This window comes from Myotis daubentonii, chromosome 1 (assembly GCF_963259705.1).
Source record: "Myotis daubentonii chromosome 1, mMyoDau2.1, whole genome shotgun sequence".
In the NCBI taxonomy this organism is placed as follows: Eukaryota; Metazoa; Chordata; class Mammalia; order Chiroptera; family Vespertilionidae; genus Myotis; species Myotis daubentonii.
Genome location: NC_081840.1, coordinates 190,011,229 through 190,299,586, shown reverse-complemented (window position 1 = coordinate 190,299,586; position 288,358 = coordinate 190,011,229). Strand labels below are relative to the sequence as shown.

Here is a 288,358-nt window from a genome sequence, read left to right as displayed (position 1 = left end):
TTGATTTCTCCAAAATCCTTGATTTTTAGAGAGAGAGAGAAACATTGATGTGAGAGAGAAACATCCATTGGTCATCTCCCATACCTGCTCCAACTGGGAATCAAACTGTACCCTAAGTATGTGCCGAATCGAACCCACAACCTTTGGGTGTATGATTTGATGCTCCAAAAAAGTGAGCCACCCAATCAAGGCTGTAATAAAAATGTTTTATCAGATAAATTAAATCCTTTTTATTTTGATCAAAACATCATGAATTAAACCTTGCTCTCAAAAAAAGAAAGAAAGAAAGAAAGAAAGAAAGAAAGAAAGAAAGAACGAAAGAAAGCCACCTCTTACTAAGAGTTTTTAATTTTGTTTGGATGTTGGAACCACTTGACATTTAATCTCTTGACCATTTAGTGATTCTTTGAACTAATGTTTTTTTGAGAAGTGAGGTTGAAATTTACATGGTACTGAGGCTTACATGTGCCAGAATAGATACATTGTTATTATATTAACTAGAAGCCCAGTGCATGAAATTTGTGCATGGGGGGGGGTGGTCCCTCAGCCCCGCCTGCACCCTCTCACAATCCGGGAACCCTCAGGGGATGTCTGACTGCTGGTTTAGGCCGATTCCTGCAGGATTGGGCCTAAACCGGCAGTCCGATATCCTTCTCGCAATCTGGGACTGCTGGCTCCTAACTGCTCACCTGCCTGCCTGCCTAATCACCCCTAACCACTCGCCTGCCTGCCTGATCACCCCTAACCACTTGCCTGCCTGCCTGATCACCCCTAACTGCCTCTGCCTCAGTCCCTGCACCTGGGACCCGGGCTTCCCTCCCTCTGGCCGGCCGCAGGCACCGGGGTGGCTTTGCTGGGCCCCGGCTTTGTCAGGAAGATGTCCAGAATAATGTTGGGAAGACATCTGGTCTATCAGGTCTAATTAGCACATTACCCTTTTATTAGTATAAACTAGAGGCCCAGTGCACAAAATTCGTGCGGGGGGGGGGGGAGTCCCTCAGCCCAGCCTGCACCCTCTCTGATCCAGGACCCCTCGGGGGGTGTACGACTGCCAGTTTAGGCCCAATCCCTGTGGGACATCCCTCTCACAATCTGGGACTGCTGGCTCCTAACCGCTCGCCTGCCTGCCTGCCTGGTCACCCCTAACTGCCTTTGCCTGCCAGCCTGATCACCCCTAACCACCTCTGACTGCTGGTCTGATCACCCTCTAATTGCTCCCCTGCTGCCTGATCACCCCAACTGCCCTCCCCTGCCAGCCTGATCATCCCAACTGCCCTCCCCTGCCGGCCTGATCATCCCAACTGCCCTCCCCTGCCAGCCTGATCGCCCCTAACTGCCTCTGCCTCAACCCCCACCACCGTGGCTTTGTCCGGAAGATGTCTGGTCTAATTAGCATATTACCCTTTTATTAGTATAGATTATTTGATCCCAAAACGTTATGGCACTCTTTATTTCTTATATAGGGTGGATAATGTTAATATTATTACTCATATATGTATGTCATGGAAAATAGTTTTTAAGACTATCACAAGAGCCCTCATCACTTCTCTTTTTACTTTTTTTCATGATAATGTTAGGAAAACATTATCTGTTGAGTTATATACCTAAGAGGAAGAATTAACATGGAGGGAAGTAGTTTGCGATTGTACCCATGTAACATCAAAGCCAAGTCTATTTTAAAATATTAATTTATTTTACTTTGAATTTTTTTAAGATTTAAATTCGTTATTGTTTAAAGTATTGCATAAGTCTCCTTTTTCCCCCATTGACCTCTCCCCGGCTACCCCCAACCCCCAGCATGTGCCCTCACCCCTCCCTTACCCCCGCCGCCTGTGTCCATTGGTTATGCTCATAAGCATGCATACAAATCATTTGGTTGATTTCTTACTTCCTCACCCCCTGCCTTCCCTCATAGGCTGGACAGTCTGTTTGATGATTCTATGACTCTGGTTCTATTTTTATTCATCAGTTTATGTTGTTCATTATATTCTACCAATGAGTGAAATCATATGATATTTATCTTTCTCTGACTGGCTTATTTCACTTAGCATAATGCTCTCCAGTTCCATCCATGCTTTTGCAAATGGTAAGAATTCCTTATTTTTGGAGAAACTAGGATGGCAGCATAGGGAAACACCGAAATTGCTGCCTCCTACAACAACTTCAAAACACAATAAAAAGACAAAACGGACATCATCCAGAACTTACAGGAAGGCTGGCAGAGTGGAAAATCTACAACTAGAAGGAAAGAGAAAAGCACATTGAGGGTCAGGAACTGCGGAAGTAAAGTGCAAAGGTACAGAGGCTCGAGCGCGCATGGAAAGGGGCTGGTACCTGAGGATGTGGCTGTCTTTTTGAATTGGGAGGGAGTCACAAGCTCCCGACTGCTCTGAACTCCAGTTCCGGGAAGTCTCTGGGGACCCAGGACTCATACGGGGAGAAACTGGACTGTCTGGCAGCAGGCAGAACTCGGAACTCGAGGGCCAATTTCCCTCAGAGGTGCTTGCAGCAATTAAATTATCAGGACACTGAGACGTGCACAGCCCCTTAGGGCAGGGCTGAGAATCCGCCATAGTTCCTTGCTCCGCCCTTTGATTCCCCGCCCCACCCAGGCTGCGGCAGAGGCTTTTGCATATGAATGCCCTGGCCCTTTACAATCTGAAAATCACCCCAGCTGGGCCAGACAGACCCAGAACTTCCAAGAGAAGGCCCAAGGCCCCACAGCAGCTTGCATTGCTTCACAGCTGGGCCTCATCAGGGCACCTCCAAACTCCAAAAAAGGAAGGGGAATCTGCAGTTCTCTTCATAGCTCCTGCTGGGTAACCTCCAAGAGCCAGTGTACCCAGTGGTCAGAGCGGGACCATCCGGATTACAACTCCTCAGATCCATAAGGGACACACTCAGGGGGCAGACTCAGTGAGCACCAAAGCCCCACTGAAGCAAGTCTTGCCCCAGAAGGGTGTCTTCAGCACAGAAGTTCTCCCACTGCAGACACAGCTGATTCTCACAGCCAATTGGCCTGGAGGTCAATTCCTCCCAGTGATCCTACAACAATCAAGGAATAACTACAACAAGACTGTGCACAAAGCCCACAAGGGGGTGCACCAAGAGTGTCCACCTCTGGTAATGGGGGAGGCTGAGCCACTGGGCCCTACAGGACACCTAGTACACAAAACCGCTCTACCAACACAGGGAAGCATAAAAAATGCGGAGACAAAGAAACAGGGCACAAATGAAAGAAATGGAGGAAAGCAAACTGCTGGATATAGAGTTCAAAACCACGTTTATAAGGTTTTTCAAGAATTTTATGGAAACTGCCGATAAATGTAGTGAGACCCTCAAGAAATCTAGTGAGACCCTCGAGGATATGAAAAAGGACCAACTAGAAATTAAGTATACACTGACTGAAATAAAGAATAATATACAGAGATCCAACAGCAGACAAGAGGATCCCAAGAATCAAGTCAAAGATTTGAAATAAAAAAAACAAAAAATACCCAACCGGAAAAGCAAAAAGAAAAAAGATTCCAAAAATATGAAGATAGCATAAGGAGCCTCTGGGACAACTTCAAGCGTACCAACATCAGAATTATAGGGATACCAGAAGAAGAGAGAGGGCAAGATATTGAAAACCTATTTGAAGAAATAATGACAGAAAACTTCCCCTACCTGGTGAAAGAAATAGACTTACAAGTCCAGGAAGCACATATAGGCCTAACCAATGGACACGGACAATGGGGGGGGGGGGTGAGGGCATGAGCGGGGTAGGGGGTAGGGGGTAACATGGGGATAAGGACACATATGTAATATCTTAATCAATAAAAAATATATTTAAAGAAATAAAAAAATTAAAAAAAAGAAAATGAAAAAAAAGGAATTCCTTATTTTTTACTTCAGTGTAGTATTCCATTGTGTAGATGTACCACAGTTTTCTAATCCACTCATTTGCTGATGGGCACTTAGGCTGCTTCCAAATCTTAGCTATTGTAAATTGTGCTGTAATGAATATAGTGGTGCATATATCCTTTCTGATTGGTGTTTCTGGTTTCTTGGGATATATTCCTAGAAGTGGGATTACTGGGTCAAATGGAAGTTCCATTTTTAACTTTTTGAGGAAACTCCATACTGTTCTCCACAGTGGCTGCACCAGTCTGCATTCCCACCAGCAGTGCACGAGCGTTTCTTTTTCTCCGCATCCTCTCCAGCACTTGTTTGTTGATTTGTTGATAATAGCCATTCTGACAGGTGTGAGATGATACCTCATTGTGGTTTTGATTTACATCTCTCAGATAATTACTGACTTTGAGCATGTTTTCATATGTCTCTTGGCCTTCTGTATGTCTTCTTTTGAAAAGTGTCTATTTAGGTCCTTTGCCCATTTTTAAAAAATATATATTTTTATTTATTTCAGAGAGGAAGGGAGAGGGAGAGAGAGAAACATCAATGAGGAGAGAGAATCACCAATCAGCTGCCTCCTGCATGTGCCCCACTGAGGATCAAGCCCACAACCCAGGTATATCCTCTTGACTGGAATTGAACCTGGGACTCTTCAGTCTCCAGGCCGATGCTCTATCCACTGAGCCAAACCAGCTAGGGCCTTTGCCCATTTTTTGAGTGGATTGTTTATCTTCCTTTTGTTAAATTGTATGACTTTGATGCCATCATGTGATTTAAGTCTGCAGTTACAAAAGGCAATGCATTTCCTATTATGGGGAGAGGCATATTTTTTTGCAGCTTAAAAAATTAACTGACTAGTATGCACATAATTAAAAAGCTACTCACTGCCTCTTTCAATCTTTTCATTTAAACTTTATAATTAAAAGACTGTTTTTATGCCTGCTTGGGTTGCTCAGTAGGTTGGAGCATTATCCTGTGCACCAAAACATTTCAGGTCAGATTGCCAGTCAGGGCACATTCCTAGGTTCTGGGTTCAGTCCCCATTCAGGTGCATACAAGAGTTAACCAATTAATGTCTCTCTCTCTCTCTCTCTCTCTCTCTCTCTCTCTCTCTCTCTCTCTTCATTCCTCTCTCTAAAGTCAATAAAACATATCATTGGGTGAGTATTAAAAAAAAAGGCTGTTTTTAGAGGTGTGATTTTTATATATAAATAAAGTTTCATCTATAAAAAAATAGGCAGAGTTGTAGAATTCTAGAACTGGAAAGAGCTGTGGAAGTCAAGGTCAGATCTGTAGTTGAGATGGACAATCTAAGCCCCAGAGGTATAACTGGTTTGACTATTATAATATAACGAATTAATGGCCTAATTGATGCTATAAAGTTAGGGGGAAGAGAAGAAAAAAAATTAGCATTAAAAGTCTCTTTTATATTTCTTTAAATTTTAAAAAAAATTATGTGTTTGTTTCAGGTATACAGCTTAGTGGTTAGACAATCATATACCTTAAATAGTGTTCCCCTCAATATTTCCAGTACCCCAACTGGCACCATACATATTTTTCACTATGTTAATGACTATATTACCTATGCTTTGCTTACTTCTCCGTGACTATTTTGTAACTACAAATTTGTGTTGCTTACTTCTTTCACCTTTCACCTAGTGCCCCAACCCTGCCCTCCCCTTTGGCAATCACCAGTTCTCTCTCTGTATCTATGAGTCTGTTTCAATTTTGTTTGTTTATTCTGTTTTTTAGATCATGTGATTTTTATTCTTTATTTTCTTTATATAGTGTATCATATTAATTGATTTGTGAATATTATACCACTCTTGCATTCCTGGAATAAATTAAACTTCACCATGGTTTATGATCTTACTGTATTGCTGGAACTGGTTTGCTAGTATTTTGTTGAGGATTTTTGCAACTATGTTCCTGGGATATTGGCCTATAATTTTCTTTCTTTGTAGTGTCTTTATCTGGTTTTGGAATTAGGATAATGCTGGCCTCATAAAATGAGCTTGGGATTCTTCCCTCCTCATGAGATTTTTAGAAAACTTTGAGAAAGATGGGTGTTAGTTCTTCTTTGAATGTTTAGTAAAATTCACCTGTGAAGCCATCTGGTCCAGGAATTTTGTTTACTAGTAGCTATCTGATTACCTCTTTGCTTTTATTAGTTGTATTTGATCTGCTCAGATTTTCTAATTCTTCCTGATTCAGCTCTGGAATTTATCCATTTTGTATGTTTGTAGGAATTTATCCATTTTATCCAGATTATCCAATTTGTTGGCATACAGTTGTTCATAATATTTTCTTACAATCTTTTGTATTTCTTTGGTGTGAGTTGTTACTTCTCCTCTTTCATTTTTGAGTTTATTTATTTGGGTCCTCTCTTTTTCTTGATTAATCTGGTTAATGATTTGCCAATCTTGTTTATGTTTTCAAAGAATCAGCTTATGATTTTATTGATCTTTTGTATTGTTTTTTAGTTTCTGTGTCATTTATTTCTGCTCTAATCTATTATTTCTTTCTTCTACTCACTTTGGGCTTTGCTTGTTAGTTTGTTTTCTGATTGTTTAGGTATAAGGTTAGATTTTATGAGATTTTTCTTGCTTCTTGAGGTAAGCCTGTATTGCTGTCAATTTCCCTATTAGGACTGCTTATGCCGTGTCCCATAGATTTTGGATAGTTGTGTGTTAATTTTCATTTGTCTCAATGTAACTTCTGATTTCTTCTTTGATCTCATTGTTGATCCATTCATTGTTTAGTAACATGTTATTTAGCTTCCACGTGCATTTTTCAGTGTTTTTCTTGTAATTGATTTCTAGTTTTATACTGTGTGGTGAAAGAAGATGCTTGATATGATTTCAATCTTCTTAAATTTACTGAAGCTTGTTTTGCATCCTAACATGTTGTCTATCCCAAAAGTGTTTTATGTACACTTGAAAAACATGTATATTCTGCTGCTTTTGGGTGAAATGCTGTGAAAGTATCAAATAAATCCATCTGACATAGTGTGTCACATAAGGCCATTGTTTCCTTGTTGATATTAAGTCTTGAAGATCTTCCCATAGATGTCAATAATGTGTTAAAATCCCCTACTGTGACTGTGTTATTGTCACTCTCTCCCTTAATGTCCATCAAGATTTGCTTTATGTATTTAGGTACACCAATATTAGGTGCATAAATGTCCTCTTGTTGGATTGATCCCTTTATCATTAGTAGCATCCTTCTTTATTTCTTATTATAGTGTTTCTTTTAAAGTCTATTTTGTCTGATACAAGGACTGGTAACCCAGATTTTTCTGTTTTGTTTCCATTCTCTCTCTCTCTCTCTCTCTCTCTCTCTCTCTCTCTCTCTCTCTTCTTTCTCTTCTTAAAGTATACCCTTTAGTGTTTCTTGTAATGCTGGTTTGGTGGTAATGAGCTCCCTTAGCATGGCCTTGTTGGGGATTCTCTCTCTTTCTCCAATTTAGAATAATGGCCTTACTGGTAGTAGTCTTCATTGTATTCCATTGCTTTTCATCACTTTGAATATTTCATTCCAATTTCTTCTGGACTGAGATGTTTCTGTTGAGAACTCAGCTGATAGTTTTATGAGAACTCCTTTATAGATAACTCATTGTCTTTCTCCTGAAGCTTTTAAAATTCTCTCTTTGTTTTTAACCTTTTCCAATTTAACTATGATGTGTCTTGGTGTGGGCCTCTTTGGACATTTTGTTTGGGATTCTCTGTGCTTCTTAGACTTATGTGCTTTTTCTTTTACTACATTAGTGAATTTTTTGGTCATTATTTTTTCAAATAGATTCTTAATCCTTTGCTCTCTCTCTTCTTCTGTTACCCTTATTATGTGAATTACGTGAATTATACCCTTATTATGTAATAAAACACTTCATATTTTCCCAATGATCCATTAAATTATCCTCATTTTAAAAAAATTTTTTTTTCTTTTTGCTGCTCTGATTGGATGTGATTTTTTTTAATGTTGTTTTCCAAATAGCTAATTCAATCCTCTGTTTCATCCAACCTATTGTTTATTCCTTCCAGTATATTCTTCATTTCAGATGTATTCTGCATTTCTGACTTTTTTTAGTTTTTCAGTCCTTTTTTTAGTTTCTATGTATTTTTTCATGTTTTTGAAGCTCTTGTTAAGTTTCTTGAGCATCCTTATAGCCATTGTTTTGAACTTTGTATCTGGTAGCTTGCTTGTCTCCATTTCACTTAGTTCTTTCTCTGGGGGTTTCTTTTGTTCATTCACTAGGGGCATGTTTCTTTGTCTCCCATTTTCTCTTCCTCTGTATTTATTTCTGTGCATTAGATGGCTCTTCTATGCCTTGGTATGATAGCCTTGTGTAGTAGATGTCTTTTGGTGTTCAGTGGCAGCCCCTGCCCCTGAGTAATAAAACAGTTCATGAATGTATCCTAAAAACCCCAAAACACAAATCAGAGAATATATGTACCCCTGTGTTTATAGCAACATTATTTACAATATGGAATACTATGTAGCTGTACAAAAGAAGGATCTCTTACCCTTTGGGAGAACATGGATGGACCTGAAAAATATTATGCTAAGTGAAATAAGCCAATATGAGAAAGATAAATATCACACGATACCACATATTTGTGGAATCTAACGAACACAAGGAATTGACCAACAAAATAAGACCCGAAGCATAGAGGCATGGAACAGACTGACATAGCTCAATGTAGGATTGGGGGAACAAGAAGAGATAAATCAAAGAATTTATATACTTTCTAGTGGCCCAGTGCATGAAATTTGTGCGGGGCGGGGGGGGGGGGGCGTGTCCCTCAGCCCGGCCTGCACCTTCTCCAATCTGGGACCCTTTGGGGGATGTCTGACTGCTGGTTTAGGCCTGATCACCTAAGCCAGCAGTCGGACATCCCTCTCACAATCCAGGACGGCTGGCTGCTAACCACTTGCTTGCCTGCCAGCCTAATTACCCCTTAACTGCTCCCCTGCTGGCCTTATTGACGCCTAACTGCTCTCCTGCCAGCCTGATTGCCCCCAGCTGCCCTCCCCTGCTGGCCCAATCACCCCCAACTTCCCTACCCTGTCAGCCCGATGGCCCACAACTGCCCTCCCCTCCACAACCTGCCTCCTCCTCTTGGACCTGCCTCCTCTGTGCGAGGTGGTGGAGATGCTGGGTCAGGCCTACTCTGCACTGCTCAGAGCCATGGGACCCCCAGGCCTTGCCATGAAGAGCAGCCACTGGGCCCCACCTCTGCTGTGCTTGCAGCCATCTTGTGGTGACCATCTTGTGATGACGTTGCGCTTGAGGGCCACCTAGGCTTTTATTAGTATAGATATGCATAGCCCATGGACATGGCAATAGGATAGTGAAGACCTGGGTGAGTGAGTAGGGCTTGGGAGGAGGAGGATAAAGGGGTTAGGGGGGAAATGGGAGATATTTGTAATACTATCAACAATAACAAATATATTTAAACGTTCAAATAGTGGGAATGTCAAATAAACCTGAATAGGTTCATGTCCCTGAACCTATTCCTTTTTGCCTGGGCTCTTTAAGAGATAAACACTGTTTCATCCTTAATTCCTCTATCTCGATTTATTTATTAGGCTGAGATTTCCTAGAGAAGTATCTTACTGGAATTTCCTTCCAAAAGGGGAAAATAATCTTAGAATTTGACAGTAACTGCCAGATCAGGAGAATTAAAATGGCTTTCCAACAGATTTTATTTGTTCTGTTTTTGTTAGTGCAGTCACTGAATCTGGGACTACTGATCAATTTCCCTATTGAATCAACTATATCTTCTTTATGAGCAAATTTTCATCTGATACTGGAAGAATCCATAGTGAATTTCTGATTATGATTCAAATTGATCATTTAAAACCTCTTCCCAGAATGAATCAATAGTCTATAAGAGGTTCTTCATAGTATAAAGCTCATGATAGAAGATTCCAAAACTCAGGGTCTTATTGTTTCTTGTTCTAGTCCTTGTAATGCTCTCATTTTATCTGTGAGTATGCCAGAGAATGGGGATGGAGGTTTGTCTAGAATTTCCAAAAAATAAGCAACATTATTATCCCTCTACACATTGTTGTTTTTAACCCCCATACACTGATAGCATCTAACTGAACTGGAAATAAATTATTTACTGTAATAAAGTTATGTAGTACATTTTTTTAGAATTCCAGTTAATGAAACTAGCCAATACTATTTCACCTAGTTTTGGGAAGGAAAACAATTTACCTGGACAGTTGCCGGGGTCCAACCCCAGCAGGTCCAGGGGTCCCCAAAGGTGTGGACGGAGTCGGCGAAGAAGGAATGACACGGAGACAGTGTTCAGTTGATCAGCAGCCTAGCCAGGATCTACAGCCAGGATCTCCAGCCAAGTTCTGGTCTGGATCTCCAGAGAGGTTCTGCTCAGGTTCTCCAGCCAGGTTCAGTCACCAGGTTCTAGTCAGGCTATCCTGCCAATCTCTGCAGTCAGGTTCAGTCCAGGATCCCCTGCCATGCTCTCTCGCCAGGCTCTGCCTCCAGGCTCCGAGGCCAATCCCTGTCCAGGATCCTCTGGCATGCTTTCGCCAGCGAAGTTCTTCTGTCTCTAGAGAACGTTCTGTGTAGGTTCTGTGCCTAGGCTCTGTCTCTCTTGGTCCTATCTTCCAAGCCCTGTGTCTTGCTGTCTTGTTACATCTGTATTTATACCAGTTCATTTTAATCCTGTAAATCTCTATTACAAAGGTTAGGACGTTTCTTATCTCCATTCCAAGGAGTAAAGATTATGTAGCTTAAGCATGATTGTTCATAGTTAAAGTGATTAATTACCCGCCTGGCACTTAGTTGAGGGGTTTTATTCCCTCCCTAACTTCAGGGGAAAATCCCTACTTGGGGATTCAACCTTTCTCGGAGAGGTGACCTTGGTTAAAACACAGCGCCAAGAAGGTGAGCAAACATATTAAGAACCGTATGCCATATATGCCAGGTCCCTTGAAACAGCAAGGATGGACCGGCTCCCGGCAGACAGTAATGCCTTAGGGTTTTACTGAAAGCTCCTCTTATTTCTGACAAATTTTTAAGACTGATTTGGATGATATAACTTGCCCTATAGGTTATACCTTGTTGAGAGATGTGAATGACTTATTTAATTGCTTTTTTTAGATCTCCTCACTGGAAGACAGCATCTACCAGTTTGAACTTATGTAGTTAAAGGGACACAAAGCCTACAAAGAAATTTCAGTTTGTCCAAACTCAGGTAGAATATTTTTTTAAATTAAATTTTTATTGTTCAGATTATTACAGTTGTTCCTCTTTCCCCCCCCCCCCATAGCTTTCCTCCACCCAGTTCCCACCCCACCCTCTGCCCTTACCCCTCCCACTGTCCTCATCCATAGGTGTACGATTTTTGTCCAGTCTCTTCCTGCACCTCCCTACCCCTTTCCCCCCAAGAATTGTCAGTCCACTCCCTTTCCATGCCCCTGGTTCTATTATATTCACCAGTTTACTCTGTTCATCAAATTTTCTATTCACCTGATTTTTAGATTCACTTGTTGATAGATATGTATTTGCTGTTCATAATTTTTATCTTTACCTTTTTCTTCTTCTTCCCTTCTTAAAGGATACCTTTCAGCATTTCATATAATACTGGTTTGGTGGTGATGAACTCCTTTAGCCTTTTCTTATCTGTGAAGCTCTTTATCTGACCTTCAATTCTGAATGATAGCTTTGCTGGATAAAGTAATCTTGGTTGTAGGTTCTTGCTATTCATCACTTGGAATATTTCTTGCCACTCTCTTCTGGCCTGCATGGTTACTGTTGAGAAATCAGCTGACAGTCGTATGGGTACTCCCTTGTAGGTAACTGACTTTTTTTTCTCTTGCTGCTTTTAAGATTCTCTCTTTGTCTTATTCTCTTGGCATTTTAATTATGATGTTTCTTGGTGTGGTCCTCTTTGGATTCCTTTTGTTTGGGGTTCTCTGTGCTTCCTGGACTTGTAAGTCTATTTCTTTCACCAGGTAGGGGAAGTTTTCTGTCATTATTTCTTCAAATAGGTTTTCAATATCTTGCCCTCTCTCTTCTTCTGGCACCCCTATAATTCGGATGTTGGTACTCTTGAAGTTGTCCCAGAGGCTCCTTATGCTATCTTCATATTTTTGGAATCTTTTTTCTTTTTGCTTTTCTGGTTGGGTATTTTTTGTTTCTTTGTATTTCAAATCTTTGACTTGATTCTTGGGATCCTCTTGTCTGCTGTTGGATCTCTGTATATTATTCTTTATTTCAGTCGGTGTATGCTTAATTTCTAGTTGGGCTTTTTTCGTATCCCACAGGGTCTCACTAAATTTATTAGCGGTTTCCAGAAAATTCTTGAAAACCCTTATAACCGCAGTTTTGAACTCTATATCCAGTCATTTGCTTTCCTCCATTTCTGTCATTTGTGACCTGTTTCTTTGTCTCCACATTTTTTATGCTTCCCTGTGTTGGTAGAGTGGCTTTCTGTGCTAGGTGTCCTATAGGGACCAGTGGTTCAGCCTCCCCAATTACCTGAGGTGGACACTCTTGGTGCACCCCTTTGTGGGCTTTGAGCACAGTCTTGTTGTAGTTAAGTTAAGCCTTGATTGTTGTAGGTATCACTGGGAGGAATTGACCTCCAGGCCAATTGGTTGTGAGAATCAGCTGTGTCTGCAGTGGGAGAACTTCTGTGCTGAAGACACCCTTCTGGGGCAAGACTTGCTTCAGTGGGGCTTTGGTGCTCACTGAGTCTGCCCCCTGAGTGTGTCCCTTATGGATCTGAGGAGTTGTAATTGGATGGTCCCACTCTGACCACTGGGTACACTGGCTCTTGGATCTAAGGAGGTGCTAATTTAGCCTCTGCCTCAGGCTACCCAGCAGGAGCTACGAAGAGATCTGCAGATTCCCCTTTCTTTTTTGGGGTTTGGAGGTGCCCAAATGAGGCCCAGCTGTGAAGCAATGCAAGCTGCTGTGGGGCCTTGGGCCTTCTCTTGGAAGTTGTGGGTCTGTCTGGCCCAGCTGCAATTTGTTAGGTAATTTTCAGATTGCAAAGGGCCAGGGCATTCATATGCAAAAGCCTCTGCTGCAGCTTGGGTGGGACGGGGTCTCAGGGGATCAACAGGGCGGAGCAAGCAGCTATGGCTGATCCTCAGCCCTGCCCTAAGGGGCCCGGTGTCTCAGTGTCCTGGTAATTGCTGCAAGCACCTCTGAGGGAAAGCTGTCCTCAAGTTCTGAGTTCTGCCTGCTGCCAGACAGTCTAGTTTCTCCCCGTATGAGTCCTGGGTCCCCAGAGACTTCCCAGAACTGGAGTTCAGAGTAGTCGGGAGCTTGTGACTCCCTCCTGATTCCAAAGGACAGCCGCATCCTCAGGTGCCAGCCCCTTTCTGCGGGTGCTCAAGCCTCCGTACCTCTGCACTTTACTTCCACAGCTCCTCTGAGTCCCAGTGTCCTTTTCTCTTTCCTTCTAGTTGTAGAATTTCCACTCAGACAGCCTTCCTGTAGTTCTGGATGATGTCTGTTTTGTCTTTTCGTTGTATTTTTGAAGTTGTTGTGGGAGGCAGCAATTTCTGGTGTTTACCTATGTCGCCATCTTGGTTTCTCTCTCTCAGGTAGAATATTTTAGACATCTAATATTGGAACAAGGACTGTACCTGGATCCAGGTAAGTTTCATGGTTTCCTACATTTTCTGAGTTTTTCTTGGACTAGTTGGCTATTGCCAAAATTGGATTCCTAAACCTCATATATTTACTAAAGGATTATAGTCCTTACCAAATTTTATGGGAAAAATGGAATGAAATAGCATTTAGAGCCTTAGAGGAGAGTTTCATAAACCTACCTGCTCTTGGGCATCTTAATTATCAGATTCCATTTTCCTTTTTTTTTTTTTAATCAAAAGGAAGGGAATGCCTTTGAAGTACTCACCCAAAAACCTGGGGATCACCATAGTCCCCCTAAGATATTAGCATCAGCAGCTTGACCCGGTGGCTCAGGGATACCCCCCCCCCACCTCTTGCCTTAAAGACATTGATTCTACTGACTTGTTGGTTAGGGCTACAGTGAAAAAAATATATTAAAGTAACTTATACAAATACTAAAATCATTGTGAAAGTTTTTTTCATGCATATAAATCATAACTCAAATTACATTTTTCTATGTCCAGCAACTGTTTTTATTGCTTTACAATGTTAATACATTCACCCCTTCCACAACTCCATGAGGTAGTTAATACCATATGTTTATCTGCATTTCACTGGTGGGGAAGATGAGGTATAGGGTATTTCCACATCATACTTCCTTAAAAATAGTTTTACCAGATAAATTGTTTGGAAAATTAACTGTACGAAATTAATTTAATGACTTAATTTTTCACCTTCCAAAGCATCAGTGATTTTTGTCATCTTTTATGTTTTATTGACCATTTTACTTTTGTGAATTTCCTATTCATATTCACTATTTTCATAAATGCAGTTTTGACTGATTTTTTTGTTGGAGATTTGTACTAGTTCTCACTATACAATGTCTACAAAAACTTTTCTGTTACAGGATATATTTTGAGGCAAGTCATTTAAGTCTCAATGCATGATTTAATAATATTATCTACTATGGCACTATATTAGTTCCATTGGTCTCTTTTTTAATTTTTAAAATATTTTTATTGATTTCAGAGAGAGGAAAGGAGAAGGAGAGAGAGATAGAAACATCAATGATGAGAGAGAATCATCCATAGGCTGCCTCCTGCACACCCACTACTGGGGATCGAACCTACAACCCAGGCAAGTGCCCCGACTGGGGATTGAACCATGACATCCTGGTTCGTGGGTCAACGTTCAACCACTGAGCCATACCAGTTGGGCAGTTCTATTTGTCTCTCAAAATGTGTCCATTATCTACAGGAGTTGCATGGAAAACTCTGTGTTTTTTCCTATATTTTCCCCATCATCAAAGTTTTAATTTATTTTCAAAATAAATTTTATGCCTTCATCTGGAAATTGTTTGTTGTAAGACTTTGATGGTGGTCTTCTTGGCCAATGAAGATCGATAAATGATTTTCCTATCTTGGACCAATTTGTTCATAAAGTGTTGTCCTAATGTTCAGGTTTTAGGAGAACTTTCAGATTCCTTTGGTTTGATTTACCAATTTCCCTTAATATTTATATAATTTTTGTATTCTTTTCATTGGAACATATTAAGTCAGTCATAGTGTGCCCAGGTTTAATAAAAATGGTAATTATTTTGTCACAACAAAGAATTGAATATTTACATATAAGAGTTATGGGAGGAATGGGGCAACAATGTCCTAAGGAAAGAGACAAAAGAATGAGACAGATATGCCAATCTAGTATAGTTACATAGAATAATCATAATTTTTTCAAATTGTGCTCAACCAAAACATTAAATTTCACACTATATCTGTCGATAGATAAGTGATGCTCCATCTTATTCTGAAAGAAATATATATACATATACAAATTTAGAGAGAATGAAAGTACAATAAGTCCTTATATGAGTACAGGTTCTATATTAACTTATTCTACAATTGGGGCCTTACATCCATTATTGAAGGCTGAAAATGAGAGTGAAAGCGATCAGGTCAGGTGAACATTTTTAAAGGCCACAAGAAAGAGATAATTTAGCTTTTGAAATAGAAGATTTTCATAAATAGCTCAACTTTACAATAGAAAGCAAATAGCTTGCTAATTCAATGAATATTCCACTGGAAAATGAGCTAAACTGCATGAAGGCAAATTACTTGCCATGTCTTTAGGTAAGAAGTGATTCTGAGGTTGGATGTATAATAAAAGCCAGGGAGCATTACTAGTCTCCCAAAATGAAATGGAAGGGTGAACCTTTTTACAGAATTCCTAGTTAAAATACTCTGAGTGCAAAATACTATGGATACTATGAGTAGACTTCTTCATGATTTTTGTGTCATGCACAATATTTAAAACACTGTTTAACTCAATAATATTTTTGGTATTGCTTGTGAATTAGAGCAGTAAAGTTCAATATAGTCCCAAAGAGTTAGTTATTTTTAATTTTTCCAAGATTTTTCTCTTTGGGATGAAATATTTCTACCTCAAATAAGTAGTAAACCACTTGGAAATAAACTTTTATCTAAATCACTTGAAAACAAATGTTGATCTTAGAAGCTAAATTGTGAAGTCATTTTGTCACAGGAAGAAGGGATCCTTATGTTAGAACTTCATTGTGCTGAAAAAACTGAAGGAGTCCCATTTATGAGGCAAATCAGCTTCAGGCCTCTGAAACAACTACTCTCTTTTTTTCTTCTTTCCTGTTTTAAAAAACTTCCGACAACAAAAAAGAACACATTTTGTGATGACAAATGTAGCAGTTGCCACACAGGCCAGCAGGAACCCAATCACATCCAAAGAGTGGTACTGGAACCAGGTGAGGTCATAGGAGGCTGGCCGCAGGTGTTTGGCTCCTTTGTGTCGCATGACAAACTCGATCCAGAAGACTGCTCGATCTAGAGGTTTCATAGGCTGGTCATGATGAATTCTTGATAATTTCATAGCATTCTCCTTATATCTGAAGGAGAAACACAAAGATACCAACATTGAAAGGAAGTTAATTTGCCTAACCAATTCAAACCTATAAAAAGTTTTTGTCAAACAAATGGTTTAACATACATACCTTAGACTTACAGTAGTATATTTTTATTTGGATGTCAAAGAAAGTTTGACTTCTAAATTAAAAATTTCTCATTGAAAAATATTTTAAACAGTGAAGATGAAAAATAAAGTGGAAAAATTAATATATTTTTAGTAAAGGAAATGATAGAAGCCATTCTATATGCTATATGTTGGAGAGTGGAATTGTATCTATAATAATAATAAAAGCATAATATGCAAATCGACCAAACTACCGAACAGCAGAAAAACTGTCAGGACAACCTTCCAGACCACCACGCTATGACATGCACTGGCACCAGACCAGTCAAGGCAGGTGCGATGCGATTGGTCAAGGGGCCCCGTCATTGCCCCACGATCACCCCACAGAGGGAGGCCCAGGTCACCCTATGCAGGGCAATCAGTGGGGGTGCTCCACAATCGATTGCCCCAAAGAGGGAGGCCCAGGCCACTGGCCAGCAGGCCAATCAATTGGGGGGGGGGTGGGGGCTCCATGATTGCCCCAAAGAGGGAGGCCCAGGCCACTCTCTGTGTGGCGATCGATTGTGGAGCCCTGGCTGGGTAGGCGGGGCTTCCCTCTGCTGGGTGGTCGATCGCGGAGCCCTGTGATTGATTGCCCCAAAGAGGGAGGCCCAGGCTACCTGGCTGGTGGTGCTGCAGAGGATGTGCAGGGCTGGCCAGCGATTACCCCACAGAGGAAGGCCCAGGCCAGCCAAGTGACCGCACCCCACACCTGTTGCCTGCAGAGGGAGGTGACTGGTGGTGGGGGCGGGGGAGCAACACTGCACAGATGGCAAGCAGTGGCGATGGTAGAGGCGGGGCCAGCTGCTGGCAGCAAGGGGAAGGAAAGCCCTGACAGGCCCTGATCACCAGCTAGGCCTAGGAACCCTACTCAACGGGTCTCGGATTGCTAGAGGGCACAGGCTGGCCTGAGGGACATGGCCCTGTACATAAATTTTGTGTACAGGGCCTCTAGTATCCTATGTAATAAAAGCCTAATATGCTAAGTGTCTGTCATCCAGTTGTCCATTCAATCAATCAAAGCACAGTATGCTAATGATATGCTAAGGCCGCTCAACGGCTTGCTATGATGTGCACTGACCACCAGGGTGCAGACACTCCAACTGGTAGGTTAGCTTACTGCTGGGATCTGACTGATTGGGACTAAACAAGATGGGCCAGACATGCCCTGGAGCCCTCCTGTGGTCCCTCCCCAGTTGGCTAACCTCCTGTGTCCCTCACCGGCCCTAATCGTGCACCTGTGGGGTCCCTCGGCCTGGCCTGCACCTGAGGTCAGTGCACTCCCACAGGGAGAGCGCTGCTCAGACAGAAGCTGGGCTCATGGCTGGTGAGTGCAGCAGGGGTGGCGGGAGCCTCTCCCACCTCCGCAGCAGTGCTAAGGATGTCCGAATTAGTGGACCTAAGTCGTCAGTAGGCCATGCTTCGAGGGCTCCCAGACTGTGAGAGGGTGCAGGCCGGGCTGAGGGACGCCCCCAACTCCCTGAGTGCATGAATTTCATGCACCGGGCCTCTAGTTTATAATAAAGCTCTAGAAGTTTTTTATTTTTTAAATATCTTTTAGATATTATTTTAGTGAAGATCTGTTGTTGGTAGAATTATCAGTTTTTTAAAAACTATATTTTATTGATTTTTTTATAGAGAGGAAAGGAGAGGAATAGAGAGTTAGAAACATCAATCAGCTGCCTCCTGCACACCCCCCCACTGGGGATGTGCTCGCAACCAAGGTACATGCCCTTGACTGGAATCGAACCTGGGACCCTTCAGTCTGCAGGCCAACGCTCTATCCACTGAGCCAAACCCGTTAGGGCAAAGCTCTAGAAGTTCTAAAGAGGAATTGTGTCCTGGCAGGAGAAAGGCTTCCTCACAAGTCTTTGTATTTCTACTCTTCTCTTCATAACTCTATTTTTTTAAAAAAATATTTTATTGATTTTTTTTAGAGAGGAAGGGAGAGGGATAGAGAGTTAGAAACATCAATGAAAGAGAAACATTGATCAGCTGCCTCCTGCAAACTCCCTACTGGGTATGTGCCCACAACCAAGGTACATGCCCTTGATTGGAATCGAACCTGGGACTCTTGAGTCTGCAGGCTTACGCTCTATCCACTGAGCCAAACCAATCACGGCATAACTCTGTCTACTTTTAACCCTATAGCCAAAATACTTTTTGTTAAACCCAACAGAATACTACACATGCTCAAAATTTCTATCTGCCTCCTTATCACATTTAGAATAAAATCCAAATCAATTATTTGCCCTGTCGTATCTTACAAGAACAGACCCCTGGCTATATCTTCTATTATTTTGTCCCAAGCATGCTCTACTGTAGTCACAATGCTCTTCTAGTTAGCTATTCATTAGAGGTGCCAAATATGTCCTCTTGTTAGCACTTTTGTACTTTCTGTCTGCTTTCTCCCTTTCCTGGAGCAGTTTTTCCTGCAGCACCCCACTCTTGCTGGAGATGTTGGCTCAGTGTCACATCTCAGAGAGACTTTCCCTGGCCACACTATGATAGCATTTCTTTTTTTAAAATTAATTTTTAATTTTTTAAATTTATTGTCTATAGTTTTACATATGTCTCCTTTTTCCCCAGTTGACCCCTGCCCTCCAGCAATTCCCACCCGGGGCAAGCCCCCACCATCCCAGTGTCTATGTATGATAGCATTTCTTTAATGTCTCTGGTTTTCTTTATTTTTCTATTTAATTCCTATAATTTCTAAATACATTTTATAAAACATACCTTCAATTTATTTATGAAATTCGTAAGTGTGTGCATATATTCTAAGTGATCAGCTCAAAATTTCAAAATTATCAATAAAGTTATAAAGTGAACATATCAACATACCCACTATCCATAGAACCACTTCATTCCTGGGCCATTTTACTACACTCTTCTCCAAATTGCCTAGTCTCCTGATCTCCAATACCATAAATTAGTTTTTCTTGTTTATATATTAGAATCTGTAGTATGTACTCACTTGTTTTTTTTCATTTCTATAGCAGTTATTGGTTAATTCTTTTGCTATATAGTATTTAATTGTATGACAATACTACAAATTATTTCTTCATTTAATGACCAATGGACATTTAGATTATTAATACTTTTTGGCCATTACTACTAAACTACTATAAACATTTTTGTATATGTCTTTTAGTTTACATATCTATGCATTTCTATTCCTATAGACCTAAACTGATGATAACAAGAATTCACAATGATGTAGAGAATTGGAACTCTCATACATAGCTGATAGGAATGTAAAATGGTATAGTCTCTTTGATCATCAGTTTTTCAGTTTGTCATAGAGTTATTGTATGACCCAGAGTTCACTTGAAGATATCTACCCGAAAATGAATGAAAACTGATATTCACACAAAAACATAATGCTGTATTCATAATAGACAAATAATTGACAAAAGACCTATTTCTAACTACTATTAAAAATGTGATACTTACGAAGGGTCATTAATGACAGTCTTCAATGCATTGAGCAAATCTGTACTTGAAATAGTGTTGAAGTCCAATCTGATAGCTGCTCCCTTGGTCTTCATGCGAACAATGTTATCAGGTTGATCCGCAAACATAGGGATGCCCACCATAGGGATCCCATGGTAGATCGCCTCATAGATGCCATTGGCTCCACCATGAGTTATAAAGGCTTTGGTTTTTGGATGACCTAGGATTGGGTGAATTTCAGCAAATAATGAATTATAAGTCTTGGAAATAAAATGAGAGTTGGGCAATAAAGGCACTGATAGAGACTATATATTTAGTAACCTATTGGTCTACCCTTCAGACTGTATTAAAATGTTTTTCAGAAGTCATAGGAAGAGGCACTTAAGTCTGCTGGAGAGACAGTGAAGGCTTACATAGAAGATAGGTGTGTTCCTTTTGACTTGAAATGAATACAAGTTGCCAGTGGACAAATGGAAAGAGAATATTCTGAATTTAAAAAAGTGTGTGCAAAAAAAAGTAGTGGTGCATGTCGAAATATATTCTCTTAATAAAATAGTGAAGTCACAGAGTGTGATATGTAGATGTCAAGGCAACCGACAATGGGATGGTGATGGCACAGGAATTAAAGGAAGGAACAGGTACACATTATCATGAAATTATTTATTACTTCAAAAAGAGATATATATTTTTTTCCCAATGGAAAATGTAGAGTCACTGGAAATAAAAGAGGAGCTGATATTTTTCAGGGGCACCTGTACACCCTTACTGTGGATTAAACGATTGGTGTAAGGAGAGAATTAGGAGGTAGCGAAGCAATTGGGAAAGTGTTGAGATATTCTCTCTGAGAGGAATTACATATGAAATAAAGATCTTTTGTTTGTGGCCATAAGTAACATGGCTGTGTAACATAAGATGCCAACTTATAGCTTATCATTTTCCCCTAGGACTGGGAAAGAAATATTGGGAAGTTCATTTTTATTTTTGAGGTTTTCAGGAAGAAATGTCCAATACATTTCTATCCTAGTAAACTGTTTATCATTCTGGTTGACTTGATTCTGATTCCAGGGTTTTCCAGAACCTTACCAAGAAGGTCATTCTGGGGGATCCATTTATAGAGCCGGGTGTTTGGCCCTAAGGTATCTGGTTTTTTGCCATCATATCTCCATATAACCTGTTAGGGCAAAGAAGGGAATGTATTACTTGAGTCAAACTGCAGAGTTATATCACGTTAGAATTCTAAATAGTTTAAGAGACATCTAGTTAAACCCTGACATATTACAGGTAAGGGAATGAGGAAAAGACATTCTGATAATGAGAATCAATAAAAGGCTGATGTAAGAGGCGTACATACTTAAATTGCATGTTACTTATTTTTATATTCAGTCAGGTATGAATGCAATCATGATATTTCACACTTTGGGGTTAGACAAATGAGATTATCAATGACCAATTCAAGCATATAAAAATTTTTAGGTAGTCATATAATTGTAGTGCAAAACCCAGCAAATTAATGGTCTATGCATTTATTTTAATTATTTATTATTCTAGCTGTTATCATTTAGATTTAATGTTAACCTGTTTATTTCTTTTTGAATGAGGGGGAAGTGGTTTTCTTATATTCATTAATTTCATAAAGTATATTAGAGTTTTACATAATTTGATTTACAAAATCAAGGCAATCAGCTATTTATGAGAATTAAATCATTTTGATGTTTATTATTAATAATAAATAATGTCTGCTTAATGAGTATGTTTAGCTTCTTTTAGTTTTCTACTTATTAATCACCACTTCCAAGTGGTAATTTTTACCTAAACCAGTGTTATCACTCTAGCTAGGATGGAAAATTTTCTTAAAATGTAGAAAGAAAAGTCATTGGCACTTTATAAATAATAGTTTACCTGTTGAAAAGATCAAATATGATAATGACAGTAAATTTTACTCAACTGACTGTTAACACTACAAAACATGCTACAATGTACTGACAGCATTGATTAATATGGTTAATTAATGATAAATAGCCAAGCAATTTCTAAGTCCACCAGCAAGCTGGATTCTAGTTTATAAGTGGTGAACATCTCTTTTCTATGTGAGTGTTAACGTTACTTCAGGTTCTCAGTAAACTTGTGTAGGTATTAAGGAGAAAGCTACATTAGTTAGGAAACTACACGTATTTTACAATTACACAGAGACAATTGTATTTTATGTATTAGAAAATATGATTTATTATCATATTTTATGGAGAAGGGGGAGGCATTTTAAACTATCCTATGTTAGGCTTGCTTCTGGTTGACTATTACATTTCCTTCTTCTTCTTAATCAGGAGAAGTTATTATTCTGATGGGTTGTTTTGGGGCCACATATAAAACACAGGGTCACCTTGAAGGCTGGGCCCACCTTCACCCTTTCTTTTATGTCTTCCTGCCTCAGAGTTTAGCAGGGCCCAGCCCACCAGGGAGGTTCTCTTTCCTTTTTACAGGCCATTTTTTCTCTTTCTCTAAATCATTGTTTCTGGCTTAGGTTCCTGGATGCAGCTTGGTGAGTCCTAGACATCCTTACTCTGAATATCACCTTGCAACTGAATAGGCCTAGTCCAAAATCCAGGGAAAGTAGGAGAGGCCTGGATTACCTGGGAAGTCTAAACTCTATGATGCCTTTCAGATTGTTATCATTCCCTGGTTAATGTTAAAATTTAACTCTATTCTGAGAACATTGGTACTGTGTACAGTATTCTAGGAATCCTGCAAGGAAATGAAGCAAATGACAGGATAGGATTTGGTGATATCTGTTCCTGCCCTATAATACTATTATCAAACCAAACTTCACACTGTACTTTTGAAATATACTTCTTTGTGACCAGAATGTTAATGCCAAAGTTATTGTCCATCAAAAAGACCCTCTATACTACTTTAGCACCTGACATGTGTATTTTGTTTTTCAAATTGTTATCCGAGATAGTTGGAGCTATCCTAATAGTTTACCTTTCATGTAGAAATTTCTTAATCAGACCCTTTACAGAGTTTAACACACTCATTAGTTTTCTGCTCTAAAGTAGTTTATCTAACCTTTTGAGGAACCTGGGCAAGGGCTGATGCAATCACATTGGCTTTCTCTTCTGTCATGTTAGTGACCATCGACCCCAGGGAAAACACCACGATACCATTTTCTCCAGAGCTCTGGACAAACTCTTCCATTTCCTGTGAAGAAAGAATTTTCTCCATCACAAAAGAGCAATAGCATAGTGAACACTATTGAAGGGATTGCTATAAACAGCCAAAGAGAAAATTAAGTATTATAAGGAGTTATTAGTGTAGTGCTTGTTATTTTAAATTGTGTTAAAATGCACAAAATATAAAGTTACCATCTTAAGTATTTAAAAATATTTTTATTGATTTTTAGCGAGAGAGAAGAAGAGAGAGGGAGAGACAGAGAGAATCATCTATTGGCTGCCTCCTGCATGTTCAAGGTGGCGGGGCCCACAAGCTGGCCATATGCCCTGACTGGGAATCGAGCCAATAACCTTTGGTGCATGGGACAGTGCCCAACCAACTAAGCCACACTGGCCAGGGACCATCTTAACCATTATTAAATGCACAGTTCTGTAGTATATATAGTCTTATTGTTATGCAACCCATCTCTGTACTTTTTCATCTTGCAAATTGGAACTGACAATCATCATTCTACTTTGTTTCTATGCATTTGAGTAGTCTAGATACCTCATTTATTGCCATTTATTCATGCACTCATTGGCTGCTTCTTGTATGGGCCCTGATTGGGATCAAACCTGCAACTGTGGCACACCGGGACAATTCTCTAACTAACTGAGCTACTTGGCCTGGCCAATACTGTTCTTAACAGCAGTAAAAATAACAATAGTAACAATAGTTAATATTACTTTTGTGTCACTATGTGTCATAGACATTGTAAGTATTATATCCTATCTAATAAAAGAGAAACATGGTAATTGGCGTACAACCACTACCCTTCCCATTGGCTAATCAGCGAGATATGCAAATTAACTGCCAGCCAAGATGGCGGCAGGCAGCCAGGCAGCTTGAAACTAACATGAGGCTTGCTTGCTTCAGTGACGGAGGAAACCAAAGTTCCCCACCTGCTTTGCCGGCCTCTGAGCCTGCAGTTTAAGAAACATTGTAACAAATATAGAAGCTAAACAAAACCCCAGAAACCTGCTTTCAGCGAGCCCGGGATCTCAGAGCTGGAGTTATACATTGTTTTGATTATAGAACCGAAACAGACCAGATACCTTCTTTCAGCAGCAGAAGCCTCAGAGCTGGAGCCAGAGCTAAAGCTGGCCCAGAATAAAAAAAAGAAAAAAAAGAAAAAAAGGAGCAGTTGGGAGCTTCAGTCGGCCTGAAAACAGCCCTCAGACCCTCACCCAGATTGGCCAGGCACCCCAGTGGGGACCCCCACCCTGAAGGGGGTGTGACCAGCTGCAAATAGTCATCATCCCCTCACCTAGGCTGGCCAGGCACCCGAGTGGGGAACCCCACCCTGAAGGGTGTGTGACCAGCTGCAAACAGCCATCATCCCCTCACCCAGGCTGGCCAGGCACCCCAGTGGGGACCCCCACCCTGATCCAGGACACCCTTCAAGGCAAACTAGCTAGCCCCACCCATGCACCAGGCCTCTATCCTATATAGTAAAAGGGTAATATGCCTCCCAGCACCGGGATCAGCGGAGCCATGAGGCCTCCTGGCACCGGGATCAGTGTGACAGGGGGCAGCGCCCGAACCCCCTGATCGCCCTGCGGCTCTGTGTGTGACAGGGGGCAGAGCCACAACCTCCCTATCGGCCGTGCTCTGTTCGTGACAGGGGAAGGCGCCCCAACCCCCTGATCAGCCCTGCTCTGTGCCTGATAGGGGGGAGCTCCCCAACCCCCTGATCGCCCTGCGGCTCTGTGTGTGACAGGGTGCGGCGCCCCACCCCCTCTCCCCCCACAGGCCCTGCTCTGTGTGTGACAGGGTAGAGCCATAACCTCCCCATCGGCCCTGTCCTGAGTGTGAGAGTGGCGGCGCCCCAACCCCCTGATCGGCCCTGCTCTGTGGGTGATAGAGGGCGGTGCCCCAGCCCCCCTCCCCCACGGGCCCTGCTCTGTGTGTGATGGGGTAGAGCCATAACCTCCCCATCAGCCTTGCCCTGAGTGTGACAGTGGCAGCGCCCCAATCCCCTGATCAACCCTGCTCTGTATGTGACAGGGGGCGGTGCCCCAACTCCCCTATCAGCCCTACTCTGTGAGTGACAGGGCGGAGCTCCCCAACCCCCTGATTGACCCTGCTGTGTGTGTGACGGGGGGAGCTCCCCAACCCTCTGATGGGCCCTGCTCTGTGCGTGACAGGGGGGAGCTCCCCAACCCCCTGATCGACCCTGCTCTGTGTGTGACAGGGTACAGAGCCCCAACCCCCCTGATGGGACCTGCTCTGTGCGTGACAGGGGGTGGCACCGCAACCTCCCCATGGACCCTGCCTTGAGTGTGACAGGGGGCGATGTCCCAACCCCCCCAATCGGCCCTACCCTGAGCGTGACAGGGTGGCATCACAACCTCCCAATCCGCCCTGCTCTGTGCATGACAGGGGGCAGCGCCCCAACTCCCCAATCGGCCCTGCTCTGAGCCTGACCAGGGGCTGGCCCTAGGGATTGGGCCTGCCCTCTGCCACCTGGGAGCAGGCCTAAGCCAGCAGGTCGTTATCTCCCGAGGGGTCCCAGACTGCGAGAGGGCACAGGCCGGGCTGAGGGACCCCCCCTTTCCCCTGAGTGCACAAATTTTTGTGCACCGGGCCTCTAGTATATATATAGAATTTTTTTTATACTGAATAGAAATATGAGGTTGATATTATAACTATAAGAGTAGGTATATTCACATCTTTAATGTGTAGTTTTCCATTATTTGTTGCTGGAATTCTCGCAACAACCTCCTCTTTGTTAGCCTTTCCACTCTTGATCCTATGCAATTCAATCCAAACATTGCATCTTGAGAGCTTTGTAAAAAGGAAAATCTGATCATATCTCTGCCCTTTTACTCCCTTTGCCCCTTTTCATTGACTCCTGAATACTTTCATAAGATGCTTCAGAATTCTTATAATTACTTATCTCTAATTTACTTCTCCAGCATCATCTGCCTCTTTATTCAGCCTCTTCCTGATACACTAAACTTGGACTTCTTGGGAATTATTATTCTTTTTCTTGCATTACCTTTTGTGTCTTCCTTTCTTACCATTCCTTTCTGCTATCCTATGTTAGGCTTGCAGTTAGGCTTACTTATCAATAATATGAAATATTTTCTGTAATCCCTGCTGGATATTATCTAGCATTGTGGTCTTTCCTTATTGTACTACTCTTCACAAAATTTTTATTACTAATATTAGAGGCCCGGTGCATGGATTTGTGCACCGGTTGGGTCCCTCAGCCTGGCCTGCGCCCTCTCGCAATCTGGGACCCCTCGGTGGATGTAGTAGTGCACAGAGTGGCAGACAGCTGGGGAGGAGTCCAGGCTAGGGGCCACACTGCTCCTGCTCATCCAAGTCCCCCTGTGCCTGCAGCTGCTGCTGCTCAGTAGTGCTGTCATGAAGGTGGGATAGGCTCGCACTGCACAGCTGCGCTCACCAGCTGTGAGTCCGGTGTCTGGCGCCTGTTGGTCAGCTGAGCGGCACTCCCACTGTAGGAGTGCACTGACCACTGCGGGGTAGCTCCTGCATTGAGCGTCTTCCCCCTGGTGGTCAGTGCGCATCATAGCGACTGGTCGACTGGTCATTCGGTCACTTAAGCTTTTACATATATAGATTTATGTATATAGATTCTGTCTTTCCAAGTAGAATGTCGGGTATTTATGGATAAAAATTGTGTCTTCACTGATTCTCTTTTATCCAGTGCTTATCTCTGGCTATGTGAGTCACTCTAAGAATGTCTTTGAATGAATGATTGACACTTTCTTATGTGTTCAACAGGGAAGACCTTAATTTAACTAACCCTATTTCCAAAGTCTCCCAAATATAATTATTTATTTGGTAATGATAATGACATTCAAATTCTTGAAATAGTATGAAATATATGAGTTTCTAATGGTAACTTGACCCAGATTCCCATATCTCTCACTGTGTGATCAGACAAACTAAATGAAGAACACAGAATCATTCCCACTGAAAGTGCAAAATAATCAAAGTAGAACAAACATGAATAGTTTTACCTTAGGCAGAGGCTTAGCAGGCTTGCAGTGGAGGCCTCCAACAAATTCAAAATGTGGCAAGAGTGGGCGAGGGAATTCAAAATCCCAATAGGTTCGAATAAGCCACATTTCAGCTTTCCCCATTAACTCAAATAATGTAATGGGTTTTCCTGAAGGGGAAAAAGAAAAGAAAATAAAGATAGTGAAAATGAGAATAGTGTAATGTGAATATAACAGGTAATTTTCTGAAAGGAGCTTAGAGTAATGTAGCCAAAGATGTTTAAAAGTGATTGGCTTACACTCTTTTCAAAATTGCCTGGTACTGGTACAAGAACAGATATATAGAGCCATGGAACCGAACAGAGAACCCAGAATTCGACCCAATCCATTATGCTCAATAAATATTTGACAAAGGAGGTAAGAGCATACAATGGAGTCAAGACAGTCTCTTCAATGAAGGGTGCTGGAAAAATTGGACAGACACATGCAAAAAAATAAAACTAGACCACTATACATAAAAATAAAATCAAAATGAATAAAGGACTTAAATTTAAGACGGGAAACCATAAAAATTTTAGAAGAATCCATAGGCAGTAGAATATCAGATATGTCGTAGCAGTATCTTTACCAATACAGCCCCTAGGGCAATAGAAACTAAGGAGAAAATAAACAAATGGGACTACATCAAAATAAAAAGCTTCTGTACAGCAAAAGAAACCATCAGCAAAACAACCAGAAAGCCCACTGCATGGGCGAACAGATTTGCCTATTTTATCTCTGATAAGGGCCAATCTCCAAAATTTATAGGGAACTCTTACATCTTAACAAAAGGAAGACAAACAATCCAATAAATAAATGGGCAAAGAACTTAAATAGAAACTTTTCAAAATAGGACATACTAAAGGCCAGGAGATAGATGAAAACATACTCAAAGTCACTAATCATCCGAGAGATGCAAATCAAAATGACAATGAGATACCATCTCACACCTGTCAGAATGCCTATTATCAACAAATCAACAAATGACAAGTGCTGTTGAGGATGTGGAGAAAAAGGAGCCCTCATGCACTGCTGGTGGGAATGAAGACTGGTGCAGCCACTATGGAAGACAGTATGGAGTTTCCTAAAAAAATTAAAATGGAAGTCCCATTTGACCCAGTAATCTCACTTGTAGGAATATATCCCAAGAAAACAGAAACACCAATCAGAAAGGACATATGCACTCCTATGTTCATTTTACATTGGCTAAGATTTGGAAACAGCCTAAGTCCCCATCAGCAGATGAGTGGATTAAAAAACGGTGGTACATCTACACAATGGAATACTATGCTGCTGTAAAAAAAGGAAGAACTCTTAGCATTCACAACAGCAGGGATGAACCTGGAGAGCATTATGCCAAGCGAAATAAGCCACTTGGAGAAAGATAAATATCACATGATCTCACTCATTTGTGGAATATAATGAACAAAAACTGATGAACAAAAATAAATCCAGAGACAAAGAAGCATCAAACAGACTGTCAAACTTCAGAAGGGAAGGCAGGGAGAGGGAAATAGGGGAAGTGGATGGGTAAGAGATCAACCAAAGAACTTGTATGCAGGCATATGAGCATAACCAATGAACACAGACACTAGGTGGGTGAGGGCATGTGCTTAGGGTTGGGGGTAGCCAGGGAAAGGCCAGTGGGGGAAAAAGGAGACATATGTAATACTATATGTAATACTTTCAACAATAAAGAATTAAAAAAAGAAAATTTCCTTATGACCCCTGTACCATAAATGCATGCATAATATTTATGTTAAAAAATTAAAGACAAAAAATTATTTTAAAAAATGATTGGCTTAGCCCTGGCTGGTGTGGCTCAGTTGGTTTAGGGTCGTCCTGTGCTCTGAAAGGTTTCTGGTTTGATTCCCAGTCAGGACACATGCCCAGGTTGCAGGTTTGGTCCCTGCACAGGAGGCAACTGATCAATGTTTCTCTCTCACATCAATGTTTTTCTCTCTTCCTATCCCATTCTCTCTCTTTGAAATTAGTAAAAAAAAACATATTTTAAAAATAAATAAATACAAATAAAAGTGATTGGCTTGAAAATACAGTATTCACACACATTATTTATATAGACTTTTATCTCTAATATCACATCAGTACATTCAGAATCATACACATTTATTTAAGCACTAAAGAGTTAAGTATACATTTGTTTACTCTGTAAAACTTCAAAATTAACGAATGCAAATGTAAACAGTGATTTCAACTCTTTAGTCAATCAACCCTACCATACACACAGAAATAACTTTCCCCAGAATACTCAGTCTAGATTCTATTTAGCAAGCTATTCCCTTATTTCTAGATTTTACAAGTAAATTGTGAGATCTTTGAGAGTATGGCCACTATTGCATTTGGTTCGTGTTCAGAGCTTAATAATATTTGTATGTGAAATAAAAATATTTGCCAAAAACAGCTGGAAATCTTTCATAAAGTATGGAAATAGATGTGCTCACCCTTAATTTTGTCTATAATAGAGAAATATAGTTTTTGAAAAAATATAGACTTTTAACTTGATTATCTACCCTTCAACAAGATTTTAGGCCTTTAAAACAGATGATTTATAAGCCCGTAGTGAAGCAATATAATCATTGGAAACTTCGAGTTATAGGTTCTTATCTGAGAGTCATATTTCTCCATTGTCAAAGACTCCTTCAGGTAGTATGGCAAAACAGTATAATTTTTAAATAAGAAAACTGAGGAGAAACAAATGGAAACAATTTCCCCAATGGTCCATAGACATTGTGTTAAAACTATGTAATTCCTCAATTTACATTTGTGCTTTGATGAAAATATTTAGTGAAATTTCTAATGCATTTATTGAAGAAAAATATTATAGTAAAATTGATATGTAGGATAAATGGACAGAGCCACTGCCCAGAGGATTTTTAGGGCAGTTAAACTACTCTTTACAATACTATAATGGTGGATCCATGACATTATAAATTTGTCCAAAAATCACAGAATATACAATGCCAAGAGTGAACCATATTATAAACTATGGACTTTACATCATAATAATAATTCAGTATATTTTCATCAATTGTAACAAATATACTTCTCTGCTGGGGAATGTTGAAAATAAGGAGGCAGGGCATATATGGAAAGCTCTACTTAGTATTGCTGTGGACCTAACACTCTTCTAAAAAATGAAGCCTATTACAAACAAACAAAGAAGAATGGGTATGTGATTGCTGATGGAACTCCTCAGTGCTTCAATTTGGGGCCTCTAACTTCCTGGAGTATCCCATACTAGTGTACTCAGGGTTGAAACTAACCTTATAATTTAAGCATTTCTGTAATATAGGGTGTCCCACAAATATAGACGCACTTTGAATCATTATTAACTCCAATGGGTTAAATCTGAAAATAAAGAAACATCAACTGAGCTATCAGAAAAAAGAGTATATACATTTTTGGGAGGAACACCCTCCCTGTATTTGTGGGATTAAAAGATCATTATATATTATTAGAGCCCCGATGCATGAAATTCATGGAAGAGCTTGGCCCTCGCAGCTGCGGCAGCTTGACTCAGCCAACACAGACCCAGCTTCGTCCGGAAGGTCATCTGGAAGGTCGTTCAGCTGTCTGGTCTAATTAGCATATTATGTTTTTATTCTTATATATTATTTAATCATTGCACTTATAAAAGATAAATTCCTCTCAATATTTATACCAACTCATCTTCCAAAGCACTAGAAAGTTAGGACTTCATGCTACCAAGGAAAAACATAGCTTACCTAGTACTTCGTTCAGAAATTGATCCCACTTCTTCTGATTATATGTTTGCAGGCAGAAGTCAAAATAGAGCACATAGACCATATTTTTTACCCTCTCCATGAATGTCATCTGATCACTTAATTCTGAAAAGACAACAGGTACATAGGATGGAGGGAATGGCAGTCCTCCACTATGCTTTTCAATTTTATAGCCAGGAGAGAAGCGGAGACTGTACACAAAAGGTATTTTAAGTAGCTCAGCCAGCAGCTCACCACATGCTCCAACGGCATCTGCAAGAACAACATCAAACCTTGACTCCTGTAGTTTTGTCATAAGTTTCTTATTAAAAACAGCATCTTTACAGAGCTTTTCAATGAAGTCAGAACCTTCCCAAAACATTTCTTGCATTAGTGAAAAATGTGTCCAAAACGTATCTTTTGGCAGATCATATGTCCATTTATTGATCAGCCGCATGAAAAAAGAAACCATATCATCTTTTGTTAAAGATGTAGGAAAAACCTCAAATTGAATAGCAGATGGTTTATTGGGATCAACAAGAATTGAAGCTGACGATGTCAGAACAGTCACTTCATGACCTCTCTGGACAAGTGCATCCAGGATGGTCTTCATGTTGATCCAATGGCTGTATTCTGTGGGCCACACCAGCACCTTTCCACAACTCCCAGGGCTGAAGTGACCACTCAGCTGTAGCAGCAGCAGAACTGAAATCCACTTCATAGGCATCCTGGTGGCACACAGGCTTCTTTTCAAATGGCTGATCCCTTTACCCTGGCTCATGCTTACGTGTAAAGGGAAATCAATTAGAAAGTTAAAACATAACTCCTCCATCTGAAAGTAAAAACAGTCATGGCATCTGGAGCACAAGAGGAAAAAGCAAAAGGTAGATGAATAGTAAGGCAATGATGATGACACAAAAACATGTCATACTGTTTTTGTCATAGTTATTAGATTCCATGCGAAGATACACACACAATATGTATTTACTATATGTATTTATTTATTGATTGATTGATTGATTGATTGATGGAAGCTAGCTCATGTTTAATTGTGGCATTTTAAAATTGGACAAGTGCCCTAGCTGGTTTGGACAGTAACCTAGCATTGGCCTGCGGACTAAAGGGTAGCAGGTTTGTTTCAGGTCAAAGGCACATGCCTGGGTTGCGGGCTCAATCCCCAGTTGTGGGTGTGCAGAGGGCAGTTGATCAATGATGTTTCTATATCTTTCTTGATCTCCCTACCTCTTTGAAATAAATAAAAAATATATTTCAAAAAATAAAATTGGGACAAGTGTTTTGACTTCTGCCCCTCACCCCTTTTTCAGTTTCTTTAAAGTTGCAAGAAAACAGTAACCAATCACAGGTTTAATGGATTTAATAAATTTACCCCTTTGGCTCCTATTTGCAGCACCCAATATTCCTTTGAAACCCCAGACAGATTCGATGGTGGCCAACAGTAAGTTTCAGACCTCTCGAGTTTAACAGTTCAGGTTCTCTGAGCACTCATCCCAAATTGGTACCTCTTGTAGTGGGGCAACTTCAAATGTACCCGTTGAAAAAGCTTTTTCCCTTCAAGGGGAAGAAAAATCACTCCTCAAAACCCTGCAGATATGGCTGTGTGGTCTTTCCTCCTGTTCCATGTCTTCAGGATTTATTTTTTTTTTAAATTTTTTTTTGCAGTGGAGCAAGAGACCAAAACCTAACCTGAGTGACAAGAAACAAGATAGTAATTGCTATGAAGGCAGTGACCAGGAAAAACTGAGGTGCTTCTTTACCTCCCACATCCAATACATGTGCCTCACAGAAAACAACAAAAATAACAGGTCCACAAATTAGCTAGAATTACAACATCCATTCATCTAAGAGTGGTGGAAGGCAGGACAGTGAGTGGGATAGAAAATGGTGCAGGGAGAAAAAGTATTCAAATTAGTCCATGGGTGTTGGCAAATGCTAGTAAAGAGCTGCAGAAGAGCTTGTGGTCCTTTCAGACTTACAGGCTAAAAATCCACATACTGGGGAAGAAAAAATGGCGACCGGCAGGAAGGTAGGGAGGGAGAGAGTGTGAGAGCACAAGGAAGTGATAGAGGAGTGTGTGGATGTGTGTGGTGTGTGTGTGTATGAGCTAGGGACAGTTAGATTTTGCAGGTCTTCTAAGGGGCTGCTAAACCGGGCAGTCTTAGATGGCGGAGCCCTTCTCCCTGCTCGGACACTCCTGGGCGGCCAGCAGGGGCACAGCGACTGCACCATCTTGAGAAACAGAGCTGCTCAAGACTAGGATCCTGGCCTCAGCACCACCCAGTCTGATCTCAGACTCATACCAGGACCCTGCAACCACTGGGGACAGAGACCTGTGACCACAGCTACAGACCCATGGACACCAAAAGTCCAGAAATCCCCACTGCAGATCCGTGAGTAACAGAACCCATTCCCCTCCCCGCAGGCTCGCGGGCAGCACCATAGTAACTGATAGACCCACCCCTTGCCCGGGCCTCAGTGCTGCTACAGGAACTTTAGCCTGGAAGTGCGAGAGCACCTTGGAACTGGTCCCGCACAGTGCCGGCTATAGGTGCCCTGGCCTGGAGGCTAACATGCTAACACCAGTAACTGATCCTGCGCTCAGTGCTGGCTACAGGAGCCCTGGCCTGGGAGCTAATGTGCGAACACCAGGAATTTGTCCCGCTCCCAAGGACCCAGATTCTCTGGGCAGGAGGCAGCACCAAGCACCAGTGACTTGACTGTGTTTCTTATTACCTGCACCTGGGATCCCTGATTCCCTGTGCATTCATACTAAGAGCCAGTTACTCCAATTCTTGGTGCATGGGCACACAGGGACCCTGATTCTCAATGCGAAGTCGCGCGAAGCAACAGAGACTCTGATGCTGGATTCTTGGGGAATTCTGACTCTTGGTGCATGCTAGGGGGCTCTGATTTTCAACACACTCCGGGGGGGGGTCTCTGTTTCAGCATGGTGCAGGCAAGGTCCCTGATTCTAAGGGCGCACACGAGGCCACATTGAGCACTGGCAACACTGACTCTGAGTGATCCTGGTTCCCACCAACCCACAACAACCGCACATCTTAGTGTCAGAGCTCTTCAGTGACACTAGGGTGGTGTGAGGCTCCCACTGCACACGGCCCAGGCCCACGCAACTCGACATTTTGAGCCATCAGGAGATAATCAGAATGAAGAGACGACACAACACCCAGAGGAAAGAAAATGAGGAGTCGCCAAGAAAGGAAGTTAATGAAATTGAAGCATGCAACATGACAGAAAAAGAATTCAGAGTAATGGTTGTACAATTCATTCACCGGATGGATGAGAAAATCAACAACCTATGCAAGAATCAGGAAGAAATGAAAAGTGATATAGCTACAATCAAAAACACCATGGAAGGTTTCAACAGCAGACTAGAAGAAGCAGAGGACCGAATTAGTGATAAGGTAGAGAAACAAACTCAATCTGAACAGCAACTGGAGAAAAAAATTAAAAAGCAGGAGGAGAGCCTAAGGGAGCTTTGGGACAACATGAAACTAAGTAACATACGCATAATAGGGCTGCCAGAAGGACAAGAAGAGCAGCAAGGATTAGAAAATCTATTTGAAGAAATAATGACAGAAAACTTCCCAGATATGGGGAAGAAAAAAGTTACACAAGTACAGAGAGTCCCAAGCAAGATGAACCCCAAAAGACCCACACCAACACACGTCATAATAAGGATGGCAAATGTACAAGACAAAGAAATGCTAAAGGGAATGCTGTAAAAAGAAGAAATATAAAGGTAAGAAGGAACACAGGCACAAAATTAGAAATGACTACAAGCAAGTACCTTTCAATAATAACTTTAAATGTAAACGGACTAAATGCTCCAATCAAAAGACATCGAGTGGCTGAATGGATAAAAAGACATGACCCATATATATGCTGTCTACAAGAGACCCACCTCAGAAAAAGGGACTCACACAGACTGAAAGTGAAGGGATGGAAAATATCTTTCAGGAAAATGGAAATGAAAAAAAAAGCTAGGGTAGCAATACTTATATCTGACAAAATAGACCTCAAAGTGAAGGCCATAACAAGAGATAAGGAAGGCCACTTCATAATACTAATGGGATCAATACAACAAGAGGATATAACCCTTATAAACATATATGCACCCAATGCAGGAGCACTGAAATACATAAAAATCCTCCTGGAAAATAACAAGGGAGAGATCAATAACAACACAATCAGAGTAGGGGACTTAAACACACCACTGACATCACTGGATAAATCTTCTAGAAAAAATATCTGCAAAGAAACAGCAATCTTAAATGACTCACTAGATCAGATGGACTTAATTGACATCTTCAGAACATTTCACCCCAAAGCCATGGAATATACGTTCTTCTCAAGTGCACATGGGACATTTTCAAAAATAGACCGCATATTGGGTCACAAGCAAAGTCTCCCCAAATTCAAGAAGATTGAAATCATACCAAGCATCTTCTCAGATCACAATGGCATAATATTAGAAATAAACCACAAAAAACCAACCCCCAAATCTCAAACACTTAGAAACTGAATAGCATGTTACTAAATAATGATTGGGTTACCAGTGAGATCAAAAAAGAAATTATAAACATCCTGGAAACTAATGACAATAACAGTACAACAATCCAAAATCTATGGGACACAATGAAAGCAGTCCTGAGAGGGAAGTTTATAGCGCTACAGGCCTACCTCAAAAAACAAGAAAAAATGATAGTAAATCATTTAACTCTACAACTCAAAGAATTAGAAAGAGAACAACAAAAAAAGCCTAGAGTGAGCAGAAGAAAGGAGATAATAAAGACCAGAGCAGAAATAAATGACATAGAGACCAAAAAAAAAACCAAAAAACAATACAAAAGATCAATGAAACCAAGAGCTGGTTCTTTGAAAGGATAAACAAGATTGACGAGCCTCTAGCCAGGCTCACCAGGAAGCAAAGAGAGAGGACTCAAATAAACAAAATCAGAAATGAAAGAGGCGAAATAACAACAGACCCCACAGAAATTCAAAGAATTGTTAAAAATTACTATGAACAACTCTACTCTAACAAACTAGACAACCTGGAGGTAATAGACATATTCCTTGAAAAATACAATCTTCCAAAAATCAATCCAGAGGATTCTAAAAATCTCAACAGGCCAATAACTATGGAAGAAATTGAAGCAGTCATCAAAAAGCTCCAAGCAAACAAAAGCCCGGGTCCAGATGGCTTCACAGGGGAGTTTTACCAAACATTCAAGGAAGAACTAAAACATATCCTCCTCAGACTATTCCAGAAAATTCAAGAGGAAGGAACACTTCCCAGCTCATTTTATGAAGCCAGCATCACCCTAATACCAAAACCAGATAGAGACAACACAATGAAAGAGAATTATAGGCCAATATCCCTCATGAACATAGATGCCAAAATACTCAACAAAATTCTAGCAAATTGGATCCAGCAATACATCAGAAAGATCATACACCATGACCAAGTAGGATTTATCCCAGGGATGCAAGGATGGTACAATATCCGCAAATCAATAAATGTGATACATCACATAAACAAATTGAGAGATAAAAACCACATAGTCGTAACAATTGATGCAGAAAAAGCTTTTGACAAAATTCAACACCCTTTCTTGATAAAACCTCTCAGCAAGGTAGGAATAGAAGAATCATACCTCAACATAATAAAAGCCATATATGACAAACCCACAGCCAACATCATAATCAATGGGCAAAAATTTAAACCATTTCCCCTGAGAACAGGAACAAGACAGGGATGCCCCCTCTCACCACTCCTGCTCAACATAGTACTGGAAGTATTAGCCATTGTGATCAGACAAGAAGAAGAAATAAAAGGCATCCAAATTGGAAAAGAAGAAGTAAAACTGTCCTTATTTGCAGATGACATGATACTGTACATAGAAAACCCTAAAGACTCCATCAAAAAAGTTATGAGACTTAATAAATGAATTCAGCAATGTAGCAGGATACAAAATTAATGCCAAGAAATCTAAGGCATTTCTTTACACCAATAGTGAACTTACAGAAAGGGAGACTAAAAAAGCAATCCCATTGACCATCACACCAAAAAAAATTAAGATACCTAAAAATAAACTTAACTAAGGAGGTAAAAGACTTATATGCGAAAAAATACAGGGCACTGAGAAAAGAGATTGAGAAAGATGTAAACAGATGGAAGAACATACCATGTTCTTGGATTGGCAGAATCAACATCATCAAAATGTCCATACTACCCAAAGCAATCTATAGATTCAATGCAATCCCCATTAAATTACCAACGGCATATTTCACAGATCTAGAACGAATGTTCCAAAAATTCATCTGGAATAAAAAAAGACCTCGAATAGGTGCACAATCCTGAGAAAGAAGAACAAAGTAGGTGGGAACTCAATACCAGATATCAAACTGTATTACAAAGCCACTGTTCTTAAAACAGCTTGGCACTGGCACAAGAACAGACTTATAGATCAATGGAATAGAATAGAGAACCCAGAAATTGACCCAAAGCACTATGCTCAATTAATATTTGACAAAGGAGGCAAGAGCATACAATGGAGTCAAGACAGTCTCTTCAATAAATGGTGTTGGGAAAATTGGACAGATACATGCAAAAAAGATGAAACTAGACCACCAACTCACACCATACACAAAAATAAACTCAAAATGGATAAAAGACTTAAATGTAAGATGGGAAACCATAAAAATACTAGAGGAATCCACAGGCAGTGAAATTGCAAACATATGCCGAAGGAATTTCTTCTTTGATAATGCTCCTAGGGCAATGGAAACTAAAGAGAAAATAAACAAATGGGACTACATCAGAATAAAAAGCTTTTGCACAGCAAAGGAAACCATCAACAAAACAACAAGAAGACCCACTGCATGGGAGAACATATTTGCCAATGATATCACCGATAAGGGTTTAATGTCCAACATTTACAGGGAACTCGTGAAACTTAACAATAGGAAGATAAACAATCCAATCAAAAAATGGGCAATGGACCTAGATAGACACTTTTCGAAAGGGGACATACAGAAGGCCGAAAGACATATGAAAACATGCTCAAAGTCACTAAGTATACGAGAGATGCAAATCAAAACGACAATGCGGTATCATCTCACACCTGTCAGAATGGCTATCATCAACAAATCAACAAACAACAAGTGTTGGAGAGGATGTGAAGAAAAAGGAGCCCTTGTGCACTGCTGGTGGGAATGCAGACTGGTGCAGCCACTATGGAAGACAGTATGGAGCTACCTCAGAAGACTAAAAATGGAACTCCCATTTGACCCAGTGATCCCACTTCTAGGAATATATCCCAAGAAACCAGAAACACCAATCAGAAAGGATATATGCACCCCTATGTTCATAGCAGCACAATTCACCATAGCTAAGATTTGAAAACAGCCTAAGTGCCCATCAGCAGATGAGTGGATTAAAAAACTGTGGTACATCTACACCAAGGGTCCTTTAACTTTTTAAACAGGGGGCCAGTTCACTGTCCCTCAGACCATTGGAGGGCCAGACTATAGTTAAAAAAAAAACTATGAACAAATTCCTATGCACACTGCACATATCTTATTTTGAAGTAAAAAAAAACAAAACGGGAACAAATACAATATTTGTATTGCATGTGGTCCGTGGGCCGTAGTTTGAGGACCCCTGACACAATGGAATACTACGCTGCGGTAAAAAAGAAGGAACTCTTGTCTTTTGCAACAGCTTGGATGGAACTGGAGAGCATTATGCTAAGTGAAATAAGCCAGTCAGAGAAAGATAAATACCACATGATCTCATTCATTTGTGGAATATAGAGAACAACATAGACTGATGAACAGGGTCAGATCCAAAGACAGAGAAACAGCAATCAGACTATTAATCCCCAGTGGGAAAGTAGGGGAGGGTGGGGGTAAGGGGAAGAGATCAACCAAAGGACTTGTATGCATGCATATAAGCCAAACCAATGGACATGGACAACAGGGGGATGAGAGCATGAGTTGGGGGGGGGGGCATGGGGGTTAATGGGGGGGATGATGACACATTTGTAATTCCTTAACTAATAAAGAATTTAAAGATTAAAAAAAAATCCACATACTGGTGTCAGTTATCTGAAGATTGTACCTTCTGTGCACCAGAGACAAAAAATCCAATTCCTTAGAAGGGAAGATGCAAATGGCCCTTGCCCGAATGGGTCCTGCCTTCCTTGGTGGGGGAGATGAACAAGAAAAGAGCTGAAAAGCCTCCAAACCCACTCATCCCCTCTGGATGGCTGGTAACTCCGTGTCCTGCAGACGCCTTCAGTTTGGTAGGCGATGGATGCGGTGAAGGGAACTTCTCTGCAGAGGCTGAGCCACTCGGGGAAGACTGCAGGCAGCCACTGCTAATGTGCCACGAGGCCCCATAACATGCTGGACTGTTAAAGAGTCTAACTCTTGGGCTGCTGACAAAGACAGCAGTATCTTCACAGCTTTCTGGGATCGCCTGTCCTAAGGGTTTTGTGCTCTCTGCATCTCTTAGTTCCAAACGTTTCAAAGGGATGAAGCACACAACACATGCCCACCTCCACTTGTGGCCTCTAGGGGTGGAGTGACCCAGAATCCGGAAATCGCTTATTGTGGTTTAGTCGGTGACAGACACTTTCTCTCCTGTGCTCAGCAACTGCAGGAAGGGGCGATTAAGGTGGCTGAGAAGCCAGGGAAGGCTTTGCTCCAAGGTTTGCAAGTCTGAAGGCATCCAAGGGCAACAGGCTGCCAGTGTCGGAGAGGCCCAGCCCTGCAGAGATCTTCAACACTTCTGGCCTCTGCAGGCAGCCAGGACCCCAGTTACAAGCCAGCACCCTGCCATCCACGCAGCTGGAGGGAGCAGAGCGAAGACCCAGCCATGGCAAGGCCCAGTGTCATAGTGGTAGATTGCGTTTTGGCCCTTGAAACATGTGACGCTGGCCAACAGGAGAGGCTGGTGGGCCCGCACCAGCCCTGAGGGAGGCATCTTGACCAGGTAGCAAATGTGAACGTTGACTGAGCAATCTGGAGCTGGCCATGAAGTAACCTAGAGCCTTGAATGACATCAGTGGAGAGCATGGGGCATGAACTCCGGGAAGAACTGAGCAGGCGCAGGCGCAGGCGTGTGGTGCCCCCCAAGACTTCGGCCTGGCGGACTCATGCCTGGTCATGCAGTGCCTAGTGGACCAATTAGCTGCTTTCTACTGCGTCGTAGTCCACAAGGCCAAGGTGGCCTGCACAGGCTGCTGCCAGTGTTGAGCAATAGGCAGTGGAGCCCACTGCAGCCAAGGACTCGCAAGGACACCATTGTCGGCTGCAGCTGTGGGTGCTCGCCCAGCTCAGAAGCACTACAGCAGGCTGAGCGCAGAGTCTCATTTCGGGACCTGGAGGCTCTTGGTACCAGGCCGCCCAGGAAGCAGTTGCTCTGGCTCCTGATGCGCTGGAAGGCCGCTGCCAGCTTCTGTGTCCAGGGACTCAATGCCTCCTCCCCCACGGGCAGCTTGGGCCCTCTAGGTGAGTACTTTCTGGCAGCCAAGGCGGCCTCTTCTCGTGTAGATTCCTATGCTTGGTAAATATTTCGTGGGTAACAATTTACTGACTCAGTTTACCTTTACCTGAAATCAGGGCCTTTGCCATCCTTGATATGTTATTGGCCATTTCTACTTCTGTGAATTGCCTGTTCATATCCTCCATGTATTTCCATCTTGGAATGTTTGTTTATTTTATTTTATTTTTTTGTAAGTTTTCTCACTCTACAATGATTACCAACCTTTATCAGTTATATGTGTTACAGATTAGATCTGAGGAAAATTAAGCTTATATGCATGATTTGACCTAATTACCTACAGAGACAATCTGTTATTTTGATGCATAGGCACTCCATCTCGCTACCATAATCTCTATTCTGCTGTTTGAAATTTTAACCCTGCTATTTTGGCTTCTGTAGATGCTCGCTTGCTTGAATAATAGGGAAAATAAGTTAAATTATCTGACCTTGCAAGCTTCTCTGTCCTTTCAAGTTGCTCTGTTACTGCTTCTAGCTACTGCCATGCAAAGTGTTTGTTTGTTCTCTGAAATGTACTGTGCTCAAGGTTACAAGCTGCATGCAAAAAATAACCTATAGAGAGCTCTTTGTAAAGTCTGCACAAGGTCTGGAAAATCCCTTATTTGGGAGACAAAGGGACTGGAGTGGCTATAAAGGGAGAGCTTCTTCCATGCTGTTTCTCTCGGATTTGGGAAATTACTCCTCTGAGACTGCTAGCATAATAAAGGCTCTTAATTACTACTTATTTTGGCTTATTAAGGCATCTTATGTCAGCTCATGGATTTACAATACAACATTTGGAGGACCCAGTGAGATAAGAGATCAGTGCCTACCAGTACTCTGTCTCAGATGCCTAGGGCTGACAACTTCCCCCCCCACCCCCCACCTGGCTGCCAGGCCTGGAGAATCTCTAGAGGACGCCCACCTGAAGAAGGTCCAGGGCCCCAGAGATGCCTTTCAGGCCTCGGCAGCCGGACGGGGGATACCTGACATGTCCCTCCATCCTTTCGGAGTCATCAGAAATACCCCCGGGGGTAAGTGAATTCAATTAAACAAATTTGAGTTCACTTTCCTGCTTGCTTGCTTGTGTGACCTGTCATTTTATTACTGAGAAGAAGGACTGGACGAGGTGTACATTCTCTGGTAGATTCTCACCAAGACGTTGGTTGAGAATCTTATTCTTGGGGCGTGGGTTCAGGAAGGTCCCCCATGTCTGTCCTTGTTAGGCCCCCCGCATTTGTTTTTGTAAAGGGAGTTGAGCAGGAATCCAGTTAACTGCATAACCTCCAAGTAAATGTCTGCTGAAAAGCTGTAAATGTAGAGGGAGAGGGCTTCCACTCTCCTATTCATTGATTGGCACAGGGGGGCATCTGTGTGGATCTACGAAAGTAGATCATCCACCCCTAACCTCGTTTGTCTCAGCATATTTATTTGTTCATTGACTGGTATGTAAATGTGAGTGTGAGAGCTTGAGTAAAGTGAAAGGTACTTTATATTGTCCTGTGCCTTTGTTAACTGAGAGGTTTTGAGCCGTCTGGCTGAAAAACAAGAGTATTTGTTGATGTTTTGTCTTTTGCTTAATTTGTTTGGGGCAAGTCCTGCTTTAGGGGGAATCCCAGTTATATAGTGGGGCTGAACTGTAAAAGAAATTGCGGGATGACATTCCAGCAGCTGCTGAGAATCATTATCTTGGGAATCATCCTTCTCTTTCTTTTTAAGTATTAGCTTGCCAGAGAACTCTTAGCTAGGGAGGTTTCTGTCTGAGTAGAGACTTTAATTTACTTTTTCCTGATTTATGATTTTGTTGTGTTGGGTTAAAATTTTAAGACTTTAAGGTTGTAACCCAGTGAAATTTAAACAAAGAACCACTAGCTAGTTTATTGCATGCCTGTAAATAACAGGTTCTTATCTCCCCTTGCCCTAGACCAGTGGTAGGCAAACCATGGCTCTTGAGCCACATGCGGCTCTTTGGCCCCTTGAGTGTGGCTCTTCCACAAAATACCACGTGTGGGTGTGCACGTACAGTGCGATTGAAACTCCGTGGCCCATGTGCAGAAGTCAGTTTTCGGCCTGGGCGAGTCTATTTTGAAGAAGTGGCGTTAGAAGAAGTGGGGGGTGTTGGTCGGTCCGGCGACGGGGAGTCGCAGCGCAGGCAGGCCGGGGGATATGCAGCGTGGGGGAGGCGCACACGATTCATGCAGGAGTTGAGTGAGCCAGTCAGTCAGCAGTCTCATTGTGCAGTGGATAGTGCTAGTTGCATCCACAAATCGCGCGCAGGTGATAAAAGATAGACAAAACAAGTATACAAGTCGAATGTGGATGGGAGAGTTGGAAGGGGTCGACCTCAGCGAATGTACCTCAATCAGATCGAGGACGTTTTTGCAAAGGCCAGCTTAGGAGTACCCTAATTAAGTTAATAACAATGTACCTACCTATATAGTTTAAGTTTAAAAAATTTGGCTCTCAAAAGAAATTTCAATCATTGTACTGTTGATATTTGGCTCTGTTGACTAATGAGTTTGCCGACCACTGCCCTAGACAGAGTGAATAGTTAAATCACAGAGGGAGGGAAAGGGGAAAGGATAAAACAGAGGAGCAAAAGATTTTGGCTTTGAGCCTGGCAGAATACAATTGCTGGACATCAAAGAAAGAGAAATCCAACTAGTGTTATTATAATGATTTGTTCATGGACCCCGTTTACCCCGGTTATTCAGTTTGTGTGTTTTGTTGTTTTCAGTTATTTGCTAGGGCCCTCCTGGCGGACATACCCTGGTTCTTTCCCTCTTTGCCCACTCCTGACAGCATCTGTGATTGGATTGAGGACCTTTTCTATCAAGGCGCCCGCCAGGATTTCAGTCCACCAGAAATCTCCCTGCATACCTTTCTCCTCCTCTGTCTTCTTTCTCTGCCTGGCTAAAAGTCATTTTTCTCCACAGGTTACTCCCCAGTCCCTGAGAGGGAGGACTTCTATGGTGGTGGTCTCTGTTTTTCTCCAAAGTTCCTGTTTTTTCTCTTTCTCCTGTCAGTGGGGGTTGTTTCGCTCTGCTTCACGATGGGAAGGGGACCCAGCACGGCTAAGTCACCCTTGGAATGTATGCTGAGGCATTTCAAGGAATGTTTCTCAGATGACGTATATGGCATAAAGTTCTCAAAGGGAAGGTTAAGGACTTTATGCGAGTCAGAGTAGCCCAAATTCGGAGTGGGCTGGCTGGACACGGGGTCTTTTGATCCCAGGATTGTAAAAGTGGTTTGGAATATAGTCGCCAGAGACCCTGGGCACCAGGATAAATTTTCCTAAATAGATAAATGGTTAGACTTAGTTTAGAATCCCCCACTGTGGTTAAAGAATTGTGCTCTGCAGATTGGGGTCTGAATATTAGTTGCCAGCCCCAAGGGGAGTGCACCAAGGAGAGTCAGCCCCCAGGAAAACCCCGAAAAGGGAGGCACCAGCCCCAAGGGAAGTGCTGGAGGGGAGACCCTGTCCAAGCCCCCGGCCCTTCCCCCGACTCCAGCAGAGGCAGACCTCCCTCCACCTTATAATTGCCGCCTCCACCTTGGCCACAACTTCCCTGATCACAGAGGGAGGGAAATCCCCAGGCTCCAGCACAGGGGAACGGACTCTTGGTCTCTTTTGTTCTCACCTCCTGCCACTGAGAGCCACACCCAGGCAAGGGAAGGCAGCGTCAGAGACCCTTCACCTGAGGGATCTCTACTACCCTTAAAGGAGGCACCCCTAAAGAGGGAAATTTGGGAGAGCAACCCTTCCTAGTTTGAGAGTAACCCTTCTTAGTTTATGTCACCTTCTCCACAAGTGACCTCTATAATTGGAAGACCCCAAAGTCTCCTTTTTCTGAGAAGCCTCAAACCTTTATTGGCCTCCTAGAATTTTTCATACCCACCGACCAACCTGGGATGATTGCCTGAAACTCCCAGTCCAGGGGCGGGCAACCTTTTTGGGAGTGCGTGCCAAAACCAGCAAAATCTCTGACTCAACTTCTGCGTGCCAACCCTAATTTTTTGAGAACATGTTACACCTGCTTGATATCTCTTAAGGTGTACGTATGTGAAGAACCTTGAAGAAATAATAAAATTCATTCGAGCAACAAAAACACAATATATGATGATGAAAAATACATTTATTTTTTAATGTATACATGTACACTGATAATCCGACAGAAAACTTTATGACTCCGTTTGATATTATCAGTGGGACTTTTGCTGCTGCATCACTGATGAGAGATTTTACATCAGGTTTCTATTTTGTGACCTTCAGAGATATGCACGAGCTACTACTTTCATCAGTCAGGCTACTCCTATTATGAGACTTAACAAAATTCATCACTGAGAACAAAGATTAACAAGCATATGTAGATGAAAACATGGAGAGTAATGCTGTTGCAAAGTTTTTTAAACAGAAAAAATTTTCTGGACTGGCATTCCAAGTCCTAAATAGTTCGTTTTCGACACTTCTGTCTGGTACTCCTGTCTCTAATCGCTTTTTTTTCAATGTTTCCCAAGTCAACTCTAAGGTCAATAAATTTCTGCTTCCTAATTGAGCTACTCTGAAATTCAATCAACTGCATTTCAAAGTCAGCCATGTCTATCCATGAAAACATTTGTAAGTTTAGTTCCTCCAGTTTCATGCTGTCTGAAAACCTCATGAATTTTGCTGTCTCTTCCAGTTCTCTGAATTTCGCAAATCTTGAGAAGAACTGCTCAATAATTGACTCGATGATGTTTAAAAACAGCTTTTGAAGGCTTTGACAGTCTGTTCTCTCATCTTTTGGGAGGTCTTTGATGTGCCTCTTGAGGTTTGGGAAATATTTAAATCTCTCACCATCCACATCTCTCTTAAAGACTTCCAGTTTCTTTTCAAAAGCCTTTATGTAACCAAACATACCATCAAGTGTCTTGCCAGTTCCTTATAACTTAACATTTAAGTCATTCAAATGTTCACAAAAATTGTAAATGGAAGATTATAAGAGAGAGTTTCGCGTGCCAGCAAATGTTACAGGCATGCCATGTTTGGCACGTGTGCCAGGGGTTGCCCACCCCTGTCCTAGTCACTCTCTTCACTTCAGAGGAGAGAGACAGAATTTGGATTGAGGCTAAGAAAGCAGCCCTAGAACCCGGGGGAGGTTCACTAGAGTAGAATAGGGATCAGGTGGAGGAGATTTTCCTATCCCTCTGACCTTGATGGGACCCTAACTTGGCAGGAGGGAGGGTTTCCTTGGACATTTTTCACTGTGTTCCCCTGGAAAGCATAGAGGCAGCAGCCCAGAAGCCCACAAATTTATCAAAAGGTACTGAAGTCATTCAGGGAGCCCAGGAATTGCCCGTGGCTTTTCTGGAGCGCCTCTGTGAGGCTTACAGAGTTTACGCTCTCATTGACCCGGATGCTCCAGAAAACCCACGGGCACTCAATTTAGCCTTTGTAACCCAGTCCACTTTAGATATAAGAAAGAAGCTTCAAAAGTTAGAGGGATTCCAGCGCATGAATTGGTCTCAATTAATTGAGGTAGCCCCATAAGTATTTAACAGCAGAGACTCCCCAAGGGAAAAACAGGACAAGAGACTAGCAAGGGCAGTTGCAGCAGCTATAAAAGAAACAAACCCCCAAAGAAAAAAAAGATCAACAGCGGGGAAGTAGACCCCTGTGAAGGAAAAACCAGTGTGCCTATTGTAAAAAAGAAGGACACTGGAAGAAAGACTGCCCCGACCAACCTGACAGGGAAAGAAAAAGGCGGTCTCAGGCTCGAAGGTCCTGAATCTAGAGGAGGATTGATGGGCCAGGGCTCCATCCCACACAGCCCCCAGGAGCCCAGGGTAACATTACAGATAGGGGGCAAGCTGATTAGCTTCCTAGTAGATACTGGTGCCACCTATTCCGTCCTAACCGAGCCTATGGGACCAATAACGATCAAGAAAACTTCCATTCGGGGGCCACGGGAAAGTCAACTCTCTGCCCATGGACTTCAAAAAGGACAGTAGATCTTTGGAGAAGCACTGTAACCCATTCGTTCCTAATCATCCCAGAATGTCCCTATCCCGTATTAGGATGAGACCTCTTACGGAAGCTACAAGCCACCATCTCGTTCGAAGGGGACAAAGCCCACCTTACCATGGATCCTCCAGCCCAAGGTTCTTTTCCTACCAGAATCTTACTCACCTGCCCTCTGTCGGAGGAATATCTTTTACAGGAAGAACTGCCTCTGGAAACTCACCAGCCAGTGAGTCCTCTGTATACCTGAAAAGACTTCAGCAGCTTTTCTCCACCATATGGGCGAAGAGCAACCCTCCAGGACTGGCAAGTCACCAAACCCCGGTCGTAGTTCAGCTAATGGCCACCACCACACCGGCTCAGGTAAGACAATATCCTATGAGCCTAGAGCAGGGGTGGGCAAACTTTTTGACTCGAGGGCCACAATGGGTTCTTAAACTGGACCGGAGGGCCGGAACAAAAGCATGGATGGAGTGTTTGTGTGAACTAATATAAATTCAAAGTAAACATCATTACATAAAAGGGTAAGGTCTTTTTTTTCAATAGTTTTATTCATTTCAAACGGGCCGGATCCAGCCCACGGGCTGTAGTTTGCCCACGGCTGGCCTAGAGTCTAAGTGGGGTGTTGCTACACAGATTCACAGACTATGAGAAGCAGGAATTCTTACTCCTTGCCAGTCCCCCTGGGACACCCCCTTACTCCAGGTCCTAAAACCAAGGACAAAAGACTACTGGCCAGTGCAAGACCTAAGGGAAGTAAACAAGCGGTTGAGACCATACACCCAACAGTCCCTAACCCTTATACTCTCCTGAGCCTCCTCCCGCTGGAGTGTCTTAAACCTAAAGGAAGCCTTCTTTAGCCAATCCATTTTTGCATTTGAATGGACAGACACTGAGGCAGGATTTTCTGGACAATTAACCTGGACCCAGCTACTGCAGGGGTTCAAGAACTCCCCCAACTTAGTTGATGAAGCATTAAGCTCAGATCTGCTCCCCTTTTGGCATACAAACCCCAAGTGTACCTTACTACAGTATGTAGATGACCTCCTCCTTGCTACAGACACTGAAGTTGAGTGTAAAAAGGCCACTAAAAGTCTCCTGGACACATTACAAACTCTGGGATATAGAGTATTGGCCAAGAAGGCCCAACTCTGCACCCCCAAAGTTACATACCTGGGGTACAACATCTGTCAAGGCAAGCAGACTCTTCCTCTCAGTCTGATTGAGGCAATCCTATGAATCCCCACCTACAAGACTAAGAGACAGCTACGAGAGTTCCTAGTGGCAGTTGGATACTACTGCCTATGGATCCAGGGTCTGCAGAGATTGCTAAGCCTTTATACTCCAGCATGGGGGAACACAGCCATTGGAGTGGTCTGAAACAGAGCAGCAAGCCTTTGAAAAATTAAAAACTGCCCTAACATCAGGTCCTGCTTTAGCACTGCCAGATGTAACCAAGCCCTTCTACCTCTACGTATTGAGACAAGGGGCATAACAAAAGGGGTCCTCGCCCAAACTCTTGGGCCTTGGAAAAGACCAGTAGCCTACCTGTCCAAGAGACTCGACTCTGTTGCATTCGGTTGGCCTGCTTGCCTCTGGGTGGTAGCAGCCACAGCTATACTTGTCAAAGAAGCAGACAAGTTAATCCTAGGGCAGGAACTAATCCTAACCACCACACATGTGGTTGAGGCTTTACTCCAAAGCATGCTGGAGCGCTGGATGCCAAATGCTTGAGTCACCCAGTTTCAGGCTCTTCTACTCAACCAGCCCCGCATCAGGTTCCACAAGACTCTTGCCATCAACCCTGCCAGCCTCCTCCTGAATGATGACCCTGAAGAACCTCTACATGACTGTTTGGAGGTTGTCGACTTGGTACAGACAGCCTGCCAGACCTCACTGACACCCCACTGGCATCGCTGGATGAGGTATTGTACACGGACCAGAGCAGTTTTGTCCAGGAAGGAATCATGTATGCGGGGGCAGCAGTAGCTACCTTAGACCGAACCTTCTGGTCTCAGGCACTCACTCGCAGGACGTCTGCCGGGGTTCTTGTCCCAGCATCAAGAAGGGTTCAGGAATCTGGAGAAGGCTGAGCGTAGATGACATAGAAATCCAGAGACTAATAAAGAGTCCAGAGACGAGATATAATTTTGAAAGGCATTGGGGGTCAGAGGACCTTCAGCTAAAGGAACTGAAGACTCCCTCCTTGTCTTGGACCCTTGCTTTTATTAACACAATTTGTCCTAAGGCAAGGTGGAGATAATACACTTAAAAGGGTAGGGTTTCAAAGGGTACAGAAGCATTGTCAGAATGGGGGAATTAGCCTACGGCTGTTCAGGTGTTTGGCCAGTAGGAGGCAATAACATGTAGATTAAGATGCCCTTTAACTGTCTGGCAGCCACAATCAATTTAATGTATCCTATTCAGGTTTGGGGAAATGCCTTTAGCCATTCCCAACAGGTGACGACATGTGTGACTCAACCCTGTTGAGTCCCCAAGTCTCATCAACCTTTTGATGAAACTCTTGAAATTATGACATGCTGGAATTGCTTCTGGGCAGATGTTGGCCCAGAAGGCCAAGTTAATTGCCCTTATTCAGGCTCTCCAGTGCTCAAAATAAAAATCAGTAATGATTTATACTGATAGCAGGCACGCGTTTGCAACAGTTCACATACACAGTGCTATTTACAAGGAAAGGGGACTCTTAACTTCAGCCCAAAGGACATCAAAAATAAGAAAGAGATCCTAGCTCTATGAGAAACCATCTGGCTACCCAAGGTGGTGGCATTGGTCTACTGTAAGGGGCATCGGAAAGGGGACTCCATAGAAGCAAGAGGGAACTGGGCCGCAGATGAAGCAGCCTGGGAGGCTGCCCTAAAACCAGTGGTGCCCTTACAGATTCTGGTGACTCTCTCAGACCCTGACTTACCCACCTCACCAGCCTACATGGAGAAGGAGGAGAAACTAGCCACACAGAGGCAGGCCTCCAGGAGTCCGGAAGGATGGTGGACTTTATCGGATGGCTGACTTTTGGTTCCTGAGGCTCTAGGTCAGACAATAGTTAATCAGTTACACCAGTCTACCCACGTAGGCCATACCAAGCTTCCTGAACTTTTAAGGGATAGATACTATATACCCATCCTAGATAGTATAATAGACAGCATTGTTTCCCGATGCATCAGTTGCACTCAAGTGAATGCCAAACAGGGTAAAAAAAACCACAAAAAAACAACGCAGGAATCGGGGCTCAGGGAAAGTCCCCGGGGGAAACACTGGGAAGTAGACTTCACAGAAGTCAGGCCCACGGTGGCAGGGTATAAATATCTCTTAGTTTTCATAGACACCTTCTCAGGATGGGTTGAAGCTTACCTGACTAGGACAGAAACTGCCACCATTGTAGCTAAAAAGTTACTCCAGGAAATAGTCCCCAGGTTTGGCTTACCTATAACTCTAAGATTGGACAATGGACCTGCTTTTATAGCCAAAATTTCACAGGACATAGCAAATACATTAAATATTAATTGGAAAATACATTGCGCCTGTCAGCCCCAGAGCTCTGAGCAGGTAGAGCACATGAATAGGACCTTAAAAGAGGTCCTCATCAAATTTACCTCAGAAACCAGTGAAAAGTTGGCCACCCTACTCTTCTTTGCCTTTGCCCTACTCAGGGCAAGGTGCACCCCATACCAAGTGGGGTTCTCCCCATATGAAACTATGTTTAGGAGACCCCCTCAAATACTCCCAGGACTTAGGGAAGAAATAAAAGCTGAAATCCATAATCAATCTTTACTCAAGTCCTTACAGGCTTTGTAGTCCACCCAAAAAGCAGTCCAGAAGCACTTCCGAGATGCTCTACCTGTACCAACTTCTGATCCAATCCATCCTTTCCAACCTGGTTACTCTGTTTGGGTAAAGAAATTCACCACCCAGGGACTGACTCTCACCTGGAAAGGACCACACACCGGCATCCTAACCACCCCCACGGCAGTCAAGGTTGACGGGATCCCAATGTGGCTTCATCACACCCGACTTAAGGCAGCACAAGCAAAATAGAGAGTCCAGGACTCCTCGGACCCTCTAAAGATAAAACTCTCACATGTGTTATGCTTTTAATTCTCTTTAGAGAACTGGCAGAAGGAAAAAATAATTTTCTACCTGAATGGGTTTACAATCCCCATAAGCTGACTCAGAAGTGGGTTTGGGAATTCAGGAATGGAATCACTGGGGAAATTCTTACTAACGTATCTGAACCAGACTGGGGAGGTATATTTCTCACTACAGATCTGTGTACCCTATTCAAAGATAGCCAATCCTTTCCATACTCAGTACCAGAGGGGATCTGATTCCTGCCAGAGGCCAGCCAGGGGGAACACTTCCTAATGAATCTGGTTACAGTAAAGGGTGTGGAAGCACCCCCAGGCAAAAACCTTACAAAATTTAGGCATATATATATTTATTAGGGGTCCGGAAAGGTCAGTTACCAATGTCTCAGAGCAGATGAATATTTTTGCCCCCATTGTGGTTGTGAAACCATCTCCACCACACCTTCCTCATGCTCAGTAGGGAATTGCAACCCCATAGAATTTAAGGTCAAAAATAGCCAGGACCATTCCTGGAACATGGGAAGAACATGGGGAGTAAGATTATATGTAACAAGTAAAGATCCAGGTACCCTCCTAACTATCCAAGGAAAAGCATACTCTCTGCCCCAGAGGCCCAGAGGCCCTCTCGCAGAGCTAGCTTTACCTATCCCAGTTGGTCCTGCTCCAACCAAATCACCCCAAGTCTCACCTCTTCCAACCCACCCTCCGGCCTTCCCTTCCCTACCACCTGTCTCTACTTCTCCCCGAGAACCTTCTCTTTTCACTATGCTCGCAGCCGTGCATCGGTTTATAAATGCTTCACAACCTGAACTGGGAGCCGATTGCTGGCTGTGCTTGAACTCCAAACGCCCGTATTATATGGGTAGAGGAGTCTCTGAACTTCCCCATCTTGGCACAGACCCTAAGAAATGCCACTGGGGACAGCCGAGATGAACTCTGGGGGACATCCAAGGGAAAGGCACCTGTTTAGTATCCACCACTTACAACCTTTAGCTTCCCCTTTCTCGGACCTCTGCAACTTCACCCTTCTGGTGAACAGCAGCACCGAGGCCTTCTATCAGGCACCAAATCATACTTGGTTGGCCCGCATAGATGGCCTCACCCGCTGTGCTTCCTCCCTCGGCTCGGGAAGGCTTCAAAACCCCTGCTCTGCATTTTTGTACATGTTCTTCCCCAGGTATTCCTGTACAACGGGAATGAGGGCAGAATCCTGATCTTTCCTTGCAATCCTTATCATGACGGAAGAGGGCTCCAATCTTGGTCCCTATATTAATCGGGCTGGGGATTGCAGGCTCGGCAGCAATAGGGACTTCCGCCCTAGTGAAAGGGGACATTAATGTAGCAGAGCTCACCAGACAAGTGGACGCTGACCTTAGCCACCTTGAAAGCTCCATTTCCCAACTAAACGAACGGGTCGATTCCCTAGCTGAAATTGTTCTCCAAAATAGACGAGGGTTAGATCACCTCTGTGTAGCATTAGGGGGAAACTGCTATTTCTATAGCAATAACACAGGGGTCATACAAGAAAGCCTATCTCTAGTCAGAAAAAAATATAGAATACATGGAAAAGAAATCAGAACAATCTCAGAATTGGTTTCAAAAATTATTCAATTGGTCTCCCTGGCTAACTACCCTCTTCTCTTCCACCATAGGACCTTTACCCTTATTACTCCTTGCCCTCATTCTGGGCTCCCATCTTATAAACTGGTTTACTAACTTCATTCAACAAAGAATTCTGTCAAGCTCATGGTCCTCAGGGGTCGGTATAACCCCCTCCCCAACAATGACTCACAAGAGTCAATGATTTGACTCATGACTATAAAACCAGTGGGAAATGATGCATAGGCACTCCATCTTGCTACCATAATCTCTATTCTGCTGTTTGAAATTTTAACCCTGCTATTTTGACTTCTGTAAATGCTTGCTTGCTTGAATAACAGAGAAAATAAGTCCAACTATCTGACCTTGCAAGCTGCTCTGATACCGCGTCTGGCTACTGCCATGCAAGGTGTTTGTTTGTTCTCTGAAATGTACTGTGCTCAAGGTTACAAGCTGCCTGTGAAAAATAACCTAGAGAGAGCTCTTTGTAAAGTCTCCACAAGGTCAGGAAAAACCCTTATTTGGGAGACTGAGGGGGGTATAAAGGGAGAGCTTCTTCCATGCTGTTTTGCTCAGATTTGGGAGACCTCTAGCATAATAAAGGCACCTAATTACTACTTAATTTGGCTTATTAAGGAGTGTTATGTGAGCTCATTGATTTACAATACAATTTCTGCTTTTAAAAAAAATGATTTCAAATATCTAGAAGAGTTCTATGGAAATTCAGTGATAAATGTGCCCTGTAATTCCCCCAGAAATAAAGTTTTTATTTGTTTCTAAAATGAATTCATGCCTTAGGCTGGACAATATTTGCTATGAGACTCTGATGATGGTCTTCTTGACCAATAAAGTCCGGAATGATTTTCTCACCTGGACCCCTGCAATCCTGGTGTGTATGTTTTAGGACAGCCTGGAGAATCCTTGTGACTTGATTTTCCTATTTCCATAAAATTTTCATGATTTTTATATTCTTTGCATTGCTATTGATAATGATCACAGTGTGCCTAGATTGCAAAGAAAGAGATGATTGTATTTTTTATTTTTTGTCATGATGAAGGTTGTAATGCTTTTATATAAGGTTAATGGGAGGGATGGACCAACAGACTTCTGAGGACAGTAAGAACTAATGAGACATGCTGATCTAGTATGAGTTATATAATAATCATTGAAATAATAATCATTTCAAACTGCCTTCAACAAACACATTGAATTGTTCATCATGTCTGTAAGTAGCTAAGTTATTCTGTGCCTTGTTTTACAAGAAGTGGGCATATATATGTACAGACATATTTGGAGAGAATGAAAATTCAATAAGTTCCTTTAGATCATGGGTTCTACATTATCAAACCTACAATTGGAACCATATACCCATTATCAAAGACTAAAAGGAGAGTGAAAATAACCAGGTGAAGCTTTTTAGGGGGCTGAGAGGTAAAAAGAATTAGCTACTGAAACCAAAGTCTTTCATATATAGCTCAGTGTACAATAGGAAGCAATTAGCTGTGTTATATTTTTCAATCCACATAAGTTTTTTTTTAAATATATTTTATTGATTTTTTACAGAGAGGAAGGGAGAGAGATAGAGAGCTAGAAACATAGATGAGAGAGAAACATCGATCAGCTGCCTCCTGCACATCTACTACTGGGGATGTGCCCGCAACCCAGGTACATGCCCTTGACCGGAATTGAACCTGGGACCCTTCAGTCCCCAGGCCGCCGCTCTATCCACTGAGCCAAACCGGCTTCGGCACCACATAAGTTTTGATGATAAATTAACTTAAACTGAATGAAAGCAAATGACTTCCATGTCTGTAGGTAAGAAGTGATGCTGAGGCTGGATGTACAGTAAAACAAAGGAGCATTGGTGGTATCCCAAAACGAAATAAAAGGATGAATCATTTTGCACAATTCTAACTTTTGATTAGCAAAAGATAAAACTACAGAATTTTGCACCAAAATAATATTAAAATATTCTGAATATTTGCAAAATAATATTAATATGGGAATAGACTACTTAATGTTCTTGAGTTCATGTGTAATGTTTGAAACTTAGTTAAGCTAATGTTTTGGTATAACTTTGCAATTAGAATAACAGATTTAAAAATATATTCATATGGCTTTATTTTTGGTTTACTTTTCATAAATTTTTATGTTTGGCATGACATATTTATAACTGTTAACCAGGTAGTCACTTGAAAACAAATTTGGATCTAAGAAGCTAAATTGTGAGAAGTAAGGTCATCACAGGAGACAGTGATCCTTACATCGCAACTTGTTGCTAGAATAAAGTGGAGGATTCCCATCTACGAGGCATATCAGCTTCAGGCCTCTGAAACAACTACTCCCGTTTTTTCTTCTTTCCTGGTTTAGCAAACTTCTGGTAACACAACAGAACACATTTTGTGATGACAAATGTAGCAGTTGCCACACAGGCCAGCAGGAACCCAATCACATCCAAAGAGTGGTACTGGACCCAGGTGAGGTCAAGGGCGGCTGGCCGCAGGTGTTTGGCTCCTTTGTGGCGCATGACAAACTCGATCCAGAAGACCGCTCGATCTAGAGGCTTCACTGGTTGGTCATGATGAATTCTTGATAATTTCATAGCATTCTCCTTATATCTAAAGGAGAAACACAAAGATATCAACATTGAAAGAAAGTTAATTTACTTACTAATAAGCCAATCATTCCCATCCAAAGTTGTGTTTTTTAATTAAAAAATATTTTATTGCCAGGCCAGCATGGCTAATTGATGGAGCCTACACCCATGAACGGGGAGATCACTATTGGATTCTGTGTCAGGGCACATGCCCAGGTTGCTGGCTCGATTCCCAGTGTGGGATGTGCAGGAGGCAGTCGATCAATGATTCTCTCTCAATATTGATGTTTCTATCTCTCTCTCCCTCTCCCTTCCCTTCTGAAATCAGTAAAAATATATTTAAACAATATACATGAAAACGTATATCATATGATTCTGTTATTATGAAATATCCAGAAGGACTAATCTATAGAGACAGAAAGTTGATCAATAGTTTTTTGGGTGAGGGAGCTGGGAAGTGCCTTCTAAGGCATAAGGTATGTCTTTTTGGGATGACAAAAATGCCCTAAGTTTATATTGTGATAGTTTCATAGCTTTGCAAGCATACTATGTATATTTGAATTATATAATTTTAATTATGAATTTTATGGTATGTAAATACTATTTCATAAAATCTATTTAAATGATTATAATAAAATAAATTTTTGAATGTAAAGATATTTATAGCTTCAGAATTTTAGATATTGAATTTATTTAAGTAAAGAATTTATGCTTTTCTAGCTTATCACTCTTCCTTTTATGTATTTTATCATATTTTAAAAATGTGTCCTTATAATTATTACATAACTTTTATTATAGGAGGAGAAAATTGTTGCACTCGATGCTCCCCATTAAATACATGGGGTTAAAATGCAACTTTGAAGTAAATGTGTGGTTGAAAATACAAGTAGATTAAGATGGGTTAACTCATGTTAATAATGTCAAAATTAGCCTCTTAAAAATGGGATGAAACTAAGATACACTATTGACAAAATAATCTATGTATAAATACTATCTATGAAAAATATGTGATACTTACGAAGGGTCATTAATGACAGTCTTCAATGCATTGAGCAAATCTGTACTTGAAATAGTGTTGAAGTCCAATCTGACAGCTGCTCCCTTGGTCTTCATGTGAACAATGTTCTCAGGTTGATCCGCAAACATAGGAAGGCCCACCATAGGGATCCCATGGTAGATCGCCTCATAGATGCCATTGGTTCCACCATGAGTTATAAAGGCTTTGGCTTTTGAATGACCTAGGATTGAGTGAATTTCAGCAAATTTTGTATTATAAATCTTGGAATAAAATGAGAGTTGGGCAATAAAGTCACAGAGACGATATATTTAGCAACAGATGGTCTACACTTCAGACTGTATTAAAATGTCTTCAGAACTCTTAGGAAGAGGCACCTAAGTCTCTCCAGCAGAAGGCTTACATAGAAGATTAGTGTGTTTCTTTTGACTTGAAATGAATACAAGTTGCCAGTGGGCAAATAGAAAGAAAATATTCTGGATTTAAAAAGTGTATATAAAAAAAGTGCTGCATGTTGAAATATATTCTCTTAATAAATTAGTGAAATCACAGAGTGTGATATGTAGATGTCAAGGCAGTAGACAATGGGATGTAGGCAGTGGCACAGGAATCAGAGGAAGGAAAGGCTACACATTATAATGAAATATGTTATTATGCCCTAGCTGGTTTGACTCAGTGGATAGAGCGTCAGCCTGCGGACTGAAGGGTCCCGGGTTTGATTTCGGTCAAGGGCACATGCTTGGGTTGTGGTCTTGATACCCAGAGGGATTATGCAGGAGGCAGCCAATCAATGATTCTCTCTTATCATTGATGTTTCTATCTCTCTTTCCCTCTCCCTTCCTCTCTGAATTAAACAAACAAACAAAAGGAAGAACTGGGAAGCAGTTAGCTGCTCTTAAAAAAAAAAGAAATATGTTATTACTTCAGAAAGAGATATTAAATTTATTCCCAAATGGAAAACGGAGAGTCACTGGCAATAAAAGAGGAGCTGATATTTTTCAGGGACACCTGTACACCCTTACCGTGGATTAAATGATTGGTGTAAGGAGAGAATTAGGAGGCAGAGTGACAATCTGGAAAGTGTTGAGATATTCTCTCTGAGAGGAATTACATATGAAATAAAGATCTTTTGTTTGTGGCCATAAGTAACATGGCTGTGTAACATAAGATGCCAATTTATAGCTTATCCTTTTCCCCTAGGACTGGGAAAGAAATATTGGGAAGTTCATTTTTATTTTTGAAGTTTTCAGGAAGAAATGTCCAATACATTTCTATCCTAGTGAACTGTTTATCAATCTGGTTGACTTGATTCTGATTTCAGGGTTTTCCAGAACCTTACCAAGAAGGTCATTCTGGGGGATCCATTTATAGAGCCGGGTGTTTGGCCCTAAGGTATCTGGTTTTTTGCCATCATATCTCCATATAACCTGTTAGGGTAAAGAAGGGAATGTACTTCTTGAGTCAAACTGCAGAGTTATATCATGTTAGAATTCTAAATAGTTTAAGAGACATCTAGTTAAACCCCTGACATATTATAGGTTAAGGGAATGAGGACAAGACATTCTGATAATGAGAATCAATAAAATACTGATGTAAGAGGTGTACATACTTATATTGTGTGTTACTTATTTTTATATTCAGTCAGGTATGAGTGCAATCATGGTTTTTCACACTTTAGGGTTAGACAAATGAGATTATCAATGGCCAATTCAAGCATATAAAATTTTTTAAGTAGTCATATAATTTTAGTGCAAAACCCACAAATTAATGGTCTATGCATTTATTTTAATTATTTATTATTCTATGCAGACTGGTGCAGCCACTATGGAAGACAGTATGGAGTTTCCTCAAAAAACTACAAATGGAACTCCCATTTGACCCAGTGATCCCACTTCTAGGAATATATCCCCGGAAACCAGAAACACCAATCAGAAAGGATATATGCACCCCTATGTTCATAGCAGCACAATTCACCATAGCTAAGATCTGGAAACAGCCTAAGTGCCCATCAGTAGATGAATGGATTAGAAAACTGTGGTACATCTACACAATGGAATACTATGCTGCTGTAAAAAAGAAGGAACTCTTACCATTTGCAACGTCATGGATGGAACTGGAGAGCATTATGCTAAGTGAAATAAGCCAGTCAATGAAGGAAAAATACCACATGATCTCACTCATTTCTGGATAATAAAGACCATTATAAACTTATGAACAAAAATATATACAGAGACAGAGCTGCCTTGAACAGACTGTCAAACTACAGCAGGAAGGCTGGGGAGGGTGGGAGGGCAGCAGGGGGGTGGGTAAGAGGTCAACCAAAGGACTTGTATGCGTGCATATAAGCATAACCAATGGACATAAGACACTGGGGGGTAGGAAAGGCCAGGGGATTGTCAAGGGTGGGTGGGGAAAAAAAAGGAGACATATGTAATACTCTTTGTAATACTTTAAGCAATAAAAAAAAATATATTTATTATTCTAGCTGTCATCATCTAGATTTAATGTTAACCAGTTTATTTCTTTTTGAATGATGTGAAAATGGTTTTCTTATATTCACTAATTTCATAAAGTATCTTAGAGTTTTACATAATTTGATTTACAAAATCAACGCAATCAGCTATTTATGAGAATTAAATCGTTTTGATATTTAAGTTTATTATTAATAATAAATATAATAAATAATGTCTGCTTAATGAGTATATTTAACTTCTTTTAGTTTTCTACTTATTAATCACCACTTCCAAGAGGTAATTTTTACCCAAATCCAGTGTTATTACTTTAACTATGATTGAAAATTTTCTTAAAATGTGGAAAAGAAAAGCCATTGGCACTGTATAAATAATAGTTTACCTGTTGAAAAGATCAAATATGATGATGACGGTAAATTTTTTTCATCTGATTGTTAATATTTCACAACATGCTACAATGCACTGACAGCATTAATTAACATGGTTAATTAATTATAAAAAGCCAAGCAATTTATAAGTCCACCAGTGAGCTGGATTCTAGTTTATACATGGTTAACATCTTTTTGCTATGTGAGTGTTAAAGTTACTTCAAGTTCTCAGCACATTTGCATAGGTGATAAGGAGAAAGCTACATTAGTTAGTAAACTAAAAGTAGCTCACAATTATCTGGAGACTTCAAATGTATTTTATGTACTAGAATAATTCACTTCCATAATTTATGGAGAAGGGGGAGAATCTGAAACTGGGCCATGCTAGGCTTGCTTCTGATTGATTCTTTTTATATTCCCTCCTCCTCCTCCTCCTCCTCCTCCTCCTCCTCCTCCTCCTCCTCCTCCTCCTCCTCCTCCTCCTCCTCCTCTTCTTCCTCCCCACCTCCTCTTATACTCCTCCTCCTCCTCATCAAGTTATTATTCTGATGGGTTGTTTTGGGGCCATATTTTATAAAACACTGGGACACCTTGAGGGATGGACCCACCTCCACCCTTCTTTTATGTCTTCCTGCTTCAGAATTTAGCAGGGCCCAGCCCACCAGGGAGGTTCTCTTTTTTTTTTACAGACCAGATTTTCTCTTTCTCTAAATCATTGTTTCTGGCTTAGGTACCTGGATGCAGCTTGGTGAGCCCTGGACATCCCTTCTCTGAATATCACCTTGCAACTGAATAGGCCTAATCCAAAATTCAGGGAAAGTAGGAGAGGCCTGGATTACCTGGAAAGTGTAAACTGTATGATGCCTTTCAGATTGTTATCATTCCCTGTTTAATGTTAAAATTTAAGTCCATTCTCAGTACATCTGTAGTGTGTACATTATTCTAGGAATCCTTCAAAGAATTAAGCAAATGACAGGATAGAATTTGGTGATATCTATTCCTGCCCTATAATCCTATATAATAAACCTTAATATGCAAACCGACTGAACAGTCGGTAGAATGACCGTTCACTATATGACACGCACTGACCACCAGGTGGAGGCGATTTGCAGTGGTGGCTGGGGGCGTTGCTGGCCAGTGGGTGGCGCCAGGCCACTAGTCAAGGTGGGTGCCAGCTGTAGCCCCCTGCTGGCCCCACCCGCTGGCTGCCCCACAGATGGCCCTGATCTCTGGCCAGGCCTCACTTATATTTTTGGAACAGTCTCTTAGATTTAAACATTAAAATCTGGCAAGGCTACTCTAACACTAAAAAAACAACAGGATGATGCAGCGAAGACATGCATGGACTCTGGCTTGCACATTTTGTGGTCAGCCCTGATTCTGACACTTATAACTGTGTGACAAACCCAAACTCAACTTCTCTCTGTTTCAGTTTTTCCACCCATAAGATGGGGAAAATGCTACTACTGCCTCAGAAGGATCTGTTATGTACTACATTTTATAATCAGGTCAAAAAATGTAGCTGGTCATACAACAGCAAGATGCCTTTCACCTGTATGAAAAGTATGGCCACTGGTGCATGCGGCGTCCCGGATTGCAAGAGGGATGTCCAATTGCCCATTTAGGCCCGACATCTCCCAAGGGGTCCCAGATTGCAAGAGGACACAGGCTGGGCTGAGGGACACCCCAACCCCATGCACGAATTTTGTGCACTGAACCTTTAGTACTATTATAATACCAAACTTCACACTGCACTTTTGAAATATACTTCTTTGTGACCAGAATATTAATGCCAAAGTTATTGTCCATCAAAAACACCCTCTGTACTACTTTAGCACCTGACATGTGTATTTTGTTTTACAAATTGGTATCTAAGATCATTGAAGCTATCCTAATATTCTAACATTCATGTGGAAATTTCTTAATCAGACCCTTTACAGAGTTTAACACACTCATTAGTTTTCTGCTCTAAGGTAGTTTATCTAACCTTTTGAGGAACCTGGGCAAGGGCTGATGCAATCACATTGGCTCTTTCTTCTGTCATGTTAGTGACCATCGACCCCAGGGAAAACACCACGATACCATTTTCTCCAGAGCTCTGGACAAAATCTTCCATTTCCTGTGAAGGAAGAATTTTTTTTTCCATTACAAAAGACAATAGCATAGTGAACACTACTGAAAGGATTGCTACAAACAGCCAAAGAGAAAATTAAGTATGGTAAGGAATTATTAGTGTCCTTCTTGTTATTTTAAATTGTGTTAAAATACACATAATATATTTACCATCTTAACCATTTTTAAGTGTACAGTTCAATAGTATATATATTCTTATTGTTGTATAATCCATCTCTAAAACTTTTTCATCTTGTAAATTGATACTGTATATTTCTTAAACTGTAATTCTCCATTTCCCAAGTTAACAGTCCCTGACAATTTTCATTCTTTCTGTTTCTATGAATTTGACTAGTCTACATCCCTTATGTAAGTGGAATCATGCAGTATTTGTGTTTTTGTCTGTTTTAACAGGTATTAGAATTTCCTTCAATTTTAAGGCTTGGTAATGTCCATCTACAGATACCCTGAGCCACGAGAAAGACAAGTATGTCCGAGAGCAGGGGTGGACAACCCCTGACACGCGTGCCAAACATGGCACACCAGTAACGTTTGCTGGCACGCGAAACTCTCTTTTATTATCTTCCATTTACAATTTTTTTCTTAATATCAACTTTTTTATTTTTCAGATAAATTCAGTGTAGGTGCATCTTAGATAAATAAATAATTTTACATAACAAGTTATCTTAAAGACCATAGACATGGATTGACGAGAGAGGGGAAGAGCAATTTCTATGCCTCTGCCTTAACTCTCCCTGCCTTCCTAGATCCGACCAATGTTTTGGTTTCAGCCTCAGACACAGCGGGTTTTCGTTAACTGCCTCACCTACTTATTCAAAATTTCACTCTATAAAAATGAAACCTTTCCTCTCGCTTTGCCCACCGGTATTAACAAAAGGGGAATAAATTTCTATGTTTCTCTCAGCAGCAAAAGTCCCACCGATAATATCAAACGGAATCATAAAGTTTTCTGTTGAACTATCAGTGTACATGTATACATTCTGTCAAACTACAGAGGGAAGGTTGGGAAGGGTTGGAGGGCGGGAGGGAAGGGTAAGAGATCAACTGAAGGACTTGTATGCATGCATATAAGTATAACCAGTAGACATAAGACACTGGGGGGTAGGGGAGGCTGGGGGAATGTCAAGGGTGGGGGGAAGGAGACATATGTAATACTCTTTGTATTACTTTAAGCAATAAAACAAAATAAAAAAAATAAAAACATAAAAAAAATAAATGTAGCCCTGACCGGTTTGGCTCAGTGGATAGAGCATTGGCCTGCGGACTCAAGAGTCCTGGGTTTGATTCTGGTCAAGGGCATGTACCTTGGTTGCAGGCACATCCCCAGTGGGGGGCGTGCAGGAGGCAGCTGATTGATGTATCTCTCTCATCGATGTTTCTAGCTCTCTGTCCCTCTCCCTTCCTCTCTGCAAAAAATCAATATATATAATAAAATAAAATAAATGTATTTTTTCATCATCATATACTGTGTTTTTGTCGCTTGAATGAATTTTATTATTTCTTTAAGGTTCTTCACATACATACACCTTAATAGATATCAAGTAGGCCTAACATGTTCTCAAAAAATTAGGGTTGGCACGCAGAAGAATTTTGAGTCAGAGATTTTGCTGGTTTTGGCAAGCACTCAAAAAAAGTTTGTCCATCCCTATCCTAGAGCAAATTAATCCTGAAATATTGCAGGAGGTAAAAATTACAAAAGTGATAACTCTCTTTTTCAGGGATATCATGAGAAGGCAGGGTTCTTTGAAAAAGATAATGCTGGGAAAAATAGTAGGCAGCAGGAAGGAGGATGATCAAATATGAGATGAATTGACTCCATAACAGAAGCCATAGGCATGAGTCTAAAAGAGTTGAGAGGGCTGTTAAAACTAGGATTTTGTGGCCATCACTCATTCATAAGGTCCTCAGGAGTCAGAGCTGACTCACAGCACATAATATACCATTGTGTGTATTGATTGTTTATTGATTTATCTATCAATGGCGCTTGGGTTGATTTTATCTTTTGGCTCTTGTGAATAGTGTTATGAATATGATTCTAATGTCACTATTTTGGAATATACCCAGAAGTTCTATTGCTGGATCAAATGATAATTGTTTTTATTTTTTTGAGGAGCCTCCATTCTCTTATAATCAGTAGCTGTTTTGAAGAGACCTAATCCCTTAGTTTTTTTGGAGTATACAATTGATGAGCTTGAAATCCCTTATTACATACTATTGGCCCAGTGCACGGATTCATGCACATTGAAAGGAAGTTAATTAGAAAGTGGCTGGCGGGGTGGGACTGGGCGAGACAGGCTGGGAATGCCGTGGAGCCAAGTTCCTGTGGTCCCCTCCCCAGCCGGCCACACCTGGGGTGGTGCTGTGGCTCAAAGGGTATCTGTGGAGTGAGTGGGGATCCCTCCAGCTGTTGGGGTCCCTCAGCCTGGCCTGTGGGGATCAAGCTGAAATTGGCTCTCTGACATCCCCTGAAGGGTTCCAGAGTGTGAGAGGACACTCTCCACAGTTGCTGTCATACAGGGTATGGAATGCAAACACAAGTGTGCAGTAAATCAGATTCGGGCTGACAGTGCCCCAGCAACAACATAACCCATGGCTGAAGGTGGAATCACGTTGCCCTGCAAAGAATCAGGCTCCCTCCTCTCTGGTTCTGGGGTGTGTCACCCGAGAACCGAGAACCGCCACTGCCAAGTCACTGCAGCTTGGTGGCTCCTGAGTCTTTAATATATATTGGTCGGTAAGTATGATGTGTACTGACCACCAGGGGGAAGATGCTCAATGCAGGAGCTGGGCTCATGGCGCATGAGCACAAGTGGTGGCGGAAGCCCCATGGGGAGCAGACCTAAGCCTTCACTCAGACATCTCCTGAGGGCTCCCAGACTGGGAGAGGGCGCAGGCCAGGTTTAGGAACCCTTGAGGAGACTCTAGTTAGTTTATAATTTGTATCTATAAGTCTGTTTTCTTTCTTTTGTTTTGTTTTAGATTATACATATAAGTAAAATAATATAGTATTTGTCTTTTTTTGTCTGATTTATTTAACTTAACATAATCCCCTCTAGGTCAGTGATGGCGAACCTATGACACGCATGTCAGAGGTGACACGCAAACTCATTTTTTTGGTTGATTTTTCTTTGTTAAATGGCATTTAAATATATAAAATAAATATCAAAAATATAAGTCTTTGTTTTACTATGGTTGCAAATATCAAAAAATTTCTATATGTGACACGGCACCAGAGTTAAGTTAGGGTTTTTCAAAATGCTGACACGCCGAGCTCAAAAGGTTCACCATCACTGCTCTAGGTCCTTCCATGTTGTTGCATTTAGCAATATGTGGTCCTTTGATATTGGTGAGTAATATTTCATGGTGTGCATAGACCGCATGTATTTTACCCATTTATCTATTGATGGATATCAAGGTTGCTTCCATATCTTGGCTATTGTAGTTAATGCTTAATGAACATGGGGGTGTATATATCTTTTCAATTAGTCTTTTTGTTTAGCTCTAATAAATACTCAGAACTGGAATTGCTGGATTGTATGCTATTTTATTTTTAATTTTTTGAGGAACCTCCATACTGTTTTCCATAGTGGCTCCAGCAATTTACAAACTAGCTCCATGCACAGGAGTTCCCTTTTCTCTACCTTTTTGACAACACATTTTATTTGTTGACTGATTTCTGGATATTTATTTTGTATCCTGCTACTTTACTTAATTCATTTGTCAATTCTAGCAGTTTTGTGTGGAATCTTTAGGGTTCTCTATATACAGTATCATGTCATCTGCAAATGGTGACAATTTTACTTCTTCATGTCCAGTATAAATGCCCTTTAATTTTATTTCTTCTGTGATTGCTGTAGCTAGGTCTTCCAATACTCTATTGAATAAAGGTGGCAATAACGGGCGTCACTGTGTTGTTTTTGATTGTAGAAGAAAAGCTTTTAGCTTTTCACCATTAAATATGATATTAGCTGTGGGGTTTATTGGTCATATATGGTCTTTATCATGTTGATGTAAGTTCTCTCTGAACCCACTTCATTGAGAGATTTTATCATGAATGGATGCTGGATTTGTCAAATGCTATTTTTCTGTATCTATTGAGATGATCATATGATTTTTACCCTTGGTTTTGTTGATGTTGTCTATCACATTGATTTTTTTGTGTGTGGATATGGAACCATTTTTGCATTCCTAGAATACATTCCACTTGAGCATGATGTATAATCCTTTAACATATTGTTGAATTCAGTTTGCTAATATTTTGTTGAAAATATTCACATCTATCTTTATCAGAGATATTGGCTTGTGATTTTTTTGTATTGTCTTTGTCTGGTTCTGACTGCTTTCATAGAATGAGTTTGTGAGTGTTATTTTCTTTTCAATATCTCTGGAATATTTTGAGAAGGATAGGTATTAATTGGTAGAATTAAATGTTCAGTAGAATTTATTTGTGAAATCATCTGGTCTTAAACTTTTATTTGTTGAGAGTTTTTTTTAAAGTACTATTTCAATTTTCTTGCTAGTAATTGATATGTTCAGTTTTTTTTAAATATATTTTATTGATATTTTACAGAGAGAAAGGGAGAGGGATAGAGAGCCAGAAACATCGATGAGAGAGAAACATCGATCAGCTGCTTCCTGCTTGCCCCCAACTGGGGATGTGCCCGCAACGAAGGTACATGCCCTTGACCGGAATCGAACCCGGGACCCTTGAGTCCACAGTCCAATGCTCTATCCACTGAGCCAAACCGGTTCTGGCAATATGTTCAGTTTTTATGCTTCTTCCTGTTTCATTCATTGAAGGTTGTATGTTTCCTGTATAGCTCTTTTTCTGGAGATTTTTCTATTCTTCCATTTGGGGCCTGCTCCTTTGTCTCCCTATACTTGCTGCCTCTTTGTGTTTGTTTCTATGTATTAGACCAACTTGATTTGACTCCGAGTTTTGTGTATTCCCTCATTTGTTTTACTTTCTTTGTTTATTTCTAAGAATTTGATGAAATAGCCACCTCTCCTGAACTTGATGGAGTGGCTTTGTGTAGGAATGATCTTTGTGTGGTCTGTGTGTGCTGTGTGGCTTCGGCAGGCTGGCTGGAGTTGAAGTGGTTGTTTGAGGTACCAGGGGGTCCCTGGCATGTAGGCTAGCCATAGTTGAGGCAAACATGACCAATTTTCTCAGAATGCCCAGCTCTGGGGGCACCCTGGCAGGCTGGATGGCTTGGTTTGGAGCAGCCAGTGGCATATGGCTGCAGCATTGCCATGGCAGTTTGTCTGTCTGAGCCTGGGGTGGGTGTGGGATGAGTGGCCTAAGGCATGCTATGGTGGCCTTGCAGGTGAGCTATAGCACTTGAATTGAATTCTTGCCCATGCTATCAGTGGAAAGAGAATATAAACATTGGCACTCACAGGCACCTCAAGTCCCAAAGAGTTTCCACAGAGCCTGGAGAGTTCTCGCAGTTTATCAACATTCTCTACACAGTCTCTCTCTCATTTGTTGTGCAGAAGCTGTTCAGTCAACCCTCAGCTGTTTTTCAGGAGGAAATGCTCTTCATGTAGGTGTACATTCTGAGTGTTCATGGGAAGGTGTCAGTTCAGGGTCTTCCTAATCTGGAATCTTGGACCTCTCTCCCTAAATCACTTCTTACAAACTGGAGGATTACTATAATTCCTGAGTCTGGTATTATTGCTCAGAATATCCATGAAATAGCCTTAAGATTCCTATTTATAATTCAGAATTATCCTTATATACTTTTCTGAGTGTCCATGTTTCTGACATGTATGTGTATGACACCTTTTGCTCTGAAATCATATTGTACGTTCTAGTAGAATATGCTATGTGTAACCGGCTGTGAGGGGCCCTCATCATCACCTCGCTGACTCTCCCAGGGAACACCTGCCCCACAGTGGGAGAGGTACAACTGGGCTCTCTGCAGCAAAGATCTGGTCACCCTCTTGGGTAGCACAGTTTGATGTATTTAAAGGTGCTGGTGAAGTCATGTTCACCTGGAATTGTTTCAGATTTATTATGACTGTGGTGCCTGATTTTTTTTTAATTAGTTTTCAAATTTTATTACTTTCAGTGCTAGAAAAATTCCTGATTGCTCAACGCACTTTCTAGTTCCCCACCCCCAAATGTGCACCAAATGTGCAAGAAGCCAAAATTTCATATCTGTTCCAAACTTCATACTCTTTTATCTACCCCTACCGCCTCTGCTGATTTTTCTGTTTTAAATAGTTTACTTGTGTGTTTTTTTCTCTGAAAAATAAAGACCTAACCCTTCTAACATAAGAAGTTAACTTTCTCATTCTAACCATTGCTTCAATTTTTTGTTTAAAGATTTTGAGATATAATCCCATATAATAAAAGCCTAATATTCTAAGTGTCTGAACGTTCATTCAACTGTTCAACCAGTTGCTATGACATGCACTGACCACCAGGGGGCAGATGCTCCAACCAGTAGGTTAGGAGTCTGCTGGGGTCTGGCTGATTGGGACTGGGCAAGATGGGCCGGAGATGCCCTGGAGTCCTCCTGCCATCCATTCCCTGCCGCCCTACCTCTCGGGGTCCCTCCCCTTCTGGCTGCCCCTGATCAGCCCTGATCAGGACTGGGTGAGATGGCCCCTATTGCCTCTGATTGGTCCCAATTGGAACTGGGCGAGATGGGCCGGACATGCCCTGGAGCCCTCCCGTAGTCCCTCCCAGGCCCTGATCATAAACCGGTGGGGTCCCTTGGCATGGACACTGCCCTCTAGCAATCCGGGACCCTTGGGAGATGTTGGAGACCTAGTTTTGGCCTGATCCCTGCAGACCAAGCTGAGAGACCCTACTGGTGCACGAATCTGTGCACCAGGCCTCTATTTGATATATAACATTCTGTAAGTTTAAGGTTTACAGTGTATTGAGTTGATTTATTTATATATTTCTACAGACCTGGTGCACAGATTTGTGCACCAGTGGGGTCCCTCAGCCTGGCTTGTGCCCTTTAACAATCTGGGACCCCTCGGGAGATGTTGGACTGCTGGTTTTGGCCTCATCCCCACAGGTTCTCATGGGTGTAGTAGTGCGCAAAGCAGCAGGCAGCCAGGGAGGAGCCTGAGCCAGGGCTGGGCACTGTGCCACTCCTGCTATATCTGGCCCTGCTGCACCTGCTGCCTCCATGGCTCGGTAGTGCTGCCTCAGAGGTGGGAGATGCTTGTGCTGCTGCAGGTCTGCTAGCCAGCCGTGAGCTCGGAGTCTGATGCCCACTGTGAGAGCTCACTGGCCACTATGGGGCAGCTCCTACATTGAGCGTCTGCCCTCTGGTGGTCAGTGTGCATCATAGCTACCGGTAGGCCAGTTGGGTGATCGCTTAGGCTTTTATATGTATACTAGAGGCCTGTTGCACGAAAAGATTCATGCAATAGGCCTTCCCTTCCCCTGACTGCCGGCACTGGTTTCCCCCAGCACCCGAGACCCCGGCCTTCGCTCCAGCCAGAGCCGCCTTCAAGCCTTTGCTGCCCCGCCAGACCTCCCCGGGTCGGGTCACACACGGAACGCCCACCACCCTGGGTTGCAGATAGCAGGCCCAGATGGTGGCAGGGCAGACGGGATGGCGCTGCCCTGCCCTGCCTGCAGTATGCAAATTATCCGCCATCTTTGTTGGCGGTTAATTTGCATATCATGCTGATTAGCCAATGGGAAGCGTAGCGAAGGTACGGTAAATTACTATGTTTGTCTATTATTAGATAGGATATATATATATTACTATTACTACCTAATATTAGTGAACAATTTTATTAGGTCACATAATTATCTTTTTATGGGTGTTGAGAACATTTAAGATCTAGTATGTAGAAACTTTCAAGTATGTAAAGAATATATAATCACTATATCTCCCGAACTTAATCATCTTCGAGTTGCAAGTCTGTATGTACCCTTGACTAACTTTTTTTTACCCACTAATCGCCCTTTCACCAGTCCATGGTAATCACCATTATACTTCTGTTTCTAATGGGTTTGCCATTTTTAGATTCTACATATAAGTGATATCCTATATTATTTATCTTTTTCAGTGTGCTTTATGTCACTTAGCATAATACTTTCATGGTCCATCTATGTTGTCCCAAATGGTAGGATTTACCCCTTTATGATGACTGAATAATATTTGTGTGTGTGTATTTCACATATCTTAAGTTGTTTCCATTTATTGGCTCTTGTGAATACTGGTGCAATAAACATGGGATTATGGATATATTTTTGATATCCTATTTTTCTTACTTTTAGAAGTATGCCCAGAAGTAGATTTGTGGGGCATATGGGAGCTCTATTAAAATTCTTAAAAAACCTCCATACTGTTTTTCATAGTGGTTGCACCAGTTTTACATTCTCACCAACAGTGCACACGATTCAATGTTATCTTTTAGATCACCAAGTTTCCTTAGCACAGCTATTTTGACTTTTTTATTGGGTGAATCATATATCTCCATGTCTGTATTTGTTTGCTGGAGGATTGTTGTAGAATTTGGTGACCTAATGTTTCCCTGATTTTTCATGTTCTTTGGAATTTTGCATTGCTGTTTTTGCATTTGAATTAGCAGTCACCCACTGATGTTTACTACTTTCAGGGTAGAAATACCTTTCGTCAGTACTGCTATAGATAAGGCTTTTTCAGTTCTTGTATGAATATGCCTGCTCTGTGCTTCATGCTCCCTCTTGTGGGAGGATTCTTGAGCCTGTTTGTGTTCCCTCTATTCTATAAAGCACCAGGCTAGATGCTGATCTTCTTAGTATTAAGCTTTTTCTTTCTTTTCTTTTCCTGAAGGTGGTGCTATAGTTCAAGTTTGTGATTCTCCCCTGTCTGCAAACCCTTGCTTGTATTCTGCTCTTGCTCACTAGCCTTTTATCAAATCTTGCTCTGGCTGCTGCCCTTGGCAGCTTATACATGGAGCTGGCCACAGAGGGGAGGAAATATGGGTTGGAATGCAGGTCACTATTGTTGCCCACATGCCAGCATGCGGAGATCTGTAAGAAAGGTTTTCTTCGTGGTTTGTGGTCAGGCTTCCTGATGGAGTACCGAATGCAGTCAGGAGGAACCCTGTCTCTTTAACATGCTCTCTAGTAATTTTCTTTGCCAGATCTACTCCCTCTCACCAGACACTGAGCTCCCAATTCAACACTCTGGATGCTGTGAGAGAAATGAGCTCTTTGGAAGCATCCTGCAAACCAGGGGAAGCTCCGCACCCACTCACCGGCTCTCTATCCCTGTGAGGGAAATCACGGGAACGGGCAGGCCTTCTTTGAACCTCATACTGAGCTCCATCAAAAGAGGAATGATGTTGGCAAAATCAAGCTTTCCTCTCGCCCACACCAATGCATTCAAATTCATCTATTTGGTGCTCCAACAGAGTGCTGGAACTTCTCTAGATATCTGGACTTCCACAAAAGTTCTCTACTCCATAGGTCAGTGGTCGGCAAGCTCATTAGTTAACAGAGCCAAATATCAATAGTACAATGATTGAAATTACTTTTGAGAGCCAAATTTTTTAAACTTAAACTATATAGGTAGGTACATTGTTATTAACTTAACTAGAGGCCCGGTGCAAAAAAATTTGTGCACTCGTGGGGGGGGGGGTGTCCCTCAGGCAGGCCTGTGCCCTCTTGCAGTCTGGGACCCCTCGGGGGATGTCCACCTGCTGGCGTAGACCTGCTCCCTGGGGGATATGGCCTAAGCTGGCAGTCAGACATCCCTCTGGCAGCCCGGGAGCCCTCAGGGGATATCCACTTGACAGCGGGGAGCAGGCCTAAGCTTCAGTCAGACATCCTTAGCACTGCTGAGGAGGCAAGAGAGGCTTCCACCATCACTGCTGTACTGGCAGCCATCAGCTTGGCTTGTGGCTGAGCAGAGTTCCCCCTGTGGGAGTGCACTGACCACCAGGGGGCAGTTCCTGCATTGAGCGTCTGGCCCCTGGTGGTCAGTGTGTGTCATAGTGACCGGTCATTCCTAGTCGTTCTGCTATTAGGGTCAGTTTGCATATTACTCTTTTACTATATAGGATAGAGGCCTGGTGCCCGGGTCGGGGCTGGCTGGTTTGCCCTGAAGGGTGTCCCAGATCAGGGTGGGGGTCCCGCTTGGGTGCCTGGCCAGCCTGGGTGAGGGGTTGAGGGCTGTTTGCAGGCTGGCCACAGCCCCTTCAGGGTGGGGGTCCCCACTGGGGTGCCTGGCCAGCCTGTGTGAGGGGCTGATGGCTGTTTGCAGGCTGGCCACGGCACCCAGCCACCAAGCTCCCAGTGGAGCCTGGCTGGAAGCAGGTATCTGGGATTTATTTATCTTCTATAATTGAAACTATGTTGTCTTTAGCAAGTCCTGCGGGAAGATTGGCTTTCTCCATTGCTGGGGCAACCAAGCCTCCTGGTTGCTCCAACTCCGTGGCTGCCAGCTGCCATCTTGTTTGGGTTATTGAAACTTTGTTACCTTCAGCAGAGGCCCGAGCCGGGGGGAAGCTTGGCTTTCTCCATTGCTGGGGCAACCAAGTCTCCTGCTTGCTCCAGCTCCGAGGCTGCCTGCCGACATTTTGGTTGGGTTAATTTGCATATAGTCCCTCTGATTTGCTGGTGGGCATGGCTTTGGGCATGTCGAAGTTATGGTCAATTTGAATGTTTCTCTTTTATTAGATTAGATTAGGTTACTCCTCAGCTGACCTTTGCTAAAACGTCCTCAATTTGATTGAGGTACGTTCACTGAGGTCGACCCCTTCCAACTCTCCCATCCACACTCATCAAGTATACTTGTTTCGTCTATCTCTTTCCGAAAACCGACTTGTGCGCATGGGCCACAAAGTTTCAATTGCATTGTACGTGTGCCTCTGCACGTGGTATTTTGTGGAAGAGCCACACTCAAGGGGCCAAAGAGCCACATGTGGCTCGCGAGCCATGGTTTGCCGACCACTGCCATAGGTGACTGCCCAAGTCAGGGTTGTAGGTACTCCTGGACTGCAGGTAAGAGGGGCTGGAATAATTCACAATATCCTTTCAGTGTCACAGCCAGTACTGGAGTCTTTCTGCCTATTACCTGATGCATAGGTGGGCAAGATTCTTTCCAGGTCCTTTTGCATTGGCACTTTTGTTCATGGATAGATAACAAATTTTATTGTTGAAGGTGTAAAATAACAAGGGATGTCTCATGCTCACTTACACCAGATTGCTATTGTCACTCCTGAGGTATTATGATTCACTCCCATGGGATGCTCTCTAGCATTATTGCAGTATTATGCTTTCTCTTTATTATAATACTTTCCACACTGTTTTTATTACTTATATTATACTTGAGGCCCGGTGCATGAAAATTCATGCACTGGAGGGGGTGTTCCCTCAGCCCAGCCTGACCCCTCTCACAGTCTGGGAGCACTCAGGGGTGGGAGGTGACCTGGCGATCAGGGGAAGGCAAGGCCCCATCACACCTCTGCTGCTGCCACTGCCAGCAGCATAAGCCTCGGACTGCCCTGGTTACCTGAGCCTCAGGCGGCCCTGGGTGGCTGGGGGACTGAGAGGACTGGGGGACTCTGGAGGGAGGCGCGTGGGGCAGGCTCGGCCTTCCTGTGCACCTGCTGCTCCGGTGGGGCTAAGGAGACTGGGTGCAGCCATCTTGTGGCTGTGGGCACTGCCATCTTTGAGGGTGTGGCAGTCAATTAGCCTATTCCCTCCTTACTGGCTGTGGGCACCGCCATCTTTGCCAAGGCATGAGGGTCAATTAGCCTATTACCTCCTTATTAGATAGGATCTTTCTAAGTGAAACATCTGGTGTGTGGGAGCAAAAATGGTATCTATACTGCTCCTTTGTATATCCACCCCTTATCCTTGCACTATGCCAGTCACTTTAAAAAATTAGTTTTTGAATTAATGGTTGATATTTTTTAAGTGTTGAATAATGAAGGCCTTAATTTAACAGGCCCTATTACCAAAGTCTCCCAAATATAATTCTTTATTTTGTAATGATAGTGACATTGAGATTCTTGAAATAGTATAAAATATGAGTTTGGCAGGTCACTTTACCCAGATTCCCATATCTCCCTCAGTGTGACCAGACCTTCTGAATGAAGAACACAGAATCATTCCTACTGAAAATGCAAAGTAGAACAAACATGAATAGTTTTACCTTAGGCAGAGGCTTAGCAGGTTTGCAGTGGAGACCTCCAACAAATTGAAAATGTGGCAAGAGTGGGCGAGGGAATTCAAAATCCCAATAGGTTCGAATAAACCATATTTCTGCTTTTCTCATTAACTCGAATAATGTAGTGGGTCTTCCTGAAGGGAAAAAGAACAAAAAGTAGAAAAAGTAAGAATATTGTAATATGAATATACCATTTTTTAAAGTTTGTAATAATGTAGCCAATGATGTTTAAAGTGTTTGTGGCTTGATAGTGCAAACATATTTATATACATGTTTTGTATTATGTTGTTCACATATATTAACTATATATATAAAATTTAACAGTTTTTCTTCTCTAACTTCACATCAGGACATTCACAATCATAGAAAATGATTAAACCTAAGCCACTATAGAATTAAACATGCATTTGCTTACTCTGTAAAGCTGCAGAAGTAATAGATGCAAATGTGAACAATGATTTCAATTCCTCAATCAATTAACTCTACCATATCCATGGAAACACTTTTCCCTAGATTATTTAGTCTAGTTTCTGCATTTTAGCAAGCTATTCCCTTTATTCTAGATTTCACAAAAACTGAGGTTTTGAGAGTATGGTTCAATTCCTGGTACTATAATTACATTTGGTTCATTTTAGGAGCCTAATAATACTTGTGCATTAATAAAAACATTTACAAATAACAGCTGGAATATTTCATAATGTATGGTAATAGATGTGCTCACTCTTAATTTTGACTCATTTTGTTTTTAATGAAGGGAGAGTTTTCACAAAATGTAGTTTATTGACTTACATGTCTGCCCATCAACAAAAGTTTAGTGTTTAAGCAGATGAGTTGTAAGTGCTTAATGAAGGAATGTGTAGTCATTAGAAACCTGAAATTATAGGTTCCTGAGTCTTGGACAGAGCACTCCAGTGTGAAAGAACCCTTCAGGTAATATGGCAAAATAGTTCAGTTTTTAAATCAAACTAAACTACATGAGAGGAAGAAATTCCTCAATGACCTTATAATTTAAGCATTTCCATAATATTTGTGAGAATGAAAGGTTATTTTATAATGTTATTTTATCATTTTACTTATAAAAAACAAATTTCTCTGACTTAATATTTATACAAACCCACCTTTTAGGGCCCTAAGAAAGTTAGGATTTCATGCTACCAAGTAAGGACATGACTTACCCAGTGCTTCGCTGCAAAGCTGATCCCACTTCTCACTAAATGTTTGGAACCAGAAGTCAAAATAAAGCACATACATCATATTTTTTACTCTCTCCATGAATGTCATTTGGTCACGAAATTCTGACAAGACAACAGGTACGTAGGATGGAGGGAATGGAAGTCCTCCACTGTACTTTTCAATTGTATAGCCAGCAGAGGCACGGAGACTGTACACAAAAGGTATTTTAAGTAGCTCAGCCAGCAGCTCACCACAGGGTCCGATGGCATCTGCAAGAACGACATCAAACCTTGATTCCTGTAGCTTTGTCATAAGTTTCTTGTTCAAAACTACATCTTTACATAGTGTTTGAATACAATCAGTAAATTTATGAGTGAGATCTTGAATTAATGAAAAATAAGTCCAAAATGTATCTTTTGGCATATATGTCCATTTAGAAACCAGCTGCATGAAAACATCCTCAAAATCATCTTTTGTTAAAGATGTAGGAAAAACCTCAAATTGAATAGCAGATGGTTTATTGGGATCAACAAGAATTGAAGCTGAAGATGTCAGAACAGTCACTTCATGACCTCTCTGGACCAGTGCATCCAGGATGGTCTTCATGTTGATCCAGTGGCTGTATTCTGTGGGCCACACCAGCACCTTTCCACAACTCCCAGGGCTGAAGTGACCACTCAGCTGTAGCAGCAGCAGAACTGAAATCCACTTCATAGGCATCCTGGTGGCACACAGGCTTCTTTTCAAATGGCTGATCCCTTTTACCTTGGCTCTTGCTTATGTCCAAAGAGAAATCAATCAAGAAGTTAAAATAAAACTTCTACACCCAAAGTAAATACATTTGATTAACAGTCAGCATTTTATGGCGTCAGAAAATTATGAAGTAAATGACCTTTTTAAAATACAAATCTGTGTAATATCTAAAGGTGCTGTCATCCAGCTGGGTCATCTTTGCAGTTTTCCTGTATTGTATAATTTATTATAGATGAATGTCATAATTATAGGATGTTAGAGGTGACTGTGTCTGTAATCACTTTTCGTGAAGAAACGAAGATAAAGCTATTATGCAGCTGACAAAGAATTACCTGGATGACAGTTCCAGAGATTTAATTTATTTATTTATTTGTTAAATTTGTCTTTATTGCTGAAAGTATTATAGGTGTCCCCTTTGTGTCTTTTTCCCCACTAGCTACCTCCTCCCTATACCTGCCCCTCCCAAGGCTGTGCCACGCTACTGTCTGTGACAATTGGCTATGGGTATCTATACTAATAAAAGGGCAATATGCTAATTAGACTGGGTTGACTGGACATCTTCTGGTCATCCTGCCTTCCTTCCTGACAAAGCCACAGTGGCAGGGGCTGAAGCAGAGGCAGTTAGGGGTGACCAGGCCCGAAGGGAAGAGAAGTTAGGGGTGATCAGGCCCGAAGGGTAGAGCACTTAGGGGGGATCAGGCAGGCAGGCAGGTGAGTGGTTAGAGCCAGTGGTCCCGGATTGCGAGAGGGATGTCCGACTGCAGGGATCGGGCCTAAACTGGCAGTCGGACATCCCCCGAGGGGTCCCAGATTGAAGAGGGTGCAGGCCAGGCTGAGGGAACCCCCCATGCATGAATTTCATGCACCAGGCCTCTAGTATGCATATAATTCCCTTATTAATCTCTACCACCACCCTCTCCCCCGCACAGACAGTATCCACCCCCATCTTTCCTGTGAAATTCATCAGTCTGTTCATGGTTTTGTATGAATCTGTTTTGTTTGGCAGTTTATTTTGTTCATTAGATTCCACAGATGAGTGAAATCATGTGATACTTATCTTTCTCTGGCTGGCTTATTTCAGCTAGCATAATTTCTCTCCAGGTCCATCCATGCTATTGCAAATGGTAAGAGTTCCTTCTTTTTTACCACTGTGTAGTATTCCATTGTGTAAATGTACCACCATTTTTTTATCCATTCATCTGCTGATGGGCACTTGGGCTGTTTCCAAATCTTTTTATTTTTATTTGATTTGTTAATTTTTTAAGTCTTAAATATAATAATAATACATGCAATAAATGTTAATTTTTTAAGAAAAAAGAATTTTAAGAATAATAATATTACCAAAACTATATTAACATAGTGGAATATTACAAAAGTTGCAGAAAATATTTAAAATCTGCAAATAACAGATTACTTTTATTATATTCTAAAATATTTTTCCCACCTCTCGCTCTATTTTTGTTCATCAGTTTATGTTGTTCATTATATTCCACAAATGAGTGAGATCATGTGATATTTATCTTTCTCTAACTGGCTTATTTCACTTAGCATGATGCTCTACAGTTCCATCCATGCTGTTGTGAAGGGTAAGAGTTCCTTTTTTTTTATAGCAGCATAGTATTCCATTGTGTAGATATACCACTGTTTTTTTAAATTGTTTAAAGTATTACATATGTCTCTTTTTTCCCTGATTAACACCCCCCCTGCCACTCCCATCCCAGAGAGCAAGCCCCCACTGCCCCAGTGTCTGTGTCCTATGGTTTTGCTAATATGCATACAAACAAGTCCTTTGGTTGATCTCTAACAGCTCACTCCCCTGCCATTTGTCTCTGGATCTATTTTTGTTCATCAGTTTATGTTGATCATTATATCCCACACATGAGTGAGATCATGTAATATTTATCTTTCTCTACTGGCTTATTTCGCTTAGCATAATGCTCTCCAGTTCCATCCATGTTGTTGGAAATGGTAAAGCTTCCTTCTTTTTTATAGCAGCATAGTATTCCATTGTGTAGATGTATGGTAGACTTCTATCTCTAATATTACATCAGTACATTCAGAATCATAAACATTAATTTAAGCACTAAAGAATTAAATATGCATTTGTTCACTCTGTAAAGCTTCAAAATTAAATAATGCAAATGTAAACAGTGATTTCAACTCCTTAGTCAATCAACCCTACCATACACACAGAAATGACTTTTCCTATTTGCAAAATAATATTAATATAGGAATAGACTACTTAATGTTCTTGTGTTCATATGTAATGTTTGAAACACAGTTAAGCTAATGTTTTGGTATAACTTTGCAATTAGAATAACAGATTTAAAAATATATTCATATGGCTTTATTTTTGATAAGTTTTTATGTTTGGCATGACATATTTATAACTCTTAACCAGGTAGTCACTTGAAAACAAATTTTTATCTGAGAAGCTAAATTGTGAAAAGTAAGGTCGTCTCAGGAGATAGTAACCCTTACATTGCAACTTCTTGCTAGAATAAAGTGGAGGAGTCCTATCTACGAGGCATATCAGCTTCAGGCCTCTGAAAGAACTACTCTCTTTTTTTCTTCTTTCCTGTTTTAAAAAACTTCTGGCAACAAAACAGAACACATTTTGTGATGACAAATGTAGCAGTTGCCACACACGCCAGCAGGAACCCAATCACATCCAAAGAGTGGTACTGGACCCAGGTGAGGTCATGGGCGGCTGGCCGAAGATGTTTGGCTCCTTTGTGGCGCATGACAAACTCGATCCAGAAGACCGCTCGATCTAGAGGTTTCATAGGCTGGTCATGATGAATTCTTGATATTTTCATAGCATTCTCCTTATATCTAAAGGAGAAACACAAAGATATCAACATTGAAAGAAAGTTAATTTGCGTAAGCCAATCATTACCAATGAAAGTTGCGGGTTTTTTTAAATTAAAAAATATTTTTATTGACAGATCAGCATGGCTAATTGGTTGAGCCTAGACCCATGAACCAGGAGGTCACTATTGGATTCTGTGTCAGGGCACATGCCCAGGTTGCTGGCTCAATCCCCAGTGTGGGGTGTGCAAGAGGCAGCTGACCAATGATTCTCTCTCAATATTGATGTTTCTATCTCTCTCTCCCTCTCCCTTCCTTTCTGAAATTAGTAAAAATATATTTAAACAATATACATGAAAACGTATATCATATTATTCTGTTATTATGAAATATCCAGAAGGAGTAACCTATAGAGACAGAAAGTTGATCAACGGTTTTTTGGGTAAGGGAGCTGGGAAGTGACTTCTAAGGCATATGGTATGTCTTTTTGGGATGACAAAAATGCCCTAAGTTTATATTGTGACAGTTTCATAGCTTTGCAAGCATACTATGTATATTTGAATTATATAATTTTAATTATGAATTTTATGGTATGTAAATACTATTTCATAAAATCTATTTAAATGATTATAATAAAATAAATGTTTGAATGTAAAGATATTTATAGTTTCAGAATTTTAGATATTGAATTTATTTAAGTAAAGAATTTATGCTTTTTCTTCTAGTTTATCACTCTTCCTTTTATGTATTTTATCATATTTTAAAAATGTGTCCTTATAATTATTACATAACTTTATAATATTGGAGGAGAAAATTGTTGCACTAGATGGCTCCCCATTAAATACATGGGGTTAAAATGCAACTTTGAAGTAAATGTGTGGTTGAAAATACAAGTAGATTAAGATGGGTTAACTCATGTTAATAATGTCAAAATTAGCCTCTTAAAAATGGGATGAAACTAAGATACACTATTGACAAAATAATCTATGTATAAATATTATCTATGAAAAATATGTGATACTTACGAAGGGTCATTAATGACAGTCTTCAATGCATTGAGCAAATCTGTACTTGAAATAGTGTTGAAGTCCAATCTGACAGCTGCTCCCTTGGTCTTCATGTGAACAATGTTATCAGGTTGATCCGCAAACATAGGAAGGCCCACCATAGGGATCCCATGGTAGATTGCCTCATAGATGCCATTGGTTCCACCATGAGTTATAAAGGCTTTGGTTTTTGGATGACCTAGGATTGGGTGAATTTCAGCAAATTTTGTATTATAAATCTTGGAATAAAATGAGAGTTGGGCAATAGAGGCACAGAGACAATATATTTAGCAATAGATTGACCTACACTTCAGACTGTAGTAAAATGTCTTTCAGAACTCTTAGAAAGAAGCACCTAAGTTTGCTGGAGAAACTGTGAAGGCTTACATAAAAGATAGGTGCGTTCCTTTTGACTTGAATTGAATACAAGTTGCCAGTGGACAGATGGAAAGAGAATATTCTGGATTTTAAAAAGTGTATGCAAAATAAAAAAATGGTGGTTCATGTTGAAATATATTCTCTTAATAAAATAGTGAAGTCACAGAGTGTGATATGTAGATGTCAAGGCAACAGACAATGGGATGGTGGTGGCACTGGAATCAGAGGAAGGAAAAGCTACACATTATAATAAAATATGTTATTACTTCAGAAAGAGATATTAATTTTTTTCCCAATGGATAATGGAGAGTCACTGGTAATAAAAGCGGAGCTGATATTTTTCAGGAGCACCTGTACACCCTTACTGTGGATTAAACCATTGGTGTAAAGAGAGAATTAGGAGGGAGCGTGACAATTGGGAAAGTGTTGAGCTATTCTCTCTGAGAGGAATTACACATGAACTAAAGATCTTTTGTTTGTGGCCATAAGGAATGTGACTATGTAACATAAGATGTCAACTGTTACAGCTTATCCTTTTCCCCTAGGACTGGGAAAGAAATATTGGTAAGTTCATTTTTATTTTTGAGGTTTTCAGTAAGAAATGTCCAATACATTTCTATCCTAGTGAACTGTTTATCATTCTGGTTGACTTGATTCTGATTCCAGGGTTTTCCAGAATCTTACCAAGAAGGTCATTCTGGGGGATCCATTTATAGAGCCGGGTGTTTGGCCCTAAGGTATCTGGTTTTTTGCCGTCATATCTCCATATAACCTGTTAGGGCAAAGAAGGGAATGTATTACTTGAGTCAAACTGCAGAGTTATATCATGTTAGAATTCTAAATAGGTTGAGAGACATCTAGTTAAATCTCTGACATATGACAGATAAGGGAATGAGGACAAGACATGTTGATAATGAGAACCAATAAAACACTGCTGTAAGAGGCATACATACTCATATTGTGTGTTACTTATTTTTATATTCAGTCAGGTATGAATACAATCATGATTTTTCACACTTTGGGGTTAGACAAATGAGATTATCAATGATCAATTCAAGCATATAAAAATTTTTAGGTAGTCATATTATAGTGTAAAACAGCTAATTAATAGTCTATATATTCATTTTAATTATTTATTATTCTAGCTCTCATCTTCTTGATTTAATGTTAACCTGTTTATTTTTTTTTTGAATAACAAGGAAGTGGTTTATTTATATTCACTAATATACATTAGTAGTGTGTACAGTACTCTAGGAATCCTGCAAGGAAATGAAGCAAATGACAGGATAGGATTTGGTGATATCTGTTCCTGCCCTATAATACTATTATCAAACCAAACTTCACACTGTACTTTTGAAATATACTTTTTTGTGACCAGAATATTAATGCCAAAGTTATTGTCCATAAAAAATACCCTCTGTACTACTTTAGCACCTGACATGTGTATTTTGTTTTACAAATTGGTATCTAAGATCATTGAAGCTATCCTAATATTCTAACATTCATGTGGAAATTTCTTAATCAGACCCTTTACAGAGTTTAACACACTCATTAGTTTTCTGCTCTAAGGTAGTTTATCTAACCTTTTGAGGAACCTGGGCAAGGGCTGATGCAATCACACTGGCTCTTTCTTCTGTCATGTTAGTGACCATTGACCCCAGGGAAAACACCACAATACCATTTTCTCCAGAGCTCTGGACAAAATCTTCCATTTCCTGTGAAGGAAGAATTTTTTTTCCATTACAAAAGACAATAGCGTAGTGAACAGTATTGAAAGGATTGCTACAAACAGCCAAAGAGAAAATTAAGTATCATAAGGAATTATTAGTTTAGTTCTTGTTATTTTAAATTGTGTTAAAATACACATAATATACTTACCATCTTAACCATTTCTAAGTGTACAGTGCAGTAGTCCATATATTCTTGTTGTTATATAATTCATCTCCAGAACTTTTCCATCTTGTAAATTTTTACTGTATATTTCTTAAAGTAATTCTCCACTTCCCATTTTAAAGTCCCTGACAATTATCATTCTTCTTTCTGTTTCTATGAATTTGACTAGTCTACATCCCTTATGTAAGTGGAATCATGCAGTATTTGTGTTTTTGTCTGTGGCCTATTTCACTTAGCAAAATGTCCTTAAGATTCATCTGTTATAGCAGGTGTTAGAATTTCCTTCAATTGTAAGGCTTGGTAATGTTCATCTACAGATACCCTGAGCCACCAGTCAGCTCCCATGTGCTGACTATGTCAGCAGTAGGTGTGAGTAAGGCTGGCATCATCATCAGCTGCTGCTCCAATTGCCCCTCAGGGGAGGTGGAAAAGCCTTCAGTGATGATTGGGGCTGGCAGCCATCACTTGACCCGCTGATGGCACTGAGTTGTTGGGACTAGTGCTGGGCACCGGCAGTGGGTGCGAGTGGCAGATCCGGCTCTGGCACTGGGTGTGAGCAGCGGCTCCAGTGCTGGCCATGGATGTGAGCAGGGCCATTGCTGGCAGCGGGTGTGAGAGGTGGCTGCTGGACTGGATCGCCCCTCAGGAGCAGGGGTAGGTAGAGAAGCCCTCGGGGACCATCGGGGCCAGCAGCTGCTGCTTGTACCCACTGATGGTACTGAACGATCGGGTCTTGTGCTGGGCACCAGAAGCGGGAATGGGGGGCTGTTCTGGTGCCGGCTGCGGGTGTGAGCAATGGCCCTAGCACTGGCAGCGGGTGTGAGCACCCAGTGGGACCGTGGGATGCGGGAGCAAAGAATTTTCAGTAACCACCGTAGTCTCTCCCTGATGACAGTGACCGGTGCCGCTCCTTGGTCTGGTGTCCCTGCTCACTCACCGGTTCCACCATCTCACCACAGCCAACACCTGCCATATTCTGCACTCTGCCGCCTGCTGCCAACACCCGCCATGTTTCGTGCATGCCCCCTGGTGGTCAGTGCATGTCATAGTGACTGGTTGTTTGGTTGTTCTGCTGTTCGGTCTATTTGCAGATTAGGATTTTATATATATAGACTAGAGGCCCAGTGCATGAAATTTGTGCACATGGAGGGGGTCCCTCAGCCCAGCCTGCACCCTTCCAATCCTGGACCCCTTGGGGATGGCCGACTGATGGTTTAAACCAGCAGTCGGATATCCCTTTTGCAATCTGGGACCACTGGCTCCTAACCACTCGCCTGCCAGCCTGCCTGAGCACCCCTAACCACTGAGTATGCCAGCCTGATGCCACTAACTGCTCCCTTGCTGGCTGGATCACCACCTAACTGCTCCCCTGCTGGCCTGATCGCCCCTAACTGCCTTTGCCTTGGCCCTGCCACTGTGGCTTTGTCTGGAAGGACGTCTGGAAGATGTCCAATCTAATTAGCATATTATTCTTTTATTAGTATAGACTAGAGGCCTGGTGTACAAAAATTTGTGCACTCAGGGGGGAGGTCCCTCAGCCTGGCCTGTGCCCTCTTGCAGTCTCGGACCCCTCGGTGGATGTCCACCTGCTGGCTTAGGCCTGCTCCCTGGGGGATTGGGCCTAAGCTGGCAATCCAGGCATTCCTCTGGCAGCCTGGCAGCCCTAGGGGGATGTCCACTTGCCAGTGGGGAGCAGGCCTAAACTGCAGTCAGACATCCTTAGAGCTGCTGAGGAGGCAGGAGAGGCTCCCACCACCACCGCTGTACTGGCAGCCATCAGCCTGGCTTGTAGCTGCGCAGACCTCCCCCATGTGGGAGCGCACTGACCACCAGAGGGCAGCTCCTGCATTGAGCGTCTGCCCCCTGGTGGTCAGTGTGTGTCATAGTGACCAGTCATTCCTAGTCTTTCTGCTGTTAGGGTCAGTTTGCATATTACCCTTTTACTATATAGGATAGAGGCCTGGTGCATGGATGGGAGCCAGCTGGTTTGCCCTGAAGGGTGTTCCGGATCAGGGTTGGGGTCCCGCTGGGGTGCCTGGACAGCCTGGGTGAGGGGCTGATGGCTGATTGCAACAGGTCACACCCCCTTCAGGGTGGGGGTCCCCGCTGGGGTGCCTGGCCAGACTGGGTGAGAGGCTGAGGGCCGTTTTCAGGCTGGCCTGTGATTGAAGCTCCCAGCCTCTCCTTTTTTTCTTTTTCTTTTTATTCTGGGATTTATTTACCTTCTATAATTGAAACTCTGTTGCCTTCACTGGTGCTCCCAGCTCTGAGGCCACGGCTGACTGAAAGCAGGTATGTGGGGTTTGTTTAGCTTCTATAATTGAAACTTTGTTGCCGTCCTGCTCGCTCCAGCTCTGAGGCCACGGCCAGCTGAAAGCAGGTATCTGGGGTTTGTTTAGCTTCTATAATTGAAACTTTGTTGCTTTTGGAGCTGTTGCTTTCGGAGCTTAGAGCAGGCCATGGCAGGTGGGGAACCTTGGCTTCCTCCATGACTGGGGCAAGCAAACCTCGTGCTCGCTTCAGCTGCGTGGCTGCCGGCCGCCATCTTTGTTGGCAGTTAATTTGCATATCTTGCTGATTAGCCAATGGGAAGCATAGCAGAGGTATGGTCAATTACCCTTTTTGCCTTTTATTAGATAGGATTACTACCTAACATTAGTGAACACCTCCATTAGGTCACATAATTATCTTTTTATGTGTGCGGTGAGAACATTTAAGATCTAGTCTCTAGAAATTTTCAAGTATATAAAAAATATTGTTGGCTATAATCACTATATGTCCTGAATTTAATCATCTTTGAGTTGCAAGTCTGTACCCTTGACCAACTCCTTACCCAATAATCTCCCTTTCACCAGTCCATGGAAATCACCATTATACTTCTGTATCTAGTGGGTTTGCCATTTTTAGATTCCACATATAAGTGATATCCTATATTATTTGTTTTTTCAGACATGTTATATGTCACTTAACATAAACATCTATGTTGTCCTAAATGGTATGATTTCCTCCTTTCTTATGGCTGGATAATATTGTAGTGCGTGTGTGTGTATTTGTATTTCACATAAGTTGTTTCCATTTATTGGCTCATGTTTATAATGGTGCAATAAAAATGGGATTATGGATATATTTTTGATATCCTACTTTTCTTACTTTTAGAAGTATACCCAGAAGTGGATTTGTGGGGCATACGGTGGCTCTATTTAACTTTTTAAAAAACCTCCATACTGTTTTTCATAGTGCTTGCACTGGTTTTACATTCCCACCAACAGTGCACAAGATTCTGTGTTATCTTGTAGATCACCAAGTCTCCTTAGTACAGCTATTTTGTCATTTTTATTGGGTAAATCATATATCTCCATGTCTGTATTTGTTTGCTGGAGGATTGTTGTAGAATTTGGTGACCTAATGTTTCCTTGCTTTTTCATGTTCTTTGGAATTTTGCATTGCTGTTTTTGCATTTGAATTAGCAGTTACCCACTGATGTTTACTACTTTCAGGGTAGAAATACCTTTCATCAGCACTGCTATAGAGAAGGCTTTTTCAGTTCTTGTATGAATATGCCTGCTCTGTGCTTTATGTTCCTTCTTGTGGGAGAATTCTTGAGCCTGTTTGTTCTCCCTTCATATTAAGCAACGGGCCAGATTCTGATCACCTCCTTTTTCTTTTCCTGAAGGTGGTGGTACAGCTCAAGGTTCTTGTTCTCTCCTATCTACCATCCCTTGTCTGTATTCTGCTCTTGCTCCCTAGCCTTTTATCAAATCTTGCTCTTGCTGCTGCCCTTGGCAGCTTCTACATGGAGCTGGCCACAGAGGGAAGGAGATATAGGTTGGAATGCAGGTCACTGTTGTTGCGCACATTTCAGTATGGGGGGATCTCTAAGAAAGGTTTTCTTCATGATTTGTGGTCAGGCTTCCTGATGGAGTACCGAATGCAGTTAGGAGGAACCCTGTCTCTTTAACATGCTCTCTACTAATCTTCTTTGACGGATCTGCTCCCTCTCACCAGACACTGAGCTCCCAATTCCACACTCTGGATGCTGTGAGAGAGAAATGAGCTCTTTGGAAGCATCCTGCAAACCAGGGGAAGCTCGGCACCCACTCACCGGCTCTCTATCCCTGTGAGGGAAATCACGGGAACGGGCAGGCCTTCTTTCAGCCTTACACTGAGCTCCATCAAAAGAGGAATGATGCTGGCAAAATCAAGCTTTCCTCTCGCCCACACCAATGCATTCAAATTCATCTATTTTCTGCACCAACAGAGTGCTGGAACTTCTCCTTTGGAAATCTGGACTTCCACAAAAGTTCTCTACTCTATAGGTGACTGCCCAAGTCAGGGCTGTATGTGCTCCTAGAGTGTAGCTAAGAGGGGCTGGAACTATTCACAATATCTTGTAGGTGTCACAGCCAGTTCTGGAGTCTTTCTGCCTATTACCTGATGCGTAGGTTGGCAAGACTCTTTCCAGGTCCTTTTGCTTTGGCACTTTTGTTTGTGGATAGATAATGAATTTTGTTGTTGCAAGGAGAAAATAACAAGAGATATCTCATGCTCAATAACACCAAATTGCTATTGTCACTCCTGTGGTATTATGATCCACTCCCATTGGATGCTCTGCAGCATTATTGTAGCATTATACTTTTTCTTTATTGTAATACTTTTCACACCATTTTTATTACTTGCTTATATGATCTCTTTCCAAGTAAATTATCTGGTGTGGGGGAGTAAAAACTCTGTCTACATTGCTGCTTTTTATATCCCCCCATGCACTGTGCTAGTCACTTTAAAATTAGTTTTTGAATTAATGGCTGATACTTTTTTAAGTGCTGAATAATGAAGGCCTTAATTTAACTGACCCTATATCCAAAGTCTCCCAAGTATAGTTCTTTATTTTGTAATGATAGTGATATTCAAATTCTTGAAATAGTATAAAATATATGAGTTTCTAATTGGCAGGTCACTTTACCCAGATTCCCATATCTCCCTCAGTGTGACCAGACCTTCTGAATGAAGAACACAGAATCATTCCTACTGAAAATGAAAAGTAGAGCAAACATGAATAGTTTTACCTTAGGCAGAGGCTTAGCAGGTTTGCAGTGGAGACCTCCAACAAATTGAAAATGTGGCAAGAGTGGGCGAGGGAATTCAAAATCCCAATAGGTTCGAATAAGCCATATTTCAGCTTTTTTTATTAACTCGAATAATGTAGTGGGTCTTCCTGAAGGGGGAAAAAAAAGAGAAAATAAGAATATTGTAATATGAATATACCATTTTGTTTACTTAAAAAAAAAAAAAACGAAAAAACAAACAAACAAACAAACTTGGAATAATGAGCCAAAGATGTTTAAAAGATCTGTGCTTTGATAGTGGAAACAACCTATCTAATAAAGAGGTAATATACAAACTGACCATCACTCCAACACGCAAGATGGCTGCCCCCATGTGGTCAAAGATGGCTGGCAGGCGAGGGCAGTTGTGGGGGACCAGGCCAGCATGGGAGGGCAGTTAGGGGTAACGTGGTCTGTAGGGGAGAGCAGTTGGGAGGGAACCAGGCCTGTGGGGGAGGGCAGTTAGGGGCGACCAGGCTAGCAGGGGAGGGCAGTTAGGCATCAATCAGGCTGGCAGGGAAGTGGTTAGGAGCAATGAGGCAGGCGGGCAGACAAGAGGTTGGGAGCCAGCAGTCCCGGATTGTGAGAGGAATGTCCAACTGCCGGTTTAGGCCCTGTGGGATTGGAGAGGGTGCAGGCTCCGCTGAGGGACACCCTCCCTCCCCAGTGCATGAATTTTGTGCACTGGGCCTCTAGTTTTACTTATAAAAGACAAATTTCTCTGAATTAAGATTTATACAAATTCACCTTTTAGAGCACTCACAAAGTTAGGATTTCATGCTACCAAGTAAGGATATGACTTACCCAGTGCTTTGCTGCAAAGCTGATCCCACTTCTCACTAAATGCTTGGAACCAGAAATCAAAATAAAGCACGTACATCATATTTTTTACTCGCTCCATGAATGTCATTTGATCACTTAATTCAGACAAGACAACAGGTACGTAGGATGGAGGGAATGGAAGTCCTCCACTATACTTTTCAATTGTATAGCCAGGAGAGAAGCGGAGACTGTACACAAAAGGTATTTTAAGTAGCTCAGCCAGCAGCTCACCACAGGGTCCAGCAGGATCTGCAAGAATGACATCAAACCTTGATTCCTGTAGCTTTGTCATAAGTTTCTTGTTCAAAACTACATCTTTACATAGTGTTTGAACACAATCAGTATATTCCCAAATGATATCTTGCATTAGTAAAAAATAAGTCCAAAATGTATCTTTTGGCATATATGTCCACTTAGAGATCATCTGCTTGAAAACATCCTCAAAATCATCTTTTGTCAAAGATGTAGGAAAACCTTCAAATTGAATAGCAGATGGTTTATTGGGATCAACAAGAATTGACGCTGAAGATGTCAGAACAGTCACTTCATGACCTCTCTGGACAAGTGCATCCAGGATGGTCTTCATGTTGATCCAGTGGCTGTATTCTGTGGGCCACACCAGCACCTTTCCACAACTCCCAGGGCTGAAGTGACCACTCAGCTGTAGCAGCAGCAGAACTGAAATCCACTTCATAGGCATCCTGGTGGGACACATGCTTCTTTTCAAATGGCTGATCCCTTTACCATGGCTCATGCTTATGTCCAAAGGGAAATCAATCAGGAAGTTAAAATATAACTTCTACACCCAAAGTAAATACATTTGATAAACAGTCGGTGCATTTTATGGCAGGTCAAAAAATTATAAAGTAATAATCTTTTTTTAAAATGCAAATCAATGTAACATCTAAAAGTGCTATCATTCAGCTGAGTCAACTTTGCAGTTTTACTGTGATTTGTAATTTCTTATAGATGAATGTCGTAGTTATAGGAAGTTAGAGGTAATTGTGTCTGCAATGACTTTTTGTGAAGAAAGGGAGATAAAGCTGCCAGAAGCCAGTTCCAGCATGTCATAATTGCAAGAGTTTCATCAAAAGATTGATGGAACTTGGGATCGACAAGGGCTGAGTCTCATATGTTGATCAACAAGGGCTGAGTCACATATGTTGTCACCTGTTGGGAATGGCTGAGGGCATTTCCCCAAACCTGAAAAGCGATGATTGCTTGGCTGCTAGACAGCTCAGGGCATTTTAATCTGCAGGTTATTGCCTCTTACTGGCCAAACATCTGAACAGCAGTCATGCTGACAATGGACTCTGTATACAAAACTCTGACCCTTTGAAGTGTATAACTCTGCCTCGCCTCAGGACAATTTGTGTTAATAAAAAGCTTGGGGTCCTGAGACGAGGAGATCTTAGCTCCTTTTGGCTAGGCTCCTCTGAGCCCCAGTGCCTTTCAAAATTATATTTCATCACTGGACTCTTAAGTAAGTTACACACAGCCTTCTCTAGATTGCTGAAACCTTCTAGATGCCGGATCAAGAACCCCGGCAAAAGCTATTATGCAGCTGACAAAGAATTACCTGGATGACACTTCCAGATTTTTTATTTAATTGTTTATTTATTTTAAAATTTATTTTTATTGCTGAAAGTATTACAGGTGTCTGCTTTGTGTTTTTTTCCGCCCCATTGACCACCTCCTCCCCATACTCACCCCTCCCTAGCCTTTACCACTCTACTGTCTGTGTACATGGGCTATGCATGTATGCATATCAATTCCCCAATTAATCTCTACCCCCCCCACACACACTATCCACCCCCACCTTTCCTCTGAAATTCATCAGTCTATGCATGGTTTTGTCTCTGAATCTATTTTGTTTGTCAGTTTATTTTGTTCTTTAGATTCTACATATGAGTAGGTCATGTGATACTTACCTTTTTCTGACTGGCTTATTTCACTTAGCATAATACTCTCCAGGTCCATCCATACTGTTGCAAATGGAAAGAGTTCCTTCATTTTCACTCCCATGTAGTATTCCATTGTGTAAATGTAACACAGGTTTGTTATCCACTCATGAGCTAATGGGCACTTGGGCTGTTTCTAAATCTTAACTACTGTAAATTTTGCTGCTATGAACATAGGGGTGCATATATTCTTTCTGATTGGTGTTTCTGGTTTCTTAGGATATATTCCTAGAAGTGGGATCATTGGGTCAAACGGGAGTTCCATTTTTAATTTTTTGGGGCATCTCCATAATGTTTTCCACAGTGGCTGCACCCACCAGTCTGCATTCCCACCAGCAGTGTACTAGGTTTTCCTTTTCTCCATATTCTTGCCAACACATTGGTTGTTGATTTGTTGATGATAGCCATTCTGTCAGGTGTGAGGTGATACCTAATTGTTGTTTTAATTTGCATGTCTCAGATGATTAGTGACTTTGAGCATTTTTTTATATATCTCTTGGCCTTCTCTATGTCCACTTTGGAGACGTGTCTATTTAGGTCCTTTGCCCATTTTTTAAACATGCTAATATATATTTTTAAATAATTTGTTATTGTTGAAAGTATTACATGTGTCCCCTTTTTCCCCGTTAACACCCACTAGCCTGCCCCCTACTTTCACCCCAGGCTCTCACCACCCCATTATCTAGGTCCATGGGCCATTCATATATGCATATAAGGTCCTTGGTTAATTACCTTCCACCCACCCACACTCTCCCACCTTCCCTCTGAGATTCCACTCTCCGTTCCATGTTTCCATGTCTCTGGATCCACTCCACTCATCAGTTTATTTTGTTACTTAGATTCCACATATGAGTGAGATCATGTGATACTTGTCTTTCTCGGACTGACTTATTTCACTTTGCATGATACTCTCCAGGTCCCACCATGCTGTCTCAAAGGGTAAAAGATTCTTTTTTTTTACTGCTGCATAGTATTCAATTGTGTAAATGTGTCACATCCACTCATCTGCTGATGTGCACTTGGGTTGTTTCCTGATCTTAGGTATTGTAAATTGTGCTGCTGTGAACATAAGGGTGCGTATATTATTTCTGATTGGTGTTTCCGGTTTCTTAGGATATATTCCTTGAAATGGAATCCTGGGTCAAATGGCAGTTATATTTTTTTGAGGAAAATCCATACTGTTTTCCATAATGGCTGCACCAGCCTATATTCCACCAGCAGTGTACTAGGGTCCACTTTTCTCCGCATCGTCACTAGAACTTGTCATTTGTTGCCCTGTGGCTGCTGGGAGCAGGTAGCTCCTCTCTGGAAAAATGGCAGTTTTGGTTTGAATGCATTCGATTGACCAAATATAGGATTCCTGACTACTGCTTTTCCGTGTCTCCCTGCACTGCTTCCCACGCCAGCCTCTCTGTAGGCACCTCAGTCTGTGCCTCCCTCCCTGCACCAAAGCCTCAGGTGAGTAGTTGCAGATGAAAACTCATATGCTCTGGGTTTAGCAAAAAACAAATTGAGGCTTTCTCTCCAACCGGCTCCAGTCTGCCAGACTCCACAGTGGCCAGTAGGTCTGCCACCTTTCACAGATGTATGTTACATGGGCTGCAGGTCTCGGCTCCGGTGTTGAGCCTGGCTTCTGGGCCTCTGTCTTCAGAGGGAACAGACCCTCCTGTGGCCCAGAACTCCCTCCTCTCTGGGCCTGCTGCCCCTGGGCGCTGGGTCAGCTCCTCTCCTGACCTGGCCCTTCCTACCAGTTTCCAGGTGCTTTCTGTCCTTCTTTGATATAAGTCTCTGCCTTAGCTGGACCTCAGTTGGTAATTCCAGGTGAATGTTCTCCAATTTAGTTGTATTTCCAGTCTGGGCCTGGGATAAGGTGCAGGACATGTTGCCTATTTGGTTGCCTTTTTTCCCTCTGAGATTTTAAGTTTTAAATAAAACTTTGTGAACATGCAATTTACCCATCATTCAATTGATTAATTTAAAATGTACATTTCAATAGTTCATACTGTACTCACAGAATTGTGCTACCACAATGGTGATCATATGAAGAGCATTTTCTGCCCCAGTGAAACCTTTATCCTTTACAAGGAACTCCCTAATGTCTTCCTCCCTAAACCCTATCTGACCATTAATCTGGTTTGTGTCTCTATAGAGGTAGAGGATTTCTTGTAAACAGAACAATGTAATATGTGGTCTTTTGTGATGGGCTTCTTTTACTTAGCATAATAATTTAAAGATTCATTCATATTACAGCATGCATCCTTTTTACTGCCAGATAATATTTCATAATGCAGACGTACCACATTCTTTTTATTCATGCATTAGTTGATAGACATCCCCGCTCCCAATTTTGGCCACTATGGATAATGTTTTTTTAATATTCATGTGCCAGTTATGAGTGAACAAGTTTTCCTTGGGCATAAATGTGTCTGTAAATAGCTAAGTGATGCTGTGCCTTGTTTGGCAGGAAGTGGGTATATATACGTACACATGCTATAAGAAAATTCAATAGTCCCTTTAGAGCATGGGTTCTACATTATCAAACCTACAATTGGGACCATATACCCATTATCAAAGGCTGCAAGAAGAGTGAAAGCAACCAGGTGAAGCTTTTTAAGGGGCTGTGAGATAAACAGAATTAGTTACTAAAACCAAAGTCTATCATAAACAGCTCAATTTTATATTAGGAAGCAACTAGCTGTTATATTTCTAAATTAACATACATTTTATTTTTTTGTTTTTGTTGTTAATCCTCACCCAAGGATATTTTTTCCATTGATATTTTTAGAGAGAGTGGAAGGACACTCACATGCTCAGGTTGTGGGCTTGATCCCCAATAGGGATCAGCTGGAGGCAGCTGATCAATGTTGCTCTCATATTGATGGCTCTCCTTCTTTCCCTCTCTCTCTTAAAAATAAATCTTTAAAATTCTCTATGGGTTTGAACATTTTTATGTTGACACTATTACTCAGCAATACAAAGCTATTACATGCATGAAACTCAAAATTATGCTAAGTGAAAGAAGCCACTTGCAAATATAGTATGATTCTATTTGTCTGAAATATCCAGAGTATGGTAATTTATAGGATAGAGGGTAGATTAATGGTTGTGTAGGGTGGGGAGGGGGGTGGGGAGATGGGGAATGACTTCTAAGGCATATGAAATTTCATTTTGGCCTGATGAAAAATTCCTAAATTTAGATTATATTGACATTTTCATAACTCTATAACGTACTACCCATATTTGATGTTTATATATTAATCATTGAATTTTGTCATATTGAAAACATATATTACTAGAGGCCCGGTGCACGAATTCATGCATGGGTGGTGTCCCTTGGCATGGCTGGGGATTGGGGCCAATGGGAGCCCTCTCTACCAGTTCTGATCAGGGCAGTGCTGTCTGGGGGAGGAACCACAGGAGGTTGGTTGGCCATGGAAGGTTGGCTGTAGGAGTGTACTGACCACCAGGGGGCAGCTCCTGCATTTAGTGTCTGCCCCTTGATGGTCAGTGTGCATCATAGCGACCAGCCGACTGGTCGTTGGGTCAACTGGTCATAACAGTTGCTTAGGCTTTTATATATATAGATTATAAAATATGTAAAAATAATGAAAATAAAAATCATTTAATCATTTTTTTTAAGTAGAAAGTTATTGTCAATGTAAGAACATTCAAACCTGTAGAGAATTTTTGAGTTTATTTGAACCAAACTAATGATTAATGCTGGGAGAAAGATAACAAATGCCCCTAAGAATAACAGTTTTGCATCTTCTTTTATGCATTTGAGATTAAGGGGAAAACAAAGTGAGATTACATGAAGTTGGAGGAAGCAAAGCAGGGATTGGATTACAGGATACAGTTAATAAGATTTTGTGCTCTCTTGAGAGTTAATGCCCCCCCCCCTTCTTTTTAAATATATTTTTATTGATTTCAGAAAAGATGGGAGAGGGAGAGAGATAGAAACATCAATGACAAGAGAGAATCATCTATCAGCTGCCTCCCGCATGTCCCCCACTGGGGATAAAGCTCACAACTGCAACCTAGGCATGTGCCTCACTTGGAATTGAAATGTGATTTCCTGGTTCACAAGTCGATGCTCAACCACTGAGCCACCCCAGCCAGGCAGTGCCGCTTTTGAGGGGTATTATTTCTAGTATTTGAAAGGAGTATAAACATAGATGCACAAGAACAATGAGCAGGGCTGGTGTAAACACTTTCAGTAAATAAGTTACAGGCCTGGAGCATGTCTACTCATCATGAGGATCCCAGTTAGGAATTTATGATCAGATCACCCTGTGAGGTACTTTCCATGGAACCCCCTTTTTTTGTCCACAAGATTTATACTTTCAGAAATGTTTTTGCACTAAATTGAAATATTTTATGCAACTTCTTGAGTTCTTCATTCTTTCATTGTATGAGTTCTATCATATTTTAAAAAACGTGTCCTTTTAGTGACCAGTATAACTTTGGGTAACTTGTGTAGAAAATTGTTGCAGTAATTGGTTACCTGTTCAATCAGGTTAAATGTAACTTTGAAATTAATGTCTGGTTAAAAATAAAAGCAGATTTAAGATTGGTAAAATCATGTTAATAATTTTAAAATTAATCTCTCAATATGGGATGAAAATTGTACTCTTTATAGACAAAAGAATCTATAAATACAATTAAAATTGTGGTACTCACGATGGGTCATTAATAACTGTTTTCAATGCATTGAGCAAATCTGCACTAGACATGGTGTTGAAGTCCATTCTGATAGCTGCTCCCTTGGTCTTCATGTGAGCAATGTTATCAGGTTGATCCGCAAACATAGGAAGGCCCACCATAGGGATCCCATGGTAGATTGCCTCATAGATGCCATTGGTTCCACCATGAGTTATAAAGGCTTTGGTTTTTGGATGACCTAGGATTGGGTGAATTTCAGCAAATTATTAATTATAAGTCTTAGAAATAAAATGAGAGTTGGGCAAGAAAAGCACTCAGGCACTGTATTCTAGATGACAGATTATTATACACATGAGACTACATTAAAATCTATTTTAGATCTCAGAGAAAGAAGGACTTTAGTTGCTGAAGAAGTAAATAGAGACTGGCCTGTGCCTCCTGCACGCCCCCTACTGGGGATGTGCCTGCAACCAAGGTACATGCCCTTGGCCGGAATTGAACCTGGGACCCTTCAGTCCGCAGGCTGATGCTCCATCCACTGAGCCAAGCCGGCCACGGCTATTTGTCTATTTAAAGTCACTAAATATTTTTATTTTTATATTTTTTTCTTTTTAATTGAATTTATTGGGTGACACTGATTAACAAAATTATACAGGTTTTAGGTGTACAATTCTATGACACATCATCTGTACACTGTATTGTGTGTTTCCCACCCAAAGTCAAGTTTCTGCCCATTACCATTTATCCACCCTATACCCTCCTCCACCTCTCCTCATCCCCTTCCCCTCTGAAATCATCACACTGTTGTCTGTGTCCATGAGATTTTCCCTTTTTTCCTTTTTTTCTCAATCCCGCTACTCCCCTCTTCCCACTAGATTAAGGGATCTTCTTTGTCAGTTTGCCCTTAGAATAAATGAGCTATTCTGTGATAGGTAACTTGTGGAAAGTCAGGTTGGAAAACTGACTGTTCAAAAAGTCTATTTGTAGCATTATTTACCTAAAATGTTTTCTTAGCTTCTTTGTTACTTTGGATTATTTGTTTAGTTTTGTTTTCCCACAGATTTGCTAGCCCAACCACCTACTCCTTTGCCATTTGATGCCCCCATTTTCCCACATTACAATGCATGTGCTTACTATGATATCTCATCTAAGACCTTGTTTTCTATGACCTATGATTACTGATTAATTTTAGCAGACCCACTAATAACTTTGTTCTTGGATTATTTGCTTAGTCATTCATTATCCACATACCTACCCACCCTCCAACTCTTACTTGCTCTCCAGCTTTCTACTTTGATTGTTTGGCAGTTGATGCCTAGTTTTCTTCATGTTACCTTGCATGCCCTTTGCTATGGCATCTCTTTTAACAGCTTATTTTCTATGAGCTTTCACTTCTGATTAATTATTAGCATTATTATCTTAGAAACTTTGGTCTTTGGGTCATTTGTTTAATCTTATTCTGGACAGACCTATTCACCCTCTCACTTCACTCACCAACCAGCTTTCAACTTTGACTGTTTGTCATTTGATGCTTGGTTTTTCCTCCCCATTGCTTTGAATGCCTCAATTAAGAGCTTATTTTGTATGACCTGTAATTCCTGGTTAATATTTAGCAAATTTATTTTTGAGACTTTGGTCTTGATTCAAGCTACTTTTCCTGTATCTTATTTTATCTATCTATCTGTCTATTCATCTATCATCTATCTATCTATCTATCTATCTATCTATCTATCTTTCTATCTATCTGTATTTTTCTATATAATCTCTACATAACAATCTTTATAATATACTAGAGGCCCAGTGCACAAAAATTTGTGCACTCGGGGGAACGGGGGTCCCTCAGACCGGCCTGTGCCCTCTCGCAGTCTGGGACCCCTCGGGAGATAACGACCTGCTGGCTTAGGCCTGCTCCCGGGTGGCAGAGGGCAGGCCCAATCCCTAGGTGCAGCCCCTGGTCAGGCACAGAGCAGGGCCGATTGGGGAGTTGGGGCGCCGCCCCCTGTCATGCACAGAGCAGGGCGGATTGGGAGGTTGCGATGCCACCTTCAGTCACGCTCAGGGTAGGGGCGATAGGGGGGTTGGGGCACCGCCCCCTGTCACACTCAAGGCAGGGTCGATGGGGAGGTTGCGGAGCTACCCCCTGTCATGCACAGAGCAGGGCCAATCAGGGGGTTGGGGCGCTGCCCCCTGTCACGCACAGAGCAGGGCCCATCAGGGGGGTTAGGGCTCCATACCCTGTCATGCACAGAGCAGGGTCAATCAGGGGGTTGGGGAGCTCCCCCCTGTCATGCACAGAGCAGGGCCGATCAGGGGGTTGAGGAGCTGATCAGGGGGTTGAGGAGCTCCCCCCTGTCACTCACAGAGTAGGGTCGATAGGGGAGTTGGGGCACCGCCCCCTGTCACACTCAGGGCAGGGTGGATCAGGGGGTTGGGGCGCCGCCCTCTATCACCCACAGAGCAAGGCCGATCAGGGGATTGGGGCACCGCCACTGTCACACTCAGGGCAGGGCAGATGGGGAGGTTATGACTCTACCCCATCACACACAGAGCAGGGCCCGTGGGGGGCGGGTTGGGGCCCCACTCCCTGTCACACACAGAGCCACAGGGCGATCAGGGGGTTTGGGCGCTGCCCCCTGTTACGCTGATCCCGGTGCCGGGAGGCATATTACCCTTTTACTATATAGGGTAGAGGCCTGTTGCATGGGTGGGGCTGGCTGGTTTGCCCTGAAGGGTGTCCTGGATCAGGTTGGGGGTCCCCACTGGGGTTCCTGGCCAGTCTGGGTGAGGGGATGATGGCTGTTTGCAGCTGGTCACACACCCTTCAGGGTGGGGGTCTCCACTGGGGTTCCTGGCCAGTCTGGGTGAGGGGCTGAGGGCTGTTTTCAGGCTGGGACTGAAGCTCCGAACTGCTCCTTTTTTTCTTTTTTTTTTCTTTTTTTATTCTGGGCCAGCTTTAGCTCTGAGGCCTCGGCTGCTGAAAACAGGTTTCTGGCCTTTGTTTACCATCTGTATTTGATACAATGTTGCGGTCCGGCTGGCTGAAGCTCCGCTGAGTAAAGCAGGTTTCTGGGGGTTTTTTGGCTTCTTTATTCACAACATAGTTGCTTAGAGTTGCAGCTGAGAGGCCGGCAAGTCAAGCGGGGATTGGTGGAGTTCTCTGTCACTGAAGCAAGCAAGCCTCCCTGTTCTTATCAGCTGCCTGGCTGCTGGCCGCCATCTTGGCTGCCAGTTAATTTGCATATCTCGGCCCTACTCTGTGAGTGACAGGGGGATTAGCCAATGGGAAGGGTAGCGGTCATACGCCAATTACCATGTTTCTCTTTTATTAGTGTAGATATATATATATATATATATATACATATATATATATATATATATATATATATATATATATATATATGAATGTATAAAGATTAATGCTTTTATAATTCCAATACTTATTTCCCCTATAATCTTGTTTTTTTAATTCTTTATTATTTAAAGTATTACATATATCTCCTTTTTCCCCCCATTGGCCTCTCCCCGGTCACCCCCCCCCCCGCCCACCTCATAAGCCCTCAACCCCCTAGTGTCTGTGTCCATTGGTTATGCTTATATGCATGCATACAAGTCCTTTGGTTGATCTCTTATACCCCTCCTCATTGCCTTCCCTTTGAAGTTGGATGGCCTGTTTGGTGCTTCCCTGTCTCTGGATTTATTTTTGTTCATCAGTTTATGTTTTTTATTATATTCCACAAATGAGTGAGATCATGTGATATTTATTTTTCTCTGACTGGCTTTTTTCGCTTAGCATAATGCTCTCCAGTTCCATCCATGATGTTGCAAATGGTAAGAGCTCTTTCTTTTTTATAGCAGTGTAGTATTCTACTATGTAAATGTACAACAGATTTTCAATCCACTCATCTGCTGATGAGCACTTAGGTTGTTTCCAAATCTTAGCTATTACAAATTGTGCTGCTGTGAACATAAGGGTGCATATGTCCCTTCTGATTGGAGTTTCTGATTTCTTGGGATATATTCCTAATAGTGGGATCACTGGGCCAAATAGGAGCTCCATTTTTAATTTTTTGAGGAAACTCCATACTGTTCTTCACAGTGGCTGCACAAAGTTTCCTTTTTCTCCACATCCTCACCAGCATTTGTTGTTTGTCCATTTGTTTTATTATTATTATTATTATTATTATTATTATTAGTTAAGGTATTACAAATGTGTCCTCATCCCCCCCATTAACCCCCAACCTCCCCCCCCACCCCCGCCCCGCACACTCATGCTCCCATCCCCCTGTTGTCCATGTCCATTGGTTTGGCTTATATACATGTATACTAGTCCTTCAGTTGATCTCTTCCCCTTAAACCCGCGCTCCCCTACTTTCCTTCTGGGGATTGATAGCCTGATTGCTGTTTCTCAGTCTTTGGGTCTGTCCCTTTTCATCAGTCTATGTTGTTCTCTATAATCCACAAATGAGTGAGATCATGTGGTATTTATCTTTCTCTGACTGGCTTATTTCACTTAGCATAATGCTCTCCAGTTCCATCCATGCTGTTGCAAAAGGCAAGAGTTCCTTTTTTTTTTTACTGCAGCATAGTATTCCATTGTGTATATGTACCACAGTTTTCTAATCCATCCATCTGCTGATGGGCATTTAGGCTGTTTCCAAATCTTAGCTATGGTTAATTGTGCTGTTATGAACATAGGGGTGCATATATCCTTTCTGATTGGCGTTTCTGGTTTCTTGGGATATATTCCTAGTAGTGGGATCACTGGGTCAAATGGGAGTTCCATTTTTAGATTTTTGAGGTAGCTCCATACTGTTCTCCACAGTGGCTGCACCAGTCTGCATTCCCACCAGCAGTGCAGAAGGGTTCCTTTTCTCCACATCCTCTCCAACACTTGTTGTTTGTTGATTTGTTGATGATAGCCATTCTGACAGGTGTAAGATGATACCACAAATATAGACACACTTTGAATCATTATTAACTCCAATGGGATAAATCTGGAAAGAAAGAAACATCAACTGAGCTATCAGAAAAAAGTTTGTATACATTTTTTGGGGGGAACACTCTCCTTGTGTTTGTGAGATTAAAAGATCATTATTTATTACTAGAGTCCCGATGCACAAAATTTGTGCAAGGGGCTTGGCCCTCCCAGCCAGAACTTTGTCTGGAAGGTCATCTGGAATGACATCCAGAAGGTCATTTGGCTGTCCAGTCTAATTAGCATATTATGCCTTTATTATTAGAGAATATTCAATCATTTCACTTATAAAAGACAAATTCCTCTCAATAGTTATACCAACTAATCTTCCAAAGCACTAGGAAAATTAGGACTTCATGCTACCAAGGAAAAACATAGCTTACCTAGTACTTCATTCAGAAACTGATCCCTCTTGTTCTGGGAACAATTGCAGGCAAAAGTCAAAATAAAGCGCATAGACCATATTTTTTACCCTCTCCATGAATGTCATTTGGTCACTTAATTCTGAAAAGACAACAGGTACGTGGGATGGGGGGAATGGCAGTCCTCCACTATACTTTTCAATTTTATAGCCAGGAGAGAAGCAGAGACTGTACACAAAAGGTATTTTAAGTAGCTCAGCAGCAGCTCACCACAGGGTCCAGTGGCATCTGCAAAAACAACATCAAACCTTCACTCTTGTAGTTTAGTCATAAGTTTCTTATTGAAAACAGCATCTTTACAGAACTTTTCAACAAAGTCAGAACCTTCCGAAAACATTTCTTGCATTAGTGAAAAATGTGTCCAAAACGTATCTTTTGGCAGATCATATGTCCATTTATTGATCAGCCGCATGAAAAAAGAAACCATATCATCTTTTGTTAAAGATGTAGGAAAAACCTCAAATTGAATAGCAGATGGTTTATTGGGATCAACAAGAATTGAAGCTGAAGATGTCAGAACAGTCACTTCATGACCTCTCTGGACAAGTGCATCCAGGATGGTCATCATGTTGATCCAATGGCCGTATTCTGTGGACAACACCAGCACCTTTCCACAACTCCCAGGGCTGAAGTGACCACTCAGTTGTAGCAGCAGCAGAACTGAAATCCACTTCATAGCCATCCTGGTGGGAACATGATTCTTTTATCTTTTTTAAATTTAATTTTATTGTTTAAAGTATTACAAATAGTATTGTGTATGTCTCTTTCCCCCCCACCCCCATTGACCTCCTCCTGGCCTCCCCTACAGCCCGGCACATGCCCTCACCCCCACCCCCAGTGTCTTGCATCCATTGGTTATGTCTATATGCATGCATACAAGTTGATCTCTTACTCCCTTCCCACCCTCCCCTGCCTTCCCGCTGTAGTGTGACAGTCTGTTTGATGCTACTTTGCCTCTGTATCTATTTTTCTTCATCAGTTTATAATGTTCTTTTTATTCCACAAATGAGTAAGATCATGTAGTACTTATCTTTCACTGACTGGCTTATTTCACTTAGCATAATGCTCTCTAGTTCCATCCATGCTGTTGAAAATGGTAAGAATTTCTTCTTTTTTTATAGCAGCGTAGTATTCCATTGTGTAGATGTACCACAGTTTTCTAATCCACTCATCTGCTGATGGGCATTTAGGCTGTTTCCAAATCTTACCTATGGTGAGTTGTGCTGCTATGATCATAGGGTGCATAGATCCTTTCTCATTGGTGTTTCTGGGTCAAATGGCAATTCCATTTTTAATTTTTTTGAGGAATCACCATACTGTTTTCCACAGCATTCCTTTTTCTCCACATCCTCTCTAGCACTTGTTGCTTGTTGATTTGTTGATGATAGCCATTCTGGCAGGTGTGAGATGATACCTCATTGTTGTTTTGATTTGCATCTCTCAGATGATTACTGACTTTGAGCATGTTTTCATATGTCTCTTGCTTTCTTTTCAAATGGCTGATCCCTTTTACCATGGCTCATGCTTATGTCCCAAGAGAAATCAGTCAGGAAGCTAAAATATAAATCCTCCACCTGAAAGTAAAAACAGTCCTAGCATTTGGAGCACAAGTGGAAAAAGCAAAATCTAGATGAATAAGTAGGCAATGATGGTGACACACAAAAAAGGTCATACTGTTCTTGTCATAGTTATTATATTCCACATGAAGATACACACACAATATTTGTTGATTGATAGATAGATTGATTGAAACTAGCTCGTGTTTAATTGTGACATTTAAAAATCGGACAAGTGCCCAGCTGATTTGGCTCTGTGGATAGAGCATTAGCCTGTGGACTAAAGGGTGTCAGGTTTGCTTCAGGTCAAAGGCACATGCCCGAGTTATAGGCTTGATCCCCAGTAAGGGGTGTGTAGGAGGCTGCCGATCAATGTCGTTCCTATCTCTCTCTTTCCCTTCCTCTCTGAAATTAAAATAAAATTGGACAAGTGTTTTGACATCTGCCTCTTCCCCCATTTTTAGTTTGTTTAAAGTTGCAAGAAAAAAGTAACCAATCACAGGTTTATTGGATTTAATAAATTTATCCAATTGGTTCTTATTTGCAGCACCCAGTATTCCTTTGAAACCCCAGACAGATTCGATGGTGGCCAACAGTAAGTTTCAGACCTCTCGAGTTTAACAGTTCAGGTTCTCTGAGCATTCTGTATTGCAGTAGCACTCTTCCCAAATTGGTACCTCTTGTAGTTGGGAAACTTCAAATGGACCAGTTGAAAAAGCCTTTTCCCTTCAAGGGGAAGAAAAATCACTCCTCAAAACACTGCAGATATGGTTGTGTGGTCTTTCCTCCTGTTTCATGTCTTCAGGGTTTATTCTGTTTTATTTTTATTTTTTTGCAGTGGAGCAAGAGTCCAAAACCTAACCTGAATGACAAGAAACAAGATAGTAATGGCTATAAAGGCAGCGACCAGGAAAAACTGAGGTGCTTCTTTACCTCCCAAACCCAATATATATGCCTCACAGAAAACAACAAAAATAACAGGTCAACAAATTAGAACACCTAGAATTGCAGCATCCATTCATCCAAGAGTGGTGGAAGGCAGGAAAGTGAGGTGGGATGGAAAATGGCGCAGGGAGAAAAAGTATTCAAATCAGTCCATGAAGGTTGGCAAATGCTAGTAAAGAGCTGCAGAGGAGCTTGTGGTCCTTTCAGACTTACAGGCTAAAAATCCAGTTAGTGGGGTCAGGAAGATTGTACCTTCTGTGCACCAGAGACAAAAAATCCAATTCCTTAGAAGGGAAGATGGAGACAGCCCTTGGCCGAATGGGTCCTGCCCTCCTTGGTGGGAGAGATGAACAAGGAAAGAGCTGCAAAGCCTCCTAACCCACTCATCCCCTCTGGATGGCTGGTAACTCCGTGTCCTGCAGATGCCTTCAGTTTGGTAGGCGATGGATGCGGTGAAGGGAACTTCTCTGCAGAGGCTGAGCCACTCGGGGAAGACTGCAGGCAGCCACTGCTAATGTGCCACGAGGCCCCATAACATGCTGGCCTGTTAAAGAGTCTAACTCTTGGGCTGCTGACAAAGACAGCAGTATCTTCACAGCTTTCTGGGATCGCCTGTCCTAAGGGTTTTGTGCTCTCTGCAACTCTTAGTTCCAAACGTTTCAAAGGGATGTGTAGGGCATGAGGCACACAACACATGCCCACCCCCCACTTGTGGCCTCTAGGGGTGGGGTGACCCAGAATCTGGGAATCGCTTATTGTGGTTTAGTCAGTGACAGACACTTTCTCTCCTGTGCTCAGCAACTGCAGGGAGTGCCGCTTAAGGTGGCTGAGAAGCCAGGGAAGGCTTTGCTCCAAGGTTTGCAAGTCTGAATACATCCAAGGGCAACAGGCTGCCAGTGTCGGAGAGGCCCAGCCCTGCAGAGATCTTCAACACTTCTGGCCTCTGCAGGCAGCCAGGACCCCAGTTACAAGCCAACACCCTGCCATCCACGCAGCTGGAGGGAGCAGAGCGAAGACCCAGCCATGGCAAGGCCCAGTGTCATAGTGGTAGATTGCGTTTTGGCCCTTGAAACATGTGACGCTGGCCAACAGGAGAGGCTGGTGGGCCCGCACCAGCCCTGAGGGAGGCATCTTGACCAGGTAGCAAATGGGAACGTTGACTGAGCAACAGGCAGCTGGCCAGGGAGCAACCTGGGTCTAGAGGGCATGGCTGACATCAGGGGGGAGCATGGGGCAGGAACTTCAGGCAGAACCAAGCAGGCGCAAGAGCAGGTGCTGGGAGGTGCGCCCCCTCCACCCCCCACCACCAACCCTCCTCACTCCCCTGTTAAGACCCTGGCCTGGAGGACTCATGCCTGGTCATGCAGTGCCTAGGGGACCAATTAGCTGCTTTCTACTGCGTCCTAGTCCACAAGGCCAAGGTGGCCTGCACAGGCTGCTGCCAGGTCCTGAACAATGGGCAGTGGAACCCTCTGCAGCCAAGGACTCGCAAGGACACCATTGTCGGCTGCAGCTGTGGGTGCTCGCCCAGCTCAGAAGCACTACAGCCTGCTGAGCGCAGATTCTCACCTCAGGACCTGGGGGCTTGGGCGCCAGGTGGCCCAGGAATTAGCTGCTCTGGCTCCTGCTGCCCTGGAATGTGGCTGCTAGCCTGTGTGTCCAGGAACTCATCGCCTCCTCCCCCTAGGCCGCTAGGGCCCTCCAGTGAGTACTTTCTGGCAGCCAAGGCAGCCTCTTCCCGCATAGATTCCTATGCTTGGTAAATATTCCGTGGGTAACAATTTACTGACTCAGTTTACCTTTACCTGAAATCAGGGCCTTTGCCATCCTTGATATGTTATTGGCCATTTCTACTTCTGTGAAGTGCCTGTTCATATCCTCCATGTATTCCCATCCTGGAATATTTTTTTTTTTGTTTGTGTTTTGTAAGGTTTCTCACTCTACAATGATTACCAACCTTTATCAGTTATATGTGTTACTGAGTAGATCTGAGGAAAATTAAGCTTATATATATGATTTAACATTATTACCTATAATGACAATGTGTATTTCTGTTTTTCCTTTGAAATGATTTCAAATATCTAGAGGAGTTCTATGGAAATTCAGTGAGAAATGTACCCTCTAATTCCCCCAGCAATAAAGTTTTCATTTGTTTCTAAAATGAATTCATGCCTTAGGCTGGACAATATTTACTATGAGACTCTGATGATGGTCTTCTTGACCAATAAAGTCCGGAATGATTTTCTCACCTGGACCCCTGCAATCCTGGTGTGTGTGTTTTAGGACAGCCTTGAGAATCCTTGTGACTTGATTTTCCTATTTCCATAAAATTTTCATGATTTTTGTTCTCTTTGGGTTGCTATTGATAATGGTCAGTCATAGTGTGCCTAGACTGAAAAGAAAGAGATGATTTTATTTTTTATTTTGTCATGCTGAAGGTTTTAATGCTTTTATATAAGGTTAATGGGAGGGATGAAACAACAGACTTTTAAGGAAAGAAAGAAGTAATGAGACATGTTGGTCTAGTATGAGTTATCCTATCTAATAAAAGAGAAAAATGGTAATTAGCGTACGACGATACCCTTTTCATTGGCTAATCAGGGCTATATGCAAATTAACTGCCAACTATGATTGGCAGTTAACTGCCAACAAGATGGGGGTTAATTTGCATATGTAGGCACAATGCAGGGAGGCGAAAGGGAAAGCAGGAAGAAGCCCCCTGCCACTGACAGTGATCAGAAACCCAGGGGGGAGCTAAGAGCTGGGGGGCAGGGCAAAGGCGGTCCTGGGGCCGCCTTTGCCCTGCCCCCCAGCCATGATCGGAGAATCAGGCGCCTTTGCCGCCCTGGCCAGTGATAGCAGGAAGTAGGGGTGGAGCCAGCGATGGGAGCTGGGCACGGTCGAAGCTGGCAGTCCTGGGAGCTAGGGGTCCCTTGCCTGGGTCTAAAGCAGAGCCCACGATCGCGGGGCCGCTGCAGCTGCGGGTCCCCGCTGCCCAGGCCGGACACCTAGGCCAGAGGCATTAGGCTTGGGCCGGGGCGGACCCTGCAACTGCGGGGAGCTGGGGGTCCCCTGCCCAGGCCTGACACCTCTGCCAGAGGCCTCAGGCCTGGTCAAGGGGCCGATCCGGTGATTGGTGATCGGAGGGTGATGAGGGTCAACTCCTCTGGCCGAGGCATCAGGCCTGGGTGGGGGGTGATGCCGGGGATTGGGGGGATATGATGGTCCCCTTGCCCAGGCCTGAAGCCTGGGTCAGAGGCGTCAGGCTTGGGCGGGGGTGGAGCAAGCGATCAGAGGGAGATGGGGGTCCCCTGCCTAGGCATGATTCCTGGTTCAGAGGCCTCAGGCCTGGGCAGGGGCCAGAGCCAGTGATTGGGGGGAGATGGGCGTCCCCTGTCCAAGCCTGACACCTCTGGCAGAGGCGTCAGGCCTGGGCAAGGGGCCAATCAGGCGATCGGAGGGTGATGGGGCTCAATGCCTGAGGGCTCCCAGTATGTGAGAGGGGGCAGGCTGGGCTGAGGGACACTCCCCTCCCCACACACACCCAGTGCACGAATTTCGTGCACCGGGCCCCTAGTCCTATATAATAAAAGGCTAATATGCAAATAGATCAAAAGGGCATTGGCCACTATGGGATGGTATAGCAGCTTAGTGTGGGCACCAGACCAAGGCAGGGTGCTGGCTGCTGTCATCGGGGCGAGCCTCTAGTGGTTTATTGAAAATTCTTTGCTCCCATTGTGCTGTGGTCCCATCTAGTACTTATACCTGCTGCTGGTGCCTTGCGCTGGCCCCAATCACTCCACGCTGTCAGCACTAGGGAGCAGGGTGGTGAGAGTGGGGCTACTGGCAGAAAGCAGACTGGGGGCTGCAGCTGGAGGGACCAGGCTGGGGTATAGAGGATGGGCTGAGACTCGTGCCTGTGCTCACTGGAACCTCTCAGCCCACAGCTCCTTTCAAGGTGCAGGAATTCGTGCACTGGGCCCCTAGTATGAAATAATCACTATTTCAACTGCCTTCAACAAACACATTAAATTGTTCACTGTGTCTGTAAGTAGCTAAGTGATTCTGTGCCTTCTTTTATAAGAAGTAGGCATATATATATATATATATATATATATATATATATATATATATATATATATATATATATATATTTTGGAGAGAATGAAAATTCAATAAATACCTTTATAGTATGGATTCTATATTATCAAACCTACAATTGGAACCATATACCCATTATAAAAGACTAAAAGGAGAGTGAAAATACTCAGTGAATCTTTTTAGGCGACTGTGAGGTAAAAAGAATTAGCTACTGAAACCAGTCTTTCATATATAGCTCAGTGTACAATAGGAAGCAATTAGCTGTTGTTATATTTCTCAATCCACATAAGTTTTGATGATAAATTAACTTAAACTGAATGAAAGCAAATGACTTCCATGTCTGTAGGTAAGAAGTGATGCTGAGGCTGGATGTACAGTAAAACAAAGGAGCATTGGTGGTATCCCAAAACGAAATAAAAGGATGAATCATTTTGCACAATTCTAACTTTTGATTAGCAAAAGATAAAACTACAGAATTTTGCACCAAAATAATATTAAAATATTCTGAGTATTTGCAAAATAATATTAATATGTGAATAGACTACTTAATGTTCTTATGTTCATGTATAATGTTTGAAACACAGTTAAGCTAATATTTTGGTATAACTTTGCAATTAGAATAACAACTTTAAAAATATATTCATATGGATTTATTTTTGTTTTAATTTTTATAAGTTTTTATGTTTGGCATGACATATTTATAACTCTTAACCAGGTAGTCACTTGAAAACAAATTTGGATCTGAGAAGCTAAATTGTGAAGAGTAAGGTCGTCACAGGAGATAGTGACCCTTACATGGCAACTTCCTGCTGGAATAAGGTGGCGGAGTCCCATCTATGAGGCATATCAGCTTCAGGCCTTTGAAAGAACTACTCTCTTTTTTTCTTCTTTCCTGTTTTAAAAAACTTCTGGCAACAAAACAGAACACATTTTGTGATGACAAATGTAGCAGTTGCCACACAGGCCAGCAGGAACCCAATCACATCCAAAGAGTGGTACTGGAACCAGGTGAGGTCATGGGCGGCTGGCCGAAGATGTTTGGCTCCTTTGTGGCGCATGACAAACTCGATCCAGAAGACTGCTCGATCTAGAGGTTTCATGGGCTGGTCATGATGAATTCTTGATAACTTCATAGTATTCTCCCTATATCTAAAGGAGAAACACAAAGATACCAATATTGAAAGAAAGTTAATTTCCTTAAGCCAATCATCCCCATTCAAAGTTGTATTTTTTTAATTAAAAAATATTTTTATTGACAGGTCAGCATGGCTAAGTGGTTGAGCCTTGACCCATGATCCAGGAGGTCACCATTTGATTCTGAGTTAGGGCACATGCCCAGGTTGCTGGCTCGATCCCCAGTGTGGGGTGTGCAAGAGGCAGCTGATCAATGATTCTCTCTCATTATTGACTAAAGGCCTGGTGCACAAAATTTATGCAGTTTGGCGAGGGTCCCTTAGCCAGGCCTGCATAATCTCTCTCAGTATGGGGGCCCGTGTGCGATGTCTGACTGCTGGCTTAGTTCCACTCCCCACGTGGAGCAGGCCTAAGCTAGTTGGTGGACATCCTTAGTGCTTCTGCGGAGGTGGGAGAGGCTCCCACCACTGCCGCTGCACTCACTAACCGTAAGGTTGGCCCACAGGGGGAGCACACTGACCACCAGGGGGCAGCTCCTGCGTTGAGTGTCTGTCCTTGGTGGTCAGTGCACATCATAGCGACCGGTTGTTCCATTGTTCCGTCGATTTGCATATTAGCCTTTTATTATATAGGATGTTTCTCTCTCTCCCTCTCCCTTCTTTTCTGAAATCAATAAAAATATATTTAAACAATATACACATAAAAACATTGTGCCATGTGAAAGAAGCCAGTTCCAAAAGATCATATATTGTATGATTCTGTTATTATGTAATGTCCAGAAGGACAAATCTATAAAGACAATAAGTTGATCAATGGTTGCTTGGATAAGGGAGATGGGAAGTGACTTCTAAGGCATATGATATGTCTTTTTGGGATGACAAAAATGCCCTAAGTTTATATTATGGTGATAATTTCATAGCTTTGTAAGCATACTACATATATTTGAATTACATAATTTTAACATGTGAATTTTATGGTATGTAAATAATATCTCATAAAATCTGTTAAAATGATTATAATAAAATTAAGTTTTTGAGAATAAAGATATTTATAGTTTCAGAAATTTTAGATATTGAATTTATTTAGATAAAGAATTTATTATTTTTATTCTAGTTTATCATTCTTCCTTCTATGTATTTGATCATATTTTTAAAAAATATGTCCTTATAATTACCTACATAACTTTATATTATTGGAGGAGAAAATTGTTGCATTAGATGGCTCTCCATTAAATACATGGGATTAAAATGCAACTTTGAAGTAAATGTGTGGTCGAAAATAAAAGTAGATTAGGATGGGTAACTCATGTTAATAATGTCAAAATTAGCCTCTTAAAATTGGGATGAAATTAAGATAAACTATTGACAAAATAATCTATGTATAAATACTATCTATAAAAAATATGTGATACTTACGAAGGGTCATTAATGACAGTCTTCAATGCATTGAGAAAATCTGCACTAGACATGGTGTTGAAGTCCAATCTGACAGCTGCTCCCTTGGTCTTCATGTGAGCAATGTTCTCAGGTTGATCCCCAAACATAGGAAGGCCCACCATAGGGATCCCATGGTAGATTGCCTCATAGATGCCATTGGTTCCACCATGAGTTATAAAGGCTTTGGTTTTTGGATGACCTAGGATTGGGTGAATGTCAGCAAATTATAAATTATAAGTCTTGGAAATAAAATGAGAGTTGGGCAATAAAGGCACTGACAGAGACAATATATTTAGCAACAGATTGGGCTACACTTCAGACTGTATTAAAATGTCTTTCAGAACTCATAGGAAGAGAAACATAAGTCTGCTGGAGAGACAGTGAAGACTTACATAGATTAGTGTGTTTCTTTTGACTTGAAATGAATACAAGCTGCCAGTGGACAAATGGAAAGAGAATATTCTGGATTTTAAAAAGTGTATGCTAAAAAAAAAAAAAGTGGTGGTGCATGTTGAAATATATTCTCTTAATAAAATAGTGAAGTCACAGAGTGTGATATGTAGATGTCAAGGCAACAGACAATGGGATGGTGGTGGCACCGGAATCAGAGGAAGGAAAAGCTACACATTATAATGAAATATGTTATTACTTCAGAAAGAGATATTAATTTTTTCCCCAATGGATAATGGAGAGTTACTGGTAATAAGAGAAGAGCTGATATTTTTCAGGGGCACCTGTACACCTTTACCATGGATTAAACCATTGGTGTAAGGTGAGAATTAGGAGGCAGAGTGATCATTGGGAAAGTGTTGAGCTATTCTCTCTGAGAGGAATTACACATGAACTTTTGTTTGTGGCCATAAGGAATGTGACTATGTAAGATAAGATGCCAACTGTTACAGCTTATCCCAGGGGTCCTCAAACTATGGCCCGTGGGCCACATGCAAATACAAATATTGTATTTGTTCCCGTTTTTTTTTTTGTTTTTTTTTTTTACTTCAAAATAAGATATGTGCAGTGTGCATAGGAATTTGTTCATAGTTTTTTTTAAAACTATAGTCCGGCCCCCAACAGTCTGAGGGACAGTGAACTGGCCCCCTATTTAAAAAGTTTGAGGACCCCTGGCTTATCCTTTTCTCCTGGGACTGGGAAAGGAATATAGGGAAGTTCATTTTTATTTTTGAGGTTTTCAGGAAGAAATGTCCAATACATTTCTATCCTAGTGAACTGTTTATCATTCTGGTTGACTTGATTCTGATTTCAGGGTTTTCCAGAATCTTACCAAGAAGGTCATTCTGGGGGATCCATTTATAGAGCCGGGTGTTTGGCCCTAAGGTATCTGGTTTTTTGCCGTCATATCTCCATATAACCTGTTAGGGCAAAGAAGGGAATGTATTACTTGAGTCAAACTGCAGAGTTATATCACGTTAGAATTCTAAATAGGTTAAGAGACATCTAGTTAAACCCCTCACATATTACAGGTAAGGAAATGAGGACAAGACATGTTGATAATGAGAACCAATAAAACACTGCTGTAAGAGGCATAGGTACTCGTATTGTGGGTTACTTATTTTTATATTCAGTCAGGTATGAGTGCAATCCCGGTGTTTCACACTTGGCGGTTAGACAAATGAGATTATCAATGACCAATTCAAGCATATGAAAATTTTTAAGTAGACATATAATTGTAGGGCAAAACACAGTAAATTATTAGTCTACACATTTATTTTAATTTATTATTCTAGCTCTCATCATCTAGATTTAATGTTAACCTGTTTATTTCTTTTTGAATGACAGGGAAGTGGTTTACTTATATTCACTAATTACATAAATTATCTTAGAGTTTTACATCATTTGCTTTACAAAATCAATGCAAGCAGCTATTTATGAGAATTAAATCATTCTGATATATGTTTATTAACAATAATAAATAATGTCTGCTTAATGAGTATGTTTAGCTTCTTTTAGTTTTCTACTTATTAATCACCACTTCCAAGTTGTAATTTTTACCCAAATCCAGTGTTATCACTCTAGATAGGTTTGAAAATTTTCTTAAAATGTAGAAAAGAAAAGCCATTGGCACTTTATAAATAATAGTTTGCCTGTTGAAAAGATCAAATATGATGATGATGGTAAATTTAATTAATTTGACTGTTAATATTTCAAAACATTATACAGTTCACTGACAGCACTGATTAATATGGTTAATATATATATATAATAGAGAACTATGCAAATTAGCCTGGATGCTGTAAGGGGAAGACCGAACAGCAGGGACCAGAGCAGCCACAGGCTCCCAGCCTTGCCAGCCCCGGAGCACCAGCACACCCTTAGGCCTGGAATAAGGACGCATTCACAATGAGCCCAGAGTCACTGCACAGGGGGCTGCAGTTCAGGGGGGTTGTGGATGGGGGGACTGCAGATTGGGGGGAGTTGCAGATAAGGGCGCTGCAGATCAAGTGGGCTGCATATTGGGGCGGCTAGAGATTAGGGGGACTATGGACCAGGGGGGCTGTGGACCAGAGGGGCTGCAGATGGTGGGGGACTGCAGATCAGGGGGTTGTGGTTGGGGGGTGTGGATAAGGGGGCTACAGATCAGGGGCTGCAGCACTGGGGACCCCAGCTCCGAGCCCAGAGCCTGGCCTCAGGGTTGCAGCTGTGACTGCACTGCCCAGCGGGGAGCCCCACCATGGGCCCCCACAGACTCAGGAGAGCCAACGGGTCCATGGGGACGGCCAAGAAGAGACCTCGCCTGGCGCCCTTTTCTCCGTGAGGAGGGCCCGGTGGATGGGAGTTGTGGGCCAGACTGTGACCAGCGATCAGTGTTTTAAGAGGGAGCCTTCAGCCCCGTGGACTTTCTCTCCCAAAGAAGCTCCGGCTCCTCCCTGCACCCAGGCCCTGCCAGAGGGCCATGCCGGGCCCACGTGGCCGCTGCCCACACCCACTGGTGTCTGCAGTCCCGTGTGGGACCGTGAACCGTGTCTGAGCCACTCTGAGGTGGAGCCCACGTCACCTCTCTAAAGTTTTCATTTGTGCTGATCGGACCTTTGCCTTCGGAGGTGTAGAAGCCAGGACGGTGGGCGCAGTGGAGCCCACAGATGGGCACTCAGGAGCTCCTGGGCCCGCAAGGCTTCCTTCAGAGAAGGCGTGCCCCCCCCCGGCCCCGCCCCCCAGGGCACCGCTCAGTTCGGCCTTCGGGGAACAGCACAGTCCCCGCTACAGGCAAGGCCCAAAGCTGCTCCTGAACCTCGCTCTTCCTCCCTCGGCTCCCACAGCCCAACGCAGCCTGTGCCAGCCCCGAAGAGGGTTGGCTGGTGCCCTCAGCGCCCTCCCCAGGGCCCTCCCCAGTACCAGACAGGACCAGGCAGCAGGGGGGTGAGGTTGGCCTGGGACAGACTTAGCCCCTGCAAGCTGTGTCACAGGGGATCCTGAGCAGTGAGAACTTACCAATAGGGATGTTTGTGCAGACATTTCAAACAACTTCCACTTTTAAAACTGAATTAAAAGCATAGATTGTTGCTCTAGAGAGCAATGCTTCGGTGGGACCTGAGGTTACCTTGGAGGCTAGAACCAAAAGTTACATGATAGCAAGTGTTGGCGAGGATGTGGACAAATCTGAGCCCTCACACCCTGCTGTCGGAATGGAAATGGTGCAGCCGCTCCTCACATGATTAATATCATTCACATAGGACCCTGCAACCTGCCACTCCGAGATATACACCCAAGTGAGGCAGCTGGTCACAAAATGCCCATTGTGTATGGTCCCATTCCCATGAAATGTCTGAAGCAGCAGTGTGCCGATGGCTGGGTGGGGCAGGCAGCTTGATGGGGAAGGTGGCATGGGGTTTCTTCTAGAAGCAACACAACATTCTAAAAGTGATTGGTGATGCCCTGGCTGGTTTGGCTCAGTGGATAGAGCATCAGCCTGCAGACTGCAGGGTCCTGATTCAATTCTGGTCAAGGGCACATGCCCAGGTTGCGGGCTCTATCCCCAGTAGGGGGTGTGCAGGAAGCAGCTGATCCATGATTCTCTATCATTGATATCTCTCTCCCCCTCTCCCTCCTCTCTGAAATATCTATATCTATCTATCTATCTATCTATCTATCTATCTATCTATCTATCTATCTATCTATATACTGATAAAAAGGTAATATGCTAATTAGACCAGGAGACCTTTCCGGAGACCTTCTGGACAAAGCCATGGTGGCGGGGCCGAAGCAGAAGTGGTTAGGGGCAATCAGGCCAGGAGGGGAGGGCAGTTGGAGGCGAGCAGGCTGGCAGGGGGGCAGTTGGGGGTGAGCAGGCTGGCAGGCAGAGTGATTAGGGGAGATCAGGCAGGCAGGTAGGTGAGTGGTTAGGAGCCAGCAGTCCCTGATTGTGAGAGTGATGTCCAACTGCTGGTTTAGATGGGATTGGGCCTAAACCCGCAGTTGGACATCCCCTGAGGGGTCCCAGATTGGAGAAGGTGGAGGTCGGCTGAGGGACACCCCCCCACCGGTGCATGAATTTCGTGCACCGAGCCACTAGTTAGTTATAAATAGCCAAGCAATTTATAAGTCCACCAGTAAGCTGGATTCTAGTTTATAAGTGGTTAACATCTTTTTGCTATGTGGGTGTTAAAGTTACTTTAAGTTCTCAGCAAATTTGCATAGGTGATAAGGAGGAAGCTACATTAGTTGGGCAACTAAAAGTAGTTCACAATTATGCATAAACTTCAAGTGTATTTTATGTATTAGAATAATTCACTACCATAATTTATGGAGAAGGAGGAGCAGCTGAAATTGTCCCACACTAGGCTTGCTTCTGGTTGACTCTTTTTTATCTCCTCATCTTCCTCCTCCTCCTCCTCTATCAGAAGTTATTATTCTGATGGGTTGTTTTAGGGCCACATTTTATAAAACACAGGGTCACCTTGAAGGCTGGGCCCACCTTCACCCTTTCTTTTATGTCTTCCTGCCTCAGAATTTAGCAGGGCCCAGCCCACCAGGGAGGTTCTCTTCACGCTTTACAGGCCATTTTTTCTCTTTCTCTAAATCATTGTTTCTGGCTTAGGTTCCTGGATGCAGCTTGGTGAGTCCTAGACATCCTTACTCTGAATATCACCTTGCAACTGAATAGGCCTAGTCCAAATCCAGGGAAAGTAGGAGAGGCCTGGATTACCTGGGAAGTCTAAACTCTATGATGCCTTTCAGATTGTTATCATTCCCTGGTTAATGTTAAAATTTAACTCTATTCTGAGAACATTGGTACTGTGTACAGTACTCTAGGAATCCTGCAAGGAAATGAAGCAAATGACAGGATAGGATTTGGTGATATCTGTTCCTGCCCTATAATACTATTATCAAACCAAACTTCACACTGTACTTTTAAAATATACTTCTTTGTGACCAGAATATTAATGCCAAAGTTATTGTCCATCAAAAACACCCTCTATACTACTTTAGCACCTGACATGTGTATTTTCTTTCTCAAATTGGTATCTAACATCATTGAAGCTATCCTAATAGTTTACCTTTCATGTGGAAATTTCTTAATCAGACCCTTTACAGAGTTTAACACACTCATGAGTTTTCTGCTCTAAGGTAGTTTATCTAACCTTTTGAGGAACCCGGGCAAGGGCTGATGCAATCACATTGGCTCTTTCTTCTGTCATGTTAGTCACCATCGACCCCAGGGAAAACACCACAATACCATTTTCTCCAGAGCTCTGGACAAACTCTTCCATTTCCTGTGAAGGAAGAATTTTTTCCATTACAGAAGACAATAGCATAGTGAATACTATTGAAGGGATTACTACAAATGGCCAAAGAGAAAAGTAAGTATCGTAAGGAATTATTAGTGTAGTTCTTGTTATTTTAAATTGTGTTAAAAATACACATAATATACTTACCATCTTATCAATTTCTAAGTGTTCAGTGCAGTGGTATATATATTCTTATTGTTGTATAATTCATTTCCAGAACTTTTTCATCTTGTAAATTTTTACTGTATATTTCTTAAACTGTAATTCTCCACTTCCCATTTTAACAGTCCCTGAGAACTATTGTTCTTCTTTCTATTTCTATGAATTTGACTAGTCTACATCCCTTATGTAAGTGGAATCATGCAGTATTTGTGTTTTTGTCTGTGACCTATTTCACTTAGCAAAATGCCCTTAAGATTCATCTATGTTATAGCAGGTGTTAGAATTTCCTTCAATTGTAAGGCTTGGTAATGTTATCTACAGATACCCTGAGCCACCAGAAAGACAAGTGGGTCCTAGAGAAAATTAATCCTGAAATATTGCAGGAGGTAAAAATCACTAAACTGATACTTTCATTTTTCAGGGACATCATGAGAAGTCAGGATTCATTGAAAAAGATAATGCTGGGAAAAATAGAAGGTAGGAGGAAAGAGGATGATCAAATATGAGATGGATTGACTCCATAAAAGAAGCCATAGGCATGAGTCTAAAAGAGTTGAGAGGGCTGTTAAAACTAGGATTTTGTGGACATCACTTATTCATAAGGTCCTCAGGAGTCAGAGCTGACTCATAGCACATAATATACCATTGTGTGTATTGATTGTTTATAGATTTATCTATCAACTAGAGGCCTGGTGCTCAAAATTCATGCACGGGTGGGGTCCCTAGACCAGGCTGGTGATAAGGGCTGATCTAGGTCATTCAGCTGAGAGCTGGGACATTCCTTCTGGCTGCCAGCCGGGACCTGCCTTCATTCTGCGCCATCCCCTGGTGGTCAGCACACATCATAGTGAGCAATTGAACTCCAGGTCAAACTCCCAAGGGGACACTTTGCATATCAGACTTTTATATATATAGATGGCCCTTGGGTTGATTTTATCTTTTGACTCTTGTGAATAGTGTTATGAATATGATTCTAATGTCACTGTTTTGGAATATATCCAGTTCTATTGCTGGATCAAATGATAATTATTTTTAATTTTGAGAAACCTGCATTCTCTTTTTATCAGTGGCTGTTTTGAGGAGACCTAATTACTCAGTTCTTTGGAGTATACAATTGATGAGCTTGAATTCCCTTATTACATATTCTTGTGCAAATGTGTGTGTGTGTGTGTGTGTGTGAGAGTGTGTGTGTGTGTGTGTGTATAAGGAAGAAATGAAATAGAGCCAGTACACAATATTGAAGAGGAAATGCTTTTAGACACTCTTCATTTATAATGTTATTAATTAATATATATTCTTGTAATGAGGTTACATAACAGGATCTTAACTCACCTTTATTTCTTTATTGTAGTTCTACTAAATTACTTGCATTTATGCTTGTCAGGTTTTCTGGAGAATTATTGTAGTATATTCATTAGTATTTTATTTCTTTGACTATGAATACTAAGAAAAAGTTCATTATGATTAGAATGACTCTATATCTTTTTTATCATCTCTATAATAATTTATATCTCATCTTAACTTTTGTCATATTCTCCCAAACTTTCCCCCCAACTCATTAAAATAATTTATTGAAGTATAGTTGGCATACTATATTTTATTTTGTGTCAGGTGTGCAATGTAGTAATGTGGCAGTTATATACATTACTATGTGGTAAGTCTAGTAACCATCTCACTGCACAAAGTTATGTTAAGTGTTATTGAAAATATTCCTTATGCTGTGCTAGAAATTCCTGTGATTCATTTATTTATAACTAGAAGTTTGTACCTCTTATTCCTCTTTCTCTTTTCCTCCATTACCAACTCCCCCTCTGGCAATCATCCTATATAATAAAAGACAAAAAAGGTAATTAACCGTACTCCTGCTATGCTTCCCATTGGCTAATCAGGGCGATATGCAAATTAACCACCAACAAAGATGGCGGTTAAGTTGCATATGCAGGCTCCAAGTGGTGGAGGGAAGCCAAACAGCCCCGGAAGCCGCTGAGCAGCGAGGCCTCACTGCCCTGGTATCAGCGGAGCCGCAAGGCCTCCCAACACTGGGATCAGCAGAGCCGCAAGGCCTCCCAGCACCAGGATCAGCCAAGTCGCACAACCTCACACCCTGGGATCAATGGAGCATCGAGGCCTCCCAGCACTGGGATCAGCGGAACCACGAGGCCTCCCGGCCCCCGGAGCAATGTGTCAGGGGGCGGTGCCGCAACCACCAATTGGCCCTGCTCTGTGTCTGACAGGGGGCAGTGCCCCAACCCCTGATCAGCCAGCTCTGTGCATGACAGGGAAGGCACCCCGACCCCCGGATCGGCCCTGCTCTGTGCATGACAGTGGGGAGCTCCCCAACCCCCTGATGGGCCCTGCTCTGTGTGTGACAGGGGAAGGTGCTCCAAACCCCTGATCTAACCTGCTCTGTGCATGACAGAGGGTGGCGCCACAACCTTCCCATCGACCCTGCCTTGAGTGTGAGAGGGGGCTGCACCCCAACCCCCCAAACGGGCCCTACCCTGAGTGTGACTGGGGGTGGCATTGCAACCTCCCGATCTACCCTGTTCTGTGCATGACAGGGGGCGGCGCCCCAACTCCCCAATCGGACCTGCTCTGAACCCCACCAGGGGCTGCGGGGCAGGCACCTAGGGATTGGGCCAACCCTCTGCCACCCAGGAGCCGGCTTAAGACAGCAGGTCATTATCTCTCGAGGGGTCCCAGACTGTGAAAGGGAACAAGTGGGGCTGAGGGACAACACTCCCCACCAGGCCTCTAGTCTATATATATAAAAGTCTATATGCTAAGTGTCCAACTGTACGGGTAATGAGGTCATGTAGCAATGCCCGGCTTCCTCTCCCTAGTGACTAGCCTCCTTGAAGTTTCTTCTGCCCAGGAACACGACTTGCTTTATAGCCACGTGCAAACATTTCACACTTGTCTAATCTCATTTGATCTTCACAGAAGTCCTGGAGTAGGTAGATAGGAGACTTGGTGGCATCCTATTTTCTTTTCATTAGCCGAAAAACAGAGATTCAGAAAGTTTAGAAAGTTAACCCGACTGAAAAGAAGAAATGGTGAAACTTGGAAATGACTTCAGGTTTTCCCACTGCACAGAATATAGTCAAACACTGCTGTAGGTAAAAATTTTACCCTTTGTTCTCCCTGTGTGATCTACAATAATAACCTGATTCATGTTGATATTTACTGCTGTGTTGCTGACAATTACCTGAAAGAGAAGTTGGGGTGCTTCACTGGACTGGAAAAAGTTTAGCTTCATCAGAAAGCAGGTCTAATTAAGCAAGTTTATCCTATATATATAAAAGGCTAAGTTGACTCATGCATGTGCAATATATGCTAGTGCCAATCACACGCATGTGTTTCCAGATGTCATTGTCGATTGTGAATTTGGTTCACACTTCTAATATAGAGAAAGGGTGAATAGCGATATTTAAATAATTCTCCTAATTGATTTCCTTTCAATGTGCACAAATTAGTGCACTGGGCCACTAGTAAGAATATAATTTGTATCTATAAGTCTATTTCTGTTTTTTTTGTTTGTTTTTTACATTATACATATAAGTAAAATCATATAGTATTTGTCTTTTTCTGCCTGAATTATTTAACTTAACATAATACCCTCTAGGCTGTTGCATTTAGCAAGAGGTAATCCTTTGATATTGGTGAATAATTTTCCACGGTCTGCATAGACCTCATGGATTTTACCCATTTTTCTATTGATGGACACAAAGATTGCTTCCATATCTTGGTTATTATAGTAAATGCAGTAATGAACATGGGGGTGTATATATCTTTTCAAATTAGTGTTTTTGTTTACCTCTGATAAATACCCAGAAGTGGAATTGCTGGATTGTATGCTATTTTTAATTTTTTGAGGAACTTCCATACTGTTTTCCACCAATTTACAAACTTACTCCATGTACAGGCGTTCCCTTTTCTCTACCTTCTTGAAAACACTTTTTACTTGTTGACTGATTTCTGGATATTTATTTTGTATCCTGCTACTTTACTTAATTCACTTATCAGTTCTAGTAGTTTTTGTGTGGAAACTTTAGCGTCCTCTATATACAGTATCATGTCATCTGCAAATGGTGACAGTTTTACTTCTTCATGTCCAGTATAAATGCCCTTTATTTCTATTTCTTCTGTGATTGCTGTAGCTAGGAATTCCAATACTATATTGAATAAAGGTTGCAATAGTGGGCATCACTGTTTGTTTGTTTGTTTGTTTTTTATCGTAGAAGAAAAGCTTTTACATTTTCACCATTAAATACGATATTAGCTGTGGGTTTTATTGGTCATATATGGTCTTTATCATATTGATGTATGTTCTCTCTGTACCCACTTTGTTGAGAGTTTTATCATGAATGGATGTTGGATTTGTCAAATACTTTTGTCTGTATCTATTAAGATGATCATATGATTTTTATCTTTGGTTTTGTTGATGTTGTCTATCACATTGATTTTTTTGTGTGTGTGGATATAGAACCAACCTTACATTGCTAGAATACATTCCACTTGAGCAGGATGTATAATCCTTTACCATATTGTTGAATTCAGTTTGCTAATATTTTGTTGAAAATATTCACATCTATTTTTATCAGAGATATTGGCTTGTGATTTTTTTTTTTTTGTATTGTTTTTGTCTGGTTTTGCTATCAGGGTACTGCTGACTGCTTTCATAGAAAGAGTTTGTGAGTGTTATTTCCTTTTCAATATCTCTGGAATATTTTGAGAAGGATAGGTATTAATTGTTTGGTAGAATTAAATGTTCAGTAGAATTTACTTGTGAAATTATCTGGTCCTGAACTTTTGTCTTTTGTTTGTTGGGAGTTTGTTTTTTTATTTGTTTGTTTGTTTTTTAATACTATTTCAATTTTCTTGCTTGTAACGTATATGTTCAGTTTTTATGCTTCTTCCTGTTTCATTCATTGATGGTTGTATGTTTCCTGTATAGCTCTTTTTCTGGAGATTTCTTCTATTCTTTCATTTGGGACCTGTTCATTTGTCTGCCTATACTTGCTGTCTCTTTGTGTTTGTTTCTGTGTATTAGATCAATTTGCTTTGACTCCGAGTCTTCTGTATTCCCTCATTTATTTTACTTTCTGTGTTTATTTCTAAGAATTAGATGAAATGGCCACCCCTCCTGAACTTGATGGAGTGGCTTTGTGTAGGAATGATCTTTGGGTGTTCTGTGAGTGCTGGGTGGCTTGGGCAGCCTGGCTGGAACTGAAGTGGTTGTATGAGGTACCAGGGGTTCGCTGGCATGCAGGCTAGCCACAGTTGAGCAAACATGACCAATTTTCCCAGTGTGCCCAGCTCCGTGGGCACCCTGGTAGGCTGGATGGCTGGGTTTGGAGCAGCCAGTGGCATATGGCTTCAGCATTGCCATGGCAGTTTGTCTGTCTGAGCCTGGGATGGGGGTGGGGTGAGTGGCCTAGGGCATGCTGTGGTGGCCTTGCAGGTGAGCTAAGCACTTTAATTGAATTCTTGCCCATGCTATCAGTGGAAAGAGAATGTAAACATTGGCACTCACAGGCACCTCAAGTCCCAAAGAGTTTCCACAGAGCCTGGAGTTCTCGCAGTTTCTCAACCTTCTCTACGCAGTCTCTCTCTCACAGTCTCTCTCTCTCATTTGTTGTGCAGAAACTGTTCAGTCAACCCTCAGATGTTTTTTAGGAGGAAATGCTCTTCATGTAGGTGCATATTCTGAGTGTTCATGGCAAGGTGTCAGTTCAGGGTCTTCCTATGCTGAAATCTTGGACCTCTCTCCCTAAATCACTTCTTACAAGCTGGAGGATTACTATAATTCCTGAGTCTGGTATTATTGTCCAGAATATCCATGAAATAGCCTTAAGATTCCTATTTATAACCCAGAATTATCCTTATATAGTTATTTATATGAGTGTCCATGTTTCTGACATGTATGTGTATGACACCTTTTGCTCTGAAATCATATTGTACGTTCCAGTAGAATATGCTATGTGTAACCGGCTGTGAGGGGCCCTCATCATCACCTCGCTGACTCTCCCAGGGAGCACCTGCCCCACAGTGGGAGAGGTACAACTGGGCTTTCTGCAGCAAAGATCTGGTCACGCTCTTGAGTAGTTCAGGTTGATGTATTTAAAGTTGCTGGTGAAGTCACGTTCACCTGGATTGTTTCAGAATTATTCTGATTGTGGTCCCTGATTTTTTATCAGTTTTCAAATTTTATTACTTTCAGTGCTAGAAAAATTCCTGATTGCTAAATACACTTTCTAGCTCCCTACCCCCAAATGTGTAAGGAGACAACATTTTATGGGTATCTGGTTTAAACTTCATACTCATCTATCCCCTCTGCCCCGCCCCACCCCGCTGATGTTTCTCTTTTAAATTGTTTACTTGTTTTTTCTCTCTGAAAAATAAATACCCAACCCTTCTAACATAAAAAAGTTTACTTTCTCATTCTAATAATTGCTTCAAGCTTTTGTTTAAAACAATTGAAATATAATTGAAATATAACATTCTGTAAGTTTATGGTGTATAGTGTGTTATATTGATTCATTTATATATTATAACTAAAGACCCAGTGAATGAAATTCTTGCAGGGGGGTGTGGGAGGGCCCTCAGCCCAACGTGCACCCTCTCCAACCTGGGACCCCTCAAGGGATGTCCGACTGCCGGTTTAGGCCCAATCCCTGAGATTGGCCTAAACCAGCAGTCGGACATCCCTCTCACAATCCTGGACCACTGGTTCCTAACTGCCCCCCTGCTGCCAGGCTGATAACCCCTAACTGCTTCCGCCTGCTGGCCTGATTGCCCCTAACCACTCCCCCGGCAGGCTTGGTAGCCCCACACAGCCTGCTGTTCAGTCATTTGGTCATCCCTCACTAACCCCCCTGCCAGCCAGGTTGCCCCCCGCAGCCTGGTGTTTAGTCGTTTGGTCATCCCTCATTAACCCCCCTGCCAGCCTGGTTGCCGTACACAGCCTGCTGTTTGGTCATTACTGTTATTGTGACAGCATCCTAGACAATTTGTAAATTCCTCTATTATTAGTATAGATATAACTACGGGCCCAGTGCATGAATTCATGCACCTTGAAAGGAACTGTGGGCTGTGAGGCTGCAGTGGGCACAGGGGCAGGGCCTCGGCCCATCCTCCACATCCCCCCTTGGCCCCTCCCACTGGGACCCCAAGTCCCCTGTCTGCCGGCAGCCCTGTTTCCACCACCACTGCTCCCATGTGCTGATGATGCCAGCAGCGGGTGCGAATGGGGCTGGCGCCATCAGGGGGTGTGAGTGGCAGCTGCTGGCCCAATTGCCCCTCAGAAGCAAGGGGAGGGGGAGAAGCCCTCAGGGATGATTGGGACTGGTGCCGGGCGCCAGCAGCGTGTGGCTCTGGCTCCGGCTGCGGGTGAGCGGGGCTGGTTCCAGAAGTGGGTGTGAGTAGCAGCTCCAGTGCCGGCCGCGGGTGTGAGCAGGGCCATTACTGGCAGCAGGTGCAAGAGGCGGCTGCTGGACCGGATCACTCCTCAGGAGCAGGGGGAGGTGGAGAAGCTCTGAGGGGCCTTTGGGGCCGGCAGCCGCCGCTCGCAACTATGAATGGTGCTGAGCGATTGGACCAGCAATGGGTGCTGGCATTGGGTGTGAGCAGCGGCCCTGGCTCTGGCAGCGGGTGAGAGCGGGGCCTGTGCGGGTAGCAGGTGTGAGCACCTAGTGGTACTGTGGCGTGCAGGAGCACAGAATTTTCGTAACCACCAGAGTCTCGCCCTGATGACAGCGACCAGCACCCCTCCTTGGTCTGGCACCCCGCTCACCAGATCCACCATCCCGCCACTGCCAATTCGTGCAATGTTCTGCACTCAGCTGCCTGCAGCCAATGCCCACCATGTTCCACGCGTGCCCCCTGGTGATCAGTGCACGTCATAGCGACTGGTTATTCGGTTGTTCGGTTGTGCCACCATTCGGTCTATTTGCACATTAGGATTTTATATATAGAGATTACTACCTAACATTAGTGAACACCTCTATTAGGTCACATAATTATCCTTTTATGTGTGTGGTGAGAACATTTAAGATCTAGTCTCTAGAAACTTTCACCTATATAGAGTATTCTTGGCTATAATCAGTACAGATCCCAAACATAATCATTGTTGAGTTGCAAATCTGTACCCTTGACCAACTTCTTCTTACCCACTAATCTTTCTTTCACCAGTCCATGGTAATCAACATTATACTTCTGTTTCTAATGGGTTTGCCATTTTTAGATTCCACATATAAGTGATATCCTATATTAGTCGTCTTTTTCAGTGTGCCTTATGTCACTTAGCATAATACCTTCATGGTCCATCTATGTTGTCCCAAATAGTAGTATTTCCTCCTTTCTTATGGCTGAATAATATTGTAGTGTGTGTGTATTTCACATATCTTAAGTTGTTTCCATTTATTGGCTCTTGTGAATAATGGTGCAATAAACGTGGGATTATGGATATATTTTTGATATCCTATTTTTCTTACTTTTAGAAGTATACCCACAAGTGGATTTGTAGATCAAATAGCAGCTCTGTTTAACTTCTTAAAAAACCTCTATACTGTTTTTCATAGTGGTTGCACCAGTTTTACATTCCCACCAACAGTGCACAAGATTCTGTGTTATCTTGTAGATCACTAAGTTTCCTTAGTACAGCTATTTTGACTTTCTTATTGGGTGAATCATATATCTCCATGTCTGTATTGGTTTGCTAGAGGATTGTTGTAGAATTTGGTGACCTAATGTTTCCTTGATTTTTCATGTTCTTTGGAATTTTGCATTGCTGTTTTTGCATTTGAATTAGCAGTCACCCACTGATGTTTACTACTTTCGGGGTAGAAATACTTTTCGTCAGTACTGCTATAGGTAAGGCTTTTTCAGTTCTTGTATGAATATGCCTGCTCTGTGCTTCATGCTCCCTCTTGTGGGAGAATTCTGTTTGTCCTGTTTGTCCTCCCTTCATATAAAGCACCAGGCCAGATGCTGATCACCTCCTTTTTCTTTTCCTGAAGGTGGTGCTACAGCTCAAGTTTGTGGTTCTCTCCTGTTTGCAAACCCTTGACTATATTCTGCTCTTGCTGCCTAGCCTTTTATCAAATTTTGTTCTTTCTGCTGCCCTTGGCAGCTTATACATGGAGCTGGCCACAGAGGGGAGGAGATTTGGGTTGGAACGCGAGTCACTGTTGTTGCCCACATGCCAGTGTGGGGGGATCTGTAAGAAAGGTTTTCTTCAGCGTTTGTGGTCAGGCTTCCTCATGGAGAACAGAATGCAGCCAGGAGGAACCCTGTCTCTTTAACATGCTCTCTACTAATCTTCTTTGTCAGATCTGCTCCCTCTCACCAGTCACTGAGCTCCCAATTCAACACTCTGGATGCTGTGAGAGAGAAATGAGCTCTTTGGAAGCATCCTGCAAACCAGGGGAAGCTCCGCACCCACTCACCGGCTCTCTATCCCTGTGAGAGAAATCATGGGCACAGGCGGGCCTTCTTTCAGCCTTACACTGAGCTCCATCAAAAGAGGAATGATGCTGGCAAAATCAAGCTTTCCCCTCGCCCACACCAATGCATTCAAATTCATCTATTTTGTGCTCCAACAGAGTGCTGGAACTTCTCCTTTGGAAATCTGGACTTCCACAAAAGTTCTCTACTCCATAGGTGGCTGCTCAAGTCAGGGCTGTAGGTGCTTCTGGACTACAGCTAAGGGGCTGGAACAATTCACAATATCCTGTAAGTGTCACAGCCAGTACTGGAGTCTTTCTGCCTATTACCTGATGCGTAGGTGGGCAAGACTCTTTCCAGGTCCTTTTGCATTGGCACTTTTGTTCGTGGATGGATAACAAATTTTGTTGTTGCAAGGAGAAAATAACAAGAGATATCTCATGCTTACTTATACCAGATTGCTATTGTCATTCCTGAGGTATTATGATCCACTCCCATGGGATGCTCTCTAGCATTATTGTAGTATTATGCTTTTTCTTTATTATAATACTTTTCACACCATTTTTATTACTTGCTTATATGACCTCTTTCCAAGTAAAATATCTGGTGTGGGGGAGTAAAACCTGTGTCTACATTGTTGCTCTGATATGCCCCCCTTTCACCGTGCTAGTCACTTTAAAATTAGTTTTTGAATTAATGGCTGATACTTTTTTTATTGTTGAATAATGAAGGCCTTAATTTAACTGACCCTAGTTCCAAAGTCTCTGAAGTATGGTTCTTTATTTTGTAATGATAGTGACATTCAAATTCTTTTTTTTTCATTTTTTTAAATTAAATATTTATTGTTCAGATTATTACATTTGTTCCTCTTTTTCCCCCCATAACTCCCCTCCTCCCTGTTCCCACACCACCCTCCGCCCTCACACCCCATCCACTGTCCTCATCCATAGGTGCACGATTTTTGTCCAGTCTCTTCCCGCATCCCCTACACCCCTTCCCCTCCCCCCCAAGAATAGTCAGTCCATTCCCTTTCTATGTCCCTGATTCTATTATAATCACCAGTTCATTCTGTTCATCGGATTATTTATTCACTTGATTCTTAGATTCACTTGTTGATAGATGCATATTTGTTGTTCATAATTTGTATCTTTACCTTTTTCTTCTTCTTCCTCTTCTTAAAGATACCTTTCAGCACTTCATATAATGCTTGTTTGGTGGTGATGAACTCTTTTAGCTTTTCCTTACCTGTGAAGCTCTTTATCTGACCTTCAATTCTGAATGATAGCTTTGCTGGATAAAGGAATCTTGGTTGTAGGTTCTTGCTATTCATCACTTGGAATATTTCTTGCCACTCCTTCTGGCCTGCAAAGTTTCTGTTGAGAAATCAGCTGACAGTCATATGGGTATTCCCTTGTAGGTAACTGGGTTTCTTTCTCTTGCTGCTTTTAAATTCTCTCTTTGTCTTTTGCTCTTGGCATTTTAATTATGATGTGTCTTGGTGTGGTCCTCTTTGGATTCCTTTTGTTTGGGGTTCTCTGTGCTTCCTGGACTTGTAAGTCTATTTCTTTCACCAGGTAGGGGAAGTTTTCTGTCATTATTTCTTCAAATAGGTTTTCAATATCTTGCTCTCTCTCATCTTCTGACACCCCTATAATTCGGATGTTGGTACGCTTGAAGCTGTCCCAGAGGCTCCTTACACTATCTTCATATTTTTGGATTCTTTTTTCATTTTGCTTTTCCGGTTGGGTGTTTTTTGCTTCTTCGCATTTCAAATCTTTAACTTGATTCTTGCACCCCTCTGGTCTGCTGTTGGGAGTCTATATATTATTGTTTATTTCAGTCAGTGTATGCTTAATTTCTAGTTGGTCCTTTATCACAACATTGAGGATCTCATTAGATTTCTTGAGGATCTCACTATATTTATTGGCAGTCTCACCAGTCTTTTTGAGGGCCTTACTAAATTTGTCGGCGGTCTCACCAGTCTTTTCGAGGGCCTTACTAAATTTATTGGCGGCTTCTGGACAGTTCTTGAGAGACCTTAAAAGTGTGGTTTTGAGCTCTATATCCAGCATTTTGCCTTCCTCCATTTCTGTCCTGTTCCTTTGTCTCCGCATTTTTTATGCTTTCTTGGTGCACTCCCTAGTGGTCTTTGTGTGCTGTCTTGTTGTAGTTAAGCCTTGATTGTTGTAGGTAACACTGGGGGGGATTTGACCTCCAGGCCAACTGGCTGTGAGAATCAGCTGTGTCTGCAGTGGGAGAACTTCTGTCCTTTAGGGAGGTGCTAATCTAGCCTGTGCCTGAGGCTAACCAGCAAATGCCTCTGTGCAGGGCTTGGGCAGGGTGGGTCCCAGGGGATCAACAGGGCAGGCTGAGCGAGCAGTTATGGTTGCTCTCAGTCCTGTCCCCAGAGGCTCTGCCTCTCAGTGTACCAGTGACCTCTGCAAGTACCTCGGAGAGAAAGCTGCCCTCGAGTTCCGACCGATGCCAGACAGTCCTGCTTCTCCCGTTTGAGTCTGGGTCCCCAGAGACTCGCCTGGAACTGGAGCCCAGAGCCTGAGACTCCCTCCCGATTGAAAACGACAACCGCGGCCTTAGCCACCAGAGGCTAAGAAGGAAAGAGAAAAGCATATCAAGACTCAGAGGAGGCACTGTACGGAAGTAAAATATTAAGGTGCAGAGGTGACACCCAAGGACTCCCTGATTGACCGGAGACGCACTCCAGGAAGCTCAGCCCGGAGCCAGAAACGGGAAGCCCGCCTGGACAAAGTCCTCTCAGACATGAAGTGACACAAGAAGCTGGAGGAGCAGATCCTTCGTACTGGCAGGGACCTGTTCAGCCTTTTTTTTTTTTTTTTTTTTTTTTTAGGCTCCAGCTGCAGCCCCTCTTCTAAGAGAGGATGACTTTGTATTTTTTATTTTAGATTCAGAAATTTCAGGCCAGGTCTCCAAACAGATTCGACAGAAAACATACACACACACATGCCCTCTCACTGACAGGGTGCTGTGTTGGGGCTTGGAGTTTCCCTCTTCTCTCCAGCATCCAGGGTTAGGGAAGGCAGGCCAAGGCCCCAGCAGGCACACACACTGCAGCCTAAGGCAGCACAGTCAGTATTTCCGCTGCCGGGGGAAGAGACTACTCCCTGATGACCGCAGTGGGGAGCTGGTGGGGCTGGGGTCCCCTGAGTCCAGGCTGAACAGGTCCCTGCCAGTACGAAGGATCTGTTCCTCCAGCTTCTTGTCTGAGAGGACTTTGTCCAGGCGGGCTTCCTGTTTCTGGCTCCGGGCTGAGCTTCCTGGAGTGCGTCTCCGGTCAATCAGGGAGTCCTTGGGTGTCACCTCTGCACCTTAATATTTTACTTCCATACAGTGCCTCCTCTGAGTCTTGATATGCTTTTCTCTTTCCTTCTAGTTGTAGAATTTCCCCTCAGCCAGCTTTCCTGTGGTTCTGGGTGATGTCCATTCCGTCTTTTAGTTGTATTATTTTTTAAAATATATTTTATTGATTTTTTTACAGAGAAGAAGGGAGAGGGATAGAGAGTTAGAAACATCAATGAGAGAAGAAAGATCGATCAGCTGCCTCCTGCACGCCTCCCAGTGGGGATGTGCCCGCAACAAAGATACATGCCCTTGACCGGAATCGAACCTGGGACCCTTGAGTCCGCAGGCCAATGCTCTATCCACTGAGCCAAACTGGTTCAGGTAGTTGTATTTTTGAAGTGTTTGTGCGAGGCAGCATTCTCCGGTGTTTACCTATGCCACCATCTTGGTTTTCTCTAAAGTTTCCAAATTCTTGAAATAGTATCAGTTTCTAATTGTCAGGTCACTTTACCCAGATTCCCATATCTATCTCAGTGTGATCAGACCTTCTGAATGAAGAACACAGAATCATTCCTACTGAAAATGCAAAGTAGAACAAACATGAATAGTTTTACCTTAGGCAGAGGCTTAGCAGGTTTGCAGTGGAGGCCTCCAACAAATTGAAAATGTGGCAAGAGTGGGCGAGGAAACTCAAAATCCCAATAGGTTCGAATAAACCATATTTCTGCTTTTCTCATTAACTCGAATAATGTAGTGGGTCTTCCTGAAAAGGAAAAAGAAAAAGAAAAAAAAAGGAGAGAAAATAAGAATATTGTAATGTGAATATACCATGTTGATTTCTTAAAGAAAAAAAAGAAAAGCTTGGAATAATGTAGCCAAAGATATTTAAAGTGTCTGTGATTTGATAGTGCAAACATCTACAGATATAAAAGCCTAAACGACCATTTAGACCTTTTGGTTGACCAAAAAATGGTAGATCGGTCGCTATGATTCACACTGACAACCAGTGGGCAGATGCTCAGCACAGGATGCTCAGTGGTCAGTGCACTCCCACAGCCAACTCTCATGATCGGCCAACCTATTATGGTCCATCCCCTCAGCTGGCCGGGTTGTCAGTCTGCTCCCACAGCCAACCTTCCATGGTCCCTCCCCCTGCCAGACGACCCATATCAGGCCCAATCTCTGGCCACACTGAGGGACTCCACACATGCACAAATTCATGCACCGGGCTTCTAGGATTTATATAATGTACATTTTTTATATTATGATGTTTATATATATTAACAATACATATAAAATTTAACAGTTTTTCTTCTCTAACATCACATCAGGACATTCACAATCATAGAAAATGGTTAAACCTAAGCCACTACAGAATTAAACATGCATTTGCTACTCTGTAAAGTGGCAGAAGTAATAGATGCAAATGTAAACAATGATTTTAATACCTCAATCAATTAAATATACCATATCCATGGAAACACATTTCCCTATATTATTTAGTCTATTTTCTGCAATTTAGCAAGCTTTTCCCTTTATCTGTGATTTCCCAAAAACGGAGGTTTTGAGAGTATGGCTCATTTCCTGGTACTATAATTACATGTGGTTCAATTTAGGAGCCTATTAATACTTGTGCATTAATAAAAACATTTACAAATAACAGCTGGAATATATTCATAATGTATGGTAATAGATGTGCTCACTCTTAATTTTGACTCATTTTGTCTTTAATGAAGGGAGAGATTTCACAAAATATAGTTTACTGACTTACATAACTACCCATCAACGAAAGTTTAGTGTTTAAGCAGATGAGTTTTAAGTGCTTAGTGAAGGAATGTGAAATCATTAGAAACCTGAAATTATAGGTTCCTGAGTCTGGGATAGAGCACTCTAGAGTGTGAAAGAACCCTTCAGGTAATATGGCAAAATAGTTCAGTTTTTAAATCACACTAAACTACACAAGAGGAAGCAATTACTTAATGACCTTATAAGTTAAGCATTTCCATAATATTTGTGAGAATGAAAGATTATTTTACAATGTTATTTTATCATTTTACTTGTAAAAGACAAATTTGTCTCAATTAATATTTATACAAATCCACCTTTTAGGGCACTAGGAAAGTTAGGAGTTCTTCCTGTCAAGTAAGGACATGACTTACCTAGTGCTTCGCTGTAAAGTTGATCCCACTTCTCACTAAATGCTTGGAACCAGAAATCAAAATAAAGCACATACATCATATTTTTTACTCTCTCCATGAATGTCATTTGATCACTTAATTCTGATAAGACAATAGGTACGTAGGATGGAGGGAATGGAAGTCCTCCACTGTACTTTTCAATTGTATAGCCAAAAGAGAAGCGGAGACTGTACACAAAAGGTATTTTAAGTAGCTCAGCCAACAGCTCACCACAGGGTCCAGCAGGATCTGCAAGAATGACATCAAACCTTGATTCCTGTAGCTTTGTCATGAGGTTCTTGTTCAAAACAGCATCTTTACAGAGCTTTTGAATACAATCAAAATATTCGCAAGTGTTATCTTGCAATAGTGAAAAATAAGTCCAAAATGTATATTTTGGCGTATATGTCCACTTAGAGGTCAGCCGCTTGAAAAGATCCTCAAAGACATCTTTTGTTACAGATGTAGGAAAAATCTCAAATTGAATAGCAGATGGTTTGTTGGGATCAACAAGAATTGAAGCTGAAGATGTCAGAACAGTCACTTCATGACCTCTCTGGACAAGTGCATTCAGGATGGTCTTCATGTTGATCCAGTGGCTGTATTCTGTGGGCCACACCAGCACCTTTCCACAACTCCCAGGGCTGAACTGACCACTCAGCTGTAGCAGCAGCAGAACTGAAATCCACTTCATAGGCATCCTGGTGGGAACGTGCTTCTTTTCAAATGGCTGATCCCTTTTACCTTGTCTCATGCTTATGTCCAGAGGGAAATCAACCAGGAAGTTAAACTAGAACTTCTACACCCAAAGTAAATACATTTGATAAACAGTCAGAGCATTTTATGGCAAGTCAGAAAATGAAAAAGTAATGCCATTTTTTAAAATACAAATCTGTGTAATATCTAAAAGTGCTGTCATCCAGCTGAGTCAACTTGGCAGTTTTCCTGTGATTTGTAATTTCTTATAGATGAATGTCATAATTATAGAAAGTTAGAGGTAATAGTGTCTGTAATGATTTTTTTGTGAAGAAAGGGAGATAAAGCTATTATACAGCTGACAAAGAATTACCTGGATGACAGTTCCTGAGATTTTATTTTGATGTTTATTTATTTTTTTACTTTATCTTTGTTACTGAAAGGTATCTGCTTTGTGTATGTTTTCCCCATTGACCACCTCCTCCCCATACTCACCCCTCCCAAATCTTTACCACTCTAGTGTCTGTGTACATGTGCTGTGCATATCCTATCTAATAATAGACAAACATGGTAATTAACCATACCTTGGACATGCTTCCCATTGGCTAATCGGAGTGATATGCAAATTAACTGCCAACCAAGATGGCGGACGGCAGCCAGGCAGCTGAAGCGAACAGGAGGCTTGCTTGCTCCTGTGAAGTTCCTGGGCTTTGAGCTTGCACTCTAAGAAAAAATGTTGCAATTATAGATGCTAAACAAACCCCATGCTTTCAGCCAGCCGTCGGAGCTGGAGTTGCAACAGAGTTTCTATTATAGAACCCAAACAAACCCAGATCCCTGCTTTCAGCAGCCGAGGCCTCAGAGCTGGAGCCGAGCCTCAGAGCTAAAGCTGGCACTCAGTTCCAGTGACAGCCATAGAAGGTAAATAAATCACACAATAATAAAAAAAGAAGGGGTTGGGAGCTTCAGTCACCCCCAGCCTGAAAACAGCCCTCAGCCCCTCACCCAGACTGGCCAGGCACCCCAGTGGGGACCCCCACCCTGAAGGGTGTGTGACCAGCTGCAAACAGCCATCATCCCCTCACCCAGGCTGGCCAGGCACCCCAGTGGGGACCCCCACCCTGATCCAGGACACCCTTCAGGGCAAACCAGCCGGCCCCACCCATGCACCAGGCCTCTATTCTATATAGTAAAAGGGTAATATGCCTCCCAGCACCGGGATCAGCAGAGCCATGAGGCCTCCCGGCACCGGGATCAGTGTGACAGGGGGCAGCGCCCAAACCCCCTGATTGCCCTGTGGCTCTGTGTGTGACAGGGGGCGGGCCCACAACCTCCCTATCTGCCCTGCTCTTTTCGTGACAGGGGAAGGCGCCCCAACCACCTGATCAGCCCTACTCTGTGCCTGATAGGGGGTAGCTCCCCAACCACCACCGCCCCCAATGACCCTGCTCTGTGTGTGACGGGGTAGAGCCATAACCTCCCCATTGGCCCTGCCCTGAGTGTGAGAGTGGCGGTGCCCCAACCCCATGATCAGCCCTGCTTTGTGGGTGATAGAGGGCGGTGCCCCAACCCCCTGATGGGCCCTGCTCTGTGTGTGATGGGGGCAGCGCCCCAACCTCCTGATCGGCCCTGCTCTGTGCGTGACAGGGGGCAGTGACCCAACCCCCCTGATGGGCCCTGCTCTGTGCGTGACAGGGGGTGGCGCTGCAACCTCCCCATCGACCCTGCCTTGAGTGTGACAGGGGACGGTGCCCCAACCCCCCATCGGCCCTACCCTGAGCGTGACTGAGGGTGGCATCACAACCTCCCAATCAACCTGCTCTGTGCATGACAGGTGGCGTTGCCCCAACTCCCCAATCGGCCCTGCTCTGAGCCTGACCAGGGGCTGCACCTAGGGATTGGGCCTGCCCTCTTGCCACCCGGGAGCAGGCCTAAGCCAGCAGGTCGTTATCTCCCGAGGGGTCCCAGACTTCGAGAGGGCACAGGCCGGGCCTCTAGTAATATAATAAAATTCAATAAATACCCACATTGTTTTATTGTTATTTTATTTTTGCCCAGTTTTTTTTTCTCTTTGGCATGAATATTTTTAACTCTTAAACAGACAGTAAATCTTTTGAAAACAAATTTTGACTTGAGAAGATAAATTGTGAAAAGTCATTTTGTCACAGGAAGAAGGGATCCTTATGTTACAACTTCATTGCGCTGAATTAACCAAAGGAGGCATATCAGTTTCAGGTGTGTCAGCCTCAGGCCTTGAAACAACTACTCCCTTTTCTTCATCTTTCCTGGTTTAGCAAACTTCTGGTAACACAACAGACAACATTTTGTGATGACAAATGTGGCAGTTGCCACACAGACCAGCAGGAACCCAATCGCATCCAATGAGTGGTACTGGACCCAGGTGAGGTCATAGGAGGCTGGCCGCAGGTGTTTGGCTCCTTCGTGGCATATGACAAACTCGATCCAAAAGACCTCTCGATCTAGAGATTTCATGGGCTGGTCATGATGAATTCTTGATAATCTCATTGCATTCTCCTTATATCTGAAGGAGAAACACAAAGATTACACATTGAATGAAGGTTAACTTACCTAAGCATATCATGCCCATGAAAGGTTTTTGAAAATGTCATAAATATGATTCAAAATAATATCGTTCATTGAATTTACTTCTTCATAGATAGTTTGGCCTTTAAATTGGGATTTTCTGATGACGTGTAGTTTTAAAAGAGAAGACGGAAGTTAAGTTGGACAGTTCAGTCTTTTCTAGCGGAGTAAATGGTAGGAGCCATTGTTGGTGCTATAGATGAGATGGTGGAAGTTCACTTGCAGAGTGATGCTCATGAAGTGCTTAATGGGAGTGGTGTCATTGTGAGTGAAATGTCTCCCCAGTAGTCCCTGGACCGCCACTCTTCTCTTTGACCCTCTACTTTTTAATTGCCATCAGTTAGCCAGTATGGTTTTTGAAACAGATATCAGATATGACACTTCCCTGCTCAAAATTTCCATCTGGCTTCTCATCACATTTGAATAAAGTGATTTTAGGACTAAAGGACTCCACATCCTCATACCCCTGCCAACCTCTTCTTTCACTTGGTCTCATGCACACTTTGCTGTAGGCACACTGGCCTTCTAGCTGTTCCTTGAAGTTGTCTGACAGGTTTTTGTTTGTTTGTTTTCAATTGCATGTGCATTGCCTAAGCCTCCATTGCTGAGGTTTCCATTTCAAAGAGGCATTTACTTTCAAGAGGACTATCTTTGTCAGCCACTTGACTAGATAAAGAGCTAGGCTGCCTTCCTCAAGTGAAGTTCTTTTTTTTTAGAGATTTAGTTCATTGGCTATTTGGACTACTTTTTTTCCTTCTCATTCCTGAACTTTAAGTTCTGCTCTTATATTTTAAATTCATGAATAAAGAGTGAGTTTGCCACACTCTTGGCCTTCATTCCAATAAAAGCAGTGTTTGTGTGCTTCTCTCTCTCTCTCTCTCTCTCTCTCTCTCTCTCTCTCTCTCTCTCTCTCTCTTTCTCTCTCTCTACCTGTGACTGTTTTCTGGCCTCAGGTGTTCTATGTAATTTCTGGGTTTTTAAAATAATAAACTTTTATTTTTAAATCTTTTTTTATGGTTATCGCTGAGGGACATCTTGCAATCATAATAGGAACCACAAGGGCTGATCCAGACACCACATTGGTTATTGAGAGGCTGAGACCCGCACAAAATAATATCAAACAGGTGTTAACGTAAAAAACCATTGAAACCTGTAAAGAATTTTTGTGAGTTTATTTGAGCCAAACTGTCGACATATGCCGGGAAGCAGAACCTCAATGAATTGAGATAATGCTCCGGAGAATGGCAGGGTTACATTCGTATTTATACATGAAATTCATTGGTGACAGATTTAAGGAGGTGGGATTAAGCGAAGCAGGGAAACTTCTGTGATAGGATAAAAAGTAAAATGATGGACACATACTTAGGTGGGTGCAGGATCAATCAACATGATAATGAAGGAATTTGTAGTATCTGCCCTGGCGCCCAGAACATTTGGTTATGCCCCAGGGGTTCCAGAAAAAGGGAAGTTACAAGTTACCCAGACACTTCAAAGGAATGTTATCTTAGAGGCAAAAAGGCAAATGGGCTCAGTAAGGATCAAAGTTGATCTTGTCAGTGAAGACACAGGCCTAGGACATAACTGCCCACCATAACTGCTTTTAGTCAAAGTTTAATTTCAGACCATCCTTTGTGGTTATTTTAGGTCTCTGAGTCTGCTAGGCTGCCACGCAGGCCTTCCCTGAGCTTGTCAGGTCAGCGTGTGGCCCCTTTCGTCCACACAGGTTACATTTAAAATTTTGTTCTTTAAAATTTTAGGTACTTATCCATTATTTCCGGGATCAAGCTCACAAGCAAGATATGCATATATTTTTTCTTTATCCACTTTGCTTTGATTATTTTGAGTTTTTATTAGTAGGTGTTACTGTGAAGGAAAACCCCTATTCTGTAAAACTACTGTTTGGAATTCTCTGCTATTCTTTGGACGGCCTCTTATTCTGAAAAAGTAACTTTTCCTTCTAGCCTGCTTGAATAGTGGGGGAGATAAAATTAGCTATCTGACCTTGTAGGCCAGAGACTAGAACTAGATACACCCAATGCCATGCCAGGTGCATTTTTTAATTGGATAGAACTGTATAGTTTTCAATACCACCGCCAGCAAGCACACAAAGGGCTGGCTCTTCTATAAAAAGGGAAGTTCTGCCTGTAGTTTTGCCTAGATTTTGGATTCATTTCCCTAAGCCCACCGCGGTGAATAAAGTGTAACTCCAAACTCTCAGAGCGTTGTTTGGTTCTGGTCCGGTTTTTCTGTAACATAATTGGTTCCCTGACTGGGAAGACCGGGGAACCACCCATCGTGGCCTGTTGGCCTCCGGTATGGACTGGGTTTGAGGACGGGGGGTGTGGGGGGGGTGGGGGTGGGGTGGGGGGGGGACCGGATAGGCCCCCGGGAGGCGCCGCTCTGCTAATTTAGCAGAATTGAACCGGGGGAACTCCGGGCACTCCCGGATCTCGGCCCAGGACCTGGCCGGCATCTGGAGAGCGTGGACGGACACTTCTGGACCTGTCTGCAGAATCTGTAAGTTAGGGGCCCCAATCCCCTACCGTCTGGCCCACTTGGAATGAGTGGAAGGGGAGCTTGATCACCTCCCAGGGAGCCATAGAGCTCCCTCAGGTTTTGGGAATCCCTCAGGAATCTGGAATCTGTCAGGAATTGGGAATCCCTCAGGAATTGGGAATCTGTTTTGAATTTGGAATTTGTTAGAATTTGTAATTTGTTTGGAATTTGGAATTTGCAATTTATTTGAATTTGGAATTTGTTTAGAATTTGGAAATTGTTTAAGCTCTGAGTGAACAGGTGTTTGTTTGTGTGGGACTAGCCAATTTGCTACCGAGAAGGGGGACTGGACACAGTCTTAACTCCTCCAGTAGGTTCTCACCAAGACGTTGGTTGAGAATTCTGTTCTGGGACATGGGTGCCAGGAGTGCCCCCACGCCCATTTCGGGAGTTGGGCATTGTTTTGTTTATCTGCTCAGCTCCAGTCTGGGCTAGTCTACTGGGAGAGTGTGAATATGAGTGTTTGTCTATTTTGGCTGTTCATTAACTGGTCTGTGTAAAGTAAAAGCTACTTTGATTTATTTTGCATTTCTGTTAATTCATCTGGCTGAACGTTTGGACTGGACCCGCAATAGGCTGCAAGAGTCTCTAGCAGTTCTCAGAGTCTTTTGCTCACCATTACAGAAGAAATCAGCCCACTTCGCTAACAAAAATTTCTGTCCATCAGTTGCTCTTACCTGGGTTGTAAATTCACTGTATTAAATTGAAATTTTGAAGTGTTAGGGTAGATTTAAAGGCTAAAATAAAGGCTGGCTAGGTTCCAAGATTGCTTAGTTCTGAGATTGCTTATATATATATTAAAAAAAAAGCAAGAGAGAAGTCTTTTCAAGTTAACTGTTTGCTTAGCAAATTAACAAAGTAGTAAATTTCAAAGAACTCGTTATTTATGGTTTTCTTATCTCTTTGGTGGACACAAAGGGCTTACAGCTCCACAGGGAAGAGAGATTTACTGGCCCTGACCTTGCCTGTGACATCATAGTCCAACATGAGCCATCTAAGGCTGAAGTTATTATTAACTGTCTATAGACCCCGTTAACCCCTGATTGTGCATCTCGTGTGGTCTGTTGTCTTTGTCTTTGTGGTTATATGTTTTATTTGACTTGCCGTTTTCAGTTATTTATTAGAATCCTCATAGAGGAGATTACCTGGTCTTTCCCTTCCTCCCTCATCCTGATTCTGAAAGCATCTGTAACTGGATTTCAGGTTGCCTCCAGGCTTTCTGTCTGCAAGAAATCTCCCTATGCACCCGTTATCTTTCCAGGCTTACTAGGAGTCATGCTTCCCCATGGGTTGGACCCCAGCCTCGGGGAGGGAGGACTCTATAGGAGCAGTCTATAGTTTTCTTAGAAACTCCCACTGTTTAAAGGGAGACAAACAACTGGACTGGGGGAGAGGGGAATTTGTTGGAGAGATCAAAAGTAAAAAGGAAATCTGTGAGGGAAAGCAATGGGCTTGGGCTGACACAAAAAAGGGGGGTGTTAGCAGTTATGTTACTGGCTGCAGACTGCGAGCAGGTGCATTATCAACAAACTCCAAGGTCACAAGTTTTTTGTGAGCACCAATACTGAATGTTCACTTTTAGTAATCATTAAAAGATTAAAGTTTCTAAGAATAAAGAATTCTAATACATTAAAAACAACTAAATTCCCAGGAGAAAAGCGGAGGAGAAACAGAGCTGAAGTCTGCAGCTGTCCTGGTGATTTAGAACTGTTTGCCAGGCAGACTCAGCCCCTGAGAGCCAGGTCAAAGAAGGGGGGCTGGATGCCTGAGCTGCCCGCTGCCCTGAAAGAAAAAGCAGCAGTGAGAGAAGTGGGGAAAGCAGAAATTTACCTACCACTAAAGCTGCCTCTCTGTTGCCCAGAGAGTAAGGAGTATTTACAACAAGCAATACAAGACTTGGGTCTTTGGCTTACTGGCTACAGTAGTTTAAACAGAAGCCAGTAACTACTACTAGCCATCCTAGATCCCCAGGAATAGAGCAGCAAGCCTGGGATCTGTAAAAGCTTCAGCTAGAGCTAGCGAAAGCTCCCTGTTTGCAAATGTACTGAAAGGGTTTAGTACCTGTTGCTGCTGGAAGAGGAGGGGCTAATAACTCCTTCCAGTGCACTCCCTTGGAGGAGGCCTGGTTGTTGCTCTGCCACAAAGGGGACTGGTGGGAAGTCAAGGATAGCAGGGCCCTGTAACTAATAAACAGGGTTAACAAAAGGGAAAAGAAAAGAGCACTCTCCCTGGACCTGGGAGCCATCAGAACTTTGAAATTCTCCAAGAGAGGAGGAGTCTGACTCAGAGACTGACCAAAACCTCGTTGGGTTAGGAGGACCAGAGGCTACATATTGAACTTATAGACTGCAGTTTGCTAGGCAAAGGTCCAAGCCTAGTTGTATAGGGATTAAGCTACCTGTATACAGCAAAACAACCTTCTCCTGTGCCAGAATACATTTTAAGGAAATTGGACAGACTGTGTTTATCGCTAGAAAGAAGAACTAGCCACAGTGCACAGCACTAACAGTGGCCTACAGAAAACTGTATAATAAACTTAGATGATGCCTGCATATTCATGGGCATGGCTCCAAAGAGACAAGGACAATTTTGCCTTATATAGGAAGGTCAAGAGTAGACTTTAGTCACCTCCCTAAGATGTTTATATAGCCCTACCATATGACATGTTTAGTAGCAGAAAATTTAGCTGCTTGAAGCGGCCATGGTGCCAATATTATGTTTCATTGTATTAATATGCTATATTAACCTTCGATTCTCTTACAGGTTTGAATGTAGCTGTATCTGCCAAGAGGGCAGGTGCCCAACTGGGCAAAGAAGAATACTCATCAGGTTTTGGTCTCTATTAAGAGACAGTTAACAGTTGGCAGCCTGTATACTGTCTTGCAGGCCTGTGTGACCATGCCCATGTCAGGGGTGGTACAAATCTCAACTGTAGGAAACTGGGGAAAGCCTGTTTGGAACAGAAGGAAGTAGTAAAGGGGTAAATAGTAGCCCTCTGTTATAGGAATTACAGACCCTGTGAGGTCCTGTGACATGTGAGACCCTGTAAGGAAATAGAGCTCCTTTAGTCCGTTCTGAGAAAACAAGTCAAGTTTTCTGTTAATAAAACCACTATTAGGAACCAATCTTATTGAATCTATGCAAAGAAATATATTGCCATGATTTATTAAGCATTGCCAAATTTCAAAGGAATTATATAAGGAGAAAAGCATACTGATCAGCTCTAAGATTTTCTGATTTTCCTTGCCAGTCCCTTTTCATGGACTCTTCAGAGTAATATAACTGTCTTCAAATGGCAAGGAGAAATTTACAATATGTCTATATGTCTATATTCAAATAGTAGGGCTCCCTGATAGGCCCTGCTCTGTGTGTGACAGGGTGCGGCGACCCCCCCCCCCCCGCCCCCCATGGGCCCTGCTCTGTGTGTGATGGGGTGGAGCTGCAACCACCCCATCGACCCTGCCCTGAGTGTGACAGGGGGGAATGCCCCAACCCCCCAATCGGCCCTACACTGAGCATGACTGAGGGTGGCATCACAACCTCCTGATCAGCCCTGCTATGTGTGTAACAGGGGGGAGCTCCCCAAACCCCTGAGCAGCCCTGCTCTGTGTGTGACAGGGTACGGAGCCCCAACACCCCTGATGGGCCCTGCTCTGTGCGTGACAGGGAGCAGCATCCCAAAACCCTGATCGGCCGGCTCTGTATGTGACAGTGGTGGCACCACAACACCCTGATCTGCCCTGCTCTGTGCATGACAGGGGGTGGTGCTGCAACCTCCCCATCGACCTTGCCTTGAGTGTGACAGGGGCTGGCGCCCCAACCCCCCAATCGGCCCTACCCTGAGCGTGACTGAGGGTGGCATCGCAACCTCCTGATTCGCCCTGCTCTGTGCATGACAGGGGGCGGTGCCCCAACTCCCAAACGGCCCTGCTCGGAGCCCGACCAGGAGCTGCGGGGCAGGCACCTAGGGATTGGGCCTGCCCTCTGCCACCCGGGAGTGGGCCTAAGCCAGCAGGTCGTTATCTCCCAAGGGGTCCCAGACTGCGAGAGGTCACAAGTGGGGCTGAGGGACCGCCCCCCAGCCGCCAGTGCACAAATTTTTGTGCACTGGGTCTCTAGTCAATGATAAGAGAGAATCATTGATTTGCTGCCCCCTGCATGCCCCACACGGGGGACCCAGGCATGTGCCATGACCCGGAATCTAACCGTGACCTCCAGGTTCATAGATCGACCACACTAGCCAGGCTCAAAGGTTTTCTTAAGTTGGTTTCTTTGAACATTAGTTCTGTAAAACAATTTGATATTCAGTGAAGTAGATTAGATCATATATTTAGTGTGAGATATGATCTTTTGTTTGTTCTTGTTTGTGCTTCTCAAAGACAGCTGAAGTAGAAACCTTTCTGAGTTGATTGATTCAGCTCTCAGCTAAGTGTATGAAATTGCAAATAAAAGCATTTTAAGCAGAAAAGGCAAAGATTAAAAATAAGTTGATTAGGTGTATATCAACCTATTGATTAGTGGTTCTTTTTAACTGCTCAAGACACAAAGTCTTTTAGGATTTTCTAATTACTTTTTCAGGTTTTTGTGTAGCATTCCCCCAAGAAATATAAAGTTTCCTAGGAATCTTTTCAATGACCAGCCATGATGAACCTGTCCAAATACTCAACATATATTAGCAAATAAGACTCAGCAACATAGTAAAAAGATCATACACCATGACCAACTGGGATTTATTCCAGGGATGCAAGGCTGTACAATATTCACAAATCAACAAACAAGATACAATACATGAACAAATTGAAATACAAATGCACATGATTATATCAATAGATGCAGAAAAGTGTTTGAAGAAAATCTGACACCATTTTTGATAAAAACTCTCAGCAAAGTGGGAATAGAGGAATCACACCTTGACATAATAAAGGCCATATATGACAAATGTACAGTCAACACCATACTCAGTTGGCAAAAACTAAAACCATTTCCCTTAAGAACAAGTATAAGACAGGGATGTCTTCTTTAACTACTCTTCTTCAATATATATTGATTTCCTAGAAGTAGGAAGAGGGATTGAGAGAGAAAGAAACATCAATGATGGGAGAGAATCCTTGATCTACTGCCTCCGGCACACCCCCTACTGTGGATGGAGCCTGCAACCTGGGCTTGTGCTCTGACTGGGTATGGAACTGTGAGCTCCTGCTTTATAGGTTAATGCTCAACCAGTGAGCCACACTGGCCAGGCTCAATGGTATTTTTATACAACAATAATGATCTATCAGAAAGAGAAACTAAAAAAAAAAAAATCCATTTATCATTGCAAGAAACAATTTCAGATACTTAGGAATAAACCTAACTAAAAAAGTAAAACAACTGTACTCAGGAAACTGTAAGACATTGATAAAAGAGATAGAAGAAGATATAAACAAGTGGAAGAACATACCATGTTCATGGATTGGTACAATTAACATAATTAAAATGTCCATACTATCTAAAGCAATCTATAGATTCAATTCAATCCCTATTAAAATACCACTGACATATTTCACAGATCTAGAATGAATATTCCAAAAATTTGTATGAAATAAAAAATGATGTCAAATAGCTGCAGTAATCTTGAGAAAGAAGAACAAAGTTGGAAGGATCTCAATACCAGATATCAAGTTATATTACAAAGCTCATCAAAACAGCCTGGTTCTGGCACAAGTGCAGACATATAGATCAATGGAACAGAAAAAGAACCCAAAAATTGACCTAAGCCATTATGCTCAATGAATATTTGACAAAGGCGGCAAGAGCATACAGTGGAGTCAAGACAGCCTCTTCAATAAATGGTGTTGGGAAAATTAGACAGCTACATGCAGAACAGTAAAAACTAGACCACCAACTTATATCATACACAAGAGTAAACTCAAAATGAATACAAGATTTTTATGAAATTCATGAAACTGTAAAAATCCTAGAAGACAATATAGGCAGCAAATTATCAGACATCTCATGTAACAATATATTTATGGATACATCTCCTAGGGCACGAAAAACAGAAAAAAATAAACAAATGAAACTACATTAAATTAAAAGCTTTTGCACAGCAAAAGGAACCAGTATAAAAATGTAAAGGGAGCCCATTGTATGGGAGCACATATTTGTCAGTGATATACAAGATGAGGGGTTAATTTCCAAAATGTATAAAGTACTCATACAACTCAACAAAAACAAGACAAATAACCAATTAAAAAGTTGGGCAGGGGACATGAATAGATACTTTTCTAAAGAGGACACATAAATGGCCAAGATAAATGAAAAAATGCTCAACATCATTAATCATCAGAGAAATTCAAATAAAAATGACAATGAACATTCATCTCATAACTGCCACAATGCCTACCATCAATAAATCAACAAACAAGTGTAGAATTTCCTCAAAATGTTCTTATGTTCATGTGTAATGTTTGAAACACAGTTAAGCTAATATTTTGGTATAAATTTGCAATTAGAATAACAAATTTTAAAATATATTCATATGGATTTATTTTTGGTTTACTTTTTATAAGTTTTTACGTTTGGCATGACATATTTATAACTCTTAACCAGGTAGTCACTTGAAAACAAATTTGGATCTGAGAAGCTAAATGGTGAAAAGTAAGGTCATCACAGGAGATAGTAACCCTTACATTGGAACTTCTTGGTGGAATAAAGTGCAGGAGTCCTATCTACAAGGCATATCAGCTTTAGGTCTCTGTAACAACTACTCTCTTTTTTTCTTCTTTCCTGTCTTAAAAAACTTCCGGCAACAAAACAGAACACATTTTGTGATGGCAAATGTAGCAGTTGCCACACAGGCCAGCAGGAACCCAATCACATCCAAAGAGTGGTACTGGAACCAGGTGAGGTCAAGGGCGGCTGGCCGCAGGTGTTTGGCTCCTTTGTGGCGCATGACAAACTCAATCCAGAAGACCGCTCGATCTAGAGGTTTCATAGGCTGGTCATGATGAATTCTTGATAACTTCATAGTATTCTCCTTATATCTAAAGGAGAAACACAAAGATACCAACATTGAAAGAAAGTTAATTTCCTTAAGCCAATCATTCCCATTCAAAGTTGTATTTTTTTAATTAAAAAATATTTTTAATGACAGGTCAGCATGGCTAGTGGTTGAGCCTTGACCCATGAACCAGGGGGTCACCATTTGATTCTGAGTCAGGGCACATGTCCAGGTTGCTGGCTCGATCCCCAGTGTGGGGTGTGAAAGAGGGTGCTGATCAATGATTCTCTCTCATTATTGACTAAAGGTCCGGTGCACAAAATTTGTTCAGTTGGGCAGGGCTTCCTCAAGCTGGCCTACACCCTTTCTCAGTCTTGGAGCCCTTGGGGGATGTCCGACTGCTGGCTTAGGCCCGCTCCCCACGTGGAGCGGGCCTAAGCTAGCAGTCGGACATCCTTAGTGCTTCTGCGGAGGTGGGAGAGGCTCCCACCACTGCCGCTGCACTCACTAACCGTAAGGTTGGAACACAGGGGGAGCACACTGACCACCAGGGGGCAGCTCCTGCATTGAGTGTCTGTCCCTGGTGGTTAGTGCACATCATAGCGACCCGTTGTTCCGCCGTTTGGTTGATTTGCATATTATTCTTTTATTATATAGGATGTTTCTATCTCTCTCTCCCTCTCCCTTCCTTTCTGAAATCAATAAAAATGTATTTAAACAATATACACAAAAAACCATTATGCCATGTGAAAGAAGCCAGTTCCAAAATATCATATATTGTATGATTCTGTTATTATGAAATGTCCAGAAGGACTAATCTATAGAGACAAAAAGTTGATCAATAGTTACTTGGATGAGGGAGATGGGAAGTGACTTCTAAGGCATATGATATGTCTTTTTGGGATGACAAAAATGCCGTAAGTTTATATTGTGATGGTTTCATAGCTTTGTAAGCATACTATGTATATTTGAATTATATAATTTTAACATGTGAATTTTATGGTATGCAAATAATATTTCATAAAATCTGTTTAAATGATTACAATAAAATAAGTTTTTGAGTGTAAAGATATTTATAGTTTCAGAAATTTTAGGTATTGAATTTATTTAGGTAAAGAATTTATGATTTTTTCTTCTAGTTGATTACTCTCCCTACTATGTATTTTATTATATATATTTTTTAAAAGTGTCCTTATAATTACCTACATAACTTTATATTATTGGAGGAGAAAATTGTTGCATTAGATGGCTCCCCATTAAATACATGGGGTTAAAATGCAACTTTCAAGTAAATGTGTGGTCAAAAATAAAAGTTGATTAGGATGGGTAACTCATGTTAATAATATCAAAATTAGCCTCTTAAAAATGGGATGAAATTAAGATGCAGTATTGATAAACTAATCTATGTATAAGTACTATCTATAAAAAATAGGTGATACTTACAAAGGGTCATTAATGACAGTCTTCAATGCATTGAGAAAATCTGTACTTGAAATAGTGTTGAAGTCCAATCTGATAGCTGCTCCCTTGGTCTTCATGTGAGCAATGTTATCAGGTTGATCCGCAAACATAGGAAGGCCCACCATAGGGATCCCATGGTAGATTGCCTCATAGATGCCATTGGTTCCACCATGAGTTACAAAGGCTTTGGTTTTTGGATGACCTAGGATAAGGTGAATTTCAGCAAATTACGAATTATAAGTCTTGGAAATAAAATGAGAGTTGGGCAATAAAGGCACAGACAGAGACAATATATTTAGTAAAGGATTGGTCTACCCTTCAGACTGTATTAAAATGTCTTTCAGAACTCATAGGAAGAGAAACTTAAGTCTGCTGGAGGGACAGTGAAAGCTTACATAAAAGATTAGTGTGTTTCTTTTGTCTTGAAATGAATACAAGTTGCCAGTGGACAAACGGAAAGAGAATATTCGGGATTTTAAAAAGTGTATGCTAAAAAAAAAGTGGTGGTGCATGTTGAAATTTATTCTCTTAATAAAATGGTGAAGTCAGAGTGTGATATGCAGATGTCAATGGGATGATGGTGGCACCAGAATCAGAGGAAGGAAAATCTACACATTATAATAAAATATGTTCTTACTTCAGAAAGAGATATTAATTTTTTCACCAATGGATAATGGAGAGTTACTGGTAGTAAAAGAGGAGCTGATATTTTTCAGGGAGACCTGAACACCCTTATGGCGGATTAAACCATTGGTGTAAGAAGAGAATTAGGAGGCAGAGTGATAATTGAGCTATTCTTTCTGAGAGGAATTACACGTGAACTAAAGATCTTTTGTTTGTGGCCATAAGGAATGTGACTATGTAAGATAAGATGTCAACTGTTACAGCTTATCCTTTCCCCCTAGGACTAGGAAATAAATATAGGGAAGTTCATTTTTATTTTTGAGGTTTTCAGGAAGAAATGTTAAATACACTTTTATCCTAGTGAACTGTTTATCATTCCGGTTGACTTGATTCTGATTCCAGGGTTTTCCAGAACCTTACCAAGAAGGTCATTCTGGGGGATCCATTTATAGAGCCGGGTGTTTGGCCCTAAGGTATCTGGTTTTTTGCCATCATATCTCCATATAACCTGTTAGGGCGAAGAAGGGAATGTATTACTTGAGTCAAACTGCAGAGAATTCTAAATAGGTTAAGAGACATCCAGTTAAACCCCTGACATATTACAGGTAAGGGAATGAGGACAAGACATGTTGATAATGAGAACCAATAAAACACTGCTGTAAGAGGCATAGGTACTCATATTGCCTGTTACTTATTTTTATATTCAGTCAGGTATGAGTGCAATCACGATGTTTCACACTTTGGGGTTAGAAAAATGAGATTATCAATGACCAATTCAAGCATATAAAAATTTTTAGGTAGTCATATAATTTTAGTTTATAACACAGTAAATAAATAGTCTACACATTTATTTTAATTATTTGTTATTCTAGCTCTCATCATCTAGATTTAATGTTAACCTGTTTATTTCTTTTTGAATGACAGGGAAGTGGTTTACTTATATTCACTAATTACATAAATTATCTTAGAGTTTTACATCATTTGCTTTACAAAATCAATGCACTCAGCTATTTATGAGAATTAAATCATTCTGATATATAAGTTTATTAATAATATTAAATAATGTCTGCTTAATGCTTAGGTTTAACTTCTTTTAGTATTCTACTTATTAATCACCACTTCCAAGTGGTAATTTTTACCCAAATCCTGTGTTACCACTCTAGCTAAGATTGAAAATTTTCTTAAAATGTAGAAAAGAAAAGCCATTGGCACTTTATAAATAATAGTTTGCCTGTTGAAAAGATCAAATATGATGATGATGGTAAATTTAATTCATCTGACTGTTAATATTTCAAAAAATAGTACAGTTCACTGACAGCATTGAATAATATGGTTAATCTATATATATATATATGATGGAGAAATATGCAAATTATCCTGGATGCTGTAAGGGGAAGACCAAACAGCAGGGACCAGAGCAGCCACAGGCTCCCAGCCAAGCCAGCCCCGGAGCACCAGCACACCCTTGGTCCTGGAATAAGGACGCATTCACAATGAGCCCAGAGTCACTGCACAGGGGCTGCAGATCAGAAGGGCTGTGGATGGGGGTGTGTGGATGGAGGGCTAGAGATCAGGGGGCTGCAGCACTGGGGACCCCAGCTCCGAGCCCAGAGCCTGGCCTCAGGGTTGCAGCTGTGACTGCACTGCCCAGCGGGGAGCCCCACATGGGCCCCCATAGACTCAGGAGAGCCAACGGGTCCATGGGGACGGCCAAGAAGAGGCCTCGCCTGGCGCCCTTTTCTCCGTGAGGAGGGCCCGGTGGATGGGAGTTGTGGGCCAGACCGTGACCAGCGATCAGTGTTTGAAGAGGGAGCCTTCAGCCCCGTGGACTTTCTCTCCCAAAGAAGCTCCGGCTCCTCCCTGCACCCAGGCCCTGCCAGAGGGCCATGCCGGGCCCACGTGGCCGCTGCCCACACCCACTGGTGTCTGCAGTCCCGTGTGGGACCGTGAACCGTGTCTGAGCCACTCTGAGGTGGAGCCCACGTCACCTCTCTAAAGTTTTCATTTGTGCTGATCGGACCTTTGCCTTCGGAGGTGTAGAAGCCAGGACGGTGGGCGCAGTGGAGCCCACAGATGGGCACTCAGGAGCTCCTGGGCCCGCAAGGCTTCCTTCAGAGAAGGCGTGCCCCCCCCCGGCCCCGCCCCCCAGGGCACCGCTCAGTTCGGCCTTCGGGGAACAGCACAGTCCCCGCTACAGGCAAGGCCCAAAGCTGCTCCTGAACCTCGCTCTTCCTCCCTCGGCTCCCACAGCCCAACGCAGCCTGTGCCAGCCCCGAAGAGGGTTGGCTGGTGCCCTCAGCGCCCTCCCCAGGGCCCTCCCCAGTACCAGACAGGACCAGGCAGCAGGGGGTGAGGTTGGCCTGGGACAGACTTAGCCCCTGCAAGCTGTGTCACAGCGGATCCTGAGCAGCGAGAACTTACCAATAGGGATGTTTGTGCAGACATTTCAAACAACTTCCACTTTTAAAACTGAATTAAAAGCATAGATTGTTGCTCTAGAGAGCAATGCTTCGGTGGGACCTGAGGTTACCTTGGAGGCTAGAACCAAAAGTTACATGATAGCAAGTGTTGGTGAGGATGTGGACAAATCCGAGCCCTCACACCCTGCTGTCGGAATGGAAATGGTGCAGCCGCTCCTCAAATGATTAATATCAGTCACATAGGACCCTGCAACCTGCCACTCCGAGGTATACACCCAAGTGAGGCAGCTGGTCACAAAATGCCCATTGTGTATGGTCCCATTCCCATGAAATGTCTGAAGCAGCAGTGTGCCGATGGCTGGGTGGGGCAGGCAGCTTGATGGGTAAGGTGGCACGGGATTTCTTCTAGAAGCAATACAACATTCTAAAAGTGACTGGTGGTGCCCTGGCTGGTTTGGCTCAGTGGATAGAGCATCAGCCTGCAGACTGCAGGGTCCTGAATTCAATGCTGGTCAAGGACACATGCCCAGGCTGCGGGCTCTATCCCCAGTAGTGGGTGTGCAGGAAGCAGTCAATCCATGATTCTCTTTCATCGATGTTGCTCTCTCCCTTTCTCCCTCCTCTCTGAAATCCTATCTAATAATAGACAAACATGGTAATTAATCATACTTCTGACACGCTTCCCACTGGCTAATCAGGGCGATATGCAAATTAACTGCCAACCAAGATGGCGGCCGGCAGCCAGGCAGCTGAAGCGAACAGGAGGCTTGCTTGCTCCAGTGATGGAGGAAGCCAAGGTTCTCCGCCTGCCGCTGCTGGGCTCTGAGCTTGCACTCTAAGAAACAATGTTGTAATTATAGAAGCTAAACAAACCCCATGCTTTCAGCCAGCCGACCGAGCTGGAGTTGCAACAGTGTTTCAATTATAGAAGCCAAACAAACCGAGGTCTCAGAGCTGGAGCCGAGCCTCAGAGCTAAAGCCGGCTCTCAGCTCCAGTGACAGCCATAGAAGGTAAATAAATCCCAGAATAAAAAAAGAAAAAAGAAAAAAGGAGGGGTTGGGAGCTTCAGTCACCCGCCAGCCTGAAAACGGTCCTCAGCCCCTCACCCAGACTGGCCAGGCACCCCAGTGGGGACCCCCACCCTGAAGGGAGTGTGACCAGCTGCAAACAGCATTCAGCCCCTCACCCAGGCTGGCCAGGCACACAAGCAGGACCGCACCCTGATCCAGGACACCCTTCAGGGCAAACCAGCCGGCCCCCACACGTGCACCAGGCCTCTATCCTATATAGTAAAAGGGTAATATGCTTCCCAGCAACGGGATCAGCGGAGCCGTGAGACCTCCTGAACCCGGGATCAGCGGAGCCACTAGGCCTCATGCCCCTGGATCAGCGGAGCCGCAAGTCCTCCCGGCACTGGGATCAGTGGAGTCATGAGGCCTCCTGGCACCAGGATCAGTGCAGCCTCCCAGCACTGGGATCAGCGGAGCAGCGAGGCCTCCCAGCACTGGGATCAGCAGAGCTGCGAGGCCTCCTGGCCCCTGGAGCAACATTACAGGGGGCAGCGCCCAAACCCCCTGATCATCCTGTGACTCAGTGTGTGACAGGGGGTGGGGCCACAACCTCCCTATCCCCCCTGCTGTGTTTGTGACAAGGGAAGGCGCCCCAGCCCCCTGATCGGCCCTGCTCTGTGCCTGATGGGGGGAGCTCCCCAACCCCATAATGGGTCCTGCTCTGTGTGTGACAGGGTGCGGCACCCCAACACCCCCATGGGCCCTGCTCTGTTTTGACGGGGTGGAGCCGCAACCTCCCCATCGGCCCTGTCCTGAGTGTGACGGGGGAGTGCCCCAACCCCCTGACTGGCCCTGCTCTGTGGGTGACAGGGGGCGACGCCCCACCCCCCTCATCCACCCTGCTCTGTGTGTGACAGGGGGCAGTTCCCCAACTCCCCTATTGGCCCTACTCTGTGCATGACAGCAGGGAGCTCCCCAACCCCCTGATGGGCCCTGCTCTGTGCATGACAGGGGGTGGCGCTACAACCTCCCCATTGACCCTGCCTTGAGTATGACAGGGGGCGGTGCCCCAACCCCCCCAATCGGCCCTAACCTGAGTATGACTGGGGTTGGCATCGCAACCTCTGGATCCGCCCTGCTCTGTGCATGACAGGGGGTGGTGCCCCAACTCCCCAATCTGCCCTGCTCAGAGCCCGACCAGGGGCTCACCTAGGGATTGGGCCTGCCCTCTGCCACCCGGGAGCGGGCTTAAGCCAGCAGGTCGTTATCTCCCGAGGGTTCCAGACTGTTAGAGGCACAAGTGGGGCTGAGGGACACCCCGCCCCCACCAGTGCACCAATTTTTGTGCACCAGGCCTCTAGTATACTGATAAAAGGGTAATATGCTAATTAGACCGGGAGACCTTCTGGACAAAGCCATGGTTGTGGGGCCGAGGCAGAGGCATTTAGGGGCAATCAGGCCAGGAGGGGGGTCAGTTGGGGGCGATCAGACCAACAGGGGGGGCATTTAAGGGTGATCAGGCCGGCAGTGAGGCACAGTTGGGGGCGATCAGGCTGGCAGTGGGGGGCCGTTTTGGGTGAGTAGGCTGGCAGGGAGAGTGGTTAGGGGCAATCACGCAGGCAGGCAGGTGAGTGGTTAGGATCCAGCAGTCCTGGATTGCAAGAAGGATGTCCGACTGCCGGTTTCGGTGGTATCGGGCCTAAACCGGCAGTTGGACATCCCTTGAGTGGTACCAGATTGGAGAAAGTGCAGGTCGGCTGAGGGACAACCCCCCACCAGTGCATGAATTTCGTGCACTGAGCCACTAGTTAGTTATAAATAGCCAAGCAATTTATAAGTCCACCAGTAAGCTGGATTCTAGTTTATAAGTGGTTAACATCTTTTTGCTATGTGAGTGTTAAAGTTACTTTACGTTCTCAGCAAATTTGCATAGGTGATAAGGAGGTAGCTACATTAGTTAGTTAACTGAAAGTAGTTCACAATTATCCAGGGACTTCAAGTGTATTTTATGTATTAGAATAATTCACTACCATAATTTATGGAGAAGGAGAGCAGCTGAAACTGTCCCACGCTAGGCTTGCTCCTGGTTGACTCTTTTTTATCTCCTCATCTTCCTCCTCCTCCTCCTCTATCAGAAGTTATTATTCTGATGGGTTGTTTTGGGGCCACATTTTATAAGACACAGGATCACCTTGAGGGCTGGACCCACCTTCACCCTTTCTTTTATCTCTTCCTGCTTCAGAATTTAGCAGGGCCCAGCCCACCAGGGAGGTTCTCTTTTCTTTTTACAGGCCATTTTTTCTCTTTCTCTAAATCATTATTTCTGGATTAGGTACCTGGATGTAGCTTGGTGAGTTCTAGACATCCTTACTCTGAATATCACCTTGCAACTGAATAGTCCTAATCCAAAATCCAAGGAAAGTAGGAGAGGCCTGGATTACCTGGGAAGTCTAAACTGTATGATGCCTTTCAGGTTGTTATCATTCCCTGGTTAATGTTAAAATTTAACTCTATTTTGAGAACATTGGTAGTGTGTTCAGTACTCCAGGAATCCTGCAAGGAAATGAAGCAAATGACAGGATAGGATTTGGTGATATCTGTTCTTGCCCAATAATACTACTATCAAACCAAACTTCACACTGTATTTTTGAAATATACTTCTTTGTGACCAGAATGTTAATGCCAAAGTTATTATCCATCAAAAACACCCTCTATACTACTTTAGCACCTGACATGTGTATTTTCTTTTTCAAATTGGTATCTAAGATCATTGAAGCTATCCTAATAGTTTACCTTTCATATGGAAATTTCTTAATCAGACCCTTTACAGAGTTTAACACACTCATGAGTTTTCTGCTCTAAGGTAGTTTATCTAACCTTTTGAGGAACCTGGGCAAGGGCTGATGCAATCACATTGGCTCTTTCTTCTGTCATGTTAGTCACCATCGACCCCAGGGAAAACACCACGATACCATTTTCTCCAGAGCTCTGGACAAACTCTTCCATTTCCTGTGAAGGAAGAATTTTTTCCATTACAAAAGACAATAGCATAGTGAACACTATTGAAGGGATTACTACAAATGGCCAAAGAGAAAAGTAAGTATCGTAAGGAATTATTAGTGTAGTTCTTGTTATTTTAAATTGTGTTAAAAATACACATAATATACTTACCATCTTATCAATTTCTAAGTGTTCAGTGCAGTGGTATATATATTCTTATTGTTGTATAATTCATTTCCAGAACTTTTTCATCTTGTAAATTTTTACTGTATATTTCTTAAACTGTAATTCTCCACTTCCCATTTTAACAGTCCCTGAGAACTATTGTTCTTCTTTCTATTTCTATGAATTTGACTAGTCTACATCCCTTATGTAAGTGGAATCATGCAGTATTTGTGTTTTTGTCTGTGGCCTATTTCACTTAGCAAAATGTCCTTAAGATTCATCTATGTTATAGCAGGTGTTAGAATTTCCTTCAATTGTAAGGCTTGGTAATGTTATCTACAGATACCCTGAGCCACCAGAAAGACAAGTGGGTCCTAGAGAAAATTAATCCTGAAATATTGCAGGAGGTAAAAATCACTAAACTGATACTTTCATTTTTCAGGGACATCATGAGAAGTCAGGATTCATTGAAAAAGATAATGCTGGGAAAAATAGAAGGTAGGAGGAAAGAGGATGATCAAATATGAGATGGATTGACTCCATAAAAGAAGCCATAGGCATGAGTCTAAAAGAGTTGAGAGGGCTGTTAAAACTAGGATTTTGTGGACATCACTTATTCATAAGGTCCTCAGGAGTCAGAGCTGACTCATAGCACATAATATACCATTGTGTGTATTGATTGTTTATAGATTTATCTATCAACTAGAGGCCTGGTGCTTGAAATTCATGCATGGGTAGGGTCCCTAGATCTGCCCAGTGATCAGGGCTGATCAGGTCTTTCAGCTGCTGGCTGGGGCATTCCTTCTGGCTGCCAGCCGGGGCCTGCCTTCATTCTGCGCCATCCCCTGGTGGTCAGCACACGTCATAGTGAGCAATCGAACTCCAGGTCAAACTCCCAAGGGGACACTTTGCATATCAGACTTTTATATATATAGATGGCCCTTGGGTTGATTTTATCTTTTGACTCTTGTGAATAGTGTTATAAATATGATTCTAATGTCACTGTTTCGAATAGACCCAGAAGTTCTATTGCTGGATCAAATGATAATTGTTTTTAATTTTAAGGAACCTCCATTCTCTTTTTATCAGTGGCTGTTTTGAAGAGACCTAATTCCTCCGTTCTTTGGAGTATACAGTTGATGAGCTTGAATTCCCTTATTGCATATTCTTGTGCAAATGTGTGTGTGTGTGTAAAGAAGAGATGAAATAGAGCCAGTACACAATATTGAAGAGGAAATGTTTTTAGAGACTCTTCATTTATAATGTTATTAATTAATATATATTCTTGTAATGAGGCTACACAACAGGATCTTAACTCACCTTTATTTCTTTATTATAGTTCTACTAAATTACTTGCATTTTTACTTATCAGGTTTTGTGGAGAATTATTGTAGTATATTCATTAGTACTTTCTTTCTTTGACTATGAATACTAAGAAAAAGTTCATTATGATTAGAATATAGACACTATATCTTTTTTATAATCTCTATAATAATTTATATCTCATCTTAACTTTTGTCAGATTCTCCCAAATTTTCCACCTAAATCATTAAAATAATTTATTGAAGTATAGATGACATACTATATTATATTTGTCTCAGGTGTGCAATGTAGTAATTTGACATTTATATACTTTACCAAGTGGTAAGTCTAGTAACCATCTCACTGCACAAAGTTATGTTAAGTGTTATTGACAATATTCCTTATGCTGTACATGAAATTCCTGTGATTCATTTATTTTATAACTAGAAGTTTGTACCTCTTATTCTTCTTCCTCTTTTCCTCCATTACCAACCCTTCCCCCTCTGGCAATCATCTATATATATTAAAGTCTATATGCTAAGTGTCCACAACTGTATGGGTAATGAGGTCATGTAGCAATGCCTGGCTTCCTCTCCCTAGTAACTAGCCTCCTTGAAGTTTCTTCTACCCGGGAACATGACTTGCTTTATAGCCAGGTGCAAACATTTCACCCTTGTCTAATCTCATTTGACCTTCACAGAAGTCCTGGAGTAGGTAGATAGGAGACTTGATGGCATCCTATTTTCTTTTCATTAGCTGAAAATCAGAGATTTAGAAAGCTTAGAAAGGTAACCCGACGGAAAAGAAGTAAGAAATGGTGAAACTTGGAAATGGCTTCAGGTTTTCTCACTGCACAGAATATAGTCAAATACTGCTACAGTTAAATATTTTCCCTTTGTTCTCCCTGTGTGATCTACAATAATAATCTGCTTCATGTTGATATTTACTGCTGAGTTGCTGACAATTACCTGAAAAAGAAGTTGGGGTGCTTCACTGGGCTAGAAAAAGTTTAGCTACATCAGAAAGCAGGTCTAATTAAGCAAGTTTACTCTAAATAAATAAAAGGCTAATTTGACTCATGCATGTGCAATATATGCTAGTGCCAATCACACACATGTGTTTCTAGATGTCATTGTCAATTGTGAATTTGGTTGACACTTCTAATATAGAGAAAGGACGAATAGAAATATTAAAATATGTCTCCTAATTGATTTCCTTTCAATGTGCATGAATTCATGCACTGAGCCACTAGTTAGAATATAATTTGTATCTATAAGTCTATTTCTGATTATTGTTTGTTTGTTTTTTAGGTTATACATATAAGTAAAATCATGTAGTATTTGCCTTATTCTGCCTGAATTATTTAAATTAACATAATACGCTCTAGGTCCTTCTATGTTGTTGCATTTAGCAAGAGGTAATCCTCTGATATTGGTGAGTAATTTTTCATGGTGTGCATAGACCTAATGGATTTACCCATTTATCCATTGATGGACACCAAGGTTGCTTCCATATCTTGGTTATTATGGTAAATGTAGTTATGAACATGGGTATGTATGTATCTTTTCAAATTAGTATTTTTGTTTACCTCTGATAAATACCCAGAAGTGGAATTGCTGGACTGTGTGCTATTTTTAATTTTTTGAGGAACCTCCATACTGTTTTCCACCAATTTACAAACTTACTCCATGTACAGGAGTTCCCTTTTCTCTACCTTCTTGAAAACACATTTTACTTGTTGACTGATTTCTGGATATTTATTTTGTATCCTGCTACTTTACTTAATTCACTTATCAGTTCTAGTAGTTTTTGTGTGGAAACTTTAGCGTCCTCTATATACAGTATCATGTCATCTGCAAATGGTGAGAGTTTTACTTCTTCATGTCCAATATAAATGCCCTTTATTTCTATTTCTTCTGTGATTGCTGTAGCTAGGAATTCCAATACTATATTGAATAAAGGTGGCAATAGTGGGCATCACTGTGTGTTTGTTTGTTTGTTTTTTATCGTAGAAGAAAAGCTTTTACATTTTCACCATTAAATACGATATTAGCTGTGGGTTTTATTGGTCATATATGGTCTTTATCATATTGATGTATGTTCTCTCTGTACCCACTTTGTTGAGAGTTTTATCATGAATGGATGTTGGATTTGTCAAATACTTTTGTCTGTATCTATTAAGATGATCATATGATTTTTATCTTTGGTTTTGTTGATGTTGTCTATCACATTGATTTTTTTTGTGTGTGTGGATATAGAACCAACCTTGGATTGCTAGAATACATTCCACTTGAGCAGGATGTATAATCCTTTACCATATTGTTGAATTCAGTTTGCTAATATTTTGTTGAAAATATTCACATCTATTTTTATCAGAGATATCGGCTTGTGATTTTTTTTTGTATTGTTTTTGTCTGGTTTTGCTATCAGGGTACTGCTGACTGCTTTCATAGAAAGAGTCTGTGAGTGTTATTTCCTTTTCAATATCTCTGGAATATTTTGAGAAGGATAGGTATTAATTGTTTGGTAGAATTAAATGTTCAGTAGAATTTACTTGTGAAATTATCTGGTCCTGAACTTTTGTCTTTTGTTTGTTAGGGGTTTGTTTGTTTGGTGTTTTTTTTTTTTTTTTTAACTACTATTTCAATTTTCTTGCTTGTAACGGATATGTTCAGTTTTTATGCTTCTTCCTGTTTCATTCATTGATGGTTGTATGTTTCCTGGATAGGTCTTTTTCTGGAGATTTCTTCTATTCTTTCATTTGGGAACCGTTCTTTTGTCTGCCTATACTTGCTGTCTCTTTGTGTTTGTTTCTGTGTATTAGATCAATTTGCTTTGACTCTGAGTCTTCTATATTCCCACATTTATTTTACTTTCTGTGTTTATTTCTAAGAATTAGATGAAACAGCCACCTCTCCTGAACTTGATGGACTGGCTTTGTGCTGGAATAATCTTTGTGTGTTCTGTGTGTGCTGGGTGGCTTCGGCAGCCTGGCTGGAACTGAAGTGGTTGTTTGAGGTATCAGGGGGTTCGCTGGCATGCAGGCTAGCCACAGTTGAGCAAACATGACCAATTTTCCCAGTGTGCCCAGCTCTGTGGGCACCCTGGCAGGTTGGATGGCTGGGTTGGAGCAGCCAGTGGCATATGGCTGCAGCATTGCCATGGCAGTTTGTCTGTCTGAGCCTGGGGTGGGGGTGGGGTGAGTGGCCTAGGGCATGCTATGGTGGCCTTGCAGGTGAGCTATAGCACTTGAATTCTTGCCCATGCTATCAGTGGAAAGAGAATGTAAACATTGGCACTCACAGGCACCTCAAGTCCCAAAGATTTTCCACAGAGCCTGGAGAGTTCTCGCAGTTTCTCAACCTTCTATATTCTCTCTCTCTCATTTGTTTTGCAGAAGCTGTTCAGTCAACCCTCAGATGTTTTTTAGGAGGAAATGCTCTTCATGTAGTTGTACATTCTGAGTGTTCATGGGAAGGTGTCAGTTCAGGGTCTTCCTATGCTGAAATCTTGAACCTCTCTCCCTAAATCACTTCTTACAGGCTGGAAGATTACTATAATTCCTGAGTCTGATATTATTGTCCAGCATATCCAGGAAGAAGCCTTAAGATTCCTACTTTTAACACAGAATTATCCTTATATAGTTATTTATATGAGTGTCCATGTTTCTGACATGTATGTGTATGACACCTTTTGCTCTGAAATCATATTGTACGTTCCAGTAGAATATGCTATGTGTAACCGGCTGTCAGGGGCCCTCATCATCACCTCGCTGACTCTCCCAGGGAGCACCTGCCCCACAGTGGGAGAGCTACAACTGGGCTTTCTGCAGCAAAGATCTGGTCACGCTCTTGAGTAGTTCAGGTTGATGTATTTAAAGTTGCTGGTGAAGTCACCTTCACCTGGAATTGTTTCAGAATTATTCTGATTGTGGTCCCTGATTTTTTATCAGTTTTCAAATTTTATTACTTTCAGTGCTAGAAAAATTCCTGATTGCTCAATACACTTTCTAGCTTCCTACCCCCAAATGTGTAAGGAGACAACATTTTATAGATATCTGGTCCAAACTTCATACTCATCTATCCCCTCTGCTCACCCTCCCACCCTGCTGATATTTCTCTTTTAAATTGTTTACTTGTTGTTGTTGTTTTCTCTGAAAAATAAATACCTAACCATCCTAACATAAAAAGTTTACTTTCTCATTCTAATAACTGCTTCAAGCTTTTGTTTAAAACAATTGACATATAATTGAAATATAACATTCTGTAAGTTTATGGTTTATAGTGTGTTATATTGATTCATTTATATATTATAACTAGAGACCTGGTGAATGAAATTCGTGCAGGGGGGTGGGGGAGGGCCCTCCGCCCAACCTGCACCCTCTCCAACACGGGACTCCTCAGGGGATGTCCAACTGCCGATTTAGGCCCGATCCCTGAGATTGGCTTAAACCGGCAGTCGGGCATCCCTCTCACAATCCAGGACTGCTGGTTCCTAACTGCTCACCTGCCTGCCTGCCTGATTTCCCCTAACTGCTCCCCCTGTCAGCCTGGTAGCACCACGCAGCCTGCTGTTTAGTTGTTTAGTAGTTTATTTGTCCCTCACTAACGCCCCTGCCAGCCTGGTCACCTCCTACAGCGTGTTGTTCAGTCGTTACTTTTACTGTGACGGCATCCCAGATAATTTGTATATTCCTCTATTACTAGTATAGATATAACTATGGGCCCAGTGCATGAATTCATGCACCTTGAAAGGAACTGTGGGCTGTGAGGCTGCAGTGGGCACAGGGGCAGGTCTCGGCCCATCTTCTGCATCCCCACTTGGCCCCTCCCACTGCGGCCCCCAGTCCCCTGTCTGCTGGCAGCCCTGCTTCCGCCACCACTGCTCCCAGGTGATGATGGTGCCAGCTGCAGGTGCGAATGGGGCTGGCATCATCAGAGGGTGTGAGTGGCAGCTGCTGCCCCAATTGCCCATCAGAAGCACGGGGAGGGGGAGAAACCCTCAGAGATGATTGGAACTTCTGTCGGACGCCAGCAGCGAGTGTGACTGGTGGCTCTGACTCTGACTGTGGGTGTGAGCCGGGCTGGCTCTGGAAGTGGGTGTGAGCAGCAGTTCCAGTGCTGGCCGGGGATGTGAACAGGGCCATTGTTGGCAGCAGGTGCAAGAGGCGGCGGCTGCACTGGGTTGCTCCTCAGGAGCAGGGGAAGGTGGAAAAGCCCCAGGGGTGGTTGGGCCTGGCAGCCGCTACTCGCAACTACTAATGGCGCTGAGCTATCGGACTGGCACTGGGTGCTGGCAGTAGGTGCGAGCAGCAGCCCTGGCGCTGGCAGGGGTGAGAGCAGGGCCTGTGCCGGCAGCAGGTGTGAACACCCAGTGGTACTGTGGTGTGCAGGAGCACAGAATTTTCGTAACCACCAGAGTCTCGCCTTGATGACAGCGACCAGCACACCTCCTTGGTCTGGCACCCCCACTCACCGGATCCACCATCCCGCCACTGCCAATTCGTGCAATGTTCTGCACTCAGCTGCCTGCAGCCAGTGCCCACCATGTTCTGCGCGGGCCCCCTGGTGATCAGTGTACGTCATAGCGACTGGTTATTCGGTTGTTCGGTTGTTCCGCCACTAGGTCTATTTGCACATTAGGATTTTATATATATAGATTACTACCTAACATTAGTGAACACTTCTATTAGGTCACATAATTATCTTTTTATGTGTGTGGTGAGAACATTTAAGATCTAGTCTCTAGAAACTTTCAAGTATATAAAGAGTATTGTTGGCTATAATCACTATAGATCCCAAACTTAATCATTGTCGAGTTGCAAATCTGTACCCTTGACCAACTTCTTCTTACCCACTAATCTTTCTTTCACCAGTCCATGGTAATCAACATTATACTTCTGTTTCTAATGGGTTTGCCATTTTTAGATTCCACATATAAGTGATATCCTATATTATTTGTCTTTTTCAGTGTGCCTTATGTCACTTAACATAATACCTTTGTGGTCCATCTATGTTGTCCCAAATGGTAGGATTTCCTCCTTTCTAATGACTGAATAATATTGTAGTGTGTGTGTGTGTGTATTTCACATCTCTAAAATTGTTTCCATTTATTGGCTCTTGTGAATAATGGTGCAATTAATGTGGGATTATGGATATATTTTTTGATATCCTATTTTTCTTACTTTTAGAAGTATACCTAGAAGTGGATTTGTCGATCAAATGGCAGCTCTGTTTAATTTCTTAAAAAACCTCCATACTGTTTTTATTAGTGGTTGCACCGGTTTTACATTCCCACCAACAGTGCACAAGATTTTGTGTTATCTTGTAGATCACCAAGTTTCCTTAGTATAACTATTTTGATTTTTTATTGGGTGAATCATATATCTCCATGCCTGTATTTGTTTGCTGGAGAATTGTTGTAGAATTTGGTGACCTAATGTTTCCTTGATTTTTCATGTTCTTTGGAATTTTGAATTGCTGTTTTTGCATTTGAATTAGCAATCACAAACTTATTTTTACTACTTTCAGGGTAGAAATACCTTTCGTCAGTACTGCTATAGATAAGGCTTTTTCAGTTCTTGTATGAATATGCCTGCTCTGTGCTTCATGCTCCCTCTTGTGGGAGAATTCTGTTTGTCCTGTTTGTCCTCCCTCCATATAAAGCACCAGGCCAGATGCTGATCACCTCCTTTTTCTTTTCCTGAAGGTGGTGCTACAGCTCAAGTTTGTGGCTCTCTCCTGTTTGCAAAACTTTGACTGTATTCTGCTCTTCCACCCTAGCCCTTTATCAAATTTTGCTCTTGCTGCTGCCTTGGCAGCTTCTACATGGAGCTGGCCACAGAGGGGAGGAGATATGGGTTGGAATACAAGTCACTGTTGTTGCCCACATGCCAGTGTGGGGCGATCTGTAAGAAAGGTTTTCTTCAGCGTTTGTGGCAGGCTTCCTGATGGAGTACAGAATGCAGTCAGGAGGAACCCTGTCTCTTTAACATGCTCTCTACTAATCTTCTTTGACGGATCTGCTCCCTTTCACCAGACACTGAGCTCCCAATTCAACACTCTGGATGCTGTGAGAGAGAAATGAGCTCTTTGGAAGCATCCTGCAAACCAGGGGAAGCTCCGCACCCACTCACCGGCTCTCTATCCCTGTGAGAGAAATCATGGGCACAAGCGGGCCTTCTTTCAGCCTTACACTGAGCTCCTTTGGAAAAGGAATGATGCTGGCAAAATCAAGCTTTCCCCTCGCCCACACCAATGCATTCAAATTCATCTATTTTGTGCTCCAACAGAGTGCTGGAACTTCTCCTTTGGAAATCTGGACTTCCACAAAAGTTCTCTACTCTATAGGTAGCTGCTCAAGTCAGGGCTGTAGGTGCTCCTGGACTGCAGCTAAGAGGGGCTGGAACTATTCACAATGTCCTGTAAGTGTCACAACCAGTACTGGAGTCTTTCTGCCTATTACCTGATGCGTAGGTGGGCAAGACTCTTTCCAGGTCCTATTGCTTTGGCACTTTTGTCCGTGGATAGATAACTAATTTTGTTGTTGCAAGAAGAATATAACAAGAGATAGCTCATGCTCACTTACACCAGATTGCTAGTGTCACTCCTGAGGTATTATGATCCACTCCCATGGGATGCTCTCTAGCATTATTGTAGTATTATGCTTTTTCTTTATTAAAATACTTTTCACACCATTTTTATTACTTGCTTATATAATCTCTTTCCACTTAAAATATCTGGTGTGGGGGAGTAAAACCTGTGTCTACATTGTTGCTCTGATATGCCCCCCTTTCACCGTGCTAGTCACTTTAAAATTAGTTTTTGAATTAATGTCTGATACTTTTTTAAGTGCTGAATAATGAAGGCCTTAATTTAACTGACCCTAGTTCCAAAGTCTGTGAAGTATACTTCTTTATTTTATAATAATAGTGACATTCAAATTCTTGAAATAGTATGAGTTTCTAATTGGCAGGTCACTTTACCCAGATTCCCATATCTCTCTCAGTGTGATCAGACCTTCTGAATGAAGAACACAGAATCACTCCTACTGAAAATGCAAAGTAGAACAAACATGAATAGTTTTACCTTAGGCAGAGGCTTAGCAGGTTTGCAGTGGAGACCTCCCACAAATTGAAAATGTGGCAAGAGTGGGCGAGGAAACTCAAAATCCCAATAGGTTCGAATAAACCATATTTCTGCTTTTCTCATTAACTCGAATAATGTAGTGGGTCTTCCTGAAAAGGAAAAAAGAAAAAAACAGTAAAGAAAATAAGAATATTTTAATGTGAACATACCATGTTTTTTTCTTAAAGAAAAAAAAAGAAGAGCTTGGAATAATGTAGCCAAAGATATTTAAAGTGTCTGTGATTTGATAGTGCAAACATCTACATATATAAAAGCCTAAACAACCATTTGGAACTTTTGGTTGACCAAAAAATGGTTGATCGGTCACTATGATTCACACTGACCACCAGTGGCCAGACACTCAACACAGAAGCTGCTGCCTGGTGGTCAGTGCACTCCCACAGCAAACCTCCCATGATCGGCCAACCTATTATGGTCCTTCCCATCAGCTGGCCGGATTGTCAGTCTGCTCCCACAGCCAAACTTCCATGGTCCCTCCCCCTGCCAGACAGCCCATATCAGGCCCAATCTCTGGCCACACTGAGGGATTCCACCCATGCACCAATTCGTGCACCGGGCCTCCAGGATTTATATAATGTACATTTTTTATATTATGATGTTTATATATATCAACAATACATATAAAATTTAACAGTTTTTCTTCTCTAACATCACATCAGGACATTCACAATCATAGAAAATGGTTAAACCTAAGCTACTCCAGAATTAAACATGCATTTGCTACTCTGTAAAGTGGCAGAAGTAATAGATGCAAATGTAAACAATGATTTTAATACCTCAATCAATTAAATATACCATATCCATGGAAACACATTTCCCTATATTATTTAGTCTATTTTCTGCAATTTAGCAAGCTATTCCCTATATATGTTATTTCCCAAAAATGGAGGTTTTGAGAGTATGGCTTATTTCCTGGTACTACAATTACATGAGGTTCAATTTAGGAGCTTAATAATACTTGTGCATTAATAAAAAAATTTACAAATAACAGCTGGACTATTTCATAATGTATGGTAATAGATGTGCTCACTCTTAATTTTGTCTTTAATGAAGGGAGAGTTTTCACAAAATATAGTTTACTGACTTACATAACTACCCATCAACGAAAGTTTAGTGTTTAAGCAGATAAGTTTTAAGTGCTTAGTGAAGGAATGTGAAGTCATTAGAAACCTGAAATTATAGGTTCCTGAGTCTGGGATAGAGCACTCCAGTGTGAAAGAACCCTTCAGGTAATATGGCAAAATAGTTCAGTTTTTAAATTAAACTAAACTACACAAGAGGAAGCAATTACTTAATGACCTTATAAGTTAAGCATTTCCATAATATTTGTGAGAATGAAAGATTATTTTACAATGTTATTTTATCATTTTACTTGTAAAAGACAAATTTGTCTCAATTAATATTTATACAAATCCACCTTTTGGGGCACTAGGAAAGTTAGGATTCCATGCTGTCAAGTAAGGACATGACTTACCTAGTGCTTTGCTGCAAAGCTGATCCCACTTCTCACAAAATGCTTGGAACCAGAAATCAAAATAAAGATTGTAAATCATATTTTTTACTCTCTCCATGAATGTCATGTGATCACTTAATTCTGAAAAGACAACAGGTACGTAGGATGGAGGGAATGGAAGCCCTCCACTGTACTTTTCAATTGTATAGCCAAAAGAGAAGCGGAGACTGTACACAAAAGGTATTTTAAGTAGCTCAGCCAACAGCTCACCACAGGGTCCAGAGGGATCTGTAAGAACGACATCAAACCTTGATTCCTGTAGTTTTGTCAGAAGTTTCTTATTAAAAACAGCATCTTGACAGAGCTTTTCAACAAAGTCAGCACCTTCCCAAAATATTTCTTGCATTAGTGAAAAATGTGTCCAAAAAGTTTCTTTTGGCAGATCATATGTCCATTTATTGATCAGCCGCATGAAAAAAGAAACCATATCATCTTTTGTTAAAGATGTAGGAAAAACCTCAAATTGAATAGCAGATGGTTTATTGGGATCAACAAGAATTGACGCTGAAGATGTCAGAACAGTCACTTCATGACCTCTCTGGACCAGTGCATCCAGGATGGTCTTCATGTTAATCCAATGGCTATATTCTGGGGGCCACACCAGCACCTTTCCACAACTCCCAAGGCTGAAGTGACCACTCAGCTGTAGCAGCAGCAGAACTGAAATCCACTTCATAGGCATCCTGGTGGCACAGAGGCTTCTTTTCAAATGTCTGATCCCTTTACCTTGGCTCATGCTTATGTGCATAGGGAAATCAACCAGGAAGTTAAAATATAACTCTACACCCAAAGTAAATACATTTGATAAACCCTCAGAGAATTTTATGTCAAGTCAGAAAATGATAAGGTAATGCTATTTTTTAAAAATACAAATCTGTGTAATATCTAAAAGTGCATGCCCTAACCGGTTTGGCTCAGTGGATAGAGCATCAGTCTGCAGACTCAAGGGTCCCAGGTTCAATTCCGGTCAAGGGCATGTACCTTGGTTGCGGGCACATCCCCAGTCGGGGGTGTGCAGGGGGCAGCTGATCGATGTTTCTCTCTCATCGATATTTCTAACTTTCTGTCCCTCTCCCTTCCTCTCTGTAAAAAAAAAAAAAAAAAAAAAAAAAAAAAAAAAAAAAAAAAAAATCAATAAAATATATTTAAAAAAAAAGTGCTCTCCTCCAGCTGAGTCAACTTTGCAGTTTTACTGAGATTTGTAATTTATTATAGATGAATGTCATAGTTATAGGAAGTTAGAGGTAATTGTGTCTGTAATGATTTTTTTGTGATGAAAGGGAGATAAAGCTATTATACAGCTGACAAATAATTACCTGGATGACAGTTCCTGAAATTTTATTTTAATGTTTATTTATTTTTTAAATTTATCATTATTGCTGAAAGTATTACAGGTGTCCGCTTTGTGTATTTTTTTCCCCATTGACCACCTCCTCCCCATACTCGCCCCTCCCAAGTCTTTACCACGCTAGTGTCTGTGTACATGGGCTCTGTGTATATGCATATAAATTCCCCGATTAACCTCTACCCCCCCCCCCACACACACACACTATCCACTCCCACCTTTCCTCTGAAATTCATCAGTCTGTGCATAGTTTTGTCTCTGAATCTATTTTGTTTGTCAGTTCATTTTGTTCATTAGATTCTACATATGAGTAGGTCATGTGATACTTATCTTTTTCTGATTGGCTTATTTTGCTTAGCATAATACTCTCCAGGTCCATCCATACTGTTGCAAATGAAAAGAGTTCCTTCATTTTTACTGCTGTGTAGTATTCCATTGTGTAAATGTACCACAGTTTTTGTTATCCACTCATCAGCTAATGGGCACTTGGGCTGTTTCCAAATCTTAACTATTGTAAATTGTGCTGCTATGAATATAGGGGTATATATATATATGTATATATATATATATATATATATATATATATATATATCCTTTCTGATTGGTGTTTCTGGTTTCTTAGGATGTATTCCTAGAAGTGGGATCACTGGGTCAAATGGGAGTTCCATTTTTAATTTTTTGAGGAATCTCCATAATGTTTCACACAGTGGCTGCACCCACCAGCCTGCATTCCCAGCAGCAGTGTACTAGGGTTCCCTTTTCACCATATTCTCAGCAACACGTCATTTGTTGATTTGTTGATGATAGCCATTCGGACAGGTGTGAGGTGATACCTAATTGTTGTTTTAATTTGCATCTCTCAGATGATTAGTGACTTTGAGCATTTTTTCATATATTTCTTGACCTTCTCTATGTCCATTTTGGAGAAGTGTCTATTTAGGTCCTTTGACTATTTTTTTAACATACTAATATATTTATTTTTAAATAATTTGTTATTGTTGAAAGTATTACATATGTCCCCCCACCCCGCCGTTAACACCCACTAACCCGTCCCCCAATTTCACCCCATGCCCTCACCACCCCATTGTCTAGGTCCATGGGCCATTCATATATGCATACAAGGTCCATGGTTGATTAGCTCTCACCCACTTACACTCCCCACCCCCCTTCCCTTTGAGATTCCACTCTCTGTTCCACGTTTCCATATCTCTGGATTCACTGCATTGATTAGTTTATTTTGTTATTTAGATCCCACATATGAGTGAGATCATGTGATACTTGTCTTTCTCTGACTGACTTATTTTACTTTGCATGATACTCTCCAGGTCCCACCATGCTATCTCAAGGGGTAAGAGATTCTTTTTTTTTTTTTTTTTTTTTACTGCTGCATAGTATTCAATTGTACAAATGTGTCACATCCACTCATCTGCTGATGTGCACTTAGGTTGTTTCCAGATCTTAGGTATTGTAAATTGTGCTGCTGTGAACATAAGGGTGCATATATTATTTCTGATTGGTGTCTCAGGTTTCTTAGGATATATTCCTCAAAATGGAATACTGGGTCAAATGGCAGTTCCATATTTTTTTGAGGAAAATCCATACTGTTTTCCATAATGGCTGCACCAGCCTACATTCCCACCAGCGGTGTACTAGGGTCAACTTTTCTCCACATTCTCGCTAGAACTTGTCGTTTGTTGCCCTGTGGCTGCTGGGAGCAGGTAGCTCCTCCGTGGAAAAATGGCAGTTTCAGTTTGGATGCATCTGAACGACCAAATATAGGATTCCTGACTACTGCTTTCCCATGTCTCCCTGCACTGCTTCCCACGCCAGCCTCTCTGTAGGCACCTCAGTCTGTGCCTCCCTCCCTGCACCAAAGCCTCAGGTGAGTAGTTGCAAATGAAAACTCATATGCTCTGGGTTTAGCAAAAAACAAATTGAGGCTTTCTCTCCAACCGGCTCCAGTCTGCCAAACTCCACAGTGGCCAGTAGGTCTGCCACCTTTCACAGATGTATGTTACATGGGCCGCAGGTCTCGGCTCCGGTGTTGAGCCTGGGTTCTGGGCCTCTGTCTTCAGAGGGAACAGACCCTCCTGTGGCCCAGAACTCCCTCCTCTCTGGGCCTGCTGCCCCTGGGCGCTGGGTCAGTGTTGGGGGCCAGATGTAAGCTGGCAAGGTCCTTGCACCTGCAGGGGCTAGCAAGGCTGGGACCCTTACCCACACAGTTTTCCCAGACTTGTTTGGATGGCGATTATCAGTAGAATGAGAGCAACATTTGTAGAATGAGAACAGCTTTCCATAGCTTGCCAAGAAGTCTGTAACTATTTTACTGAGATATGCTGTACTGAGAACTTGTCCTTCTGCTGTATCTCTCCCTTAGAGATTAAGAGGAACAAAGAATACATTCCTCTTGACCGACCTCTGATTCAGTGTGTTGTGTATAAATAGGATTGTATAGCTAATAAACTCGCTCCAGTTCATCAAGAGAACTGGGGTGCTCCCGACCCCGCTTTCCTGTCTTTCTTTCTTTCCTCAATTCCCACCTCCCTGCCTCAGCCCGGCTCAACCCTGTCAGGCTGGCCCTGACAGATCTGGCGCCGGAGCTAAGGGACTGAGGAACTGGGAAAAAGACGGTGAGGAACTCCGTCGGGCTTGGAGAGACGATGGTGAGGAACTCCTCCGGATAAAGAGTGCACTCGTTAAGGTAAGGGAGGAGCAATTTTTTGATAATCGGGAGTAAAGCATGGGGCAATTAGAATCTAGAGAAAATGCCCTTTATGGGCAAATGTTAAAGTTTATGTTCAATAGTAGAGGAACTAAGGTTAATGACAAGCAAGTAGAAAAATTTTTAAAATTCATTCAGGAGGTCTGCATTTCCTTATCGAATTTAATACGGGATTATTTAGATCCCAGGCATGACCATAATCAACCGTCTCTTAAGCCAGAAAAAAAGGAGAAGCAGCGTGATAGCACAAAACAGGGGTCTAAAAAAGACAGTATATTAAAAAGAAATAATGTAACTTTTAAAGACAATTTAACTCCTCAAGATGAGGAGGATTTTGAGGAAGCTGCTGCTCTTTGTCATGATGATAATACAGGTGTTGTTCAGGCAAAAGAGGAGGAAGAATGTTTTTCTGCTGGAACTGAAGAGGGCAGTGATATAGAGGATGTGTTGGAATCCTTTTTAGAAACATTAAAGCTTCTTGGCAAGAAAAAGAGAAGCCGCGGGGGCCGTTCCCGCCACTCTCCGCTGCCTTGTGCAGCACCAGTTCCACTTTCCCCTCTCCAGATGGCCTTGCAGGAAGCACGAAAGTGTGGTGAGGAATTGGGCATTCACGCCTTCCCTGTTATGGAACGGGTGAACCCTCACACGGGACAGCGTGAGCGTGCTTATGACCCGCTTCCTTTTAAAACCTTAAAAGAGTTAAAAACAGCCTGTGCTCAGTATGGGCCCACTTCCCCTTATACTTTAACTATCTTGGAAACTATGGCCTCAGAGGCTCTCCCACCTAATGATTGGAGAGCTATTGCCAAGGCTTGTTTATCAGGAGGGGATTATCTCTTGTGGAAATCAGAATATGATGAAAAGGCTAAGGAACAAGCTTCTCATAATCAAGCTGCCCAGATTAATATTTCTTATGAAATGCTGGTAGGTGAAGGAGTCTATGCTGATACCCATAATCAAATTCAATACCCCCAGGAAGCTTATGGACAGATTAATGGAGCTGGGATCAGAGCCTGGAAAAAGTTACCCACCTCTGGTCAGAAAACAGAGGAGCTCTCAAAAATTATTCAAGGGCCAGATGAAAAGTATCAGGATTTTGTCTCTCGGCTATTACAGGCTGTTGGCCGAGTAGTGGTGGATGGAGAGGCTGGCATGTTGATAGTTAAACAGTTGGCATATGAAAACGCCAACACTGCCTGCCAAGCTGCACTGCGGCCCTATCAAAGACAGGGTACTCTCTCAGATTATATCCGCATTTGCGCAGATATTGGTCCCTCATATATACAAGGAGTTGCCATTGCGGCTGCATTAAAGGGAACCACCATTGAGAGAATTCTTCAGCAACAATTTAGCACAGGGAAAAGTCAAACATACAAGTGTTACACTTGTGGAGGAACAGGACACATGGCAAAACAGTGTCCTTCTAATAAAGGGGTTAATAAAGGAAATGGCAGATGTCCCAAACAACCTGGACTATGCCCTAAATGTAAAAAAGGAAAACATTGGGCAAATGAGTGTAAATCTAAGACAGATATCCAGGGAAATTCTTTGCCTCAACACCAGTCGGGAAACTACCAAAAGGGGCCAGCTCAGCCACGGCAAATAAACAGGGGCATTGTCTATTTACCCTCCTGTCCCTGTGCTGTCTCAAGGCCAGCAGGCTGCACAGCACCCAGCCCGCCCCAGAGAGCAAAATAGATACAAGAGCTATTCCGAGCAACCCCCGGAAGTGCCGGGCTGGACCTTGGATCCATAGGAATAAGACATTCTGTCTGCCCTGGGTGCTGCCCTTGCCTACTGAAATAAACAAAATATCATTAGATTTAAAACCTTCCACATAGAGAAGAAACGATGATTTCCTTGCATTTCTGATACAGCTACAGTAAATGCCATCGGATCTGAAATTTAAAAATACGTCTGGGATTTCTGTGCACGTGTAAAGAGAAAGCTGGCTTGGAACTAAGCCGTGCATTGTCCGATTTTGGACATTTAGATAGAGTTTCAAGCTAAAATCTCTTTACAAATATACAAAATAAAACCCAAGACTGATTATTTCCTAAGAAAGATGGCAAAATTTAACCCAAAGAAAAAAAGATGCTGGCTAGATTCTAGCAGCAGGATTGGCATTTCCATAATAAAGAACAGTTTTTAAATACTAATAAAGAATATTAAAAAGTTAATTTCAAGGCCGAAAAGGAAATTCAGTAAAATTGTCTCTGTTAGAAAAATTTGCTAAAGAATATGCCTTAAAATAATAAATTGAATTTAAATCTCAAGAGTTATTAAAATATATTAATTATAAAAATATAAGTAGCCCAGGTAAAAGATGGCTACGCCCTCTATTTAAGGCTGGCTTCCCAAAGCAATTTCTAATAGAGGAAGGGCTAGCCCTCCTTCCCCCAACAGAGCAAGTAGGCAAAAAATTTCCTGCCAGTGACAACTTTTAAAGAGAAGCTTGCTTCCCAGTTTCCCATCCTTGGTAGAAAGAATGTAACTAATTTGCATTTTAATGGTTACCTGTTTTCAGTCAATGGCACCCCAAGGTTTAGGAGTTTACTAAATTAAATTAGATGTTCTGAAATAACAAAATGTTAAAATATTAATCTAAATTTCCCTCACAAAAAATCTAGAGGACAGAATTAAATCTATTAATTATGTCTTGTATTTTTAAAGTATGTTTTTTAAAAAAAGTTACTGATTTAAAAATACTAAATATTTAACTTGCCAGCTAAGAGTTTAAAGTTCTGGTTACATAAATTGGGAAAAATCATATAATTATAATAAAATTTCAACATTTATCTAATTGAAAAAAGAGGATAAATTCTATAATCCCAACCAAAATTTTTAAATACAAAGATCAGTTTTAATTTAATTGTTATCTCTTAATAATTATAAAAGGTATATAATCTTTAAATTATATATACACATATATATTTAATAGTTTTTAAAGTTAGATTTCAAAACTATAATCAAGGAATGACTTTAGGACATTTCATGGGCCCTGAAATGTTTTCAAAAGTTTATTCTCTTTTCTTAAATGATTTTTTAATAAAGCCAATTTAATATACTTGAAATCACATAGAAAGCTTTATCAGATAAATATTAATAAATATATATTTTAAGTTTTTGCCTCTAAGAAAGGGCAAAACAAGTTATCTTATTTTATATTTCTTAAAATACAGCAGTAGAATTTTAAAATAACAAAAGCTCATTAATAATTTTTAATATTTTACAACAGCATATTAACATTTATTCCAAACAAGCTTACAAACTAATTGTTTGGCAGCAATTTAATAAGAACATGAAAGGATTTTATCCCTTCCACTGTGTGGAGGGCCACCTAGGAAGGCACTTGAGCATTCTATATTGACCTCTCTTGACCTTTGTACCAAGGGGGTCCCTCTTCCAATTGCCCACAGCTGTTACCTAAGCTCCCTGTTCATACTGAGGTTGAAGCCTCATGGTGGCTGGTACCATGGATCTGTCTCTTGCCCAATGGCGTAAGCTGGGCCCTCTCTAGAGAAGAAATCTGGGTTCCCCATGATCAATGCCTAGGCCCTGCCAGCAGGTGAGGGGATCCAAAGGCAGTTACTGAGCATGGAGGCCACAGGGGCATACGCTACCAAGGAGACAAAACTAAACCTCACATCACCCTGCTTGGCCCTGGAGGATGGCTGGTTAGTCAACGACGGGTAAGACCCCTCTGGGAGGGGCGACCTAAGACAGGCACAGTCGCAGGGGGCCTCAGTGGAGAACTTGGGGGTCAACAGAGGTGGGGCAGAGATCCTCACCCCCCCAACTATGCAGGGGCTTGAACACTCGCCCCTTCTGAGGGAGGTCTCCTGCCCCCATGGCTGCTGCGCTTCCCATGCCCAGCTCAGATCGGGACCCAGATAACAGAAAGAGACTTAGCCCAGCCAAAATCAGTACCCAGATAACAGAGACTTGGCTAACAGCAACTACCCTATATCTAAATCCAGCTTAACACCAGGAATGCTCAGGGCCTTCTCAAGGATACAAAATAATCCTTTCCATTAATATTTACAGTGTAAACTAAGATTGCTATTAGATTATTAAATTTAACAGTAAAATAATAGTCAAGTTTTCAGATTAATTAAAACTAGCTCAAGCAGTATTAACCAAAATTTTCATTTCATGGACAAATTGCTTAACATACTATAAACCTAAAGCAGTCAGATTTTTATACAAAAATTAAAATTTAAAGTTATCTAGATTGCATTATATAATTTCCAAAAACCTCCTAATATTAAAAAATAAAAAAGGGGGGATAGTGGAATAATAACCCGTTAAGTAAATGATAATCTGTTAAGTAAATGCCTTAATTGCTTTAATATTTTTACTTGAAAATTAACTTTTTCATTTATAATGCTAATAGCAAGACACCCATGAAAATATACATGGTGTCAAAATAAGCCAAAGGAAAATCGTTTGAACAAAAATTAAGAATCCCAAGTCTAAATTATAGATATGATTCCTTTATTAACCTTTGGTCGAGAATACATTTGTATATTTTCAGAAAACAACTCCAAGACCATGTGGATTCCTGCAACAGAGAGGAATCATCAGGACTGCTCCAGCCACAAAATAGCAGTGGCCCCATGAGACAACGAGAAGAGAAGCAGTCCAGAAATAAAGATGGTGAAGACGCCTCATCATGCTAGCAGTCAGCAGCTGTGCATCACTGCAGTTTGCCCAGGACCAAACCAGAGAGGGTCGGACCTGCATTGCCACCATTTGTCCACCATCCAGAACCGAAATATTACTGCTGACACGTACTCATAAAAAACTGTCGGACACTGAAACATGAACTTCGCCTAAAAAACAAAGAAGGGGGATCTGTTGGGGGCCAGATGTAAGCTGGCAAGGTCCTTGCACCTGCAGGGGCTAGCAAGGCTGGGACCCTTACCCACACAGTTTTCCCAGACTTGTTTGGATGGCGATTATCAGTAGAATGAGAGCAACATTTGTAGAATGAGAACAGCTTTCCATAGCTTGCCAAGAAGTCTGTAACTATTTTACTGAGATATGCTGTACTGAGAACTTGTCCTTCTGCTGTATCTCTCCCTTAGAGATTAAGAGGAACAAAGAATACATTCCTCTTGACCGACCTCCGATTCAGTGTGTTGTGTATAAATAGGATTGTATAGCTAATAAACTCGCTCCAGTTCATCAAGAGAACTGGGGTGCTCCCGACCCCGCTTTCCTGTCTTTCTTTCTTTCCTCAATTCCCACCTCCCTGCCTCAGCCCGGCTCAACCCTGTCAGGCTGGCCCTGACAGAGGTCAGCTCCTCTCCTGACCTGGCCCTTCCTACCAGTTTCCAGGTGCTTTCTGTCCTTCTTTGATGTAAGTCTCTTCCTTAGCTGGACCTCAGTTAGTAATTCCAGGTGAATGTTCTCCAATTTAGTTGTATTTCCAGTCTGGCCCTGGGATAAGGTGCAGGACACGTTGCCTATTTGGCTGCTATTTGGCTGCCACTTTCTCCTCTGAGATTCTAATTTTTAAATAGAACTTTGTGAACATGTAACTTACCCATCATTCAATTGATTAATTTAAAATGTACATTTCAATAGTTCATACTGTACTCACAGAATGGTGCTACCACCATGGTGATCATATGAAGAGCATTTTCGGCCCCAGTGAAACCTTTATCCTTTACAAGGAACTCCCTAATGTCTTCCTCCCTAAACCCTATCTGACCATTAATCTGGTTTGTGTCTCTATCGAAGTAGAGGATTTCTTGTAAACAGAACAATGTAATATGTAGCCTTTTGTGATGGGCTTCTTTAACTTAGCATAATAATTTAAAGATTCATTCATATTACAGCAAGCTTCCTTTTTGCTGCCAGATAATATTTCATAAAACAGACATACCACATTCTTTTTATTCATGCATTAGTTGATAGACATCCCCGCCCCCAATTTTGGCCACTATGAATAATATTTTTTTGATATTCATGTGCCAGTTATGAGTGAACAAGTTTTCCCTGGGCATAAATGTGTCTGTAAATAGCTAAGTGATGCTGTGCCTTGTTTTGCAGGAAATGGGTATAAATATGTACACACGTTATAAGAAAATTCAATAGTCCCTTTAGAGTATGGGTTCTACATTATCAAACCTACAATTGGGATCGTATACCCATTATCAAAGGCTGCAAGAAGAGTGATAGCAACCAGGTGAATCATTTTAAGGGGCTGTGAGATAAAGAGAATTAGTTACTAAAACCAGGGGCTGTGAGATAAAGAGAATTAGTTACTAAAACCAAAGTCTATCATAAACAGCTCAATTTTATATTAGGAAACAACTAGCTGTTGTTATATTTCTAAATTAACAGGCAGTTTATTTATTTTTTGTTTTTAATCTTCACCCAAGGATATTTTTTCCATTGATATTTTTGGAGAGAGTGGGAGGGAGAGAGAGAGAGAGAGGAAGACAGAGACACATAGACTGGTTGCCTCTAGCACTAGCCCCAACTGGAGTGGGGAAAGAACCTACAACCAAGGTAGGTGCCCTTGACTCGAATCGAACACACAACACTTCAGTCTGCAGGGTGACGCTCTAACCACTGAGCCCCAGCTATGGCTCCACATACACTTTAATCAGCAATGACTTAAACTGGATGAGGGCAAATGACTTGCCATATTTTTAGGTAAGAAATGATGCTGAGGCTGGATATACAGTAAAACCAATGAGCAGGAGGGGGCAGGAGCGGGGAGAAGGAGGTAAGTGAGGGTTAAAAGTGGGGATATCTTTATTATTTTCAACAATAAAGATAAAATATATGTAAACAACCTTCCCCCCAAAAGAAACATTAGTGGTCTCCCAAAATGAAATGGAAGGATGAATCATTTCACACAATTCTAACTATTGAATGGTTTCTTTAGCAAAAGTTATAACCACAGAATTTTGCACAAGAATAAAGTTAAAATATTCTGAGTATTTGCACAGTAATACTAATATTGTGAATAAATTATATAATGTTCTTGTATTTATGCCTAATGTTGGGAACATACTTCAGCTTAATCATTTTTTGGTATAACCTTGGAATTAATATAATAATATTCAATAAATACCCACATTGTTTTATTGTTATTTTATTTTTGCCCAGTTTTTTTCTCTTTGGCATGAATATTTTTAACTCTTAAACAGACAGTAAATCACTTGAAAACAGATTTTGATTTGAGAAGCTAAATTGTGAAAACTCATTTTGTCACAGGAAGAAGGGATCCTTATGTTACGACTTCATTGTGCTGAATAAACCAAAGGAGGCATATCAGTTTCAGGCGTGTCAGCCTCAGGCCTTGAAACAACTACTCCCTTTTCTTCATCTTTCCTGGTTTAGCAAACTTCTGGTAACACAACAGACAACACTTTGTGATGACAAATGTAGCAGTTGCCACACAGGCCAGCAGGAACCCAATCACATCCAAAGAGTGGTACTGGACCCAGGTGAGGTCATAGGAGGCTGGCCGCAGGTGTCTGGCTCCTTTGTGGCGCATGACAAACTTGATCCAGAAGACCGCTCGATCTCGAGGTTTCATGGGCTGGTCATGATGAATTCTTGATAATCTCATTGCATTCTCTTTATATCTGAAGGAGAAACACAAACATTACGCATTGAATGCAAGTTAACTTACCTAAGCATATCATGCCCATGAAAGGTTTTTTGAAAATGTCATAAATATGATTCAAAATAATATCATTCATTGAATTTACTTCTTCATAGATAGTTTGGCCTTTAAATTGGGATTTTCTGATGACCTGTTTTTTTAAAAGTGAAGATGGAAGTTGGACGGTTTAGTCTTTTCTAGCAGAGTAAATGGTAGGAGCCATTGTTAGTGCTATAGATGAGATGGTGGAAGTTCACTTGCAGAGTGATGCTCATGAAGTGTTTAATGGGAGTGGTGTCATTGTGAGTGAAATGTCTCCCCAGTAGTCCCTGGACCGCCACTCTTCTCTTTGACCCTCTACTTTTTAATTGCCATCAGTTAGCCAGTATGGTTTTTGAAACAGATATCAGATATGACACTTCCCTGCTCAAAATTTCCATCTGGCTTCTCGTCACATTTGAATAAAGTCCAAATGATTTTAGGACTAAAGGACTCCACATCCTCATACCCCTGCCAACCTCTTCTTTCACTTGGTCTCATGCACACTTTGCTGTAGGCACACTGGCCTTCTAGCTGTTTCTTGAAGTTGTCTGACAGGTTTTTGTTTGTTTGTTTTTAATTGCAAGTGCAATCCTTAAGCCTCCATTGCTGAGGTTTCCATTTCAAAGAGGCATTTACTTTCAAGAGGACTATCTTTGTCAGCCACTTGACTAGATAAAGAGCTAGGCTGCTTCCCTCCAGTGAGGTTCCTTTGTTTTAGAGATTTATTTCACTTCAATAACAGTGTTGCAGCTTCTGTTATGCATTTAAGATTAAGGGGAAAACAAAGTAAAATTACATGAAGTTGGAGGAAGCAAAGCAGGGATTGGATTACAGGGTACAATTAATAAGATTTTGTGCTCTCTTGAGACTTAATGCCTCCCCCCTTCTCTTTAAATATATTTTTATTGATTTCAGAGAGGATGGGAGAGGGAGAGAGATAGAAACATCAATGACAAGAGAGAATCATCTATTAGCTGCCTCCAGCATGTCCCCCATTGGGGACCAAGCTCACAACTGCAACCTGGGCATGTGCCTTACTGGGAATTGAACTGTGATTTCCTGGTTCACAGGTCGATGCTCAACCACTGACCACCCCAGCCAGGCAGTGCCGCTTTTAAGGGGTATTATTTCTAGTATTTGAAAGGAGTATAAACCTAGATGCACAAGATCAATGGGCAGGGCTGGTGTAAAAACTTTCAGTAAATAAGTTACAGGCCTGGAGCATGTTTAATCATTATGACCTTCCCAGTTAGGAATTTACGATCAGATCACCCTGTGAGGTACTTTCCATGGAACCCCCTTTTTTGTCCACAAGATTTATACTTTCAGAAATGTTTTTGCACTAAATTGAAATATTTTATGCAACTTCTTGAGTTCTTCATACTTTCATTCTATGGGTTCTATCATATTTTAAAAAACGTGTCCTTACAGTTGCCGGGGTCCAGCCCCAGCGGGTCCAGGGGTCCCCAAAGGCGTGGACGGAGTCGGCGAAGAAGGGATGGCACGGAGACTGCGTTCAGTTGATCAGCAGCCTAGCCAGGATCTCCAGCCAGGATCTCCAGCCAAGTTCTGGTCTGGATCTCCAGAGAGGTTCTGCCCTGGATCTCCAGCGAAGTTCTGGTTAGGATCTCCAGCCAGGTTCTGTGTCCATGTTCTCTTGCTAGGTTCTCCAGCCAGGTTCAGTCACCAGGTTCTAGTCAGGTTCTCTTGCCATATTTCTGTAGTCAGGTTCAATCCAGGATCTTTTGCCATGTTCTCTCCAGCGAAGTTCTTCTGTCTGTAGGTTCTGTGTAGGTTCTGCCTTCTGAGTTCTGACTTCTAAGTTCTGTGTCTTGCTGTCTTGTTACATCTGTATTTATACCAGTTGATTCAATCCTATCAATCTCTATTACAAAGGTTAGGGCGTTTCTTATCTCCATTCCAGGGAGTAAAGATTATGTAGCTTAAGCATGATTGTTCATAGTTAAAGTGATTAATTACCCGCCTGGCACTTAGTTGAGGGGTTTTATTCCCTCCCTAACTTCAGGGGAAAATCCCTACCTGGGGATTCAACCTTTCTCGGAGAGGTGACCTTGGTTAAAACACAGTGCCAAGAAGGTGAGCAAACATATTAAGAACCGTATGCCATATATGCCAGGTCCCTTGAAACAGCAAGGATGGACCGGCTCCTGGCAAATTCCCCCTTTTTTATTTTTTAAAAGCATGCATTAAAAAGAAAAACCTCAAATGCTCTCTTATATCCATTTTAAGAGTAGGATTGGCGCTTTCCGCTATTACCTGAGTCCTGATCTATCATCCCAGGGAGAGCTTGCCAATCCTGCACTTTTCCAGGGTAGAAAGGCTGCAGTGGGGTTAAGGATAAGGCTCCTTGGGCCTACCTTCTCCCATGCCATTACATTTACCTTTCCTTCCTCAGAAAAGCATGGACATACTTCTTGTATAAAACGTTCTGTCTGACTGGGAGTAACCTTAATTCCTCTGCTAGCAAGCATATATGTTAAAAGATCAATACAGAGTCTTTTTTCTTTAGACTCAGTATGGCACATCTTCTTAATCTAAAGATCAATACAGAGTCTTTTTTCTTTAGACTCAGTATGGCACATCTTCTTAATCTAAAGATCAATACAGAGTCTTCTTTCTTTGGACTCAGTATGGCAAATCTTCTCAATCTAAGTTCTGTACTATCCACTTTCTTACCCTACTTATCCTCTGTAGGGGGGTCTGCAGTACCCTGGTGGAGTCCTATCCGTCCCGAGTGTGGGGTTCTCAATGGGGGGGGGCTTACCTAGGGGAATCCTGTTCCAGGGGTTCCCAAAGGTGTGGACGGAGTCAGTGACCAGTATAACTTTGGGTAACTTGTGTAGAAAATTTTTGCAGTAATTGGTTACCTGTACAATCAGATTAAATGCAACTGTGAAATTAATGTCTGGTTAAAAACAAAAGCAGATTTAAGATTGGTAAAATAATGTTAATAATTTTAAAATTAATCTCTCAATATGGGATGAAAATTGTACTTTTTATAGACAAAATAATCTATAAATACTATTAAATTGTGATACTCACGATGGGTCATTAATGACAGTTTTCAATGCATTGAGCAAATCTGCAGTAGACATGGTGTTGAAGTCCATTCTGATAGCTGCTCGCTTGGTCTTCATGCGAGCAATGTTATCAGGTTGATCCACAAACAGAGGGATGACCACCATAGGGATCCCATGGTAGATTGCTTCATAGATGGATGGCATTGGTTCCACCGTGAGTTATAAAGGCTTTGGTTTTTGGATGACCTAGGATTGGGTGAATTTCAGTAAATTATTAATTATAAGTCTTAGAAATAAAATGAGAGTTGGGCAAGAAAAGCACTCAGGCACTGTATTCTAGATGACAGATTATTATACACATGAGACTACATTAAAATCTATTTTAGATCTCAGAGAAGAAGAACTTTAGTTGCTGAAGAGGTAAATAGATACTGGTATGGCATTGTGACTTGAAAAATGAATACAAGATTGCTGGGTAGACAAGTTGAAAGAGAACGTTCTGCGAGGGGCAGGTGCTGGGGGAGGGGGTCAATGGGGAAAAAGGGACAACTGTAACACTTTCAACAATAAAGATAAATTTGAAAAAAAGAAAGAGGACATTATGGATAAAAATAGCATGTGCAGAAAAAAAGGAAAAAGAAAAGGAGGTGGCATGTTAGAACATATTCTCTTAAAGAAATAGTGTGGCCACGTGTGGGGTATTACGTGTGGGGTGTCCAGGCAGCAGGAAATGTGAGTGTGGTGACTCTGGAATCAGAGGAAAAACAGACCACACTTTATCACTTCATGAAAAAGATTATGGCTATTCCTTATTGAAAATGGAGTCACTGATAATAAATGAGGTGCTCTTATTTTTTAATAGCAATGAATGAATACCCATACAGAAGGGGAAAAAATAGAAATAAGAAGGGAGAAGTAGGAGGCAGAGTGGTAGTTATTGAAAAATTCTTCATGAGAAGTAAGTACACCTGAAATAAAGATATTTGATTTCAGGCATAAGGGAGGAGATAGTCTATAATAAATGTTAGCTTTTATATGTTATCCTTTTTTCCCCAGGACTGGCAAACAAATACAAAGAAATTTAGGGGTGGTTTTTTTTTGAGTTTTTGTAAAATAAAGGTTCAATAAATTTGTTTCTTTTTGAAGTATTATCACTGTCTTTGGAGTTATTGTTACTTTAGTGTTTATTTTTCAGTCTCACCAAGGAGGTCATTCTGGGGGATCCACCTATAGAGCCGAGTATTTGGCCCAAAGGTATCTGGTTTCTTGCCTTCAAATCTCCATAGAACCTGTTAAAATAAAGAAAATATTTTATTCCATGAGTTGAAGTAAAGGTATAGCATGTTCAGATTATAAAGAAATGAAGAGATAATCTAGTTAAAGCCCTTCATAGACAGATAAGAAATAAGGACAAGAGATTAAAAATGAGAACTATTATAACACTGGTATGATAGAAATACCCACATTTTAAGTATTTATTTTTACATTCAATCAAGTATGAATGCAATCATGATGTCCAACACATACAGGTATACTAATGAGATTATCAATGATGAATTGAAGTCTTTAAAAAATCTTAGTCCTGGCCAGCATGTCTCAGTGATTGAGCATGGACCCATGAACCAGGTGGTCACAGTTTAATTCCCAGTCAGGGCACATGCTGGGGTTGTGGGTATGTGAAAGGCAGCCAATCAATGATTCTCTCTCATCATTGATGTTTCTGTCACTCTCTCTCCCTCTCTCTCTCCCTTTCTCTCTAAAATAAATAAAAATATATTTAAAAAAATTTAGTTCTAGTCATTTTAATTCTAGTGCAAAAAAGTAGGTATTTATTACACATCCTATCTAATAATAGACAAAGATTGAAATTGACCGTACCTTTGCTATGCCTCCCATTGGCTAATCAGCATGATATGCAAATTAACTGCCAAGAAATATGGCAGCTAATTTGCATACTGCAGGCAGGGAGGGCCAGCATGAACTGCCATTCGGCCCGTGTGCCACCTAAGTCCCGACGCCAGCCAGGACGCCCATGTGTGGCCCTGGGTGGGCGGGACCTCTGCAGCTGCAGTGTTCGGACCCAGGCCCCCAGCCTGCCCTGGGCTCCGCTCAAGGAGGGGCTGAGGGCCTGAGGTTTACTAAACTTTACTGGAGCTGCTCCCCACACCCCCAGCCCCTGCCCCAAGAAGCAGGCTGCACGCAGCAAGGCGCCCCGGCAGTGGTAGCGTCCTGACAGGTGGGTGGCAGGAAAGCTTAGTAGAACGGGGGCTGCACGGAGCCAAGCTCCTGGGGGTCTGAGGAGAGAGCCTGAAGGTAGAGGAACCTTTGGCAAAGCAGCCGCCAGGAGCCGCAGCCTTGGGGTTTGCAGGCCTGCGGACAGGCCTCCCCTGATGGGTGGATCTGGGCAAGCGCCACTGCTTCGGGGAAGTGGCTGGCCAGGAGGCGGGGAGCCCAAGGGGTGCAGAGTGGCCCCAAGGTGGAGTGCACTGGAGGGGGCTCAGGCCTGGGCAGGGTGCTGGCGGGCAGGGATCTCCCTCGCCCGCAGAGAGCAAGGTTCTGCGGGAAACAAGAGGCGATGACTGCAGGCATGCAAGGATCCCCTGGGCGAGGGGCGCAGACTCGCAGCCTTGAGGCAGGGGTGGCGGGGTGGCGCCACCTCAGTGGAGGAGCGCCCCACTGCTGGGTACCCCAATGCAGTGGTTTGGTAAAGCTCCCAGCGCTGACCAGGCCTCGCTGCGGCCTGCACACTTGAGAGGCCAAGACTCCTGCTCCTGTCTTTGCCCCAAAACAAGCCTTCCCCCACCCCGCCCCCAGTTCCCACCCTGCCCCACCCCCAGTTCTCGCCCTGCCCCATGGGGGTGCACACCTGCACAATGAGTGCAAGCCTACCACCTGTACCCCAGATGGGGGGCAGTAAACAATGGAGGTGGGGGTGGGGGAGAGGAAAGAATGTGGAGCATCCATGATGAAGAGGTGCTTGAGAATGAGGCTTGGAAGCCTCATGGCGAGGTTTGTTCTGTTTGCCCTGTGGCTGTTCCTTAAGAAAGGTGGAGAGCATGGCTGTGAGGGCTCCCTTAGCGTGAAGTCCAGTTCCATAGCCTACTGGAATTGGCCTCAGTTTCCTGGTCTGTAAAATGGATTAAGCGTGTCCCAGTGCCTTCACTGAGCTTTGAGGGCCAATTGAGATACTATATAAAGAAAATGAGGGAAGACATGAGAAAGAAAAGGAAGGGCGGGCAACACAAAAGAAAGATTGGAAGAAACCTGTAAACCTATTGTTGCATAAATAAGGAATAGAGTCAATAGTGTTGTAATGACGGTATGAAGCCAGGTGGGTACTGGGAATATCAGGGAACACTGTAAAGTATATGATTGCTGAACCACTATTCTGTAACTAATAAACCTGAAACTAATACAAAATAATATTGAATGTAAATAAATGAAAATAGGAGTGAAATTTTTCTAAATTTCAAAGTTTAAATAAAGGCTGTAAAGGAAGGGAGGGGGAGAATAAAAATAGTGTTTTTCATTTTACCACTTTATTGTCTTTTCACTACGTGAAAAAGACAGTTGTTTTTATATGGTGCCTTTATGCTTTTCTAACTCATTATCTCATTTGATGTTCAGGGCAACTTAGAGACAAGATAATTATTCCCTCCACTAGTCAAAGAAAGGAAATCTTTGTGCCTGGCCCCAATGATTCAATCATCAAGCCCTTATTGTAAAGCAGGGTTAGTGAAATTTTCTGTAAAGGGTCATATCTATACTAATAAAAGCCTTGGGGGTGATCTGGCCAGCAGGGGAGGGCAGTTGGGGATGATCAGGCTGGCAGGGGAGTAGTTGGGCGTCAATGAGGCCGGCAGGGGAGCTGTTAGGGGGCAATCAGGCTGGCAGGCTGAAGCAGTTAGGGGCAATTAGGCAGGCACGCAGGCGAGCGGTTAGGAGACAGTGGTCCAGGATTATGAGAGGGATGCCCAACTGCCCGTTTAGGCCTGATCCCAGCAGTCGGACATCCTGGGATGAGGCCTGCCAGACATCCAGGGACATCCTGGGATCAGGCCTAAACCAGCAGTCGACATACCCCAAAGGGTCCGAGATTGGAGAGGGTGCAGGCTGGGCTGAGGGACACCCTCCTCCCGTGCACGAATTTCGTGCACAGGGCCACTAGTATATATATATATATATATATATATATATATATATATATATATATATATATATATATATGTATGTATAAAAATAAATGCTTTTATAACTCCAATATTTATTTCCCCTATAATCTTGTTTTTTTAATTCTTTATTATTTAAAGTATTACATATATCTCCCTTTTCCCCCATTGGCCTCTCCCCAGTCACCCCGCCACCTCACAAGCCCTCAACCCCTTAGTGTCTGTGTCCATTGGTCATGCTTATATGCATGCATACAAGTCCTTTGGTTGATCTCTTATGCCCCTCCTCATTACCTTCCCTTTCAAGTTGGATGGCCTGTTTGGTGCTTCCCTGTCTCTGGATCTATTTTTGTTCATCAGTTTATGTTTTTTATTATATTCCACAATTGAGTGAGATCATGTGATATTTATTTTTCTCTGACTGGCTTTTTTCGCTTAGCATAGTGCTCTTCAGTTCCATCCATGATGTTGCAAATGGTAAGAGTTCTTTCTTTTTTACAGCAGTGTAGTATTCCATTATGTAAATGTACAACAGATTTTCAATCCACTCATCTGCTGATGAGCACTTAGGTTGTTTCCAAATCTTAGCTATTACAAATTGTGCTGCTGTGAACATAAGGGTGCATATGTCCTTTCTGATTGGTGTTTCTGATTTCTTGGGATATATATTCCTAGAAGTGGGATCACTGGGCCAAATGGGAGCTCCATTTTTAATTTTTTGAGGAAACTCCATACTGTTCTTCACAGTGGCTGCACAAGGGTTCCTTTTTCTCCACATCCTCACCAGCATTTGTCATTTGTCCATTTGTTGATGATAGGCCTTCTGACAGGTGTGAAATGGCATCTCATTGTCGTTTTGATTTACATCCCTTAAATGATTAGTGAATTTGAGCATGTTTTCAAATGTTTCTTGGTCTTCTGTACGTTCACTTTCAAAAGGGGTCTATTTAGTAGTAAGTCCTTTGCCCATTTTTTTTGTTTATCTTCCTATTGTTAAGATGTATGAGTTTCCAACAAATTTTGGAGATTAGGCCCTGGTAGGATATAACATTGGCAAATATGATCTCTCATGCAGTGAGCTTTCTTGTTGTTTTGTTGATGGTTTCTTTTGCTGCACAGAAGCTTTTTATTTTGATGTAGTCCCATTTGTTTATTTTCTCCTTAGTTTCAATTGCCTTAGGAGCTGTATTGGTAAAGATATTGCTAGGACAAAATTCTGCTATTTTGCTGCCTATGGATGCTTCTGAGACTTTTGTGGTTTCCCATCTTAAGTTTAAATCCTTAATGTATTTTGAGTTTATTTTTGTGTATGGTGTAAGTTGGTGGTCTAGTTTCATTTTTTTTTTTTGCATGTATCTGTCCAGTTTTCCCAACACCGTGTATTGTATACTCTGCTTCCTTTGTCAAATACTAACTGAGCATAATGACTTGGGTCAATTTCTGGTTTCTCTGTTCTGTTCCATTGGTCTATATGTCTGTTTTTGTGCCAGTATCAGGTAGTTTTGAGAACATTGGCTTGGCAATATAGCTTGATGTCTGGTATTGTGATCCCTCCAACTTTGTTCTTTTTTCTCAGGATTGCTGTGGCTATTCGGGGTCTTTTTATTTATTTATTTATTTATTTATTTATTTATTTATTTATTTATTTATTTATTTATTTATGTTCCATATGACTTTTTGGGTGCTGACGACCAAGATCAACAGTAATTGATATAAATGTGAGGAGTCTGGCAGAAGGCTGACCAGGACTCCTTTTGATATTCACAGGGTGAATATCTACATTTTATTACCTGCTGCTGACTCAATGGCCTAAAGCAAACTCCCCCAAGACCTGGCAATCTTACTGTTTGCTAAACATTACCATTGATATATGTCTGTTTGCATTCCTAAAGGCAATTGTGTATTCTAGCTAATAAAAGCAGCTGGGAAAGGAGCAACAGGGAGAACTCAACTTCTTTAGTTGAGGTATTCTCTGGTTCCCCGGGTAATTATAAAAATTAATATTCCGTCTTGTGTGTATCATTTGTGTGTCAGCCCTCCCTCCAAGTCTTTGAACCCGCAAAAGCCACGCTGGCCGTGGACTCTCACATTGGGGAGTTTTTTTTTAGGTCTGTGAAAAAAACTTGGTATTTTAATAGGGATTGCATTAAATCTATAGATTGCTTTGGGTAGTATGGACATTTTAATGATATTGATTCTATCAATCCATGAACACGGCATATTCTTCCATTTGTTTATGTCTTCCTCTCTCTTTTTCCAGTGTGCTGTAGTGTTCTGAGTACGGGTCTTTTACGTCCTTAGTTAAGTTTATTCCTAGGTAACTTAATGTTTTTTGTTGCAATGGTAAATGGGATTGTTTTGTTTTTGTTTCTCTTTCTGTGAGTTCATTATTGGTGTATAAAAAAAGCCATAGAATTCTGGGTGTTAATTCAGTATCCTGCTAAGTTGCCGAATTCATTTATTAAATCTAGTAATTTTTTTTATGGAGTCTTTAGGGTTTTCTATGTACAATATCATGTCATCGCAATAATGACAGTTTTATTTTTTGTTTTCCAATTTGGATGCCTTTTATTTCTTCTTCTTGTTTGATCACTATGGCTAGCACTTCCAGTAGATGTCAAACAGAAGTGGTGAGAGTGGGCATCCCTGTCTTGTTCTTGTCCTAAGGGGAAATGGTTTTATTTTTTGCCCATTGAGTATGATGTTGGCTGTAGGTATTTCATATAAGGCTTTTCCCACTTTGCTGAGAGATTTTATCAAGAAAGGGTGTTGGATTTTGTCAAATGCTTTTTTTTCCATGTATTGATATGATTATGTGATTTTTGTCTCTTAATTTGTTTATGTGATATATCATGCTTATTGATTTGCGGATATTGTACCATCCTTGCATCCCTGGAATAAATCCCACTTGGTCATGGTGTATGATCTTTCTACTGTAATGCTGGATCTGATTTGCTAGGATTTTGTTGAGGATTTTAGCATCTTGGTTCATCAGATATATTGGCTTGTAATTCTCTTTCTTTATAGTGTCTTTATCTGGTTTTGGGATTAGGGTAATGTTGGCTTCATAGAAGGAGTTTGTAAGTGTTCCTTTCTCTTGAATTTTGTGGAATAGTCTGAGGAGGATAGGTTTTATTTCTTTTTTGAATGTTTGTTAAAACTCCCCTGTGAAGCCAGGGCTTTTGTTTGCTGGAATATTTTTGATCACTGCTTCAATTTCCTTCATAGTTATCAGCCTATTCAGAATTTTTTATTCTTCCTGATTGAGTTTTAGAAGATGGTATTTTTCTAGGAATGTGTCCATTTCTTCTAGGTTGATCACTTTGTTGGAAATGAGTTGTTCCTAATATCTTTGTACAATCTTTTGTATTTCTGTGGGGTCTGTTGTTATTTCACCTCTTTCATTTCTGATTTTGTTTATTTGAGTTCTCTCTCTCTGCTTCTTGGTGTGTCTGGCTCTAGGTTCATCAATCCTCTTGATGTCTTTTTAATGGGATATTTAGTCCATTTACGTTTAAGCTTATAATTGACTAGAGGCCTGGTGCACAAAAATTTGTGAGGATCCCTCAGCCCGGCCTGTGCCCTCTCACAGTCTGGGACCCCTCAGGGAATGACCACCTGCTGGCTTAGGCCCGCACCCTGGGGAATTGGGCCTAAGCTGGTAGTCAGACATCACTCTGGCTGCCCGGAGGCCCTCGGGGGATGTCCACTAGCCAGTGGGGAGCATGCCTAGCTGCAGTCGGTGGTCAGTGTGTGTCATAGTGACCAGTGATTCCCAGTCGCTCTGCTGTTAGGGTCAATTTGCATATTACCCTTTTATTATATAGGATAGAGGCCTGGTACATGGGTGAGGGCTGGCTTGTTTGCCCTGAAGGGTGTCCTGGATCAGGGTGAGGGTCCCACTGGGGTGCTTGGCCCGCCTGGGTGAGGGGCTTATGGCTGTTTTCAGACTGGCCAAGCCCCCCAGTGGGGACCCTGACCCAGTGAAGGTGATGCCAGCCTGGGTGAGAGGCTGATGGCTGTTTTCAGGGTCTCCACAGCCCCTTCAGAGTGGGGGTCCCACTGGGGTGCCTGGCCAGCCTGGGTGAGGGGTTTATGGCTGTTTTCAGACTGGCCAATCCCCCCAGTGGGGACCCTGACCCAGTGAAGGTGATGGCTGTTTTCAGGGTCTCCACAGCCCCTTCAGAGTGGGGGTCCCCACTGGGGTGCCTGGCCAGCTTAGGTGAGGGTCTGAGGGCCATTTTCAGGCTGGCCACACCCCCTTCAGGGTGGGGGGACCTGCTGGCATGCCTGGCCAATCTGGGTGAGGTGCTGATGGCTTTTTTCAGGCTGGCCAAGGCTCCCAGTGGGGACCCTCATCCCATGCGGGTGTGGCCATCATAGGTGAGGGGACGATGGCTGTTTGCAGGCTGGCCAAAGCCCCTTCAGGGTGCGGTTCACCCCTGTGGTGACTGGCCAGCCTGGGTGAGAGGCTCATGGCTGTTTGCAGGCTGGCCACAACCTCCAGCCACCCAAGCTCCCAGTGGAGGCTGGCAGGAAGCAGGTATCTAGGATTTATTTCTCTTCTATAATTGAAACTTAATTGCCTTTTGCAGAGGTCACAGCTGGCCAGGGCAGGCAAGAAACTTGGTTTCCTCCATCGCCGGGGCAACCAAGCCTCCTGCTTGCTCCAGCTCCGTGGCTGCCCCCCGCCATTTTGGTTGGGTTAATTTCCATATAGTCGCTCTGATTGGCAGGTGGGCGTGGCTTGGGTGTAGCAAAGGTACAGTCAATTAGCATCTTTGTCTTTTATTAGTGTAGATAGGTACTTGTTTGTAGCCATTTCTATTCTTTATGTCCATGTTCCTTCTTTCCTCTCTATTTCTTGTTTTTACAATTGTCCCTTTAGCATTTCTTGCATTGCTGGCTTGGTAGTCATAAACTCCCTTAGCCTTTTTTTTTTCTATGAAGCTCTTGATTTCCCCTTTAATTTCTTATGATGGTCTTGCTAAAGGGAGTATTCTTGGATTCAGTCCCTTGCTTTGCATCACTTTGTATACTAAATTCCATTCCTTCTGGACTGATGTGGTTTGTTGAGAAATCATTTAATAATCTAGTGGGAGCTCCTTTGTAGGTAACTATTTGTCTCTCTCTTCAGCCTTTAAGATTTTCTCTTTGTAGGTAATGTTGCCATTGTAATTACCACGTGTCTTGGTGTGGGCCTTTTTGGGTTCATCTTGCTTGGGACTCTGTGCTTGTGTGAGTTTTTTCTTCCCCAAATTAGGAAAGTTTTCTGCTATTATTTCTTCAAATAGGTTTTTTAATCCTTGCTCCTCCTCTTGTCCTTCTGACACCTCTGTTATACATATTTTACTTCATTTCATGTTCCCAAAGATCCCTTAGGCTCTCCTCCTTTTTTCTTATTTTTTTCTCCAATAGTTGTTCAGATTGGGTGTGTTTCTGTGCCTTATCTTCTAACTCACTAATTCGGTCCTCTGCTTCTTCTAAGCCAGTGGTCAGCAAACTGCTGCTTGTGAGCCACATGCGGCTCTTTGGCCCCTTGAGTGTGGCCCTTCCACAAAATATCAACTTCTGCACATGGGCCATGAAGTTTCAATCACACTGTATGTGCGTGCCTGCACGTGGTATTTTGTAGAAGAGCCACACTCAAGGGATCAAAGATCTGCATGTGGCTTGTGAGCCGCAGTTTTGCTGACCACTGTTCTAGGCTATTGTTGAAACCTTCCATCATGTTTTTTATTGTAGCTATATAATTTTTTATTTCCTCTTATTTCTTACATAAATTGTTGATTTTCTCATCCATCCGGATTATGAACTGTAAGACCCTTACTCTCAATTGCTTTTCTGACAACATGCCTCAGTTTCATTTAGCTCCTTTTCTGGTTATTCCCCCTTTTCTTTCCTTGGGGGGATTGTTTTTCATAGGTTTTAAAATTTTTTTACAATAGTGACATAAAAATGTTTTATACATGATAGATGGTGATAAGGAAACACCTTTCTTGGCTAAAATAAGTTTGGCTAGTTGAGCACTATACTCTGACAATGGAAAGTGTCTGTTGAAAAGACCACTCAGATCAAGAAAAACTAACTTTCTTGGTCTTCTATATTGTTGTACACTTGGTACTTAGCACCTTAGCACAGTGTCTCTTCAAGTAATATGTGGAGTTTTGAGGTCAGTGTCTTTCTCTTCTTTTTTAATTAATGCAATACGCAAAGTAGTTAGGTCCAGGTGCCAGACTACTCTGTTTTAGTCCCACCTTCGTTACTTCCTCCCCATGAAAACTTGGGTAGAGGACCTGAACTTCCTGTACTTCAGTTTCCATAGTCCTAAAAAAGAAAGAATAATAATGCCTAAAAAAAGGATTTCTGTGTGTCTTCTGTGAGTTAATACATATAAAGGACTTAGAACTTTTCTAAAACAGAGTAAATTTTTACTAAGTGTTCACTAATTTCCTGTTGCCTCCTGCAAACAGGAGGTTGTTATAAAATCAATAGTAGAAATCATTCAGATAGGAAAAACAGGAGACTTTCACATTTTGCTTCATGTTTCAGAAAACAGACATTGATAAATCTAATGTTAACTCCCAAAATTTTAGATCTACTTAATGAATTACTTTTAATCCATTTAGAAGGAAGGAGTAATAATTCCCAGAGAAAACTCATTCACAGATAAGCATTTTTACTTCTTAACAGAGATATTACATAATAGAGATATTAGAATAGTAGAATATTTGAAACTAGAAGAGAGAGAGATCAGAGACTTTGATTCAGAAAGTCAAATGAAACCTTAGCTGTAATCACATAGACTTGTTTAATTTTAAATGCAAGTAAACATAAAGATTTCACGAAGCATAATACTTTCTTATACATAAAATAGAGTTTTTTTTTTACTAGAATTGGATTTTAAATTATATTTCCTATTACTGACCTTCACTTGATTTTATAAATATATTAAATGAATTTTTTTTCTGTTGTATGTTACAAATGCTATATATTCTTTGCAACTCATATCGAGAGGTATGGGTCTATTTCAACATCCTTTGAATTTGGGCTTGCCTCATGACCTGTTTTATCAATAGAATATGGCAGAAGTTATACCGTGTAACTTCTAAACCTAGGTCTACAACTTTCAAAGAAGCTTTTCTGGAATTCTGTTTTCATGTGACAAAGCCCAGACTTGCCTATTAGAGAGCTCACATGAAGTAAAAATCAAAGTGCCCTGTTAATCTACCAAACTTCATACATGTATGTGAGGCTTTCTTGGACCATTATGCCTCAGCCATGCTGACAGTTAACTGTATCCTAATAAATGATCCCAGGCAAATACCAAAGTAGCAACATTTACTGAGCTCAGCCCAAATTGCTGATCTGAAGGATAATGAGAAAATTATATGTTGCTGTTTTAAACCCTGAGTTTTAGGCAGCTGGATAGGAAGACAAAGAAACATGCCCCAGATAAGAAGTGGAAAAATTTTCAGGAAAAAACCTAGATGAAATGGAGGAAAGCAATTTACTAGGTACAGATTTCAAAGGAATGGTAATAAAGTTGATCAAAGAACTTAGGAGAAGGATAGAGGAACTCAGAACTTCAACAAAAAGATAGTAAGCATAAAAAAGGACATAAAAACTATAAAATAGAGAAGGAACAAAATGGCAGCACAGATAAGCACCAGTACTCGTGCCTCACACAACCACATTAAAATTACAACTAAAATACAGAACAACCATCATTTAGAACTGTCTGAAATCTGGCTAAATGGAACTCCTACAACTAGTGAAGTAAAGAAGAAAGTACATTGAGACTTGTAGGAGAGGCATAGGCACGGACAGGCTGTTCTGATACCCATGTGTGGTGTTTTTGTAATCTGGAGGAATATCTCCACTATGTAGGCCTCCTATGAGATGCCAAGTGTCCCAGCCGCACACCAGTCCTAACTCAGGATTCCAGAGCTGTGAAGAGAATTCCCATATGTTTGGACTGTAAAAAACAGGAAGGATTGTGGCTGACTAACTCAGAGCCTGCAGTCCCAAGCAGTTCCTCTTAAAGGGCCAGAACATGAACTTACGTAGTCCTTCTCCCTTTGAGCTCCAGTCGTGGATGGTAGCATTTGGGGAATCAGGGACTAGATTGTCTGCCATCAGGGTAGGAATTTATAGAGGCTTTTTTTCAGAAGGATGTGCTCGGCGGGGCCATTGTTCCTGTGCTGGGACAGTTCCCCCTTCCTCCTTTACCAGAGTTGACTGACTGGCAGCCATATCTGAGTTTCCAACAGTGTGGCTAAAATTATTCGCTCTGCCTGGTTGATTCCATGAGACCCTGCCCAATCCTAGTTGCAGCCCCACAAGCTGTTTGCTGTGGCTTTTCCATATGAATGGCCTGTCCTGGATCAGGCTTCAGACCTTTCTAAAATCTCTCAAACAAGCAACTGTCATTTGTGTGCCACATACCTATCAATAAGAGGCCGAGACCTGACACTAGCATCATCCTGCCTTTCGTCACAGCTTGACTTCATCTGGGCAGTTCCAAGTCCAATACAAGTAGCAGTCATCAACTAATCACCCTGTAGCTCCTGCCTGGTGGCCACAGGAAGTGGCTGACTTTGTACTTCCCAGGAGGCCCAGAGCTAGTGCACCTGAAGGACAACTTTTGACCACACCAAACTCTACACATCCACAGGGAACACACTCAAGGAACAGACTCAGTGAGCACCAAAGCCCCACTGAAGGAAGTCCTGCTTCAAAGTGGTGTCCACTGCATAGCAGCTCTTCCACTGTAGTTGTAGCTAACCTGGAGGTCAGCTCCTCCCAGTGACACCAACAGCAATTAAGGCTCAACTACAACAAGACTTTGCACATAACCAACACAGGGGCACACCTACAGTGGCCATCTCAGGTGTTTTGGGAGGCTGAGCCACTGGGCCCTACAGGACATCTACTACACAAGGCCACTCTACCAATCCAAGAGACATAGAAGCTCTACCTAATACATAGAAACAAACAAAGAGAAGAAGCCAAAATGTGGAGACGAAACATATCACAAATAAAAGGACTGAAGAAATCTCTAGAAAATAAATGATATGAAATGAAAACAAGCAAACTACTGGATACAGGGTTCAAAACAGTGATTATAAGGTTGAACAAGGATATTAATGAGAGCTTCAAGGGACTAAATATGAGATACAAGGAACTTAGTGAGACTTTCAAGGGCTTGAAAAAGGACCAAGCAGAAATTAAGCATATACTAACTGAAATAGAGAATAATTTACAGGGATTAAACAGTAGAGTAGAAGATTCTGAGAATCAAATCAATGATTTGGAATATGAGGAAGAAAAAACACCCACCTAGAAGAGCAAAAAGAAAAAAGAATCCAAAAATGTGAATATAGTTTAAGGAACTTCTAGGACAACTTCAAGAATACCAACATTCACATTATGGGAGTGCCAGAAGGAGAAGAGAGTGAGCAAGATACTGATAACCTATTTGAAGAAATAATGACAGAAAAATTCCCCTACCTGGTCACGAAATAGACTTAAAAGTCCAGAAAGCACAGAAAGTCCCAAACAAGAGATACCCAAAGAGGTCCATAGCAAGACACATCATAACTAAAATGCCCTGAGTTAAAGTCAAAGAGATAACCTTAAAAGCAGCAAAATTAATGCAGATAATTACCTACAAGGTAGTGCCCATATGACTATTGGCTGATTTCTCAACAGAACCTTTGCAGACTAGAAAGGAGTGGCAAGAAATACTCAGAGTGATGAATAGCTGGGCCAACAACCAAGATTACTCTACCCAGCAAAGATCTCATTTAGAATGGAAGATCAGATAAAGAGCTTCACAGACAAGAAAATTCTAAAGGAGTTTACGACCGCCAAACCAGTATTACATGAAATGGTGAAGGGTATTCTTTAAAGAGAAGAAGAGGAAGAGGAAGAGAAGGAGGAGCAAGAAGATAAAGAAGAAGAAAAGAAGAAGAAGAGGAAGAAGAAGAAGAAGAAGAAGAAGAAGAAGAAGAAGAAGAAGAAGAAGAAGAAGAAGAAGAAGAAGAAGAAGAAATAAATGTATGAATAGTAGTATGGCAATAAGTACATATCTATCAATAATTGAATATAAAAAGTAAAATAAATGAACAAGGAATCTAATGAACAAAATAAACTTATGAATAAAATAGAACCAGAGTCATGGAAACATGGAACAGGCTGATGAACCTCAGAGGGAACAGAGGGAGGTGGGAAGAGATTAACCAAAGATCTTATATGCATATATGCATTACCTATGGACACAGACAACAGGGTGGTGAAGGTCTACAGTAGAGAGGGAACATGATAGAGGCAATGGGGGAAAGAGGGGGACATCTCTAAAACTCTCAACAATAAAGATTTTAAAAAATAAACAAAAACAAAAAAATTAACCAGTAATAAAACCAAGCCAAAAACAGTTAATTTTTTAATTGAAGATTACACTAGAGCAGTGATCGGCAAACTCATTGTTCAACATAGCCAAATATCAACAGTACAACAATTGAAATTTCTTTTGAGAGCCAAATTTGTAAAACTTAAACTATATAGGTAGGTACATTGTTATTAACTTAATTAGGGAACTCCTAAGGCTTAGGAAGAGCCAAACTCAAGGGGCCAAAGAGCCGCATGTGGCTCGTGAGCCATAGTTTGCTGACCATGGCACTAGCGGAAATCAGTTACTGTTAACTACAAGTTTCACAAAATTAGTAATTTTTCTATATTTTTAATAATTACTTCTAAAAAAATCTTCTTAACTTTAACATATTGTTGACTATTTTTTTAAATCTTGGAAAATTCTGATTTCCTCAATTTTTTAAGGCAACAGGTGGAGGTTATACACAAAATATTGGTCACTTTAAAGCAGCATGTAGGCCAGAATTATCTAGAAGAGCTATATGAAAATATAGTAAACCTTTCCTAGAGTCTGGCCCTACCCTTGTTATGTCAGTTCATACTCTAATCCCAGTAACATTAGCATGTAGAAGGGCTCATTTTTATTGATAAAAGGAAATCATTGTTTATCCTGACAACTAATCTCCTAAGATACTAAATTTTCCTGATTTTTGTCATCTATTGCAAGTTGTTGATTTTTCTCTTTTGAGTTCCTTATATCCATTGAATTTAGCCCATATTTTGTGCACTCCCCAGGAATCAGAATATCATTTGATTAGAAAAGTAAATAATATTATGAACATAATATTTTACTTATGTGCTCCTGCATCAGGAGGGTGAGAAGAGGTTAAATACAGATAGGACTTCTAGATTTTTGTTTTCCATGCAATGTTGACTCTAGCTTTATAATTTACTAGAGACCCGGTGCACAAATATTTGTGCACTCGGCGGGGAGTGGGGGTCCCTCAGCCCAGCCTGTGCCCTCTCACAATCTGGGACCCCTCAGGGGATGACCATATGCTGGGTTAGGCCCACTCCCCAGGGGATTGGGCCTAATATGGCAATCAGACATCCCCCTGGAAGCCTGGCAGCCCTCCGGGGATGTCCACTTGCCAGCGGGGAGCAGGCCTAAACTGCAGTCGGATATCTTTTGTGCTGCTGAGGAGGTGGGAGAGGCTCCCACCAACACCGCTGTACTGGCAGCCATCAGCCTGGCTTGTGGCTGAGCAGAGCTCCTCCCATGTGAGAGTGCCCTGATCACCAAGGAGCAGCTCCTGCATTGAGTGTTTGCCCACTGGTGGTCAGTGTGTGTCATAGTGACCAGTCATTCCCAGTCCTTCTGCTGTTAGGGTCAGTTTGCATATTACCCTTTTACTATATAGGATAGAGGCCAGGTGCATGGGTGGGGGCCGGCGGTTTTGCCCTGAAGGATGTCCCAGATCAGGGTGGAGGTCCCGCTTGGGTGCCTGGCCAGCCTGGATGGGGGGATGATGGCTGTTTACAGCTGGTCACACCCCCTTCGGGGTGAGGGTCCCCACTGGGGTGCCTGGCCAGTCTGGGTGAGGGGCTGAGGGCCGTATTCAGGCTGGCGGGTGACTGAAGCTCCCAACCTCTCTTTTTTTCATTTTTCTTTTTTATTCTGGGATTTATTTACCTTCTATGGCTGTCACTGGAACTGAGAGCTGGCTTTAGCTCTGTGACCTCGGCTGCTGAAAGCAGGTATCTGGGGTGTTTGGCTTCTATAATTGAAACACTGTTTCAGCTCCAGCTTTGACAGCTGAAAGCAGGTTTCTGGGGATTGTTTAGTTTCTTTAATTGCAACATAGTTGCTTAGAGTGCAAGCTCAGAGTCCAGCAGCGGCAGGCAGGGAACCTTGGCTTCCTCCTTCACTGGAGCAAGCAAGCCTCCTGTTTGCTTCAGGTGCCTGGCTGCCAGCCGCCATCTTGGTTGGCAGTTAATTTGCATATCTCGCTGATTAGCCAATGGGAAGGGTAGTGAAGTTATTGTTAATTATCATGTTTGTCTATTATTAGATAGGATAGGAAGAGCTCTGTTCTTCATCTATTTCCAAGATAGAATTATTGGTAACTTTACTGAACATTTAAAAATCTTATTGTGAGGAGCAATGTTCCTCCCACAATTGAAGATAACACCTTTTCTGAAAATATTTTTTCATACTCTTTTCAAAGTGCTGGATTCTATATAAAGATTGTTTTTAAAAGAATATAGTATTCATTGAAAGAAAATTGATCAACTGATTTTTCTTAATATAAAAATAAGAAAATATTTTTGATAATCATTTTTATTTGATAGTAAGAGGAACACCTATTTCTTTATGACAGAACTAGAGGCCTGGAGTACAAAATCTGTGCAAGGGTACCCTGGCAAGCCCTGCCAGATGGGGTGCATGGCCTGAGGTGCCCCTTCAAGCCCTGCTGGGTGGAGGTGTGGCCTGAGGTTCCCCATCAAGCCCTGCTGGGCAGGGGGAATGGCCTGAAGTCTCCTGGTCCAATGCCAGGGCAGGGGGTGTGGCCTGAGGTCCCCATCAAACCCCCCTAGGCTGAAGGCACGGCCTGAGGTTGCCTGTCAAGCCCCACCGGGTGGGTGGCACATCCTCAGGTCCCCTGACCTGGCCTGGTGCCATGCAGTCTCAGGTCCCTGCTGATCTCCCTTATGGCTCATTATGGGAACCCTGCCTCCACTGTGGGAACAGCCATCTTGTGTTACAGGAACCCGGCCTTCATTGTGGGCATAGCCATCTTGTGGTGTGATGTAATGAGGATAAATTTGCATATTACCTCTTTATTATATAGGATTACTTACATTATGAATACCAGTGATTTTTAAATATAATGAATTGACATTTAACTTTCAGATTATCAATTGTACTGGTCTTGAAAAATCTAATTAAAATTAATAAAACAATTTTTCTATAATTCTTTAATTTATTTCTTTGAAAATAATCTATTTACTTTTAAAATATTACTGACATTTTCATTTGTTGGGGGAAAAAATCATTCCATTGGTTATCTTTATAGTCTAAAGAAATGCTCAGAACTTTCCCTAGTACATAAAAGGCACACAGAAATATTTATTGATTAAAGTAAAAAACAGGCATAATTTTTTGGTAGAGCTTGTTATGAACTAAAGTGTGTACCATTCTCAAATTTATATATTGAAGCCTTAAGTCCCAATGTGTCTATAGTTGGAGATAAGACCTTTAACAAGGTATTTACAAAAAAATTAGGTTATGAAGGTGCACTCTAATCCCGAAGACTTGTATCCATGTAAGAAGAGGAAGAGACATAAGGCATCTTTTTCTTACCAGGGGCATACAGAGGAAAGGCCATGAGAGGACAAAGGGGAAAGGTTGCTCTCTACAGTCAGCAAGGAGGCCTCACCAGAAACCAATTCTGTTGGCATCTCTCTCTCTCTCTCTCTCTCTCTCTCTCTCTCTCTCTCTCTCTCTATATATATATATATATATATATATATATATATATATATATATATCTTTGTTGATTTCAGAGAGGGAGAGGGAGAGAGAGATAGAAACATCAATGATGAGAGAATCATTGATTGACTGCCTCCTGCACGCCCCTTACCGGGCATCGAGCTTGCAACCCAGGCATGTGCCATGACGGAAATGGAACAGTGACCTCCTAGTTCATAGGTCCACCATGCTCAACCACTGAGCCACTGTAGCCAGGCCCTGCTGGCATCTTGATCTTGTATATCTAGCTTCCAGAATTGTGAAAAAATAATTTCTGTTGCTTATGCCACTGAGTCTGCAGTATTTTGTTATGGCACCTGAGCAGACCAATGCTGAGCTTTATAGAAACTTTGTAAATATTCCAAAGCAGGATGTCTTATCATCATCATTTCCACAATTGGCCTAATCCTAATAACATTGGGTAAGTAGAGAGGCTTATTTTTATTTAAAACAGAAATCTTATTTTCATAGCAAACTAACTTTTGAGGACACTTCCCTGTTTATATGATTGGTTGTATTATTCTCAGATCCCCACATTCATGAAATTGGGCTCATATTTTGTTATCTCCAGCAATCATCATATCACTGAAGGTTATACAATTAAAATAGTGATATCATGAATAGAATTTTTAGAGTTATTAATGTCCCTGTGCCAGAAAGTGGATAAAGAGGAAGAGGGTAAACATGCCTGAGGTTATAAAGGAACTATAGGACATGCTCACCAGTGAATGATCGTGTGGAATTCTAGGCTGTTTCTTTAGGCTGAAAAAAGAGGAAATTCAAAATTGAAAACAAGAAGGATGTGCAGGAAGAAACAGGTTTGTCCACTCAGAACTTTGCCTAAGTTGGAAAGATCTATTCTCTCTTTTTCCTCTTTCTTGTTTTACCAAATTTTCGGCAAGAAAATAAACAACATTTTGTGATCAAGAATATAGCAGATGCTGCACAGGCCAGCAGGAACGCAATCACATCCAAAGAGTGGTACTGGACCCAGGTGAGGTTGTGGACAGCTGGCCGCAGGTGTTTGGCTCCTTTGTGACGCATTACATACTCGATCCAGAAGACTGCTCGATCCAAGGGCTTTACAGGTTGATCGTGGTGAATCCTTGATAACCTCATCACATTCTCTTTATAGCTGGAAGGCAAATAAGGAACAAGGCAAAAGAGAAAGAAATGAATGAAATATTGTGTTTGTTTGTCACATGATACATGTTATAAAAATTAAACTAAGGGCCACAGAATTGTTACATGAACACTGCTCATTGTATAGAATTTTAACACATATAGTAGGGATATGGTAAAATAAATATATTATTAACGGACTGTGGTTAAATGCAGGTATAGGAAAAGCAATAAGAATAAAACAGTTGTTAATTGAAACCCAATTTTTCTGAGCTGGAAGTGTGACACTGTATGAACTGTACTTTCCAAAAGATTTCCAAGACCAAGATTGTGAATGGTTCAAGATTATGGGATAAGATCCATTGCAAGGTAAGCATGATCTCTAACATGTTCTTGTATGGTGCTTAATACAATCAATGGTAATCCTATAGAAAGAAGTAGTACTTACGAAGGATCATTAATGACTGTTCTCAAGGCCTTGAGCAAGTCTGCACTTGTCATTGTGTGCATGTTCACCTCCACAGCTGCTCCTTTGGCCTTCATGTGAGCAATGTTATCATGCTGATCAGCAAACATGGGAATTCCCACCATAGGGATCCCATGATAGATACCTTCATAGATCCCATTTATTCCACCATGAGTGATAAAAGCTTTGGTTTTTGGATGACCTAGTGTGGGGATAGGATGAGAAGTGGGTGAAAATTTTATTATAATGCATGAACAGAAATGTGGAGACAGAAGAGGAAGACCTATGGGATAAGTTATTGAAGAAGGCAGTATTTTCTACAGTATTTCCTGTGGGGCAGTGCTACCACAGAAAATAGTTATCCCAGGAAAAGGAGGCATTAATTCCCTCTGTGTTGCCTGAAACTCTTATCTAAATTCATAGCAAGTATGAATCTATAAAATTAATGGTCAAATATTTAATTACATCTTTTTGAATTAGAGGTAAAATGAAAAATATTTACTATTGTTAACTATTTGTTGATATTAGTTTTTATGCTTTTATTAGCTGTTAAAGAATTGATCAACTTGTCCAACAACTACTATATAGCCTTTCTTCCCCTTAGTCTTACCAAGAAGATCATTCTGGGGTAGCCAGTCATAGAGCTGAGTATTGGCTCCTAATGTGGCTGGTTTCTTTCCTTTGTATCTCCATAAAACCTGTGGAAGACAGTGAATATATTTCACAAGTAATACCACAGGATAATGACATTTTAAGGTTGTAGAGTTTGTATATACCATGCATCTACTCTACTTTAGGTGATAGTTGAGAAGGAGTATAGAAGCGTACTTTATAAACACAAAGAAATAGTGGGGCTGTTTATAACAACCTTTTTAAACGAGTTTGTGGCAATTTCCAGATATCATTTTGTCTATTATAACTAAGAACTTACAGGAGTGAGATTATAAGTGAAGACTTAGAAAATAATGCCATGATAGTCTAATGAATCAGAGTTTGGGAGTTAAAATTTTTATGGCTCAGGTCCTCTGTATAAAATTTTATCACTGGTACTCCAACCTTTTCTTCATATTAATGTTTTTACAAATATTGCTTTAGATTTTAAGTACTTATTTTTTGGATGACTGGTTATCATTTCATCCTCCATTTCTTTCTACTTCTTTTTTCTCCCACAACTTCTTTATTTTAAAGTAAAAATATGGAGAGAAACCAAGATGGTGGCATAGGTAAACACCGGAGTTTGCTGCCTCGAACAACCACTTCAAAAATACAACTAAAAGACATCATCCAGAACCACAGGAAGGCTGGCTGAGTGGAAATTCCACAACTAGAAGGAAAGAGAAAAGCATACCGAGACTCAGAGGAGGCACAGTGCTCAAGTAAAATACTAAGGTACAGAGGCGCACGCAGAGAGGGCTGGTGGCTGAGGGCGCGGTTGTCATTTTCAATCTGGAGGGAGTCTCAGGCTCTGAGCTCCAGTTCCGAGCGAGTCTCTGGGGACCCAGACTCATACAGGAGAAGCGGGACTGTCTGGCATCATTTGGAACTCGAGGGCAGCTTTCTCTCGGAGGGGCTTGCAGCGATTACTGGGACATTGAGAAGCGGAGTCTCTGAGAGCAACTATAACTGCTAGCCCCGCCCTGTTGCTCCCGTGGGAGCTGACCCGCCCAAGCCCTGCAGGGAGGCTTTTGCTGGATAGCCTCAGGCAGAGGCTAGATTAGCACCTCCCTAGAGATCTAGGAGCCAGTATACCCAGAGGTCAGAGTGGGACCATCCAGTTTGCAGCTCCATGGAACCATAAAGGACACACTCAGGGGGCAGACTCAGTGAGCACCAAAGCCCCACTGAAGCAAGTCTTGCCCCGGAGGGGTGTCTCCAGCACAGAAGTTCTCCCACTGCAGACACAGCTGATTCTCACAGCCAATTGGCCTGGAGGTCAATTCCTCCCAGTGATACCTACAACAACCAAGGCTTAACTACAACAAGACTGCACAAAGACCGCAAGGGGGTGCACCAAGAGTGTCCACCTCAGGTAATTGAGGAAGCTGAACCACTGGGCCCTAGAGGACACTTAGCACAGAAAACCACTTTATCAACACAGGGAAGCATAAAAAATGTGGAGACAAAGAAAAAGGACACAAATGACAGAAATGGAGGAAAGCAAACTACTGGATATAGAGTTCAAAATCACACTTTTAAGGTTTTTCAAGAATTTTCTAGAAACTTCCAATAAACTTAATGAGACCTACAAGAAAATGAGACCCTCGAGGTTGTGATAAAGGACCAACTAGAAATTAAGCATACACTGACTGAAATAAAGAGTATTATACAGACTCCCAACAGCAGATTAGAGGATCGCAAGAATCAAGTCAACGATTTGAAATACAAAGAAGCAAAAAACACCCAACTGGAAAAGCAAAATGAAAAAAGAATCCAAAAATACAAAGATAGTGTAAGGAGCCTCTGGGACAGCTTCAAGCATACCAACATCCGAATTATAGGGGTGCCAGAAGAAGAGAGAGAGCAAGATATTGAAAACCTATTTGAAGAAATAATGACAGAAAACTTCCGCTACCTGGTGAAAGAAATAGACTTATAAGTCCAGGAAGCGCAGAGAACCCCAAACAAAAGGAATCCAAAGAGGACCACACCAAGACACATCATAATTAAAATGCCAAGAGCAAAAGACAAAGAGAGAATTTAAAAGCAGCAAGAGAAAGAAACCCAGTTACCTACAAGGGAATACCCATATGACTGTCAGCTGATTTCTCAACAGAAACTTTGCAGGCCAGAAGGGAGTGGCAAGAAATATTCAAAGTGATGAATGCCAAGAACCTACAACCAAGATTACTTTATCCAGCAAAGCTATCATTCAGAATTGAAGGTCAGATAAAGAAGAGCTTTGCAGATAAGAAAAAGCTAAAGGAGATTATCACCAACAAACCAGTATTATATGAAATGCTGAAAGGTATCCTTTAAGAAGAGGAAGAAGAAGAAAAAGGTAAAGATACAAATTATGAACAACAAATACACATCTATCAACAAGTGAATCTGAAAATCAAGTGAATAATCTGATGAACAGAATGAACTTGTGATTATAATAGAATCAAGGGCATAGAAATGGAGTGGACTGACTATTCTTGGGAGGGGGAGGAAGGGGTGAGGGGGATGCGGGAAGAGACTGGACAAAAATTGTGCACCTATGGATGAGGACAGTGGGTGGGGAGTGAGGCAGAGGGTGGGGTGGGAACTGGGTGGAGGGGCGTTATGGAGGGAAAAAAGAAGAACAAATGTAATAATCTGAATAATAAAGATTTAATTAATCAAAAAAATAAAGTAAAATATGGTAGTGCTTTTGCTTATATTCCAAAGTTTGGTGAAGTATATTGTTTGGTTTCATTTCTTCAATTATCATATTTGTATTTATATATAATTTTTATAGAATTTTATGGAATTTAACCAAATATACAAATAAAAACAGCTGTTGGATGTTTTATAAATAGCAATATAAAAAGAGCAGTAATCTAGGATGGTGGTGATAACATTAAAATGAATTGAATATCATAAATTAGGACATGCAAAGTGCTAGACTATATTAACATTTCTATGGCCTTTTAATTCTAGAAAATGTTAATTAAAATGCTAAATGAATCTAGGCTTCTACTTCTGTGCTTAACTATGATGAATCAAGTCCTAATACAAACAAAGGCATGGAGGATATTCTTTTTTTTTTTTTAAATATATTTTATTGATTTTTTACAGAGAGGAAGGGAGAGAGACAGAGAGCCAGAAACATCGATGAGAGAGAAACATCGATCAGCTGCCCCCTGCACACCCCCCACTGGGGATGTGCCCGCAACCCAGGCACATGCCCCCGACCGGAATCGAACCTGGGACCCTCCAGTCCGCAGGCCGACGCTCCATCCACTGAGCCAAACCGGTTCTGGCAGACATGGAGGATATTCTTATGCAGCTTTCATACCTATATTTGCCATTTCTTTTCTCCTTTTTCCTGGTACTGGAGTAAATGCACTTCAGAACTATTTGGGAGTTGTTAGAGCAGGCCTTAAGATTTCATGAAAAATGGTGCTTAATATTTTCATCTCTACAGAAAACTCAGCAAGCAAGGTGCAAATATGCCTACACTCACTATTGTAGTGTTTTACAAATTTTTACTTAATACTGGTACCTGATATGTTAAGTGTAAAATGAGATTCAACTTTCAGTGGGAAAGATACCAGCCCAGCAGAATTAAAGGTTGTACTAACCTTCTGTGGAATCTGGGCAAGGGCTGAGGCAACAAGATTGCCCCTTTCTTCTGTGAGATTTTGAATGACTGAACCCAGAGAAAACACCACAATACCATCTTTGCCCGAGCTCTGGACAAATTCTTCTATTTCCTGTAGAGAAAAATTCGTTGTATTATAGATATACAGTATCTTAGGGAATAAAATAAAGTTCTCTTATACTTCTAAAATAAAGATTCAAGGGAATTGTCAGAGGCTTGGTTAGATTTTTAAAAAGTCTTTGAAACTTTTCATGAAAAATGGAGCTTAACGTTAACCACCAACTCACTTTAGGAGAAAATATATAATGCAATATACAGATAATGTATCATAGATTTGTACACTTGAAACTTATATAAATTTATTAACCAATGTCACCCCAATAAAGTTACAGTTTACATCTAATATATCATTACTGTGTTGATCTGCCTATGGCTTGATTAGTAATTTTCTCATGTTCAAGTCTTCCTTTATGCCTAAGCAGATATTGTTAGAATTGTGGTATCTACTTATATAAAAACCATGGGTGGTGTTCATTACGTCCAAAAGATCTGCTGCGACAAAGCAGAAGGAAGTCAGTCCTGTAGGGGATTTTCTTGGCAACGTCTGTGCCCTCCTCCAAGCTATTTCCCAAAGCTGATTCCTGTAAGACTGGGGTTTGAGGCAGGAACCCACCCTCAGAGCTTGGAGGCAGATCTTTCTAAAGTGTGCCATGTGCCAACACAGCCAGGGGTGAACCTGAATGGGGGCGGCTGAAAGGTTTAGAAAAGACAGACAAGGGAATGAAAGCCAGGTCTTGGTGGGATGCTGATTCTCTGAGAGACAGCGACCACGCCCACAGCCATGCCTTTATTTTATAGCAGATGCTACGAGGCAAAGTAAGGGCATGACCAAGATGTTTACAACATTCTCCTGGGTTTCAATCCTACTCAACTACATGCACCTGAACTCTATCAAGCCTACATCACTCAGGCATGTGGGGCTACATGTTCGGACCATAGGTTCAAGCTTACAAGTACAGCTGTTGGCTATAACTGTGCTGGGAGGGCCCTGCCCTCCAAGATGGGACTTGCACCTGGCAATGAGAGGACTGTGCCCTCTCATCAGTCCAAGGCTTGAACCTGTCCAAAACTCTGTAGCGGCTCCCCACAGTAAAGTTTTAATTCTGTTTCTTTGTTACTAATGTTGTGACCCCACACCATAATAAAGAAACAATTTCTGGAGGATGAGGCCCGCACTGGGGCCGGGGGTCCATGCAGCCCTCAGGGCCCGGTCAGAGGGGCCGGGGCCTGCGTGGGCCGGCCGCTGGGCCCCATGGGGCACAGCCTGGCCGTGCTGCTGGCGGCCTTGGGCATCGACTCCCCAGCCCACAGCGGGAGCCCAGCGCAGGCCGCCACCCACCCGCTGCCCCCCGGACCGGACCCACGCGGCAGCAGCGGCGGCGGAGTGGGGCATGTGCCCTAGTCCGAGGAGACGGAGGAGGAGGCGATCGCCGGCGCCCCCGGGGACGAGACGGAGGACGTGGACTTCCTGTCTGGGCTGGAACTGGTGGATCTGCTGGACCCCCGGTGATTGGACTAGCCCCTGGAGCCCGGGCGAGGACTGCGCCCTCCATCTTGCCTTGGGTCCTCCATTTTTGGACAGAGCCATGTGCTTCTTCCCGGAAGAAGCCTCTGCTAGCCACACCCAGGATTTCTCTGGACTAACCAATAATAATCAAGGGAAGTGCACGCCATCACTATGACCACATCCTGTGTAATGAGACACCGACTCGCACCTGGCCAATCGGCGGGGCCCACAGTCCCCTCTCCTGCCCTTACTCCACCCCCCTATAAAACCCCCTGTCCCATCAGGCCTCGCTCTCTCGGCCACTGGGCTTGCCGTTGTGTCGGTGAGTCTGGTGAACAGGGAGCGCAAGCGGCTTGAATTAAAAGGTCTCTTTGCTTTTGCATCCGACTGGCTGGCTCCCTGGGGGTCTTGGGAATCTTGAAATCTGGGCACAACACCCTCTCACCAGTAAATAGTGTGGAACTTATCCCTGTGTCTCATGAAAGCATGTTTGTCTCTCAACCTTCATAATATATGCCCATTTTCATAACTTTTTCATGCTTATAAAGAATACTATAGCAGTCTCCTTACTGATTTTCATGGCTTTAGTTTTCAGTTGCTCCTATCAATTATCCCTATTGTAAAAAAAAAAAAAAAAAAGAAAGATATTTTAAGATGTGCTTCAATCATGCCAGTTTTTTTAGCTTGATTTCCCAATATATTACCTAAAATACCTATTAATAACTCACAAGAGCCCTCTGGCATGGAAATAGAGTTGGCCATCCAATGATATTCAACATCATGTCACTGTTACCAAGACTGTAAATTTTAAAAGGAAATCAGGTGTCACATCATAAGATACATAAAATCCACCAATGCTGTAGTCTTACCTTGGGTAATGGTTTGGCAGGTTTGCAGTGCAATCCTCCAACAAATTCAAAATTAGGTAGATATGGACGAGGAAATTCAAAATCCCAATATGTTCTAATTAACCAAATTTCAGCTTTCCCCAGAGTCTCACATAATGTAGTGGGTCTTCCTGGAAAAAAAAAAGTTGGGTAAAAGGAAATAGACTATAAGTTAAATGGGAAAATTGCACCACTAACTTTTTGATTAGCTCTCAAGGGAAAATTAAGTTTAGGTCCTCTAGAATGATATGGCTTTTAGATGGCAAATGAAAAGGGGCATTAATATAATCAAATGAAATAAAAAAGAAAGAGAAAAATAAATAAAGATGAAAGAAATAAAAAAGAAAATTAAAAAAGGAGAATAGATTATTTGTTTCTTTTTACAAGATAAAAGAAACCAAACATTTAAACACAACTCCAAATTTCTAATAAATTTATTGCTAATTTTTTCTCTCCAATTGAATGTCAGATGATAGATTAGCTCCACAATATCTGCAGCAAATCACCCCACAATGGTTTCTAGTCTTCTAGTCAAGAATATGTCCATGACATCTCCAGCATGTTTTAATTTCAGGATTACTCATATTTTTATAGAATCCCATCAATATTAGTCGACCTCATCCTTCTGTGTGATATCTCATCACTTCAGTTCATGGGGCACTACTTTATTAGTAAGAACTCCATGAATAATTCATACTCATGATGACCCTCTTTTGGGATGTGTGGTTCACAAATACATACTACAGTTATCTCACAACTTTTTACTGCTGTCTTACTTTACTGCTGCCTCACTGATGTGTTTTGAAGGGTATTTAGGGTATTAATTTTAGGTTTTTATGCAGAAGAATAAATAACTGCAAATAACCAAGTCTTTAATTTCTGTTTATTAAAAATAGATGTTTTATAACTGAGAGGAAGGGAAAAAAACAGGTGAGAATCCTTTTCACTTTAGTATTCTAATTAAAGTTGATGGTGACATAAACCCAGGGAGGAAAGCTTCATTTTATAGTCATTACTTTTTAATGTAAATTCATTTAGTCCAAAGACTATAATTTGATAATGAAGAAGTTTTGACCAAGGACACTCAGTTTGAAATTGCCAGAGATTAGATTAGAACCCCATCCCTTAGCTTCTGAATTAATGTGTTTTTGCCCTCTGGATGTCTACTTTTTTTGAGACTCAAATCCTGCCTTGATTCCAAACCCAAGGTGATAGTGTTATTAGTCATTATCTTATTTAAATTAATCATTTTCCTGCCTAAGTGATTTAGTTTATATGACCTTAGCCTCATTTTAGAAAGACAACTTAAAGCAATTAGAAAAATTCTACATTTAAAGCAATGATTCACAATAATGGGTATAGAAGAGATAAATGGAAAGAGAATGAAAATGAATTTAATATAAAACAAACTGTAAATAATTTCATAAATTGTATTTGAAATGTTACATAAGAGGAATTATGGACATAAAACTGAAATTAAATAGACAAATACCCAATTTCTTTTAGTTATATAATTTACATAAAAATTGAATTATATAATCAAAATGGATAATTCTAAATATATGTGTGTTATGTGGGTTAAGTTAATTAATGGGTTAAATTTTAGCTACCAAGTAGATATTATCAAATGAATCTGTTAGTTTAAGTGAGTTAAGTGGGGTGTTTTTTTAATTTTAAAGACTTCTTGCCTGAAAACATTATTAGTACAATTTTTATTTAATAGAAGAAGCTTTTTTTTCTCCTCCTTATATAATGCTTCTGTCCTTTTTCTCAAGTTGAGGCTTTTCAGAGGTCTTTACTCATAATCCTACCATGCCAAAATGTGGCCAGATATAATATAGTTTTCTGTTACCACTGATGGTAGATTTGAGCCAAGATTCTTATAATTTTTTCCTATATCTATAGAGCCTAGTAAGTAGTGTGCTCCCAGCATGCATAATGATTATAGTTTACTAATTATAGCAAATCATTACCTTTGAGTTTAAATCATGGGTATATAAAAGGATTTAAAAGATACATTATTATTGATTTCAAAGAGGGAGAGTGATCAAGAGAGAAGAAACATCAGTGATAAGAGAGAATCATTGATTTGCTGCCCCCAGCATGCCCCACACAGGGGATCTAGCCTGCAACCCAGGTGTGTGCCGTGACCTGGAATCTAACCGTGACCTCCAGGTTCACAGATCGATCACACTAGCCAGGCTCAAAGGTTTTCTTAAGTTGGTTTCTTTGAACATTAGTTCTGTAAAACAATTTGATATTCAGTGAAGTAGATTAGATCATATATTTAGTGTGAGATATGATCTTTTGTTTGTTCTTGTTTGTGCTTCTCAAAGACAGCTGAAGTAGAAACCTTTCTGAGTTGATTGATTCAGCTCTCAGCTAAGTGTATGAAATTGCAAATAAAAGCATTTTAAGCAGAAAAGGCAAAGATTAAAAATAAGTTGATTAGGTGTATATCAACCTATTGATTAGTGGTTCTTTTTTTTAATATTTTATTGATTTTTTTACAGAGAGGAAAGGAGAGAGATAGAGAGTCAGAAACATCGATGAGAGAGAAACATCGATCAGCCGCCTCCTGCACATCCCCCACTGGGGATTGCCCGCAACCCAGGTACATGCCCTTGACCGGAATCGAACCTGGGACCCTTCAGTCCGCAGGCCGATGCTCTATCCACTGAGCCAAACCGGTTTCGGCTAGTGGTTCTTTTTAACTGCTCAAGACACAAAGTCTTTTAGGATTTTCTAATTATTTTTCAGGTTTATGTGTAGCATTCCCCCAAGAAATATAAAGTTTCCTAGGAATCTTTTCAATGACCAGCCATGATGAACCTGTCCAAATACTCAACATATATTAGCAAATAAGACTCAGCAACATATTAAAAAGATCATACACCATGACCAACTGGGATTTATTCCAGGGATGCAAGGCTGTACAATATTCACAAATCAACAAACAAGATACAATACATGAACAAATTGAAATACAAATGCACATGATTATATCAATAGATGCAGAAAAGTGTTTGAAGAAAATCTGACACCATTTTTGATAAAAACTCTCAGCAAAGTGGGAATAGAGGAATCACACCTTGACATAATAAAGGCCATATATGACAAATGTACAGTCAACACCATACTCAGTTGGCAAAAACTAAAACCATTTCCCTTAAGAACAAGTATAAGACAGGGATGTCTTCTTTAACTACTCTTCTTCAATATATATTGATTTCCTAGAAGTAGGAAGAGGGATTGAGAGAGAAAGAAACATCAATGATGGGAGAGAATCCTTGATCTACTGCCTCTGGCACACCCCCTACTGTGGATGGAGCCTGCAACCTGGGCTTGTGCTCTGACTGGGTATGGAACTGTGAGCTCCTGCTTTATAGGTTAATGCTCAACCAGTGAGCCACACTGGCCAGGCTCAATGGTATTTTTATACAACAATAATGATCTATCAGAAAGAGAAACTAAAAAAAAAAATCCATTTATCATTGCAAGAAACAATTTCAGATACTTAGGAATAAACTTAACCAAAAAAGTAAAACAACTGTACTCAGGAAACTATAAGACATTGATAAAAGAGATAGAAGAAGATATAAACAAGTGGAAGAACATACCATGTTCATGGATTGGTACAATTAACATAATTAAAATGTCCATACTATCTAAAGCAATCTATAGATTCAATTCAATCCCTATTAAAATACCACTGACATATTTCACAGATCTAGAATGAATATTCCAAAAATTTGTATGAAATAAAAAATGATGTCAAATAGCTGCAGTAATCTTGAGAAAGAAGAACAAAGTTGGAAGGATCTCAATACCAGATATCAAGTTATATTACAAAGCTCATCAAAACAGCCTGGTTCTGGCACAAGTACAGACATATAGATCAATGGAACAGAAAAAGAACCCAAAAATTGACCTAAGCCATTATGCTCAATGAATATTTGACAAAGGCGGCAAGAGCATACAGTGGAGTCAAGACAGCCTCTTCAATAAATGGTGTTGGGAAAATTAGACAGCTACATGCAGAACAGTAAAAACTAGACCACCAACTTATATCATACACAAGAGTAAACTCAAAATGAATACAAGATTTTTATGTAATTCATGAAACTGTAAAAATCCTAGAAGACAATATAGGCAGCAAATTATCAGACATCTCATGTAACAATACATTTATGGATACATCTCCTAGGGCACGAAAAACAGGAAAAAAATAAACAAATGAAACTACATTAAATTAAAAGCTTTTGCACAGCAAAAGGAACCAGTATAAAAATGTAAAGGGAGCCCATTGTATGGGAGCACATATTTGTCAGTGATATACAAGATGAGGGGTTAATTTCCAAAATGTATAAAGTACTCATACAACTCAACAAAAACAAGACAAATAACCAATTAAAAAGTTGGGCAGAGGACATGAATAGATACTTTTCTAAAGAGGACACATAAATGGCCAAGATACATGAAAAAATGCTCAAGATCATTAATCATCAGAGAAATTCAAGTAAAAATGACAATGAACTATCATCTCATACCTGCCACAATGCCTACCATCAATAAATCAACAAACAAGTGTAGAATTTCCTAAAAAAATTAAAAGTATAACTGCTATTTGATCTAGTGATCCCACTTCTAAGAATATATCCTAAGAATACCAAAACACCAATCAGAAAGAATGTATGCAACACTATGTTCATAGCATTGTTATTTACAATAGGTAAGATATGGAAACAGCCCAAGTGCCCATTCGGTCATTCGGTCAGTAGAGGAATGGATAAAAATGCTGTGGTACATTTACACAGTGGAATATCATGCAGCTGTAGAAATGGAGGATCTATTACCATCTGAGACAGCATGGTGGAACCTGGAGGTGATTATGCTAAGCAAAATAAGCCAGTCAAAGAAAGACAAATATCACATGGTATCACTTATATGTGGAAACTAATGTAAGCAATACATTGATGAATAAAATATAACAAGATGTATGGAAACATGAACCAGACTGATGAATCTTACAGGGAAGGGGGGAATGGGGCAGTGGGAAGAGTTTAACCAAAGAACCTGTGTATATTTGTGCATGGGTAGGGTTCTTATCCCTGGCAAGCACTCAGGGTCGATTGGGGTCTTCTGGTTGCTGGATGGGGTCTGCCTTTGTTCCACGCCACCCCCTGGTGGTCAGCCCACGTCATAGCATGTGGCGAATTCCAGGTCAGTTGAACTCCCAAGGAGACAATTTCATATTAGCCTTTTATATAGGATATGCATTGCCCATGAACACAGAAACTGGGATGGTGAAGGCCCTAGGCACAGAAGGAACTAGGCAGTTGGGAGCATAGAAGGAATAAAGGAGACAACATTTGTAATACACTCAACAATAAAGTAAAAAAAAATGGTTGACACCCTGTTCTAGTAAAAATGGTATAAGATTGAGTGTAATCATCACTAATTATAAAAAATGTTTGAAGTGGATACAGATGGATTAAATAGAATATATTTGTTAATAACCATATTTTAACTCATTACTGATATCAGATATGTAGGTTATCTTGCTCTTAGGATAAACATTATACTGTCTTCACCAAGAATAGCTATAACTTCCTCTAATATGGAAACTCAATGTACTGTATTTATGTAATATCCAAATATGACAAACATTCCTAACAAGTATCAAGTTGTCTTATGAGAAGTGGTTTGATGACTATAAAGACAGAGTAACCATGGCAAAAGATTCTTTGTTCCCATTTCCACTTAGTTTTTGATAACAATTTGATTACTGTTACTGGTAGAGTTTTAAATGTAAGACAGATATTTTAAACTGTATTCCTTTCATTCACTTAGATTTCATTCACTTAGATTTCTAAATTTCTTCTGATAACAAGTTCAAAATAAAAAGCAAAATGTCTTACCTAATGCTTCACTGTAAAACTGGTCCCAAAAATGAATGTCATAATCCCGGATCCATAAGTCAAAGAAAACGGAGAGCATTGTATTTTTCACTCTTTCCAGAAAGGTCATTCGGTCAGTAAGTCCCACCATCTGAACAGGAACATAGGAAGGTGGAGTAGGAAGTTTCCCACAGTGTTTCTCCTTCATGCCTCCCATAGACACCCTTAATGTGAGCACAAAAGGGACTGCAAGCAATTCAGCCACCAGCTCTCCACAGGGCAAGACAGGGTCTATGAGCATTACATCGTAGTTGGTTTCCTGGAGCTTCTTCATGAGTGTCTGATTGTAGACTGCATTCTCACACAGGGTTTTTAAATTTTCAGTTACTTCAATCAAAACATCATTCAATCTGATTGTTGATCGCCAGGGTGTTAAGTTTGGCAAGTCATTCAAAATTACATCCAGAAATTTGTCTTGTGCTTTCTCTGCTAATTCTTTCGGATATTCTGAATGTAATACCTCGAAGTTCAGTGGGGAAGGTTTCCTGTAGTCAATGAGCTTAGTATGTGGAAAAGTCAACACGGTTATCTCATGTCCTTTCTTTGTGAGTTCCTCTAGAATGGTCTTTATATTAAGCCAATGGCTCATGTCAACCGGCCATACCAGAACCTTTCCACAGAACCCACAGCCAGCACTACAGAGCTGCAGCAGCAGAACCGCCAAAACCCACTTCTTGGATAACATGACAGCAGCTCCGTCACACACTGCTCTGCAGAGGTTTTAGGGTGTTTCTGCCTAGTGCAGAGACCAAATGGCAATAAAAACATAATAAGTTAAAAATTAACTTTAAAAGAAACGTTTTTGCATTACAAGCAAGGTTAATGTTTATTGGGGGAATAAAACAGAAATAAAAAAGATATCTGGGAAAAATTATTTCAAATTCCAGATTTGGAGTGAGGAAAGTAACAAATAGGAACCGCCTAAAGTTAATCTCTCTCTCTCTCTCTCTCTCTCTCTCTCTCTCTCTCTCTCTCTCTCTCTCACACACACACACACACACACACACACACACACACACACATACACACACACCAACATCCATTCCACTCTGAGTTTGAAAGTGGCAAGTGGTTTACGTTAAAACATATTCTACATCATTTTCCCTATGTGAAATAGCAAATAATTTGCTTGGATAAGAGTCTTATGACTAGTACAGGGTGTTCAGAATTCCAGAGAAAAAACATAATCCTTTATGGAATAATTGAAAACAACTGTAGTAAAACAGGTAACATATGAGGTGAGATGAAAGCCTTGGTAGGATCTAGGCAGAGTGTGGCCAAAGGATAGATTTCACAATGAGTAGAGGAATGAGAAACATTCCAGTATGTATGGATCACAGAGAAAGTTGTGGGAAGTAGGTTATTGAAGAAAGTTAGATTGAAATATGAGACAATAGGTAGTGTAGAATGGTTTCAATTTTAATTTATAGGCAAATGTTATTTACCCAAATTTTAAAAAAGCAAAATCAGAAGATCAAATTTTTCCTTTAGTAAATAATTCTGGCAGCTAAACATACAAAAGCAAGAGTTTAAAAGAAGAGAAACTGATTAAAAATGTGTATTGATAAGTTAAACATGAGACTATTATAGCCTGAAACATGGATTAAAATTAGTAAATATGAGTTATATATATAAAAGCCTAAGTGACCAAATGACCAGTCAACTGGTGTGTGCATTGACCACCAGCGGACAGATGCTCAATGCACAGGATCAGGCTCCCTCCTGTCTCAATTGGACCTGTGGGGATCAGGCCCAAAACGGCTATCTGATATCCCCCGAGGGGTTCCGGATTGCAAGAGGGCATAGACAGGCTGAGGGACCCCACTGGTGCACAAATCTGTGCACTGGGCCTCTAGTCCTATATAATAAAAGCCTAATGTGCTAAGTGTCCACTCATCTGGTCATCTGTTCAGCCAATCAAAGTGTAATATGCTAATGATATGGTAAGGCTGCTCATGCACTGACCCCCAGAGGGCAGATAGTTGACCAGTCATCCATCGCTATGATGTGTACTGACCACCAGGAGGCAGATGCTCCAACTGGTAGGTTAGCTTGCTGCTGGGATCTGGCCCATTCAGACTGAGTGAAATAGGCCGGACATGCCCTGGAGCCCTCCTGTGGACCCTCCCCAGCTGGTCAACCTCCTGTGCCCCTACCCGGCCCCGATAATGCACTGGTGGGGTCCCTCAGCCTTGCTTGCACCCTCTCACAATCCAGGACCCCTCGGGGGATGTCGGAGAGCCGATTTTAGACCGATCCCTTAGGCCAGGCCAAGGGACACCACTGGTGCATGAATTCGTGCACTGGACCTCTATTATACATATAAAGTATGTTTTATACTGAATATAAATATGAGGTTGATATTATAACTATAAGAGTAGATTTCTTCACATCTTTAATGTGTAGTTTTTCATTATTTGTTGCTGGAATTCTCACAACAGCCTCCTCTTTGTCGGTCTTTCCACTCTTGTCCCTATGCAATTCAATCCAGAGATTGCAACTTGAGGGCTTTGTGAAAAAGAGAATCTGATCATATCTCTGCCCTTTTACTCCCTTTTCCCCTTTTCATTGGCTCCTGAATACTTTCATTAGATTCTTCAAAATTCTTATAATTAATTATCTCTAATTTACTTCTCCAGCATCATCTGCCTCTTTATTCAGCCTCTTCCTGATACACTAAACTTGAACTTCTTGGGAATTGTCATTATTACTTTTCTGGCATTACCTTTTGTGTCTTCCTTTATTCCCACTCCATCTGCTATTAGTACACAGCATTCAGGTCCCACTTAATTATCAATTATATGAAATATTTTCTATAATCCCTGCGGGATATTGTTTAGCATTGTGATCTTCCCTATTATACTACTCTTCACACAATTTTTATTACTTATATTCTATCTTTCCAAGTAGAATGTCAGGCATTTATGCATAGAAATTGTGTTTTCACTATTTCTCTCTTATCCAGCACTTATCTCTGGACTATGCTAGTCACTCTAAGAATGTTCTTTGAATGAATGATTGACACTTTCTTATATATTCAACAGTAAAGAACTTAATTTAAGTGACCCTATTTCCAAAGTCTCCCAAGTATAATTATTTATTTGGTAAGGATAATGACATTCAGATTCTTGAAATAATATAAAATGTATGCTTTTCTAATTGTCACTTGACCCAGATTCCCACATCTCTCACTGTGTGGTCAGAAATTCGGAAGGAAGAACACAGAATCATTGCTACTGAAAGTGCAAAATAATCAAAGTAGAAAAAACATGAGTAGTTTTGGCTTAGCAGGTTTGCAGTGGAGGCCTCCAACAAATTCAAAATGTGTCAAGGGTGGGAGAGGGAATTCAAAATCCTAATAGGTTCGAATAAACCATATTTATGCTTTTCATTAACTCGGATAATGTAGTGGGTCTTTCAGAAGGGGAAAAAGCAAAAAGAGAAAAAAACACATGAAACCATAAAAATTTTAGAAGAATACATAGGCAGCAAAATATCAGACAGGTCATAGCAATATCTTTGCCAATACAGCTTCTATGGCAATGAAAACTAAGAAGAAAACAAACAAAATAAAAAGCTTCTGCACAGCAAAAGAAACCATCAACAAAACAACAAGGAAGCCCACTGCATGGAAGAACATATTTGCCAATGTCATATCCTATAAGGGCCAATCTCCAAAATTTATATGGAACTCATATATGTTAACAAAAGGAAGATAAACAATCCAATCATATAATAGGCAAAGGACTTAAATAGACACTTTTGAAAGAGGACATACAGAAGGCCAAAAGACATATGAAAACATGCTCAAAGTCACCAATCATCCAAGAGATGCAAATCAAAACAATGAGATACCATCTCACACCTGTCAGGATGGCTATCATCAACAAATCCACAAATGACAAGTGCTGGCAAGGATGTGGAGAAAAAGGAACCCTCATGCACTGCTGGTGGGAATGAAGACTGGTGCATCCACTGTGGAAAACAGTATGGCGTTTTCTCAAAAAATTAAAATGGAACTCCCATTTGAACCAGTAATACCACTTCTAGGATTATATCCCAAGAAATCAACAACACCAATAAGAAAGGACATATGCACCACTATGTTCATTTTATAATAGCTAAGATTTGGAAACAGCCTAAGTGCCCATCAGCAGATGAGTGAATTTAAAAATGGTGGTACATCTACATGATGGAATACTACGCTGCTGTAAAAAAGAAAGAACTCTTACCATTTGCAACAGCATGGATGGATCTGAAGAGCATTATGCCAAGTGAAATAAGTCAGTTGGAGAAAGATAAATATCACATGATTTCACTCATTTGTGGAATATTATGAACAACATAAACTTCTGGACAAAGATAGATCCAGAGACAGAGAAGCATAGAACAGACCATCAAACTTCAGAAGAGAAGGTGGGGGGTGGGGGAAGGGGGAAAGTAAAAGATCAACCAAAGGATTTGTATGAATGCATATAAGCATAACCAATGGACACAGACACTAGGAGGGGTGAGGGCATGTTCTGAGGGTTGGGGTGGCCAGCAAGAGGTCAATGCGGGAAAAAGGAGACATATGTAATACTTTAAACAATAAAGAATTTAAAAAAAAGAAAATTTTCTTATGACCCCCTTGTACCATATATGCTTGCACGATATTTATGTTAATAAAATTAAAGAAAAATTATTTTTAAAAAAGTGATTGTCTTAGCCCTGGCTAGTGTGGCTCAGTTGGTTGAGGGTCGTACTGTGCTCTGAAAGGTTGTTATTAGATACCCGGTGAGAACACAGGTCCCTGCACAAGAGGCAACTGATCAATGTTTCTCTCTCATATCAATATTTTTCTCTCTCCCTGTCCATCCTCTTTCTTTGAAATTAATAAAAACACATTTTAAAAATAAATATGAATAAATAAAAATAAAAAATACAAATAAAGTGATTGGCTTGAAAATACAGTATATGCACACACATTATTTATTTAGACTTTTATCTCTAATATCACATCAGTACATTCTGAATCATAAACATTTATTTAAGCACTAAAGAATTAAGTATGCATTTGTTTATTCTGTAAAGCTTCAAAATTAACGAATTCAAATGTAAGCAGTGATTTCAACTCCTTAGTCAATCAACCCTACCATACACACAGAAATGCCTTTCCCTAGACTATTCAGTCTAGATTCTACAATTTAGCAAGCTTTTCTCTTATTTCTAGATATTACAAGTAAATTGTGATATCTTTGAGAGTATGGCCACTATTGCATTTGGTTCATGTTAGGAGATAACAATATTTGTATGTGAGATAAAAATATTTGCCAAAAAAACTGGAAAGCTTTCATAAAGTATGGAAATAGATGTGCTCACCCTTAATTTTGTCTGTAATGGAGAAATACAGTTTTCAAAAAATATAGACTTTTAATTTGATTATCAACCCTTCAACAAGATTTTAGGTCTTTAAAACAGATGATTTATAAGCCCTTAGTGAAGCAATGTAATCATTAAAAACTGTGAGTTATAGGTTCCTATCTGAGACAGACTCATATTTCTCCATTGTCAAAGACTCCTTCAGTTAGTATGGCAAAACAGTTAAATTTTTAAATAATAAAACTGAAGAGAAACAAATGGAAACAATTTCCCCAATGGTCTATAGACATTGTGCTAAAAATATGTAACTCCTCAATTTACATTTGTGCTTTGATGAACATATTTAGTGAAATTTCTAATGCATTTATTGAAGAAAAAAATTATAGTAAAATTGATATGTAGGATAAATGGACAGAGCCACTGCCCAGAGGATTTTTAGGGCAGTTAAACTACTCTTTACAATACTATAATTGTGGATACATACATTATAAATTTGTCCAAAAATCACAGAATATACAATGCCAAGAGTGAACCATATTATAAACTATGGACTTTACATCATAATAATAACTCAGTATATTTTCATCAATTGTAACAAATATACTTCTCTGCTGGGGAATGTTGACAATAAGGAGGCAGGGCATATATGGGAAATCTCTACTTAATTTTGCTGTGGACCTAATACTCTTCTAAAAAATGAAGCCTATTACAAAAAAGAAAGAAGAATGGGTATGTGATTGCTGATGGAACTCCTCAATGCTTTAATTTGGGGTCTCTAACTTCCTGGAGTATCCCATACTAGTGTACTCAGGGTTGAAACTAACCTTATAATTAAAGCATTTCTCTAATATAGGGTGTCCCACAAATATAGACACACTTTGAATCATTATTAACGCCAATGGGATAAATCTGAAAAGAAAGAAATATCAATTGAGCTATCAGAAACAAGTTTGTATACATTTTTTGGGGGGAACACCCTCCCTGTGTTTGTGAGGTTAAAAGATCATTATATATTACTAGAGGCCCGATGCACATAATGTGTGCAAGGGGCTTGGCCCTCGCAGCCCCAATGTTGTCTGGAAGGTCGTCTGGAATGACATCCAGAAGGTCATTTGGCTGTCTGGTCTAATTAGCATACTATGCCTTTATTATTAGAGAATATTTAATCATTTCACTTATAAAAGACAAATTCCTCTCAATATTTATACCAACTCATCTTCCAAAGCACTAGGAAAATTAGGACTTCATGCTACCAAGGAAAAACATAGCTTACCAAGTACTTCATTCAGAAACTGATTCCACTTCTTCTGGGAACAATTGCAGGCAATGTCAAAATAGAGCACATAGACCATATTTTTTACCCTCTCCATGAATGTCATTTGGTCACTTTATTCTGAAAAGACAACAGGTATGTGGGATGGAGGGAATGGCAGTCCTCCACTATTCTTTTCAATTTTATAGCCAGGAGAGACATGGAGACTGTACACAAAAGGTATTTTAAGTAGCTCAGCCAGCAGCTCACCACAGGGTCCAACGGCATCTGCAAGAACGGCATCAAACCTTGATTCCTGTAGTTTTCTCATAAGTTTCTTATTAAAAACAGCATCTTTACAGAGTTTTTCAACAAAGTCAGAACCTTCCAAAAACATTTCTTGCATTAGTGAAAAATGTGTCCAAAATGTATCTTTTGGCATATCATATGTCCATTTATTGATCAACTGCATGAAAAAAGAAACCATATCATCTTTTGTTAAAGATGTAGGAAAAACCTCAAATTGAATAGCAGATGGCTTATTGAGATCAACAAGAATTGAAGCTGAAGATGTCAGAACAGTCACTTCATGACCTCTCTGGACAAGTGCATCCAGGATGGTCATCATGTTGATCCAATGGCTGTATTCTGTGGGCCACACCAGCACCTTTCCACAACTCCCAGGGCTGAAGTGACCACTCATCTGTAGCAACAGCAGAACTGAAGTCACTTCATAGGCATCCTGGTGGGAACATGATTCTTTTATCTTTTTTTAAAATTTAATTTTATTGTTTAAAGTATTACAAATAGTAGTGCCTATGTCTCCTTTTCTTCCCCTCATTGATCTCCTCCCGGCCTCCCCTACAGCCTGGCACATGCCCCTACCCCCACCCCTAGTGTCTTCCGTCCATTGGTTATGCATGCATACAAGTTGATCTCTTACCTTCCCCCACCCTCCCCTGCCTTCCCGCTGTAGTTTGACAGTCTGTTTGATGCTTCTTTGCCTCTGTATCTATTTTTGTCCATCAGTGTATAATATCCTTTATATTCCACAAATGAATAAGATCATGTGTATTTATCTTTCACTGATTGGCTTATTTCACTTAGCATAATGCTCTCTAGTTCCATCCATGCTGTTGAAAATGGTAAGAATTCCTTATTTTTTACAGCGGCATAGTATTCCATTGTGTAGATGTACCACAGTTTTCTAATCCACTCATCTGCTGATGGGCATTTAGGCTGTTTCCAAATCTTAGCTATGGTAAGTTGTGCTGCTATGATCATAGAGATGCATAGAACCTTTCTCATTGGTGTTTCTGGGTTAAATGGCAGTTCCATTTTTAATTTTTTTGAGGAAACACCATACTGTTTTCCACAGCATTCCTTTTTCTCCGCATCCTCTCTAACACTTGTCGTTTGTTGATTTGTTGATGATAGCCATTCTGGCAGGTGTCAGATGATACCTCATTGTTGTTTTGATTTGCATCTCTCAGATGATTAGTGACTTTGAGCATGTTTTCATATGTCTCTTCGCTTTCTGTATGTCTTTTTCTTTTCAAATGGCTGATCCCTTTTACCATGGCTCATGCTTATGTACAAAGAGAAATCAGTCAGGAAGTTAAAATATAAATCCTCCACCTGAAAGTAAAAACAGTCCTAGCATTTGGAGCACAAGTGGAAAAAGCAAAATCTAGATGAATAAGTAGGCAATGATGATGACACAAAGACATGTCATACTGTTCTTGTCATAGTTATTATATTCCACATGAAGATACACACACAATATTTATTGATTGATAGATAGATTGATTGAAACTAGCTTATGTTTAATTGTGATATTTTAAAATTGGACAAGTGCCCTAGCTGGTTAGGCTCCGTGGATAGAGCATTAGCCTGTGGACTAAAGGTACCAAGTTTACTTCAGGTCAAAGGCACATGCCTGGGTTATAGACTCGATCCCCAGTAAGGGATGTGTAGGAGGCTGCTGATCAATGTTGTTTCTATCTCTCTCTTTCCCTTCCTCTCTGAAATAAATGAAAATATATTTCAAAATATAAAATTGGACAGCGTTTTGACACTGCCCCTTCCCCCAATTTTAGCTTCTTTAAAGTTGCAAGAAAAGAGTAACCAATCACAGGTTTACGGATTTAATAAATTTACCCCTTTGGTTCCTATTTGCAGCACCCAATATTCCTTTGAAACCCCAGACAGATTCGATGGTGGCCAACAGTAAGTTGTAGAACAATAAGTTTCAGCTGAGCATTCTGTATTGCAGTAGCACTCATCCCAAATTGGTACCTCTTATAGTTGGGCAACTTCAAATGTACCAGTTAAAAAAGCCTTTTCCCTTCAAGGGGAAGAAAAATCACTCCACAAAACCCTGCAGATATGGCCATTTGATCTTTCTTCCTGTTCCATGTCTTCAGAATTTATTTTGTGTTATTTTTTTGCAGTGGAGCAAGAGACCAAAACCTAACCCGAGTGACAAGAAACAAGATAGTAATGGCTATGAAGGCAGCGACCAGGAAAAACTGAGGTGCTTCTTTACCTCCCACATCCAATACATGTGCCTCACAGAAAACAACAAAAATAACAGGTCCACAAATTACAACACCTAGAATTTCAGCATCCATTCATCCAAGAGTGGTGGAAGGCAGGAAAGTGAGGTGGGATGGAAAATGGCTCAGGGAAAATAAGTATTCAAATCAGTCCATGGGTGTTGGCAAATGCTAGTAAAGAGCTGCAGAAGACCTTGTGGTCCTTTCAGACTTACAGGCTAAAAATCCAGTTAGTGGGGTCAGGAAGATTGTACCTTATGTGCACCAGAGACAAAAAATCCAATTCTTTAGAAGGGAAGATGCAGACGGCCCTTGGCCAAATGGGTCCTGCCTTCCTTGGTGGGGGAGATGAACAAGGAAAGAGCTGCAAAGCCTCCTAACCCACTCATCCCCTGTGGATGGCAGGTAACTCCGTGTCCTGCAGATGCCTTCAGTTTGGTAGGCGATGCATGTGGTGAAGGGAACTTCTCTGCAGAGGCTGAACCACTCAGGGAAGACTGCAGGCAGTCACTGCTAATGTGCCACGATGCCCCATAACATGCTGGACTGTTAAAGAGTCTAACTCTTGGGCTGCTGAAAAAGACAGCAGTATCTTCACAGCTTTCTGGGATCGCCTGTCCTAAGGGTTTTGTGCTCTCTGCATCTCTTAGTTCCAAACGTTTCAAAGGTGCCGGGAGCCGGTCCATGCTCGCTGTTTCAAGGGACCTGGCATATATGGAATACTGTTCTTAAAATGTTTGCTCACCTTCTTGGCACTATGTGTTTTAACCAAGGTCACCTCTCTGAGAAAGGTTGTTTCCCCAGGTAGGGATTTTCCCCTGAAGTTAGGGAGGGAATAAAACCCCTCAACTAAGTGCCAGGCGGGTAATTAATCACTTTAACCAGGAACAATCATGCTTAAGCTACATAATCTTTACTCCCTGGAATGGAGATAAGAAACGCCCTAACCTTTGTAATAGAGATTGATAGGATTGAATCAACTGGTATAAATACAGATGTAACAAGACAGAAACACACAGAACTTAGAAGACAGAACCAAGAGAGACAGAACCTAGGCACAGAACCTACAAAGAACGTTCTCTAGAGACAGAAGAACTTTGCTGGAGAGAACATGGCAAAAGATCCTGGACTGAACCTGACTACAGAAATTGGCAAGAGAACCTGACTAGAACCTGGTGACTGAACCTGGCTGGAGAACCTGGACAGAACCTGGCTGGAGAACCTAGCGAGGGAACATGGCTACAGAACCTGGCTGGAGAACCTAGCAAGAGAACATGGACACAGAACCTGGCTGGAGATCCTAAGCAGAACCTCTCTGGAGATCCAGACCAGAACTTGGCTGGAGATCCTGGCTGGAGATCCTGGCTAGGCTGCTGATCAACTGAACGCTGTCTCCGTGTCCTTCCTTCTTCGCCGACTCCGTCTATGCCTTTGGGAACCCCTGGACCTGCTGGGATGTGTAGGGCATGAGGCACACAACACATGCTCACCCGCACTTGTGGCCTCTAGGGGTGGGGTGACCCAGAATCTGGGAATCGCTTATTGTGGTTTATTCAGTGATAGACACTTTCTCTCCTGTGCTCAGCAACTGCAGGAAGGGGTGCTTAAGGTGGCTGAGAAGCCAGGGAAGGCTTTGCTCCAAGGTTTGCAAGTCTGAAGGCATCCAAGGGCAACAGGCTGCCAGTGTCGGAGAGGCCCAGCCCTGCAGAGATCTTCAACACTTCTGGCCTCTGCAGGCAGCCAGGACCCCAGTTACAAGCCAGCACCCTGCCATCCGCGCAGCTAGAGGGAGCAGAGCGAAGACCCAGCCATGGCAAGGCCCAGTGTCATAGTGGTAGATTGCGTTTTGGCCCTTGAAACATGTGACGCTGGCCAACAGGAGAGGCTGGTGGGCCAGCACCAGCCCTGAGAGAGGCATCCTTGACCAGGTAGCAAATGGGCACGTTGTCTGAGCAACAGGTAGCTGGCCAGGGAGAAACCTGGGTCTAGAGGGCATGGCTGACATCAGGGGGGAGCATGGGGCAGGAGCTTCAGGCAGAACAGAGCAGGTGCAGGAGCGGGTACTGGGAGGTGCCTCCTCCCCCCCCCCCCAATCCCTACTCACCCTCCTATTAAGACCCTGGCCTGGAGGACTCACACAGAGTCACGCAGTGCCTAGGGGACCAATTAGCTGCTTTCTACTGCGTCGTAGTCCACAAGGCCAAGGTGGCCTGCACAGGCTGCTGCCAGGTCCTGAACAATGGGCAGTGGAGCCCACTGCAGCCAAGGACTAGCAAGGACGCCATTGTCGGCTGCAGCTGTGGGTGCTTGCCCAGGTCAGAAGCACTACAGCCTGCTGAGCGCAGAGTCTCACCTCGGGACTTGGAAGCTTGGGTGCCAGGTGGCCCAGGAAGTAGCTGCTCTGGCTCCGGCTGCGCTGGAATGCGGCTGCCAGCCTCTGTGTCCAGGGACTCAACGCCTCCTCCCCCACGGGCAGCTTGGGCCCTCTAGGTGAGTACTTTCTGGCAGCCAAGGCAGCCTCTTCTCGCGTAGATTCCTATGCTTGGTAAATATTTCGTGGGTAACAATTTACTGACTCAGTTTACCTTTACCTGAAATCAGGGCCTTTGCCATCCTTGATATGTTATTGGCCATTTCTACTTCTGTGAATTGCTTGTTCATGTCCTCCATGTATTTCCATCCTGGAATATTTGTCTTTTTTTGTTTGTGTTTTGTAAGGTTTCTCACTCTACAATGATTACCAACCTTTATCAGTTATATGTGTTACTGAGTAGATCTGAGGAAAATTAAGCTTATATGCATGATTTACCATTATTACCTACAATGACAATGTGTTATTTCTGTTTTTCCTTTGAAATGATTTCAAATATCTAGAAGAGTTCTATGGAAATTCAGTGAGAAATGTGTCCTGTAATTCCCCCGGCAATAACGTTTTCATTTGTTTCTAAAATGAATTCATGCCTTAGGCTGGACAATATTTACTATGAGACTCTGATGATGGTCTTCTTGACCAATAAAGTCCAGAATGATTTTCTCATCTGGACCCCTGCAATCCTGGTGTGTGTGTTTTAGGACAGCCTTGAGAATCCTTGTGACTTGATTTTCCTATTCCCATAAAATTTTCATGATTTTTGTTCTCTTTGGGTTGCTATTGATAATGGTCAGTCATAGTGTGCCTAGACTGAAAAGAAAGAGATGATTTTATTTTTTCTTTTGTCATGCTGAAGGTCTTAATGCTTTTATATAAGGTTAATGAGAGGGATGGAACAGCAGACTTGTGAGGAAAGAAAGAAGTAATGAGACATGCTGGTCTAGTATGAGTTATCCTATATAATAAAAGGCTAATATGCAAATAGATCAAAAGGGCGTTGGCCACTATGGGATGGTGTAGCAGGTTAGTGGGGGCACCAGACCAAGGCTGGGTGCTAGTTGCTGCCATCGGGGCAAGCTATTGGTGGTTACTGAAAATTCTTTCCTCCCATGTGCTGCGGTCCCGTCCTGTGCTTACACCTGCTTCTGGAGCCTGGCGCTGGCCCAGATCACTCCACGCTGTCAGCACTTGGGAGCAGGGTGGTGAGAGTGGGGCTACTGGCAGAGAGCAGACTGGGGGCTGCAGCTGGAGGGACCAGGCTGGGGCATGGAGGATGGGCCGAGACTCGCCCCTGTGCCCACTGCAGCCTCGCAGTCTACAGCTCCTTTCAAGGTGCAGGAATTCGTGCACTGGGCCCCTGGTATGAAATAATCACTATTTCAACTGCCTTCAACAAACACATTGAATTGTTCACTGTGTCTGTAAGTAGCTAAGTGATTCTGTGCCTTGTTTTACAAGATGTGGGCATATATATGTACACATATATTTGGAGGGAATGAAAATTCAGTAAGTCCCTTTAGAGTATGGATTCTACATTATCAAAGTTATAATTGGAGGCATATACCCATTATCAAAGACTAAAACAAGAGTGAAAAAACCTGGTGAATCTTTTTAGGGGGCAGTGAGGTAAATAGAATTAGCTACTGAAACCAAAGTCTTTCATATATAGCTCAGTGTACAATAGGAAGCAATTAGCTGTTGTCATATTTTTCAATCCATATAAGTTTTGATGATAAATTAACTTACCTGATGAAAGCAAATGACTTCCATGTCCGTAGGTAAGAAGTGATGCTGAGGCTGGATGTACAGTAAAACAAAGGAGCATTGGTGGTCTCCCAAAATGAAATAGAAGGATGAATTATTTTGCACAATTCTAAATTTTGAATAGTTTTGTTTAGCAAAAGATAAAACCACAGATTTTTGCACCCAAATAATATTAAAATATTCTGAGTATTTGCAAAATAATATTAATATGTGAATAGACTACTTAATGTTCTTGTGTTCATGTGTAATATTTGAAACATAATTAAGCTAATATTTTGGTATAACTTTGCAATTAGAATAACAAATTTAAAAATATATTCATATTGCTTTATTTTTGGTTTACTTTTTATAAGTTTTTATTTTTGGCATGACATATTTATAACTCTTAACCAGATAGTCACTTGAAAACAAATTTGGATCTGAGAAGCTAAATTGTGAAAAGTAAGGTCGTCACAGGAGATAGTGAACCCTTACATCGCAACTTCCTGCTGGAATGAAGTGGAGGAGTCCTATCTACGAGGCATATCAGCTTTAGGCCTCCGCAATAACACTACTCTCTTTTTTTCTTCTTTCCTGTTTTAAAACACTTCCGGCAACAAAACAGAACACATTTTGCGATGACAAATGTAGCAGTTGCCATACACGCCAGCAGGAACCCAATTACATCCAAAGAGTGGTACTGGAACCAGGTGAGGTCAAGGGCGGCTGGCCGAAGATGTTTGGCTCCTTTGTGGCGCATGACAAACTCGATCCAGAAGACTGCTCGATCTAGAGGTTTCATAGGCTGGTCGTGATGAATTCTTGATAACTTCATAGTGTTCTCCTTATATCTAAAGGAGAAACACAAAGATATCAACATTGAAAGAAAGTTAATTTCCTTAAGCCAATCATTGCCATTCAAAGTTGTATTTTTTTAATTAAAAAATATTTTTATTGACAGGTCAGCATGGCTAACTGGTTGAGCCTTGACCCATGATCCAGGAGGTCACCATTTGATTCTGAGTCAGGGCACATGCCCAGGTTGCTGGCTCGATCCCCAGTGTGGGGTGTGCAAGAGGGTGCTGATCAATGATTCTCTCTCATTATTGACTAGAGGCCCAGTGCACAAAATTTGTTCAGCTGGGCGGGGTCCCTCAAGCTGGCTTGCACCCTCTCTCAGTCTGGGAGCCCTTGGGGGATGTCCGACTGCTGGCTTAGGCTCACTCCCCACGTGGAGCGGGCCTAAGCTAGCAGTTGGACATCCTTAGTGCTGCTGCGGAGTTGGGAGAGGCTCCCACCACTGCCGCTGCTCTCACCAACCATGAGGTTGGCCCACAGGGGGAGCACACTGACCACCAGGGGGCAGTTCCTGCGTTGAGTGTCTGTCCCTGGTGGATAGTGCACATCATAGCGACTGGTTGTTCTGCCGTTTGGTCGATTTGCATATTAGCCTTTTATTATATAGGATGTTTCTATCTCTTTCTCCCTCTCCCTTCCTTTCTGAAATCAATAAAAATATATTTAAACAATATCCACAAAAAACATTATGCCATGTGAAAGAAGCCAGTTCCAAAAGGTCATATATTATATGATTCTGTTATTATGAAATGTCCAGAGGACTAATCTATAGAGACAGAAAGTTGATCAGTGGTTGCTTGGGTGAGGGAGATGGGAAGTGACTTCTAAGACACATGATATGTCTTTTTAGGATGACAAAAATGCCCTAAGTTTATATTATGGTGATAGTTTCATAGCTTTGTAAGCATACTATGTATATTTGAATTATATAATTTTAACATGTGAGTTTTATGGTATGTAAATAATATTTCATAAAATCTGTTTAAATGATTACAGTAAAATAAGTTTTTGAGTGTAAAGATATTTATAGTTTCAGAAATTTTAGGTATTGAATTTATTTAGGTAAAGAATTTATGATTTTTTCTTCTAGTTGATTACTCTCCCTACTATATATTTTATCATATTTTTTAAAAAATGTGTCCTTATAATTATTACATAACTTTATATTATTGGAGGAGAAAATTGTTGCATTAGATGGCTCTCCATTAAATACCTGAGATTAAAATGCAACTTTGAAGTAAATGTGTGGTCGAAAATAAAAGTATATTAGGATGGGTTAACTCATGTTAATAATGTCAAAATTAGCCTCTTAAAATTGGGATGAAATTAAGATGCAGTATTGACAAACTAATCTATGTATAAATACCATCTATAAAAAATATGTGATACTTACGAAGGGTCATTAATGACAGTCTTCAATGCATTGAGAAAATCTGTACTTGAAATAGTGTTGAAGTCCAATCTGATAGCTGCTCCCTTGGTCTTCATGTGAGCAATGTTATCAGGTTGATCCGCAAACATAGGAAGGCCCACCATAGGGATCCCATGGTAGATTGCCTCATAGATGCCATTGGTTCCACCATGAGTTACAAAGGCTTTGGTTTTTGGATGACCTATGATTGGGTGAATTTCAGCAAATTATGAATTATAAGTCTTGGAAATAAAATGAGAGTTGGGCAATAAAGGCACAGACAGAGACAGTATATTTAGTAACAGATTGGTCTGCACTTCAGACTGTATTAAAATGTTTTTCAGATCTCATAGGAAGAGAAACATAAGTCTCCTGGAGGGACAGTGAAGGCTTACATAGAAGATTAGTGTGTTTCTTTTGACTTGAAATGAATACAAGTTGCCAGTGGACAAATGAAAAGAGAATATTCGGGATTTTAAAAAGTGTATGCTAAAAAAAAAGAAAAAAGTGGTGGTGCATGTTGAAATATATTCTCTTAATAAAATAGAGAAGTCAGAGTGTGATATGCAGATGTCAAGGCAGCAAGCAATGGGATGATGGTGGCACCAGAATCAAAGGAAGGAAAATCTACACATTATAATGAAATATGTTTTTACTTCAGAAAGTGCTATTAATTTTTTCACCAATGGATAATGGAGAGTTACTGGTAGTAAAAGAGGAGCTGATATTTTTCAGGGGGACCTGAACACCCTTATGGCGGATTAAACCATTGGTGTAAGAAGAGAATTAGGAGGCAGAGTGATAATTGAGCTATTCTTTCTGAGAGGAATTACACGTGAACTAAAGATCTTTTGTTTGTGGCCATAAGGAATGTGACTATGTAAGATAAAATGTCAACTGTTACAGTTTATCCTTTCCCCCTAGGACTAGGAAATAAATATAGGGAAGTTCATTTTTATTTTTGAGGTTTTCAGGAAGAAATGTTCAATACACTTTTATCCTAGTGAACTGTTTATCATTCTGGTTGACTTGATTCTGATTCCAGGGTTTTCCAGAACCTTACCAAGAAGGTCATTCTGGGGGATCCATTTATAGAGCCGGGTGTTTGGCCCTAAGGTATCTGGTTTTTTGCCATCATATCTCCATATAACCTGTTAGGGCGAAGAAGGTTATATATTACTTGAGTCAAACTGCAGAGAATTCTAAATAGGTTAAGAGACATCTAGTTAAACCCCTGACATAATACAGATAAGGGAATGAGGACAAGACATGTTGATAATGAGAACCAATAAAACACTGCTCTAAGAGGCATACATACTCATATTGTGGGTTACTTATTTTTATATTCAGTCAGGTATGAGTGCAATCACGATGTTTCACACTTTGGGGTTAGACAAATGAGATTATCAATGACCAATTCATGCATATAAAAATTTTTAGGTAGTCATATAATTGTAGTTTAAAACACAGTAAATAAATAGTCTACACATTTATTTTAATTATTTGTTATCCTAGCTCTCTTCATCTAGATTTAAAGTTAACCTGTTTATTTCTTTTTGAATGACAGGGAAGTGGTTTACTTATATTCACTAATTACATAAATTATCTTAGAGTTTTACATCATTTGCTTTACAAAATCAATGCAATCAGCTATTTATGAGAATTAAATCATTCTGATATATGTTTATTAACAATAATAAATAATGTCTACTTAATGAGTATGTTTAGCTTCTTTTAGTTTTCTACTTATTAATCACCACTTCCAAGTGGTAATTTTTACCCAAATCCTGTGTTACCACTCTAGCTAAGATTGAAAATTTTCTTAAAATGTAGAAAAGAAAAGCCATTGGCACTTTATAAATAATAGTTTGCCTGTTGAAAAGGTCAAATATGATGATGATGGTGAATTTAATTCATCTGACTTAATATTTCAAAACATTATACAGTTCACTGACAGCACTGATTTATATGGTTAATCTATATATATATATATATATAATAGAGAAATATGCAAATTAACCTGGATGCTGTAAGGGGAAGACCAAACAGCAGGGACCAGAGCAGCCACAGGCTCCCAGCCACGCCAGCCCCGGAGCACCAGCACACCCTTGGTCCTGGAATAAGGACGCATTCACAATGAGCCCAGAGTTACTTCACAGGGGCTGCAGATCAGGAGGGCTGTGGATGGGGGGACTGCAGATTGGGGAGAGTTGCAGATCAGGGGGGCTGTGGTTGGGGGTGTGTGGATAGGGGGGCTGCAGATCAGGGGGTTGCGACACTGGGTACCCCAGCTCCGAGCCCAGAGCCTGGCCTCAAAGTTGCAGCTGTGACTGCACTGCCCAGCGGGGAGCCCCACATGGGCCCCCACAGACTCAGGAGAGCCAACGGGTCCATGGGGACGGCCAAGAAGAGGCCTCGCCTGGCGCCCTTTACTCCGTGAGGAGGGCCTGGTGGATGGGAGTTGTGGGCCAGACCGTGACCAGTGATCAGTGTTTGAAGAGGGAGCCTTCAGACCCGTGGACTTTCTCTCCCAAAGAAGCTCCGGCTCCTCCCTGCACCCAGGCCCTGCCCGAGGGCCATGCTGGGGCCACGTGGCCGCTGCCCACACCCACTGGTGTCTGCAGTCCCGTGTGGGACCGTGAACCGTGTCTGAGCCACTCTGAGGTGGAGCCCACGTCACCTCTCTAAAGTTTTCATTTGTGCTGATCGGACCTTTGCCTTTGGAGGTGTAGAAGCCAGGACGGTGGGCGCAGTGGAGCCCACAGACGGGCACTCAGGAGCTCCTGGGCCCGCAAGGCTTCCTTCAGAGAAGGCGCCCCCCCCCCCGGCCCCGCCCCCCAGGGCACCGCTCAGTTAGGCCTGCGGGGAACAGCACAGTCCCCGCTACAGGCAAGGCCCCAAAGCTGCTCCTGAACCTCGCTCTTCCTCCCTTGGCTCCCACAGCCCAACACAGCCTGTGCCAGCCCGGAAGAGGGTTGGCTGGTGCCCTCAGCGCCCTCCCCAGGGCCCTCCCCAGTACCAGACAGGACCAGGCAGCAGGGGGTGAGGTTGGCCTGGGACAGACTTAGCCCCTGCAAGCTGTGTCACAGCGGATCCTGAGCAGCGAGAACTTACCAATAGGGATGTTTGTGCAGACATTTCAAACAACTTCCACTTTTAAAACTGAATTAAAAGCATAGATTGTTGCTCTAGAGAGCAATGCTTCGGTGGGACCCGAGGTCACCTTGGAGGCTAGAACCAAAAGTTACATGATAGCAAGTGTTGGCGAGGATGTGGACAAATCTGAGCCCTCACACCCTGCTGTCGGAATGGAAATGGTGCAGCCGCTCCTCAAATGATTAATATCATTCACATAGGACCCTGCAACCTGCCACTCCGAGGTATACACCCAAGTGAGGCAGCTGGTCACAAAACGCCCATTGTGTATGGTCCCATTCCCATGAAATGTCTGAAACAGCAGAGTGCCAATGGCTGGGTGGGGCAGGCGGCTAGATGGGGAAGGTGGCACTGGGTTTCTTCTAGAAGCAATACAACGTTCTAAAAGTGACTGGTGGTGCCCTGGCTGGTTTGGTTCAGTGGATAGAGCATCAGCCTGCAGACTGCAGGGTCCTGAGTTCAATTCTGGCCAAGTGTACATTCCCGGGTTACAGGCTTGAACCCCAGTAGGGGTTGTGCAGGTGGCAGCCAATCCATGATCTCTATCATTGATGTTTCTCTCTCCCCATCTCCCTCCTCTCTGAAATATATATATATATATATATATATATATATATATATATATATATATATATATATAGATAAAGGGGTAGTATGCTAATTAGACCGGGAGACCTTCCAGAAGACCTTCTGGACAAAGTTATGGTGGCGGGGCCGAGGCAGAGGCGTTTAGGGACAATCAGGCCAGGAGGGGAGGGCAGTTGGGGGTGATCAGGCCGGCAGTGGGGCACAGTTTGGGTGATCAGGCTGGCAGTGGGGGGCAGTTGGGGGTGAGCAGGCTGGCAGGCAGAGTGGTTAGGGGAGATCAGGCAGGCAGGCAGGTGAGCGGTCAGGAGCCAGCAGTCCCAGATTGCAAGAGTGATGTCCGACTGCTGGATTAGGTGGGATCAGGCCTAAACCAGCAGTTGGACATCCCCCGAGGGGTCCCAGATTTAGAAGGTGCAGGTAGGCTGAGGGACACCCCCACCCCACAGTTGCATGTATTTCGTGCACCAAGCCACTAGTTAATTATAAATAGCCAAGCAATTTATAAGTCCACCAGTAAGCTGGATTCTAGTTTATAAGTGGTTAACATCTTTTTGCTATGTGAGTGTTAAAGTTACTTTAAGTTCTCAGCAACTTTGCATAGGTGATAAGGAAGAAGCTACATTAGTTAGGAAACTAAAAGTAGTTCACAATTATCCAGAGACTTCAAGTGTATTTTATGTATTAGGATAATTCACTACCATAATTTATGGAGAAGGAGGAGCAGCTGAAACTGTTCCATGCTAGACTAGCTTCTGGTTGACTCTTTTTTATCTCCTCATCTTCCTCCTCCTCCTCCTCTATCAGAAGTTATTATTCTGATGGGTTGTTTTAGGGCCACATTTTATAAAACACAGGGTCACCTTGAGGGCTGGACCCACCTACACCCTTTCTTTTATGTCTTCCTGCTTCAGAATTTAGCAGGGCCCAGCCCACCAGGGAGGTTCTCTTCACGCTTTACAGGCCAATTTTTCTCTTTCTCTAAATCATTGTTTCTGGCTTAGGTTCCTGGATGCAGCTTGGTGAGTCCTAGACATCCCTTCTCTGAATATCACCTTGCAACTGAATAGACCTAGTCCAAAGTCCAGGGAAATTAGGAGAGGCCTGGATTACCTGGGAAGTCTAAACTGTATGATGCCTTTCAGATTGTTATCATTCCCTGGTTAATGTTAAAATTTAACTCTATTCTGAGAACATTGGTAGTGTGTTCAGTACTCTAGGAATCCTGCAAGGAAATGAAGCAAATGACAGGATAGGATTTGGTGATATCTGTTCCTGCCCTATAATACTATTATCAAACCAAACTTCACACTGTACTTTTAAAATATACTTGTTTGTGACCAGAATGTTAATGCCAAAGTTATTATCCATCAAAAACACCCTCTATACTACTTTAGCACCTGACATGTGTATTTTCTTTTTCAAATTGGTATCTAACATCATTGAAGCTATCCTAATAGTTTACCTTTCATGTGGAAATTTCTTAATCAGACCCTTTACAGAGTTTAACACACTCATGAGTTTTCTGCTCTAAGGTAGTTTATCTAACCTTTTGAGGAACCCGGGCAAGGGCTGATGCAATCACATTGGCTCTTTCTTCGGTCATGTTAGTCACCATCGACCCCAGGGAAAACACCACGATACCATTTTCTCCAGAGCTCTGGACAAACTCTTCCATTTCCTGTGAAGGAAGAATTTTTTCCATTACAAAAGACAATAGCATAGTGAACACTATTGAAGGGATTGATACAAACAGCCATAGGGAAAATTAAGTATCATAAGGAATTATTAGTGTAGTTCTTGTTATTTTAAATTGTGTTAAAATACACATAATATACTTACCATCTTATCTATTTCTAAGTGTACAGTGCAGTAGTATATATATTCTTATTGTTGTATAATTCATCTCCAGAACTTTTTCATCTTGCAAATTTATACTGTATATTTCTTAAACTGTAATTCTCCACTTCCCATTTTAACAGTCCCTAACAATTATCATTCTTCTTTCTGTTTCTATGAATTTGACTAGTCTAAATCCCTTACGTATGTGGAATCATGCAGTATTTGTGTTTTTGTCTGTGGCCTATTTCACTTAGCAAAATGTCCTTAAGATTCATCCATGTTATAGCAGGTGTTAGAATTTCCTTCAATTTTAAGGGTTGGTAATGTTCATCTACAGATACCCTGAGCCACCAGAAAGACAAGTAGGTTCTAGAGCAAATTAATCCTGAAATATTGCAGGAGGTAAAAATCACTAAACTGATACTTTCATTTTTCAGGGACATCATGAGTGCCGGGGTCCAACCCCAGCAGGTCCAGGGGTCCCCAAAGGTGTGGACGGAGTCGGCGAAGAAGGAAGGACACGGAGACAGCATTCAGTTGATCAGCAGCCTAGCCAGGATCTCCAGCCAAGTTCTGGTCTGGATCTCCAGAGAGGTTCTGCTGTTTATTGTCTTGTTACATCCGTATTTATCCCAGTTGATTTTAATCCTGTCAATTTCTATTACAAAGGTTAGGGCATTTCTTATCTCCATTCCAGGGAGTAAAGATTATGTAGCTTAAGCATTATTGTTTGTAGTGATTAACTACCCGCCTGGCACTTAGTTAAGGAGTTTCATCCCCTCCCTGACTTCAGGGAAAAATTCCTACCTGGGGAAACAACCTTTCTAGGAGAGGCATCCCCTCCCTGACTTCAGGGAAAAATTCCTACCTGGGGAAACAACCTTTCTCGGAGAGGTGACCTTGGTTAAAACACACAGCGCTAAGGGGAGCAAACATATTAAGAACAGTATGCTATATACGCCAGGTCCCTTGAAACATATGCTGTGCAGATGTTTCTTTCCTGCAGCGACTGTGTCAAGCAGCAAGGATGGACCGGCTTCCGGCACATGAGAAGGCAGGATTCATTGAAAACGATAATGCTGGGAAAAATAGAAGGTAGGAGGAAAGAGAATGATCAAATATGAGATGGATTGACTCCATAAAAGAAGCCATAGGCATGAGTCTAAAAGAGTTGAGAGGGCTGTTATAACAAGGATTTTGTGGACATCACTCAGTCATAAGATCCTCAGGAGTCAGAGCTGACTCACAGCACATAACACATAATATACCATTGTGTGTATTGATTGTTTATTGATTTATCTATCAACTAGAGGCCTGGTGCTCAAAATTCATGCATTGGTAGGGTCCCTAGACCTTGCCGGTGATCAGGGTTGATCTGGCTCGTTCAGCTGTTGGCTGGGGCATTCCTTCTGGCTGCCAGCCGGGGCCTGCCTTCATTCTGTGCCATCCCCTGGTGGTCAGCACACGTCATAGTGAGCAATCGAACTCCAGGTCAAACTCCCAGGGGGACACTTTGCATATCAGACTTTTATATATATAGATGGCCCTTGGGTTCATTTTATCTTTTGACTCTTGTGAATAGTGTTATGAATATGATTCTAATGTCACTGTTTTGGAATATATCCAGTTCTATTGCTGGATCAAATGATAATTGTTTTTAATCTTGAGGAACCTGCATTTTCTTTTTATCAGTGGCTGTTTTGAGGAGACCTAATTCCTCAGTTCTTTGGAGTATACAATTGATGAGCTTGAATTCCCTTATTACATATTCTTGTGCAAATGTGTGTGTGTGAGTGTGTATAAGGAAGAAATGAAATAGAGCCAGTACACAATATTGAAGAGGAAATGCTTTTAGACACTCTTCATTTATAATGTTATTAATTAATATATATTCTTGTAATGAGGCTACACAACAGTATCTTAATTCACCTTTATTTCTTTATTATAGTTCTACTAAATTACTTGCATTTATGCTTGTCAGGTTTTCTGGAGAATTATTGTAGTATATTCATTAGTACTTTATTTCTTTGACTATGAATACTAAGAAAAAGTTCATTATGATTAGAATGACTCTATATCTTTTTTATCATCTCTATAATAATTTATATCTCATCTTAACTTTTGTCAGATTCTCCCAAACTTTCCCCCTAAATCATTAAAATAATTTATTGTAGTTGGCATACTATATTTTATTTGTGTCAGGTGTGCAATGTAGTAATGTGACATTTATATACTTTACTATGTGGTAAATCTAGTAACCATCTCACTGCACAAAGTTATGTTAAGTGTTATTGACAATATTCCTTATGCTGCACATGAAATTCCTGTGATTCATTTATTTTATAACTAGAAGTTTGTACCTCTTATTCCTCTTCCTCTTTTCCTCCATTACCAACCTCTCCCCCTTTGGCAATCATCTATATATATATAAAAGTCTATATGCTAAGTGTCCAAATGTACGGGTAATGAGGTCATGTAGCAATGCCCGGCTTCCTCTCCCTAGCGACTAGCCTCCTTGAAGTTTTTTCTGCCCAGGAACACGACTTGCTTTATAGCCAGGTGCAAACATTTCACACTTGTCTAATCTCATTTGATCTTCACAGAAGTCCTGGGGTAGGTAGGTAGGAGACTTGGTGGCATCCTATTTTCTTTTCATTAGCCAGAAAACAGAGATTTGGAAAGCTTAGAAAGTTAACCCGACTGAAAAGAAGTAAGAAATGGTGAAACTTGGAAATGACTTCAGGTTTTCTCACTGCACAGAATATAGTCAAACACTGCTGTAGGTAAAAATTTTACCCTTTGTTCTCCCTGTGTGATCTACAATAATAACCTGATTCATGTTGATATTTACTGCTTTGTTGCTGACAATTACCTGAAAGAGAAGTTGGGGTGCTTCACTGGACTGGAAAAACTTTAGCTTCACCAGAAAGCAGGTCTAATTAAGCAAGTTTATTCTATATATATAAAAGGCTAAGTTGACTCATGCATGTGCAATATATGCTAGTGCCAATCACACGAATGTGTTTCTAGATGTCATTGTTGATTGTGAATTTGGTTGGCACTTCTAATATAGAGGAAGGGCGAATAGCAACATTAAAATATGTCTCCTAATTGATTTCCTTTCAATGCGCATGAACTGGGCCACTAGTAAGAATATAATTTGTATCTATAAGTCTATTTCTGTTTTTTTTGCTTGTCTGTTTTTTTAGATTATACATATAAGTAAAATCATATAGAATTTGTCTTTTTCTGCCTGAATTATTTAAATTAACATAATACCCTCTAGGTCCTTCCATGTTGTTGCATTTAGCAAGAGGTAATCCTTTGATATTGGTGAGTAATTTTTCATGGTGTGCATAGACCTCATCGATTTTACCCATTTATCTATTGATGGACACCAAGGTTGCTTCCATATCTTGGTTATTATAGTAAATGCAGTAATGAACATGGGGGGGTATATATCTTTTCAAATTAGTGGTTTTGTTTACCTCTGATAAATACCCAGAAGTGGAACTGTTGGATTGTATGCTATTTTTAATTTTTTGAGGAACCTCCATACTGTTTTCCACCAATTTACAAACTTACTCCATGTATAGGCGTTCCCTTTTCTCTACCTTCTTGAAAACACTTTTTACTTGTTGACTGATTTCTGGATATTTATTTTGTATCCTGCTACTTTACTTAATTCACTTATCAGTTCTAGCAGTTTTTGTGTGGAAACTTTAGCGTCCTCTATATACAGTATCATGTCATCTGCAAATGGTGACAGTTTTACTTCTTCATGTCCAATATAAATGCCCTTTATTTCTATTTCTTCTGTGATTGTTGTAGCTAGGAATTCCAATACTATATTGAATAAAAGTGGCAATAGTGGGCATCACTGTGTGTGTTGTTGTTTTTTTTATCGTAGAAGAAAAGCTTTTACATTTTCACCATTAAATACGATATTAGCTGTGGGTTTTATTGGTCATATATGGTCTTTATCATGTTGATGTATGTTCTCTCTGTACCCACTTTGTGAGAGTTTTATCATGAATGTATGTTGGATTTGTCAAATACTTTTGTCTGTATCTATTAAGATGATCATATGATTTTTATCCTTGGTTTTGTTGATGTTGTCTATCACATTATTTTTGTGTGTGGATATAGAACCAACCTTGGATTGCTAGAATACATTCCACTTGAGCATGATGTATAATCCTTTACCATATTGTTGAATTCAGTTTGCTAATATTTTGTTGAAAATATTCACATCTATTTTTATCAGAGATATTGGCTTGTGATTTTTTTTTGGTATTGTCTTTGGTTTTGCTATCAGGGTACTGCTGACTGCTTTCATAGAATGAATTTGTGAGTGTTATTTCCTTTTCAATATCTTTTTGAGAAGGATAGGTATTAATTGTTTGGTAGAATTAAATGTTCAGTAGAATTTACTTGTGAAATTATCTGGTCCTGAACTTTTGTTTGTTGGGAGGTTTTTTTTTTTAAATTAGTATTTCAATTTTCTTGCTTGTAACGGATATGTTCAGTTTTTATGCTTCTTCCTGTCTCATTCATTGAAGGTTGTATGTTTCTTGTATAGCTCTTTTTCTGGAGGTTTCTTCTATTCTTTCATTTGGGACCTGTTCCTTTTTCTGCCTATATTTCCTGTCTCTTTGTTTCTGTGTATTAGATTAATTTGCTTTGACTCTGAGTCTTTTGTATCCCCTCATTTGTTTTACTTTCTTTGTTTATTTCTAAGAATTAGATGAAACACCCACCTCTCCTGAACTTGATGGAGTGGCTTTGTGCTGGAATGATCTTTGTGTAGTCTGTGTGTGCTGGGTGGCTTCGGCAGCCTGGCTGGAACTGAAGTGGTTGTATGAAGTACCAGGGGTTCGCTGGCATGCAGGCTAGCACAGTTGAGGCAAACATGACCAATTTTCCCAGTGTGCCCAGCTCCGTGGGCACCCTAGTAGGCTGGATGGCTGGGTTTGGAGCAGCTAGTGGCATATGGCTGCAGCATTGCCATGGTAGTTTGTCTGTCTGAGCCTGGGGTGGGGGTGGGGTGAGTGGCCTAGGGCATGCTGTGGTGGCCTTCCAGGTGAGCTACAGCACTTGAATTAAATTCTTGCCCATGCTGTCAGTGCAAGAGAACGTAAACATTGGCACTCACAGGTACCTCAAGTCCCAAAGAGTTTCCACAGAGTCTGGAGATTTCTCGCAGTTTCTCAACCTTCTCTACGCAGTCTCTTTCTCTCATTTGTTGTGCAGAAGCTGTTCAGTCAACCCTCAGATGTTTTTTAGGAGGAAATGCTCTTCATGTAGGTGTATATTCGGAGTGTTCATGGGAAAGTGTCAGTTCAGGGTCTTCCTATGCTGAAATCTTGGACCTTTCTCCCTAAATCACTTCTTACAAGCTGGAGGATTACTATAATTCATGAATCTGGTATTATTGTCCAGAATATCCATGAAATAGCCTTAAGATTCCTATTTATAACCCAGAATTATCCTTTTATAGTTATTTATCTGAGTGTCCATGTTTCTGACATGTATGTATATGACACCTTTTGCTCTGAAATCATATTGTACGTTCCAGTAGAATATGCTATGTGTAACTGGCTGTGAGGGGCCCTCATCATCACCTCGCTGACTCTCCCAGGGAGCACCTGCCCCACAGTGGGAGAGCTACAACTGGGCTTTCTGCAGCAAAGATCTGGTCACCCTCTTGAGTAGCTCAGGTTGATGTATTTAAAGTTGCTTGGGAAGTCACGTTCACCTGGAATTGTTTCAGAATTATTCTGATTGTGGTCCCTGATTTTTTTTATCAGTTTTCAAATTTTATTACTTTCAGTGCTAGAAAAATTCCTGATTGCTCAATACACTTTCTAGCTCCCTACCCCCAAATGTGTAAGGAGACAACATTTTATGGATATTTGGTCCAAACTTCATACTCATCTATCCCCTCTGAACCCCCCCCAACCCCCCCCCACCCTGCTGATTTTTCTGTTTTAAATTGTTTACTTGTTTTTTTTCTCTGATAAATACCTAACCCTTCTAACATAAAAAAGTTTACTTTCTCATTCTAATAATTCCTTCAAGCTTTTGTTTAAAAAAATTGACATATAATCGAAATCTAACATTCCGTACGTTTATGCTGTATAGTGTGTTAAATTGATTCATTTATATATTATAACTAGAGGCCCGGTGAATGAAATTCGTGCAAGGGAGCCAGGGAGGGCCCTAAGCCCAGATGCACCCTCACCAATCCGGGACCCCTCAGGGGATGTCCGACTGCAAGTTTAGGCCCGATCCCTGAGATTGGCCTAAACCGGCAGTTGGACATTTCTCTCACAATCCGGAATTGCTGGTTCCTAACTGCTCACCTGCGTACCAGCCTGATCGCCCCTAACTGCTCCCCCTCCCACCAGCCTGATCACCCCTAACTGCCTCCACCTGGTGGCCTGATTGTCCCTAACTGCTCCCCCTGCCAGCCTGGTAGCCGCACGCAGCCTGCTGTTTAGTCGTTCGGTCTTCCCCCATTAACCCAAATGCTGGCTTGGTTGCCCCATGCAGCCTGCTATTCAGTCTTTTGGTCATCCCCCACTAACCCAAATTACTGCCTGGTCGCCCCCCGCAGCCTGCTTTTCAGTCGTTACTTTTACTGTGATGGCATCCCAGACAATTTGTATATTCCTCTATTATTAGTAGAGATATAACTATGGTCCCAGTGCATGAATTCATGCACCTTGAAAGGAACTGTGGGCCATGAGGCTGCAGTGGGCACAAGGGCGGGTCTTGGCCCATCCTCCACATCTTCGCTTGGCCCCTTCCACTGAGGCCCCTGGTCCCCTGTCTGCTGACAGCCCTGTTTCCGCCACCACCGCTCCCATGTGCTGATGATGCCAGCAGCGGGTGCGAATGGGGCTGGAACCTTCAGGGGGTGTGAGTGGCAGCTGCTGCCCCAATTGCCCCTCAGAAGTAGGGGGAGGAGGAGAAGCCCTCAGGGATGATTGGGACTGGTGCCGGGTGCCAGCAGCGCATATGACTGGTGGCTCTGGCTCTGGCTGCGGGTGTGAGCGGGGCTGGTTCCAGAAGTGGGTGTGAGTAGCAGCTCCAGTGCAGGCCGCGGGTGTGAGCAGGGCCATTACTGGCAGCAGGTGCAAGAGGCGGCTGCTGGACCGGATCGCTCCTCAGGAGCAGGGGGAGGTGGAGAAGCTCTGAGGGGCCTTTGGGGCCGGCAGCCGCCGCTTGCAACTGCTAATGGCGCTGAGCGATCGGACCAGCACTGGGTGCTGGCAGTGGATGCGAGCAGCGGTCCTGGTGCTGGCAGCGGGTGAGAGCGGGGCCTGTGCGGGTAGCAGGTGTGAGCACCCAGTGGTACTGTGGCGTGCGGGAGCACAGGATTTTCGTAACCACCAGAGTCTCGCCCTGATGACAGCGACCAGCACTCCTCCTTGGTCTGGCGCCCCCGCTCACCAGATCCACTAACTCACCACTGCCAATGCCTGCAATTTTCTGTACTCTACTGCCTGCAGCCAATGCCCACTATGTTCCACGCGTGCCCCTGGTGATCAGTGCACGTCATACCGACTGGTTATTCGGTTGTTCGGTTGTTCCTCCATTCGGTCTATTTGCACATTAGGATTTTAGCCTCATGGCCCACAGTTCCTTTTAAGGTGCATGAATTCATGCACTGGGCCCGTAGTTATATCTATACTAATAATAGAGGAATATACAAATTGTCTGGGATGCCATAACAGTACACACATATGTGTACACACACACACACACACACACACACACACACACACAGACATATATATATATATATATTACTACCTAACATTAGTGAACATCTCTATTAGGTCACACAATTATCTTTTTATGTGTGTGGTGAGAACATTTAAGATATAGTCCCAAGAAACTTTCAAGTATATAAAGAGTATTTTTGGCTATAATCACTATAGATCCCAAACGTAATCATTGTCGAGTTGCAAATCTGTACCCTTGACCAACTTCTTCTTACCCACTAATCTTTCTTCAACCAGTACAGGGTAATCACCATTATACTTCTGTTTCTAACGGGTTTGCATTTTTAGATTCCACATGTAAGTGATATCCTATATTATTTGTCTTGTTCAGTGTGCCTTATGTCACTTAACATAATACCTTTGTGGTCCATCTATGTTGTCCCAAATGGTAGTATTTCCTCCTATCTTATGGTTGAATAATATTGTAGTGTGTGTGTATTTCACATATCTTAAGTTGTTTCCATTTATTGGCTCTTGTGAATACTGGTGCAATAAACGTGGGATTATGGATATATTTTTGATATCCTATTTTTCTTACTTTTAGAAGTGTACCCAGAAGTGGATTTGTGGGTCATATGGGAGCTATATTTAACTTCTTAAAAAACCTCCATACTGTTTTTCATAGTGGTTGCACCAGTTTTACATTCCCACCAACAGTGCACAAGATTCTGTGTTATCTTGTAGATCAACAAGTCTCCTTAGTACAGCTATTTTGATTTTCTATTGGGTGAATCATATATCTCCATGTCTGTATTTGTTTGCTGGAGGATTGTTGTAGAATTTGGTGACCTAATGTTTCCTTGATTTTTCATGTTCTTTGGAATTTTGCATTGCTGTTTTTGCATTTGAATTAGCAGTCACCCACTGATGTTTACTACTTTCGGGGTAGAAATACTTTTCGTCAGTACTGCTATAGATAAGGCTTTTTCAGTTCTTGTATGAATATGCCTGCTCTGTGCTTCATGCTCCCTCTTGCGGGAGAATTCTGTTTGTCCTGTTTGTCCTCCCTCCATATAAAGCACCAGGCCAGATGCTGATCACCTCCTTTTTCTTTTCCTGAAGGTGGTGCTACAGCTCAAGTTTGTGGTTCTCTCCTGTTTGCAAAACTTTGACTGTATTCTGCTCTTCCACCCTAGCCTTTTATCAAATTTTGCTCTTGCTGCTGCCTTGGCAGCTTATACATGGAGCTGGCCACAGAGGGGAGGAGATATGGGTTGGAACGCGAGTCACTGTTGTTGCCCACATGCCAGTGTGGGGGGATCTGTAAGAAAGGTTTTCTTCATGGTTTGTGGTCAGGCTTCCTCATGGAGAACAGAATGCAGCCAGGAGGAACCCTGTCTCTTTAACATGCTCTCTACTAATCTTCTTTGTCAGATCTGCTCCCTCTCACCAGACACTGAGCTCCCAATTCAACACTCTGGATGCTGTGAGAGAGAAATGAGCTCTTTGGAAGCATCCTGCAAACCAGGGGAAGCTCCGCACCCACTCACCGGCTTTCTATCCCTGTGAGGGAAATCACGGGCACAGGCGGGCCTTCTTTCAGCCTTACACTGAGCTCCATCAAAAGAGGAATGATGCTGGCAAAATCAAGCTTTCCCCTCGCCCACACCAATGCATTCAAATTCATCTATTTTGTGCACCAACAGAGTGCTGGAACTTCTCCTTTGGAAATCTGGACTTCCACAAAAGTTCTCTACTCCATAGGTGGCTGCTCAAGTCAGGGCTGTAGGTGCTCCTGGACTGCAGCTAAGAGGGGCTGGAACTATTCACAATATCCTGTAGGTGTCACAGCCAGTACTGGAGTCTTTCTGCCTGTTACCTGATACATAGGTGGGCAAGACTCTTTCCAGGTCCTATTGCTTTGGCACTTTTGTTCGTGGATGGATAACAAATTTTGTTGTTGCAAGAAGAATATAACAAGAGATATCTCATGCTCACTTACACCAGATTGCTATTGTCACTCCTGAGGTATTATGATCTACTCCCATGGGATGCTCTCTAGCATTATTGTAGTATTATGCTTTTTCTTTATTATAATACTTTTCACACCATTTTTATTACTTGCTTATATGATCTTTTTCCAAGTAAAATATCTGGTTGGGCGAGTAAAACCTCTGTCTACATTGCTGCTCTGTATATCCCCCCCACCCCCTTGCACCATGCCAGTCACTTTAAAATTAGTTTTTGAATTAATGTCTGATGCTTTTTTTATGTGTTGAATAATGAAGGCCTTAATTTAACTGACCCTAGTTCCAAAGTCTGTGAAGTATACTTCTTTATTTTATAATAATAGTGACATTCAAATTCTTGAAATAGTATGAGTTTCTAATTGGCAGGTCACTTTACCCAGATTCCCATATCTCTCTCAGTGTGATCAGACCTTCTGAATGAAGAACACAGAATCACTCCTACTGAAAATGCAAAGTAGAACAAACATGAATAGTTTTACCTTAGGCAGAGGCTTAGCAGGTTTGCAGTGGAGACCTCCAACAAATTGAAAATGTGGCAAGAGTGGGCGAGGAAACTCAAAATCCCAATAGGTTCGAATAAACCATATATCTGCTTTTCTCATTAACTCGAATAATGTAGTGGGTCTTCCTGAAAGGGAAAGAAACAAAAAGTAGAAAAAATAAGAATATTGTAATGTGAATATACCATGTTGTTTTCTTAAAGAAAAAAAAGAAAAGCTTGGAATAATGTAGCCAAAGATATTTAAAGCGTTGGTGATTTGATAGTGCAAACATCTATCTAATCTAGTAAAAGAGATACATGCAAATTGACTGCACCTCTGCTATGCCCCAAGCCAAGCCCCCCAGCCAATCAGAGTGACTATAACCCAACCAAGCAAATTAACCCAACCAAGATGGCGGCCGGCAGCCACAGAGCTGGAACAAGCAGGAGGCTTGGTTACCCCGGCGATGGAGGAACCCAAGCATCCCGCCTGCCCTGGCTGGCTCTGGCCTTGGCTCAAGGCAACAAAGTTTCAATTATAGAAAACAAATAAATCCTAGACCTGCTTCCAGCCAGCTTCCACTGGGAGCTTGGGTGGCTGGGGGCCATGGCCAGCCTGCCAACAGCCATCAGCCCCTCACCCAGAATGGCCACAGCCTCATGAGGTGAGGGTCCCCACTGGGGGCTTGGCCAGTCTGAAAACAGCCATCAGCCACTCACCCAAGCTGGCCACAGCCACATGGGGTGAGGGTCCCCTCAGGGGGGCTTGGCCAGCCTGAAAACAGCCATTAGCCCCTCACCCAGATTGGCCAGGCACCCCAGCAGGGACCCCCACCCTGAAGGGGCTGTGGCCAGCCTGCAAACAGCCATCAGCCCCTCAGCCAGCCTGGCAAGGCACCCCAGCGCGGACCCACAACCTGAAGGGACTGTGGCCAGCCTTCAAACAGCCATCAGCCCCTCACCCAGGCTGGCCAGGCACCCCGGTGGGACCCACACCCTGATCCAGGACACCCTTCAGGGCAAACCAGCCAGCCCCCACCCATGCACCAGGCCTCTATCCTATATAATAAAAGGGTAACATGCAAATTGACCCTAACAGCAGAACCACTGGGAATGACTGGTCACTATGATACACACTGAACACTGGGGCAGATGTTCAATGCAGGAGCTGACCCTGGTGGTCAGTGCGATCCCACAGGGGGAGCTCTGCTCAGCCACAAGCCAGGCTGACAGCTGCCAGTACCACGATGGTGGTGGGAGCCTCTCTTGCCTCCTCAACAGCGCCAAGAATGTCCGACTGTAGCTTAGGCCTGCTTTCCATTAGCAAGTGGGCATCCCCCGAGGGTTCCCAGACTGCCAGAGGGATGTCTGGCAGCCCAGGGAGCGTGCCTAAGCCAGCAGGTGGTCATCCCCCAAGGGGTTCCAGACTGCGAGAGGGCACAGGCCAGGCTGAGGGACCCCCCCCCACCCGAATGCACAAATTTTTGTGCACCGAGCCTCTAGTCCTATCTAATAATAGACAAACATGATACTTAACTGTACCTCTGACACACTTCCCATTGGCTAATCAGCAAGATATGCAAATTAGCTGCCAACCAAGATGGCGGCCAGCAGCCAGGCAGCTGAAGCGAACAGGAGGCTTGCTTGCTCCAGTGAAGGAGGAATCCAAGGTTCCCTGCCTGCCACTGTTGGGCTCTGAGCTTGCACTCTAAGCAACTATGTTACAATTATAGACGCTAAAAAAACCCCCATGCTTTCAGCCAGCCGGCCGAGCTGGAGTTGCAACAGAGTTTCGATTATAGAACCCAAACAAATCCAGATCCCTGCTTTCAGCAGCCGAGGCCTCTGAGCTGGAGCGGAGCCCCAGAGCGAAAGCCGGCTCTCAGTTCCAGTGACAGCCATAGAAGGTAAATAAATCCCAGAATAAAAAAAGAAAAAAGAAAAAAAGGAGGGGTTGGGAGCTTCAGTCACCCGCCAGCCTGAAAACGGCCCTCAGCTCCTCACCCAGACTGGCCAGGCACCCCAGTGGGGACCCCCACCCTGAAGGGAATGTGACCAGCTGCAAAAAGCCATCATCCCCTCGTCCAGGCTGGCCAGTCACCCAAGCGGGACCCCCACCCTGATCCGGGACACCCTTCAGGGCAAACCAGCCGGCCCCCACCCATGCACCAGGCCTCTATTGTATATAGTAAAAGGGTAATATGGCTCCCAGCACCGGGATCAGCGGAGCCGCGAGGCCTCCCAGCACCGGGATCAGTAGAGCTGCGAGGCCTCCTGGCCCCTGGAGCAGTGTGACAGGGGGCAGCACCCAAATCCCCTGATCACCCTTTGGCTCTGTGTGTGACAGTTGGTGGGGCCACAACCTCCCTATCCGCCCTGCTCTGTTCGTGACAGGGGAAGGCGCCCCCAACCCCCTGATTGGTCCTGCTCTGTGCCTGATAGGAGGGAGCTCCCCAACCCCCTGATAGGCCCTGCTCTGTGTGTGACAGGGTGCGGCGCCCCAACCCCCCCATGGGCCCTGCTCTGTTTTGACGGGGTGGAGCCGCAACCTCCCCATAGGCCCTGCCCTGAGTGTGATGGGGGGAGTGCCCCAACCCCCTGATCGGCCCTGCTCTGTGGGTGACAGGGGGCGGCACCCAACCCCCTGATCTGCCCTGCTCTGTGCATGACAGGGGGCGGCGCCCCAACTCCCCAATCAGCCCTGCTCTGAGCCTGACCAGGAGCTGTGGGGCAGGCACCTAGGGATTGGGCCTGCCCTCTGCCACCCAGGAGCAGGCCTAAGCCAGCAGGTCGTTATCTCCCAAGGGGTCCCAGACTGTGAGAGGGCACAAGTGGGGCTGTGGGACAGCCGCCCCCCCACCAGTGCACAAATTTTTCAACTGGGCCTCTAGTAAATATATGAAAGTCTAAGTGATCATTAGGACCTGTTGGTGACTGACAAAACGGTTGATGGGTTGCTATGATGCACACTGACCACCAGGGGCAAACGCTCAACACAGAAGCTGCTGCCTGGTGGTCAGTGCACTCCCACAGCCAACCTCCCATTATCGGCCAACCTATTATGGTCCATTCCCTCAGCTGGCCAGGTTGTCATTCCTCTTCCACAGCCCACCTCCCATGGTCCCTGCCCCTGCCAGCCAGCCCATATCAGGCCCAATCTCTGGCCACACTGAGGGTCCCCACCCATGCACAAATTCGTGTACCAGGCCTCTAGGATTTATATAATATACATTTGTTATATTATGATGTTTATATATATTAACAATATATATAAAATTTAACAGTTTTTCTCCTCTAACCTCACATCAGGACATTCACAATCATAGAAAATGGTTAAACCTAAGCGACTACAGAATTAAACATGCATTTGCTACTCTGTAAAGTGGCAGAAGTAATAGATGCAAATGTGAACAATGATTTTAATTCTTCAATCAATTAAATATACCATATCCATGGAAACACTTTTCCCGAGATTATTAGTCTAGTTTCTGCAATTTAGCAAGCTATTAACTTTATCCTAGATTTCCCAAAAATGGAGGTTTTGAGAGTATGGCTCATTTCCTGGTAGTATAATTACATTCGGTTCAATTTAGGAGCCTAGTAATACTTGTGCATTAATAAAAACATTTACAAATAACAGCTGGAATATTTTCATAATGTATGGTAATAGATATGCTCACTCTTAATTTTGACTCATTTGTCTTTAATGAAGGGAGAGTTTTCACAAAATATAGTTTACTGACATACATGTCCACCCATCAACGAAAGTTTAGTGTTTAGGCAGATGAGTTGTAAGTGCTTAATAAAGGAATGTGAAGTCATTAGAAACCTGAAATTATAGGTTCCTGAGTCTAGGACAGAGCACTCCAGTGTGAAAGAACCCTTCAGGTAATATGGCAAAATAGATCAGTTTTTAAATCAAACTAAACTACACAAGCGGAAGCAATTCCTCAATGACCTTATAATTTAAACATTTCCATAATATTTGTGAGAATGAAAGATAATTTTATAATGTTATTTTATCATTTTACTTATAAAAGACAAATTTGACTCAATTAATATCTATAAAAATTCACCTTTTAGAGCATTAACAAAGTTAGGATTTCATGCTACCAAGTAAGGACATGACTTACCTAGTGCTTCGCTGTAAAGTTGATCCCACTTCTCACTAAATGCTTGGAACCAGAAATCAAAATAAAGCACATACATCATATTTTTTACCCTCTCCATGAATGTCATTTGATCACTTAATTCTGATAAGACAATAGGTACGTAGGATGGAGGGAATGGAAGTCCTCCACTGTACTTTTCAATTGTATAGCCAAAAAAGAAGCGGAGAGTGTACACAAAAGGTATTTTAAGTAGCTCAGCCAGCAGCTCACCACAGGGTCCAGCAGGATCTGCAAGAATGACATCAAACCTTGATTCCTGTAGTTTTCTCATAACTTTCTTGTTCAAAACAGCATCTTTACAGAGCTTTTGAATACAATCAAAATATTCCCAAATGTTATCTTGAATTTGTGAATAATAAGTCCAAAATGTATATTTTGGCATATATGTCCACTTAGAGGTCAGCCGCATGAGAATATCCTCAAAATCATCTTTTGTTACAGATGTAGGAAAAATCTCAAATTGGATAGCAGACGGTTTATTGGGATCAACAAGAATTGAAGCTGAAGATGTCAGAACAGTCACTTCATGACCTCTCTGGACCAGTGCATCCAGGATGGTCTTCATGTTGATCCAGTGGCTGTATTCTGTGGGCCACACCAGCACTTTTCCACAACTCCCAGGGCTGAAGTGACCACTCAGCTGTAGCAGCAGCAGAACTGAAATCCACTTCATAGGCATCCTGGTGGCACACAGGCTTCTTTTCAAATGGCTGATCCCTTTCACTATGGCTCATGCTTCCCTGCAAAGGGAAACCAACCAGGAAGTTAAAGTATAACTTCTGGGCGTGGCCCCAGCGCCAGCGCGCCGATCGCGGCAGCCTCCTTCTGCCGGTTGCGGCTCCCACCAGCCCCTCCCGGCCGCGTTTCCCTGCCGCGGGGCGGCCTGAGTGGGCGCTGCGGGCGCCGGCGCCAGCGGTCCTGGGGCTCGCGCGCGTGGCTTGCCACTCCTTCCCGATCCTCCGGGCCCTAGCCCACCGGTCGGTCCTGGTGCAGCCGAGGCCGAAGCAATGGGAACCCCTCCGCGGTGTACCCGGAGCGGCGGCCTCGCCCGGGAAGCGGCGGTGTCTTCCAGGAAACTGGAAGCCCGTGGCTACCCCTGGCGACCCGTTTCTGAACGCTGGGGAATTTAAACTCCGGGGCGCTAAGTAGCCTGACTTAGGGCTGTCAGGGACCCACTGGTAGAAGATGATATCTGCCTTCTAAATCATGAAAAAACCCACGGGAGAGATACAGTGACTCCGGTCTCAATATATTCAGATGAGTCTGTTGCTTCACATTTTGCCCTTGCCACTGCATTTGAAGACATCAAAAAACGACTCAAGGATTGGGAAAAAGAGAACGCTTTCCTAAAGAAAAGAATAAGATTTTTTTGGAAGAAAAGCTTACAGGCGCTTTATTAGATGAAGAAACAAGTTCTGTGGGACGAGAACAAGTAAATAAGGCCTATCATGCATATCGAGAGGTTTGCATTGATAGAGATAATTTAAAGAGCAAATTGGGTAAAATGAATAAAGACAACTCTGAATCTTTGAAAGTATTGAATGAACAGCTGCAGTCTAAAGAAGTAGCACTCCTCCAGCTAAGAACAGAGGTGGAAACTCAGCAGGTGATACGGAATTTAAATCCACCTTCATCAAACTGGGAGGTGGAAAAGTTGAGTTGTGACCTGAAGATCCGTGGCTTGGAACAAGAACTAGAACTGATGAAGAAAGAATGTAACAATCTCAGAATAGAGCTACAGAAAGCCAAACAAACGGTACTGCAGAGTTAAATGGAGAAATTCAGATTCTGTGTGCATTGTATGAATGACTTAACTAGGGATAGAATCACAGAGTTAAATTCTAACTACTTAAACTTACATTCTCTGAAAAATTCACCTTTTGTGAATAAAATGCTCCTGTTTGTGCTAAAATCTGATATACTTTATACTTTTAGCATATACCCAGAATTATATAATTTTGTTGTATAAAAACTTTTATAAAGCTTATTATTTATTAATGTATTAAAGCTATTCTTTCAAAAAAATAAAAATAAATAAATAAAATATAACTTCTACACCCAAACTAAATACATTTGATGACTAGTCAAAGCATTTTATGGCAAGTCAAAAAATGATAAAGTAATGGCCGTTTTTTTAATACAAATCTGTGTAATATCTAAAAGTGCTATCATTCAGCTGAGTCAACTTTGCAGTTTTCCTGTGATTTGTAATTTATTACAAATGAATGTTATAATTATAGGAAGTTAGAAGTAATTGTGTCTGTAATGACTTTTTGTGAAGAATGGTAGATAAAGCTATTATACAGCTGACAAAGAATCACCTGGATGACAGTTCCTGAGATTTTATTTTAATGTTTATTTATTTTTTAAATTTATCTTTATTGCTGAAAGTATTACAGGTGTCTGCTTTGTGTATTTTTTTCCCCATTGACCACCTCCTCCCCATATCTGCCCCTCCAAAGTATTTACCACGCTAGTGTCTGTGTACATGGGCTCTGCGTATATGCATATAAATTCCCCGATTAACCACTACCCCCCCTCACACACACACACACACACACACACACACACACGCACAATATTCACCCCCACCTTTCCTCTGAAATTCATCAGTCTGTGCATGGTTTTGTCTCTGAATCTATTTTGTTTGTCAGTTTATTTTGTTCTTTAGATTCTACATATGAGTAGGTCATGTGATACTTATCTTTTTCTGACTGGCTTATTTCGCTTAGCATAATACTCTCCAGGTCCATCCATACTGTTGCAAATGGAAAGAGTTCCTTCATTTTTACTGCTGTGTAGTGTTCCATTGTGTAAATGTACCACAGTTTTTGTTATCCACTCATCAGCTAATGGGCACTTGGGCTGTTTCCAAATCTTAACTATTGTAAATTGTGCTGCTATGAATATAGGAGTGCATATATATATCCTCTCTGACTGGTGTTTCTCGTTTCTTAGGATGTATTCCTAGAAGTGGGAATCACTGGGTCAAATGGGAGTTCCATTTATAATTTTTTGAGGAATCTCCATAATGTTTTACACAGTGGCTGCACTCACCAGTCTGCATTCCCAGCAGCAGTGTACTAGGGTTCCCTTTTCTCCACATTCTCACCAACACGTGATTTGTTGATTTGTTGATGATAGCCATTCTGACAGGTGTGAGGTGATACCTAATTGTTGTTTTAATTTGCATCTCTCAGATGATTAGTAACTTTGAGCATTTTTTCATATATCTCTTGGCCTTCTGTATGACCACTTTGGAGACATGTGTATTTAGGTCCTTTGCCCATTTTTTAACATGCTAATATATATATTTTTAAATAATTTGTTATTGTTGAAAGTATTACATATGTCCCCTTCCCCCCCCACCCCTAAACACCCACTAGCCCGCCCCCCACTTTCACCCCAGGCTCTCACCACCCCATTGTCTAGGTCCATGGGCCATTCATATATGCATATAAGGTCCTTGTTTAATTACCTTCCACCCACCCATACTCTCCCACCTTCCCTCTGAGATTCCACTCTCTGTTCCATGTTTGCATGTCTCTGGATCCACTCCATTGATTAGTTTATTTTGTTACTTAGATCCCACATATGAGTGAGATCATGTGATACTTGTCTTTCTCGGACTGACTTATTTCACTTTGCATGATACTCTCCAGGTCCCTCCATGCTGTCTCAAAGGGTAAAAGATTCTTTTTTTTTTTTTACTGCTGCATAGTATTCTGCTGGGGTCCAACCCCAGCATGTCCAGGGGTCCCCAAAGGCGTGGACGGAGTCGGCGAAGAAGGAAGGACACGGAGGCAGAGTTCAGTTGATCAGCAGCCTAGCCAGGCTCTCCAGCCAAGTTCTGCTCTCGATCTCCAGAGAGGTTCTGCTCAGGATCTCCAGAGAGGTTCTGTCCAGGTTCTCCAGTCAGGTTCAGTCACCAGGTTCTAGTCAGGCTCTCCTGCCAATCTCCGCAGTCAGGTTCAGTCCAGGATCCCCTGCCATGCTCTCTCGCCAGGCTTTGCCTCCAAGCTCCGAGGCCAGTCCCTGTCCAGGATCCTCCGGCATGCTCTCGCCAGCGAAGTTCTTCTGTCTCTAGAGAACGTTCTGTGCCTAGGCTCTGTCTCTCTTGGTCCTGTCTTCCAAGCCCTGTGTTCTCAGTTCTGTCTCATGAGTTCTGTGTTCTAAGTTCTGTCTCTTTCTGTCTTGTTACAACTGTATTTATACCAGTTGATTCAATCCTATCAATCTCTATTACAAAGGTTAGGGCGTTTCTTATCTCCATTCCAGGGAGTAAAGATTATGTAGTTTAAGCATGATTGTTCGTAGTTAAGGGGATTAATTACCCGCCTGGCACTTAGTTGAGGGGTTTTATTCCCTCCCTAACTTCAGGGGAAAATCCCTACCTGGGGATTCAACCTTTCTCGGAGAGGTGACTTTGGTTAAAACACAGCGCCAAGAAGGTGAGCAAACATATTAAGAACCGTATGCCATATATGCCAGGTCCCTTGAAACAGCAAGGATGGACCAGCTCCCGGCAGTATTCAATTGTGTAAATGTGTCACATCCACTCATCTGCTGATGTGCACTTGGGTTGTTTCCTGATCTTAGGTATTGTAAATTGTGCTGCTGTGAACATAAGGGTGTGTATATTATTTCTGATTGGTGTTTCTGGTTTCTTGGGATATATTCCTCGAAATGGAATCCTGGGTCAAATGGCAGTTATATTTTTTTGAGGAAAATCCATACTGTTTTCCATAATGGCTGCACCAGCCTACATTCCCACCAGCGGTGTACTAGGGTCCACTTTTCTCCGCATCCTCACTAGAACTTGTCATTTGTTGCCCTGTGGCTGCTGGGAGCAGGTAGCTCCTCTCTGGAAAAATGGCAGTTTTGGTTTGAATGCATTCGATTGACCAAATATAGGATTCCTGACTACTGCTTTCCCATGTCTCCCTGCACTGCTTCCCACTCCAGCCTCTCTGTAGGCACCTCAGTCTGTGCCTCCCTCCCTGCACCAAAGCCTCAGGTGAGTAGTTGCAAATGAAAACTCATATGCTCTGGGTTTAGCAAAAAACAAATTGTGGCTTTCTCTCCAACCGGCTCCAGTCTGCCAGACTCCACAGTGGCCAGTAGGTCTGCCACCTTTCACAGATGTATGTACATGGGCCGCAGGTCTCGGCTCCAGTGTTGAGCCTGGGTTCTGGGCCTCTGTCTTCAGAGGGAACAGACCCTCCTGTGGCCCAGAACTCCCTCCTCTCTGGGCCTGCTGCCCCTGGGCGCTGGGTCAGCTCCTCTCCTGACCTGGCCCTTCCTACCAGTTTCCAGGTGCTTTCTGTCCTTCTTTGATGTAAGTCTCTTCCTTAGCTGGACCTCAGTTGGTAATTCCAGGTGAATGTTCTCCAATTTAGTTGTATTTCCAGTCTAGCCCTGGGGTAAGGTGCAGGACACGTTGCCTATTTGGCTGCTATTTGGCTGCCACTTTCTCCTCTGAGATTTTAATTTTTAAATAAAACTTTTTGAACATGTAATTTACCCATCATTCAATTGAATAATTTAAAATGTACATTTCAATAGTTCATACTGTACTCACAGAATGGTGCTACCACCATGGTGATCATATGAAGAGCATTTTCTGCCTCAGTGAAACCTTTCTCCTTTACAAGGAACTCCTTAATGTCTTCCTCCCTAAACCCTCTCTGACCATTAATCTGGTTTGTGTCTCTATAGAAGTAGAGGATTTCTTGTAAACAGAACAATGCAATATGTAGCCTTTTGTGATGGGCTTCTTTTACTTAGCATAATAATTTAAAGATTCATTCATATTACAGCATGCATCCTTTTTGCTGCCAGATAATATTTCATAACACAGACATACCACATTCTTTTTATTCATGCATTAGTTGATAGACATCCCCACCCCCAATATTGGCCACTATGGATAACGTTTTTTTAATATTCATGTGCCAGTTATGAGTGAACAAGTTTTCCTTGGGCATAAATGTGTCTGTAAATAGCTAAGTGATGCTGTGCCTTGTTTGGCAGGAAATGGGTATATACATTTACACAGGCTGTAAGAAAATTCAATAGTCCCTTTAGAGTATGGGTTCTACATTATCAAACCTACAATTGAGACCATATACCCATTATCAAAGGCTGCAAGAAGAGTGAAAGCAACCAGGTGAATCTTTTTAAGGGGCTGTGAGATAAAGAGAATTAGTTACTAAAACCAAAGTCTATCATAAACAGCTCAATTTTATATTAGGAAACAACTAGCTGTTGTTATATTTCTAAATTAACATGCAGTTTATTTATTTTTTGTTGTTAATCCTCACCCAAGGATATTTTTTCCATTGATATTTTTGCAGAGAGTGGGAGGGAGAGAGAAAGAGAGGGAGACAGAGCACAAGCCCCAATTGGGGTGGGGAAAGAACCTACAACCAAGGTACGTGCCCTGGACTCGAATCGAACCCACAACCCTTCAGTCTGCAGGGCGACGCTCTAACCACTGAGCCCCGGCTATGGCTCCACATACACTTTAATCAGAAATGACTGAAACTGGATGAGGGCAAATGACTTGCCATATTTTTAGGTAAGAAATGATGCTGAGGCTGGATAAATAGTAAAACCAGGGAGCAGGAGGGGGCAGGAGCGGGGAAAAGGAGGTAGGTGAGGGTTAAAAGGGGGGATATCTGTAATACTTTCAACAACAAAGATAAAATATATATAAACAACCTTCCCCCCAAAAGAAACATTAGTGGTCTCCCAAAATGAAATGGAAGGATGAATCATTTCACACAATTCTAACTATTGAATGTTTTTTTTAGCAAAAGATAAAACCACAGAATTTTGCACCAGAATAAAGTTAAAATATTCTGAGCATTTGCACAGTAATACTAATATTGTGAATAAACTATTTAATGTTCTTGTATTTATGCCCAATGTGGAAACATAATTAAGCTTAATCATTTTTTGGTATAACTTTTGGAATTAATATAATAAAATTCAATAAATACCCACATTGTTTTAATGTTATTTTATTTTTGCCCAGTTTTTTTCTCTTTAGCATGAATATTTTTAACTCTTAAACAGACAGTAAATCACTTGAAAAAAAATTTTGATTTGAGAAGCTAAATTGTGAAAAGTCATTTTGTCACAGGAAGAAGGGATCCTTATGTTACAACTTCATTGTGCTGAATAAACCAAAGGAGGCATATCTGCTTCAGGCGTGTCAGCCTCAGGCCTTGAAACAACTACTCCCTTTTCTTCATCTTTCCTGGTTTAGCAAACTTCTGGTAACACAACAGACAACATTTTGTGATGACAAATGTAGCACTTGCCACACAGGCCAGCAGGAACCCAATCACATCCAAAGAGTGGTACTGGAACCAGGTGAGGTCATAGGAGGCTGGCCGCAGGTGTTTGGCTCCTTTGTGGCGCATGACAAACTCGATCCAGAAGACCGCTCGATCTAGAGGTTTCATGGGCTGGTCATGATGAATTCTTGATAATCTCATTGCATTCTCCTTATATCTGAAGGAGAAACACAAAGATTACACATTGAATGCAAGTTAACTTACCTAAGCATATCATGCCCATGAAAGGTTTTTTGAAAATGTCATAAATATGATTCCAAATAATATCATTTATTGAATTTACTTCTTCATAGATAGTTTGACTTTTAAATTGGGATTTTCTGATGACATGTTTTTTTAACAGTGAAGATGGAAGTTAAGTTGGACAGTTCAGTCTTTTCTAGCAGAGTAAATGGTAGGAGCCATTGTTAGTGCTATAGATGAGATGGTGGAAATTCACTTGCAGAGTGATGCTCATTAAGTGTTTAATGGGAGTGGTGTCATTGTGAGTGAAATGTCTCCCCAGTAGTCCCTGGACCGCCACTCTTCTCTTTGACCCTCTACTTTTTAATTGCCATCAGTTAGCCAGTATGGTTTTGAAACAGATATCAGATATGACACTTCCCTGCTCAAAATTTCCATCTGGCTTCTCATCACATTTGAATAAAGTGATTTTAGGACTAAGGACTCCACATCCTCATACCCCTGGCAACCTCTTCTTTCACTTGGTCTCATGCACACTTTGCTGTAGGCACACTGGCCTTCTAGCTGTTCCTTGAAGTTTTCTGACAGGTTTTTGTTTTTTTGTTTTCAATTGCAAGTGCAATCCTTAAGCCTCCATTGCTGAGGTTTCCATTTCAAAGAGGCATTTACTTTTAAGAGGACTATCGTTGTCAGCCACTTGACTAGATAAAAAGCTAGGCTGCCTCCCTCCAGTGAGGTTCCTTTGTTTGAGAGATTTAGTTCATTGGCTATTTGGACTACTTTTTTTCCTTCTCATTACTGCACTTTAAGTTCTGCTCTTATATTTTAAATTCATGAATAAAGAGTGAGTTTGCCACACTCTTGGCCTTCATTCCAATAAAAGCAGTGTGTGTGGGCTTTGCTCTCTTTCTCTCTACCTGTGAGTGTTTTCTGTCCCCAGGTATTCTATGTAATTTCCGGGTTTTTAAAGTAATAAACTTTTATTTTTAAACCGTTTTTTTATGGTTATCGCTGAGGGACATCTTGCAATCATAATGGGAACCCCAAGGGCTGATCCAGACACCACATTGGTTATTGAGAGGCTGAGACCAGCACAAAACAATATCAAACAGGTTACATTTAAAATGTTGTTCTTTAAAACTTTTAGGTACTTATCCATTATTTTGGGGATCAAGCTCACAAGCAAGATATGCATATATTTTTTCTTTATCCACTTTGCTTTGATTATTTTGAGTTTTTATTAGTAGGTGTTACCAATTGATAATTGGTATTGTTTTCAAAAATTGACGTATTAATTATTATGAAATATTTGTTTTTAGCAGGCTTTTGGACTACTGTCTCTGATATTAGCTTAAGTAAAACATCTCTCTAGGTTACTGTTTGTTTTTTTTTTAAAAAAAAAAAACGCTTCAATTTTCATAGAAACGTCGGTTTATTTCTTTTTTATTTTTTATTATATGTTTTATTGATTTTTTTTACAGAGAGGAAGGGAGAGGGATAGAGAGTTAGAAACATAGATGAGAGAGAAACATCAATCAGCTGCCTCCTGCACACCCCCTACTGGGGATGTGCCTGCAACCAAGTTATATGCCCTTGACCAGAATCAAACCTAGGAACCTTCAGTCCTCAGGTGGACGCTCTATCCACTGAGTCAAACTGGTTAGGGCTCTCTAGGTTACTGTTTAACTAGATCTTTTCCTATCTCTTTACTTACAATCTTCTTGTGTACTACTATTTAAACATTTCTTGTAAAAAGTATGTTAGTTTTGTTTTTCCTTTAAAATATATTTTATTGATTTTTTACAGAGAGCAATGGAGAGAGATAGAGAGAAACATTGAAGAGAGGGAAACATCGATCAGCTGCCTCCTGCACACTCCCTACTGGGAATGTGCCCACAACCAAGGTACATGCCCTTGACTAGAATCTAACCTGGGACCCTTGAGTCCACAGGCCAATGCTCTATCCACTGAGCCAAACCGGTTAGGGCTGTTAGTTTTTAAAATGCAGTCTAACAATCTTTGTCATTAAACATTGAGTTTGTTTAGATTTGATGTAAGTACTGGCATATTTACGTTTGTATCTACCATCTTATTCTATACTAGAGGCCCAGTGCACGAAATGTATGCACGGGTAGGGTCCCTAGCTGCTGCCGGCTACAGGCCAGGGCCCCCCATTATTCCATGCAGCCCCATGGTGGTCATAATGAGTGATCAAACTTTTGGTCAGTCACACTCCCGAGGGGACACTTTGCATATTAGGCTTTTATATATGTAGATTTTCTTTTCTATTTGTCCAACCTGTTTATATTTTTTTCCTATTATGTCATATTTTAAAGTATTTTCTTCTCATTCAATTGTTCTGCCATTTTATTCTTAATAATACATTTGGAAGTATTCCTTTATGTGATACTCTATTAATATAATAATAATGAGAATAGGCCATGACTGGTTTGGCTCAGTGGATAGAGCGTCAGCCTGCGAACTGAAGGGTCCCGGATTCAGTTCCGGTCAAGGGCATGTGCCTTGGCTGCGGACACATCCCAGTGGGGAGCATGCAGGAGGCAGCTGATCAATGTTTCTCTCTCGTCCATGTTTCTAGCTCTCTGTTCCTCTCCCTTCCTCTCTGTAAAAAATCAATAAAATATATTTTAAAAAAATAATGAGAATAGTAGTAATAAGTACTGAATTGATGGTTGCCATGCTAGGCACTATAAATTGCACTATACTATTTTCCTCTTTAATATGGAAAATTTCAATATCTTTCTTATCATATTTGAAAAATTTTATGCTTCAGAGGACATAATCAAGAAAAATCAATCCATCCAGAGTGGGAGAAAATATTAACATATTATATATCTGATAATGTACTTGTATCCATAATACCTTAAAAATTCTTTATATCTATAAATATAAAAAGCCAGCGACCAGAAATCAGTAACGACTGGAACAACTGGTCGCTAGGATGCCCACTGCAGCTAGCAAACTGGCCCAATCATGGGGTGGGGCTGGCTAGCCAACCTCCTGCGGCCCCTCCCCTGAGCCAGCCCCACCCCTGATCACCCCCCCGCCCCGCCACCCGAATAGGGGGCAGGGCTGGCCAACTTCCAGCAGCCATTCCCTGGGCCAACCCCACCCCCAATGGGCCGCCACCACCACCATCGGCCCGCAGCCCCTCCCCCTGGCCTGCCCCAACCCTGATCGCCCCCCCAACCCCAATAGGGTCATAGCTGGCCAGCCAACCTCCTGCAGCCCCTCCCTCCATCTGGCCCCACACCAGATTGGCCCCCACACACCGATCAGGAGCAGGGCTACTGGACAACTTCCTGCAGCCAATCCCCTGTGCTGGCCCTGCCCCCAATGGGCCCCCACCACCTTGATTGGTCTGTGGCTCCTCCCCCCAGCCAGCTGTGCCCCTCATCGGCCCCCCACATCTGATCAGGGGCAGGCCTGGCTGGCCAACCACCCATGGCCCTTCCCCCAGGTGCTGGCCCCTGATTGGTCTCCCCATCCTATTCAAGGTTGGGGTCAGCTGGCCCACCACCCACAGCCCCTCCCCACAACTGGCCCCACCCCTGATCAACCCACAGCACCCCGATCAGTCCCCAAACCCTCCCCCCAGCCAGCTCTGCCCCTAATGGGTCCCCCCACACCAATCAGTGGTGGGGCTGGCTGGCCAAACTCGCATGGTCCTTCCCCTGGCCACTGACCCCCAGTCGCCCCCCCCCACTGCAATTGAGGTTGGGGCCAACCAGCCAATCGCCTGTGGCCACTCCTCCCAGCCAGCCCGACCTTGATTGGCCCCTATCAGGGCGGGCTGGCCAGCCAACCTCCAGCATTCTCCTCTGCCCAAAAGGCCTGGCCCGGATCTGCCCCTATTGGGGTTGGGCTGGCCAGACCCCATCCATGCATGAATTTGTGCATTGGGCCTCTAGTTCAATAATAAGACAAATAACCAAATTTCAAAGTTTTCAAAGTTTTGCTATACACATTTCTCTAATCAGGCTATATGCTTGCTTAATAGCATATGAAAATAGGCTAATAGAAAAAATATGCTATGGCTCTAAGGGAAGTGCAAATTAAGTTGACAAGGAGAGACCACTTCATCCCTACTAGGATGATTATAAAAAAGACAGATGAGCCTGGCAGGTGTGACTCACTGGATGAGCATTGACCTATGAACCAGGAGGTTATGGTTTGATTCCTGGTCAGGACACATGCCCGGGTTGTGGGCTTGATCCCCCGTAAGGAGCATGCAGGAGGCAGCTGATCAATGATTCCCTCTCAGCATTGATTCTTTTTTTTTTTAAATATATTTTATTGATTTTTTACAGAGAGGAAGGGAGAGAGATAGAGAGTTAGAAACATTGATGAGAGAGAAACATCGATCAGCTGCCTCCTGCACATCTCCAACTGGAGATATGCCCGCAACCAAGGTACATGCCCTTGACCGGAATCGAACCTGGGAACTTTCAGTCCTTAGGCTGATGCTCTATCCACTGGGCCAAACCGGCTTCGGCAGCATTGATTCTTTTATTTCTCCCTCTCCCATCCTCTCTAAAATAAATTAAAAAATATTATAAATAGAGTGACAGATGATAACAAGTGTTAGCAATGTTGTGGAGAACTTGGATCTCTCATATACAGCTGATGAGGATGTAAAATGGTGCAACTTCTTTGAATATCAGTTTGCAGTTCCTCATAGAGTTACCATATAATTCAGCAATTCTGTTTCTAGATTTATGCTTGAAAAGAAATTAAAGCATGTTCACACAAAACATGTGTGGAAATGTTCATAATAGCAAACTGTGGAAACAACCAAAATGTTCATGAACTGATAGATGGGTAAATAAATGAAGTATATCCATACATAGACTGTTGGGGACAACAAAGGGGATCTGTAATAAATCTAACCAGAAATAACCTCACAGGATGATCTGATCATAAAATTCTTAACTGGTAAGGTCATGGTGGGTAGTCATGCCTCATGCTTGTAAAAGGGTTTATCTGTGACTTAAGCAATCCCTGTCTGTTGTTTTTGTGCATCTATGTTAATAACCTTTAAAATGTCAGATTAATCCTCTTTTTCAGACTCCTCAGAGGCATAACTTCCCTCAAGGGAGCACATAATTTTCTCAACTATCGTGTAATCTTCCTTATGCTTCCTCCTTAATTCCAAATGTATAAAAGAAACTGCAAAACAGCCATTCTCAGGAGCATTTGCTTCCTGGCATGTTGACTGTTTTGTTTAAATAACCTCATACAAAAATTGAGGTTAGTTGCTGTGGTTCAGTTGGTTGGCCATCATCCTCTGCACTGGGGGTTTGCTGGTTTAATTCCCCATCAGGTCACGTGCCCAAGTTGTGGGCTTGATCCCCAGTAGGGATCAGCAGGAGGCAGCTGATCAATGTTGCTCTCATATCGATGTCTCTGCCTTTTTCCCTCTCTCTCTTAAAAATAAATCTTTAAAATTCTCTATGGGTTTGAACATTTCTTATGTTGACACTATTACTCAGCAATACAAAGCTATCGCATGCATGAAACTCAAAAATATGCTAAGTGAAAGAAGCCATTTGCAAATATCGTATGATTCTATTTGTCTGAAATATCCAGAATATGGTAATTTATAGGATAGAGAGTAGATTAATGGTTGTGTAGGGAAGGGGGATGGAGAATGACTTCTAAGACATATGAGATTTCTTTTTGGTCTAGTGAAAATTTCCTAATTTGAGATTATATTTACAGTTTCATAACTCTATAACATACTACATATATTTGATGTTTATACATTAAACATTGAATTATGTGATATGTAAAATATATATTACTAGAGGCCCAGTGCATGAATTCATGCATGGGTGAGCTGATCCAATGGTGGCCCTCTCGCTCAGTCCTGATCAGGGCAGGGCTGGCCTGGGGGATGGACTGCAGGAGGTTGGTTGGCCACAGAAGGTTGGCTGTGGGATTGCACTGACCACCAGGAGGAATTTCCTGCGTTGAGTGTCTGCCCCCTGGGGGTCAGTGTGCATAATAATGACCAGTTGACTGGTTGACCGGTCATAATGGTCACTTAGGCTTTTATATATATAGATTGTAAAATATGTTAAAATAATGATGATAAAAATCATTTTTTTAAAGTAGAAAGTTATTGTCAATGTAAGAACATCCAAATCTGTAGAGAATTTTTATGAGTTTATTTGAACCAAACTAATGACTAATGCTGGGAGCAAGATATCAAATGCCCCTAAGAATAACAGTTTTGTAGCTGCTTTTATGCATTTGAGATTAAGTGGAAAACAAAGTAACATTACATGAAGTTGGAGAAAACAAAGCAGGGATTGGAATACAGGGTACAGTTAATATGATTTTGTGCTCTCTTGAGAGTTATTGCCCCCCTCCTTTAAAAAATATATTTTTATTGATTTCAGAGATGAAGGGGGAGTGAGAGAGATAGAAACATCAATGACAAGAGAGAATCATTGATCAGCTGCCTCCCGCATCCTCTCCCCCAAACCCCACTGGGGACCAAGCTCACAACCGCAACCCAGGCATGTGCCCCGACTGGGAATCAAACCGTGACTTCCAGGTTCACAGTTCAATGCTCAATCACGGAGCCATGCCATCTGGGCAGTGCCACTTTTGAGGGGTATTATTTCAGGTATTTTAATCAAGTAGTATTAACCTAGATGCACAAGAACAATGGGCAGGGCTGGTGTAAAAACTTGCAGTAAATAAGTTATACGCCTGGAGCATATCTACTCATCATGACCTGCCTAGTTAAGAATTTATGATCAGATCACCCTGTGAAGTACTTTCCATGGAACCCCCTTTTTGTCCACAAGATTTATAGTTTCAGAAATGTTTGGCACTAAATTAAAATATTTTATGTAACTTCTTGGATTCTTCATTGTGGCATTCTATGGGTTCTATCATATTTTAAAAATGCATCCTTGTACTGACCAGTATAACTTTGTGTATTCTTGTGTAGAAAATTGTTGCAGTAATTGGTTATCTGTTCAATCAGGTTAAATGAAACTTTGAAATTAATGGTAAATTTGGTAAATTTAAGATTGGTAAAATCATGTTAATAATTTCAAAATTAATCTCTCAATATGGGGTGAAACTTGTACTCATCATTGACAAAAGAATCTATAAATACAATTAAAATTGTGGTACTCACGATGGGTCATTAATAACTGTTTTCAATGCATTGAGCAAATCTGCACTAGACATGGTGTTGAAGTCCATTCTGATAGCTGCTCCCTTGGTCTTCATGCGAGCAATGTTATCAGGTTGATCCGCAAACATAGGAAGGCCCACCATAGGGATCCCATGGTAGATCGCCTCATAGATGCCATTGGTTCCACCATGAGTTATAAAGGCTTTGGTTTTTGGATGACCTAGGATTGGGTGAATTTCAGTAAATTATTAATTATAAGTCTTAGAAATAAAATGAGAATTGGGTAAGAAAAGCACTCAGGCACTGTATTCTAGATGACAGATTATTATACACATGAAACTGCATTGAAATATATTTTAGATCTCAGAGAAAGAAGGACTTTAGTTGCTGCAGAGGTAAATAGATACTGGAATGGCAGTGTGACTTGAAAAATGAATACAAGATTTCTGGGTAGACAAGTTGAAAGAGAAAGTTCTGAGGGGCGGGTGCTGGGTGGAGGGTGTCAATGGGGAAAAAGGCACATCTGAAATACTTTCAACAATAAAGATAAATTTGAAAAAGAAAACACCATTATGGATAAAAAATAGCATGTGCAGAAAAAAAGTAAAAAAGAAAAGGAGGTGGCATGTTAGAACATATTCTCTTAAAGAAATAGTGTAGCCACCAAGTATTACGTGTGGAGTGTCCAGGCAGCAGGAAATGTGAGTGTGGTGACTCTGGAATCAGAGGAAGAACAGACCACACTTTATCACTTCATGAAAAAGATTATGGTTATTTCTTTATTGAAAATGGAGTCACTGGTAATACATGAGGTGCTCTTATTTTTTAATAGCAATGAATGAATACCCATACAGAAGGGGGGAAAATAGAAATAAGAAGGGAGAAGTAAGAGGCAGAGTGGTAGTTATAGAAAAATTCTTCATGAGAAGTAATTACACCTGAAATAAAGATTTCATACATAAGGGAGGAGATGGTCTATAATGACATGTTAGCTTTTATATCTTATCCTTTTTTCCCAGGACTGGCAAACAAATACAAGGAAATTAAGGTTTTTTGAGTTTTTGTAAAATAAATGTTCAATAAATTTGTTTCTTTTAGAAGTATAATCACTCTCTTTGGAGTTATTTTTATTTTAGTGTTTGTTTTTCAGTCTCACCAAGAAGGTCATTCTGGGGGATCCACTTATAGAGCCGAGTATTTGGCCCTAAGGTATCTGGTTTCTTGCCGTCAAATCTCCATAGAACCTGTTAAAATAAAGAAAATATTTTATTCCATGAGTTGAAGTAAAGGTATAGCATGTTCAGATTATAAAGAAATTAAGAGATAATCTAGTTAAAGCCCTTCATAGACAGATAAGTAAAAGGACAAGAGATTAAAAATGAGAACTATTTTAACATTGGTATGATACAAATACCCACATTTTATGTGTTTATTTTTATATTCAATCAAGTATGAATGCAATCATGATGTGGAACACATACAGATATACAAATGAGATCATCAATGATAAATTCAAGTATTTAAAAATTTTAGGCCTGGCCAGCATGGCACAGTGGTTGAGCATCGACCCATGAATCAGGAGGTCACGGTTTAATTCCCAGTCAGGGCACATGTTGGGGTTGTGAGTGTGTGGAAGGCAGCCGATCAATGATTCTCTCTCTCATCATTGATGTTTCTATCTCTCTCTCCCTCTCCCTTCCTCTCTAAAACCAATAAAAAGATATTTAAAAAAATTTAGGTCTAGTCATTATAATTCTAGTGCAAAAAAAGTGGTTATTTACTGCACATATCTAATCTAAGAAAAGAGAAACATGCAAATTGACTGTACCTTCGCTACACAACAAGCCACGCCCACCAGCCAATCAGAGTGACTATATGCAAATTAACCCAACCAAGATGGTGGCCGGCAGCCATGGAGCTGGAGCAAGCAGGAGGCTTGGTTGCCCCGGTGATGGAGGAAGCCAAGCTTCCCACCTGCCCTGGATAGCTGTGGCCTCTGCTAAAGGCAACAAAGTTTCAATTATAGAATCTAAATAAATCCCAGATACTTGCTTCCAGCCAGCCTCTACTGGCAGCTTGGGTGGCTGGGGGCTGTGACCATCCTGCAAACAACCATCAGCCCCTCACCCAGGCTGTCCAGGCACCCCAGTGGGGACCCCCACCTTGAAGGGGCTGTGGCCAGCCTGCAAACAGCCATCAGCCACTCACCCAGGCTGGCCACGCACCCCAGCAGGAGCCCCCTCCCTGAAGGGGGTGTGGCCAACCTGAAAACGGCTCTCAGCCCCTCACCCAGGCTGGCCAGGCATTCCAGCAGGGACCCCCACTCTGAAGGGGGTGTGGTCAGTCTGAAAACAGCCCTCAGACCCTCACCCAGGCTGGACAGGCACCCCAGCGGGACCCCCACCCTGATCTAGGACACCCTTCAGGGCAAACCAGCCAGCCCCCACTCATGCACCAGTATATAATAAAAGGGTAATATGCAAATTGATCCTAACAGCAGAACGACTGGGAATGACTGGTCACTATGATACACACTGACCACCAGGGGGCAGATGCTCAATGCAGATGCTCCACAGGGAGAGCTCTGCACAGCCACGAGCCAGGCTGATGGCTGCCAGCAGAGCAGTGATGGCAGGAGCCTCTCCTGCCTCCTCAGCAGTGCTAAGGATGTCTGACTGCAGCTTAGCCCTGGTCCCCGCTGGCAGGTGGACATGCCCCGAGGGGTCCCAGGCTGCGAGAGGGCACAGGCAGGGCTGAGGGACCCCCCCGAGTGCACAAATTTTTGTGCACTGAGCCTCTCTAGTACTATATAATAAAACCCTAATATGCAAATCGATAGAACGGCAGAACAACTGGTGGAATGACTGGTCACTATGATGCTCACTGATCACCAGGGGGCAGACACTCAACACAGGAGCACAGGGGGAGGGCTCCTCAGCCAGAAGTGAGGATCATGGCTAGTGAGCACAGCAGTGGTGGCAGAGCCACTCTCGCCCACATGACCACGCCAAGGTGCAGCGAGCTGAGCAGTAAGGAGCAGCTCGTAGGTGGGCAGTAAGGAGCGAGGGGTCCTGGATTGTGAGAGGAGCAGCCCTAAGCAGGCAGTCAGACATCCCCCAAGGGCTCCCGGACTGCAAGAGGGTGCAGGCCGGGCTGAGGGACCGCCCCCCCCCCCCGCTCCAGTGCACGAATTTCGTGCACTGAGCCTCTAGTTCATTTATAATTTCTCTCATTTTGAAATGTGATATTAACCTGTATTTTTAAGTGTCACAGAAGGGAGTTTCCTTCTACCCACTTGTCTCATAAGTTATTTTTTTAAATCAAAGATTTAACTTTATTTTCACATTTTTTCTGTTTTATTTTTCTATTTAAAGTCACTAATTATTTTTTATTTTTATACTTTTTCTTTTTTATTGAATTTATTGGGTGACACTGATTAACAGAACTATACAGGTTTTGGGTGTGTAATTCTACAACACATCATCTGTACACTGTATTGTGTGTTCACCAAGCAAAATTAAGTTTCTGCCCATCACCATTTGTCTACCCTATACCCTCCTCCACCTCTCCTCATCCCCATCCCCTCTGAAATCACTACACTGTTGTCTGTGTCCATGAATTTTTCCCTTTTTATCTCAATCCCACCACTCCCCTCTTCCCCCGTCCTCCTTACCCCTATCCTGAGAGCTGCCAGTTGCTATCTATGAGTCTGTGTCTTTTTTGTTTGTTTGTTAATTTAGATTCCACATACTGGTGAAATAATATGGTATTTGTCTTCTTCCTACTGGCTTATTTCACTTAGCATAAAAAAAATCAAATTTGTATGATGCTAACGTGTTTTCAACTAAGTGTTAACACTTCAATGACACACTATATAGCATGGACAGCACTGATAACTATGGGAACTGTAGCCAAGCTATTTTTATAACCAGGAACAAAATAGATTCTGATTTTGGAATTCTCATAAATATAAGCAGTTCTCATAAGCTGGATTATAATTTACTAGTGCTTAATATTTATTTGTTATGTGAATGTAAAAGTAGCAGCAGGGTTTCAGCAAAAATTAGCACAAGCTATATACAGAAATTACAGCAATTAGGAAACGAAAAAGTAGTTCATAAATGCCTAAAGACTGCAGGTATATTCTATAAATATATTGGAAAATATCTTACTACTCTGTTTTATTGAGAAGGGGGCAATGAACTTTTCCATACTGGGCTTACTTCTAATAGACTCCTCATTATATTCCCTAATCCTCCCTCAACCAGGAGGAGTTCTTATTCTGATGGATTAGAAGCAGAGATTTTTGGCAGCCATCCTATATAATAAAAGGCTAAAATGAAGTTAACCAAACTGCAGAATGACAGGTCGCTATGACGTGCACTGACCACCAGGGGGCATATTCTCAACTCAGGAGCTGCCCCCTGGTGGTCAGTGCGCTCCCACAGGGGAGGGCCACTCAGCCAGAAACCAGGCTCATGGCTGGTGAGTGCAGTGGCTGTGGCGGGACCCTCACCTGCCTCTGTGGCAGTGCTAAGCTGTCAGGTGTAACATCCCTTGAGGGCTCCTGGACTGCAAGAGGGCTCAGGCTGGGCTGAGGGACCACCCCCCGACCAAGTGCATGAATTTTGTGCACCGGGCCTCTATCTATCTATCTATCATCTATCTATCTATCTATATAAAAAGCCAGCAACCGGAACGCTGTAATGACCAGAATGACCATTCACTGTGACGCCCACTGCAGCCAGCAAACTGGCCTGATCTGGTGGTGGGGCCAGCCTGCCAACCTCTCGCGGCCCCTCCCCCCAGCTTCCCTGCCCCTGCTTGCCCCCCCCACCCCAATAAGGGGTGGGGCCAACTGGCCAACCTTCTGTAGTCCCTCCTTCCACCTGGCCCCAACCCGATTGGCCAGCGGCCCTTCCCCCCAGCCAGCTCTGCCCCCAAACACCGCCCCCACACCAATTGGGGTTGGAGCCTGCCAGGCAATTGCCCATGGCTTCTCATCCCAGCCGGCCCAGCCCTGATAGGTCCCAATCAGGGTCAACCTTCTGCTGTTTCCTCCTCTGACAGGCCCAGCCCAATCTTCCCCAATTGGGGCCAGGCAGGCCGGACCCCAACCGTGCATGAATTCGTGCACTGGGCCTCTAGTGTTTTATAAAGCACACGGTCACCTTAAGGGTGGCTCCACCTCCCCCCTTTCTAATTTATTCCTCCACTTTTATAGGACTCAATCAATCAGATCATGACAGCTTTTCTTTCTCTAGATCACTGTGGCTGGCTTGGGTACCTGGATCTAGTTTAGTGAGTCCTGGCTATTCTTTCTCTGAATAACACTCAGAAATCACACTGAATAGGCCTATTTCGAAAATTTGGGAAGTAAGAGTGGCCTGGATTACTTAGCAAACCTAAAATGGCATGACTTCTTTTAGGCTGTCATCAATTCCTGCTTAACATTACTGTTAGAATTTCTGAGGACATGTAGTTTGTACCGTGTCTTCAGGAATTCTGCAATGAGATGGAGCAAATGACAGGGCAGAGTTTGGTGATTTTGGTACCCTCCTGCAATTCTATATAATAAAGAGGTAATATGCAAATTAGCCCTCACACTGTAACATTGTCACAAGATGGCTGCTCGCACAGCGGAGGTGGGGCAGTGGAGGTGGGGCCAGCATCCACTTCGCACTGCTTCTGCTGGGGTTTTCGTGGCCCCACGTGCCCGGAGGCAGGGCATCAGGGTGGCACTTCGGGACTTGGGGCCATCCTGCGGCACGCCTGTCATGTGGAGCAGGACTCTGAGACTCGGACTGGAGGGCCAGAGCCTGGAACAGTGGGAAGGAGTGCAGGCGCTGGCCCTGTGGGTAGGGGCAGTGGCCTTGGCCTAGCCCAGAGATTGCGGGAGGAGTAAACTCAGGCACAGATATTATTAGAGTTAAAAGCAGGGACATGGGCACAAGGGACAGATGTGGAGTCAGCAGAATGAGGGTGAACACCAAAGAGAGGAGGGACCACGGAGTAGTGTATGCAACAATGTACCCTGAACGTGAGGGCACACCTGGTCCGTAGGCGTAGCTTTGCTGCCCTCAGAGGCATCCCCAAGAAAGTCCTGCTAGAAAGAGGTTTGAACCCAGGTGGAGGGCAGGGGCGGAGCCAAGTTAGCACACAGGTGCTTGACCGTGAAAGAGGCTGTGAGAAAAGCTGACGTGCCCTTAGGTGGCATAGCCAGGGAATGGCGTAAGGTATTGTTGGGTGGTCGGAGCAGAATGTGAATAAGCGAAATGACGTGACCAGTGTGAGGGGGTGTAGCCAAGATGGCCGCCTGCAAGAACCTGATCCCAGTAGCAAGTGCAGGGGTTTGTGCTCAGAGCATTTGGGTAAGTGCCGGGGTCCAACCCCAGCAGGTCCAGGGGTTCCCAAAGGTGTAGACGGAGTCGGCGAAGAAGGAAGGACATGGAGACAGCGTTCAGTTGATCAGCAGCCTAGCCAGGATCTCCAGCCAGGATCTCTAGCCAAGTTCTGGGCTGGATCTCCAGAGAGGTTCTGCTTAGGATCTCCAGCTAGGTTCTGTGTCCATGTTCTCTTGCTAGGCTCTTCAGGTTATCCAGCCAGGTTCTGTAGCCATGTTCCCTCGCTAGGTTCTCCAGCCAGGTTCTGTCTGAGATCTCCAGCCAGGTTCGGTCACCAGGTTCTAGTCAGGTTCTCTTGCCATATTTCTGTAGTCAGGTTCAGTCCAGGATCTTTTGCCATGTTCTCTCCAGCGAAGTTCTTCTGTCTGTAGGTTCTGTGTAGGTTCTGTCTTCTGAGTTCTGACTTCTAAGATCTGTGTTCTAAGTTCTGTGTCTTTCTGTCTTGTTACATCTGTATTTATACCAGTTGATTCAATCCTATCAATCTCTATTACAAAGGTTAGGGCGTTTCTTATTTCCATTCCAGGGAGTAAAGATTATGTAGCTTAAGCATGATTGTTTGTAGTGATTAACTACCCGCCTGGCACTTAGTTAAGGAGTTTCATCCCCTCCCTGACTTCAGGGAAAAATTCCTACCTGGGGAAACAACCTTTCTCGGAGAGGTGACCTTGGTTAAAACACACAGCGCTAAGGGGAGCAAACATATTAAGAACCGTATGCTATATATGCCAGGTCCCTTGAAACAGCAAGGATGGACCAGCTCCCGGCAAATTCCCCCTTTTTTATTTTTTAAAGGCAGGCATTAAAAAGAAAAACCTCAAATGCTCTCTTATATCCATTTTAAGAGTAGGATTGGCGCTTTCCGCTATTACCTGAGTCTTGATCTATCACCCCAGGGAGAGCTTGCCAATTCTGCACTTTCCCAGGGTAGAAAGACTGCAGTGGGGTTAAGGATAAGGCTCCTTGGGCCTATCTTCTCCCATGCCATTACATTTACCTTTCCTTCCTCAGAAAAGCATGGACATACTTCTTGCATAAAATGTTCTGTCTGACTGGGAGTAACCTTAATTCCTCTGCTAGCAAGCATATATGTTAAAAGATCAATACAGAGTCATTTTTCTTTAGACTCAGTATGGCACATCTTCTTAATCTAAATATCAATACAGAGTCTTCTTTCTTTGGACTCAGTATGGCACATCTTCTTAATCTAAAGATCAATACAGAGTCTTCTTTCTTTGGACTCAGTATGGCACATCTTCTCAATCTAAGTTCTGTACTATCCACCTTCTTACCCTACTTATCTTCTATAGGGGGGTCTGTAGCACCCTGGTGGAGTCCTATCCGTCCTGAGTGTGGGGTTCTCAATGGGGGGTGGGGCTTACCTAGGGGAATCCTGTTCCAGGGCTTCCCAAAGGTGTGGATGGAGTCGGCAAATACTATCCACCCTCTTCCTACGGTGGAGTCCTATCCATCCCGAGAGTGGGGCTTACCTAGGGGTCCCTGTTCGGGCGCCATATGCCAGGGTCCAACCCCAGCAGGTCCAGGGGTCCCCAAAGGTGTGGACGGAGTCGGCGAAGAAGGAATGACACGGAGATAGCGTTCAGTTGATCAGCAGCCTAGCCAGGATCTCTAGCCAGGATCTCCAGCCAAGTTCTGGTCTGGATCTCCAGAGAGGTTCTGCTTAGGATCTCCAGCCAGGTTCTGTGTTCATGTTGTCTTGCTAGGTTCTCCAGCCAGGCTCCATCCAGGCTCTCCAGCCAGGCTCAGTCACCAGGTTCCAGTCAGGCTCTCCTGCCAATCTCCGCAGTCAGGTTCAGTCCAGGATCTTTTGCCATGTTCTCTCCAGCAAAGTTCTTCTGTCTGTAGGTTCTGTGTAGGTTCTGTGCCTAGGCTCTGTCTCTCTTGGTCCTGTCTTCCAAGCCCTGTCTCCTAAGTTCTGTCCAGGTACTCCAGGGCACTTACTTAAGGGGTTTTATTCCCTCCCCAACTTCAGGGGAAAATAACCTTTCTCGGAGAGGTGACCTTGGTTAAAACACACAGCGCTAAGGGGAGCAAACAAATTAAGAACCGTATGCTATATATGCCAGGTCCCTTGAAACAGCAAGGATGGACAGGCTTCTGGCAGGTAAGGTCCCATGGTGGGGGGGGGGGGGGCTGGGGGGAGAGGAGGAGTCCCGGGTCTCCCACAATTTCATGCGACAGGTCACTAGTATCACTATAACACCAAACTTTACATTGTACCTCTTAAATACATTTCATTCTGATCACAATGTTAATGCCAAAGTTACTGCTAAACACAACATTTGTACTACCATTTTAGCTCCTGCCTTGTATATTTTGATTTGAATTCATAGCTGAGATAAATAGGAGCTATGATAATAGCTTACATGTCACACAGGAAATTTATGTAATTAGCGCCTAGGTAGTTGTGCACTATTAAGGTGCTTCCAGTGGTCGGCAAACTGCGGCAAACCGCGGCTCACAAGTACATGCGGCTCTTTGGCCCCTTGAGGGTGGCTCTTCCACAAAATACCGGCTCTTCCACAAAATACCAACTTCTGCGCATGGGCCACGAAGTTTCAATCGCACTGTACTTGCGCGCCCGCACATGGTGTTTTGTGGAAGAGCCACCCTCAAGGGGCCAAAGAGCCGCATGAGGCTCACGAGCCGCGGTTTGCCGACCACAGGTCACTCTAACCTTTTGCGGGATCTGGGCAAGGGCTGATGCAATCACATTGGCTCTTTCTTCTGATATGTTCCTGACCATTGATCCCAAAGTAAACACAACAATACCATGTTTTCCAGAGCTCTGGACAAACTCTTCCATCTCCTGTAAAAAAAAAAAAAAATTGCTCCATCACAAAAGAGTAATAGCATAGCAAATGCCATTGAAAGGAATGCTTTCAAACAACTAATGAGAGAAATCAAGTATTATCTGGAGTTATGAGTACTTCTTTTTTTTTTTACAAGTTGTGAAATAGTACTATGAGTCATATATATATATATAATAGAACTATATATGTACAGTTACATTTTATTGACCATATTTATGGCCTTATTTACATATGACACCTGAAATCATATTGTAAAATTAATGTCTCATTAGAAAGTGCTATGTGTGATTTGCTGTGAGGGACTCCATTATCACCTTACCAAGTTCTCCACTGAGCACATTAATTACAGTGAGAAGGTACAACAGGGCTGACACCCTCTTGAATAGCTCATTTTTACCTATTTAAGTCTCTATTGAAGTCAGTTTTTGTTTGAAAATAATTTTGACATATGATCCCTAATGTGCCGAGCCAGCTCAGGCAAGGGTTCTGCAAGCCTGAAGGGAGGGCAGCGAAGGATAAAGAAATGACAGACAAAGAGAATAAGCTGGGTCTAGGTGGCTCTTCCTGTGCCTGGCTGAGGCCACAGAGATCAGAGGCAAGCTGAGCCTTTATTTTATAGCCAGAGGTAAACAAGGTAGTGGTCACCAGAGTTACAGTGTTCTTATGAGTTTTACTTGTTTTGGCAGCACTTGATACATCTCCCTCAGCCCATTAGCTTCCCAGATAAGATCTAGGGAGCTCATAAGGTCAAGCCTAATTATGCTGAGAGGACTGTGCCTTCTAAGCTGGGACTTGTTTGTGGCTTTGCCAACAGGTCAGTCAGAGGCTTAACCCTATAGCCACTCCCTACATCCTAATCCTTGCCAATATTTATAATTTCATTATTTTCGATACTGGCATAATTCCTCATTGTTCAGTGTACTCTTCTCAAAAAAAAAATGAAATGTAGATGATCAAATGTTTCCTGGATATTTTGTTAAAACTGCATACTCATACCTTTTTTTGCCCCTTGTGTTTTAAATTTATTATTTGTTTTTTCATTCTTTAAAAATAATAACTAAAACTTTCCAAAATCAAACTGTACAGTACTTTCCAAAAAAAGGCATTGTCATAAAGGGTTTTATTGAAATGGTGCTTTTACAGGTAAAAGAAAATAGGATATAACTTTTCAGACTTTGCCCATGCAGACTATACAATATTTAGACCATTCTTTAAAATTATAGCTTTACTATGATGCTGTTTAGTTTCAATATGAAGGTCACTGAACATTCCTATCATTCACATGGTGCATCTAGCTAAGGTGTGGGGTTCCTTTGACCTGCAGCAACATTTAAAGTCTCTGCAGCTACACGGAGAGCAGTTTCCTCTGAGAGAATTCTAGGAACTAGCAGAGTGACACCTATATATTGTGCAAACATGAAAATACATCACACGTACTTATCACATCTCCCTGGAGTCAGGAGAGGCCAGCAGGTACCTCATGAGGCCTCTCACTTGAGTTCACCCAGTAATTACAAATATCTCCATGCAAGGAGCTTGTATAGACATCTGGCAGCCCAATTTTGCCTCTGCCACCCAATGGATATCTAGATCTACTGGCTTTGATAGCTAATGAGACTTGTATTCATGAGTCCCACAGACCATAGCAACCTAATTTATTAATGGTGCAGGAGCCAATCAGAGGCTACAGCAGTACAGAAGGAGCAGGCAAAACATCTCCCCATTTCTCCCTGGAAGGACCCTAACTACATCCTATCCTGGTTGCTGCCTGAGGGTCCAGCTTCTAATCAGCGTACATGTAGGTCAAGCATGTCAAACTTGCAGCTGGCAGGCTGCTTGTGGCCTGCTGGCCAAGAGTTTGAAATGCTTGATCTAGGATCAGTGATGGCGAACCTTTTGATCTCGGCATGTCAGCATTTTGAAAAACCCTAACTTAACTCTGGTGCCGTGTCACATATAGAAATTTTTTGATATTTGCAACCATAGTAAAACAAAGATTTATATTTTTGATATTTATTTTATATATTTAAATGCCATTTAACAAAGAAAAATCAACCAAAACAATGAGTTTGCGTGTCACCTCTGACACACATGTCATAGGTTCACCATCACTGATCTAGGTGATGACTGCAGTTATTTTCTGTGGGACACTGATAGGTTTTGGCACACTTTCCATTACATAAGAACAAAGAAGGTAGATTGGACAGTCACAAAGATTTTGAGACACAACGAAGAGTCTGGTTGGGCTGATGGATAAGGTTCATCTCCCACATGAGATCATTCTGTCAAGACTGGGAGAGGTGCTTGCTTCATCTAATGTGCAGGAATCAACCCACAGAGTCAAGGAAAATGAAGAAACAGGGATATCTTATGTTCCAAACCCAAGAACTAGAAAAAACTTCAGTAACACACCTTAATGAAATGGAGATAAGTGCCTTATCTGATAAAGAGTTCAAAATAATGGTCATAAAGATGATAACCAAAGTCAGGAAAATAATGTATGAACAAAGTGAGAATTTCACAGAGTTAGAAAGTATCAGACAGAAATCAGAGCTGAAGAATGTATTAAATGCACCAAAAAATTTAATAGAAGGGTTCAAAATAGAATAGATCAAGTGGAAAAGGATCATAAAACTTAAAGAAAGGACAGTGGAATTCATCCAATCAGATGAAAAAAAGAAAAAAAAGAATGTTAGAGAGTGAAGGTAACTTAAGGGATATATGGACTATTATCAGTTGCAACACTATATGCATTATAGAGTTCCTAGAAGGAGAAAAGAAAGGGGGAAGAAGAGTTATTTAATGAAATGATGGCTGAAAACCTAACCTGAGGAAAGAAACAGATATTCATTTCTAGACAACCCAGAGAGTTCCAAATAAGAGGCATACAAAAAGCTACACCAAGGCACACTATAATTGTAAAAAGTTAAAGACAGGGAGAGAATCTTAAAAGCAGCAAAAGAAAAACAACTGGTCATAAGCAAGGGAACAACGTAAGCCTATCAGCAGATTTTTTTTTTAGCAGAAACATTGGAGGGCAAGGGAATGAATGACATGATATATTCATAGTACTGAAAGAAAAGATTGCCAACAAATAATATTCTACCCAATAAACTTGTCCTTCAGAATTCAATGAGAGAGAAAAAACTTCCAGACAAGCAAAAGCTAAAGGACCACTATGACCAACCTCAAAGGAAGTGTTAAAAGAATTCTTCAAGCTGAGATGAAAGGGTGCTAATAAGTAACAGGAAAACATAGGAAAGTACAACTCTACTGGTAATGATAAATACATAGTTAAATTAGGAATACTTTAATGTAATGCTGGTGGATAAATTATAACTCTTCTATTAGGTTGATAAATTATAACTCTTCTATTAGGTTTAAAAAAGTATTAAAAATAAATTTTTAATGGATACAATGGTGAAAGGATATAAAGTGTGACAAAAAAAAACAAAATATATGTGGAAGAGATTAGAAATATAGAGTTTTATCATGCCTTTAGAGTTAAGTTGTTATTAGCTTAAAATAGACTTTCATAAATACAAGAAGTTTTATGTAAGTCTTATGGCAACTACAAAGTAATAACCTATAGTAGATACACAGAAAGAAAAAGAGTAAGAATTTAAGCATATCACTGTAAAAATTATCAAATCACAAAGGATAAGAGTAAGAGAAGAAAGGAACAAAAAAGTACAAAACAGCAAGAAAAAGGTTAAAAATAATGAAAGTAAGTCCATGCTTATCTATTGATTTTACTTTAAATGTAAATGGATAGATTCTACAATCCAAATAAATAGGTGATTGAGTCTACAACAATTAAAGAAAATATGACCCAAATGTATGCTACCTAGAAGAGACTCACTTCCGATTTAAGGACACACATAGATTGAAAGTGAAGGGATGGCGAAGGTATTTCATGAAAATGGCAGTAACAAAAGCAGGGCTAGCTATATTTATACCAGCAAAATACTCTTTAAGCTAATGGTCACAACAGACAAAGTGAAATATAATGATTAAAAGGTCAATCCAACAAGATGATATTGCATTTGTAAGTATTTATACACCTAACATAGGATCACTTAAATGAACAGCAAATATGAACAGACCTGAAGAGAGATAAATAGCATTTGACAAAAATTCAACATCCAATCATTATGGAAACTTTCAACAGCATGTATATACAGGGAAAGACTACAACCAAGTAAAGGCCATCTATGACAAGCCCAAAGCTAAAATACTCGATGATGAAAAACAGAAAGCTTTTCTACTAAGAACAGTCAAAAAGACAAGGATGCCCACTCTTGATACTTTTATTCAAAATATTACCTGGAGCTCTAGTCAGAGCAGTTAGACAACAAAACGAAATAAAAGTTATCCAAATTGGAAAAGAAGAAGTAAAATGGACCCTATTTACGGATGTCATGATAATATATATAGAAAACACTAAAGACTCCATTAAAAGCTTTTAGAATTAATAAAAAAATTAAGTAAAGTCCCAGGATTCAAAATCAATGTTCAAAACTCAATTGTATGTTTATGCAATCACAATAAGCTACCAAAAAGGAAAACATCCTTGATATTTGTTTTGACCATGATTTTTTGGGGGTACACACCAAAAGCATGGAAAGCAGAATTGAAAATAACAGGTGGGAGTACCTCAAACTAAAAGCTTCTGCACAATAAAGAAAAGCATCAACAAAATTAAAATGCAGCATACAGAATGGGATAAAATATTTGGAAATCATATATCTGATAAGGGGTTAATATCCAAAATATGTAAAGCCCTGACAGGTTTGGCTCAGTGGATAGAGCGTTGGCCTGCAGACTGAAAGGTCCCAGGTTCGATTCTGGTCAAAATATGTAGAGAACTCACACATCTCAGATAAAAAATGGGAAGAGTGCCCTGACCAGTTTGGCTCAGTGGATTGAGCGTCGGCCTGTGGACTGAAGGGTCCCAGGTTAGATTCCAGTCAAGGGCATGTACCTTGGTTGCGGGCACATCCCCAGAAGGGGGTGTGCAAGAGGCAGCTGATCGATGTTTCTCTCTCATTGATGTTTCTAACTCTCTGTCCCTCTCCCTTCCTCTCTGTAAAAATCAATAAAATATTTTAAAAAAATGGGAAGAGCTCTGAAGAGACATTTTCCAAAGGCATACAAAAGGACTACAGGTCCATGGAAAGGGGTTCAGCATCACTAACCATCAGGGAAAAGCAAATTGAAACCACAGTGCGATACCACCTAACATCCGGTGGAATGCCTATCATCAAAAATATAAGAGATAACAAATTTGGCAAGGATGTGGGGAAAAGGAGATATGTACAGTTTTGTTAGGAATTTAAATTGTTACAGCCATTATGGAAGAAAGTGTGGACTTCCTCAAAAAAATTAAAAATAGAACTATCACATGATCCAGCAATCCCAGTTCTGGGTATACTATATCCAAAGTAAATTAAAACAGGATAGTGAAAAGATATCTGTACTTTCGTGTTTGTTGCACATTATTCACAATGACAAGATATGGAAACAACCTTGGTGTCCCTCAAAAGATGAGTAAGACACACACACACACACACACACACACACACACACACACAGGAATATTATTCAGCTATGAAAAAGAAGGAAATTGTTTGTTGGTTACATTATAAATGGACCATGAGGGCAGTATGCTAAGCTAAATAAGCCAGACAGAGAAAGACAAATAGTGCATACTATTACTTATATAGGGAGTCTAAAAAAAGAGGCAAATATAGAAAAATAGTAGAAAAGTGGTTGCCAGAGGTTGAGGGTGGAGCAAATAGGGAGATGTTGATATGCGATTGTAAACTTCTAGCTATGAGATGAAAGGTCTGAGGATCTAATGTACAACCTGGTGACTAGAATTGATAACACAGTATTGTATAATTGAAATATGCTGAGAGCAGGACTTGTTCTCACACACACAAAAGAAGATAAATACATGAGGTGATGGATGTGTTAATTACATGAGCAGAATACCTTCAAAATGTATATGTATATCAAATCACTATAATAATAAAAGCGTAATATGCTAATTAGACCGGATGTCATTCAGGACGAAGCTGGGGCTGTGACCCAGGTGCCTGCCTGCAGCTGGAGGGAAGACTGGGTCCCGGGTGCAGGAGAGAAGCCGGTGCTGGCAGCCGGGAGAAACAAGGCCTACTCTTGCATGAATTTCGTGCATTAGGCCTCTAGTGTACCCTATAAATACCTCATAAAAGTATATGTTAATAACACCTCAATAAAGCTAAAAAAACAATAGGGTTGAATTGAATAGAACTTCTACTAATTTTACCTCAGGCTTTAGACCTTGTGAAAGTTATTGGCATGTAGCCAAACATTTTTAAGTCTAAATAGAAATTGGGTTAACCCTTGAATAAGAGATCTTTTTTATGTTTCTGCCAATCAAATGGTAGACAAACAGGATGTCTTAGTAGATAATAAAATAATTCAGTAAAGGATGGTTGTTTTGTAATTATGTCTTAAAGATATTGTATCAATTTAAAGCATATTAGATTATTGCTTTCCTTCATAATGAATATCCTACATGCTGACAATTATTTTGCAGTTTTGTACTATAGGTGATTTTCAGATGAAATCGGTATATTAAATATGCAGGATTTTTGGTTCTTATTATATGTGCAGTGTACATTTTATTTGTGCTCACTTTGTCAGTCAGCTGTGATATCACGAACCATGTTCCCCCAGGGATCTTTACTGAGATTTTGTGCAGAATTGATGAATGTCAGAAAACACCTGCTTTAATAGGCTATGCAATCCCTTTTTGGGCTAGGATGACAAACCAGATCTAAAATGGGGAATTTTTTAAATGTTGGAGTGACAGAAAGTAAATGTTGGGTTTTGCTGCCAATATTGGTGGAACACAACTCATATTGTTGAGGCATTGTCTTCCTTCTAAGGTAGAATACTAGTTATTAACCTCAACAGAAAACAAAGAGGAATAGGTTTACCTTAGGCAGGGGTTTGGCAGGCTTGCAGTGGAGTCCTCCAACAAAATCGAAATGTGGTAAGACTGGGCGAGGAAATTCAAAATCCCAATAGGTTCGAATGAGCCACACTTCAGCTTTCTCCATTGTCTCATATAATGTAGTGGGTCTTCCTGGAGGGAAAGGCAAACAGAAGGTAGAGGAAATGAGAGTATTTTAATGTAAGTACTGTACTAGGACATTTTCTGAAAGGGGCTTGGGATAAGGTAGCCAAAATGCTTTAAAGTGTCTGTGGTTTGATAATACAAATATTTATGTATATGGTATATATGTATACATACACATATGTGTGATAAAATATATAAAATTTATACGTTTTATGTTTATGTTCAAATATATAAGGCAAAGCGCTGGAGACTTTTTATCTCTGATGTGACATCAGTACATTCACAATGATAAACCATTAAATGTAAGCCACTATAGAATTAAACATATTTGTTTTCTTTGTAAAACTACAAAAGTAACAGATGCAAATGTACACAATTATTTGAGCTCCCTAATCAATTTATCAATGGAAACACGTTGCCTTATAAATACTCACCTTACTTTCTACAATTTAGCAAGCTATTCCCTGAATACTAGATTTTCTAAGAACTGTGAGGTTTTTGAAGTATATCTTAGTTCCTGACACCTATAATTGCATTTTTGTTTATTTTTGGAGTTTAATAATATTTATATATATTTAATAATAATATTTGCAAATAACAGCTGGAAAGTTTTTATAAGATATGGAAAATAGATGTGCTCCCTTTAGTTTTGGCTCATTTTTGTCTATAATGAAAAGATACAGTTTTTACAAATACAGAGAAATAACTTGATTGTCCACACTTCAACACAACTTTTGACCTTTAAAACAGTGTAAGCACCGAGTGAATGAATATGTAGTTATTAGAAACTTTGATTTGTAGGTTCTTGAGTCAGGTTGGAGCTATTATGTCTCTCTATTGTGAAGGAGTTTTTTAGGTAACATGGCAAAACAGTTTAATTTTAAAATAAAGAAACTGAGGAGGAACAAGTGGAAACAATGATGTCAAAGCTCAATAGACAGCTGTGCTAGAAGTAAAGTAACATCTCAATCTACTTTTCTGCTTTGATCAAGATATTTAGTGAAATTTCTAATGCCTATCTCTTAAGTTGAAAAATTATAGTGTAATGGGTATTTTGGAAATAAGTACAGCACAGAGAATTTCTAGGATAGTGAAACCACTCTATATAATACATGTCATTATAAATTTGTTAAAACCCATGGAATATGTAACACCATGAGTGGACTCCAACATGAACTGTGGTCTTCGGATGATAGCGATGTACCACTCTAGGTTCAACAATTGTAGCAAATGTACCCCTCAGGTGTGATATGTTGAAAATGAGGGAGTCTATACATGTGTGGGGGCAGGGGTTATATGGGAAATCTTACTCAATATTGCTGTGAACTTAAAAGTTCTCTAACAATAAGTGTAGGATGGGCAATATTTTGACATTGTATTTAAGAAAAAAACAAAGAATAAAACACTTTACCCAGAAAAAAAGAATACAAAATAAATTATATTACAAACAGACAAAGAATTGGTATAATGGCTTCTAGAATTTCTCAGTGCTTCAATTTGTGGTTTTTGACTTCCTGAAATCTCCTGTACTAACAGTGAATCACAGAGTTAAAAATGGCCTAAAAACTTAAACATTTCTATAATATTTGTGGGATTGAAATACCATTATATATTATTATTTAGTCATTTTACTTATAAAAGATATTTCCTCTGACTTTATATTTGTACAAACTCTCTTCCCATGGCACTAGCAAAGTTTAGGTTTCAAGCTGTCAGTTAAAACATGACTTACCTAGTACATCACTATAAAACTGATCCCACTTCTTCTGATTATATGTTTGGAACCAGAAGTCAAAATAAAGCATGTACATCATATTTTTTACTCTCTCCATGAATGTCATTTGATCACTTAATTCAGACAAGACAACAGGTACGTAGGATGGAGGAAATGGAAGTCCTCCACTATACTTTTCAATTGTATAGCCAGGAGAGAAGCGGAGACTGTACACAAAAGGTATTTTAAGTAGCTCAGCCAGCAGCTCACCACAGGGTCCAATGGCATCTGCAAGAATGACATCAAACCTTGATTCCTGTAGTTTTCTCATAACTTTCTTGTTCAAAACAGCATCTTTACAGAGCTTTTGAATACAATCAAAATATTCCCAAATGTTATCTTGAATTTGTGAATAATAAGTCCAAAATGTATATTTTGGCATATATGTCCACTTAGAGGTCAGCCCCATGAAAAGATCCTCAAAATCATCTTTTGTCAAAGATGTAGGAAAAACCTCAAATTGAATAGCAGATGTTTTATTGGGATCAACAAGAATTGAAGCTGACGATGTCAGAACAGTCACTTCATGACCTCTCTGGACAAGTGCATCCAGGATGGTCTTCATGTTGATCCAGTGGCTGTATTCTGTGGGCCACACCAGCACCTTTCCACAACTCCCAGGGCTGAAGTGACCACTCAGCTGTAGCAGCAGCAGAACTGAAATCCACTTCATAGGCATCCTGGTGGCACACAGGCTTCTTTTCAAATTGCTGATCCCTTTACCATGGCTCATACTTACGTGCAAAGGGAAATCAATTAGAAAGTTAAAATATAATCCACACGCCCAAAGTAAATACATTTGATTAACATTCATACCATTTGGATGAAAGTGGAAAAAGTAAATATAGATGATCTTATTTGTAAACAAGTGGCTTTAATATCTGTTTTATGATTATAAGCACTATCAATGACCTTTTTTTTGCAAGTCTTCTGTTTTATTTCCACTTAAAGGGTCTCCTCTAACTAGAAAAGGAAAGGCCATAACCAGAAATAAGAAAATATGAGAAATGAATAAAAACTCTACAGGTAAAGCCACATATTAATAAAGACATCATATTAGACATTTAAAAAGCTACTACAAAGGTAAAAAGGAAAAATGGTATGTAACTCAACTCAAAATACAATAAGTAATTAGGGAATACACAATACAAAAATATCTAAAACATGACACCAATAACATAAAACATGGAAGAGGGAGTGAAAATTTAATTCTTATACAATATTCTTGAATTTAAATGCATATTAGCTTGAAATAGACTGCTACAGATATAGAATGATATATGTAAACCTTATGATGACCAGAAACTAAAACCGTAGAAAAGATATATAAAGAACTAAGAGGAAGAAATACACACCAAACACTAAAGAAAAACAGCAAACCACTAGGGAAGAGATCAAGAAAAGAAGAAAGGAACAGAGGAGAAGTATAAGAACACCAAAAAACTATTAATAAAATGGTAATAGGTAAATTCTTATCAACAATTACTTTAATGAAAATGGATTTAATGCTCCAATAGAAAGACATAAGGTGGCCCTGGCCAGGTGCCTCAGTTGGTTAGAGTGTTGTCCTGTGCATGAAAAGGTTGCAGGCTTGATCCCTAACTGGGGGCCATATGGGAGGCAACAGATGATCTATCTTCTCTCACACATAGATGTCTCTCCCTCCCCCTCTCCCTCTCCTTCTCCCTCTCCCTCTCCCTCTCCCTCTCCCTCTCCCTCTCCCTCTCCCTCTCCCTCTCCCTCTCCCTCTCCCTCTCCCTCTCCCTCTCCCTCTCTCTCTCCCTCTCTCTCTCTTTCCTTTCCCCTCTCCCTTTCTTCTTCCCCCTCCCTCTCCACCTCCCTCTCTCTCTCAAATCAATAAACATATCCTCATGTGAAGTTTCAAAAAAAAAGACATAGGTTGGCTAAAAAGATTAAAAATTATGTCTTATCTACAAGCTGCTTATAAGAGGCACTTCAAGGACACATATAGAGAGAAAATGAAGGGATGGAAAAAGATATTCCATGCAAATAGAAATGAAAAGGAAGCTGAGGTAGTGATGCTTATATCAGACAAAGTAGACTTTAAAACAAAAAATATATATATAAAGAAAGGCAAGGATATTACATAATGATAAAGAGATCAAAGAACAGAATGTAACATTTGCAAATATCTGTACACCTAACATAGGAGCACCTGAATATATAAAGCAATTATTAATGGACATACAGTGAGAAATCCAAAGTAATATAATAATAGTAGGGGAGTTTAATACCATACTCACATCAATGGATAGATCATCCCGACAGAAAATTAAAAGCAATGAATGGCTTAAAATGTCACATAAGATGATATTGGCTTAATAGATATTTATGGAACATTTCATCCCCAAACTGCATAATACACATTTTTTTTCAAGTGCACCCAGAACATTCTCTAGGATAGATCACTTATTAGGCCACAAGACAGCCTCAAAACACTTCAGAAGATAGAGATTATATCAAGCACCTTTTCCAATCACAATGGTGCAAAACTAGACACCAACTACAGGAAGAAAACTGGAATGAAAACAAGTATGTGGAGACTAAACAACATGCTACCAAACAACTAATGGATCAAGAGCAAATCACACAAGAAATGAAAAGTACCTTAAAACAGGGGGGAGAGTATCAAGATGGTGGCATAAGTAAACACCTGCACTCACCGCCTCCCACAACCTCATCAAAATTACAACTAAAATATAGAGCAACCATCATTTAGAACCACCTGAAAGCTCGCTGAATGGAAGTCCTACAGCTAGAGAAGTAAAGATGAGAGTACATTGAGACTGGTATGAGGGGCAGAGGCACATAACAGATTAGTTCAACATCCAAGTGTGGTGTTTTTTCCTACAGTAGGGATCTCAGCTGCAGAGACCCCAGGCCCATACCAGACCCCGAGCCCAGGGTTCCTGTGCTGGGAAGAGAAGTCCTTTTATTTGCATACTAGAGGCTCAGTGCATGACTTCGTGTACCTTGAAAGGAACTGTGGGCTGCGAGGCTGTAGTGGGCACAGGGGTGGGTCTCGGCCCATCCTCAGCATCCCTGCCCAGTACCACCCACCACAGCCACTGGTCCTCTCTCTGCTGGCAGCGCCACTCTTACTGCTGCTGCTCCCACACACTGAGAGTGCTGGCCTGCTCACACCTGCTGATGGTGCAGAGCGATCGGGGCCGGTGCCAGCAGCGGGTGTGAGTAGTGGTTGCTGCTCTGATTGCCCTTCAGGAGCAGGGAGAGGTGGAGAAGCCCCCAGGGGCGATTGGGGCCGGCAGCTGCCACTCACACCCGCTGATGGTGCCGAGAGATTGAGACTGGTGCCGGGTGCCGGGCAGTGGGTGCGAGCGGCTGCTCCGGTGCTGGCTGCAGGTGCAAGAGGCGGCTGCTGGCCCTGATCACCCCTTAGGAGTAGGGGTAGGTCGAGAAGCCCTGAGGGGCGATTGGGGCTGGCAGCCACCACTCGCACCTGCTTACAGTGCCGAGCGAACAGTGCCAGCGCTGGGCGCCAGCAGTGGGTGCAAGGGCAGCTCTGGTGCTGGCAGTGGGTGCGAGCTGGGCCGGCACTAGCAGCAGGTGCAAGCCCAGGGTGGGACCATGGTGCGTGGGAGCAAGGACTTTTCAGTAACCACCAGAGACTCGCCCTGATGACAGCGACCAGTGCCCCACCTTGGTCTGGTGTTCCCACTCACCTGCTCCACCATCCTGCTGTGGCCAACACCTGCCATGTTCCACGCTCTGCCAACTGCTGCCGATGCTCACCATGTTTCGCATGCATCCCCTGGTTGTCAGCGCACATCATAGTGACTGACTGTTTGGTTTGGTTGTTCTGCTTTTTGGTCTATTTGCATATTAGGGTTTTATATACATAGACTAGAGGCCCAGTGCATGAAATTCGTGAGTGGGTATGGTCTCTAGGCCTGGCCTGTGATCAGGGCCATCTTCCCTGGCTGCCTGCAGCCAGCCCTGCCCCCCACTGCCACTCACCCCTAGTTCCCCATTCGCCATTGGGTGATTGGAGCCTGCTGGCTGGGGGGAGGAGCCGAAAGGTCAGCCATTCCCACTCACTTGCCGGCCCTGCCCTTGCTGCAGGTAGCCCTCTGTGTGTGGGGCGACTGGTGGGGCGGGAGGCTTCATGTGGTGTCACCTGCTTTCCCTGCCACCCAGCCCCAGTTCTCCATTTGCCATCAGGCGATCAGAGCCTGCCAGCCAGGGAAAGGAACTAAGAGGTGGTCAGTGTGCCTCATAGTGACTGTTCAAGCAGTGGATCTGGTCATTCTGCCGTTAGGGTCAATTTGCATATTATCCTTTTATTATATAGGATAGAGACCCAGTGCACTGGTGGGAGCCGGCCAGCCTGCCCTGATGAGGGCCGTGGATCAGGGTGGGGGTCCCCGCTGGGTGGTGGGGCTGTCCAGGGTGAGGGGCCATGAGTGGTTTGCAGGCCGGGGTCCCTGCTTGGGGGTGGAGCCAGCTGGGGTGAGGGGCTGTGGAAGTTTGCAGGCCAGCCAGGAACCCAATTGGGGTGGGGGTCCCCGCTAGGAGGTGGGGCTGGCCAAGGTGAGAGGCCATAAGTGGTTTGTAGGATGGCCACTTCCCCAATGGGGGTGGGGAGTCCCTGTTGGCAAGTGGGGTCAGCCTGGGAGAGAGGCTGTGGATGGTTTGCAGGCTGGCCATACCCCCGATCAGGGTGGGGATCCTTGTTGGGGGGTGGGGCTGGCTGGGGCAAGGGGCTGCGGTCGTTCTGGTCTCTGGTCATTCTGGTCGTTCCACCGTTTTATTTGCTGGGGTTTTATTATATAGGATATGTATAACCCATGGACAGACAATAGTGCAGTCAGGCCTATTGGAGGGGCAGAGTGGAGTGGGCCAATGGGGAAAAAAGGAGAACATCTGTAATACTCTCAACAATAAAGACAAATTAAAAAAAATATATTGCTAACAAAATAATGAAAGATTGATATTTGTGACAAAATGAATGGACCTAGAGGATATTATTGCTTAGTGAAATAAGTCGGGTAGAAGAGACAAATTCTGTATGATTTCACTTATATATATATAATCTAAAAGAACAAAACAAATGAACAGACAAAACAGAAACAGATCCATAGATATAGAGAACCAGCTGATGGTTTCTAAAGTGGAAGTCAGAGGATGAGAATAAAATATTAACATATCTATAAAAGAACACATATCCCTCATCTTCATTAACTTTGGGCATTGTCAGTCTTTTAAATCTTTGCCAATATTATGGGTTTAAATGTTATTTCATTATTTGTATTTCTTTAATTTTCATTAGTCTTGCTCATTTTTCATATATTTTTTGTGGGAAATAAGTGGTATATAGAGAGTGGGTCAAAAGTGGGTGTACTGTTGTTCATATGGAAAATAATACAATCTTACCTAATAATAAACTAACATGCAAATTGACCTTACCTTCGCTATGCCTTAAGCCATTCCCACCAGCCAATCAGAGTGACTATATGCGAATTAACCCAACCAAGATGGCGGCCAGCAGCCACGAAGCTGGAGCAAGCAGGAGGCTTGGTTGCCCCAATGATGGAAGAAGCCAAGCTTGCCGGCCAGCTGCTGCCTCCTCTCAAAGCAACAAAGTTTCAATTATAGAAGGTAAATAAACCCCAGATACCTGCTTCCAGTCGCCATGGCCATGGAGCTGGAGCGAATAAAAACAAAAAGGAAAAGCTGGGAGCTTCAGTCGCCAGGGAGCTTGGTCAGTCTGAAAACAGCCATCAGCCCCTCACCCAGGCTGGTCAGGCACCCCAGCGGGACCCCCACCCTGATCCAGGACACCCTTCAGGGCAAACCAGTCGGCCGCACCCATGCACCATGCCTCTATTCTATATAATAAAAGGGTAATATGCAAATTGATCCTAAGAGGAGAAAGACTGGGAATGACTGGTCACTATGACACACACTGACCACCAGGGGGCAGATGCTAAATGCAGGAACTGCCCCCTGGTGGTCAGTGCACTCCCACGGGGGGAGCTCTGCTCAGCCACAAGCCAGGCTGATGGCTGCCAGCACAGCGGTGGTGGCGGGAGCCTCTCCTGCCTCCTCAGCAGCACTAAGGATGTCCGACTGCAGCTTAGGTCTGCTCCCTGCTGGTAAGTGGACATCCCTGAGGGCTGCTGGGCTGCCAGAGGGATGTCTGACTGCCAGCTTTTGCCTGATCCCCCAGGGAGAGGGCCTAAGCCAGCAGGTGGACATCCTCTGAGTGGTCCCAGACTGCAAGAGGGCATAGGCCTGGCTGAGGGACCCTCCTGGTGCAAAAGTTTGTGCACCAGGCCTCTAATAATTAATAATAATACAAGAATAAACTCTTTTGCATACAACTGTAAACCTACTTTTGCCCACCCTGTATCATAAAACTTAATTATGTTTATGCCATTTGAGTTAATGATTCTGTCTAAGAAGTAAAATCAAGAAAATATGCAGTACTCACAGATTTATGTCAAAAATGATCATCTGAGTATTATTTATAAGAGTAGAAATTTGTTAAATAAATTATAAAGTATGGTATCTATATGATGCTATATTACACAGCCATTTAAACATTATGTTTAAGAAGAGTTTATAGAATATTATTTTACATGTAGGGGAAGAGAAAATTACATACTCAAGATACAAAGAAAAGAGATAAGAAAGAATACATTATGAGTGATGGAACCATGGATAACTTCATCTTTAAAAATAACAATAATAAACCAATTATATGGTAACATAAATGAACAATTATAAAAAAAGAAATGGCATAAGTGGGCATTCTTGTCTAGTTCCTGATAAGAGGAAAGGCTCTCAAAATTTCACCTTTGAGTATATGTTGTTAGTTGTGCAAAATCTGAATGGATTTAGAAGATGTGCCAGAGAATGTCAGGTTTGCACCTTATTTTTATTTTTTGTTAATCCTTACCCACAGAAATTTTTTCTGTTGCGAGAGAGAGAGAGAGAGAGAGAGAGATGGAGGGGGAGGGAAAGAGAAAGAAACAGAGAGAAACATCGATGTGAGAGAGACACATCAACTGGTTGCCTCCCACATATGCCCCCACTGGTGGGGTTTAATCCTACAACCGAGGTACGTGCCCTTGACCACAAGTCGATCCAGGACCTTTGGGCAGGCTGACACTCTAATCATGTAACCACACAAGCCCGGGCTTCTGCACCTAATCTATATATATAAAAGCCTAAGTGACCATTACAACCCGTCAACTGAATGTCCAGTCGACTGGTTGCTATGATGTGCACTGACCACCAGGGGTCAGATGCTCAATTCAGGAGCTACCCCCTCATGGTCAGTGTGCTATGAAAGCCAACCTCCCGTGGCTGGCCAAACTCCTGCAGTCCCTTCTCCCAGCTGGCTGGCCAACCTCCCACCATCCCTCCCCCCAGCTGGCCAACCTCCCATGGTCCCTCCCCCCAGACTGGGCAAGATGGCTCCTATAGGCCCCAATCGCCAGTCAGGCAGAAAGACCCCACCCGTGCATGCATTCTGCACTGTGTCTCTTGTTATATATATTAAAATCTACCAAGGAGATGTAAGGGGTTCCATGAAATTCATTGGTGGTAGATTAGGGAGGCAGGAGAAAGCAAATGGGGGGATTCTCTGGGATTGCATAAAACATAAAAGGAGCCATGGACACTGTCTCAGTTGGTTGGAGCATTATCCTGTGCACTGAAGGGTCACAGGTTCTATTCCCAGTCAGGGCACATGCCCGGGTTGCACGTTCTATCCCTGGTTGGGGCACATGCAGGAGGCAGCTGGTCAATGTATCTCTCTCCCATCGATGTTTCTCTCTGTCTCTCCCATCCTCCTTCTCCAAAACAAGTAAAAGAATAGACACATACTTCTTTTACATTGGTGGTAGAGGATAGTTAACAGTTAACAATTAACATGATGAAAATAACAAAGAGAGGTTCTGGTGTCTCTCCTCTGTAGCAGTGATTGTGCCCCGAGTGGTCTGGAAGAAGGAAATTACTCTGGCATTCCAAACGCACATTATTGTAGATGCAAAAAGACAATAGACAGGCTCAGTTAGGTGAAGATCAACCTTTCTCAAGGAAGGGAGTGGCCTAGGGCATGACCTCCTGCCATGACTGGCTTTGAGTTAGAACGCTTTAATTTCAGACCATCCTATGTGATTGTTTTCAGTCTCTGAATTTGTAAGTCCATCATGCAGGTCTACTCTGGGCTGGTCAAGTTTACTCTGTGGCCCCTTTTTTTGTCCACATTATCTAGAAGAGTTTGTGCAAGATTGATGGTGTTTCTGCCTTCAGCATTTGTAAATTTTCACTGGTGAAGGCATTTGGAGTTCTCTTTGTTGGTAGTTCTAGTAGTTTTAACGAGGACTCAATTGCAGTATTCAATAGTTTTTAACATAGGTCCAATGTCTTTAATGGGTATTTATTAGGCAATTCAAAATTTATATTTCTACTTCTTCTGGTGTCACTTTGTATAATTTGGATTTTATACTAACATTTTCAGTATATAGGATTTTGTTTATATATTTACACCTAATACATTGTTAAGAAAAATTTTAATGTCTGATGACTTTGTATTATTGTTATTTCTTATACTGGTAATTTGTACCTCCCTATTTCTTTCTTGATCCAACTTGCCAGGAGTTAATTAATTAATTAATTCTTTTGGTCTATTTAGAGCCACTTTTTTGACTCATAGATCATCTTCATTGTATGTTTGTATTTTATTAATTAATTTCTCTCCTAATAGTCATTCCTTCTACTTTGGTTTAAATTACTATTGTTTTTCTAAGATCTTGAAATGCAAGCTTAGACACTATGTATTAGACTTTTTACTTTTTAAATACATGTGCATTTTAAACTATAAATTTCCTTCAAAGCTTTACCTGCATTTCACAAACCTTGATACATTTACTTTCCATTATCACCAGTTAGATGTATTACAATTTCCATTATGATGTCTTCCTTGGCTCTGAGTTATTTAGCAAAACATTTTCTCATTTCCAAATTTAGAAATAAAGAAATCTTTTTGGTGATTTCTAACTAACTTTCAGTATGGCCAGACAATATACTCTGTATGAATTGCATCTTTTCAAATTTTCTGAGTCTTGGTTTATGGGTAGATATATAGTCAATTCTGGTATTTTATTACATACACTTTTGAAAAATGTGTATTCCCAGTTTATCTGTCTATCTATCTGATCTATCAATCTATTTTGCCTAGGGGAATGAAGGAGCATGGAGAGTGAATTTTAAGGGGTATGAAATTTCTTCTGGAGGTGATAGGCATGTTCTAAAATTACATTAAGATGATATAGTGAGAGTTTCATAACTCTATGTAATGACACTGAATATATTGGAATTTTATACTTTAAAAAGATGATGAATTTTATGCTAAGTAGATTATATCTCACTATATACTCTATTAAAATAATGATACTCATTAAAATATTTTTTAACAAAATATTTTTATAGTTTCATAAATTTTAAGAATTGAATTGAAATATTTTCTGGTATTGCTGTCATGTTTATTAGTCTTTCTGTGGATTTAGTCACACTTTAAAAAGTTTGTGCTTCTTACTAAAATCTGTTTGTAACCTTAAAATTGTTTTGCATAGAAAATTGTTGTACTAATTGGTTACCCATTAAATCTATAGGGTTAGAATGCAAATTTGAAATAACTGTCTGGTTGAATGGTAAAGTGAATTTCAAATTGATTATCATTTTTATTATTTCAAAGTTAGCTTCTTTATAATGGGACAAAAGTCATAATCACTGTTGAAAAGAGCAACTATATATAACTAGAGGCCCAGTGCACAAACTTTGTGCACAGGTAGGGTCCCTAGCGACCGCCTGCCACCACCACCATTGCTGCCATGGGGGCAGGAGGTCCCTTCCCCTGGCCACTTGCCACTGCTGCCGCTGGCCCCACCCCCAGTCAAACTCCTGGTTAAACTCCTGGTCAAGGGGACAATTTGTATATTAGGCTTTTATTATATAGGATTACTACCTAGTAAAAAAAATTTATAGTCATGAGGGATCATTAATGACAGTCTTCAATGCATTCAACAAATCTGTAGTTGACATTGTGTTCAAGTCCAATATAATAGCTGATCCTTTGGCCTCCATGTGAACAATGACACCACCATGAGTGAATAAAGGTTTGGTATGGGTGTGACCTAAAAAGGAGATTAATGAAAACAATGAATCCTGAGTTCCATTGTTAGAAATAGACAGCATAAGCCAATAAAGAAGGGAATATTTTCTACATAGGATTACTGTGCTCATGGGATCATATGAATTTTTGTGACTTTTAAAAGGAAGTCTGTTTGAGGAAATGAGAGAAAAAATTACATAAGAGGTGATGTTAGTGTGGAGTTGTTTTGTCCAGTAAACAAATGTGGGAGTGAATCAAGATTCTAACAACACCATGTTCAAAATCATGGAGGTGAAAAAGCATTCTCTCTTAAGAGTACAGAGTGATTCACTCTGATAATATATGCAGTACCTTATGGGGTTTTGGAAATAAAGGACAAATGATAGATGTGTTGGGCACAAAGTGTTTTATATTCTACTAGAGGTCGGGTGCATGAAATTTGTGCACTTGGGGGGGGGTCCCTTAGCCTGGCCTGTGTCCTCTCGCAGTCCAGGAGCCCTCGGGGGATTTCCAACTGCCAACTTAGGCCCGCTCCCCGCATGGGGAATGGGCCTTAACTGGCAGTTGGACATCCTTAGCACTGCCACAGAGGCGGGATAGGCTCCTGCGACTACCGCTGCACTCACCAGCTGTGAGCCTGTCTTCTGGCTAAGCAGCACTCCCCCTGTGGGAGTGCACTGACTACCAGGGGGAAGCTCCTGCATTGAGCGTCTGCAACCTGGTGGTCAGTGCACATCATAGTGACTGGTATTTCTGCCGATCGGTTGATTTGCATATTAGCCTTTTATTATATAGGATTGCATGTATTTATTTTGTAGGCAATGTGAGTCACTGAAAGTTCAAAGGAAAGGAGTGGTGTTTTTTTATATCATCTTAGAAAAAAAGAGAGAGAGGAACATTAAAATGAGAGAGACAAATCAACTGGTTACCTCCTGTATGTGCACTGACCAGTGCCAGGGATTGAACTTGCAATCAAGCTATGTGCTCTTTACTGGGAATCGAACCTGTGACCCTTCAGTCCACAGGCTGTTGCTCCAAACAAAGCTAAACTGGCCAGGGTGAAATTTTCACTTCTGAATGGGATGAAATCCCAAGAAATCCTAGGTCACTGGGGCAATATTTATCTATCTATCTATCTATCTATCTATCTATCTATC

At 41.9% G+C, this 288,358-nt stretch overlaps 8 protein-coding genes and 2 pseudogenes across 22 annotated transcripts; 1 reads left to right on the top strand and 9 right to left on the bottom strand.

Annotated features, from left to right (window-relative positions):
• Positions 1–14,034: 14,034 nt before the first annotated feature.
• On the bottom strand, positions 14,035–74,941 carry LOC132218402 (UDP-glucuronosyltransferase 2B31-like). The gene is made up of 7 exons (XM_059669579.1): positions 74,150–74,941; positions 72,960–73,108; positions 60,689–60,820; positions 57,202–57,289; positions 55,866–56,085; positions 54,564–54,869; positions 14,035–16,136 (listed from the first exon to the last, which is right to left on the bottom strand). The coding sequence occupies exons 1-6, from the start codon at positions 74,865–74,867 to the stop codon at positions 54,590–54,592; spliced, it is 1,587 nt and encodes a 528-aa protein (XP_059525562.1). The 5' UTR covers positions 74,868–74,941; the 3' UTR covers positions 14,035–16,136; positions 54,564–54,589.
• Positions 16,130–31,749, bottom strand: LOC132218369 (UDP-glucuronosyltransferase 2B31-like). Its single transcript, XM_059669518.1, has 6 exons — positions 30,966–31,749; positions 27,202–27,350; positions 23,066–23,197; positions 21,086–21,173; positions 20,003–20,222; positions 16,130–16,427 (listed from the first exon to the last, which is right to left on the bottom strand). Exons 1-6 carry the CDS (start codon positions 31,741–31,743, stop codon positions 16,148–16,150), a joined length of 1,647 nt encoding a protein of 548 aa, XP_059525501.1. The 5' UTR covers positions 31,744–31,749; the 3' UTR covers positions 16,130–16,147.
• Positions 74,942–76,128: 1,187 nt separating the features above from the next.
• On the bottom strand, positions 76,129–87,685 carry LOC132218379 (UDP-glucuronosyltransferase 2B31-like). 2 transcript variants are annotated; one of them, XM_059669529.1, is made up of 6 exons: positions 86,935–87,684; positions 86,092–86,240; positions 80,719–80,850; positions 79,820–79,907; positions 78,737–78,956; positions 76,129–77,735 (listed from the first exon to the last, which is right to left on the bottom strand). In XM_059669529.1, exons 1-6 carry the CDS (start codon positions 87,665–87,667, stop codon positions 77,456–77,458), a joined length of 1,602 nt encoding a protein of 533 aa, XP_059525512.1. In that variant the 5' UTR covers positions 87,668–87,684; the 3' UTR covers positions 76,129–77,455. The 2 variants fall into 2 exon arrangements, with proteins under 2 accessions (XP_059525512.1, XP_059525521.1); XM_059669538.1 differs by lacking the exons at positions 78,737–78,956; positions 79,820–79,907 and having other exon boundaries at positions 77,599–77,735; positions 86,935–87,685.
• Positions 87,686–98,926: 11,241 nt separating this feature from the next.
• On the bottom strand, positions 98,927–99,654 carry LOC132218407 (UDP-glucuronosyltransferase 2B31-like; annotated as a pseudogene).
• Positions 99,655–105,646: 5,992 nt separating this feature from the next.
• LOC132218386 (UDP-glucuronosyltransferase 2B31-like) lies at positions 105,647–129,707 on the bottom strand. Of its 3 annotated transcripts, XM_059669551.1 has the most exons (6): positions 128,975–129,707; positions 127,430–127,578; positions 113,742–113,873; positions 109,427–109,514; positions 108,124–108,343; positions 105,647–106,723 (listed from the first exon to the last, which is right to left on the bottom strand). In XM_059669551.1, the coding sequence occupies exons 1-6, from the start codon at positions 129,690–129,692 to the stop codon at positions 106,444–106,446; spliced, it is 1,587 nt and encodes a 528-aa protein (XP_059525534.1). In that variant the 5' UTR covers positions 129,693–129,707; the 3' UTR covers positions 105,647–106,443. The 3 variants fall into 3 exon arrangements, with proteins under 3 accessions (XP_059525534.1, XP_059525541.1, XP_059525549.1); XM_059669558.1 differs by lacking the exons at positions 105,647–106,723; positions 109,427–109,514 and having other exon boundaries at positions 108,180–108,343; XM_059669566.1 differs by lacking the exons at positions 105,647–106,723; positions 108,124–108,343; positions 109,427–109,514 and adding an exon at positions 110,460–110,480.
• Positions 129,708–131,948: 2,241 nt separating this feature from the next.
• LOC132218514 (UDP-glucuronosyltransferase 2B31-like) lies at positions 131,949–162,165 on the bottom strand. 4 transcript variants are annotated; one of them, XM_059669792.1, is made up of 6 exons: positions 161,435–162,165; positions 159,901–160,049; positions 150,224–150,355; positions 144,336–144,423; positions 143,274–143,493; positions 131,949–132,230 (listed from the first exon to the last, which is right to left on the bottom strand). In XM_059669792.1, exons 1-6 carry the CDS (start codon positions 162,153–162,155, stop codon positions 131,951–131,953), a joined length of 1,590 nt encoding a protein of 529 aa, XP_059525775.1. In that variant the 5' UTR covers positions 162,156–162,165; the 3' UTR covers positions 131,949–131,950. The 4 variants fall into 4 exon arrangements, with proteins under 4 accessions (XP_059525775.1, XP_059525765.1, XP_059525792.1 ...); XM_059669782.1 differs by lacking the exon at positions 131,949–132,230 and adding an exon at positions 141,352–141,873; XM_059669809.1 differs by lacking the exons at positions 131,949–132,230; positions 144,336–144,423 and having other exon boundaries at positions 143,328–143,493.
• A 10,703-nt stretch (positions 162,166–172,868) lies between these two features.
• On the bottom strand, positions 172,869–277,774 carry LOC132218448 (UDP-glucuronosyltransferase 2B31-like). 9 transcript variants are annotated; one of them, XM_059669695.1, is made up of 6 exons: positions 244,130–245,227; positions 239,995–240,143; positions 229,460–229,591; positions 225,233–225,320; positions 224,152–224,371; positions 172,869–173,150 (listed from the first exon to the last, which is right to left on the bottom strand). In XM_059669695.1, exons 1-6 carry the CDS (start codon positions 244,845–244,847, stop codon positions 172,871–172,873), a joined length of 1,587 nt encoding a protein of 528 aa, XP_059525678.1. In that variant the 5' UTR covers positions 244,848–245,227; the 3' UTR covers positions 172,869–172,870. The 9 variants fall into 9 exon arrangements, 7 of the variants coding, with proteins under 7 accessions (XP_059525678.1, XP_059525697.1, XP_059525699.1 ...); XR_009449207.1 differs by lacking the exons at positions 172,869–173,150; positions 224,152–224,371 and adding exons at positions 176,462–176,499; positions 226,190–226,283 and having other exon boundaries at positions 244,130–245,221; XM_059669687.1 differs by lacking the exon at positions 172,869–173,150 and adding an exon at positions 221,542–222,751 and having other exon boundaries at positions 244,130–245,219.
• LOC132218507 (UDP-glucuronosyltransferase 2A3-like) lies at positions 194,334–209,359 on the bottom strand. The gene is made up of 6 exons (XM_059669770.1): positions 208,577–209,359; positions 202,638–202,786; positions 200,182–200,313; positions 196,527–196,614; positions 195,899–196,118; positions 194,334–195,463 (listed from the first exon to the last, which is right to left on the bottom strand). Exons 1-6 carry the CDS (start codon positions 209,298–209,300, stop codon positions 195,184–195,186), a joined length of 1,593 nt encoding a protein of 530 aa, XP_059525753.1. The 5' UTR covers positions 209,301–209,359; the 3' UTR covers positions 194,334–195,183.
• LOC132218540 (UDP-glucuronosyltransferase 2B31-like) lies at positions 215,365–215,931 on the bottom strand. Its single transcript, XM_059669846.1, has one exon. The coding sequence runs from the start codon at positions 215,929–215,931 to the stop codon at positions 215,365–215,367; it is 567 nt and encodes a 188-aa protein (XP_059525829.1).
• On the top strand, positions 245,323–246,568 carry LOC132218543 (5-azacytidine-induced protein 2-like; annotated as a pseudogene).
• Positions 277,775–288,358: the final 10,584 nt, after the last annotated feature.

Excerpts from the sequence above, each read along its gene's own strand:
- LOC132218402 (XM_059669579.1), bottom strand. The coding sequence starts at position 74,867 with ATGCCTATGAAGTGGATTTCAGTTCTGCTGCTGCTACAGCTGAGTGGT. Across the intron at positions 73,109-74,149 it reads GCTTTGCAGCGAAGCACTGG|GAAGACCCACTACATTATTC; the intron begins GTAAGTCATGTC and ends TTTTCCCTTCAG. Across the intron at positions 56,086-57,201 it reads CCCCCAGAATGACCTTCTTG|GTCATTCAAAAGCCAAAGCC; the intron begins GTAAGGTTCTGG and ends ACTCAATCCTAG.
- LOC132218448 (XM_059669677.1), bottom strand. The coding sequence starts at position 277,769 with ATGAGCCATGGTAAAGGGATCAGCAATTTGAAAAGAAGCCTGTGTGCC. Across the intron at positions 275,269-276,994 it reads GTTTTATAGTGATGTACTAG|GAAGACCCACTACATTATAT; the intron begins GTAAGTCATGTT and ends CTTTCCCTCCAG. Across the intron at positions 268,127-275,119 it reads CTGCCAAACCCCTGCCTAAG|GAGATGGAAGAGTTTGTCCA; the intron begins GTAAACCTATTC and ends TTTTTTTTACAG.
- LOC132218386 (XM_059669551.1), bottom strand. The coding sequence starts at position 129,692 with ATGCCTATGAAGTGGATTTCAGTTCTGCTGCTGCTACAGCTGAGTGGT. Across the intron at positions 109,515-113,741 it reads TTGCCCGGGTTCCTCAAAAG|GTTATATGGAGATATGACGG; the intron begins GTTAGATAAACT and ends TTGCCCTAACAG. Across the intron at positions 108,344-109,426 it reads CCCCCAGAATGACCTTCTTG|GTCATCCAAAAACCAAAGCC; the intron begins GTAAGATTCTGG and ends ACCCAATCCTAG.
- LOC132218507 (XM_059669770.1), bottom strand. The coding sequence starts at position 209,300 with ATGTTATCCAAGAAGTGGGTTTTGGCGGTTCTGCTGCTGCAGCTCTGT. Across the intron at positions 200,314-202,637 it reads CTGCCAAACCATTACCCAAG|GAAATAGAAGAATTTGTCCA; the intron begins GTAAGACTACAG and ends TTTTCTCTACAG. Across the intron at positions 196,119-196,526 it reads ACCCCAGAATGATCTTCTTG|GTCATCCAAAAACCAAAGCT; the intron begins GTAAGACTAAGG and ends TCCCCACACTAG.
- LOC132218514 (XM_059669792.1), bottom strand. The coding sequence starts at position 162,155 with ATGCCTATGAAGTGGATTTCAGTTCTGCTGCTGCTACAGCTGAGTGGT. Across the intron at positions 160,050-161,434 it reads GCTTTGCAGCAAAGCACTAG|GAAGACCCACTACATTATTC; the intron begins GTAAGTCATGTC and ends TTTCCTTTTCAG. Across the intron at positions 144,424-150,223 it reads TTGCCCAGGTTCCTCAAAAG|GTTATATGGAGATATGATGG; the intron begins GTTAGATAAACT and ends TCGCCCTAACAG.
- LOC132218369 (XM_059669518.1), bottom strand. The coding sequence starts at position 31,743 with ATGAGCCAGGGTAAAGGGATCAGCCATTTGAAAAGAAGCCTGTGTGCC. Across the intron at positions 23,198-27,201 it reads CTGCTAAGCCTCTGCCTAAG|GAAATGGAAGAGTTTGTCCA; the intron begins GTAAAACTATTC and ends CTTTCTTCACAG. Across the intron at positions 16,428-20,002 it reads ACTGTCATTAATGACCCTTC|ATATAAGGAGAATGCTATGA; the intron begins GTAAGTATCACA and ends TTTCTCCTTCAG.
- LOC132218379 (XM_059669529.1), bottom strand. The coding sequence starts at position 87,667 with ATGTGTCCCACCAGGATGCCTATGAAGTGGATTTCAGTTCTGCTGCTG. Across the intron at positions 80,851-86,091 it reads CTGCTAAGCCTCTGCCTAAG|GAAATGGAAGATTTTGTCCA; the intron begins GTAAAACTATTC and ends CTTCCTTCACAG. Across the intron at positions 77,736-78,736 it reads ACTGTCATTAATGACCCTTC|ATATAAGGAGAATGCTATGA; the intron begins GTAAGTATCACA and ends TTTCTCCTTTAG.
- LOC132218540 (XM_059669846.1), bottom strand. The coding sequence starts at position 215,931 with ATGAGTGGTCACTTCAGCCCTGGGAGTTGTGGAAAGGTGCTGGTGTGG.